General features: G+C 42.8%; 14 protein-coding genes across 14 annotated transcripts in view; 6 read left to right on the top strand and 8 right to left on the bottom strand.

The window, feature by feature from the left end:
* cygb2 (cytoglobin 2) overlaps window positions 1-148 on the top strand; it is a gene marked incomplete at both ends in the record, with an annotated part of 12,618 nt that extends 12,470 nt beyond the window's left edge. Inside the window, one exon of the mRNA XM_079220221.1 lies at window positions 1-148. This exon is cut by the window's left edge and continues 17 nt beyond it. Coding sequence (XP_079076347.1) covers window positions 1-148 — 148 coding nt within the window.
* A 31,995-nt stretch (window positions 149-32,143) lies between these two features.
* LOC306737496 (sphingosine kinase 2-like) lies at window positions 32,144-49,959 on the top strand (the record flags this gene model as incomplete). The annotated part of the gene is made up of 3 exons (XM_079219229.1): window positions 32,144-32,570; window positions 45,034-45,183; window positions 49,790-49,959. The coding sequence occupies 3 exons, from the start codon at window positions 32,144-32,146 to the stop codon at window positions 49,957-49,959; spliced, it is 747 nt and encodes a 248-aa protein (XP_079075355.1).
* Window positions 49,960-61,901: 11,942 nt separating this feature from the next.
* Window positions 61,902-97,035, top strand: LOC306738414 (sphingosine kinase 1-like; the record flags this gene model as incomplete). The annotated part of the gene is made up of 5 exons (XM_079220263.1): window positions 61,902-62,328; window positions 74,800-74,949; window positions 90,448-90,542; window positions 91,164-91,279; window positions 95,391-97,035. 5 exons carry the CDS (start codon window positions 61,902-61,904, stop codon window positions 96,247-96,249), a joined length of 1,647 nt encoding a protein of 548 aa, XP_079076389.1. The 3' UTR covers window positions 96,250-97,035.
* Window positions 97,036-102,024: 4,989 nt separating this feature from the next.
* ube2o (ubiquitin-conjugating enzyme E2O) lies at window positions 102,025-135,726 on the bottom strand (the record flags this gene model as incomplete). Its single annotated transcript, XM_079219815.1, has 23 exons — window positions 102,025-102,052; window positions 102,401-103,223; window positions 103,534-103,591; window positions 103,701-103,904; window positions 104,528-104,664; window positions 105,342-105,522; window positions 105,622-105,986; window positions 106,915-107,224; window positions 107,301-107,390; window positions 107,966-108,094; window positions 108,355-108,467; window positions 108,790-108,944; window positions 109,752-109,907; window positions 112,398-112,560; window positions 113,561-113,618; window positions 113,873-114,023; window positions 114,124-114,233; window positions 114,327-114,470; window positions 114,984-115,047; window positions 115,204-115,301; window positions 115,898-116,008; window positions 116,439-116,498; window positions 135,307-135,726. The coding sequence occupies 23 exons, from the start codon at window positions 135,724-135,726 to the stop codon at window positions 102,025-102,027; spliced, it is 4,128 nt and encodes a 1,375-aa protein (XP_079075941.1).
* Window positions 135,727-140,652: 4,926 nt separating this feature from the next.
* aanat1 (arylalkylamine N-acetyltransferase 1) lies at window positions 140,653-142,810 on the top strand (the record flags this gene model as incomplete). Its single annotated transcript, XM_079220074.1, has 3 exons — window positions 140,653-140,788; window positions 141,230-141,384; window positions 142,505-142,810. The coding sequence occupies 3 exons, from the start codon at window positions 140,653-140,655 to the stop codon at window positions 142,808-142,810; spliced, it is 597 nt and encodes a 198-aa protein (XP_079076200.1).
* A 1,273-nt stretch (window positions 142,811-144,083) lies between these two features.
* On the bottom strand, window positions 144,084-168,274 carry LOC306738528 (inactive rhomboid protein 2-like). Its single transcript, XM_079220391.1, has 18 exons — window positions 168,253-168,274; window positions 158,460-158,612; window positions 156,391-156,554; window positions 155,892-156,075; window positions 155,066-155,287; window positions 154,736-154,864; window positions 154,157-154,266; window positions 153,697-153,915; window positions 153,299-153,410; window positions 152,864-152,938; window positions 152,162-152,323; window positions 151,608-151,693; window positions 151,404-151,467; window positions 150,574-150,668; window positions 150,359-150,434; window positions 150,169-150,269; window positions 149,339-149,492; window positions 144,084-145,901 (listed from the first exon to the last, which is right to left on the bottom strand). Exons 1-18 carry the CDS (start codon window positions 168,256-168,258, stop codon window positions 145,470-145,472), a joined length of 2,544 nt encoding a protein of 847 aa, XP_079076517.1. The 5' UTR covers window positions 168,259-168,274; the 3' UTR covers window positions 144,084-145,469.
* A 3,838-nt stretch (window positions 168,275-172,112) lies between these two features.
* Window positions 172,113-184,046, bottom strand: acox1 (acyl-CoA oxidase 1, palmitoyl; the record flags this gene model as incomplete). The annotated part of the gene is made up of 14 exons (XM_079219059.1): window positions 172,113-172,213; window positions 172,951-173,157; window positions 173,572-173,715; window positions 173,953-174,058; window positions 174,803-174,982; window positions 176,128-176,318; window positions 176,439-176,601; window positions 176,892-177,061; window positions 177,743-177,858; window positions 177,964-178,083; window positions 178,249-178,356; window positions 179,463-179,623; window positions 182,174-182,333; window positions 183,938-184,046. 14 exons carry the CDS (start codon window positions 184,044-184,046, stop codon window positions 172,163-172,165), a joined length of 1,986 nt encoding a protein of 661 aa, XP_079075185.1. The 3' UTR covers window positions 172,113-172,162.
* Window positions 184,047-184,318: 272 nt separating this feature from the next.
* ten1 (TEN1 subunit of CST complex) lies at window positions 184,319-186,503 on the top strand (the record flags this gene model as incomplete). Its single annotated transcript, XM_079219700.1, has 3 exons — window positions 184,319-184,407; window positions 184,997-185,154; window positions 185,448-186,503. 3 exons carry the CDS (start codon window positions 184,319-184,321, stop codon window positions 185,585-185,587), a joined length of 387 nt encoding a protein of 128 aa, XP_079075826.1. The 3' UTR covers window positions 185,588-186,503.
* A 156-nt stretch (window positions 186,504-186,659) lies between these two features.
* Window positions 186,660-202,034, bottom strand: evpla (envoplakin a). Its single transcript, XM_079219699.1, has 22 exons — window positions 201,902-202,034; window positions 198,004-198,103; window positions 197,759-197,913; window positions 197,043-197,166; window positions 195,954-196,085; window positions 195,769-195,810; window positions 195,273-195,434; window positions 195,085-195,192; window positions 194,860-194,955; window positions 194,633-194,743; window positions 193,772-193,918; window positions 193,512-193,663; window positions 193,314-193,411; window positions 192,974-193,146; window positions 192,622-192,797; window positions 192,289-192,427; window positions 191,990-192,183; window positions 191,299-191,449; window positions 191,086-191,169; window positions 190,745-190,852; window positions 190,558-190,650; window positions 186,660-190,467 (listed from the first exon to the last, which is right to left on the bottom strand). Exons 1-22 carry the CDS (start codon window positions 201,943-201,945, stop codon window positions 187,081-187,083), a joined length of 5,976 nt encoding a protein of 1,991 aa, XP_079075825.1. The 5' UTR covers window positions 201,946-202,034; the 3' UTR covers window positions 186,660-187,080.
* A 4,855-nt stretch (window positions 202,035-206,889) lies between these two features.
* srp68 (signal recognition particle 68) lies at window positions 206,890-216,331 on the bottom strand (the record flags this gene model as incomplete). The annotated part of the gene is made up of 16 exons (XM_079219375.1): window positions 206,890-207,117; window positions 207,478-207,530; window positions 207,647-207,722; window positions 207,958-208,087; window positions 208,224-208,318; window positions 208,594-208,747; window positions 208,968-209,032; window positions 209,205-209,303; window positions 212,597-212,737; window positions 213,264-213,343; window positions 213,497-213,606; window positions 213,692-213,774; window positions 214,061-214,256; window positions 215,036-215,149; window positions 215,708-215,774; window positions 216,244-216,331. The coding sequence occupies 16 exons, from the start codon at window positions 216,329-216,331 to the stop codon at window positions 206,890-206,892; spliced, it is 1,779 nt and encodes a 592-aa protein (XP_079075501.1).
* A 681-nt stretch (window positions 216,332-217,012) lies between these two features.
* polg2 (polymerase (DNA directed), gamma 2, accessory subunit) lies at window positions 217,013-221,530 on the bottom strand (the record flags this gene model as incomplete). Its single annotated transcript, XM_079219228.1, has 8 exons — window positions 217,013-217,588; window positions 217,687-217,787; window positions 217,965-218,045; window positions 218,166-218,303; window positions 218,941-219,126; window positions 219,577-219,682; window positions 220,422-220,527; window positions 221,041-221,530. The coding sequence occupies 8 exons, from the start codon at window positions 221,528-221,530 to the stop codon at window positions 217,423-217,425; spliced, it is 1,374 nt and encodes a 457-aa protein (XP_079075354.1). The 3' UTR covers window positions 217,013-217,422.
* A 910-nt stretch (window positions 221,531-222,440) lies between these two features.
* Window positions 222,441-231,268, bottom strand: LOC306737967 (putative ATP-dependent RNA helicase DDX5; the record flags this gene model as incomplete). Its single annotated transcript, XM_079219791.1, has 13 exons — window positions 222,441-223,237; window positions 223,583-223,804; window positions 225,307-225,366; window positions 225,471-225,532; window positions 225,699-225,809; window positions 226,350-226,522; window positions 226,880-227,040; window positions 227,157-227,298; window positions 228,956-229,021; window positions 229,332-229,465; window positions 229,585-229,681; window positions 229,771-229,957; window positions 231,228-231,268. The coding sequence occupies 13 exons, from the start codon at window positions 231,266-231,268 to the stop codon at window positions 222,783-222,785; spliced, it is 1,911 nt and encodes a 636-aa protein (XP_079075917.1). The 3' UTR covers window positions 222,441-222,782.
* A 26,602-nt stretch (window positions 231,269-257,870) lies between these two features.
* Window positions 257,871-271,225, top strand: LOC306737494 (zinc finger protein 106-like; the record flags this gene model as incomplete). Its single annotated transcript, XM_079219227.1, has 21 exons — window positions 257,871-257,924; window positions 258,344-258,405; window positions 259,732-259,926; window positions 260,563-262,047; window positions 262,689-262,832; window positions 262,918-263,377; window positions 263,880-263,949; window positions 264,151-264,275; window positions 264,729-264,789; window positions 264,980-265,784; window positions 266,264-266,313; window positions 267,123-267,268; window positions 267,355-267,489; window positions 267,945-268,061; window positions 268,321-268,512; window positions 268,988-269,050; window positions 269,202-269,321; window positions 269,448-269,519; window positions 269,792-269,863; window positions 270,237-270,383; window positions 270,482-271,225. 21 exons carry the CDS (start codon window positions 257,871-257,873, stop codon window positions 270,536-270,538), a joined length of 4,632 nt encoding a protein of 1,543 aa, XP_079075353.1. The 3' UTR covers window positions 270,539-271,225.
* A 7,325-nt stretch (window positions 271,226-278,550) lies between these two features.
* Window positions 278,551-287,921, bottom strand: LOC306737493 (calpain-3-like; the record flags this gene model as incomplete). Its single annotated transcript, XM_079219226.1, has 11 exons — window positions 278,551-278,577; window positions 279,193-279,252; window positions 279,844-279,962; window positions 281,719-281,769; window positions 284,066-284,209; window positions 284,575-284,632; window positions 284,834-284,927; window positions 286,689-286,897; window positions 287,109-287,120; window positions 287,367-287,536; window positions 287,894-287,921. The coding sequence occupies 11 exons, from the start codon at window positions 287,919-287,921 to the stop codon at window positions 278,551-278,553; spliced, it is 972 nt and encodes a 323-aa protein (XP_079075352.1).
* Between the last annotated feature and the right edge of the window lie 437 nt (window positions 287,922-288,358).

The following is a 288,358-nucleotide window of genomic DNA, read 5'->3' as shown; positions in this document are numbered from 1 at the left end:
GCTTGAGGTGTTTTCTGAAGATTTCCCCGAGTTCTTCCCGACAGAGGTGCAGATGGTGTGGACCAAACTGATGGGGGCGGTGTACTGGCATGTGACGGGGGCCTACACAGACGTGGGCTGGCTCCAGGTCTCCAGCTCAGCGGTGTGAAGAGTTTGGAAGAAGAGGGGGTAAAGGAGTTTCAATTGCAAGCAGTTCTGTGAGGATGGCTTCACAAACATGGATGAGATTAACGTGGTCATCTGTGCTACTCTGTTCTTATTTTTGGTGACATTTCGGGTGCTAAGCCCTCATCGCTGTGGTGTTTCTACATCACACTTCCCAGAGATCACTTGGACACCAAACAATGTTGGCAGACGACATTTTACTTTTCCTCTAATGAAGTTTTAGCCAGTGTAAAGTGGTACTTTTGTCTGTGTTTTTAGCCATGGAGGCTATCACTGCTAACTATCCAGTTCTTCTTTATTGAGAAACAAACGACTGTTGCTGCCAAATTACAACACACATCATCAATTGACCCTTCACTAAGCCTGGTTCCCTTAGTTACCGTCAAAGTTAGGCCTGTCAAACTGTCCAAACTAGTCCCGAGTACAGTTTACAAATGTCATGGTGTCAAGAGGCAGGCTTCCCATTTCCAGCTCAACACCTGTCAAAACAACTGTTTTCATCAACTATCGCTAGCTTGCTAATTAATGTGAGCCAAGTCATTTGTTTGATAAGGCTCTTTCCAACCAACTCATTGGTCAATCAGGCCACATAACAGCCACATAACAGCGACATCATGTTATGCCAAAAGGCTAAAAGTAAAAACATCCTCACCATGAAACCATGTACAACACATGGAAACAACGGCGGAGCATTGTTATTGTCACACAGCTATATACAGTAGTTATATCATTATGGTACAATATGATCGTAAAAAATGTGATGAAAAATACTGTATTATAGTACTGTTTTCTAAGGGAAATGTAAAAGCGCTGAGGTAGGTTCTATGTAATAAGCTAATTAGCCAGACATGCTAACCTTTGGTGTTGTGCTTTTGTTTAAAAAAAATGAAAACAGCACCCTCCAAACTCGTGAATACCATCCTGTATATTTCTCTTTGCTGCAGCTTCATTCGGACCGCTTTAGCATGTGGAGAAATCCAAAGCTCGACGGGTCTGCTGCGTTTCGTTACAGTTGGGCTAACGTTCTGTTGGGCTAACGCTGTTCAGGGTAGGGTTTTAGTGAACGGTCATCTGGGGATGGCAGACATTTATTTATACAAAAACGTCGCAGATTATTACTTTACAGAGTTACTTTTAGTGGAAACCTGCGTCGAAGCATCTTCAGGCAAAGCCGCACATATGACTACACCTCATGACATTTTTAAAAGGAGATTAAGAAGTGTTGTAGACAGGAAGTGATTTTTAAGCTCTGAGATAGGGGCCGTAGCTGTTGAAGCCCCAGCTATGGGACCATGGAGCTGCTGACTGTTAATAGATTCTCTTTGTGTCCTACTACAATATATCCTCATGTTTAAGGGACCTGTGGCCCTTTCTCTCTCTATTGATGCATTGCGTGCTCTTAATGTCTTGTTTAACTTTACCGAGCTGTTGTTTGTATAAGTGTACAGTGGGCAAGTGTGCATACTCTTCTGCCTTCGTTTACAACTCATTGACACGTCGGCGCTGCTGACGTGTTAAAGAGGGCTGTTTTTTTTTTCTCTGCTAAAAGTCTCGGACTGGCAACGACGCTTTAAGTTTCTTCTTGCCGATCACTTTCATTACGCAAACATTGGGAAAGTGCGACGGAAAAGTATCAGCAGGTGGACACAATCAGCAGCCGCACAAGGACACGCTCACACGCTCATACACAGGCACGCTGTAAAGACCTCCCCTGTACTAATATTTACAGGACTGTCGGTTGGTTTACCTCTTCTGAACCCCATCAGAGAGACGCAAGGCATTAAAGGCTCCATTAAGGGCTTTAGAAAGTCACTCTGAAGGTCTACGGAAAACATGTCAGCTTAAGAAGTGCAATCAGTCCATTTCCTTAGATATCTGAACCATCTAACACAAGAAATGTCATCAAAATACATCCAAATACATAAAATGGTTTGCGCAAATTCTACTGCCTTTGCTCTGACATGAACAGGATGCTTTCTTCATTTTTGACAAGGGGAATGTTGGAAGCCTCACAGTTTCTCTTTCTTTAAACCCACATGCATCATACTCAGTTGCCCCTCCTCAAACCTGCTGCATACTGTCAAACTAACTATCTTTACCTTACTGTCCATAACATCATCCTCTTATCACCGGCGCTTCAGTAATCAGAGACTTTGGACTGCATTCACCCCTGCTAGCTGTCCCCATCTGTGAGTCTCTCTCTGGTCAATTCCCAAACATACACGGTAAATCTGTTTAGGATGGATATTTGATCCAATCTTCAGTCTGCATCTGTGCCAGTGACGTCCTGTATCTCCCATCTGACCCCCCTTGGCATCGGCATCTGGCATTAATGAGGAAGTAATGAGTCTCCTCTCCTCCTCATTTGGTCATTCATCTACTGTAACTTCCCATTGCCTCTGTTAGAGCCGCGTCACTGAGACCAAAAACAATCATGACTGGACAGATGGTTTTAAACACTCCACCACGCCATTCACGATAATTCTTTCTAAAAATGTCTTTCATTCACTTGACATAACGTTTTAGGGGACCTCCTGAAAGTATTAATTACACATCATGCTTTGCATGATGTGTAATTAATACCCAAACTGTCGCACAAAAACACAAAGCTCTCATGCTGTATGAACAGTGAACTCAAGGACAAGAAATACTTCATATTTGGGATTGGACTGATGTGTCCATCATGTTCTTTACCATTGATTGGCATTATAGTCTTCTATTATTATCCACTTCTGTGTTTATATTAGAGTCAGATAAGGATATAATTAAGCTGCTATAGAAAAAATCCTGGGCTAACAAGATCATTTAACTTGTGATCATGATAACAGGATTAAAAGAATAATTGCAACCACAGCCTGGCTTCAGTCTCTCTAAAAACTGTCCGTTTCCATTCAAAATAATTTTACTTAGAGTTCTCATTAAACAAGTTCCATTTCAAGTTCAACTGGAGAGCCGTAAGCTAATAAATGGATAGCTTACTGTGACTCCTGTGTTTGACACACAGGAGTCAAACAAACCTCAAAGTGAGCTATTTCCACTTTGACTCAAATAGCTCAGAAGGCAGTAAAGCTGTTGTCAGCCATAAATATCCATTTTCAAAATACACAGCAATCCTATTATTTGCCTTTCTTCTGACGTCAGCGTCCCTCTGAGGTCAGACCTCAAACAGCTCCAGGGTTCAGGAGTATTTTTGTCCCCCCGACATCTTGTTTAGTAAACACTGTGTGGCGTGAAACACGTTTGCAAAACACACCCGACGGAGATGTGCTGTTGCTCAGGCTAAACTGCAGGTTTTGTGTCCCTCGTCGTCTTCATGCAGCACACCATAAACACACACACACACGCGCACACACACACACACACACACACACACACACACACACACACACACACATAGAATTATGTGCAGACACATCCCAATAACGCTCACTCGCTTTCTTTCTCACTTTTCACACACACACACACACACACACACACACACACACACACACACACACACACACACACACACACACACACACACACACACACACACACACACAAACATATGGTCTTGCATTTAATGGGTGAGTTGGGCATGTCCTCGCATGCCAAGTGTACGACATTTTACGACAATAACTAGACAAACTTGGCTCATTAAATAATTTCACACGTTCATTCTCAAATAAGGGCGTCACAGCATATGTGGAACTATGTGCTTTTTGTTGTGCAATGTTTCTGTCTATCAGTTGAAAAGTTAGGACTTTATATTTTTCTAAATATATATCTATGAAAAGGATTCTATGTATTTGAATACTCTATATGAATATGTCATTATGTACTGCGTTGTTGGTGGGAGCGAGTGCAGTGGCTTTGTCGTGTTTTGAGCATGTTTGCACAGCCTACCACAGACTTGTACCTCCGCAGACCTGGTGAAAATGAATCATGACCGTCAATAAAATATACTTGTAAATCTGTCTCTGACTGAGTTTTTTTTAAAGAACACGTTAGATCTGATCGATAGATAGACAGATGAAGCAGATGAAGCTTCTTGGAATGCAAGTTTTCAGTGCATACAACCAACAAGTGACCGGAGGACCTTGTGTCAACGTTCGGGCAAAAAATGAATCAGAAATGTCCCTGGTGAAATGATGAGCACACGAGTTACATAACAAAGTCTGTTCAGAGGCAATTGGCTGCTAGATCCATCCCCACCATGAAATGTTACATCCAAGTTACATCACCTGGAGAAAAAGTATGTTTGCATTATCGCTCACATTTTTAACGAGAGTGACCTGCAGTGAGGGTGGGAAGAGTGGGATTAAAGTCAGCTCCTCAGTCACTAACAGAGACCAGGCTAAAATAAGTTACACTTAAAATGTGTTGCATCATTTTTTATGTTACTGCAGGTATTGTGGATATTTCTTTTTACATTTTTCAAACAATGGATTAAACCATTTTTTGACGTATTTGTGGAAAAAGCACCAAAGCTGTAGGCCTCTGGGGATTACAATTGTGTTCATGGTTAAAACAAACAGCAGTCTCCAGTGCAATGTAATGATTCTGTTTTTGTTTTTTTGTGGGAAGTCAGTCTCAGTTTAGTTGACAATATTAAGTGTAAAACAGAAGATAAGAATAAATTATAATAGATAAAAAAGAAGAATAAAAAATGACAGTGCAGTGCGAGATAGAAATAAAAAGCCACAAATAATTAATAGGCAAGCAGACAAGTAGAGGTGACTTTGGATTATGGCTCGCAACGTATTCTTTCCAATTTACAATGCCATTCTTTTTACAGTCCAGAACCTACTGATACGACATACATGTGCAGCAGTAGAAGATGTGAAGTTAGGAAATAAGAGGGTAATAATCTTGGAACAACATGATGATAATTTACAGTCAGCATTTTTAACGGGTACCGTTTAACTAACCTTAGTTAGTACAAAACACCTTAAACTGGGAACATTTTATGCTGTATGTTGTGTAATCTAAAGCGTCACTTTAAGCCTGGATTCTGGTGCTCAGAAAATGAATGCTGCTTCTCCTTGAGAGGTCTGGATGGTTCTTAACGTCGCAGCATATCAAATGTGTATTTTGGCCCTAAACCATTCAGAGCTTTATAAACCAGTTGTATTTTAAAAGCGGTTCTTTGACACACTTGAAGCCGGTGCAAAAATCTGAGAACTGGTGAGACGTGCTCCACTTTGCTGTGTTAGTGAGGACTCTGGCAGCAGAAACTAAGGAGAATGGATCATTTTCCTACCTATTCTTTTTGTTGAAACGGTTTCGCTCATTGTGGAAGAATCAGCAGGTTTTTGTCTCAGTCTTTGCAGTCTATTCCTGTTTTTTTAATGTATTTTCTTTATAAATCTCCTCAGCCAAAGGTAAAGTTGACCCAGATATCCCAACACAGCTCATATCTCCTGCCGGCAGGTAGTCAGTGGCAGATACTCTGCTTGGCAGTCCCACTGTTTCAGGAACAAGAGATAATTAAATGGAATGAGATGTAAATGTTCCTAATCAATGATTAATGGTTTCCCATTCGCTGCTTGGCGCTCCAGGCGAGACTCTATCTCAGGCTCCAGCGGGAGGTTCATGCAGGGAGGAAGATTTCATTTTTCCATTCCACACAGTAATTTATTCAAAGACTACATCTTATCATCAAAGACACCTCTGTTATATCTGCTTTCTGAATGAAGGGAAGTTTTTAAATATTTTTGCTTCCATAAAAGGAATTCATAACCACTGTAGTTCAGATAAATATTTCGCGTCCGTATTTTTCAAACAGGGTTACTATATAATGGTTGGGTTTTAAATGTACATACAAAGCACTTAAAGGATTAAATATAATAACTAGGATATAACTTTTACTGTATTACTGCCTGGCTCGACCAATAGGAATAATGCAGCTAAACACCATGAGAGTCTGAAAATAGAGTCGCTCTCCAATGACTGGGGCACATGGTCCACAGGACACTGACTTGTCACCATGGCGACACATTTTCCCAGAGCACTGGTAGCACGGGTTCATCAGCACACCTGTACCAGTCTACTGTGCTCTTTGAGAGCACATCCAGGCTAATAATTGGTTAACTATGAGCAGCATGAAGCAAACTCCAAAGCTAAAAACTGTCAGGAGGAAATTTCTTGACATATTTTCTGACTTCAGCTTCTTAAGCTTTCATTCAATCGTGAGCGCAGTATTTAGTGAGCGCAGTATTTCTCAAACTGTGGGCGTGCCCCTTTAGTGGGAGGCGGTGGTATTACAGGTGGGCAGCAAGGGGAAATGCAGAATTTATTTTATTTCATTTTTTTGAGAACTTCACATATTACAAAAGTACAAAATGCACGGACATAACACTAAGTTATTAATAAATCCATGGTGAAATGCCTGTGCTTTCAGGTAAATGTTTACGTTACGCCGTTAACAGGATACGCTTGCACATGCGCGACTCGTCGATTCTTGGGGTCTTGCCAAAAGCCGATTTATTTGCCAAATATTCTTTATTTTTTGCACTGATAGAACTTTATTTGCATTTTTCTCACAAAGTGATTGCACATTTTATTTGTTTTTGTCTGATGGAGCAATCTGGTTTACTTGAAAGTGATTGCAATTTTCTTTATTCTATTATTTATAAAAACACAGATGGAGGAGTCACAAAATGTTGTTATTGCAATAAAAATTCAGCATGCACCATTTTGATACAATTTTGTTGGGTCGGTGGGGCATGAACATTTTTCTTCCTCCAAATTGGGGCGTGACAGAAAAAGTTTGAGAACCACTGGTCTCGCGCATTGTTTTCGCTTTGCATCACCGTTTGGTTCAGTCTCATTAACTTTGTCTCCAGTCTCAGTTTCCAGTACAAAACAAAGCAAAACAAAGCTCTAATAAATCCACTGAAGCTGACACTACCTGCCGAGGAGACAGGGAGACGAGCTAGAGTTAGCGACTAGCTAGTTGACATGGGGGAGAATTGAGCAGATACTCTACCAGATGATGGAGACCAATACAGAGCTAGAAGAGCGTAAACATTGGACTTATGGGCATTGAATTGTCCGAAACACAACTTTAAATTAATGCTCATGTTAATGTTAATGCTCTGAATCTGCAGGACGTGAAAATAGGCAACCGCTTGCTGGCATGTATTAACAGTATAAGATGTTTGCTCTGTTTATAGCTTCTTCCACTTTCTCGTAAGTGTTCACAAAAACATGCTGCTTTTAAGACCCTTAAAGGAGGCGAATAAACATCCAGCAACTCCCTCCTTAGTGAATGGAGTTTGCTCAGTTGTCACCGGGATGGACTCCAATCTCTCTGGAAGAAAAAGAAGAAATATATTTAGTTAAAAGCTCCAGAAAAAAAAGCTTGGAGATGGACTTGGAGTTAAAGGATTTTGTCAGACTGCTGTTTCCAATGTTAAGAATAAACTACATGTTGCATGCTCATACTATGTCTTAAACGTTTGAGTGTTGTTTCTTTTAAATGCCAACAATGTCAATAATGTCAAGAAGAAATGACAGCAAAAGGCTGGTTTAGTTCAAACCGTGTTTACCAGTGTTCACCAGCACGTGTAACTGTCCTCTCAAGACTCTGTGGGTGTCAAAACATTATGACTCCCCATAAGGTCCCATTAGTAAGAGTAGTTTAATCATCTGTATGAGTATACAGTGTTTTTTTTTTGTGGCTTTGGTTAGCATGTAAACATTCTAACATTTGCTAGTTAGCACTAAACACAAAATACTGCTGAGGCTGACGGTGTCATTCGTTTTGCAGGTATTAAGTTATAAAGCAAAGTATTGGGCAAAAATAAAATTTAGATCTGATGGCGCAGGATGAAAACTCAGAGGATCACCAAATATGTCAGAGCTGGTCGTGGGAGAAACATGAATGCCCAAATTTCACTTCAACCCATCCAATAGCTGTCGAGATAATTCTGGCAAAAAATGATATGCACGCTGGATAGAACTGTACAGAATTGAATAGAAGGTCAGTTCTCGCATACATCGTCCATATGTTGAACTATTTGAATACAATTCCGGAAATTTAGGGGCCCAGTAGGTAACTGTTCAGTGTTTCTAAATTTGCGCCAATAAATCCCTTAATTCTATCAGTCAAACAAGCCCAAAGCACGCCTAAACCAGCCAGCACGCGCAGTTCAACACGAATAACAGCTCTGTGACACTTAATCCCCCCTCATTTTTAGGCATTGGTGAGTCCGTGCAGCTTTCCATCAACACAAAGCTGGAGAGGGAGCCTGAAGTATTTTCCAATTAGGCGGCGAGAGCTCGTCTCAAAGCTGCAGATGAGATGCACAGCCACATCGCAGCAACTTGACATTCATGTCAGCCACTTGTGTGAACTTCCATCTGTCGGCCGTCCATGCACCAGAGGTCTCATGACAGAGCGGTGACAGCAGAGTCACCAACGCCGTTGCAGGGAATTTCATCGCTGGCTTGAGAATATCCACGTCCTGCTGTCTGCAAGAAATATAACTCCAGCCTAATGAGACAGAGAATGGGGATGTTTAGGATTTGATTTGTGTGTGTGTGTGTGTGTGTGTGTGTGTGTGTGTGTGTGTGTGTGTGTGTGTGGGTGTGGGTGTGTTTGTGGAGCCACCCTCTGCCTTGGAGCCATCCTTATTATTTTGCCAGGTTGCTGTTGTTCCCCTTAACAATGGTCATCATTCACTAGTATATGAGTGGGATGCAGATTTTAATTTGGCTAAAAATGCAGCAGCAGCTCCTGGGGCTACCTTGTTGTAAAGTAGAACATACTGTATGAACAGCACATGAACAATTCATCTTCCCCTGAGGATGAATCCTAATGACTGGCGATCCACTGACTATTTTGTATTGACTTTCGAGTTTCACAATTTTTCCTTTATCCATTAAATATTCACACTAAATGACTGATTGACACACAATTACTGCAGACATTCATGGTCCCCAGACAATGAATCCTTAGACCTTAATTCAATCTTGTGAATAGCCCTGTGGCGCCGCCAGGAGGTTAGCTTGTGGTTTAGAGGGAAACTGTTGGATTGCGTACACATTCAATCCCACCTCTGGATTAATTTTGGTGAACTGTAGACTCAGCTAGCACCACCATCAAGTCAAAATTATGCTTTGGTTTATAACCAAGTAAATGCAAAACTAATGACATTCCCATCAGCCTCAGCTGCCTTTGTGTTTGGTGCTGCTTTGTCAATGTTAGCATGCTAACCTGCTAAACTAAGATGATGACCATGGTAAACAATTTACCCGCTCAACGTCAGTCTGTTAGCACTGTCACTGTGAGCATGTTAGCATGCCAACGCTAGCACTTAGCTCAAAGCACAGCCTCACAGCGCACATGGCTGTGGAGTTGTTTACCGTGAACCAATTTTCCAATGAAATCAGAGCATCTTACTTAGACTTGGATGTTGACATGAATGCCGTTTACAGTCAGACATTGGACTGGTATTTATGATGATTAGCATATAAACATGAACCTAAGGTGATGGTCAGGTGACTTCTGAGCAGTGAGGGAACGATAAGGTCAGTCATGACAGGAAATGTTCCAGGAGAATATTGTAAATGGCAGAAAAAGATGCCGAAAAAAACTAACAAAAGACAACCTGAGGACATGTTGCCTTTCATTGGAGATTTCGCAGTAAATATCTACACAAAAAGTGCACATACATCACAACACAGCCTAGGTGTGTGGCAGTGCTGTGCCTCAATAATGCGCCATGTCATCTTTTCTAATCTGGGATTGACTAATCCCTCTCTGTTCCTGATCCAAGCAGACAGACGGGGAGAAAGAAAGGTCTCTTCTTCTGTGGCGAGTGGATTCACTATGGATGGTTCATGTTGACCCTGCTGTCTTTTTGGCTGCAAGGGCGGTGGTCTCCGGGGACCATGTGCACCACCATCATGGTTCTCTCCACTCTGGCTCTAGTACTGCGCCGGCATTTCATCAGTCGAGACAAGACGTGAGTTATTGTTGTTTTTGTCAACCTTTATCTTCTGGTCACTGAGGAAATATGTTCTGGAGGTTACTGAAGATGCAGTAAAATATGCCTCTACATAATTATGATTACTTTAAATGTATGATTGTTATTGAAGTTGTAAGTCTTATATTAGCAAGGCGATTGCCGGTATAAAAACCCCAGCCACCTAGTTTTTTTGTCAAACCAACTAAACTCTAAATCACAAATGATCTTACTTTGTTTAATTATTTAACAGTTCAATTATATTTTCTGGTTGTTTTATCTTCCTTCCATCATGTTTTCTTGCATGGTTTGTAATTGTGGAGGTGAATTCTAAATTAATATAAATATCTTCCTAAAAAACTGTCAAATTAAGTTTAGTGTAAAAAAAAATCTGACCATATTTGCAGTAAAGCCTTAGCCATTTTATAAAAAATAAAATAAAAAAAATCAGAATCATGCATTTAGAAAAGCTTGTCTCATCCAAAACACACCATTGGCCATTTTGTGATCCATTACAGCTTTAATGAGCACCCTCAGGCCAGTGCTGCGTGCTTGTTTTCTCACTTATTAGGATATATTATATAATATAACATATTGCGTGGTTAAAATTAATCGTATTCAATTCAGTAGTAATCCACATTTTGAGTATCTTCAGGTGTGATTTCATTCTAGGAAACCAGCCCAACGAAGTACTATTTTCAGATTTTGTGTTATTTCTGGATCAGAAACTCCTTCATGGTTAAGGGAATCTTTACAAGTAGGATCTCTGGCCTTCAACAGCCGTTTTAAAAGCCCTGCACCTTCTGTCTGCTCCAGCTTTTAACCCTCAGTAACTGGAGGTTCAAGTTGAAAGCTTTATGTTTAACGCTTTCATTTATCTTTAAATATAGAAATATGTTTTTTTCAATCTTCTGGCGCTCTGTTTGTGCCGGGATCCTCATAATGTTTGAGAATAAATTGCTTTAGATGTCATCATCCTCAGGTTGTCAGATATTGATCTCTCCACACAATTATGTGTAATGAGGTGCGGCGCCTCAGTTGGAAATCCATGTCTAATGCCAGAGCATGACAAAGTAGAGACCACTACATGAGTCATTAGCCGAGAGCCCGCCTTGCCTCCAGGCTCTCAAACCCCGAGCAGGGTCCATCCTTGGATCTCCTTGGAGCTCATTACGACATTCAACATCTTCGGACAAACAAAGCAATTATGTGGTGCGAATACCGCCGCGCTCTGGGGCTCACATTGATTGAGTGGCTGTGTGCTGGGAAACCAGCTGAACCCTTGGAAATGTTTTTTGTCTTTCTGGGTTTGTCAGCCTCACAGTGACTGTCTTGTCACTGAAGGGAATCTCCGAGAGCTGGATGCTATCCTGAGTCGACTAAAAACAGGTGCTGATTGCAAATGCCAAGATTATTATGTTGAGAGCCGCAGTAACTCTGACGGACCAAAAACCAAAGCTGGAGTTTATTCTCAGGAGTTTATTCCAAGATTATGATACTTCACATAAGTGGTTGAAGAAACTGTATGTGATGGATTCAGACTTTTTTTATCTTCTCAGGAACACAGTTTGCCTCAGAAAATGTCACACATCCAAACTGATCATTTATTTAATTACACAGACACATCCAGTAATAACCATCCGTTTGTTTTGACATTCAACTAAATAAACAGATGAGAAATAATTATACTGTATTGAGTTGCTGAAAGGTTGAATCATAAATGCAGCATTAAGAAATCGCACCGGAAAAGGGTTTCCAATGTTAGAGAATGGGTTATTATTATCAGAAATATGCAGTAATTAGTATACTCAGCTAACAATTATATTTATATACAGCTAAACATACATTGAGGGAACATATTGCCGTCCATACATACTGACACATGGACCTGTTTCTACAGTGTGTGTTGGAGGATTTACAGCTGAACAAGACTATGGGGCGAATTCACAAAAGGATTGTGAGGCTTTAGCAGCCGCTAAACCTCTGCAAATAAGACAGAAGACTCACTGCGCTGCCAAGCAAATGGGCCTTGTTGCAAAAACAATCCAATTCCTCAGTGCTGTGAAATATAAGCATCTTCAGAGAGTTGGAGGTAAATAATGGTTAATAAGGGTTGACTTTAAAAGATGCAATAGCATATATTAGACATCATACTGTTTCATATCTTCCTTGACCTTGAACACTGAAAGGTGCTGTGAACACACCAAGCACACTGACCTTCCATCCACCTCTGTGCTAAGCTTTGTCCACTTTTCTCATTTTTGACATGAATGAAGACATTTTCCAATTGAATTATGTCCTAGCTCTAAGCAGCTTAAAATGCATAATTAAAACAGCTAATTCAAAGAACAATTAGCGTTAAAAAATACAATCATTCATTTCCTAATAATTTGAATTATATGCAAATGACCACAATAACTGACTATGACAAAGTGAAAGGATAACATAAAGGTTTAAATTGGCTTTACAGTGGTTGAAATAAAAAAACAACAACAAACGCAATTTGCCTCGGCCAATAGGGATCGGCAATGATCGACTATGTGATCGAGGCATCACTAAAAGTATGCTCCCATTTTTCTTTTGTGCTGATCAGATTTGTGACTCAAAACCGTGTTACCATCCAAACTGTGAGTTTTAGATCCCTTGCACTCTTAGTGATTGCAATTATAGCAACATACTTTGGAAAATGTTCAGCAGCACCGTACAGAAAGAACTTCTTGTTTCCCATCTTGATAGGATGAAAACACATCATCGGGAAATCCAATTAGTTTTTTGTGCGCTCACTGAGCAATTGTGGCGGCTAGCTGCACCACTTTACAAACTGCAGGAATTAACATGAAAGTGCAGAGTGAAGCACTTCAAAACAGGAACATTTTCACTCTGCATTTCTATTCAAGTCATGAAAAGGCTTTGTTGAAGGGATGCTAAAATAAAAATTTGACTCACACACACTGACCAACACTTCTCTGTTTGACCGCCTGAACCCCTGAGACCGTGTGAGGCGTAACCCCACTCTCTCTATCTGGCAGCAGATTGCTTTCCCTGACTTGAAAAGGAAACCAGCATCCCTCACTCGTCACCTTCACGTGTTTCTCATCATTCTCCGCTTCATCTAAGTCAATTATAATCTTAGTCTATGGATAACACACCGTTCTGAGCTCTCTGACCTCCTCCGTCTCCTCCTCCTCTCAGCTTTCCCAAAGACTCTGAGGAGGATGAGGCACCAGCTGTGCAGAGCAGCAAAGACTGAGAGGAGTAAGGCTCAGTGTGTCACCAGGCATCCGCCTCAGGTAAACAATGATAAATACACTGTTGTCTTGTGCCACACATCCCTTCCATGGGCAGGTCGAGCAGTTTAAACACTGCTCTGAATTGCTGCTCATGAATTAAACTACATGTCGTCAACGTCTTCACATTTAGACTTTCCCTATTTTCCAAGAAGGCGAGGTGATTCATAAATCTTCTTGGGGCAGTTTGTACAAGACTCTAAATATGTCAAGCTGTTGATGAAGCTAAATATCTTCCCTCATTGTCTCACAGTGACAGCAAATTAGAAAGTAGGCCTATTGTCATTCTTATTTCACCTTAATTTCAGTCTGGACGACAATAAAATGATATGTCAATATACGTAGAAGACACAGTAATATCATACAATAGGTGGATAACATGTCTTTACACTGACTTTACGTTGATTATGTTTCGTTTTGTTGAATCTACCGCAACTGAGTTTCTATTTACTTCATAAAAGTAAATGGACGACATTGTTAAGTGTTTCTGTTATTTTTGCCATGTGTCTCCGACATCTGAAATATTTAATAAACCACCAGTCTGCACACTGATAACAACAGCGTAACATCTATCTCATGTAACAGTGAAACCACATTGAGTCTAAAACATGAATGTGCTTTTGTCTCTCCACAGATATCCAGCCTCCAGCAGGGAGATCAAACTCAATAGGCACATGCTCATTATTCTGACACATACAACCAAACCTGCACACTGGTGTCCTCTATTGTATTCAACACAATGCCAGCTGGAACATTTACCAGACACACTGCAATGAAAGGTAATCTAGCATTGAAAGATGTGTTTTATCAGCTTTTATTGGCCTGGTAAAGGGACTACAGTCTGACCACTCTGTCTACATTGAATCCCTAAACCTGACGAGCAGAATAGATCCTGTTGCACACCGTGACCACCCGCTTTGCGTCGAAGGGTATCAGTTTCTAGGCTCATGTTACATTGTAGGAAACTGTGTCGGACCCTTTGAGGTCGAGCTGTGACCCGGCGCTTGAGTCGCTGACACACTGTGTGGAGGGGCCATCATGGCCGGGAGGGGAGACGGCCGGGCACCGGACGCACGCTTGCCAGAGCACTGGAGGGATGTGCGAGACTGGAGCATCGAGAAGAGACAACCCCACAGAGTAAGAGCGTCTCTGACGTCTGAACCGCTTCTGTCCTGAACTTGTTGTGGTCTTGTTTTCCAGCAACGGTCTTTCTTACAGCTCTTGCACATTGGACTGAACTCAGAGCTGCCTGTTGTGTCCCGGTGCAGTCAATAAGTCATTCAGACGGTCCATTGTGTTTTCTTTGTGCGATGCCTGGGTGCTGTCCAGCAGAACAGTGATGTCAGTGCTCCTTTACTTATCTCCAAACTGTGCTGTAACTCTTGTGTCATCGCTCCATTACTGTACATGCGTTTGTATTTTGTTTAAAAAAAGGAAATTTCAGTAAAAAAAAAAAAAAGAAGCTTATATATTGTATGGCCCTCTATATGTAGTGTATTGGACATTATGTAATTAGGACACATTACAATACTTTGATACTTTGGTTTTCCCTGTAGGCCAGGTAATCTGCACCTCCTTGATGTGTTTTAATAGAGTTAAGTATAGCAGTGAAACGGACATAACAATCTGTAGTAATTACTGTATTAATTAGCTTCTTAATGAAGTCATTAACACAGTCGCGTTACATAACAGTCATTATGAAACACCATCAAACCATGCTGTGCTCTCAGTAAATACAACACAAAAAAGGACAAATCTGCCTGCCGGCACAAACTTCTCTCCAGCTGTGTGTGAATTTTTCATTTATCTGAAAATTAAATATCCCAAATAAACGTAATAACCATCCACCCGAGAGCCTGACAGACAGCCGTCATGTCATTCTCTAGATGATGTGGCTACCACATGTCTTTCAAATAAACACAAAGCCATTATTGCCATTACTCTGTTTTTGGATGCCACCTTCCAAATAATGAATGAACAAAGCCCTGTAGTTCAGTGGCAGTGTTTAGTGCAGGGAGTATACACCATGTGAGAAGCCGTTGTTGGAAACTGTATGGAAAAGGGAAGGCACTTTCCAAAAATACTTGGCAGGTGATTGGTTGAAGCATCTGTCAATCCAACTGCTGGAGGAAGTCAGAAGAAGAAAACGTCCTTCAGTGTCGTTCTTTTCTTTTCTTTCAACTAAGAAAAACTCTCCAGTCTGCCTCCATCCAGCATCCAACAGCTATCATCAGCCTTCCATGTGGAATCTCACACACACACACACACACACACACACACACACACACACACACACACACACACACACACACACACACACACACACACACTCAACTAAAACCTCTCCAACTTTGCTCTGCTTCCCTTTATTAGCATCAGTTCAGTGGGAAATTAAATCCTTCATTCATGATGATGCTTACACCTCTGCAGAAATCTCACATGTGTTACCTTTGTTATGATCCCAAGATTATTCAAATAGTATTTGTAGTTGCAGATATGCAACTGCAAACAGATATTCCAGACGTTGTTTTACCTGCATTTAACTAAATTAAATAGAAATACAATTAGTTTTTTGTCTTCTAGGATGCTAAACATATTTCCAAAATAGAACTGATGGAGCTCTTTATATTCATTGGTCCACAGAAAATCCCCTTTTTCCAACATTGCCATACTCACTTTAAACCAGCAAGAGAAGCAAAGACAACAACACAAATACAGACATCTCTCATGTCAAGAAACGTTCTAAAGTGAAAGTCTAAAATGTGTCTTCGAGGCTAAGTCTGTGTCTTTTACAGCTTTTACATTGATCAATGAGAATTGTCCGTGGAAACTTCCTGTCTAGGAGTACTTCCTGTAGCTTGCTTAATATTCCATTGACTTAAATATGTTCACTCAGAGGTGGGTCCGCTGTGATCAAAAGGTGCAATATCCAATTCCACTTTGCAACCTCTCTCTCTGGATGATGAAATACTTCACTTCTCTCTCTCTCTCGTTTCCACACAGATGTGGGTGGCCGATGTGGAAGGTGTACTCAGGTCCATGGAGAGACAGCTGGTGAGTGATTACAAAAATACAAAAAATATGTATATTGCATGTAGTAGTATGACTAGACAGATAAGTCAATTATCTACAAACTTGTTATGATTATTCTAAGTAGTACTTGTGTTTTTGAATGTGGCCGTCTACAGCTCATTGTGAATTTACCTTTTCCCAGAATGCTTTGCAGGAGAAATATCCTCGTACAAGTGGAAACCGCCCAGTGTGTCATCCTCCATCTTCTTTGAACCGCGGCAGGTCTCTCTGCAGTCACCCAGCCGATCCACAAAAGCCGCTTTAGATGTTCTGAGACTATTTGGAGGCAGAACAAATCGCACATTCCAGACAGACTTCAAACCATTCCTATCGATTGTTTTACACATTTACAGTTGAGATTAGACGCTTTCAGAGCTGTGTCTTTGTTTCATGAGAAAGAAAATTGCAACAAACCCAGTTTTCTTCGCGATCCTGAGCACTTCAATCCCTCACACGATAATCTCTTCACATAAGGTGTTGTTTGACATTCAGGAGAGGAAAGTCATTTCACAGCCGAGTGTATCTTTACTCAACGGCCCTAAATGACGAAAAAGTAGTTTCCAGCTTGAGGTTCTCCTGAAATGACTCCTAACTTTTTGTCCTAAATACTCTGCTAATGACTGACTAGAAATAAAAGATGCACACGTCCTGTTGTCTTTATTTGAAGGGGGGGGGGATCCACACCCACGCTGTCACAGAAACAAGCTACCAGGGTTATTGTTTTGAATCATTTTACATTTTACTCTCTGCACGTGGATTTTCAAGCTTGTGGAATGATGCACAAATGATATAAAACAACTATTCAAGCCCTCGTATATATGTACAGGATCTCAGCAATTAATGCGGCTTTTCATCTTTCTGTGAGCTGGACCATTTCCTTTTCCCGATAGATGAGATCTTATTTCCTCTCTGATTACATAACTTATTTAATCCTTATTGATAATAAGGTTGTTTTCCCGTTTGTTGTCCCCTGGATACCAGTGTGCATTCAATTTATGCTCCGCTGGCAACAGACCACAGAGTTATTTTGAAAAGGGACCAAACCCACCACTGTGACAGGGAGTTTTATATGTCTACTTTATTAAGAGCTGTATTACCATAAATGTCTCTGTTTTCCATTGTGACAACTGTGTACCAAATACCTCCAGCCGTGGTACACTATTGGGGGAACTAATGCGCCAAATACGTCGCCACGAACATCTCCTCTGCCAAGCGTGCACTCTGAATCCGCCTGTGTAATCAAGACGGTACAGGACACGCTTTTATCTGCAGATAGCAGCGGCACTGATGAGCTCCTCTGACTCAAATTACAAGGTGAAAGCGGGACTTTTGTGAGCTCGGTTAAGTAGAGCAGCTTGGGTAATGAGTGTGGTCTTCCTGCGCACTCTGGTTGCTGGTCCCCGCTGGGAGCCAACACCGACGCCGCGCTGCTGGAGTCCCCAGGCTGTATTACTAGGCCCGCTGGAGGGAAGAGAGCCACAGGAGAACCAGAACGAGTGCTGAGCGGAGCAGGCTGTCAGAACCCTGATGCTGTAAATTGAGAGGTTTTCTAAAGGGAATCTGGAGCTCGGTCCCCAGGGCCCGCCAAAATAAACACAAAATGAAAGTTCCTTGTAGTAGCTTTCAGTGTTAACAAATCACATAGTGACTTGATCACTGCTTAATGGTGAGCAACAGGAATTAATGATCCATCTTAATGGTGTTAATGAATTCATCATATCCACATAAATCATGCATTGGTTTGGCATTACTTTGTCAAACCCACTGGATGACTTAGCATGGATTGCATGTAAGTGGATGTCGTGACAGTGACAACACGGTTTGTGAACTGCGGTTTTGAGGTCTTGAAAAGCATACCTTGCTTTATGGTCTATTTGACTCAAAATGGGACCATAATGAACAAGATGAACATCACGCTGTATTGAAGAAGCTAGAGAATGAGACCATAAACTCATGTTTAAAATGTTTACTGAGGGAATAAATCAAGTGAGAAATAGAGTAATTTTCTCATAGACGTCTATACAACCAGACTTTTGCAACCAGAGGAGTCACCCCCTGATGGCCAGTAGAAAGAATGCAAGTTTAAGGCACTTCTGCATTGGTTTCACTCTTCAGACCCGGAGGTTGCTGCTTGGGTATAAGCCTGCCATTGGTCACGCATGTGTGTGTGAAAATAGCAACAAAGATGCCATTATTTCAAAACTTTCAATAAAATGCACCTGTTTGTCCATTGGTCTTGCTTTTCTAAAAATAGTAGCGGGCCCTATACTTGATACGCTATGAGAGATGCCACATACTCACTTACATGCTACGTGACACTGACAGGTATACTGTTCATGCAGGAGCTGCCGGTGGAAAATGGCAAAAAGGAAAAAAGTGGACCCAGAGTGTCTGGAGAAATTGGTTTGGCTATGCGAGACGAGGCATTACTTAATGACACAGGCTAACACAGTGACACCGAACACCAGCATGTGTTTAACACATGCTGGTGTTCGGTGTTACTGTGTATGCATTTAACTGTTGATGTGACGAGAACACCTAATAATCAGCAGCAGGTTGATGCATCAAGCATGCAGCCACCTGCAGAGAGCAAAAGTCTGATAAGATGCTACTCACAGGCAATTAACACGCTGCTCGAAACCCTTAACCAAACCCCTTAGATGCACACAGCTGCAAATGTCTTCTCTCTCTCTCTCTCTCTCTCTCTCTCTCGCTCTCTCTCTCTCGCTCTCTCGCTCTCTCTCTCTCTCGCTCTCTCGCTCTCTCTCTCTCTCTCTCTCTCTCGCTCTCCACTGGCTCATAGGTTGTGTTTCTGTCAGGGAGCTTGAGGTTGTGAGAACAGAAAGGTGTACCTTCGGCCGGCATGATATGTTTGTTCCCTTCTCTCGGCACCATCGGGGTGCCACTCCAGGAAATGATCAGCGACATACAGAGCAGCTTCCTCCTCATAGGTCAGGTCACGTATGAGCATCATCAGAGCTGACCCTGTGGTTGACACTGTGATGGAGGAAATGAGGCTGTGGAGAAGCGCAGCAGTGAGCGGCGGGATACATAACTGATGTTCAGAAGGGACGAGACACAGCAGGCACACGTACGGTCAATCTCTATTTTTAACCAGAATATAGTAACGATACTAAACACTACATGAATTCATTAATCCGAAAGTGTGCATGCAGAGGTCTGACTGCTGCCTGCCAGCAGATTGTGACATGTACAATTCAATTCAGTTTATTTTGTATAGCCCGAAATCACAAATTATAAATTTGCCTCGGAGGGCTTTACAATCTGTACACATACAACATCCCTGTCCCAAGACCTCACATCGGATCAGGATTAACTCCCCCAAAATACAGAAAAAAACTTTCACAGGGAAAAAAGGAAGAAACCCTAAAGAGAGCAACAGAGGAGGATCTCTCTCCCCACATGGACAGAAGCAATAGATGTCATGTGACCGGAATGAACCACGTAACAGAGTTACAGCACATTACATGAATATATAATGAGTAGGCATGGACCACAATCTAGATAACCACGACCCATGTCAGCAGAAGGAGAAAGAGAGGAGGGACATCAGCAGGGCCGCCATGGCAGGAGGTAGGAGGTAGGAGGCGGGAGGTAGGAGACAGGAGACAGGACCGGCTCCAGACAGCCACGATCCATGGAAACTTGAGGCGAGAAAGCACAGAGTGCATTGAAGAGACTTGAATTCATCCAGAAGGAGAGAGAAGAGGAGAGAGGAGCTCAGTGTATCCTAAGATGTCCCCCATCAGTCTAAGCCTATAGCAAGAAATCTCTCTGACGGAATCACAGGGTGAGTTGCCCTCGTGAATCGCAAGGGGAGTTGTCTGACTCTTCTTCTCTTGACGGAGTCAGCCCTAACTATAAGCGCTATCAAAGAGGAAAGTCTTATACTCTTAAATGAGGTGACTGTGTCTGCCCCCCGGACTGAAAGTGGAAGCTGGTTCCACAGAAGAGGAGCCCAATAACTGAAGGCTCTGGCCCCCATCCTACTTTTTAAGACTCTGGGAACCACAAGTAGCCCTGCATTCAGTGAACACAGCTCTCTAGTGGGGTAATATGTCACTATAAGCTCTCTAAGATATGATGGTGCATCACCAATTAAGGCTTTGTAGGTGAGGAGAAGTATTTTAAATGTGATTCTTGATTTTACAGGAAGCCAGTGCAGAGCAGCTAATACAGGAGTAATGTGATCTCTTTTCTTAGTTTTCGTTAGTACACGAGCTGCAGCATTCTGGATGAACTGGAGAGATTTAAGAGACTTATTAGAGCAGCCTGGTTATAAGGAGTTACAGTAAGTAACACTAGAAGTAACAAATGCGTGAATCAATTTTTCTACATCGCTTTATGTATGTACAGCACACATGACTGTCAGTGAACGCACCCCCAGGACATATCAGTGACGCCCACTGGCCACGATACTCAATGCATTTCTAACGCTGCATTTCAAGAGTAACATGGACGCCCTCTAATCGAGTTGGGCAAGTTGGTTCAGTTGGTTCAGTTGTTTTGAAAGACTGTACATCACCCCCCACCCACCCCCGGTGCCACAGTGTGCTCACACCATCATGTTAATCCAGATGCCTCCCCCACCACCATGCTCCAACAAGCAGGCCGCGAGAATGGAGGTGACCCAATAAACCGCGTCCACATGTGATGAGGAGTGATTCCCCTGCTGCAGAGGGAGAGGCCCGGGCTTTCCCCCTGTCTGTTCTTCTTGGCATATCTTCAGTTTCGAACGAGTGACTCAGCCCTCTGGATGCCCCATGGCTGCCAGGAGGCAGCTGAGTTGAATTAAAGATGGCCTGGTGAGCCCTCCAAATCATTTACGTCACTTTTTAAGCCAACGGAGCAAACATTCACTGGTTGCAACTCCTTGAATGTGAATATTTGCTTGTTTTCTAGAATAAAGTAAAAGTAAATAGAATGTGTTTTGGCCAAATGAGCAATATAGATATGTCATCGTTGGCTTTGGGAAATTAAAATGTGCATGTTTCATGATTCTGATATTTTTATGTTAATTTAATTTCAAAGACACAGGTGATTTTACAGAATAGGAGTCCTGACATCACTGTGAAGTTGCCTAGCAACCAGTAGAGATCCTGAGAAGTAATGATCTCCGTGTAAAAGACAACAACCAAAAAGATTTTGTGCTTTTAATTGAGATACAACATGTTAAATAGCCTAAATAAAGCAGTGTGGTTAGTCAGGACAGAGCCAGCTGTCTTAATGCTAAGCTAATCAGCTGCTGACCCATATTTTAAATTTACCATACAAACAAGTGATGTCAATCTTTCCATATAATTTAATCAACAAATAAAACATGTGTTGGTTGCAGCCCTACACGTAACAATGTACGAGGAGTGAATGAATTATGGCAAGAGTCACAAAGCTGAAGAAGCTGAAGTTGACAATTTAACCTTTATGCATTGGAGAATAATTAAATAAATAATAAATTAAGCCTGGCATACTGTGGTGTCTTTGCTCTCCTCTTTGGGTACAAATCAAGTTAATTCAAGCCAATCTAGAGCACTGTGCAGGATTTTTCTTGAAATTATTAAAAAATGAGGATCAGCGCCACACAGCATCCAGGTGGCCATGACTTTATTAGTTTAAAATGATAAATTTCCCAATAAGTGGCTGTATATTTCTCACGGTTATTACCATCATTTCGGAGCTCGAAATGCTTCCTTGTTTGCCGGCAAGAGACAGGTTTGCATAACTCTTACATAATTATGGCAGCGCCTTGACAAAAGGGGTGGGCATCTGAAGAAACAGAGCAGAATTAAGGGGCAAGTGAAGGAGAGCCAGGCAGACAGGCGAACCCTTTTCTGCAAGCCATCCGTGCTAAGCGACCCAGACGGAGAATATGTCATGTTGGATGCCAATGCTAACTAAATGCTGAGGTATATGACAGTCCTACCTCCCACTCAGTTATCTGTCAGTGTGTGTGTGTGTGTGTGTGTGTGTGTGGGCCGATGATAGGTCAGAGGCAGGCTCAGTGTATGTTATGTAAGCAATAATTAAGTTAATGTATTGATGGTATTGATATTCACTGACATCTGTGCTGCGCTGCCCTCACAACAGATAATGGATGAGTATCAGTTATTAAAGCTTGTGTCAATGGTCTCGTGTTCAGGAGATGAAACCAGATGGCGAGGAATGCCAGTTTCGGGCAATTAGTGCAAATGTGTGTGTGCAGAAAGTGTGCAGTGACAGCACGATTTGTTTTCATCGTCCTTTTGAGATGAACCCTCTCAAAGCTATACAAGCACATATTGGGTGCATATTGACAGCACGGTGTCTTACATCACATACAATAATAATAATAATAAACGCATCATATACAGGGATCCCCCCCACCATCCCCTCTTCAAGGCCAGGCAGCAATAGAGCTCACAGCTGGAGAGGACGTTGGAAGTGAGCTTCTACTGTCTCCATTCATGGCTCCTCTGCCGCTCCTCAGCTGTGCCATTTCCAATCAATAGCTTTTTAGGAAATCAGCTTCTAGGCGGCGGTTTGAAATGAAAGGCCCCTTTTGTCGCCGAGGCCCGTAGTGTCTATAATGATCTCACACCGAAGAAACACGCACGTTTTCCAGAGGCATTTTCTCCCCCGTTGCAGCAAATTGCATAATATGTTCATGTTCAAAGTAAAGCCTGAATGGATTTTTTTTTGGGGGGGGGAGCTGCATTCAAAGACAACGTAGCAATTAAGGTGATGCCTACCTATCTTCTGCTGCGAAGGGGATGAAAAGCGATGCGTTTTAGCAGCAGTGTGGCACGAGACTTGCATGTGAATAAGATCATCTTGTTCCCCCTCTGGCTCCAGGTGTTTACTGGGACCACTAATACATCCCATCTGCATACATGCCTTCCTCCTCCTCCTACTTTCTGCCGCTCCTTTCTCTCTGTGGATCGGTGCCTGCAGGCAGAACAAGAACGCAAGAATGACTTTGATTTGACCAAAGAGAAGTCAGACGACTTCTTAATTGTATTTTCTCAAGGCAATACACTCGTCAGGCACATCACCGATGCAGTGATGAAGACGAAGTACGTTGCCAGTAATGGATGTTGTAGTGGTGCTGATGACAAAATATGAAGTTATGGCTGCAGTTGCAACAGTTCTGGAAAAGGAATCAAATCCTTTACTTAGAGCAGGATTTCTATAGTAATACATAATGCAAAGTAAAGACCCAATAACGGCTTAAATACTGATACAACATGTATTGTTCAGAAGTGGAAGGAGAAGGGGTCCCGACAGTCAAACGGTGGCTGATTGATTCATACCCTACATCTTGAAAGAGTTGCTCAAGGATAGACTTTTACACTTTAACAGGATCTGGTGGTTTCTTACTGATGATCTAGAACCACAATATTCATCTTCAATGCTTTTTCTATATTTGTCTTGCTTCGCGTGGTGTGAGACTGCCTGTGTGGCAGCAGAGGGATGGGGGTTGACTTCAGCTCCTCTTTACAGTCGCGTATGTGTAAATAAACCATAAATGACACTTTGATTTCATGAGGTGATATATCTCTTTTTCAATTAAACATATTTATTTATATTTATACTATGCTGCACTTTATAATATCCATGTGTATAATATATGTAAAGTATCAAATGTTGTAAAAAGTGTAATATTGACTGCAGTTAAAGAATGGTGTCTCACAAAACAGAGGTAACACAGTAAAGAGCCTTGAAACATACTTTAGATGAATTGTGTTGTGTTACTTTCCACCTCTGCTCTGCACAAATACAATACAACATATTTTCATTCGTACAGTTTAGTTCTCTATTGAGATAGGCTTTCAAACCCACTGTGGCACGCTGACCATCAGCTGCCTCTTTCTCAATCCAACAGCGCCCCCTGGGCTTTGACCAAAGTACTGCATCATTCTGGAGTTGAGCAGAAAGTGTGACACTTGAAGCTGATTTACATTCAAATTCATTTATTTTCTGGTGGGCAGAGTCTGTAACTGATTTTACTAGCACAGTAACTAAAGACAAACTGCCTAGACATGATCTTAATAATTGCATCTTGCAGTGAAAAACATACTTTGACTATATTATTGTATATTATCATTAGAATCACTGTACTATACAACATAATCAGGGTGGTGCTACATACCATCTTCCTAGTAGTCATAGTATATGCCACCTTTTAAGAAATCCACATTTTAATTCAGAATGTACATGTACATAAATTCATGATTAGTAGGAGTACTTAAAAATAAATGACAACAATTATAATTGCAACTGAAGCAAGTCAATTTATTTTGATAATCAGGATTGTTTTTCTCCTAAATGTGATTATAGCATGCATACAATATGTATACTCGTATATAAACCCTCTTGACAACGATATACAATATGTTGACATACTGTATATCAAATAAATATTGTCAGCAAAATTTACTTACTGGAGCTAATTTTTTTCTATAACCAGTATGCTGTTGGGTTGTTTTATATATAGCCACATAATTTAATACACAACAACATCATCATTCCATTCCATTATCCGAACCGCTTATCTTACACTCAAAAAACGATTCCAGCCCCTTTTAGAGGTAAACATTTAAATATTGTTTGATACATTTAAATAAATAATTTACAAAAATTAAGATATTTATATTTAATGGGTGTAACACAAAATGTAGGAATACTTTCATTTATTAGATTTATTTAGGTTATATGGTGCGCATATCAACGCAAAAATAAATGTGTCGCGTCCGGTGTGAACACGGCATTAGAGTTGCACTCAAACGATGAAAAGTTAACTTCACGAGTTGATTGATTTAGACTGATATTGTGATGGCATCTGCATTTTCTCACTGGTTCCACTTCGCCTAACTCCTCCCCCCAGATCCTGATTGAGTGGTTTGGCCGCACACCATAGATGAGATCCACCAGGCTCCATTGCGAAGAACCTCCGGGCTCAACGCTTTTCAGGAGGGGCCCTCAGTCTGGACCAGGTTAGCCCTTGTTCCCTTGTGTTTGGTGGCTCTTGTCTCTGTGGTAGGGTTTCCTTTCATGGTCTTTGTAGGTGGTGATCATGAGTTCATCAAATATTATTGAATAGTTTGTTGGAAGATATTTAACAAAAACTATTGGAGCTGACTAAATTATATAATACTTATATAATAGAAACATGGATGGTGTAAGGGCCTGAGGGGAAGCGTAGTGTCTGGCATCTACATTCCAGCCAGAAGACTCCACCCACTCATTGTCAGGAGAGCATTGAGATCAGGTGTGGGGAGAGACTCACCTGATCCTGATCTCTTCATCAGGGAGGTGGACAAAAGGCAAGGAGGGGAATGGAGCAGGGGAGAGATGCAACAAGAGGAGAAGAGAGGCTTTGCCGCTTCACAACGGAGACCAAGCCGGTAACTCGGCTAGAGCCCCGGCTGATATAGTGTAGTTAGTATAGTGAATTGATAGAGCTCTGGACTGAGCTACATTTTTAGTTTTTTTGTGTTTGTTTAATTAAAACCCTTTGAAACCTGCCGAACTGATTCTGCCAGTGACTGCTGCGCTGCCCTAACTTCTGTGTCATCCATACCGTCCTGTTACACTGGTGGAGACTGCGGGACGTAGCAGGTCAAGCAAGGACGTAGCAGTCAAGCAATGGAGGACCTAGTACAAGAATTGGTGTGCATTTCGGCTGAACAGCAGACCCAACACCGGGCCATGATTGAAGAGCAACGACAGCAGAACGCCCTTGTTCATGCAGAGGTCCAAGGGTGTATGCATACCTGCAAACGTGTCACCTTTCGGCGAAATTCGCCGTTTTGAAATGAAAATATGTCATCCACGTGAATTGTGTAGATCCGAAAAGTTTTTGTTTTTTTGGGGAGGTCAACTCGCCCAGCGTTTCTGAGATCAGAGTGAGACACGAAAAAAAAAATGAAGTTGTGCTCTTCGCAAATAGAAGGTCTTTGACTTGTCGAGTCTTGGCCAATCAACGTTAAGATGTCTACAGCGGCTTCATTTCCCTCCCACCAGTTTTTTAATGGCAAGCTAGTCAGCTAGCTAACACGTTAGCTAACGTTGTTGGAGAGACAGCGAGTGAGATTACTGGCAGCGGCGAGTCCGTGGCAGCGTGTGACGTCAGACAGGAGAGCGGCGAGTCAGCGGCACTGTTAGCTCTACCTACCGACACCTGACTACATATAAGGAGAGGATAAATGGAGATTTTATCCAACTTGTATTTTAATTAAAAAACAAGTGGCCGAAATGAGTTTCCTCCGTAGGGTGGCCGGGCTCCTGTTCATATTTAAGGGTTAAGATCTACGTGTAGAAAGTATATCCTCCAGTTAATTAGTATGTATGTGTGTATCTATCTATCTATCTATCTATCTGTCTGTTAGGTGGTTTTAATCACTGTCACACTGGAGAGAGGTGTGCATGTTCAGGTTTACCTGGTGGAAACATTATTCAGTGTTCTAGACTAACTGACGTCTCCTCAAAGTAAAGTGGTATAACAGTATGACATCATATGGTTAAATAAAAAGGCTGGTACATTATACATATTATGGCATATGTGTAATATTATTAAGTGAAATGTAGTAGTAGCGAAACAATATTCAGTATAGTACAGCAGTATTGCATATTGTAAGTATTAAGTCTACAAAATACATTATATATATATATATATATATATATATATACACACACGCGCTACCGTTCAAAAGTTTGGCGTCACTTAGAAATGTCCTTTTTCAAAGAAAAGCACTTGACTTCAATGAAGATAACATTAAATTAATCAGAAATACACTATACATTGTTATTGTGGTAAATGACTATTCTAGGTGGAAACGTCTGGTTTTTAATGAAATATCTACATAGGTGTATAGAGGCCCATTTCCAGCAACTATCACAGTGTTCTAATGGGACATTGTGTTTGCTCATCGCATAGAAGACTAATGGATGATTAGAAAACCCTTGTGCAATTATGTTAGCACAGCTTAAACAGTTATGCTGGTGAGAAGCTATAAAATGGCCTTCCTTTGAGCTAGTTGAGTATCTGGAGCATCACATGTGTAGGTTCCATTAAACTCTCAAAATGGCCAGAAAAAGAGAACTTTCATGTGAAACTCGCAGGTCTGTTCTTGTTCTTAGAAATGAAGAATATTCCATGCAGGAAATTGCGAAGAAACTGAAAATTTGTTTGGGTGACCCCAAACTTTTGAACGTGTGTGTGTGTGTGTGTGTGTGTGTGTGTGTGTGTGTGTGTGTGTGTGTGTGTGTGTGTGTGTGTGTGTGTGTATATATATATATATGTGTGTGTGTGTATGTATATATATACATATATATATATGTATGTATATATATATGTATGTATATATATATTAGTACACTTGGGTATTGCCAAAAGAAGAAATAAAACCCATAATGATCATAGTTTGCCAGCTTCTCGACGAGTGATGCTGTTGGGCACTGACTCGCTCGTCACTCCTCCCTCCCCCCCGCGCTGGTGTCACCTTTTTCACTCGTGAGTTTGCAGGTCTGTGTATGGCGACAACCCCTCCAGCACGAAGGGAGGAGACCCATGCAGCCAAAGTCGTTTTATTCCCAAAATGACAGTGAAGATATAGAGGCCTTCTTGACAGCCTTTGAGTGCACGGCTAAGAGGGAGGGCTGGTCCGACGATTCCTGGGCAGATCTGGTCGGGCCCAGCAGGCATACCTCAACCTCCCTCCAGACCAGTCCAAGGGATACACAGTCTTGAAGAAGGAAATCTTGGCTAGATACGGCTACAGTTTGAGGCCAAGAAAAATGACCAGTCAGCAGAATCCAGCCAATATAGATGACCTGGTCAGCATGGTGGGGAGCCAGAGGGTTACAGCCAAACTACTGAAACCAACGCGAGCGGGCCCTGAACTGAGCCGGAAATCTAGGGAGGAGGTACCAAGGGTTCAGAGGACCCATGAACTGGAGGGTCCAAGGCGAAGGCGACCATCCTCAACAAGTGATCTAAGACGCTGCTTCCAATGTGGAGAGCCAGGCCACATATCCTGGGACTGCCCAGGGAAGGATGAACTGATGCAAGACCCTGCCACTTGCTCACCTCTTGCTGGGTGCAGGAAACTTCGCCAGCCCATATGATACCGGTCAAAGTAGATGGGAGAGATGCAGAAGCACTGGTAGACTCTGGCAGTGTGGTGTCCCTCGTCCAACCTCATCTTCTGCAACCAACAGGGCCTAGAGGTGGTGCCTGTGTCCTGCGTACATGGGGACACCAAAGGTCTGTGTATGTTTTGTTCGTTTTGTTTTATGGTTCATTTGAAAATACGGAAATTCCATGGTTTCTTCCTTTTCTGTTTGAAACGGAAAAGCACTTCAGTTTTTCCGTTTTTGACGTCTGAATCCAAAAACGAAAAAAAGAGAACCAAACTCGAAATATGAGCCTATTTTGTTTTTTGCAAATCCTTCTTTCCATGTCAAAATAAAAGCCAGTGATAGATCTTCTTATTTACAGTCTTCTAGGATGCAAACACATAGCAGTGTAACGTTGGAAGAACATTAATTAATCAATATAAATGAATAAACCTGGATATGTTAGCAACAGTAGTGACTACAGGAAGTTTAATATGCATGTATATATGTACACAGCAAGAATCAACTTTTCAATTAACCGGTGCATTGTTTAATGCAACACAGTTTGTAATGTCGTTTAATCAAAGTAATTTGTGTGTAGAGTTGTTAGCATCATATTTATTTGTCCATCTTATTGTGCTGTTTCTTGAGTGAACACAGAGCCTGTATGAGACCAGAGTAAAGGGTTTACCTTTCTACCAGCAGATGGCAGTATACGTGTATGTAAACTATACATTTAGTTAAATTTACCTGTGTCTTTGTTAATTAACTAGGTTATTGATACAGATGTATTTAATGCCGTTTATTTCCTCTGATATTTAATGTTCATGGTTAATTTGCAGCATAGTTGTATACATCATGTATTTACTCGTATTTTTGTCATTTTAGAACCAAACATTCCTACAAGAGTGAGCACGAGGCAATAAATAATGACAATTGAAAAATAAAGACACCGTCAGTTTATTCTCATTAAGCAGCCTTCAGTGGACCTCTCTTCAGTTACCACCCAGTCAGAGCACCACCTGTGCTTCACATTTTACCTTCATTACTCCATCATCAACATCTAACCTGTTCTGTTCTGACTCTGCTGTCAGTGTCTTAGCCGCTCTGACTAAATCACATCATCATAATGTAGCACTTTGGTCTCAAGGTGTGTGTGTGTGTGTGTGTGTGTGTGTGTGTGTGTGTGTGTGTGTGTGTGTGTGTGTGTGTGTGTGTGTGTGTGTGTGTGTGTGTGTGTGTGTGTGTGTGGGGACTGAAACATGGAGAGCACAGCTACTCTCACATTTGTAAGATGTCTCACATAGTTTATAGTAGTCAAATGATTGTTCGGCGTTGTTGCCGGTCTTTAGCCGTATATCTCTGCATTTACATAAGTCGTATATATATTGTGTACACACTTAAAACAGATTCTTTTCAGTGCCTCATATGTCAAGGTAAGTAAATTGTATATTATTTCTGTATAAACGAGCCATATTCTGCAGCATTAAATTAAAGTCATTGCTTTGCCCGCTTCAAACTGTATTAGTGGCTCTTTGCCTGGTTTCATGCGGCTCTTACGTTCATATCGAAGTTTGTGTTTTTTTTTTTGTTTTTTTTTCCCTGTTTTCCCTGTGAAAGGGCTTTTACTATGTTTTATTTGGGGAGTTTTTCCTGATCTGATGTGAGGCCCCGGGACAGGGATGTTATGTGTACAGATTGCATATTTTAATTTGTGATTTTGGACTATATAAAATGAACTGAATATTCAGAAGAAGGTATGGGGAGATGTTCATGTGTGCCCATGTGTATGAATGAATGAATGAATGAATATATACTTTATATTCATTCATTCATATGATGTGACTCTTTGCGGTAACACAGTAACAAATGATTATACCTATAATTATACAGTACTATATGAAGATTATACGATATGTTTATAATGAATAATAGACATGAAAAGTATTACAACCATAATTAGATACATGAATCTCTGTAAATGACCATTTGACAAATGAATCATGCCATTTTCTCCATTTGCAGTCATCCATCTCTGGAAGTGTGTGTACAGACTTTCACTGATGTGTTTAATGACACCAAACAATGAAATGCTAATTTTTAATTACTGTTTTTTTTTTTTTTTTTTGGCTCATCAAAACTTCAGTTTGGCTTCAGTTATCACTAATTGAAGTGCATTTGTATGCATGTGGGAAACCTAATTAAATACACACGGCTACGCTCTCCGTTTCTAATCATCTGAAGACATTTGTTGCTAACATTTTGCATTAATGTTTAACAATCACGCGGGACAAAATCCATTATCGAAAGACAGATAAATTACTTGTAGAGGCGCTTGTTTTATTAATTTCTGAAATAGATTTTCTCTTCAATCTCACTGTACCAACTTATATATAAGTTGGTACAGTAAGTATGTTTACTTTCAAAATGTTATAGTTAAACTTCTATCAATATCAATAGGCCTTTTTCACAGAAGACATGTCATAGTAGCAATAGCATCGGTGTAAATAATAAAAGCTGAATTATATTGGCTTCATTCAGATTTGTAACCTTGAATTTCCCTCATTGTACCACTAGAAGGCAGCATATGAACTCTTTTTAGCAGCAGAACAACCGTACAACAAAGTTACAATATCAATTGCAGCCGAGAAGAGAAGAGTCAAGTCAGCACGAGACACCCACAACAACGGAGAGAAAACGGGCAGTTATGACCTTAACAATAAAAGTGTGGATTTGTCCATTGATGGAGTATAACAATATGTGGATTACATTGATTTCTTTAACTGACTGGTTAGAAATGTACTTTTACAATAAAAATCCTGCTCTCTTGTAATACCAATAAAATAAATATGTCCAAGTCCTGTTGAAGGTGTGTGGCTACAACCTGAACCTACAGTATTCAGACTAAAACTATAGCTACAAATTACTTTTCTATCACCTTGTTAATTATCACCCACTGACTCACCTAATGTCCCCAACATCACAGGCTGATTAGAATTATGAATGGAAACTACACACCCCATGGCCACGCTGCGACCAGGCAAAGGGGGCCACCTCTCTGGGGCCAGCTCGTAGACGTACTGAGCATCAACTGGTTTGTTCAAACTTAATTTAAACTTTCTTTGGGAACATACACCCCCTAATTACAATATCTGTCATTAGATGTACATATTGCATAGAAAGTGGGAGGAAAGCTAAAACATAAAAAAGGGTTGCTTTGGTATCAGGGCTACATGCAGCAAGATATCACACATCTTAATGTATTTATTATTTAAATTGTTATTTATTTCCTACATTGTAAATGTTGTTCCAAAGCTTTCTCCACAGTCTTTTTTTATGTACTTATGTGGGAGCAAAACCCATTGGTGTGGAACAAAGTATGTGTCTTATTTTGAAAGGTAACCGGATGTGGTGTGTCCGTGTCCGTGTCTCTTGACACCGGTCCGAGCAGCAGGCTGTCAGTCGCAGTTGAATAGTCTCCACTCGCTCGCACCATCCAGGCGGGCAGCGATGTGACCGAGCGCCGCAGCTTTACCCCCCAGTCCGCGCAGGATGGACCAGAGGAGAGCCGAGCCGGACCACAACAACAGCTCCACCCCGGTGTCGCTGTACGGGGAGTTCACGCTCACGGGCAACCGAAAGGTCCGGTACGCCGTGAGCCTGACCGAGAGGGACCTCGTCGTCCAGAGGCTGACTCCGGCACCTGTCGGGCGCAGCAAGGTGGTGCTCAGCCTGAAGGACTGCGTCGGCTGCCGGGCTTACCGGGAGGATGACCACGCGGACCCGGCTGCGTACTTTGCGGCGCACTTCTACCCGCTCAGGCGGCGCTGGCTCAGCTCCGGGGTGTCGCGGCAGAGAGCGGAGCACAGCTTTCGGCTCGCGGCGCTCGGGGACCCGCGCGCCAACCTGGAGGAGGCGGAGAAGTGGGCGCGCGCTGTCCGAGAGCGCGCCGCGCGCCAGCAGTCCCTCAGGAGGAACGGTGAGTGCTTGCGAGGGTAACAAGGGGGAAGTTTAGTGCGAGGAGGTTCACTGTGTGTGATGAAGGTGATGGGTGCGAAGGTGAAGGGTGCGAGGCTGTTTCATAGAATAGATTGATGGAGTACATGTGTGCTCATGAAGTGAGGAAATATTAGCTCAACCTGTTGTTTTGATTGAGATAAGTAGTAACTTGATTATGAAACCTTCATAAAAGCACTATATATATATATATATATATATATATATATATATATATATATATATATATATATATATATATATATATATATATATAACATGGTGATAGATACCAGTAATTTCATCATGGCAGGCTGAACAGATGTTTAGTCTGACTTTGCTACCAACTCAATCATGTACCATTAAAAAATGATGAGCCATGATGATTTTATTTATTGATTCATCTGCTAAAGAAGGAAAGCCTCACATCCTCTCCGATGAAAAGCTGGAGCCGATAAGAATACTCTGCACTTTGCTTGAAAAAAAAAAATCAAACAATCGCCAAAATAGCCTCTGCTGAGGGATTCATAGATTAATCTCATCAGCTCTGTTTCATTAGCACCTTAGAGGAATGACCTCTGTGACCTTTAGCGAGGCGACGTCCCATGGTTCTCCTTCATTAGTACAGCCATTGTTTTTAAAGGCAGTGTTAACCGCACTGATTTGTTTTTTTGGGACCAACTACCAACCGTTGTGTTTTATCAGTTTCTCCTGTAACTTGTTTAAATAAAAAAAACTTGTCAATAACAATGTCACTTACAAATTGTGACATGCAGACTTACATTTTTAAGGCATTTCCTCTCATCAGTTTGCCCAACAGCTATTTAGAGAGCAAACAGGATTATTTGCTTATTTGCTACATGTGGTTTCTTGTCACTTCCTCAGCTCTGCCTGAAGGCCATACCTCCTATTCCTTAAGTGAATAAATAAAGCAACTGGTCACATTTCAGTAAACTAATTCAAACCACACCTTTTGATATAAAAGAAGAGCATGGCATTATGGCTGCTGAGTTATAGGATGTACTTCCTGGATTATCTCTTATCTGTCCCAGGGTCTCATCACCTTTAACCTACGTGAATAAAACAACAGGACTGGTGTGTTGGGGCGAGTTACATCACGGTAACCCCAGACTGCAAACAAACCATTTTAACATAAAAGACACCTGAGAAACGTGAGTGCGTAATATGCTATTGAGTTCATATAATGCCACGAGGTATAATTATTCCGCTGGGAAACATTCTCTAATTGGAGATTTCTAAAGATAAGTCGTCTCATTATTTGTCCACCTCACCGAGCTGTCCTAGCTTATTTTTTTCGTTGCTTCACACAAACTTTTTCCTCCACCCAGCAATGATATCGCTGGCACTCTGTGACCCAGATAGCATTCCCCCAATTGCACGAATGTATTTTTAACGAGACAAAATATGCCGTGATTCTGCCGTGCCTGTCAGAAGAGGAAAGATCAGACTCCTAGCAGCTGAAAAGACACTGTTATTTACTTTGAAACGCATCATCAGTCCACTGAGACGTTCACCGAGCAATTGTTCTACCTTGGGACAGAGAATCAAACACAAATGGCTCCGTAGTAATGAAATACACCTCTGCCTCCATCCAGTTTATCCAGACGTTGAAACACCTGCTGGATCTGGAGCAATTTTTACAGACGTCATTGTATTTCATGTTCTCCAGAACTTAGTTTATTCCTAACAAGGGTGCAAAGGGGAGCATTGGAAACTAGCGCTGAAACAACTGACCGCTCACTAAGCTTTGTTACTGTGGAAGACAGTAAAAAATAAATAATCTGAACTCATTGTAATTTACAACATTAACTGTAACAGCGGCTCCTTCATTTCTAGTAGAAGTCAACAAAAGCAGGATTGTCATTTCCACTATTTCGTCAGCTGAAATTTTTTAATCGACTGTCGCTAGCTAGTTTGATCGACTGTCGCTAGCTAGTTTAATCGACTGTCGCTAGCTAGTTTGATCGACTGTCGCTAGCTAGTTTGATCGACTGTCGCTAGCTAGTTCGATCAACTGTCGCTAGCTAGTTTGATCGACTGTCGCTAGCTAGTTCGATCAACTGTCGCTAGCTAGTTCGATCAACTGTCGCTAGCTAGTTTGATCGGCTGTTGCTGTAGTTTGAAAACTCGACTTGACTTATTAATGTTTCCAGCTGACTTGCATCGTTGAACAATATGTAATATTTACTCAGAGGCCTTGAGGAGAAAGACTAAACGGTAGGTTTGTCAAATGTAAAAGCAGCAGTATAATTCATCACAACTGCTCGTTGGATGGCAGCTTCGCACGCTCCTTCTCCCAACTCGCTTTTTGTGACATCGTAAGTAAACGTAATGGTCAGTTCGGAAACTGACCATTACACTTTTAAACCCACTTTGAGCCATGATTCATTCACGCTGTGCAAATGGGAGAAAGCGAGCTAAGTTAACTCCTCTTTCAAGTTTTCTTCAGTCACTTTTCACGTGAACAACCCTGTGAGCTCTCTGCTGTCGAAGAGACGGTGTGAAGACGTGCACCGTTAGCCACCATATTTAAAAAACAACTGTGGCTCACTGGTAAAGCAGGGTCGTCCTCCAATCAGAGGATTGGAGGTTCGATCCCCGGCTGCGCTATAGTCCATGCCGATGTGCATTTAAAACCATTATTGGCGTGTAGAGAAGAATTTCAGACCGGCCGTGCATTGTCATGTTGCTAAGCTATGACTGTTTGTAGGAGGGATTTAACGGACACTCAATTAGTCAATGAACAGGAGATTAATCTGTGTCAATTGTTTAATAACTTAAAAAACAAAACAACATGCTACTTTGTCTTAAAGTATTTAACAGTATTGAGCTGATTGGTTGGACAACAATTGATCACCATTATTTGATTAACTGGCAGATTAATGAATGCCGAAAAGAATCATGAACTGCAACTAAAAACCCTATGAGGTACATATTTTAATAAGGGTTGGCTGTCCGGAAGTGATTAAGTCAAACAGGACCGGATGTGATGAGCCACATTGTGGGCTGCATGTGAACCTCCTACTGCTACCTGCACACATGTCACATGTATGAGCAGTTCTGGGATCAGTATCGCATTCATTTCAAACCTCATTCAGGCTGAAGGGGTCTTTGTTATCTCTGGAATGTGACGACAGGTTTCAGGTCTGAGAAGCCGTCTGCAGTGAGTTACTCATTACGCCGACGGCCTCGTGAACCGCACTAAATCATGTTCAGGAGCTCTGCTTCCAGACCATTAGTCTAAATGAGCTGCTGGCCGGACCGTGTCATCGATATCGGTTCAAATGTCGTTGGCTTGACTTCCGGCGTCCTCGCAGAATTATTCAGAAAGCATCTGTTTTCCCCAGATCCCTTTACCTCTGTCAGGTAGATACTGTTCCACCATAAAGGCCGACTCTTTGGCGTGCACCTTTGTCAACTTGTATTCTGAGCCAACTGATTAATCAATGTGAATATAGTAATTACTTGTTTGTTTTCTTTTGCCTTTCTATAATTACAGCTTTACAGACAAGCTATTTCCTCACAGCAGAATATACTGCGGCCAGCCGGCTGTCGGCTCGGTCTTTGTTGGCACTTATCGGTGCACTGACTCAAGATCCTCATAAATGTCCTGCCTGCTCTGACAAACACAGCTGACAGTTCAGATGCTTTGCCAAGTATCTCCCAAACAGTATTGATCCCACGTTGTCAATAAATGGATTAAATTCAGCTGTGGACAGCATTATCATAATTAGTCAGGCCATGGCAGCGGGCCATTACTAGTACCGATTAAATCAATCACTCTGGGTTGTCATCTGGCTCGAGCACCTGAGCCACTGTTTACCTGTGTGGTTTACCCAGAATGCATCAGGTAAAATTACACAGCACTGTCCCCCAGCAGACACAGACTCACCGACACTGTGGTCCAACCGTTTCTAGTTTTTAAGAAGCTGCATCTGGGTCAAACACAGTAAAATGTAAATGTTGTGTAAATGGTCGGCTGTCTGATATGTTAATAAACTCAGTGGCATTGTTAATATAATATAGTATGTATTTAAATTATAAAGAAAGAAAAGATTCTATAGCTGGCTGTAAGCGAGATTGTGAGATTAAGTTTAGGGAGAAATACTGATAATTTTGTCGGGAAACTTTATCATCGCAAAGACCATGTGTTAACATTATATCTGAAGAAGGTTGGCATACACGTGAAACCATGGAAACGGCAGTGATGGAGCGTCAGAAGCACCTTATTCAACCGTCTCGGGGGAGCCGCCGCCGCTCCTTTTAGCAGAAAAATCCAGGCCTCTCTCCGTCAGTCAATTCTATTACTAATACATTACCTCTGGCCGAGACAGAGTTGAAGCTGGGACGATGGTTCGTATGCTCTGTTACGCACAATGTCATACACGCAAGCAAAACAAAGAGGGTTATGCTAAATTATCTAATCATGGGAATCCTTTTCTAGGTCTTGAGGTCATCTGTGAGATCCAGAGAGGGTTTGTTTGTTTTAAAGCAGTCAAAAAAGGAGAAGGCAGAGTCGTTTCACATTAGATAGTTTGATATCAGATCTATTTCAGAGTACTTTTTCCAATACATTAACGGTTAACAGTTAACAGTTGCGCAACCCGTCACTCTTCAACAATAAAGTCATTTGAAGCACACCAACGTTTAACAAAAACGGGTTTGGGAAGGTGGAGGTAAAGGACCCTCCCACTAATGTCTGTCCTGCCAGGGTCCTCACAGACCCAGCGATCATGTCGGGGACAAACACACCACGAAGAAGTGGGGAGACATGTCGCTCTGTTGTTCAACATTTCAACGGTGCTCCCAGCTTCTCAAACGCGAACGTTTGCTGCCTTTTCTTTCTCTTAAGCGATGACTCGGTGATGTCGTGTGCAGCAGGACATAAACTCTAATTAACCTTTCTATATTTAGAATTTCTCTGAAACGCTGCGGTCACGTTAAACGCCCTCCGCTCCGTCACCGTTGTAGCTTTTCAAGAAAGGCTTCCGGTTCAGAAGCTTTGTAAAAAATAATGTTAATAACACGATTGTGCTTTACAGTGATGCGGTTCTACATGCATTGTTACACAAGTGGACTCGGCCTCAGCTTCAAAAACTAATTAAATTCGGATTTTGGACCCTCGGTCAGACAAATCGAGATGTTACTTTGGTCTCTAGGAAATTGTAACAGGCATTTTTATAGATTTATCAAGAAGATAATCAACAGATCGATAATTAAAGTAAGCGTTATTTGCAGCCAAAATTATTGACAGAAAAACATCCAAAAAACATGCTCAGGCTTTTGATGGTTACTGTCTAACTCATCGTACTGCAGAAGTTCTCAGCTTCTGTCGGTCAGTGACAAGTTCCTGATCTTTAAGTCACCGTGAACCACTTTAGTTGTAACATTATTTTCACAGACGTTGTGATGCAAACACTGATCCCATCAAGGCTCACACCCTCGTGATTAATCGGTCTTGAATGGACAAGAGTGATGTAACTTCCTGATTTTCTTACAACACAAACCACATATTTCATTGCTTCTAGTAAATGAAAAACAAAGTCTGTGTGTGTGTGTGTGTGTGTGTGTGTGTGTGTGTGTGTGTGTGTGTGTGTGTGTGTGTGTCCTCCCTGAGGACTCCTCCTCATTGGATATATGCTGCGATAGAGCTTGACGCGCTGTTGAGATCTCTGATTCAGCATCCCAGAGCTGTCTCCCTGCAGCTCTGGGTCTTTTAATGACAGCGTCCGGCCCTCTATCTCTCTTACCACAAGCAAATCTAAATGGAGTATATGCCGGTGAACTTTTGGCATAATGCACTCCATCGTAAAACCCCATGAAACTTTGTTCCTGTCGCAGAATATTTACATCTCAAACTATACCGCTAAGCGTAAAGAGCCGTCGGTGCTCACCCAGTTTGCTATTCTCAGAATCAGCCTCTGGAGTCATTTCATGATACGCCGACAACAACCACTAATTGACCATTCAGCCTATACAGAGCAGCTGGTTTACCTCAGAGAAAGTCTGCCTTTGCCTGGTAAACGAACATGTGGTCGTGTTTTTTTTAATGGTGGGAAGTCCATTTCCTCCATATGCTGGCACACTGCACGTGTTATATGCATTTAGCTGTTTTTCTTTTTAGTCTGCAGTAATGTCATGTTATGCTCTCATGTCTTGGGTTTTTATTCAAAACCGGCTAATAGTTGCAGAAAGTGAACATACAGTTGAACGTAGCGCCAACTGAGCTGACAATAGTTACGTATTTAAGCCCCAGGTATTTACAATGAAAAGAAAACTTAAATTAAACATTACATTAAGTGGGAATGTAACCAAGTTACTTTTGGAAAGTTTGTTTTCATGCAGCAGCCTGACCTCCTCTCCCTAATCCGACCCTGCAGCCTAAAATACTCATAATAAGGAGACAGACGGGGGTTGCATACTCTCTCTGCATTGCCGACCTGTCTCTCTCTCTCACGTCACCTCCATCTCTTTAGCGTAACAATGCTGTATAAAGACGTGGTTGACGGACGGTGCAGGATGATTTTAATAAAAACCTCAATGTCATAAACTCTCTGCCTTTCCTAATTTAGACCTATAGCGAGCTAACCGCTGCCACCACCTCCTCCTTCCACACCCTTTGTGGTTCTGGCTCGGCAAAAATCTGCTGTGTGCAGCTTCCACTCTTTGATTTAGAGACGGCACCGTGGACGAAGAGGCACCTCCTCACTGCACCTCCATGTTGCTGCAGCGAGGCCGGCTATAGGTGCACAAGGCGTCTTTGCTTCAGGAGAAAAGTCCTGTATTCAAAAGTATAATTCATTATCAGTAACATGTACTTGTATGTGTATATTACACAGTTAAATATTCTCCTCATCACATATAAAGCCCTCCCTCTGGAACTCTTCCCCAGCACCGCAGACATTCTCCATCACTCGCCATTTTCAAAACTGCACTTAAAACTCACCTATTTAAATCTGATTTTAACCTGTGATGCTGGTTATGTATATTTTAGTTTTGTTTAGTACTGTTATAATGTCATCTCTCTGCCTTGTTTATTATTGCTTTGATTGTTTCCGTCTTCACCATGTACAATGCAATATTCGGCTCAGTACAAAGTAGCATAAAATGTAAATACTATAGTACCTCAACATTCTACTTAAGTACAGTACTTGAGTAGATATACATATCATGGTTATTAATATATCTTTAAACAAAAAGCAGGAATACTCAAACCGTTTAATTAAAAATGTCCACATATGAAAATAGCATAAAAATACACTGACTAAATAAAATACAAAATAAAAGTAATTTTGCTGCCTTAGACTTTTAATCTGTTTTTGTTTGTGCTGTAAAAAATGGCCAAAACAAACAAAACAGCTCACATTCTGACACCACATGTAGCTAAACTGGTCCGGTCCACATGACCTGCAGTCCAGTCGGGATCCGAACCTCGAGGCTCCAAATAAAGTATGTCACTGTGGATGATATCTGAGAGGACTCACAGCAGAACTGAACCTCTAATCATGACGGATACGTCCCCGACTTTGTGTTGTATCTCTAAATTGCCATCCTGAGGTTACAGCTGGTATGTAGTTAACTGCAGTATGAAGCTCTTTTTAAAGGCTCAACAGATTGGATGACAATCTCATATCTGCAAAGAAGGATGTTTTTCCGAAATTCAGCTGGCTGGATTCAGCTGCTCAGAGCTAAAAGATGGCACAGACACAACATAAAATCATCTCTCAACAGTTTAAGTTGTGTGTTGTCAGTTTGAGTTGACTATAGTCATCGATTGGCGCCTAAATGTGTTGTTTTTGTGCTCCAGATACATCAGACTCCGTGAGATACAGACTACCATATACTGTACATGAATAGGAGAAAGCCCTCAGCTGGCCTGGGACAAAAGCTAACATTTAGTAAGATTGGACATATCTGTCAAATTACAGGGGGCATGGAGGGTGTAAATACAGTAGTAGGTCAAACACATGTTAATCCATTAATCCTTTGATGTGGAAACTGGATTCCCTCCTAATGGGTGTTTTTAAAAGGCTTAAAGCCCAAATCACCAGACACAGAAGTGTGACGCAAACCTGTTTTTAACTTCTCACTTTTAATATCAATTCATCACAAATTCACAACTGAAACACACATTTTTTTGGGGAAAAAACAGTTAAAACCTGAATATTTTCCTCTTTGTTTTCAATCTAATGTCCACGTCCTCGTGTTATTGGTTGGCCTTCATGCTCACGTGAAGCAGGAGACGACGTTCTAAGGCTGGAGCAGGAACACCTCCCACTAACTCAACTCATGCTCATGCATTATTCCAAGAGTGAATACGTGTAGTCACTCCATTCAAATGGTCTAGATGACTTTGGCTGTGCTACTTTTTTCATTTTTTCAAGCTGCCTTGGGTAAACAAGTTTAGATCCAGTGAAGTCAGACATAAGCACGTGTAGCTCCTTTTTGAATTGGTTGAATTCATTGTACTAGCGTTGGTATTGGACTTTATTGAGGGGTAAACCGTCGGTGATGGGAGCTTTGCTGCCATGTTGCCAGCAGTTTTTTGATACTTCTGTCGTTCATTTCATTCATTGGGATATTGTAGCTGTCAGAAAACGCTTTTTTGTTGTTATGGTCAGGGCGATTTGAGGTGAACACGGAAAAAGATCATCGTCTTGTCCTCCAAATGAAATGCACTTTTGAGTCCTGATGTCTCATCTGTCCTCTTAATTCTCCAATGACACTAAATCGGGACAGAGTGGGACCGGTCCCATCCGAGTTGCAAATTTATGCCGGCTAAGTGGCGTTTGGTGGGCTCAGCTAAGTGTGATGAAAGCCACTCTTTTTAATCAAGATTGCTACTTTCGCAACTATCGCAGACGGTTGATGCTTCGTCATGCTTTGCTGCTGATGGGGAGCGGATCTGGAGGAAGTTGAGTGAGACGCCAGCACGACCGGCTCGCGCACATGCACAGGTCATCACAATGAGTCAGCGCGATGGCCATGTGATTTACAGCACAAAACCAGGACGCAACCTGCTGAGTCATGTTTGCATTTGACCCTCATTTCATGTAAAATGTCCAAACGTCAATGGATAAAAATGGACACATTTGCGATCGCCAGGAAAAGTGAAAGATGGTACATTTGAGTTTTCAAGTTAAACCTTCATCTGTGTGTACCCTGAATGAGTTGTCAGACGAAGCTAAGAAAGTTGTCTATTCTCAGACTCTATACGCACCCAGATAGCTATTATAGGGAACCTCGCCGGAAAATGTGTTTTTTCTGGCTCCTGGGTTTTTCCCTTTCATTTCGGCTGTCATTTCCTGTGGCAAATACCTCCGTAGTGATTATTCCATTAAGATCTGGGACAGTTCCCATGCTCTCGGTCTGAAAAGAGCAGATGAGACGTCTGTAATCACAGATGAAGGGAATGTAGTGGAGATGCAGAGCAGATATTTGTCGCTGCAGTGTTATCTTTCATCTTTTTCGTCTCGGCTGCTGTTTGTGTGGATGACGATTCAGTCTGGCTGCAAAAGAGAGCCTCCCACTTCACCACTTCATCCGGGACAGGAATTCACTTTTTTCTCCAACTGTTTTGTGGAGGTATTTATGCCCATCAAAGCTCTTTGTCATAACTTCTGGTCCAGTTAACAAATGCATAACGTCACTATCCAGAAACAGAACACAAGATTGGACAAACATGATGTGGCTTTGACCAGATATGTTTCTCAGCAGCATTTGCCAGAACTACACCCGGGTGTGTCTCTTTGTTTGTATAGGAATATACAAACAAAGAGACACATTATATTCTGAACCAGTGCTTATGAACCACCTATAAGCACCTCCATACACATCTACTGCACAATAACCCAGCATGGTGGATACAGTTTGATAATAGATTGGGTAAAAGACATTTCTGTTGATTTGAGTGGGCCTTATTAAATGCATGACACACACTGGCTCCAAGCCACGATGAAGTTGCAGCCGGGCTAATGACAGAAGAGGAAACCCAGATGAATAGATAGTGTCCTCTTGAATGTTTTGAGAAGGGGAGGGGTGGCACACAGGAAGTGGCGTGGGGGTTAGATTTAGCCAACAAGCTCCATGTGGGTGTCGGGCCACACAGACGGCAAGGTCAGGGCCCTCAGTGCCAGCTGATTCATGAGGGCACCGCTGTGGATCCCTCAGGAGGGCAGTCGTTATGATTTTTGAGATGACTCCATAGAAACATTCATCCGACAGAGAAAGTGTCACATGTGAAGTGGTTGTTTGCAGTTAGAAAAGTATACATAGCATCTACCTACCTGCCTTCCTTTTTGGGAGACATGTCGCTGGAGTTGGACCCGAGCTGAACTCATCAGACGGGAACGTGAGAAGGTGAAGGCGTGGTAACCTGTGAACATATTTGGGACCTGTTTCACGACATTCCAGTGGAAACACTGTGATTCCAAACCATTGAAACCAAACCTACCAATTAGGTTTGGAACCAGTTAGATGGGCTCATTCTGCAATTCAGTTGTTCCCACCCATCGTTCCTCACTTATCAGCCGTCAGACTCGTTTGGATGGTGTGTGTGTGTGTGTGTGTGTGTGTGTGTGTGTGTGTGTGTGTGTGTGTGTGTGTGTGTGTGTGTGTGTTGGCAAGGCGCGACATAGCAAAGCGTGCCGTTTCTACAACATAAAGGACTCTGTGTACCTAACTGTAAAGTCGTCCCACAGCGGCAGGGTTTCCCGTGCTCTTATTTGACTTCTCTCCCAGCTGAGACGTTACGGAAACATATTTTAAGGAATTTGAAGGGAGGTAGAGGAAATCCATCATTACCATGAACAGTTTTATCAACCCCGACCTCCATCATAGCTATGTCTCTGTGTCGTTCTCCCCATCTCGTCTTGGATAAACGAATATGCTTAGCAAGGTACAGACTGTTCCTTGCAGTATTTAATGAATTCCTCAGAAAGAAAGAAAAGGCCCAAAACCAGCTTCTTCCAGTTCCTCCCTTCTTCAGCAACATGCTGCGCCAAGATTGTATTCTTAAAAAGATTGGGGATCTGTGTGTGTAGGATCAGTGTAACCCCCTGACTACTGGTAGATGTCCAAGATATTTTCAACACTAATTTGCATCAACGCTGCAGTTAAAAAGTCACCAAAGAGGCTGCTACTTAGAAAAACAAAAACGCTTAGTCGTCCGTATGAAAGCAGCGTGGGATAAGTTTGTGTACGTCAGTGTGTTGGACACACAAACAGTCGTAACTGACCTTTGTTTATGCATGTATCCACAAATATGATGGCAACAGTAAATAGGATATACAGACGGTCCAAAAAAGATATATTGTAGATTATAACAGTCGACATTAACGTCTGTTATATAATTCCATCTAAGGCCTTATACACACAAAGTTTATTTAAATTAATTAATTAATTCTTTATTTCTGATTGGAACTTGACATGCAGTGCTGAGCTGCATCCTAATATACCAAAAATGGGTCTATGTGGGTATCTTACGTAAAAAAATACACTAAATATATAAAAACACGGTTTTCGTGAACGGATCAAAAGGTTGTTGGAGACCAAATACCCAGAAATGTATAATTCAAATGAGGTAACACATTGTAAATGGGCAGAACCTACAGATGGACAGTTTATACTCTTTATTCAGCATTTCAGCTCCAACAATCGTTGTGCACGTCCAACTTCTCTTTTGCAGGAGCCTCGCCAAGGTCTGTCAGGAGAGATAAGGGTGCGTGCGTGTGTGTGTGTGTGTGTGTGTGTGTGTGTGTGTGTGTGTGTGTGTGTGTGTGTGTGTGTGTGTGTGTGTGTGTGTGTGTGTGTGTGTGTGTGTGTGTGTGTGTGTGTGTGATAACAGGACCTGTCTCCAGGCAGCGTGGAGAAGGATCTCCCAACATCCCAGGACACAGATTCACATGTGATCCTCCTGCTCGTTGTCGCTGTAGATATGTTCCTTTTTGCTCTTGTGCTTCTGACCTTAAACGCTTGTTTCTGTCATTTAAATAAGAGAAGAAAAAATAATCAGGTCAACGTAGTCAGAGTTTTCCTGGAGAAACTTGATTTCCTATCCTTGTAAGAACATCAGGGTTTATAAAAGAGCGCATGTGCATGAAAAATACATAAAGTGTGGCTTTCACAGCAGTGCAGCAAGATGGGAGGACAAATAATTAACTATTAGTTGTGTGTCTTTGTATGTTAATATATTAATAAAAAAGTACAACTCAAACTAGGATTGGGAATAAATAAATTTGAGATTAAGGTTTCCAAAGCGGAACAGGAGGCTGTTTGAGAGTCCTGAGTCTGCTGCTCTCACTCCTAGACTTCTGAAAAACAAGCAAATTAAAACTCTCCAGGCTCCAGTGTCATATTATATCCTTGATGTACAAATCTGTCTTTGTGTTGTGGAGAAGTGACCTTGCCTCCTCTGTCCTCTGCAGGGGTGTTGATGAGCGCGCTGTCTCGTCCGAGCCGGATGATGCTGCTGGTGAACCCGCAGAGCGGCAAAGGACAGGCGCTCACGCTCTACAACAACCACATCCAGCGCATGCTCAACGAGGCGGGAGTCACACACACTCTGGTCATCACCGGTGAGTTGATGAAGCACGGTGTGAGAATGTACACAACAAGTAAGCTTTATGTGCATAAAAGATGGAAGCACTCATCCAAAGTATAGATGGGTGATGCGGAGAAAATTAAATATAACGATTTATTTTGATCGATTTACTTTTGACCTTGATTATTATTGACTACTGTAGCTTTTACAAAAATATTTCTATAATTCGACTTTTGATGAATAATCATCAGTATTGTGGATATAATGACGTAGTTGCCAATAGCAAAAAATAGAACAGCTAGAGAAGTCTGGTGGGTTGATAAAAGGACATCACTTGATTCCATTTCCATCATTTCGGCGATTTATTTTCACTTTTATCGAATTTAACAAAATCATTGGTCTAACTTGAGTTCTAGCGTGAGGTCAAAGACTGATGTCCCGTTCTACATAAAGAAAATAAAACCAGAGATTCGGTCCCGCCCCTTCCTCTTATACCAGCTGATCCTCATCAGATTAATAGAAATAATTCCCCCCAAAAAGCATTATTTCAAATATGAATACATCATATGGCAAAGGAATGTCTTTAGATCATACAAATAAATGATATGACATGATAATATATGGCTCCAAGACAGCCTTATTCCTCCTGTACAATATTCCTGGTGCACAGTCATTGATTTATTGGCAAACATAATTAATAAACTTTAAATGAATATGTTTTTACTTAATTTTCCACGCTTGAGACTGTGATCTTATCATTTTATCACCTCAACATCATCGTTTAACACGTTGTTGAATCTTATCTGACCAACGCAGATTACAGCCGGGGCACAATCAGCGCTGACAAATCTCCGAACTCTCGCACAATCACACACACAGCTCAGCGAGGACCACGCAATAACACTATCACCTCCCTCCATGGCTCTCCCTCTGGCCCAGTACCCCTCCTCTAGTTTAAATCCTCTTCATGTTTTCATGCTGTCACCATCATTATGCCGATCAAGTGCCTCTGACCCATATGCATGCAGATCTGTTATGTAATAAATGTGTGTACACACAGTGACACACACATATGGATAAAAAACACGCACGTGATAAACACACATTCACACAAAATCCGCCTTTGCCATGATTTGATGCAATCATAATCTACACTGGGGGGTAATTATGATATAGTGTCGTATTAGACCCGCTCACTCATCCCATACTGTATCATACGCTCAGCCGGATCATTGCAGTTATTCACTGGAGTTTTCCCTCGTCTTTTATTTTGAGTTTCACCCTCTGTCTGGGTTTGTTCCCGAGTCAGTGCAGTGTCAGATAACTGGCAAAAGAAAAGTCTTTCGTCCCGGCGGGGGGTGCACGTAGAGAGAAAAAGAGGCCAGACAGACGGATACGCAGGAGAAATCATCTTCCTGCTACTGTGCACACACACAACTGAGCCTTTTGTGATTTCTGAGTTGTACTTTTTGACAAGTTAATCCCGGAGAATACATAATAGATGTAATCCCCAAATCTACATCTACATGGAAAAGCATGGCCACAGAAAGAGAAATCTGAATACCACAGTGACAGAAAATCCCTTTGACAGATAGACTTCTCAAAATAAAACTTTCACTCTAATCTCTCCAAGATAGCCCTGAATGATGCCTCAGCAGAAGAGTGTGAAGTGTTTAGTTTTTTTACATGCCGTCTAGTAATTCCTCAACCATTCCAGCGGATCATTTCAAAAAGTCCAGCCGAGATCAGGCTGCTCTCGGCGGGCAGCAGAGCGCTGACGGCCCGGTGCTGCGGGGCTCACGGTCCCGCAGCAGGACCTCAAACCGTCGGCGTATCTTTTTAATTAAGCTGATTCTTGACAAACCGACCACAGATTTGATGCTTGAACAAATAACTTCTCGCCTGAAAACATCCTAAAATTACATTTTGTGACTCAACAACGGTAGTATTCATAGAACGTCAACTTTCAGTTGTGAGTTTTCTCATCCGTCATTGTCCCCCGTTTGCTGGTCCGAAATGCATTCTGGGATATTGGCTCTCTCAAGTACGCTCAAGTCTGCTCTGATGCATCCCCGGTAAAATGGGCGGATCAAGTCACATCCGGGCATTTTCACCGTGCTTGGCGAGAAGCAGACTTTTGAATTGGAACAGTACTTGGACTGATGACGTTTCATGAGTCCAGGAGAACACAAGTACAGAGAACACAAGTACAGAGAACACAAGTACAGAGAAGAACGCTGATTGAGAAACGGCCTACATCTCCATACTTTCACGGGTTAAGAGGTTTTATGAAATTGTCCAACGCCACCAGGATTAACATACCTGCTGATCACATTACATCCACCGTTATGGTCATCAGTCCAGTATGAATTTCTACCACATCTCCACAGTGTTAGTTTTCCTTTTTTATGTGCAATCAACCACAATTGTATGGATTAAAAATGGGAATTCATGTTATATTTAGACAGTCAAAAGGGAGCCAGTTGCCTTCAAATGCCAATTATGTACCTTACAGTATTTACAGCAGACTGTTTTTTTACAGCATGCTTTGGAAACACACAACCATGATACATTTTTCTGATTATTACTTGTTAATATTTACACATATGCTTTTCTTTCTGTGATATGTTGAAACTTGCTTGAGAAAAAGGCATTACATATTTTATCCACTGCCATGGAAGCCAACCAGAAAAGCATCAATATATTACCCTGCCCAAGGTTTTCTGTCCGACAGAAATCTATGTAGGATTATGCCCCATGTATGTGTATTATTAACTAAAATAATAAAGGCATTATTAGCCACCTAAATCTCTTACCATTTGAGTTTTTATTGTGTAGAAGGCTAGTTTAGACCCCGGAATAATGAAAAATTATAGGCCAATATTGAACCTCCCATTTTTAAGAAAAATAATGGAAAAAGTGTTTTTTCAACAGCTAAACAACGTCTTGGCCGAAAAAAACCTGTTTTGATGTCTTTCAGTCCGGTTTTCGTCAGCACCACAGTACTGAAACTGCTCTTGTCAAGGTTTACAATGACATCCACACTGTGGAATCGGGGGTCATTTTCTAGATTTTACATAATTTCTTAAATTCACCTTTTAAAGGCACTTGCATATGATAGATGCCCATGTGTTTAACATAAAAAATTGCAGAACAATCACAGCTCTCTATATAATGAGGCACCAGTATCCTAAGGCACAAGTGTAAGGAGATAATATGGCCTTAAAGCTGAAAAATGTAATCTTGTTTTTGGAAATTCTTCATATCTCTTGTGAAAACATACCTCTACGTGGTCGAACTGTTTTGGTGCTAGACATTGTTTTACCGAAGGTCTTAGGTTCTCAAAAGCAGTGACATATATGAATAAAATGGTAGACACATGAAATGTAAATAAATGTCTAAAACCAAATGTATTATTACATGGTGGGGATGATGAGCTGTGGCTTTGTGGCCTGCGGTGGTGATCTGTTGACCCTACCTGTCGTTACTTTCTTTCAGTGAACTCATTCTAACTAGTAGTCATTTATTTGATAGAGGATTCATAGCTGCGAGGGTTCAGAGAACTTTCACAGTTATGAGAACTATATTCTATTTTTTTAGTAACATCACAACAGGAACAAAAAAGTACTCACAATGTCACTTATTGTTTTCTTTGAGCACTTAAGGTGAAGAGAGTTCCATTTAAAGAGGGAAAGAAATTAATTCATCAAAACACACAGGCGACATGTTTAAAAAAAAAAAAAACCTGGACAACAAATACTTTCATATACATACAGTATATTTGTTTGCATACTAGGATAGGCTACATCCTTCCAAGACCTTTAAAATAATTTATAACAAAACAGTATGATGTATTTTGTGTAGAACGACTAATAATGTGAGTGGGAAAAGAAAATTAAGATGAATGTAAAATGTCGAACAGAGGTTGTATAATTCTTATAATTATTTATGCTTGTAAAACATTCACACAATGGCTGTGTCTTGCACCACCACCTTTTCACAGACCCAGAAGTTTTTCCAACTACATTGCGCATCATTCCAGCGGTATTCTTTGTCAAATAACCATATTTCTGCACAGTCTTCTGCGCTTCTATAGTCGTTGGGCTCCCCAGTGTTCCAGTAGCTGAAACCAAACAACACATAATACATTTTTAATATAAAGCACAACCAAAGAAACCCAAAAAAGGCCAAATGCTGCAGCCCATGAAGAAACATTCAGTCACAAATACATTTCAACAACATACTAAAACAAATCAAAGATGGTGCAGGATTTCTTCCTCACTTGGTGGAGTGCTACCACTTCTGTCTGAAGGGTTCATGAAGGTGGCTACCATTTTATTCAGTAATATTGCTCCAATATAGCAATACTACATTATTAATGATTGATTTAAACAAGGGGAAAAAAAGTAATGTTTCAACCTTGTGTTGAGTGCAGTCCCGTCAACCCATTTCCATGTCCCCTCGGTCTCTTCGTCAGTCAGTCCAATCCACATGTTCCGTTTGTATTGTTTTGCAAATTCCTTGTTCACAGTAAAAGAAAAACATTACTAAACTTTACTTAAATGTAACCAATTTCAGCCACCTTCCATCTCGGTGACCATTGATATGATGTCACACTTTTTCTCTTGCGTCTCTGACAGGCAGATTTCACTTTACACACCTGCTCTTCTTTGCTGTTGATGATCATCAGGTCTGCTCCTCTTTGCAGACAGTCAGCTCTGCTCTCGTGCCAGGACATCCGATCAGAAGAAATGGAATAGAAACTGTGGGAAAAAAACTCCCATCCTGGTTGGAAGAAATTATCTGTTGAGGATAACAAAAACATACAAATAAATGTTCACATTTCGGTCAAAGCAAAGTAGTTATATAAAACCTTTTTTTGATGTTCCTGTATTTGTTTATTCTTTCCATGTCTTGAAGGTTTATTCAGGTTCATCTTCAGACTCACCGCAAATGCTCAGCTTCCTCTTTAAATCTTCTCTCTCTTCAGTCAGATTTCTGATTCTTGCACTGGAACTGTCTGAAAGATACGCTTTTGTTGCGGCAATAACACAGAGGTTATGGTAGCATGTGGAAAGATCTCCACCCTTGTGTTAATTCAACCTTTGGACACACTATGTGTGCATTTGGTCTGTGGATTAGTTCATCTGATCTGTTTTCAATACATGATAACTGCTTCGGTCCCTTATATATAGCCTCCTGTTTCCAGTCATTGTGCTAAGCTAAGCTAAAGGCTTCAGCTATTTACAGCAGGCTAAATTCTCGACAAGAACAAGCTTAGATGTAATTTACAAAATATCAAACTATCCCTTTGATTAAAACCATTATTGTTATTTTCACTCACCATTCAGTTTTTGTAATTCATCTCTCTCTTTGGTGAGGTTGTTGTTTGTGGCCATCAAAAGGTCTTTCTCGTTCTCTAACTGGTTTGTCTTTAGGGTCAGCGTGTGATTGAGGCCTTCCATCTCGCTCCGTAGTTTGTCTCTCTCGCTGTTCAGGTTGGCATTTTCTCCCCACAGTCGATTTCCCTCTAGATTATCTGTCACAACAAGGGTCTAACATGTGAAGGGCTCAGATTTCTGACATCATATATATATATACATATATATATATGTATATATATATACACATATATACACACACGTTTGACTAGAATACATGAATTTGTAAAACATACATAGGACCACCAGGATATTGACCGCCACCAGGAGGAGAAGACACAGCAGCCCCAGAAGCACTGCAGCGGCTCTGAACACACTTCTCTTTACTGAACTGCCATCGACTGAAGCGACTGTGGGCACAAATGAACACTGCTGATGAGAGCTGAGCATTATTAACTGTGCTCTTGAACACTTATTTTCAGCTATCCATGTGTTTAAAAATGGCCTTATACATAAACTTTAGTTTTTTTTTTAATGTCTCATCTGTCTAATCTTACAGTAAATACAACATGCTATGTAACATATGAGACAGGCAGATAGATACTTTGCTGTTGATCCTCAGTAGTGTTGTCCTGTGATGTTTCCGGTGGTGTGCTCTGTGGCGCACAGTAGTTCTCATAAATCCTCACATCGTCGATGTCATCACAGGCGTCTGTGTTCTTGTCCTCCTTCACGTCTGTCTGAAATCTACTTTTTTTGCTGAGGTCTGGCTTGGCATAGATATCCTCAGTCATGCTGTCTTCTCGCTTTACCTAAGTCAACTCTGGACTGGACCAATTTAGCATTTATATCACCATAGGACAGTTGCCCGAGGCAGGCCCGGCGCTATGGGCGGGCCTTGGGGGGCCGGGCCCGCCATCAGACTCGGCTGGGCCCGCCCTGGACGGACAAGCCTATCAGTCACTTATCACACGTAAAAAAAAAGAGTGACAGGAGCTGTCACAGGAGGTAATATGCAAACAGGATGCAAAACTAAGATTACCGTAACTCCTCGAATATTTACGCCATCGATGTAACTCCAACGGATTCTGAACGCTAAGAAGCGTAGCTTTATTACGGTAATGGTATAGAAAAATGGGGGGTTGAAGAGAGCAGGGCAGAGCAGCAGCAGAGAGCAGGGAAGAGAGTTTGACTGGCTTTTCACTGCCTTTTGAGTGGTGTTTTCTTTGGAAATAATATGTTGTGGTTGTAAATAATAGTACTTGTATTGTTTCTGAGAGTTCTGCCACTTGCTGGCCCACCGAAACTCCCCGCTAAAGGCCACTTTTCTGTCCCCACAAACACAAAGAAGGACAGTGGGAAAAGGACAGGCAGAAAGTCATTTTGGGGAGGAAACACTGTACTAGCCGTCTGTAAAAGCCTGTCTGGATGTTTGAGGAGGGCAATAATGGGTTCTGTCTTCAGCTGGACCGGAACTGCTTCAGGGAGATAAACAAATCTCTAAAACGCCTGGATAGGGAGACATATAAAAGCCTATAACATGGACATTGAATGCTCTGTGCAAACAAAACTGTTTGAGAAGATGTAAAATAGGTTAAATTTCATTTCTGTAATCTCAAAAGCTTTGGTCATGTTCATTTTCAATTGTTTAGGAGAGAAATATGATACAAATGCAAATACATTTCTTAACCTTTTACTTTTTACGCAGCTCCATAGTACGAGAAACAATATTTACATATTTCTCTGGGCTCGGATAATCGTTCGGTTTGTTCAGTCAGTGACAAGAGAGTCAGAGAAGCTACACATTTCATTCTAAATCATAAGAAAAGTTTTCTTGTAGTTGTATATATGTTGTAACTAGTGACTGTGTACGGTAAACAATGTTTTTAATAAAACATTCACATAATGGCTGTGTATTGCAACACTGATGGGTTTGGATGAAGAGTTATAGAGCCACCACCTTTTCACAGATCCAGAAGTTTTTCGAAATACATGGCACATCATTCCAGCGGTATTCTTTGTCAAAAAACCATATTACTACACAGTCTTCTGCGCTTTTATAGTCGTTGGGCTCCCCAGGGTTCCAGTAGCTGAAACCAAACAACACATAATACATTTTTTATATAAAACACAACCAAAGAAACCAAAAAACAATTAATTAAAAGCGTATAATATGCAGGAGTTTTCTAAAAATACAAAGTATTCTAATAATCTCAATCTTCACTAATGACCTATGAGAAGTGTGTGGTGGCATGTATATAGAGACCCTGCCCGTTGCTTGCATTTCCTCTTTTATTCTTATTTGGCTGTATTTGTGACGTTTCTAGACATCGGCAAAGAGCCTTCGGGCCTCATGTGGGGGTGTAGGTAGCCAACCGCATGCACAACAGTGTGCAGCCCCCTCAGGTTGTCAAATACCCCCCTCCTCGCCCTCCTTCGAGGCACAAATCCCCATTTAGCTCTGCCAGATACAATGCAGCGTAGTTGCTGTGTTTCCCTCTGCTCCTCTCGGCCTCCTCCGCTGTGTGCAGAGTCAGAGTGTGTTTGTTTACCTTGGCTCACACTGGAACGTTCCCTTCGGCTGCATTCATTAAAAATCAAGCAAAGCGGCACCTTCACACAATGAGCAAACATTGCTAGGTTATCAATTGCTGGAAACTCCCATTGCCTTTAATGGGCCAGACTACTCCGGAGTTGAGATTGAATGATTACTTTACATCTGTGATCACAGGTGCTTCAAGCAAAAGCATCAATATAGTACAGATAAGGAACAGGTTCACCATCCCTATTAGTAGAACCTGAATATATTTACAAATGTAACTGTAGTCTTGGCAGTGACGGAACCGCCTGGGCAAAGAGGCGACAAATGGCTGCTGTCAACCTGTGACAGGTGGGTGCTACCTGTCACTCAATTATGTCTACCTTTAAGTCTTAATATATTTTACACATGTGAGTTACGTAAAAATTCATCACCTCATGCGGTTCTCGTGTTTTGTTTTTGTAAACAAGGCTTCATTTCTCGATTGCAGCCGACATGCAAAGTTTCCTCGTGCAGATTTGCATCGTGGCATCTATCAGTTGCTCCGTCTGTCTGGCAATGTTGCTTGTTGCTTCAATCAAGCAGGATTTGAATTGATTCCTTGCTAAGCACACGTTTGTTACTGTGGCTTAGCCCGTCAAACACTGCACATATGCAGCTTTACTGCACCTTTACCATTGGACATTTGGGGTACATTTTAAAACAAGTCTTTTATTTCAAACGTAAATCTCTCTTTTTGGGCTATAATTACAACGCTGGCTGAATTTGGTGTTTTATTGCAGCATGATGAGGAAAACATGGCTTAGCACCTCAACAATCTAGCAGCATATCAATCAATACAAAAAATACATAATATTTAGAAACTGTATCCAGTGTTTGGCATGTGAAATCCTAACATGAAAAGTAACTGTAGTTTTGGAGTAATGGAGTAAAATGTATAACATTTCCCTCAGAAATACAGTTAAGTAGAAGTATAAATGAGAGGAAATGCAATGGCTGACGCTATATTCCTGCTGTAGCTTGTAAACAGCCAGACATGCTAACACACGTTAGCATCTTACTCCAGAGGACACTGTCCATTCCTCACATTTTCACAATTGTGTTTTTTTTGTCTTCATTTTTCATTTTTGTGAAGCTTATAGTGAATAACTGGGACAAACCCAATTTGACCACTGAAGAACATGTGCTTTATGGTAACATGTTTGTCCGTAACACTCGCTTAACAGCACGGCTATCTGTGCTTGTGTGTCGTCGCCTGCGGCTGGAGGCCTCTTGTATGTCGATGCTAACAGAAGTAGACAGACTCATTATGGGATCCTCGGCTGTGTAGCAGCTGTGGGCACTGCTAGGGGTGGAGGGCAGATGAAGGATGACTGAACTGCTGTGGGAGTGAGAAAGAGAGCGAGCGTGTTTTGTTGTAGTGTGGTAGTAAAGACGGCGCACTGATTCCTCTCAGGCGGTCTCCCTCGCTGCTCGGGCACCCTGAGATGTCTGTCACACAGTATTAATTAAACGACAGCATCGTGCTTGTCTTCCTCTCGTGCTCGGACTCATCTGCTCAACACGAATTACACATATTTACCGGAGGAGACGGATATCTCCTCGAACAACCTCTCAGTGCTGCTCTTTTGTTGTTCTATCTCTGTTTCTCCTTTTTAAGGTAACCATCCACGTGGCTCCTTTAAAGAACGGTGTACTGTGTTGGAGCTCATTTTAAAATATGGAAATCTGTTTGCATAATAGAAAATGAAGGGCGCAATGTTTTGGTGCATTGCTCATAACAGACGTTAGGATATCTCTGCGATCTCAAATTTTGTTTTTATGTTGAGGTTTGTCTCATGCAAGTACCCCAATGTTGAGAGTTCAATAGGCCTGCTACAGTTTTAGAGTACCCTTTTAGAGAATACCAGATAAAAATAGAGGCACAATATTTCCCCTTCCCTTTCTATGACGTCTTGACTTTGCTGTGAGAGTTTTTGTGTTGTTACGTCATGTGACTGGAAACAGGCAGAACAGATGAATCTAAAGAGTCTGAACGGGTCTGACCCGTGTTATGATGGATGTATCTGTCTATTCTCGTGTTTAACTTCAGTGAATCCCTTGAGGATATTTTAGAGCCATCAGTCAACTGTACACAAGTCTCTCCACCATGACTCTGTGACTCAAAAGCAATCATTTCCAGGATTATACTCGTTTAATGTGGTTGTTACCACTTCATATAATTGCTGCTTGGTGTAAATAAACTTTCTAAAGTTGAACTATATCTTGAGTGTCGCTCAATTTTGGTACTTTTTTCCCTCCGCTGGCAGACCACAAATATTTCCCATCTACTCTTGTTAGCTGATCATGGTTCAGGCGTGGCTGAGGAAGTGTCTCTCAGCGCCTGCAGCCTTCGGCACAACCCGTTCAAGTCTCTCTGGATCTGGGATGAGGTGTGTTGCTATTACTGTCTGTCCCACTTCCCACTAGGGGGAAAACAGATAACCTTGGTCACATGTGGTGGTGGTTTGTGGATGCATTCATTATATATATATATATATAGATAAATAAATATATATTTAAGAACGAGCTGTTTCAGTGAACTTAATAAGACTGTTTTTGTGAATTGGGGGAATGAGGAAGTGGAAACATGTACTCAAGTGTGACTGGTCTTGTGTACGCTGTGGCAGTAAAAGAGCAGCTGTTAGAGAGTTTCGACTGTGCAAACATGGCGGATACAGCCAGTCTGAGTCTATTTAATGGCATCTGACACCTGCATGATGTAAATTCATGTAAAGACATTTCGGCCGCAGGACTCGACTCCGGGTAGCGATGGTGACACGCTGGCAACAAACAAGGTCTTGTCGGGGGAAAACTGAGGTCCAACAGAGAAAGTCTCACACACAAAAAGCCTTTAAAAAATGTCAGAGTAAAAATTAACACCTAAAACGCTCCCTGGTGTGTGTGTATTTGTGTGTTATTAAGCGACAGCGACACTGTATGCTAGAATGTGTGTGTGTGTGTGTGTGTGTGTGTGTGTCCTCTGCATGTACAAATGTGTGGCTTCTTTGTGTCGCTCCTGGCAGCCGACCGACCTGCCGTGGTGTTTACACTGATCCTTTCTGTGACAACCCCCACGTCGAAGAGGCGATGTTTTCTTAACTGTCACCACCTGCTGTCATTTAGCACTGCAGTTATTAGACAGCGCGGCCTGGAGGGAACCGCAGTTAGGATGTGTGTGACAGCAGGGAGGGGATTCATCTGGAGCTGCAGAAGTTTAGTGGGATGATACGAGGTCAGCCGGAGGACAGAGCTTCCTATTACCATACACGGACCACGAGGGAAATTGATCACCTGAATCTGCAAGTCAGCTCTGCTTTACAGAGCTTCGCAGCCAGTTTCAGCTCATCATACTAAATTATGGCGTTGCTCCGTATCTGCTCGATGTGTAAATAAAGTAGTTGTTTGCAAGATCAAACAATATGCACATGCACACAATAGAATAGTTATTATCTCCGCAAGGAAAGTATGCGACCGCTCATGAGTGTGCATGCGTCTTTGTGTCTTCTTGCATTCTGCTGCAGCAAACTGCTTCATATTTTTGGGTGGCCAATTATAGCTGCACGCTCAAAGACTTTTCTTGGTTGCAGTAACTCACATTTTCCCAAAACCCCTTTAATTGCTTTCTTTATATTGCCTCCCTATACTCCCTACGCTTAACTGGCCCCCGGCGGGTAAGGGCCCATAGTGATAACACAGCTGAGTTAACCCCCAGCTGCTACTTGGCCCCCAGAGACACGGTTTGTCTCTGGGGAAAACAGTTTGCTTACATATATTGTTTTGGACGATGCGTTACACACACAGCTGAGGCCTAAATAAATGCTATATGTTGTGGTTGAGCCCGTTGACAGAGCTGGTGGACATCTGAACATAGAATGAGAACGTATCTGTCGTGAACGTTACAAACACAACTGATACACTTGCGGTCTAGACGGGGCGGTTTAGACGAATGTGGGTTGTAATCATTACAACATCACAGCATGTTTTGGTCATTGCAGACACGCCTGGTGGAGATCTGCACTGGGTTGGTCACTGTAATGGCTGCTTTTTTCCATGCTGGTAAAGGAGTGATCACTTTGTAGTTTGACTCCAGACTAAGAGATGAGGGCTGCAGCTAACGATGTGATTTATTGATTCAATGTTTGCTCTGTGAATGTCTCAAAACATAAATCTTAAATCCATTAAATTCAATTCAGTTTATTTTATATAGCCCAACATCACAAAAACAAGTTTGCCTCGGAGGGCAATCTGTACACATAACATCCCTGTCCCGGGACCTCACATCGGATCAGGAACAACTCGCCCAATAAAGATAGTAAAAACCCTTTCACAGGGGAAAAAAGAGGAAGAAACCTGAGGGAGAGCAACAGAGGAGGATCCCTCTCCCCGGATGGACAGAAGCAATAGATGTCATGTGGCCAGAATGAATAACGTAACGGAGTTACAGCACATTCAATGAAAATTAATCATATAATGAGTAGTAGGCATGGTCCATGATCCAGATAGCCATGATCCATGAAGCTGCTGGCAATTTTTAGTTTTAGTTTTAAAATGTTCAACACAAGATGGCAACATGAACATTATCAATATAGTAACCTCCTCGAGTGACGAATGGGTGTAAAATCAGAAAATGTCACTGTGTTGGTCAGAGAGGATGCTCCCTGGAGATTGTAATATTTAATCCTCCAAATATATAAATGCTCAGATATGTATGTTTGTCCCCACAGGAGCGTGCTCATCGTTGTATCCTTCTGAAAACATGGCTGCCCAGGCTGTGACCAGAGGCCAGCAGAGATCTGCATGACTGTAATGAGTTAGTCACTACCCACAGAGAGAGACTCCAGCGCACACCTCTCCTCCTCTTACCTCTGCACCATAACCATAAAAAAGCATCACACACACTGCGTGACTTATCGGCCTCCCTGAGAGGAGTTTCTCCTCACTGCGTCGCTTTGCCATTATCAATCTGTCTGATGAGGGGAGCTGCATTCTCAAACTGCGCTCAGCTCTCCTCCCACCACACTGCAGTGTCACCGCTCTTCAACTTTGGGCCCTTCAATCCCTTTTAGTTTCCAGCCTCTGCATAGATAAGGACATGGGATGTGACAGGACTGATAAGGAGGAATTGATTCCTTTATTCTGCAATGTGGAGAGCCAGGCCACATATCCTGGGACTGCCCAGGGAAGGATGAACTGATGCAAGACCCTGCCACTTGCTCACCTCCTGCTGGGTGCAGGAAACTTCGCCAGCCCATATGATACCGGTCAAAGTAGATGGGAGAGATGCAGAAGCACTGGTAGACTCTGGCAGTGTGGTGTCCCTCGTCCAACCTCATCTTCTGCAACCAACAGGGCCTAGAGGTGGTGCCTGTGTCCTGCGTACATGGGGACACCAAAGGTCTGTGTATGTTTTGTTCGTTTTGTTTTATGGTTCATTTGAAAATACGGAAATTCCATGGTTTCTTCCTTTTCTGTTTGAAACGGAAAAGCACTTCAGTTTTTCCGTTTTTGACGTCTGAATCCAAAAACGAAAAAAAGAGAACCAAACTCGAAATATGAGCCTATTTTGTTTTTTGCAAATCCTTCTTTCCATGTCAAAATAAAAGCCAGTGATAGATCTTCTTATTTACAGTCTTCTAGGATGCAAACACATAGCAGTGTAACGTTGGAAGAACATTAATTAATCAATATAAATGAATAAACCTGGATATGTTAGCAACAGTAGTGACTACAGGAAGTTTAATATGCATGTATATATGTACACAGCAAGAATCAACTTTTCAATTAACCGGTGCATTGTTTAATGCAACACAGTTTGTAATGTCGTTTAATCAAAGTAATTTGTGTGTAGAGTTGTTAGCATCATATTTATTTGTCCATCTTATTGTGCTGTTTCTTGAGTGAACACAGAGCCTGTATGAGACCAGAGTAAAGGGTTTACCTTTCTACCAGCAGATGGCAGTATACGTGTATGTAAACTATACATTTAGTTAAATTTACCTGTGTCTTTGTTAATTAACTAGGTTATTGATACAGATGTATTTAATGCCGTTTATTTCCTCTGATATTTAATGTTCATGGTTAATTTGCAGCATAGTTGTATACATCATGTATTTACTCGTATTTTTGTCATTTTAGAACCAAACATTCCTACAAGAGTGAGCACGAGGCAATAAATAATGACAATTGAAAAATAAAGACACCGTCAGTTTATTCTCATTAAGCAGCCTTCAGTGGACCTCTCTTCAGTTACCACCCAGTCAGAGCACCACCTGTGCTTCACATTTTACCTTCATTACTCCATCATCAACATCTAACCTGTTCTGTTCTGACTCTGCTGTCAGTGTCTTAGCCGCTCTGACTAAATCACATCATCATAATGTAGCACTTTGGTCTCAAGGTGTGTGTGTGTGTGTGTGTGTGTGTGTGTGTGTGTGTGTGTGTGTGTGTGTGTGTGTGTGTGTGTGTGTGTGTGTGTGTGTGTGTGTGTGGGGACTGAAACATGGAGAGCACAGCTACTCTCACATTTGTAAGATGTCTCACATAGTTTATAGTAGTCAAATGATTGTTCGGCGTTGTTGCCGGTCTTTAGCCGTATATCTCTGCATTTACATAAGTCGTATATATATTGTGTACACACTTAAAACAGATTCTTTTCAGTGCCTCATATGTCAAGGTAAGTAAATTGTATATTATTTCTGTATAAACGAGCCATATTCTGCAGCATTAAATTAAAGTCATTGCTTTGCCCGCTTCAAACTGTATTAGTGGCTCTTTGCCTGGTTTCATGCGGCTCTTACGTTCATATCGAAGTTTGTGTTTTTTTTTTTGTTTTTTTTTCCCTGTTTTCCCTGTGAAAGGGCTTTTACTATGTTTTATTTGGGGAGTTTTTCCTGATCTGATGTGAGGCCCCGGGACAGGGATGTTATGTGTACAGATTGCATATTTTAATTTGTGATTTTGGACTATATAAAATGAACTGAATATTCAGAAGAAGGTATGGGGAGATGTTCATGTGTGCCCATGTGTATGAATGAATGAATGAATGAATATATACTTTATATTCATTCATTCATATGATGTGACTCTTTGCGGTAACACAGTAACAAATGATTATACCTATAATTATACAGTACTATATGAAGATTATACGATATGTTTATAATGAATAATAGACATGAAAAGTATTACAACCATAATTAGATACATGAATCTCTGTAAATGACCATTTGACAAATGAATCATGCCATTTTCTCCATTTGCAGTCATCCATCTCTGGAAGTGTGTGTACAGACTTTCACTGATGTGTTTAATGACACCAAACAATGAAATGCTAATTTTTAATTACTGTTTTTTTTTTTTTTTTTTTGGCTCATCAAAACTTCAGTTTGGCTTCAGTTATCACTAATTGAAGTGCATTTGTATGCATGTGGGAAACCTAATTAAATACACACGGCTACGCTCTCCGTTTCTAATCATCTGAAGACATTTGTTGCTAACATTTTGCATTAATGTTTAACAATCACGCGGGACAAAATCCATTATCGAAAGACAGATAAATTACTTGTAGAGGCGCTTGTTTTATTAATTTCTGAAATAGATTTTCTCTTCAATCTCACTGTACCAACTTATATATAAGTTGGTACAGTAAGTATGTTTACTTTCAAAATGTTATAGTTAAACTTCTATCAATATCAATAGGCCTTTTTCACAGAAGACATGTCATAGTAGCAATAGCATCGGTGTAAATAATAAAAGCTGAATTATATTGGCTTCATTCAGATTTGTAACCTTGAATTTCCCTCATTGTACCACTAGAGGGCAGCATATGAACTCTTTTTAGCAGCAGAACAACCGTACAACAAAGTTACAATATCAATTGCAGCCGAGAAGAGAAGAGTCAAGTCAGCACGAGACACTCACAACAACGGAGAGAAAACGGGCAGTTATGACCTTAACAATAAAAGTGTGGATTTGTCCATTGATGGAGTATAACAATATGTGGATTACATTGATTTCTTTAACTGACTGGTTAGAAATGTACTTTTACAATAAAAATCCTGCTCTCTTGTAATACCAATAAAATAAATATGTCCAAGTCCTGTTGAAGGTGTGTGGCTACAACCTGAACCTACAGTATTCAGACTAAAACTATAGCTACAAATTACTTTTCTATCACCTTGTTAATTATCACCCACTGACTCGCCTAATGTCCCCAACATCACAGGCTGATTAGAATTATGAATGGAAACTACACACCCCATGGCCACGCTGCGACCAGGCAAAGGGGGCCACCTCTCTGGGGCCAGCTCGTAGACGTACTGAGCATCAACTGGTTTGTTCAAACTTAATTTAAACTTTCTTTGGGAACATACACCCCCTAATTACAATATCTGTCATTAGATGTACATATTGCATAGAAAGTGGGAGGAAAGCTAAAACATAAAAAAGGGTTGCTTTGGTATCAGGGCTACATGCAGCAAGATATCACACATCTTAATGTATTTATTATTTAAATTGTTATTTATTTCCTACATTGTAAATGTTGTTCCAAAGCTTTCTCCACAGTCTTTTTTTATGTACTTATGTGGGAGCAAAACCCATTGGTGTGGAACAAAGTATGTGTCTTATTTTGAAAGGTAACCGGATGTGGTGTGTCCGTGTCCGTGTCTCTTGACACCGGTCCGAGCAGCAGGCTGTCAGTCGCAGTTGAATAGTCTCCACTCGCTCGCACCATCCAGGCGGGCAGCGATGTGACCGAGCGCCGCAGCTTTACCCCCCAGTCCGCGCAGGATGGACCAGAGGAGAGCCGAGCCGGACCACAACAACAGCTCCACCCCGGTGTCGCTGTACGGGGAGTTCACGCTCACGGGCAACCGAAAGGTCCGGTACGCCGTGAGCCTGACCGAGAGGGACCTCGTCGTCCAGAGGCTGACTCCGGCACCTGTCGGGCGCAGCAAGGTGGTGCTCAGCCTGAAGGACTGCGTCGGCTGCCGGGCTTACCGGGAGGATGACCACGCGGACCCGGCTGCGTACTTTGCGGCGCACTTCTACCCGCTCAGGCGGCGCTGGCTCAGCTCCGGGGTGTCGCGGCAGAGAGCGGAGCACAGCTTTCGGCTCGCGGCGCTCGGGGACCCGCGCGCCAACCTGGAGGAGGCGGAGAAGTGGGCGCGCGCTGTCCGAGAGCGCGCCGCGCGCCAGCAGTCCCTCAGGAGGAACGGTGAGTGCTTGCGAGGGTAACAAGGGGGAAGTTTAGTGCGAGGAGGTTCACTGTGTGTGATGAAGGTGATGGGTGCGAAGGTGAAGGGTGCGAGGCTGTTTCATAGAATAGATTGATGGAGTACATGTGTGCTCATGAAGTGAGGAAATATTAGCTCAACCTGTTGTTTTGATTGAGATACGTAGTAACTTGATTATGAAACCTTCATAAAAGCACTATATATATATATATATATATATATATATATATATATATATATATATATATATATATATATATATATATATAACATGGTGATAGATACCAGTAATTTCATCATGGCAGGCTGAACAGATGTTTAGTCTGACTTTGCTACCAACTCAATCATGTACCATTAAAAAATGATGAGCCATGATGATTTTATTTATTGATTCATCTGCTAAAGAAGGAAAGCCTCACATCCTCTCCGATGAAAAGCTGGAGCCGATAAGAATACTCTGCACTTTGCTTGAAAAAAAAAAATCAGACAATCGCCAAAATAGCCTCTGCTGAGGGATTCATAGATTAATCTCATCAGCTCTGTTTCATTAGCACCTTAGAGGAATGACCTCTGTGACCTTTAGCGAGGCGACGTCCCATGGTTCTCCTTCATTAGTACAGCCATTGTTTTTAAAGGCAGTGTTAACCGCACTGATTTGTTTTTTTGGGACCAACTACCAACCGTTGTGTTTTATCAGTTTCTCCTGTAACTTGTTTAAATAAAAAAAACTTGTCAATAACAATGTCACTTACAAATTGTGACATGCAGACTTACATTTTTAAGGCATTTCCTCTCATCAGTTTGCCCAACAGCTATTTAGAGAGCAAACAGGATTATTTGCTTATTTGCTACATGTGGTTTCTTGTCACTTCCTCAGCTCTGCCTGAAGGCCATACCTCCTATTCCTTAAGTGAATAAATAAAGCAACTGGTCACATTTCAGTAAACTAATTCAAACCACACCTTTTGATATAAAAGAAGAGCATGGCATTATGGCTGCTGAGTTATAGGATGTACTTCCTGGATTATCTCTTATCTGTCCCAGGGTCTCATCACCTTTAACCTACATCTGGTGTGTTGGGGCGAGTTACATCACGGTAACCCCAGACTGCAAACAAACCATTTTAACATAAAAGACACCTGAGAAACGTGAGTGCGTAATATGCTATTGAGTTCATATAATGCCACGAGGTATAATTATTCCGCTGGGAAACATTCTCTAATTGGAGATTTCTAAAGATAAGTCGTCTCATTATTTGTCCACCTCACCGAGCTGTCCTAGCTTATTTTTTTCGTTGCTTCACACAAACTTTTTCCTCCACCCAGCAATGATATCGCTGGCACTCTGTGACCCAGATAGCATTCCCCCAATTGCACGAATGTATTTTTAACGAGACAAAATATGCCGTGATTCTGCCGTGCCTGTCAGAAGAGGAAAGATCAGACTCCTAGCAGCTGAAAAGACACTGTTATTTACTTTGAAACGCATCATCAGTCCACTGAGATGTTCACCGAGCAATTGTTCTACCTTGGGACAGAGAATCAAACACAAATGGCTCCGTAGTAATGAAATACACCTCTGCCTCCATCCAGTTTATCCAGACGTTGAAACACCTGCTGGATCTGGAGCAATTTTTACAGACGTCATTGTATTTCATGTTCTCCAGAACTTAGTTTATTCCTAACAAGGGTGCAAAGGGGAGCATTGGAAACTAGCGCTGAAACAACTGACCGCTCACTAAGCTTTGTTACTGTGGAAGACAGTAAAAAATAAATAATCTGAACTCATTGTAATTTACAACATTAACTGTAACAGCGGCTCCTTCATTTCTAGTAGAAGTCAACAAAAGCAGGATTGTCATTTCCACTATTTCGTCAGCTGAAATTTTTTAATCGACTGTCGCTAGCTAGTTTGATCGACTGTCGCTAGCTAGTTTGATCGACTGTCGCTAGCTAGTTTGATCGACTGTCGCTAGCTAGTTCGATCAACTGTCGCTAGCTAGTTTGATCGACTGTCGCTAGCTAGTTTGATCGACTGTCGCTAGCTAGTTCGATCAACTGTCGCTAGCTAGTTTGATCGACTGTCGCTAGCTAGTTCGATCAACTGTCGCTAGCTAGTTCGATCAACTGTCGCTAGCTAGTTTGATCGGCTGTTGCTGTAGTTTGAAAACTCGACTTGACTTATTAATGTTTCCAGCTGACTTGCATCGTTGAACAATATGTAATATTTACTCAGAGGCCTTGAGGAGAAAGACTAAACGGTAGGTTTGTCAAATGTAAAAGCAGCAGTATAATTCATCACAACTGCTCGTTGGATGGCAGCTTCGCACGCTCCTTCTCCCAACTCGCTTTTTGTGACATCGTAAGTAAACGTAATGGTCAGTTCGGAAACTGACCATTACACTTTTAAACCCACTTTGAGCCGTGATTCATTCACGCTGTGCAAATGGGAGAAAGCGAGCTAAGTTAACTCCTCTTTCAAGTTTTCTTCAGTCACTTTTCACGTGAACAACCCTGTGAGCTCTCTGCTGTCGAAGAGACGGTGTGAAGACGTGCACCGTTAGCCACCATATTTAAAAAACAACTGTGGCTCACTGGTAAAGCAGGGTCGTCCTCCAATCAGAGGATTGGAGGTTCGATCCCCGGCTGCGCTATAGTCCATGCCGATGTGCATTTAAAACCATTATTGGCGTGTAGAGAAGAATTTCAGACCGGCCGTGCATTGTCATGTTGCTAAGCTATGACTGTTTGTAGGAGGGATTTAACGGACACTCAATTAGTCAATGAACAGGAGATTAATCTGTGTCAATTGTTTAATAACTTAAAAAACAAAACAACATGCTACTTTGTCTTAAAGTATTTAACAGTATTGAGCTGATTGGTTGGACAACAATTGATCACCATTATTTGATTAACTGGCAGATTAATGAATGCCGAAAAGAATCATGAACTGCAACTAAAAACCCTATGAGGTACATATTTTAATAAGGGTTGGCTGTCCGGAAGTGATTAAGTCAAACAGGACCGGATGTGATGAGCCACATTGTGGGCTGCATGTGAACCTCCTACTGCTACCTGCACACATGTCACATGTATGAGCAGTTCTGGGATCAGTATCGCATTCATTTCAAACCTCATTCAGGCTGAAGGGGTCTTTGTTATCTCTGGAATGTGACGACAGGTTTCAGGTCTGAGAAGCCGTCTGCAGTGAGTTACTCATTACGCCGACGGCCTCGTGAACCGCACTAAATCATGTTCAGGAGCTCTGCTTCCAGACCATTAGTCTAAATGAGCTGCTGGCCGGACCGTGTCATCGATATCGGTTCAAATGTCGTTGGCTTGACTTCCGGCGTCCTCGCAGAATTATTCAGAAAGCATCTGTTTTCCCCAGATCCCTTTACCTCTGTCAGGTAGATACTGTTCCACCATAAAGGCCGACTCTTTGGCGTGCACCTTTGTCAACTTGTATTCTGAGCCAACTGATTAATCAATGTGAATATAGTAATTACTTGTTTGTTTTCTTTTGCCTTTCTATAATTACAGCTTTACAGACAAGCTATTTCCTCACAGCAGAATATACTGCGGCCAGCCGGCTGTCGGCTCGGTCTTTGTTGGCACTTATCGGTGCACTGACTCAAGATCCTCATAAATGTCCTGCCTGCTCTGACAAACACAGCTGACAGTTCAGATGCTTTGCCAAGTATCTCCCAAACAGTATTGATCCCACGTTGTCAATAAATGGATTAAATTCAGCTGTGGACAGCATTATCATAATTAGTCAGGCCATGGCAGCGGGCCATTACTAGTACCGATTAAATCAATCACTCTGGGTTGTCATCTGGCTCGAGCACCTGAGCCACTGTTTACCTGTGTGGTTTACCCAGAATGCATCAGGTAAAATTACACAGCACTGTCCCCCAGCAGACACAGACTCACCGACACTGTGGTCCAACCGTTTCTAGTTTTTAAGAAGCTGCATCTGGGTCAAACACAGTAAAATGTAAATGTTGTGTAAATGGTCGGCTGTCTGATATGTTAATAAACTCAGTGGCATTGTTAATATAATATAGTATGTATTTAAATTATAAAGAAAGAAAAGATTCTATAGCTGGCTGTAAGCGAGATTGTGAGATTAAGTTTAGGGAGAAATACTGATAATTTTGTCGGGAAACTTTATCATCGCAAAGACCATGTGTTAACATTATATCTGAAGAAGGTTGGCATACACGTGAAACCATGGAAACGGCAGTGATGGAGCGTCAGAAGCACCTTATTCAACCGTCTCGGGGGAGCCGCCGCCGCTCCTTTTAGCAGAAAAATCCAGGCCTCTCTCCGTCAGTCAATTCTATTACTAATACATTACCTCTGGCCGAGACAGAGTTGAAGCTGGGACGATGGTTCGTATGCTCTGTTACGCACAATGTCATACACGCAAGCAAAACAAAGAGGGTTATGCTAAATTATCTAATCATGGGAATCCTTTTCTAGGTCTTGAGGTCATCTGTGAGATCCAGAGAGGGTTTGTTTGTTTTAAAGCAGTCAAAAAAGGAGAAGGCAGAGTCGTTTCACATTAGATAGTTTGATATCAGATCTATTTCAGAGTACTTTTTCCAATACATTAACGGTTAACAGTTAACAGTTGCGCAACCCGTCACTCTTCAACAATAAAGTCATTTGAAGCACACCAACGTTTAACAAAAACGGGTTTGGGAAGGTGGAGGTAAAGGACCCTCCCACTAATGTCTGTCCTGCCAGGGTCCTCACAGACCCAGCGATCATGTCGGGGACAAACACACCACGAAGAAGTGGGGAGACATGTCGCTCTGTTGTTCAACATTTCAACGGTGCTCCCAGCTTCTCAAACGCGAACGTTTGCTGCCTTTTCTTTCTCTTAAGCGATGACTCGGTGATGTCGTGTGCAGCAGGACATAAACTCTAATTAACCTTTCTATATTTAGAATTTCTCTGAAACGCTGCGGTCACGTTAAACGCCCTCCGCTCCGTCACCGTTGTAGCTTTTCAAGAAAGGCTTCCGGTTCAGAAGCTTTGTAAAAAATAATGTTAATAACACGATTGTGCTTTACAGTGATGCGGTTCTACATGCATTGTTACACAAGTGGACTCGGCCTCAGCTTCAAAAACTAATTAAATTCGGATTTTGGACCCTCGGTCAGACAAATCGAGATGTTACTTTGGTCTCTAGGAAATTGTAACAGGCATTTTTATAGATTTATCAAGAAGATAATCAACAGATCGATAATTAAAGTAAGCGTTATTTGCAGCCAAAATTATTGACAGAAAAACATCCAAAAAACATGCTCAGGCTTTTGATGGTTACTGTCTAACTCATCGTACTGCAGAAGTTCTCAGCTTCTGTCGGTCAGTGACAAGTTCCTGATCTTTAAGTCACCGTGAACCACTTTAGTTGTAACATTATTTTCACAGACGTTGTGATGCAAACACTGATCCCATCAAGGCTCACACCCTCGTGATTAATCGGTCTTGAATGGACAAGAGTGATGTAACTTCCTGATTTTCTTACAACACAAACCACATATTTCATTGCTTCTAGTAAATGAAAAACAAAGTCTGTGTGTGTGTGTGTGTGTGTGTGTGTGTGTGTGTGTGTGTGTGTGTGTGTGTGTGTGTGTCCTCCCTGAGGACTCCTCCTCATTGGATATATGCTGCGATAGAGCTTGACGCGCTGTTGAGATCTCTGATTCAGCATCCCAGAGCTGTCTCCCTGCAGCTCTGGGTCTTTTAATGACAGCGTCCGGCCCTCTATCTCTCTTACCACAAGCAAATCTAAATGGAGTATATGCCGGTGAACTTTTGGCATAATGCACTCCATCGTAAAACCCCATGAAACTTTGTTCCTGTCGCAGAATATTTACATCTCAAACTATACCGCTAAGCGTAAAGAGCCGTCGGTGCTCACCCAGTTTGCTATTCTCAGAATCAGCCTCTGGAGTCATTTCATGATACGCCGACAACAACCACTAATTGACCATTCAGCCTATACAGAGCAGCTGGTTTACCTCAGAGAAAGTCTGCCTTTGCCTGGTAAACGAACATGTGGTCGTGTTTTTTTTAATGGTGGGAAGTCCATTTCCTCCATATGCTGGCACACTGCACGTGTTATATGCATTTAGCTGTTTTTCTTTTTAGTCTGCAGTAATGTCATGTTATGCTCTCATGTCTTGGGTTTTTATTCAAAACCGGCTAATAGTTGCAGAAAGTGAACATACAGTTGAACGTAGCGCCAACTGAGCTGACAATAGTTACGTATTTAAGCCCCAGGTATTTACAATGAAAAGAAAACTTAAATTAAACATTACATTAAGTGGGAATGTAACCAAGTTACTTTTGGAAAGTTTGTTTTCATGCAGCAGCCTGACCTCCTCTCCCTAATCCGACCCTGCAGCCTAAAATACTCATAATAAGGAGACAGACGGGGGTTGCATACTCTCTCTGCATTGCCGACCTGTCTCTCTCTCTCACGTCACCTCCATCTCTTTAGCGTAACAATGCTGTATAAAGACGTGGTTGACGGACGGTGCAGGATGATTTTAATAAAAACCTCAATGTCATAAACTCTCTGCCTTTCCTAATTTAGACCTATAGCGAGCTAACCGCTGCCACCACCTCCTCCTTCCACACCCTTTGTGGTTCTGGCTCGGCAAAAATCTGCTGTGTGCAGCTTCCACTCTTTGATTTAGAGACGGCACCGTGGACGAAGAGGCACCTCCTCACTGCACCTCCATGTTGCTGCAGCGAGGCCGGCTATAGGTGCACAAGGCGTCTTTGCTTCAGGAGAAAAGTCCTGTATTCAAAAGTATAATTCATTATCAGTAACATGTACTTGTATGTGTATATTACACAGTTAAATATTCTCCTCATCACATATAAAGCCCTCCCTCTGGAACTCTTCCCCAGCACCGCAGACATTCTCCATCACTCGCCATTTTCAAAACTGCACTTAAAACTCACCTATTTAAATCTGATTTTAACCTGTGATGCTGGTTATGTATATTTTAGTTTTGTTTAGTACTGTTATAATGTCATCTCTCTGCCTTGTTTATTATTGCTTTGATTGTTTCCGTCTTCACCATGTACAATGCAATATTCGGCTCAGTACAAAGTAGCATAAAATGTAAATACTATAGTACCTCAACATTCTACTTAAGTACAGTACTTGAGTAGATATACATATCATGGTTATTAATATATCTTTAAACAAAAAGCAGGAATACTCAAACCGTTTAATTAAAAATGTCCACATATGAAAATAGCATAAAAATACACTGACTAAATAAAATACAAAATAAAAGTAGTTTTGCTGCCTTAGACTTTTAATCTGTTTTTGTTTGTGCTGTAAAAAATGGCCAAAACAAACAAAACAGCTCACATTCTGACACCACATGTAGCTAAACTGGTCCGGTCCACATGACCTGCAGTCCAGTCGGGATCCGAACCTCGAGGCTCCAAATAAAGTATGTCACTGTGGATGATATCTGAGAGGACTCACAGCAGAACTGAACCTCTAATCATGACGGATACGTCCCCGACTTTGTGTTGTATCTCTAAATTGCCATCCTGAGGTTACAGCTGGTATGTAGTTAACTGCAGTATGAAGCTCTTTTTAAAGGCTCAACAGATTGGATGACAATCTCATATCTGCAAAGAAGGATGTTTTTCCGAAATTCAGCTGGCTGGATTCAGCTGCTCAGAGCTAAAAGATGGCACAGACACAACATAAAATCATCTCTCAACAGTTTAAGTTGTGTGTTGTCAGTTTGAGTTGACTATAGTCATCGATTGGCGCCTAAATGTGTTGTTTTTGTGCTCCAGATACATCAGACTCCGTGAGATACAGACTACCATATACTGTACATGAATAGGAGAAAGCCCTCAGCTGGCCTGGGACAAAAGCTAACATTTAGTAAGATTGGACATATCTGTCAAATTACAGGGGGCATGGAGGGTGTAAATACAGTAGTAGGTCAAACACATGTTAATCCATTAATCCTTTGATGTGGAAACTGGATTCCCTCCTAATGGGTGTTTTTAAAAGGCTTAAAGCCCAAATCACCAGACACAGAAGTGTGACGCAAACCTGTTTTTAACTTCTCACTTTTAATATCAATTCATCACAAATTCACAACTGAAACACACATTTTTTTGGGGAAAAAACAGTTAAAACCTGAATATTTTCCTCTTTGTTTTCAATCTAATGTCCACGTCCTCGTGTTATTGGTTGGCCTTCATGCTCACGTGAAGCAGGAGACGACGTTCTAAGGCTGGAGCAGGAACACCTCCCACTAACTCAACTCATGCTCATGCATTATTCCAAGAGTGAATACGTGTAGTCACTCCATTCAAATGGTCTAGATGACTTTGGCTGTGCTACTTTTTTCATTTTTTCAAGCTGCCTTGGGTAAACAAGTTTAGATCCAGTGAAGTCAGACATAAGCACGTGTAGCTCCTTTTTGAATTGGTTGAATTCATTGTACTAGCGTTGGTATTGGACTTTATTGAGGGGTAAACCGTCGGTGATGGGAGCTTTGCTGCCATGTTGCCAGCAGTTTTTTGATACTTCTGTCGTTCATTTCATTCATTGGGATATTGTAGCTGTCAGAAAACGCTTTTTTGTTGTTATGGTCAGGGCGATTTGAGGTGAACACGGAAAAAGATCATCGTCTTGTCCTCCAAATGAAATGCACTTTTGAGTCCTGATGTCTCATCTGTCCTCTTAATTCTCCAATGACACTAAATCGGGACAGAGTGGGACCGGTCCCATCCGAGTTGCAAATTTATGCCGGCTAAGTGGCGTTTGGTGGGCTCAGCTAAGTGTGATGAAAGCCACTCTTTTTAATCAAGATTGCTACTTTCGCAACTATCGCAGACGGTTGATGCTTCGTCATGCTTTGCTGCTGATGGGGAGCGGATCTGGAGGAAGTTGAGTGAGACGCCAGCACGACCGGCTCGCGCACATGCACAGGTCATCACAATGAGTCAGCGCGATGGCCATGTGATTTACAGCACAAAACCAGGACGCAACCTGCTGAGTCATGTTTGCATTTGACCCTCATTTCATGTAAAATGTCCAAACGTCAATGGATAAAAATGGACACATTTGCGATCGCCAGGAAAAGTGAAAGATGGTACATTTGAGTTTTCAAGTTAAACCTTCATCTGTGTGTACCCTGAATGAGTTGTCAGACGAAGCTAAGAAAGTTGTCTATTCTCAGACTCTATACGCACCCAGATAGCTATTATAGGGAACCTCGCCGGAAAATGTGTTTTTTCTGGCTCCTGGGTTTTTCCCTTTCATTTCGGCTGTCATTTCCTGTGGCAAATACCTCCGTAGTGATTATTCCATTAAAATCTGGGACAGTTCCCATGCTCTCGGTCTGAAAAGAGCAGATGAGACGTCTGTAATCACAGATGAAGGGAATGTAGTGGAGATGCAGAGCAGATATTTGTCGCTGCAGTGTTATCTTTCATCTTTTTCGTCTCGGCTGCTGTTTGTGTGGATGACGATTCAGTCTGGCTGCAAAAGAGAGCCTCCCACTTCACCACTTCATCCGGGACAGGAATTCACTTTTTTCTCCAACTGTTTTGTGGAGGTATTTATGCCCATCAAAGCTCTTTGTCATAACTTCTGGTCCAGTTAACAAATGCATAACGTCACTATCCAGAAACAGAACACAAGATTGGACAAACATGATGTGGCTTTGACCAGATATGTTTCTCAGCAGCATTTGCCAGAACTACACCCGGGTGTGTCTCTTTGTTTGTATAGGAATATACAAACAAAGAGACACATTATATTCTGAACCAGTGCTTATGAACCACCTATAAGCACCTCCATACACATCTACTGCACAATAACCCAGCATGGTGGATACAGTTTGATAATAGATTGGGTAAAAGACATTTCTGTTGATTTGAGTGGGCCTTATTAAATGCATGACACACACTGGCTCCAAGCCACGATGAAGTTGCAGCCGGGCTAATGACAGAAGAGGAAACCCAGATGAATAGATAGTGTCCTCTTGAATGTTTTGAGAAGGGGAGGGGTGGCACACAGGAAGTGGCGTGGGGGTTAGATTTAGCCAACAAGCTCCATGTGGGTGTCGGGCCACACAGACGGCAAGGTCAGGGCCCTCAGTGCCAGCTGATTCATGAGGGCACCGCTGTGGATCCCTCAGGAGGGCAGTCGTTATGATTTTTGAGATGACTCCATAGAAACATTCATCCGACAGAGAAAGTGTCACATGTGAAGTGGTTGTTTGCAGTTAGAAAAGTATACATAGCATCTACCTACCTGCCTTCCTTTTTGGGAGACATGTCGCTGGAGTTGGACGCGAGCTGAACTCATCAGACGGGAACGTGAGAAGGTGAAGGCGTGGTAACCTGTGAACATATTTGGGACCTGTTTCACGACATTCCAGTGGAAACACTGTGATTCCAAACCATTGAAACCAAACCTACCAATTAGGTTTGGAACCAGTTAGATGGGCTCATTCTGCAATTCAGTTGTTCCCACCCATCGTTCCTCACTTATCAGCCGTCAGACTCGTTTGGATGGTGTGTGTGTGTGTGTGTGTGTGTGTGTGTGTGTGTGTGTGTGTGTGTGTGTGTGTGTGTGTGTGTGTGTGTGTTGGCAAGGCGCGACATAGCAAAGCGTGCCGTTTCTACAACATAAAGGACTCTGTGTACCTAACTGTAAAGTCGTCCCACAGCGGCAGGGTTTCCCGTGCTCTTATTTGACTTCTCTCCCAGCTGAGACGTTACGGAAACATATTTTAAGGAATTTGAAGGGAGGTAGAGGAAATCCATCATTACCATGAACAGTTTTATCAACCCCGACCTCCATCATAGCTATGTCTCTGTGTCGTTCTCCCCATCTCGTCTTGGATAAACGAATATGCTTAGCAAGGTACAGACTGTTCCTTGCAGTATTTAATGAATTCCTCAGAAAGAAAGAAAAGGCCCAAAACCAGCTTCTTCCAGTTCCTCCCTTCTTCAGCAACATGCTGCGCCAAGATTGTATTCTTAAAAAGATTGGGGATCTGTGTGTGTAGGATCAGTGTAACCCCCTGACTACTGGTAGATGTCCAAGATATTTTCAACACTAATTTGCATCAACGCTGCAGTTAAAAAGTCACCAAAGAGGCTGCTACTTAGAAAAACAAAAACGCTTAGTCGTCCGTATGAAAGCAGCGTGGGATAAGTTTGTGTACGTCAGTGTGTTGGACACACAAACAGTCGTAACTGACCTTTGTTTATGCATGTATCCACAAATATGATGGCAACAGTAAATAGGATATACAGACGGTCCAAAAAAGATATATTGTAGATTATAACAGTCGACATTAACGTCTGTTATATAATTCCATCTAAGGCCTTATACACACAAAGTTTATTTAAATTAATTAATTAATTCTTTATTTCTGATTGGAACTTGACATGCAGTGCTGAGCTGCATCCTAATATACCAAAAATGGGTCTATGTGGGTATCTTACGTAAAAAAATACACTAAATATATAAAAACACGGTTTTCGTGAACGGATCAAAAGGTTGTTGGAGACCAAATACCCAGAAATGTATAATTCAAATGAGGTAACACATTGTAAATGGGCAGAACCTACAGATGGACAGTTTATACTCTTTATTCAGCAGTTCAGCTCCAACAATCGTTGTGCACGTCCAACTTCTCTTTTGCAGGAGCCTCGCCAAGGTCTGTCAGGAGAGATAAGGGTGCGTGCGTGTGTGTGTGTGTGTGTGTGTGTGTGTGTGTGTGTGTGTGTGTGTGTGTGTGTGTGTGTGTGTGTGTGTGTGTGTGTGTGTGTGTGTGTGATAACAGGACCTGTCTCCAGGCAGCGTGGAGAAGGATCTCCCAACATCCCAGGACACAGATTCACATGTGATCCTCCTGCTCGTTGTCGCTGTAGATATGTTCCTTTTTGCTCTTGTGCTTCTGACCTTAAACGCTTGTTTCTGTCATTTAAATAAGAGAAGAAAAAATAATCAGGTCAACGTAGTCAGAGTTTTCCTGGAGAAACTTGATTTCCTATCCTTGTAAGAACATCAGGGTTTATAAAAGAGCGCATGTGCATGAAAAATACATAAAGTGTGGCTTTCACAGCAGTGCAGCAAGATGGGAGGACAAATAATTAACTATTAGTTGTGTGTCTTTGTATGTTAATATATTAATAAAAAAGTACAACTCAAACTAGGATTGGGAATAAATAAATTTGAGATTAAGGTTTCCAAAGCGGAACAGGAGGCTGTTTGAGAGTCCTGAGTCTGCTGCTCTCACTCCTAGACTTCTGAAAAACAAGCAAATTAAAACTCTCCAGGCTCCAGTGTCATATTATATCCTTGATGTACAAATCTGTCTTTGTGTTGTGGAGAAGTGACCTTGCCTCCTCTGTCCTCTGCAGGGGTGTTGATGAGCGCGCTGTCTCGTCCGAGCCGGATGATGCTGCTGGTGAACCCGCAGAGCGGCAAAGGACAGGCGCTCACGCTCTACAACAACCACATCCAGCGCATGCTCAACGAGGCGGGAGTCACACACACTCTGGTCATCACCGGTGAGTTGATGAAGCACGGTGTGAGAATGTACACAACAAGTAAGCTTTATGTGCATAAAAGATGGAAGCACTCATCCAAAGTATAGATGGGTGATGCGGAGAAAATTAAATATAACGATTTATTTTGATCGATTTACTTTTGACCTTGATTATTATTGACTACTGTAGCTTTTACAAAAATATTTCTATAATTCGACTTTTGATGAATAATCATCAGTATTGTGGATATAATGACGTAGTTGCCAATAGCAAAAAATAGAACAGCTAGAGAAGTCTGGTGGGTTGATAAAAGGACATCACTTGATTCCATTTCCATCATTTCGGCGATTTATTTTCACTTTTATCGAATTTAACAAAATCATTGGTCTAACTTGAGTTCTAGCGTGAGGTCAAAGACTGATGTCCCGTTCTACATAAAGAAAATAAAACCAGAGATTCGGTCCCGCCCCTTCCTCTTATACCAGCTGATCCTCATCAGATTAATAGAAATAATTCCCCCCAAAAAGCATTATTTCAAATATGAATACATCATATGGCAAAGGAATGTCTTTAGATCATACAAATAAATGATATGACATGATAATATATGGCTCCAAGACAGCCTTATTCCTCCTGTACAATATTCCTGGTGCACAGTCATTGATTTATTGGCAAACATAATTAATAAACTTTAAATGAATATGTTTTTACTTAATTTTCCACGCTTGAGACTGTGATCTTATCATTTTATCACCTCAACATCATCGTTTAACACGTTGTTGAATCTTATCTGACCAACGCAGATTACAGCCGGGGCACAATCAGCGCTGACAAATCTCCGAACTCTCGCACAATCACACACACAGCTCAGCGAGGACCACGCAATAACACTATCACCTCCCTCCATGGCTCTCCCTCTGGCCCAGTACCCCTCCTCTAGTTTAAATCCTCTTCATGTTTTCATGCTGTCACCATCATTATGCCGATCAAGTGCCTCTGACCCATATGCATGCAGATCTGTTATGTAATAAATGTGTGTACACACAGTGACACACACATATGGATAAAAAACACGCACGTGATAAACACACATTCACACAAAATCCGCCTTTGCCATGATTTGATGCAATCATAATCTACACTGGGGGGTAATTATGATATAGTGTCGTATTAGACCCGCTCACTCATCCCATACTGTATCATACGCTCAGCCGGATCATTGCAGTTATTCACTGGAGTTTTCCCTCGTCTTTTATTTTGAGTTTCACCCTCTGTCTGGGTTTGTTCCCGAGTCAGTGCAGTGTCAGATAACTGGCAAAAGAAAAGTCTTTCGTCCCGGCGGGGGGTGCACGTAGAGAGAAAAAGAGGCCAGACAGACGGATACGCAGGAGAAATCATCTTCCTGCTACTGTGCACACACACAACTGAGCCTTTTGTGATTTCTGAGTTGTACTTTTTGACAAGTTAATCCCGGAGAATACATAATAGATGTAATCCCCAAATCTACATCTACATGGAAAAGCATGGCCACAGAAAGAGAAATCTGAATACCACAGTGACAGAAAATCCCTTTGACAGATAGACTTCTCAAAATAAAACTTTCACTCTAATCTCTCCAAGATAGCCCTGAATGATGCCTCAGCAGAAGAGTGTGAAGTGTTTAGTTTTTTTACATGCCGTCTAGTAATTCCTCAACCATTCCAGCGGATCATTTCAAAAAGTCCAGCCGAGATCAGGCTGCTCTCGGCGGGCAGCAGAGCGCTGACGGCCCGGTGCTGCGGGGCTCACGGTCCCGCAGCAGGACCTCAAACCGTCGGCGTATCTTTTTAATTAAGCTGATTCTTGACAAACCGACCACAGATTTGATGCTTGAACAAATAACTTCTCGCCTGAAAACATCCTAAAATTACATTTTGTGACTCAACAACGGTAGTATTCATAGAACGTCAACTTTCAGTTGTGAGTTTTCTCATCCGTCATTGTCCCCCGTTTGCTGGTCCGAAATGCATTCTGGGATATTGGCTCTCTCAAGTACGCTCAAGTCTGCTCTGATGCATCCCCGGTAAAATGGGCGGATCAAGTCACATCCGGGCATTTTCACCGTGCTTGGCGAGAAGCAGACTTTTGAATTGGAACAGTACTTGGACTGATGACGTTTCATGAGTCCAGGAGAACACAAGTACAGAGAACACAAGTACAGAGAAGAACGCTGATTGAGAAACGGCCTACATCTCCATACTTTCACGGGTTAAGAGGTTTTATGAAATTGTCCAACGCCACCAGGATTAACATACCTGCTGATCACATTACATCCACCGTTATGGTCATCAGTCCAGTATGAATTTCTACCACATCTCCACAGTGTTAGTTTTCCTTTTTTATGTGCAATCAACCACAATTGTATGGATTAAAAATGGGAATTCATGTTATATTTAGACAGTCAAAAGGGAGCCAGTTGCCTTCAAATGCCAATTATGTACCTTACAGTATTTACAGCAGACTGTTTTTTTACAGCATGCTTTGGAAACACACAACCATGATACATTTTTCTGATTATTACTTGTTAATATTTACACATATGCTTTTCTTTCTGTGATATGTTGAAACTTGCTTGAGAAAAAGGCATTACATATTTTATCCACTGCCATGGAAGCCAACCAGAAAAGCATCAATATATTACCCTGCCCAAGGTTTTCTGTCCGACAGAAATCTATGTAGGATTATGCCCCATGTATGTGTATTATTAACTAAAATAATAAAGGCATTATTAGCCACCTAAATCTCTTACCATTTGAGTTTTTATTGTGTAGAAGGCTAGTTTAGACCCCGGAATAATGAAAAATTATAGGCCAATATTGAACCTCCCATTTTTAAGAAAAATAATGGAAAAAGTGTTTTTTCAACAGCTAAACAACGTCTTGGCCGAAAAAAACCTGTTTTGATGTCTTTCAGTCCGGTTTTCGTCAGCACCACAGTACTGAAACTGCTCTTGTCAAGGTTTACAATGACATCCACACTGTGGAATCGGGGGTCATTTTCTAGATTTTACATAATTTCTTAAATTCACCTTTTAAAGGCACTTGCATATGATAGATGCCCATGTGTTTAACATAAAAAATTGCAGAACAATCACAGCTCTCTATATAATGAGGCACCAGTATCCTAAGGCACAAGTGTAAGGAGATAATATGGCCTTAAAGCTGAAAAATGTAATCTTGTTTTTGGAAATTCTTCATATCTCTTGTGAAAACATACCTCTACGTGGTCGAACTGTTTTGGTGCTAGACATTGTTTTACCGAAGGTCTTAGGTTCTCAAAAGCAGTGACATATATGAATAAAATGGTAGACACATGAAATGTAAATAAATGTCTAAAACCAAATGTATTATTACATGGTGGGGATGATGAGCTGTGGCTTTGTGGCCTGCGGTGGTGATCTGTTGACCCTACCTGTCGTTACTTTCTTTCAGTGAACTCATTCTAACTAGTAGTCATTTATTTGATAGAGGATTCATAGCTGCGAGGGTTCAGAGAACTTTCACAGTTATGAGAACTATATTCTATTTTTTTAGTAACATCACAACAGGAACAAAAAAGTACTCACAATGTCACTTATTGTTTTCTTTGAGCACTTAAGGTGAAGAGAGTTCCATTTAAAGAGGGAAAGAAATTAATTCATCAAAACACACAGGCGACATGTTTAAAAAAAAAAAAAACCTGGACAACAAATACTTTCATATACATACAGTATATTTGTTTGCATACTAGGATAGGCTACATCCTTCCAAGACCTTTAAAATAATTTATAACAAAACAGTATAATGTATTTTGTGTAGAACGACTAATAATGTGAGTGGGAAAAGAAAATTAAGATGAATGTAAAATGTCGAACAGAGGTTGTATAATTCTTATAATTATTTATGCTTGTAAAACATTCACACAATGGCTGTGTCTTGCACCACCACCTTTTCACAGACCCAGAAGTTTTTCCAACTACATTGCGCATCATTCCAGCGGTATTCTTTGTCAAATAACCATATTTCTGCACAGTCTTCTGCGCTTCTATAGTCGTTGGGCTCCCCAGTGTTCCAGTAGCTGAAACCAAACAACACATAATACATTTTTAATATAAAACACAACCAAAGAAACCCAAAAAAGGCCAAATGCTGCAGCCCATGAAGAAACATTCAGTCACAAATACATTTCAACAACATACTAAAACAAATCAAAGATGGTGCAGGATTTCTTCCTCACTTGGTGGAGTGCTACCACTTCTGTCTGAAGGGTTCATGAAGGTGGCTACCATTTTATTCAGTAATATTGCTCCAATATAGCAATACTACATTATTAATGATTGATTTAAACAAGGGGAAAAAAAGTAATGTTTCAACCTTGTGTTGAGTGCAGTCCCGTCAACCCATTTCCATGTCCCCTCGGTCTCTTCGTCAGTCAGTCCAATCCACATGTTCCGTTTGTATTGTTTTGCAAATTCCTTGTTCACAGTAAAAGAAAAACATTACTAAACTTTACTTAAATGTAACCAATTTCAGCCACCTTCCATCTCGGTGACCATTGATATGATGTCACACTTTTTCTCTTGCGTCTCTGACAGGCAGATTTCACTTTACACACCTGCTCTTCTTTGCTGTTGATGATCATCAGGTCTGCTCCTCTTTGCAGACAGTCAGCTCTGCTCTCGTGCCAGGACATCCGATCAGAAGAAATGGAATAGAAACTGTGGGAAAAAAACTCCCATCCTGGTTGGAAGAAATTATCTGTTGAGGATAACAAAAACATACAAATAAATGTTCACATTTCGGTCAAAGCAAAGTAGTTATATAAAACCTTTTTTTGATGTTCCTGTATTTGTTTATTCTTTCCATGTCTTGAAGGTTTATTCAGGTTCATCTTCAGACTCACCGCAAGTGCTCAGCTTCCTCTTTAAATCTTCTCTCTCTTCAGTCAGATTTCTGATTCTTGCACTGGAACTGTCTGAAAGATACGCTTTTGTTGCGGCAATAACACAGAGGTTATGGTAGCATGTGGAAAGATCTCCACCCTTGTGTTAATTCAACCTTTGGACACACTATGTGTGCATTTGGTCTGTGGATTAGTTCATCTGATCTGTTTTCAATACATGATAACTGCTTCGGTCCCTTATATATAGCCTCCTGTTTCCAGTCATTGTGCTAAGCTAAGCTAAAGGCTTCAGCTATTTACAGTAGGCTAAATTCTCGACAAGAACAAGCTTAGATGTAATTTACAAAATATCAAACTATCCCTTTGATTAAAACCATTATTGTTATTTTCACTCACCATTCAGTTTTTGTAATTCATCTCTCTCTTTGGTGAGGTTGTTGTTTGTGGCCATCAAAAGGTCTTTCTCGTTCTCTAACTGGTTTGTCTTTAGGGTCAGCGTGTGATTGAGGCCTTCCATCTCGCTCCGTAGTTTGTCTCTCTCGCTGTTCAGGTTGGCATTTTCTCCCCACAGTCGATTTCCCTCTAGATTATCTGTCACAACAAGGGTCTAACATGTGAAGGGCTCAGATTTCTGACATCATATATATATATATATATATATATATGTATATATATATACACATATATACACACACGTTTGACTAGAATACATGAATTTGTAAAACATACATAGGACCACCAGGATAATGACCGCCACCAGGAGGAGAAGACACAGCAGCCCCAGAAGCACTGCAGCGGCTCTGAACACACTTCTCTTTACTGAACTGCCATCGACTGAAGCGACTGTGGGCACAAATGAACACTGCTGATGAGAGCTGAGCATTATTAACTGTGCTCTTGAACACTTATTTTCAGCTATCCATGTGTTTAAAAATGGCCTTATACATAAACTTTAGTTTTTTTTTTAATGTCTCATCTGTCTAATCTTACAGTAAATACAACATGCTATGTAACATATGAGACAGGCAGATAGATACTTTGCTGTTGATCCTCAGTAGTGTTGTCCTGTGATGTTTCCGGTGGTGTGCTCTGTGGCGCACAGTAGTTCTCATAAATCCTCACATCGTCGATGTCATCACAGGCGTCTGTGTTCTTGTCCTCCTTCACGTCTGTCTGAAATCTACTTTTTTTGCTGAGGTCTGGCTTGGCATAGATATCCTCAGTCATGCTGTCTTCTCGCTTTACCTAAGTCAACTCTGGACTGGACCAATTTAGCATTTATATCACCATAGGACAGTTGCCCGAGGCAGGCCCGGCGCTATGGGCGGGCCTTGGGGGGCCGGGCCCGCCATCAGACTCGGCTGGGCCCGCCCTGGACGGACAAGCCTATCAGTCACTTATCACACGTAAAAAAAAAGAGTGACAGGAGCTGTCACAGGAGGTAATATGCAAACAGGATGCAAAACTAAGATTACCGTAACTCCTCGAATATTTACGCCATCGATGTAACTCCAACGGATTCTGAACGCTAAGAAGCGTAGCTTTATTACGGTAATGGTATAGAAAAATGGGGGGTTGAAGAGAGCAGGGCAGAGCAGCAGCAGAGAGCAGGGAAGAGAGTTTGACTGGCTTTTCACTGCCTTTTGAGTGGTGTTTTCTTTGGAAATAATATGTTGTGGTTGTAAATAATAGTACTTGTATTGTTTCTGAGAGTTCTGCCACTTGCTGGCCCACCGAAACTCCCCGCTAAAGGCCACTTTTCTGTCCCCACAAACACAAAGAAGGACAGTGGGAAAAGGACAGGCAGAAAGTCATTTTGGGGAGGAAACACTGTACTAGCCGTCTGTAAAAGCCTGTCTGGATGTTTGAGGAGGGCAATAATGGGTTCTGTCTTCAGCTGGACCGGAACTGCTTCAGGGAGATAAACAAATCTCTAAAACGCCTGGATAGGGAGACATATAAAAGCCTATAACATGGACATTGAATGCTCTGTGCAAACAAAACTGTTTGAGAAGATGTAAAATAGGTTAAATTTCATTTCTGTAATCTCAAAAGCTTTGGTCATGTTCATTTTCAATTGTTTAGGAGAGAAATATGATACAAATGCAAATACATTTCTTAACCTTTTACTTTTTACGCAGCTCCATAGTACGAGAAACAATATTTACATATTTCTCTGGGCTCGGATAATCGTTCGGTTTGTTCAGTCAGTGACAAGAGAGTCAGAGAAGCTACACATTTCATTCTAAATCATAAGAAAAGTTTTCTTGTAGTTGTATATATGTTGTAACTAGTGACTGTGTACGGTAAACAATGTTTTTAATAAAACATTCACATAATGGCTGTGTATTGCAACACTGATGGGTTTGGATGAAGAGTTATAGAGCCACCACCTTTTCACAGATCCAGAAGTTTTTCGAAATACATGGCACATCATTCCAGCGGTATTCTTTGTCAAAAAACCATATTACTACACAGTCTTCTGCGCTTTTATAGTCGTTGGGCTCCCCAGGGTTCCAGTAGCTGAAACCAAACAACACATAATACATTTTTTATATAAAACACAACCAAAGAAACCAAAAAACAATTAATTAAAAGCGTATAATATGCAGGAGTTTTCTAAAAATACAAAGTATTCTAATAATCTCAATCTTCACTAATGACCTATGAGAAGTGTGTGGTGGCATGTATATAGAGACCCTGCCCGTTGCTTGCATTTCCTCTTTTATTCTTATTTGGCTGTATTTGTGACGTTTCTAGACATCGGCAAAGAGCCTTCGGGCCTCATGTGGGGGTGTAGGTAGCCAACCGCATGCACAACAGTGTGCAGCCCCCTCAGGTTGTCAAATACCCCCCTCCTCGCCCTCCTTCGAGGCACAAATCCCCATTTAGCTCTGCCAGATACAATGCAGCGTAGTTGCTGTGTTTCCCTCTGCTCCTCTCGGCCTCCTCCGCTGTGTGCAGAGTCAGAGTGTGTTTGTTTACCTTGGCTCACACTGGAACGTTCCCTTCGGCTGCATTCATTAAAAATCAAGCAAAGCGGCACCTTCACACAATGAGCAAACATTGCTAGGTTATCAATTGCTGGAAACTCCCATTGCCTTTAATGGGCCAGACTACTCCGGAGTTGAGATTGAATGATTACTTTACATCTGTGATCACAGGTGCTTCAAGCAAAAGCATCAATATAGTACAGATAAGGAACAGGTTCACCATCCCTATTAGTAGAACCTGAATATATTTACAAATGTAACTGTAGTCTTGGCAGTGACGGAACCGCCTGGGCAAAGAGGCGACAAATGGCTGCTGTCAACCTGTGACAGGTGGGTGCTACCTGTCACTCAATTATGTCTACCTTTAAGTCTTAATATATTTTACACATGTGAGTTACGTAAAAATTCATCACCTCATGCGGTTCTCGTGTTTTGTTTTTGTAAACAAGGCTTCATTTCTCGATTGCAGCCGACATGCAAAGTTTCCTCGTGCAGATTTGCATCGTGGCATCTATCAGTTGCTCCGTCTGTCTGGCAATGTTGCTTGTTGCTTCAATCAAGCAGGATTTGAATTGATTCCTTGCTAAGCCCACGTTTGTTACTGTGGCTTAGCCCGTCAAACACTGCACATATGCAGCTTTACTGCACCTTTACCATTGGACATTTGGGGTACATTTTAAAACAAGTCTTTTATTTCAAACGTAAATCTCTCTTTTTGGGCTATAATTACAACGCTGGCTGAATTTGGTGTTTTATTGCAGCATGATGAGGAAAACATGGCTTAGCACCTCAACAATCTAGCAGCATATCAATCAATACAAAAAATACATAATATTTAGAAACTGTATCCAGTGTTTGGCATGTGAAATCCTAACATGAAAAGTAACTGTAGTTTTGGAGTAATGGAGTAAAATGTATAACATTTCCCTCAGAAATACAGTTAAGTAGAAGTATAAATGAGAGGAAATGCAATGGCTGACGCTATATTCCTGCTGTAGCTTGTAAACAGCCAGACATGCTAACACACGTTAGCATCTTACTCCAGAGGACACTGTCCATTCCTCACATTTTCACAATTGTGTTTTTTTTGTCTTCATTTTTCATTTTTGTGAAGCTTATAGTGAATAACTGGGACAAACCCAATTTGACCACTGAAGAACATGTGCTTTATGGTAACATGTTTGTCCGTAACACTCGCTTAACAGCACGGCTATCTGTGCTTGTGTGTCGTCGCCTGCGGCTGGAGGCCTCTTGTATGTCGATGCTAACAGAAGTAGACAGACTCATTATGGGATCCTCGGCTGTGTAGCAGCTGTGGGCACTGCTAGGGGTGGAGGGCAGATGAAGGATGACTGAACTGCTGTGGGAGTGAGAAAGAGAGCGAGCGTGTTTTGTTGTAGTGTGGTAGTAAAGACGGCGCACTGATTCCTCTCAGGCGGTCTCCCTCGCTGCTCGGGCACCCTGAGATGTCTGTCACACAGTATTAATTAAACGACAGCATCGTGCTTGTCTTCCTCTCGTGCTCGGACTCATCTGCTCAACACGAATTACACATATTTACCGGAGGAGACGGATATCTCCTCGAACAACCTCTCAGTGCTGCTCTTTTGTTGTTCTATCTCTGTTTCTCCTTTTTAAGGTAACCATCCACGTGGCTCCTTTAAAGAACGGTGTACTGTGTTGGAGCTCATTTTAAAATATGGAAATCTGTTTGCATAATAGAAAATGAAGGGCGCAATGTTTTGGTGCATTGCTCATAACAGACGTTAGGATATCTCTGCGATCTCAAATTTTGTTTTTATGTTGAGGTTTGTCTCATGCAAGTACCCCAATGTTGAGAGTTCAATAGGCCTGCTACAGTTTTAGAGTACCCTTTTAGAGAATACCAGATAAAAATAGAGGCACAATATTTCCCCTTCCCTTTCTATGACGTCTTGACTTTGCTGTGAGAGTTTTTGTGTTGTTACGTCATGTGACTGGAAACAGGCAGAACAGATGAATCTAAAGAGTCTGAACGGGTCTGACCCGTGTTATGATGGATGTATCTGTCTATTCTCGTGTTTAACTTCAGTGAATCCCTTGAGGATATTTTAGAGCCATCAGTCAACTGTACACAAGTCTCTCCACCATGACTCTGTGACTCAAAAGCAATCATTTCCAGGATTATACTCGTTTAATGTGGTTGTTACCACTTCATATAATTGCTGCTTGGTGTAAATAAACTTTCTAAAGTTGAACTATATCTTGAGTGTCGCTCAATTTTGGTACTTTTTTCCCTCCGCTGGCAGACCACAAATATTTCCCATCTACTCTTGTTAGCTGATCATGGTTCAGGCGTGGCTGAGGAAGTGTCTCTCAGCGCCTGCAGCCTTCGGCACAACCCGTTCAAGTCTCTCTGGATCTGGGATGAGGTGTGTTGCTATTACTGTCTGTCCCACTTCCCACTAGGGGGAAAACAGATAACCTTGGTCACATGTGGTGGTGGTTTGTGGATGCATTCATTATATATATATATATATATATAGATAAATAAATATATATTTAAGAACGAGCTGTTTCAGTGAACTTAATAAGACTGTTTTTGTGAATTGGGGGAATGAGGAAGTGGAAACATGTACTCAAGTGTGACTGGTCTTGTGTACGCTGTGGCAGTAAAAGAGCAGCTGTTAGAGAGTTTCGACTGTGCAAACATGGCGGATACAGCCAGTCTGAGTCTATTTAATGGCATCTGACACCTGCATGATGTAAATTCATGTAAAGACATTTCGGCCGCAGGACTCGACTCCGGGTAGCGATGGTGACACGCTGGCAACAAACAAGGTCTTGTCGGGGGAAAACTGAGGTCCAACAGAGAAAGTCTCACACACAAAAAGCCTTTAAAAAATGTCAGAGTAAAAATTAACACCTAAAACGCTCCCTGGTGTGTGTGTATTTGTGTGTTATTAAGCGACAGCGACACTGTATGCTAGAATGTGTGTGTGTGTGTGTGTGTGTGTGTGTCCTCTGCATGTACAAATGTGTGGCTTCTTTGTGTCGCTCCTGGCAGCCGACCGACCTGCCGTGGTGTTTACACTGATCCTTTCTGTGACAACCCCCACGTCGAAGAGGCGATGTTTTCTTAACTGTCACCACCTGCTGTCATTTAGCACTGCAGTTATTAGACAGCGCGGCCTGGAGGGAACCGCAGTTAGGATGTGTGTGACAGCAGGGAGGGGATTCATCTGGAGCTGCAGAAGTTTAGTGGGATGATACGAGGTCAGCCGGAGGACAGAGCTTCCTATTACCATACACGGACCACGAGGGAAATTGATCACCTGAATCTGCAAGTCAGCTCTGCTTTACAGAGCTTCGCAGCCAGTTTCAGCTCATCATACTAAATTATGGCGTTGCTCCGTATCTGCTCGATGTGTAAATAAAGTAGTTGTTTGCAAGATCAAACAATATGCACATGCACACAATAGAATAGTTATTATCTCCGCAAGGAAAGTATGCGACCGCTCATGAGTGTGCATGCGTCTTTGTGTCTTCTTGCATTCTGCTGCAGCAAACTGCTTCATATTTTTGGGTGGCCAATTATAGCTGCACGCTCAAAGACTTTTCTTGGTTGCAGTAACTCACATTTTCCCAAAACCCCTTTAATTGCTTTCTTTATATTGCCTCCCTATACTCCCTACGCTTAACTGGCCCCCGGCGGGTAAGGGCCCATAGTGATAACACAGCTGAGTTAACCCCCAGCTGCTACTTGGCCCCCAGAGACACGGTTTGTCTCTGGGGAAAACAGTTTGCTTACATATATTGTTTTGGACGATGCGTTACACACACAGCTGAGGCCTAAATAAATGCTATATGTTGTGGTTGAGCCCGTTGACAGAGCTGGTGGACATCTGAACATAGAATGAGAACGTATCTGTCGTGAACGTTACAAACACAACTGATACACTTGCGGTCTAGACGGGGCGGTTTAGACGAATGTGGGTTGTAATCATTACAACATCACAGCATGTTTTGGTCATTGCAGACACGCCTGGTGGAGATCTGCACTGGGTTGGTCACTGTAATGGCTGCTTTTTTCCATGCTGGTAAAGGAGTGATCACTTTGTAGTTTGACTCCAGACTAAGAGATGAGGGCTGCAGCTAACGATGTGATTTATTGATTCAATGTTTGCTCTGTGAATGTCTCAAAACATAAATCTTAAATCCATTAAATTCAATTCAGTTTATTTTATATAGCCCAACATCACAAAAACAAGTTTGCCTCGGAGGGCAATCTGTACACATAACATCCCTGTCCCGGGACCTCACATCGGATCAGGAACAACTCCCCCAATAAAGATAGTAAAAACCCTTTCACAGGGGAAAAAAAGAGGAAGAAACCTGAGGGAGAGCAACAGAGGAGGATCCCTCTCCCCGGATGGACAGAAGCAATAGATGTCATGTGGCCAGAATGAATAACGTAACGGAGTTACAGCACATTCAATGAAAATTAATCATATAATGAGTAGTAGGCATGGTCCATGATCCAGATAGCCATGATCCATGAAGCTGCTGGCAATTTTTTGTTTTAGTTTTAAAATGTTCAACACAAGATGGCAACATGAACATTATCAATATAGTAACCTCCTCGAGTGACGAATGGGTGTAAAATCAGAAAATGTCACTGTGTTGGTCAGAGAGGATGCTCCCTGGAGATTGTAATATTTAATCCTCCAAATATATAAATGCTCAGATATGTATGTTTGTCCCCACAGGAGCGTGCTCATCGTTGTATCCTTCTGAAAACATGGCTGCCCAGGCTGTGACCAGAGGCCAGCAGAGATCTGCATGACTGTAATGAGTTAGTCACTACCCACAGAGAGAGACTCCAGCGCACACCTCTCCTCCTCTTACCTCTGCACCATAACCATAAAAAAGCATCACACACACTGCGTGACTTATCGGCCTCCCTGAGAGGAGTTTCTCCTCACTGCGTCGCTTTGCCATTATCAATCTGTCTGATGAGGGGAGCTGCATTCTCAAACTGCGCTCAGCTCTCCTCCCACCACACTGCAGTGTCACCGCTCTTCAACTTTGGGCCCTTCAATCCCTTTTAGTTTCCAGCCTCTGCATAGATAAGGACATGGGATGTGACAGGACTGATAAGGAGGAATTGATTCCTTTATTCTGCAGAGTTTAGGAGAAGAGAGGGGAAGAGAAAAGAGGGCGAGAAATCAGATCCCTCTCCAGAGGACTGTGTGTGTGTGTGTGTGTGTGTGTGTGTGTGTGTGTGTGTGTGTGTGTGTGTGAGAGATGGGATAGGTTTTCTGTTCTTCTGTTAGGTAAAGACATTAACACAATGGCAGCATTAAATGGAAGCACAAGGTAGTTACACACAAACGAGGACAACTTATTTCCAGCTCCCTGAAAGGTCTGCATGATTTGTGACCTTTTACATTCTTTACATAAATAAAAAGTGATAAAATATTATTTTATAATTGACTGCTTGACCTTTATTTTTCTAGACCTGCGGTGGGGTTTCCCCCCTCCAGGTTACAGTGTTTCTCCCTGTTGATTATTGGAGCGGCCTCAACCAATATAGCCAATACTACACTAAGATTATAACTTACTGTAGCTATAACAGCTTCCTGAGGGCAGATCTGCTGTGTATCTGTCTGTCTGTAGGTTTGCATTATTAACTGTTGCTTTAGCTGGAATGACAAGGAGCCCTGCTGTCTTCCTGCATTGTGAAAGCTCGGCTGTCCATCAGGAACCTGCCAGTTTAAAAGTTTTTGCTCAACCTTTAACAAATTCCATGTCCGAAAACCGGATGTTCTAGCTCAGTCTCGTCAGAAATATCCGCAGCAGAAATATCGGTTCAACTTGGCTACATACAGATCGTGAATCCAGCACCGGATTGCCATTGGACGAAAATCACACCTACTACATGAAAAACAACTCAGCCGGCTGTTTTCTGCTGTCATTACAGCAAGAGGACCTTCAGCTGAGTTGTCTTTGCTGAGATAAGCCACTTTATATTCGGGGACTGATACTATTTTCCACTTGCAGCAGCTCGACAGACAATAATCAATTCCTTTATGGCCTTTTTCTCATTCTCGTCGAGGCTGTGGTGACAGCTCTGAATACTCTTTAAAGAAACACATCGTTTGTTTTACTTTTTTTTTTGCAACCACAAGAAAAGCACCCAGCTGTGCACGTTAAGTATGCTGCGTCTCTATAATGATAAAGAATAACATAAATATTCCATCATAGATAAGAATGAAGGCTCTTTTTTGGGAGAAAATGAAGAAGAATGATGTGAAAGAGTTGAGAGACAGTTGAGTGTTGCTGAGAGGAGAGGGCTGTGACTGAAGTGGTGACAGTCCACTGCGCTCCACTGGCTTTGTTCACACCTCGCAGCTCCTTCTGCCCTTTCACCTGCAGACGGAGGACAGGGAGAGCGAGGCGGACAGATGCATCCCTCCACACACAGGAAAACAGACAGCCAGGTTTAAACAGAAGCTCACATACGGTTGAAGGGTTTATTAGTTGCTGTGTATTAGAAGAAGATCATAATCAAACCACCTCCACAGTCAATAGATAAACACAAACAGACGTCCTGATGAAGGTTTTTCTACAGTATCTTTGGTGACACGTTATTTTACGGGTCCGTTATTTCCTAATCATTTCTGATGTATTTAAATAAATTTCCTTGAAACCCGAGTAAATATTCCTTTATAGTTCCTACAATACTGAATTATTTATTCCTAATACTGTTTTTAGCTGGCCTGCTGTCCACTGAGTGGAAGACTCTTTGGGATATACAAGCAAATAATTGGGATTCATTAATTGAACGTGAACTAATTAAAGACTGTCTCTATAATTAGTTTTTCCCGGAAAACTTCTAGGAAATTACAGACCCGTAAAGTGAAGCATTGCTGCAATGACTCTCGGATAGTAAATATAATGTTGAGGAAATTATCTGCCAAAATCCAACACTTACATTTACTATTCTGTATTTTTAATAACCTTCAGGTCTGGTTTTATGGCCCATGTTCACACTGATTACGTCCATTTTAAGAGGACGTCTGTCACCGAAGCCATCATCAGATCATTGAGCCCCAGGTTCATTTGACAGAGTGCTTCTGGGTAATTTAGTAGCCGATCTAATTGGCAGCGTGGTAGCCGCTTCATTTAAAACCGTATATCAGCTTTCACTCCCACGGTGATACTTGATTTGGTAATTAGGACGGGGACTCGATTTCCTAATGTTCCATCTCATTAATCCTTGTAAATATGTGTGAAGTCTTTTCATACAACGCAGCGTTTAAGGTTTAATTTCATTGTGCTTGCACAAGGACAATGAAGTTCTTGGTTCGTTGGTTAATGGCATTTAAATAAGACGTGCGTATTATTGTCATGTGCAACTTGAGCCGCTGATAGCAAACACCTGCGGAAATGTCTCCCTCACCAGAGCTGACCTTGACCTTTGACCTATCAAAGAGGGACGAAGCTGACAGGACAACGTTCTCTTCTACTTTCTGCTCTAGAAAAGATGGGCCTGTATGAAAACACACTTTACATTAATGTGTGTGTGTGTGTGTGTGTGTGTGTGTGTGTTAATGTTTCGCAGAGCGGCAGAACCACGCCCGGGAGCTGGTGAAGGAGGCCGACCTGTCACAGTGGGACGCTTTGGTCATCATGTCTGGAGATGGCCTTCTGTTTGAGGTAAAGAGAGACTCACCTTCACTATATTCATATTTACATTAGTGCAGCACTGCTGCCATCATTATAGACCTCCTGTTGTGCATCAAGATGATAATGATCAATTATAAAATGCTTCCAGTGCCGTTTTAAATAGAAATGTTCAATAAATAACATTTTAGGGTCATTTTACGTTCAAGCTAAAGCACACGTTGCTTGCGAATGTCTGTGTACAAGTGTGAAATATACATGAAGTGAAAATATTAAATTACTTAGAAAGTCTGTTTGGGGATTTTGAAATTGTGACAGGAACTTTCCCCAATTTTATTTATAGACCAAACTGGGCTGGAGATCATTTTAATTTGTTAATACTAGTTCAACACTCGCTCTATGATCAAATATTTCTATGCTTGAGTTTCAAAACTGAAGCGTCTACTGCTTCTTTATACAATTTTGTATAAAAACACAAGCAGTGGTACATGCACTTTGCATTAATAAAGTCTAAAATACAAAAATATAATGGTTTTAAAAGTCATAAAAGCATTGAGTGTTAACACACAGCTCTTTGTGCTGGAAACCCCTAACTCCTCAGTATCTATTTCTCTCTGTCCGCCTGATCCAAGCTGTGTCTCCTGCGTCTGTCAGGTGATAAATGGTCTGCTGGAGAGACCAGACTGGGACAGGGCCGTCCGGACCCCGCTGGGTATCCTACCTGGTGGGTCAGGCAACGCGTTGGCTGCATCCGTGCACCACTACTCTGGGTGAGCCACCGGAAGAATCCTGAACTAAAGCACCGATGTACCTAAAATAATAAACTAAGTGATTAGTCAGTTAATCAAGAAAATAATTAATCAACAACGAAAATAATGAGTAGTTGCAGCTCTTGGCTGTAGATACGAACATTAAAAGTGTGGAAGCCTTGGGGAAGTCGGCATATTGTCGTGACTAACCCACAACTCAGAGCTCCACAGAAACCAGTCTAACCAGTGAGGTCGCACATTTGGGCCACATCATAGCAGGTGCAGTGCTGACTCTCATTTGCATGCGTACGCATAGGATGAATCTACAGCAGGTAAAACCAGTTTAAACCAGATTATGCAATGGGTGTTGGTTTCATCAACCTCAGGCAGAGCGACCTGTGGACCGAACACAGGAAACTAACGCGGCCCTCAATGAAAGTAGGTCGGTCCATTTTTATTCTCACATGCAAAATGTAGAGTTGAAGCCCTGAAGACAAGGACACGCTGAAGGCCGTATCCACCTAGAGTCGGGTCCACTTCACCGGAGCCGATACAGTAGTGCTCTCAGCTGCATAAAGATAGAATCACAGCGTTTGAGCTGTAGTGTCAAACGCTCCAGACACGATTACGACTGTGTGAAGATGAAACGATAAAAACCATGAGCTGTTTTCATCCTTTGTTTCAATGAGCTGCATGGACCAGCCTTCTGGGGCCCTTTCAGTGTAAAATGCACTCATCTCATCTATCAATTATTAATCATTTGTTAATTTGAGTGATTGTCTGAGGTTCATTCAGCCGGAACACGGAACAGAAAGGAGAAGTGAAGGACAGAAAGGAGGAAGAAAGGCAACAGATCAGATTCGGAGGTGGAGGAACTTCCGCCTCGTCTGAAATCCCTTGTTCACTGTTACTGAGTAATAGTAGAAGTTCACTCTGCAGTGAGCATACGTATCAAACATCAGCTCTCCTCCGTCTGCAAGCTCTGGTCTAGATACAGTAGTTTAGTGTGTCAGCATGCTAACGTTTGCTAATTAGCGCGAAACACAGAGTAGCTTCGGCTGCGTGAATGTTGTTAGTTTTGCGGGTCGTAAGTCAAAGTCCTGGACAAATTGAAACGTTGACTTGATGAACAAAGAAATGCCAGGGATCACTAAAGTCATGAGGAGTCATCTAATCTGTGCCTGGAATATTTCCAAAATGGTCCCGACTGAAACGGAGAGACAGAAAGACAAAAAAACAAGACACAAAACAGGGAGCATACAAGTTTTAAGAGGCTAAACGTGTTTAATATCCCTCCTTTTTCTATACCTTTATATCTGCTGTGACACCCCTGATTGCGCCACAGTTTGCGGTGCCAGGACTGCATCGTGGAATATTGTATTACTTCGCTGTTCTTTGTCTGCGTTTCCAACTCTGCCCTTTCTACTCTGAAGCCACCTGGTGTCACGTGGGGGACTTTAAGAACCTCACGAAACGCTTTGAGGCACTTCCTTTTTAAGCTGTTCCTACTGTTAGTAGGTCACATTGGGCTTTATCTTGCCCTTTTACTATATTATTTATTTTCTAATCTGTCTTTTTGTATTTGTTTTATTTGGGGTTGTTTTGCTTGGTAGCAACCTTTATGTCAGCCTTTGTGCTGCAGTTTGTATTATTTTTTTGTTTCTCAGTTGGATTCCTGACTAAAAATCAGGAATTCAAATTAAAGTCACGAGGAAATGAATGAAAACAGCATACGCTGATGGTTCTGTCTTCACCGAAGAGCCACATTCATTCATCACTTCAACTGCATCTGCCAATCAGCTTCTCATCCAACAATGGTCTTGCAGCCAGAGCGGCAGCAACAATGAGAGGAAGGGACCAGACTCTGTATTGTTCTCTCTCCTCTCACATCCAGAAAACCTCCCTGCCTGCAGCCGGCCGTCCTGCAGTGGCCATGGCCAGAGGGTGTTTGGTATTATTCCCGGCTGAATGTAGGGTTCACTGAGGCTGCCTGGATCAAATGAGTGACAGCTAGAACGTATTTGGTATTATGCAAAGCTGTGAACAGGTTCGCTGAGCGAGACTTTAATGTGTACACAAACATGATGAGCACCGGAGCATCATCTGAGTGCTGCGGTGTGCGTGAGAGTCTCCCTCCTCTGGTGGCTCACGGACACTGCATAAACAGCTTGGAATTTAAGGACGGGGTTTTGGATAAATGAGGAGCTTATTGAAACCCAGTTCCCATTTTATTAGGTACAAGGCTGACAGGGTCAGTAGCTAAAACGAAAGCAGTCCAATAGAACAGTCCTGCAGTAAATCAAACCTTCATGAAGGTTGAAACGCTGTTGAAAGTTAAAAAGGACTCATTCAGCTGAAAAGTGGCCCTTGTGACTGCCATACTAATAAGACCGTATTACCATTTTTATGTTGTAGCTAGTTTTAAACGTTTTACTACTTTATATAGAGCTAGTTTAGACTGGCCACCACTGACCCACTGACCCTTCAAAGAATCACAAGATAAATCTGAGGGGTCGTGAGAGGATTAATGGGGAAGTAAAGACAACAAAAGAAGGAATGTATCATCTGAGAAGATACGAGAGGAAATAACTCTTTGGAGGAACTCATCTGGAGCCCCAAACAGAGACTGAGGTCACAAACCAAAGACGGTTGAGAAGTGTGTACCAGTGTTCTGTATGTTCACAACTTGTCATCATAACGCTTCAGTGATCCCTTGACTCACCGAGCCAAGTTTCTGTTTGTCTGATAGGTTTGTTTTATACCTAAATACCTACAAAACGCACAACATCCCCATAACCCTCAGCTGTACTTTGTGCCGTGTAAAATACTCAAGTAAATGTACTTTGTTACTTTCCAGCGCTGACTCCCAGGTGCAGCGGGCGGGTTGTAAATCCTGTTATTTTCTTTGACCTTTTTCCCAATGATTTGAAAGATTAGACAGAAACAGAGCGGTGGGAAATGTAGATGAGACTGTTTGGATAGTCGGACTGGTGAATACATTCAGGATGATGAATATGGAGATATCTGCAGGGCCACAGTGAACTCCACTGAGACATCCAGTCATCACTGTAATTGGCTGTGGGTGGTAACAGCAGGCAAATCGGTGTGTGTGTGTGTGTGTGTGTGTGTGTGTGTGTGTGTGTGTGTGTGTGTGTGTGTGTGTGTGTGGGCTGTTATCATGACCTTCCACCTCTGTCTCCGTTCTCCCAGATGGGGTTGTCTTTGTTGTCTGACTGGCCTGTCATGTCTGAAGGCCCATAAGCTGATTCTGTCCAACCTCCAACATTTGCAGTAGCCTGCTCCCCCTCCCGTCACATCTCCATGAGCCTCCATCCTCCTCATATACCCTCTCTGTTTTTTATGATCACACAATAAGGTCACAGTTACCTCACTATTGTGTAACACTCCTCGCACGGCTCGCTCCCCAAGACACGCACGAGCCTCGACCCACTTCCTAACCCAAAAACATTAAGTGCACCTTCCTGCTTTTATTTTTGGTGTCTGCATCTTATTTCTGGAGCTAGATTCTTAATTGTGAACGGCTCCACAGCCGAAAGGATTCGTCAATCCATTGTTTGAGGAAATTGCCGCTATTATCCGTGAGCTGGAGCAGAATTCTACAGAATTTGGTTCTCTTTATGTACGAACAGCGGGGACACGTGTGAGGGAATAAAAGATACGTTATTGTATTTTAGTCCTGGTTGCCCAAATCTTCCGATGTAAAACACTTCCGCCTGTCTGTGCAAGTTGAGGCGAGCGCAAATACTTCTTTGGCTTCAAATCATTGAGGATTTACTCAGTTTTTCGGATTCTCCGTTCAGGCGTGCGAGAAAAACAAAACAGTCATCTCCAATAATTCAAGGTAATAGAGTAATTTATATTTAAATGGTCTTTTTTAAGGCTAAAGTATTCCTCTTTTTTATTCAGCCTTTATTTAACAAAGAAGTCTCTTAAAATGCGTTATCTCTCTAACAAAACTGACCAGGCCAAAACAATTAAACACGTTTTCATGACTGACAGGATGGCCATTCAAACGCCTTTCCCATGTAATTCATAGGAGCACAGCTTCTTAACGAGAAGGCTGATGGTTCAGCTCTGACTAACTCTCATCTCTCCTCCTCGGTTCCTGCAGAGCCTCGCTGGTGTCCACTGAGGAGCTCCTGGTCAGCTGTGGTTTCCTCCTCTGTCGGGGTCTCGTGGCCCACATGGACCTGGTCTCCATCCAGCTCTCCTCCGGCCCTCGTCTCTTCTCCTTCCTGTCGATGGCCTGGGGCTTCGTGGCCGACGTGGACGTCGAAAGCGAGAAGTACCGGCACGTCGGAGCCGCCCGGTTCACCGTCGGCACGCTGGTGAGGCTGGCGTCTCTCCGCGTCTACAAGGGCAAGCTGGCCTACCTGCCCGCCGGCGAGGACGACTACAGCGAGGACGAGGGCTCGGGAAACCACACGGCGCTGCGTTGTAACGGCCAGGCTTCCTCCGTGGCTCCGTCCAGAGACTCTCCCTTCCACAACTCCTGCCACTCCAACAACTCCCACAAGCTGAGGCGGACGGAGAGCTCGCCCTGTCGAAGCGCCTCCAAAGCCCTCGGCGGCCCGGCCGACTCCCTGCTGCCGCCTCTGGGCCAGCCGCTGCCTAGCGACTGGGTGGTGGTGACGGAGGAAGACTTTGTGCTCATGCTGGCCATGTACCAGTCCCACCTGGCGGAGGACCTGCTGGCGGCACCGGACGCCACCTCGGACGACGGCGTCATCCATCTTTTCTACGTCCGGGCGGGGATATCACGCGCCGCGCTGCTGAAGCTCTTCCTGGCTATGGAGAAGGGGGCACATCTGGCTACTAACTGTCAACATCTGGTGCACGCTAAGGTGCGGGCGCTCAGGCTGGAGCCACATTCACCCAAAGGGATCATAACAGTAGACGGAGAAGTGGTGGATTATGGGCCGGTGCAGGCGGAGGTACACAGAGGCCTGGCGAGGTTAATCAGCGGATGAGAGAACCGGTCCTTCAAAGCAATGAATGTACGACTCATTCACCGTTAACTGCAACGTCCCGGCTTCTCATCCGTAAACAGGCAAGCCATGTTTCAGTCGGAAATCCCGCAATATTAAGATAAACAAGTGCTATTTATGGAGACCCATAGTCTTCAATATTAAATAAATAGTAAGGCATTCTGAAAGGAATACGCATATTCAACAATTCAGACAAGACAATTGTAATTAATACTTAAAATACTTCTTTTCTTGCTTCTTTTCACAGCCTTTAAAAAAAGGACGTTATAAAAAAACTAAACAAAACTGCAGGAATAAAGTGAAAATGACCAGCAATAAACACTTTGTGTAAAAATAAATAAAAAAAACAGGATACAATTTTCATATAATGCACTGACGTTTAAAAACAAGTTTTGAATAGTTTCACGCCTCTGTTTCTGAGATATTGAACACTTTGGGACTTTCTGCAGACATGTTGGCATCACTTCACAGATAAAACACAAACAGACGTTTCCTCATCTCATGAGGAATGTTCAGTAAATCCACCCCCAACTTTAGCCTCCAGCGTCTCACCTTTCATCAACATGAATTATGGCAGAGTGGGATTTATGCCTTCATGGCTCCTCTGCAGTACTTTGCTGTGTGTGTGTGTGTGTGTGTGTGTGTGTGTGTGTGTGTGTGTGTGTGTGTGTGTGTGTGTGTGTGTGAGAGAGATGCAGTAAATGTGAGGAGGTGTGGATGTGATCGTGGAGTAGTCGCTGTCCGGTTTCAACAGAGGTGATCTCAACACACCACTCTTCCTCCTCCTCTGCTTTCATCCATTCATCTGCTGCTGTAAGCACTGCGTCAGGCTCCAGTGTCTCTGGCCCCAGCTGCTGTTCAGACACACACAAACACACAAACACACACGGCCCCTAAGGGAGACTCACTAATCCTCATCACCTCAGTGTCCTCACATTGAGCTTTAAGTCACACAGAGGAAATGATGACTGAGGCTTTGGCCTAAACGAGCAGTCAAGTCAGATTTTTAAATGCGTTTTTAATTGTGATCCAAATCTCTTCGGAGGTTCGTTTCATTAATTTTACAAAAATCTGATGTGGACACAAAGAAATCAGCTTCTCCTTGTCTGAGTGGAAGTGAAATGAACTCTGAGTTACACACGGGCTTTGGAGGAGTTCAAGCTGGTTGAAAGAGGACATTGGTGGGAGGAGAAGGAGGAGGAGGAAGAGGAGGAAGAGGAGGAGGGGGGTTATCACTTGGTAAATGCTGCATGAGGTGGGAGGCGTTGTGGTCCGGACAGGAAGCCGTATTCTTCCTGCTCATTGCAAGAAATTATTTTGGGAACATTAGCAAACTGTCCTGATGCCGAGAGAACGACGTGTTTCAACACACACACACACACACACACACACACACACACACACACACACACACACACACACACAGTTTTACTGACTTGTCGTTTTAAACACGAATAAGAATGTCATGTTTGTTTTAATCAGCACGTTTCACACTGTAAAGAATTGACTTGCGAAAGACCAAAAAATGTATTTATTGTAGAGAGATATCCTTCTATACATGTTTTTGTACATTTGTTTGCTAACGCTGTTTTCAAACCTTCATGAGACATCGAGCTGGATTTCCTGTCCTTTAGGTTTAAATTCAGTTTGCAACAGGAACCCAGCCGCCGAGTGGACGCCACGCTGGTTTTACCGCGGTCGGTCTCACTGGGCCGGAGGTCGGCTTATTGACTGTTGGAAGTGGGAGAACGGTTCTTCACACCGCGTTTCACAAACGTTTTGGCTTCTGACCTCTTAAAATGAAGTGTGTCGACCTGGCAGACTTTTCCCTGCTATGACCATTTTTTTTTTTTTAAACATTTAGGGGCCTTATGATCCAGTAATTAATAAGAAACATGAACAGAAAACAAAAGTATAAAATTATAAATATAATTGTGTGCATTTTGGGGGCTTTTCTCGTGACTCCACAGATCAAATATATGAATATGAATAATATTTTTTATACCAGAGTGCTACTGACTCAGACCGTCACACACGTTTCTATGCAGTCATTTCTTGTGTGATGCCGTGGTCCTTCAGCGGTTTGATGTGCCTTCATCGTGCCGCCTCCTGGTGGTGGAAACGCGGCGGTGCAGTCACTGATTTCTCCTTTTTGATTTATCACGTTTAAAAAAAACAACTGATCCGTTTGGAGGAAGGGACACGTCGGACATCCGTCATACGACAATAAAATAAGCGTAATTGTGGCACAGTGCTGTTAATGCGGTTGCCATGGTGCCGCCTCTTCATCAATTACTACGAGGGAGATCTTGGAAGTCTTCATCTTTTCGATAACGAGAGGCAGCTTTCATTCGGCCGGGATCCAGGTGTGGCTACACATCTAAATGTGCTGAAGCGTCGGATGACGAAGGACCGGATGAGAAACAAACTGTTGATTTGCTGTTTACATCTTTCCTGCTTCTCTCGTCTGGTGTTTAAATGTTTATGGTGAAGGGAACATTAAGTCATTTGAATTGTTTTTCTGGCACACATTAAATGATTGATTCTTTATTCAGAGAGATCTATTTTTCCATTCGACAAATGTCTGTAATTTTTCTATAATCGAATGAAATATTCTGCTGGGGGGTTTTTGATTGGGGGAAAATAAAAATAAATGACAAACAACCGTCTGAGATTTTGGTTTGTGAAACTGGCTGCATCAGATTTTGGGGCACTAGTGTGAAATATTTATTTGCAGATGACAGAACAGTTGTTGGCCTCAGCTTATGATCATTTTGGTCCAAAAGCCACAATTAAACGCATAAAAGTAAAAAGGTGCAGACAGGTGTGCATGCTATTCGTAAACCAGGTGCAGGATGACGGACAATGGACTGAAAAAGCTAATAACGGGTAATCAACCTTTTGAATTTTAGAATATCGCCTTTCAATGAATGTATATTCTGTACCAGAAGAGTTATGCTTGCAATTACCTTTCTGCATAAACTCTATAAATAAAATAGATCAAGCATAATCATGTGAGCATTTTGTTGGTTCAAAAGCGCACTTAAACTTCAGGGTTTAGTTGATGCCGTCTGAAGCTTCCGGTCACACCATATCCAGATAAAGCATGCTGGTTTCTAATTATAATTCCTATTTGTTACTATTAAGAAAAGGCTCATCTACAGTCGCTACATAACGGATCCAAATAAATATAAGCCACAGTCGCTATGGTACCGCTAGCAAAGTTTAATACATCACTATACAGCTGTCTTAATGCAACAAAAGTAAACCATTAAAAAATGAAATCATAAGTACAATACTCAGCATTTTGTACACATATGCCCCAAGCATCCACGTGACTTGTCAGAACTCAGGTTTGTGTTAAATATATACTGTATGTATTTATATATTTCAATATAGTCATGACATCTGTACAGAGGGAATCAGGCTACAAATCATAACTTTATTAGTTTTTCTTTTTTTTTTTAAGTATATCAATAACAGGCCACTGTGGAAATGTAGACATCGTACAGTCTGGTGTCGCCAGTCAAAAGGCTGAAAGCAACAGGTTACATGCTTTGGCTGTAAAACAAACTTCTCGCAGTAATAATAACAACAATGGTTTAAATTTGAATAATATACACACACACGTACACAGAAAATTGTACATCATGTGCTTGATATCCTGCCAGATTTTTTGCTTCGAGATCTACCGAGACGGCTTCACAGATGGAGCCGAGGTCCAAACTCTGTCCTCAGACCACTGGAGACACAAAGCTCCAACAACTGTGATTTATTTTTTATTTTATTTTTTTACAAACAGCAGCAGGAGTCGCGGGCGGGGCGGAGGCATGGAAGACAAAGCAAAACAAAATACCCTCATTCGTGACCATTTATTTTGTCAAGTCTCTTTAAAACACAGCAACTCTTGGCTCGTGGTTTGGATCCTCTCAGTTTCACAACGGCACTCATTCAGAAACACTCTTCAGCATCACGCTTCTTTGTTCAAGTAAAATACCGACAGCCAGCGCTCGCTTGTTTCATTCACAGGTGATAGCAAGCACAAGGGGTTCGTCTGACCGGCATTATCATAATAACAAGAGAACCGTAATATCTTGGGAAAAAAAAAAAAGAGCATTGTGTTGAAGGCGGGATGCAGTTATTTAAAAAGATGTAAACAAAGACTGCTCTGAGTTTCCAAGGAAGCACGATTGGACCCAAAGGGGAGTTTCACTTTCTTTCACATAATTGCAGCGTTTCAGAGTTTCATCTTTCTTCCAGATGGAACAAAGAAAAGCAGATCGCAGACGAGTCGTGTCAGTTTAAGTTTCGTCTGCGTGCTGTAATGCGTGAGATTAGTCAGCGGAAAAACAGAAAAGTTTAATCAAGCAAAAAAAATAATTATAATACCAACAAACCTTTAGTCTCAGTAGTTTGTACTCTAATGTTATCAAACTCTGCACGTGCAATTTGGAGGAAAATAAATCGGAATACAGCGTTTACCGCAGTGTGAAAGACTGAAAAAAGAGGAAACTGATCAGAGATCTGCACTACTGAGGAGGAAAACACTGGATCAGGGTTTTCGCGGCCCGTATAGTTCAATGTCTAAAGCACGACACGAGCAGCTCTGAACACAATGATCTGAGATTATTAAGAACAATTCAAGTAAGGCAACATGTTGACACGCGATGACGGAATGGACGCTGTATGTGTGTTTCTCTTCTTCTAGTCTATTCTTTAAAGTGTGTCATTCGCATGTGATGTGGGTTCATCTCCGGCACAGAAAAGTGGAGCATTTTGGGTAAAGCTTTGCTCTGAAACCTACACTTCAGACAACTTAAAAGAGCATGAAAAACACCAAAAGCACACGTTCCATTTTGCTGACCGGCTAAATACTACAGAAAGGGAATATGGAACGTTTGTATGTAGGAGGCGGCAGCTGTGTTACGCTTTGACGAGAGCACGCACGCCTAGACGGAGAGAGAGAGACACCTGACTGTCGTCCTGTGCCTGGCTGGCTTCTCTACACACCAAAACAGCAGTCTGACCTCCGGAGGCGAGTCCCATGTAAACGTTTTCACTCGTGTTGGCTGCGTGGTTCAGTGAGAGTGTTGGCGAAGGAAAATACTAGCAAGTACAGTATAGTGGAGGAAGTGGTGAAGCTGTTGTGTTTGGCAGTTATACTGACATTCAGTACGCTCTACTATGCTGTGTGTGTGTGTGTGTGTGTGTGTGTACATTTTGGCAGAAAGCGTACAACCAGTGGTTTCCATTTGAACAGAATCCTCCTGGTCGGTGGATGTATACGGCGTCCCGTCTCCCAGACCAGATTGTCCATTCGTTCGTTGCAGTGCATGATGGGACAGCGACATCATCAGTAGTGCTACAGGGAGCCGCAGCTGGGAGCGCCGCAGTTTTTCATCCATCTTTGACCTCGTCCCAAATGCAGCTACGGTCACCAGTCTGCTTTGCGTCTCCCGGGCTGATTGAGTCGGCGGAGTGGTTTCATCCAGCAAATCCCAAAACCAGTATGGCGGCGTGCTGCTGGAGGCTCGGTGGATGAGGAGGGCGGATCCATGGCACCGATTTCTCATCTCACACCACCTCCACTAAAGTCAAAGTCCTGCTGAGGCCGAGAGAGAGAGAGAGAGAGAGAGAGAGAGTCCGCGATGGCCTCCAGTAACAATGTCCGTGTGTTTACCCGTGTCCATGAACAGATGAGGGTTCCCGTGTGACGGCGTAGCTCCCGTAGGTTTGTGCAAATGGGCGAGCCCCACTTTATCCATCACACTCATCTGCAGAGACACTGAAGGAGAACAAAGACATTGTCAAGGTGCATTCAAACCCTGAAGCGGCTCACTCTCCTGGTCGAGGACGCTGTTCTCCTGCGGCCATGGTTTGATCCAGGGGGATTATGGAGGGGGCAGAACGAGGTGGAGTTTGGGGAAGCAGGAGCAGCACAGACTTAGAAATGGAGGACAAAAATGTGGGCAGTGCTGGGGGGGCACAGTGCAGAAGACTACAGTCCCCCCCAGACTGCAACTAATGAATCCTCCTCGACAGCTTGAGGCGGATGAAAAAGGGAGAAGAGGCGGCGCAAAAGAGCAGGAAACAGTGCAGAGGTGTGTCGGGGGAACGGCGAGGAGGCACTTACTTGTCCTCTGTGTGCTGAGGGATGGCGGCGGCGGCCAGCGCAGCTCGGTACTGCAGCAGCACACCTCGGATGCTCTTCACAAACCCCTTGGAGAGCGGGAAGAGTGGAAAGCCGATGTCCGGGTAGCCGCTGCCCTCTGGGAGGAAACTCCGGTAGCTCTTCCTCCGTTTCTTTGGTCGCACCGCCGGCTGGCTTCCCGTGGGAGCCGCCCCTCCTCCGCTAACCACGACGACCGACTCTGAGGCCCCGCTGCGCGCGACAAAGCCGCCGACTGTGGAGGCCCCTCGGTTTTCGCCACCCAGAGAGGCGCTCCCCTGGGTGCCGTCGCAGTCCGAGTTCTGGCTCAGCTCCTGCTGAGAGGCCGCCGTCGTGGAGGGACCCAGCCCTGAATCCTCCAGCTCCTCCTCCATAATACTGCTCACTCCGGCTCCTGTGACGCCCTCCTCCCCAGCAGGCTTACTGGGGCTGCTGTGAGCCACGGCCACGGGCCCCAGCTCGTCCAGAGGCTCCACCGGCGAGGGTCGCTCCCTCGCGTGCTGAGACCTGGAGGACACGTGCGCCGCCTGGGCTCTCTCGGCGCCGTCGTTCAGCTCGAGCCAGCAATCCAGACGGTGGACGAGCCGCCAGCCGTTGGAGGCAAAGTGCTCCTGGATCTCCTGCTTGAAGACCTCCACGGGGTGCTGGAGGAGCAGCGTCATGGACTGGACCACCTTGATGAGGGCCATCTCGTTATAGCAGCGGCTGTTCTCGTACCCTTCCTGTAGGCCGCGGTCACTGTCGAAGCCGGCCTCGTTATAGTACGGCTCGTTGACGAGGATAAGGCCTGCGGAAAGATGCACGCGCGTGCAAAACGCCAGTTTGAGTTCATTGTATATAAAAATAAATAAAAAAGTAAAAGACATGACAAGCACGCAAGAAAGACATGTTTTACACGCGTCAGCTCTGAGCCAGCGAGATTTGGCTCAACACGAGGAGTGAATCATCTGGACTTAGTTGAGTCTTATGGAAGTGGTGTAAAGTCTGTGTGTGAAGCAGATAGTTAGTGTGAGGCGCTTCTGAGCTAATGAATGCATGAATAAAACATTTGTGTTGCAGAGAAGAGAAGGGGGATGGAAGAGTGAGTGAGTGCTAACCTTGTATGGAGATGAGGACCTGCAGCAGACTGGACTTGCTCGTCCACCTCTCAGTGCCCTGTGGATGACATCAACTTGATTAAAAATGTTATTTTAGCCCATCAAATATTCCAAAGACTCTCCAAATGTCTTGTTTTGTCTCACCAACAGTCTAAAGCGGCGCTCACCTTGCCGATCCAGGTGCCCAGCAGGCTGACGCAGACCTTGCCGTTGTCGTAGAGGTTGGGATTGAGGCGGCCGCTGCACTGCGACAGGTAGCGGAACAGAGGCGGCACAGACGGGTAGATGTTGGGCAGCTGGATGTCAAACAGGAAGAGCCCGTCCTCGTAGGGCGTACGAGTCGGCCCTTTGATCAGAGATGAGAACAGGTCCTGTGTGGAAGTAAGCAGAGACCTTTATGGGGTTTTATGACGCAGGCAGCGGTCTGACCACCGAGGTTACTGTAAAACTATATGATCCCTCCTCGTTGTTGTTTTTTTGAAGACCAAGATCAAAAGCAAATTCATTTATAACATATGGGCTTTTAAAAAGGTCGAAAAGAACGTTTGCTTGTGGAATGATGCTTAGGATTTATTTAAGTCTGTGGTTGTATATCACAGAACGCTGCGTGAGAAATTAAAATCGTGGACTCAAACACAAATGAAAGAAAGAGCACGTCTCTGCTTGTGAAACATCTGTACGCTTTAAAGCAGAGTTTGTACTCCGGTTTACAAAAGTTAATGTTTTGTTAAAGTTAAAAATCTTTACGCTCGTTAGAGACAATAATATTATATTATTATAATACTTGTAACAGCAGTCATGCAGTGAACTGTGACCAGACAAATGAGTGAGCAGCAGATTTTACACCAAATATGGAGAGAACCTGCCTTTGAATACTTACCTTTCAAAATGAATCAGGGCATGATATATTTTAAGAGAGTGATAACTGTGCTGCTTTTTTACCATAAATGTAACAGATACATCTTTTATTACCGTGCCATTAAAGAAAACCCACCATGCGATCTTCGAATGTTTTGACCATGATGCCGTCCGGCAGCGACGTGGCAAGTAGAGCCATTTCCTTCCTCACTGTGCTGAAGAACTTCTTTGCCTCGGCTGGCTGGAACTCCATTTTCTTAAATGAGTGAGTGTCTAAAAAAAGATATTACGGACAGATGGTGATTGGATAAGTAAATAATGCAGAAAGGAATAGACATTAACAAATACAGTTTAGCTTGTGTGAGCAACAAGCTAAAGAAGCGGTCCCCAACCACCGAGTGTTGATGCATTATCAAGGTCGGAAAGATGTTTTATTTTGAAATATAACCGGATACATCCGTCTGTGCGTCTAAGCCTCTTGACCTGTGTCAAGAGGTCACGTGATACGTTACCCTAAAAATGAAACTTAAGTCCGTTTCAACTCTGCCGGTGTTCTGGATTAAAATCAAGGCAGAATATCCTGAGCTCGCTAAAAAAGCTCTGAAAACCTGCTTCCATTTCCAACATCCTGTCTGAGTAGACTAGACTAAAGGTTTAAGTTACGGAGTAGACTGGACACAAACACACGTCGGGTGTCGTTGTCTCCCATCACCCCGAGATGAGACCGGCTCGTAGCAGAGAAACAGACTCCCACTAATACGGTGCAATGGTGGGTTGTATTTTTATGCACTTTATATACGTTTTTATGCCGGTCGTATAATTTGACTACATCCTATTTAATACATCATATTTATTGCCCACACCCTGAAGTCCATGAAAATATATTCTTAAACGAAACCGGTCCGTGTGATTTCAGAGCAGAAATGTTTTAGAAACTCTCCGTTTCTCACCTGGAGACCACTCCAGCACAGAGAACACCTCTCCCTTGGCGCTGGTGAAGGTGACGCCGGGCTTGCCACCGCTCTGTTTGCACAGTACTGGTGTGTCGCTGAGGAACTCGCTGGGCCACTCTTGTCCACCGACCGGTGTCTGCGGATCCTGCTGGGGCTTTTCCTCCACAGCTCTCTCTACCTGAACATGAACAGAGAGTAAGATACTCGTTTATGAGCACTGCCCTTCTGTGGAAAACCCTTTCAACTGTGCCTCGTTGTGGATTCCTTCAACGCCTACCTCTGTCCCCGCTCCTCCGCTTGCCCCCGCCTCCACCACGGCCTCCATCTTCTCCTCCTCCACGATGGCCACGTTGTCCAGCGTCTTCCTCAGGTTCTCCTGCAGCTTCTTGATGTCGTCCAGGAAGCGCTTCTCCTTCGTCGGCTTCTCTGGGGCCGTGGGCGTCGCCGAACTCGCTACGTTTGTTACGGAGGCGGGTTCGGCGGAGGTCGGTGAGGTCGGAGACCCGCCGGTCCAGAGCTGCTCCACAGTCATGTTCTTCAGGCTCTCCAGGATCTTCAGGGCCTCTTTCAGCTCCCTGAAGCCCCGAGAGGCCCCTTCTTTACTGGGCTTCTCCGCTCCATTGACCGCTCCTGGAGTGGTTCCTGAGCAGGCAGAAGTTATAAGTGGAGAACAAATTCTTGCAGTAATAATTAAAGACATGTCAAACTAGACAGAGGCAGAACATTTTCTGTGATATAAAAGCATCAAGTGATGTTTTAATCCTCATTATGTTTAAGTCAAATATATTGTTTTAGCCCCTTTTTGACTGCAGGAACCTTTTGAAGAACTCGTTTCGAGTCTAAAAAGGCTGCGTTTTTGGTAATTGTAATCCCAGGACTGCTTTACCTTCAAGCAATAGTTGTCAGCGTGGAGACTGAGAGGAGGGCTGCTGGTGATCACAGCGGTAAACACACTCCCCTTTAATCTAAAAACATGTTGGCACCTTGGTTTTTGTCTCATTCCAACATTTATTGCTGTACAGTATTTACTGATGAATGATAGACGTAATGAAATGCAGAGGAGGAAAATGAAACTAAAAGCGCTCGTCTCCACAGTAAATCATCCGTTGAGGGTTTGATGGTTATGTATTTGTGCTTTAGAACGTAACCTCCATGAAACAATCAGAAAACAACTATTTTATCTCATTCACAGCACCGCCACGCTGTCTCGCTTTCTTCTACCACTCAATCTCTATTTTTTTCTTTAATTTTTAATAATGATCTTTTTGTATTATTGTTTTTTATTGCTCATTTATAACACTTGTTTTAATCTGGTTTCTTTTTTACTATGTCTCTTGTTTGCACTATTCCCTATACTTCTGTAAATCCTGTAAATGTCCCCACTGCGGGACTAATAAGGGATTATCTTATTTAATCTTCAAACAAAAAGACATGGTTTGGTTCCCAATTCTGGGGGAAAGTTCCTGCAGACAAAAGGCGTCTTTAAGTTATTTTAGTCCTGTAGAAGAGAGTTCACACTATTCCCGTGAAAACAAACAATAATATACATGTTATAATTCAAGCTCCCCACCTCCTCCAGAAGCCGGGCTAGCAGCAGCCCCCGAGGCTTCTCCCTCTCCAGCGGCTCCTCTAGTGGGGCTGGTGACCCCAGCTTTGCTGCCCTCTTGAGGGGGGATGATAAACGCCGCGTTGGCGGTGGGGGTCGATGTCTCGACGACATCTGCATTGTTGACGTGGCCGTCGTCCTCGGTGGTGAGGCCGTTGTCCGTCTCCCAGCTGTCGCTCTCGTCCTCCCACTCCTCAGTGGACAGCACGCTGCTCGTCTCCTCCACCGAGTCGTAGTCGGTCTCCTCGATCTCAGAATCCACGTTGTAGAGGTGCTGCATGTGTGTCATTAGGAGACCATCAGCGTCTCCCTTCTCATGTCATTCACCGTCATTTGGGAAAAACGTTTACCTGTGGCAGGACGATGGTCATGGAGTTATCCGCCCACACCACCTCCACTTTGCTGCTCACGTCCACCCTGGACACCTGGCCGACCGACGTCTGAGGGAAGGTGGAGGCAGAGATACGACCGTCATCAACAGCCAGCAACATGAAACACAATATGAAAACAAGACTTAAGGGCTCTCAGGGGATAATGAGCGTTGTACCGATTGTCAAGCCCTTTGAGGTAAACTTCAGGTTTTGTATCATCATTTTTAAGTTAATAAAAAAAAAAAAACAGCAAGCAAGCAGTCGTGGTTATTTTCTGGTGAGGACACGACAAACATGCAGTGTTTATTACTTGCTTTGCCAGGAGGTCATTCAACTGAGAACAGTCTGTCTCTTTGGAGGCCGATGTGTGCTTTCCCAGTTGACATTTCGTGCAAGAGAAAAGCTCAGAGTGTCCTGAACAGAACAATGTAGCTTTAAAGTGCTTTTATGTTTCCTGATTGTTTATGAGCAGAAACTGCAATAAATGCTGCCTTCATGAATGTTCAGATGTTGTTCAAACTGATGTTTTGGGGTTCTGAAGTGTATGGCGTTAAACTGAGAGGTGTTTCTATTATTTTGCCCATCTCATGCATGTCAATGAGGGGAGAGTAAATACATTTGCGATGAAATGCGATTGTTCTCACCTCATTTTCGCAGTCATTCGGTCCGTTCTCTGAGTTCCATATTCTGATGACGATGTCGGTGGTGCGGAAGTGGAAGTCTGGGTGATCTGCGATGTCGTATACGCTGACATCCTCCTCCATGCCGAAAACCTGGAGTAAAGACAAATAAATAAATAAATAAATACTGGGCCTTTTTCCTTTTGAGTCATGTACAGTAGCGGGTTATGAAAACATAACCATCTGCCAAAAGTGTAGGAAGGAAAGTAGACGGGTTGCTTTGCTTCACACATACAGCGTCCCATACTTTCCTCTCCTCCCTCTATTATACAACCAATCTATTGTACATAAATATAAATGTTTTTCCACATTCTTTAAAAGCGAAACACTGCCGTCTTGTTTTCCTGACTGACCTCCACGTCGTCGCTGGTGGAGTTGAGTTTGATCCACTTGACGACACAAGTTCTGCCCCTGTGGTCACCAGACTGGATCACACCGTACACGCCCGGGTCCGTGAGGGCTTGGGCTGAGAGAGCACAAACAACACAGGTACACAGTTTAGAGAGCAAAACAAGAACATAAAACACTTTAAACCTGAATGATATGTATATAAAAAAAGGAAACTTTAGTTTGCTGTAACATTACAGCCTTGAATGTGCGTCCCTGTTTTTTCAGTCCATTTCACGGACACAGAAACTTGGCATAGTTTCAGAAAACGACCTAGATGCTGTAGGCACTAGGTGGCAGAGTGGCCTCAATAAAAATAAATCTCACAGTCCACAAGGACACCGATCTGACACACGCTTTGTTTTCACTTTATTTTTTTAAATCAAACTAATTTTCCTCACGTCGTTTGTCCACTACGAAGTCCCCGGGACAAAACTCATGGCTGTCGAGGTGCTGGATGGGGATGAGGTCGTTGGATCGGATCCCCTTCTCCACTCGCCCGTCCTTCCACATCACATGACCCGTGGTCTTCGTCGACACAACCTCCACTGCGACCCTGTGAAATAACAAAGGGAAATGTTAACACGTTGCTTTTAGTGAGTTTTTTACTAAACTGATTGTATTAAATAGTTATATAATATAGTCTCATATTGATCACAACTAGTATTATTTTTTCTAGTTCTCAGCTCTTCTTCTTGGAAAACTAAATGGGAAAGAACAGACCACCTGCAGTGTTGTGGTTTGTTTGCTGAAGTAGAACAAGCGAGACAGAGCGTCTTCTTGAACTGAGGACGAGTGAGACAGTGTGCGGTTACGGAAATGACACCATCGGTTGTTGGCACTGAAAGACTTTGTGTGTGAGGCTCCAGTGTCCCCGTCACACAGATGAGACACGAGCCCTTTGACAAACAAGAGGTCGGAGGGGCACAAACACACTGTTCAGCTTTACAGGGTAAGCAGCTGTTTATTGGTCGATAGCAGATGATGTCACTGGTCTGGCTTTCACACCAAAGTCCTCAAACAGTTGCGTGGAGGGAACTAAATGTTCAGTCTTATGGTTCTTTTTCTAACTTCGTTCGGTGTTTCTCTATGGGAATCGTCTCGGCGTGACCAACTAAGGAAGCTCCAATGACACCACGTCTGTCAGTGACAGACAGGTCGAACTGTGCTGGGGCTCCGCCCCCACATGTTACCACAGTCGACCGCCACTCGCAAATCATTCTCGTTTTCTTCCCGTGAAGAAACTATTATAGCTCCCTCAGCTTATCTTGGCTAGCTTGGATATTCTGCAAAGAAAAGTAAAAAGCAGCGCAACCACAGCGGAGAAGGAACGCCGGCGTGTTGCTCACTGCCGTTAACCCACCGGTCTCCAGGCTTGAACTCGCGGGAAAACTTGGTCCTCTTCTTCTTGTGCTTCCTCTTCAGGTTACGGATGGAGAGAGGGATGCTCTTCTTGCGGTTGGCCGCCAGCCCGCCGCTCTGAGAGGAAGCTGTGGAGCTGGCCGACGACGTCAGAGAGCTGCAGCCAGGACCAGTCACAGGTTAACGTCTCTTTTAAAGCATACAAACTGTACACAGGGAATTATTCAACAGCCCAAAGTATTTTAGGCAGCTGGTTAGTTTTCTGTCAATCAACTAATGGATCAACAGACTAACTGTTAATTACATTCACAGCACAGAAAAGTAACTGGGCTTAACGTAGAACTAGCGTACGGCTGGGCGGTATGGCCAAAAATTCATATCATGGTATTTTGTAAGATTCTGGCGGTTTCACGGTATTTTTTTTCCAAATAAACACATTAATTTATTGACGCCGAAAAGGACCGCCATCGTTATTCACCACTCGCTCGCAACTGGCCAGCAGCTGTTTTGATTGGTACATAGGGAGCTAAACATGGAGGGATTTAGGACCCAGGGGAATCCCTTGATACTAGTGGCGCATGCTCGGCCACAACACTATTGTCATTATTCAGCCGGCAGCAAAATTTAATGTTTACAGTCACAGATACGTGAACAGGTCTGAGCTACTTATGTCTCACGGATAGAAGTTGACTCAGGGTGTGCAAGACATGACATCGCCAAAAGGCATGATGGGTAAAGCCCGCCCACTTTGCTGCACAGGAAAAGACTTCTTCCTGCACAAGAAAAGTCTTCCTGTGTGGGCGGTGCCATTTACCCAGCATGCCTTTTGGTGATGTCATTTTTTGCACACCCTGGCCGTTTCTCAATCAGCGTTCTTCTCTGTACTTGTGTTCTCTGTACTTGTGTTCTCTGTACTTGTGTTCTCTGTACTTGTGTTCTCTGTACTTGTGTTCTCTGTACTTGTGTTCTCTGTACTTGTGTTCTCTGTACTTGTGTTCTCTGTACTTGTGTTCTCCTGGACTCGTGAAACGTCATCAGTCGCGGCCCAAGTACTGTTCCAATTCAAAAGTCCGCTTCTCGCCAAGCACGGTGAAAATGCCCGGATGTGACTTGATCCGCCCATTTTACCGGGGATGCATCAGAGCAGACTTGAGCGTACTTGAGAGAGCCAATATCCCAGAATGCATTTCGGACCAGCAAACGGGGGACAATGACGGATGAGAAAACTCACAACTGAAAGTTGACGTTCTATGAATACTACCGTTGTTGAGTCACAGAATTTAATTTTAGGATGTTTTCAGGCGAGAAGTTAGTTGTTTAAGCATCAAATCTGTGGTCGGTTTGTCAAGAATCAGCTTAATTAAAAAGATACGCCGACGAGTTGAGGTCCTGCTCGCGGGACCGCTGAGCCCCGCAGCACCGGGCCGTCGGCGCTCTGCTGCCCGCCGAGAGCAGCCTGATCTCGGCTGGACTTTTTGAAATGATCCGCTGGCTCCGATGTCTCCGTATCGATTAAACATGAGATATAATTCTGTTTCGAGGATTTAACGAGCAATCATCATTATTTATTCACAGTCACATTAAATCAGTTTGACTGAGGGAAAGGTTAAGGTTTATAACTTAAGATTTTAATTTAACTTTTACTTTGAACTACAGCGGTGTCTTAGTACTTTTGACCGAATTGTTTGCAATTATATGTGTATATATATATATATATAATACATATTTATAAACATATAATATATATAGATACACATACATACAATGATATGTGTATGTCTGTGAAACCAGTACAAAAAAAGCAGGGTTGTCATATTTTGTTTGAATGTAAAAATACTTTACAGTGAAGAATCAGAGTAACCATGACAACAACAGCTGAGGTGGTGACGTCAACAGCTGAGGTGGGGAGTCTGGACTTCAGAGTCCAGACTCCCAAGACCAGACTCCAGAAGTTCACAAGCCAAGACCTGTGTACTTGGTATTGAGAAACGGCCCCTGAGTCAAATGAGTTAACATGAGACATAAGGAGCTCGGTCCGCTGCTCCTTCAGCTTCAAGCTGTGAACATTAAATGTTGTTGCCTGCTGAACAGAGGCGACTGGTATGACGGTATGTGAAAAATTCATACTGTACGGAAAACTGAAACCGGTATACCGGTTCTCACAGCCCTACGTATGACCATCTGAAGCTCATGCAGACACTCAGCAGCACTGGACTATCCTTTAATGGTCTGAATGAAGACAGACAGGAACAATGTAAGCCTCACATGCTTGAGAGATGATTGATTATTCAGCTCCGTGGGCGTTTTTCAGGTTCAACAAGCTTGATTGTAACTTTTAAAAAGAGCTGCGAGGGAGACGCTCGGATAAACTGACAAAATGTATTTCCATCACTTGTATTTGAGGGAATAAAAGTCCTGTTACACTATTCCAGTATATTGTTTTTCAGTAATTATCTCTGCCAGGAAAATTATGCAATCGATCGTGTGGGTGTGTGCATGTGAGTGAGTGAGTGTGCACTTTTGTGTCTGGTCATAGCAACAACCATACTTTATACTTTAAAGCATGTAGGCACTTTCTAGAACCCAAAATACAAGTATCTCCAGTCCCTGAAGCGTAACGTGTGTGAATGCGTAACTGGTAACAGACCTGGTATCGTCCGTGTCTTCTGCGGCCTCGTCGTCAGCGTCCTGCTCCCCGTGTTCATCCGAGGGGTCGATGGTGTTCTGGGAGTCCGGAGCGTTCTGGTTGGGCGCCACAGAACCGTTGTTGTTGGGATGAGACGAGTCGGTCTGCTCCGATCTGTGGTCCCCTGGCGAGAGATAAACGTACACTTTAGGAATCGATCTAAGGGGATTTCTATTTAAAACAGGAGATGAAATGGTATGTACCTAAAACACAAAAATAATTCAGAAACAAAACCACATTAGATTTCTTTTTCGGTCCCTGTGGCAAATCAATAAAAACGGGAGAAAAACAATTAGCTCACAGCTTTTATTTATGGCACAAAGAGAGAGACGAGGTCATCCTCTATTTTCCTGGTTCACGCAAGACGGACGCAGAATGTTTCGCAGCTGAAGTGTGCTGCACCTCAGCTCAACATCCACTTAGTCTGTTCCCTCAGTGCCGAGCCCCATTTGTGGAAAGGACTGCCTGATGTCTCACAGGAATTTTAAATCGTTCCGACTCGGCTTTGCATGGAGACACTTAGTTCTCTGCTCCTTTAGGGAGGATGTAAGCAAAAAATAATGCACACTTTTCTGAAAATGATTAAGCGGCATAAGTGTGTGTGCTAAGGGAGAAAGTATATTTATCACGCTCATCGTTCATATGAAACTCAAATCCATCTGCTCTCACTTCGGTCTTCCTGCTCATAGCAAATGCTCTACATACTCATCATGTAATTGACGAATGATTACGGGTGATGACCAATGCAGCAGCATTTGCACAGTAGACACATTAGTTGGACCAGAGAGCTTTACAAGACCAAATCATCTTAAACTACCAACAACATCAGTCAAAAGATAAAATAATCTGGACCTAAGAAAAACATATTTGAACAATATTGTCCGATATCTGAAAGAAACAACCTTTTTAAACAGTGATGATCAAAAATCATACAATTAATATCTTCTCAGCCTACGCATCAGTCAGGATCTAATTAAAATGGTAATGTAAGACAACATGTCTATTTTCAGTCTTGCTGAGTTCATAATAGAGGCATCACTGACGACATTAGATAGCAGCAGAAGTGTGTGTGTGTGTGTGCGCCTCTGGATACTGTGTTTTCTCTGCAGAGTGTCGTTTGGCACCTTGTGCGTCGACGTTCTCCGTCTTCTTCCCCGAATCCTTCTTGAACAACCGTTTCAACTGCATGAGACACACACAGACAAAGCCGTGTGAGACGATGATCAAAAAAATGCCTCACAGCACTGACGGCCTCTGTAATACCAAGAAGGTAATCCTTAAAATACACACAGTGATCTGCCTAAAAACAGATGATTTCAGTGTTAACCAGCTCGGGAGGGGGATAACAGGGTGGATCAACCTACTTTTTCAAATATCTTCAGCTCAATTAAATCTATACTCTGATGTAGGAGTAAATGAACACATTTCATCCTCACCTTTCTGGCCACAGGGTCTTCAGGCAGGACGGGGGCGCCCTCAGGCCCGTCACAGGTGATGCGTGTGGCGTCCCCCTTGGCAGGGAATATATAAAGGGCCCTCTCGCCCAGCTGCCTCTGGGTGTGGTCGTAGTATCCTAGACGCCTCACCCTAAACCCAACCAGCGCAGCAACAAGATACAGTTTCAGGTTGAATCCCTTCTGCGAACAGAAACCAGTTTGAGGACATGTAGAGGAATATTCAGACTGACCGGCACAGATGCTCCTGTGTGATGGTGGAGGCAGGTGGATACACGCTGTCTGAACCTTTGGGAGAGAAGCTCTTGGTGATCCAGGTCACCTTCAGTTCGACCACCTTCACCTGAGGAGAGCGCAAAGACGGCACGGAAACAATTTAAGATAATACAGTTGGCCATAAAAAGGAAAAAAACGAGGATGTGCATCATCGTCTCACCTCTTCTACCACCACCCTGAACTTGCACTTCCTGCTGAGGACAGGTTTGACCCCCGACAGCCACTGTACGTTAGAGAAGACTTTGGCCGGACCGATCAGGACCTGGCCTGGGTAGAAACCATACGCCTCGTGGAAGAACAGACCCTGGAGAACAAACACATCATTTATAATTAAGAACGTGACCGACACAAGGATGTATTTTATAAAACAAAGTCACAATAAAGTTAAGCAATGCGGAACATTTCAATTTAAACCTTTATTTTCTACAAGGAATTTTTATTTTGTGTTGATAGTCCCTGTGAAAGAAAGTGTTTTCCTCCCTTCACCTCGGGGAGGATGGCACCGATGTTAAGCATTAATTATCGGTAACCCCGACCCAGCATTAAGAATAACCATATAGAAATAGCCGATCTGATTGTCTGGATTACTTAGCGAGGTCATACGGAGACATCGGTATTACATTGAGATGTTTCGTAACCAGTTAAAAGTTCCTCTCTATTTACAGAACGTGAACCAGCTTCTCGTGGCCCCCGACTTACACCGGATTCACACTCCTGCTCCAGCTTTTCCGCAGAAGCATAAATTAGGCATAGCAGCTGCTCTGCTCAGGGTGGATGTACCTGATCAGGTGACAGGCGAGAGCTTGTGGCTACGTACCGAATCGCTGACATGTGGACAGACGTCGTAAAGCTTGGCACCGTCCTCCACGCTCATGGAGCACCTGGAGGGAGAGAGAGACGACCGGCTGACGCTCACTGGATTTGGCACTGATGAATGTGTGCCAGGGTGTTGCTGACAGACTCCAACATGGTCACAGTTTAATCACACTCGCAGACACACACACACACACACACACACACACACACACACACTCTACCTGGCACCGTTGGAGAGCTTGAGGATGATGTGATTAGTCAGGTCGTACACTTTCCCCAGCCAGAAGTCGTAGGCGATGTAGTCGCCGTACATGAAAGACTGGAAGGAACACAATAAGAAACCCATCTTATCAAAGTATGACGTGTCACAATAATTACGAGAGTGCACAGTAATTACTTGCAGAACATCATTTTCTACGTTACTCTGGCAGACAAAAACTGCCGGGTCAAACTTTCATCATCTTAGCTTCGGCTTTAAAGACATTTTAAATCAAATATGATATGTATTATTGCTAAATGTGTATTGTAATATCTGAGAATGCTTTATTTTTGCATCTGTCATTTCCTAATCATTTCCGAAAAATGGCTTGGAAAGAAATAATGTGGTATTAAATCATCAGAAAATAATGCTAATGGCTTAATTTCCGTATAGAGATCCTCCGCAGGCATAAGTTACTGTTGCTGCACTACAACACGAGTGTTGACAGCTTGTGATGCAGATTTGTGTAACTGACTCATCACCCGTCTGTACACAGGTGAGCAAACACCCCTTTTCATGCGAGAGTGGAGATAGAATTAGCTCTAAATTACGTTGATATTTCCATGAAACTACGGACCTGTAAAATGAAGCGCCACCATAAATGTACTTGGAGAACCTGATCATGAGCACGAAGGCCCACCGGTGAGATGTCTTACCCAGATGTGCTGCAGGTCTTTGCTGTTCACTGGATACAGAACACAGTTTGTTCCCACCAGCTTCACTGCACACTCGATGTCAATGTTGGTCACGATGCCACACTGGTTGTCCTGGAATGCAGCGAATACAAGTTCAGTGCATCATCACGTACGTCACCGCTGCAGTATCCTGTTCGTAGACACGAGGACCTGCTATTGCTTCTAAGCTTTTTTTTAAAACTTTCCTGAGGTCCACAAGTGTCACTGGATTGATGCTTAGTGAACACTACAACTCTTTATTTCAACCAAAAAGAATAAGCGGTTTATTCAGGTGCTTTCACAGAGAAAGCCTCCTCTCAGCGTTTTGTCAGCGTCGACCTGCGATGATATTCCAGTCATGTCTGATGCAGCAAATGGAACAGAGCGGTGAGCAGTGACATGACTAACAACGAGAGAGAGGCTGGATTGAAAGGCAGCGAGAAATAAGTCCGACTGATGGAGGTGAAGTGAAAAGGGAGAGCAATAGACAAAATAAAGTATATAAAGAAATCGTCTCACTTACATTAGAATTATTTCTTCGCACAATGTCTCTAATGACGATGGATCGATCTTCAAGTTTCAGCTGAAAAAGAAAAGACGCAGGTGGGTGAACATGAACAACATCATTTTCTCCTGATAACTGCAGAGGAGAACTCTTCACGTCAATGACCCTGTGACGAACTCTGGAGAAGAACTTTGAATTGAAACCAACTCCACATAAATCACAGTCGCACCACGAGGACATTACTGATGTGACTCGTCACAGCCTCGCCCCAGCTCACAGCCGTGAAGACTGCAATATGCACAGTCAGCAGCGCTGGAACGCCCCCGGAGAGCCGGTCTAATTATTGTGCTATCCAGACAGAGAGACGCGTTTCACCGAGCCGGCTGGCACGAGCCTCCGGTGTGAGAACACTGAGGGAGTCAGCAAACGTATCGTCGCCATCAATTATTAATCCAAACGTTGAAATAAAAATAGGGCTTGTAAAACGCCGTGGTTTTACAACTACGGAACCAACAGCTTGATGGACAGATGGCAGCAGCGCAGCGTTGATCAAGAACTACAAGCCCGGAGAGACACGGGTTGGAAAACAGGAGCCGCCGTGGGCTAAACTTGGCACCAGCTCAGCTCCCAGTCGCAGCGGGAAACCTCGTTCCCGTGAGCCGCACTCCGCTGTGGCACACTATGCCTGTTAAAATAGCCCTGAATTAAAATGCTGTTGGTGGGGCGTTGTCGCCTAAGGCCCCCGTGAGATGATTACATATGATCCAGGAAAGCCGGTTGGAGTAACAGATCCGTGAGATCGGAGGCTCACCAAGTAGCAACACTGTATTTCATAACTTCAGTTTAATCCGTCGTCGCAACAATCTCCAGGTAAACATAAAATATCTGCCATTACATTACTATCAACCTGGACTTAACAGGTAGTTCTTTCATTATTATCAATATCATTAAGTACATGTGAATCAAATTGTTCGACAACATTTACCCCAAGGTCCATTATTAACCTGCCTTTTCCTGTACTTTCACCCACACTTCAAACTCTCTCCTCTGAGAAAATGTGATCACCCTAAAAAACACATTTTCTCGATTAGCTTCATCCTATTAATCAACGGGCTCCAACACGAACACACTATTTACTGACGGTGATGTCACATGTTTCAACAAACTAATGGGGATTTAGCAACATTTGAATCAAAATGTGATGACAGCTGTGCTTATGTAGCTCTCTGTCAATCAAATCGGATCAAACCGAACCACACAGTGCAGTCAACTCAAAAATAAATGTTCATAATTGAGATCTCCAGAAGGCCCAACTAAATGCTACTCGGGTACCGCACTGTTGCCATGCAAAACCATGAATCAGCGCAGCGCCCCTGCCTTCCTCCTCATCACCGTCATCTGTATTACCTAGAACGGAGGAAGCAGGGTGATTAATGCACCTCGTCTACTTAACTTGACCTTCTTGAAATTAAGACAGAGAGCGGGGGAGAATTTCACACCACAGCGTTGCTTCTCCAACAATGAGTCAGGCACAAGATGGAGCCAGGGGTCTAAGCCTTCCTCATGCCATTAGACAAAATGTTGCATGGGTATAAATATGATTTTATGAACTGCTGGATTTATCCTTTCAGAGGACAGCTCAAGTTTTATGAAGCACTCAGCATAGACAATCAGCCAACATTTGCACCACTATGATCCATTTACTATTCAGGGCAAGTAGCTGCTGCGTCTCTGCAGCTCCTCGGCTTTCATCATCTACACTGTGTTTTCACAAGTGTGGAAGAAAATAACAAAAACTAGATGCAAAATTGCTGAATAGACCTGAGGACAGCAAAAAAGTATTTAAAAACCTTTACTGAAGGGACATAAACGTAGTAAATTTACTTACTTTACGGGCTTAGGGTTACACTGACAATGTGCAACTATAATACATTACTTGGAGAAATAATCAATATTGTATATCTGCCATGTTCATTTTTTGTATACTCTATAATCTGCCCCCTAGAAGTAGACGTCGTCACTGATACCCCTATTGGTTTTTGGACATTTTGAAGCTTCAAGTTTGGCATTTTGATTGTCTCCATCTTGTTTTCTTTGCAACCAGAAGTGACATGAGGGTGGCGCTTAGTACTACCGAACACTGAATAAGACATATTTGTACAGTCAATCAAACGGTAGCCCCGCCCTAAAGCATACTATGCTTTATGGTCTATTTGACCCTATTTGAACCCTAATTTAATTAACATTATGCTGCATTGAAGAAGACTTGAAACTAGCTATTGAGACCATAAACTCATGTTTACAATGTTTACTGAGGTAATAAATCAAGTCAGAAGTTCTATTCGCCCCCTGATGGCTGTTAGAAATGCAGATTTAAGGCACTTCCTCATTGGCTTCACGTTTCAGACACAGAGATTGCCACCTGGAACTAACACACATTACCGTTTTGAAAACCAGGTATCTTTCAAAACACAACTGAACAGACAAAAAAAAAAAAAATACCACCTGCAGAAGCTGAAACTCCTTCTACTGAAACTGAAACAGAACATTGGATTTCCTCTTTACGTCATCGACTGAACAGAGAAAGCCTCGTCAAACTGACAAAATGCCAAAATAGCTCATGTGTTACATACGCTGATCTAAATGACGCCACCACAGGTCTGTGTGGCAGAAAGGGAAGAATTATAAAACAAATGTTGATTATCTCATAGGCTACAAGCTACAGCACAAGCTGCTCTACTGGCAGCAAGTACACAACACAGTGGCAGCCAGAGCCTCTGAGTTTAGGCAGAGACAGATGGAAGTAGAGGAGGAGAAAGCAATTAGGAGTAAAGAGAGCGAAGAAATGAAAAACACAGCGGCCTGCAGCATGTTAAGTAATAACTGGAAGGAGAGTTGTTCTCTTAGGATGTTGTTTGGTTCAGTCGGTCCGGACCGGAGGGGATGATGCATTTGAGTTCTGTCCGTTTCCTGTTCACGTCATGCAGGCTGAAAGGTAACTTGTTGATTGGACAGTTTTGGAGATCCTGCATCATCAGAACCAATGTGAGGAAACTAAATTCCTGAGAGTTTATGCAGCACTTTAATGCTTTTTATGTATATATGCATGTTCTTTGATTAATAACTGATTAGAAGCATTATAGTATTAGTAGTAGACTGGAAGTTGACCATATGTTATGAATAAGTTGTAACAGCTTTTGACCTATTAATCAAAAATATCCGATCTATCTTTTGATTTTAATGAAAGTTCTCCAATTTTCAACATGGGTCCTATTGTCATAATTGTGGTCGTTTTGTGAGTCGTGGCCTTCTGCCCTCGCATGCCGCCATTGTAGAAATTCAGGAGACCGATTGCAAGCCTCAAATAATTTAAATCCACATATGTTTTACATATTTTATTACAAACAAGTCAACGCAGAGAGGGCTCTCATAGATAATCCAGCTAACGGCATAGAGGTGACGAGTGCAAAGTTAATATGACCCATAGACACAAAAAGTCTATTTACCCAATTAAAAAAATATATAATATGAAACAATTTAATCCAAAAAGGGAACCCGTCCAGATTATTTTCTACAACTGTCCCCTTTTTCTATGTGTTAAGGACAGGAGTACAATCACAAGTGTACATTCACACACACACACACACTTATGGGTCCCTGGCCTGTGTGTGTAGGAGATACAATCGATGGGTCACAATGTCCCCTTGTAATCAATTAAACAGCAGCTTGTCTGCTCCTCATGTCTCTGCTGCTGGTGGTAAGAGAGCACGCACACACACACACACTTCTTTGAGACAGACACACACACACACCATCTAAATGTAATATTCACTCAGTGCAACATGCTGCAGTGCGCTACTGTAGTAACTGATTTCCTCCCCAGTTCAAAAACACAGTTTGAAATCAATACCAGTTACCCCACTGTAAGAAAGGAGACGGCACCACGTAGGCCACACTGCCCCAGACGACTGAAGGCCATTGCTCCCATTGCGAATTATGACCAGGATGTGAATTTGCTCGGCAACCAGCCGTTATGAAGCAGCTGGTGGGCAATGGTGTAACCCTCTTAATAATTCAAACCTTAATTTGAATGGAGTGATAGATACCCCTCTTTCTAATATCTGCTACAGAGCAGCATGTCCCTGCAGTGAGTGATTATTTTTTCCCCAGGAAGAAACTAAAGAGGGCAGGGAGGATAATGCTATCTCACAGTTTCATGGTGTTATGATGGAGAAGAAAAGACGTGCGTGTGTAGTATGAACCACTTTGAGTGGTCAGAAGAACTTTGGGTTACTCAACGTAACCCCCGTTCTTTGATAACAGAGTGAGGTGTTTCACTATGGGAAGCGCTCGGCGTGACCAACTAAGGAAGCTCCAATGACACCAAGTCTGTCAGTGACAGACAGGTCGAACTGTGCTGGGGCCCCGCCCCCTCATATTATCACAGTCGACCGCCCCTTGCAAATCATTCTAGACCAGATTTCTTTCCGTGTCAATGCAAGGAGGGGTGTGTTGGTGAAACACCTCACTCTGTTATCAAAGAACGGGGGTTACGTTGAGTAACCCAAAGTTCTTCTTCTAACTTTGTTCGGTGTTTCACTATGGGAGACATAGACCGCTCCTGGATTGCATGAAATTCTCGAAGCCAAAATTGTTTAGCCCGGTAATGACTATCACAGGGACTCTGGCGCGTTGGCCTCTAGCACAGCATGTGCTAAGGACGGCCCTGAGACATCGAGCCTGTAAAACCTTACAAAAGTGTGAGGCGTAGCCCAGCTCGCTGCAGCACAAATATATTGCACTGGAACACCCTTGAACAGGGCCCATGAAGTGGCCATACTCCTTGTGGAATGAGCCCTCAAACCCTTGAGGGGCTGCAGACCCCTACAACTATAGGCTAGATATGGCCTCTACAATCCAGTGGGACAGCCTCTGGCGGGACAGTGGCTTGCCTCTGTGAGGAGTGGCCCAGGACACGAACAGTTGATCTGCTTTCCTGAAAACTGCCGATCTATTCACATACAGATGCAGTGCTCGCACCGGACATAATGTGTTAAGCCCTTGCTCCTCCACAGAGGAAAAAGGAGGTGGGTGAAAAGCTGCGAGCTCCACCGTGGGACATCTGTACAATGACTCCACCACCTTAAGCACAAAGGCCGGATTGGGCCGCATACAGACCTTGGCGAGCCCAGGAGCAAACTGCAAGCAGGAAGGGCGAATGGATAAAGCCTGTAGGTCACTCACACACTTTGCTGTGGTTAAAGCCAAAAGCAACACTGTTTTGAGTGAAATAAACTTCATCTCCACCGCCTCCATAGGCTCAAATGGATGTTGAGAGAGGGCCTTCAACACTACCAATAAATCCCAGAGAGGAACCAGGGGCCTTGAAACTGGGAGTTTACGGCGAGCACCTTTCATGAAACGACATACTAAAAGATGCTGCCCCACCGGCTTCTCTCCAAAGCCTAAATGACAGGCTGAGATAGCCGCCAAATACCCTTTAATAGTAGAAAAGGCCTTGCCCTTGTCTACTAAATCTTGCAAGAAACACAGTAGGTCCACCACTGAACACTGGAAAGGAATGGTGTGCCTCAAACGGCACCATTCCTCAAAAACTCGCCATTTACAACTGTAAAGAGAGCGAGTGGAAGCGGCCCTTGCACTCTGAATGGTGTCGATGACCTGTTCAGCCAGGCCTGCTGCGTTCAGGTTCCACCTCTCACAGGCCAAGCCCAGAGCGCTATTCGGTCTGGGTGAGGGTGGTAGATCTCCCCGCCTGCCTGGGAAAGAAGGTCCCTGCGTATGGGGAGAGGCCACGGCTCGTCCGCCAGAAGCTGTATTATTTCTGCCACCCAATGCTTGGACGGCCACCGTGGCGCTATCAGGATTAGCGACAAGCCCTGTTCTCTCACCCTGTCTAGAGTCGGGGAGATCAGGCTGAGTGGGGGGAATGCATAGAGCGGCACGTTTGGCCACGAGTGGGCCAGCGCATCTATCCCCAGTGGTGCATTCTTGTCCGATAGGGAGAAAAACAGTGGACAGTGTTTTCTAGCGAGGCGAAGAGATCTACGTCTGCTTGGCCGTATTTCTGCCAGACTTGCTTCACCACCTGCGGGTTAAGAGTCCACTCTTCGTACAGAGGGTTTCCTCGGGACAGAAGATCTGCACCCCTGTTCAACACGCCTGGGACATGTGTTACCCGAAGGGACAGGAGCCTGGTGCTGCTCCACATGATCAACTTTCGAGCCAACCTGTGTAACTGTAGTGAGCGAGTGCCTCCTTGGCGGTTGATGTACGCCACCACAGTGGTGTTGTCTGTTTTCACCAGGACATGGCGTCCCTGGAGAAATGCCAGAAAATGCTTCAGTGCATAAAACACTGCCCAGAGTTCCAATATGTTTATGTGACTCTGAGCCAGCCTCGGGTCCCAGGTGCCGTTCACTGTTCTGCCCAACATGGCTGCCCCACACCCTGATAGGGAGGCATCCGTTGTCAAGGTTACCCTGGATGACACCAATTGACAGCGGGACACCTGACGCGAGAGCCGTCGCGTCCTCCCACGGGCGCAGCGCAGATACGCACGCCGGTGATACTTTTACTCTGCGGTTGAGGTGACGGCGTGAGCATAGGCGTAATGCCGTGACCCAGATAGCGTGACACGATAAGAGAGGGAGTTTATGTTGAGACCCAAATAATCTGTACATTGCGCCGATTCGACCCGACTCTTTGTCCAGTTTATATTGAACCCAAGATCCGTGAGATGGTTTATCACCTTAGCGGAATCTTTCACCGCCTGCTCCCGTGAGTGGGAGCATATCAGATAGTCGTCTATGTACGAGAATATCCTGATGCCATTGTTCCGTAACGGAGACAGAGCGGCCTCTACACACTTGCTGAACACCCTCGGGGCTAACGAGAGCCCGAACGGGATGGCTTGGTACTCGTAGGCTCTGCCCTGATAGGCAAATCTGAGAAACTTCTGGTGCGCCGGATAAATGGCGATATGAAAATAAGCTTCCGCGAGATCGATTGTTGTAAACCAATCCCCCGGACGAATCGAGCGACAGAGCCTTTTGTGTTTTAACATCCTGAACGTGTATTTGCGTAGATGTATGTTTAATACACGTAGGTCTAAAATGGGGCTTCCCTTTTTTGGAATGAGGAAGTAGCGGGAGTAAAAACCCCGCTGAGCTTCCTCGCTCGGAACAGCTCTGATCTGTTTGTTTAACAGTGACGCTATTTCGTCCTTTAGGACTCGGGCTGAATCGCCCGTGGCTACTGAAACTAACACACTGTTGAATCTGGGTGGTTTCATAGCGAATTGTAGCCTGTACCCTTGCGACATAGTGAACAGGACCCATGGATGCACTGCGCATGCGCGCCACTGGGCTGCCTGGGCAGTGAGGGGGCTGACGACACCGTGAGGTGACGTCATCTCCCTCACCTGGAGGGAGGTGACGTCATCTCCCTCACCTGGAGGGAGCGGCCTCCCCTCGGCGGAGCTTGAGCTCCCCCTGTCGGGGTTATGGGGCCATGACATGGTTTTACTTTTGTTTTGTTTTGGGGATTGTATCTTGCCCTCAGCCAATGGCTTGGTTGCAAAGATACTAACTTTATTTCTTTCAATGAACTGGGTAAAAGTGCTTGGTGACACTGCATTTCCTGCTGTCCCTGATTCTCCTCCCCTTGAACGTGAGGGGGGAGAAACTGCAAAAGTACCCCCGGAGCACTGGAAACTTTGAAACATGAACTTGGGGGTTCGGTCCTACCTCCACCACCCTTCTTTTCTTTGAAGGTGGAGGGGAGGGAGAAGCAAGGCCGGTTAGGTCCTGCGCTTCTTCTTCCCTTCCCCGGGGTGGGACGGGCGGTTCTTTGCTGCCGCGGCCGCAAAGGAGTGTTTTCCCCAGGTCTTAGGGTTCTCCGCCCGAGGCTGCTGGTTAGTCGGCTGACCTGCTGCCTGTCTGTGAGGTCTGGCCCTTCCCTGTCTACACCTTGTAGCTGCGGCTGTAGCTGCAAAGCTAGCCCTGGGTACCTGTGGGGTACGAGGGACGTGCTTTCTGGGTAAGCAGAGGTTAAATAAATATCGTCCCACAGGGCTGGATTAGGTGAACCTGAGTCCAGCTGCCTGCCCATCTCCTCCAGGATTTCTCCCTGGTACGCGGACAGCAGAGTCATCGCATTTAGCGAGCACACTGACTGTGCTGCGTAGCGGTACATTCTCTGCAAAATGGAGGTGGTCAGGCGCTCCGTTTTATTAGGCAAAGCGATGTTTGAGAAAGCTGAGAGAGAGCGGCGGTCCGGGTGGAGATGATAAGCCACGGATGGCTCCACTCCTGGTGGTCCAGCCAGACCCAGCTCTCCCATCCCTTCGACTTCCAGTTTAGAGTAGCCTTTGGTGGGAAGCTTGCTCTTAAATGGACTGGACCAGAACCTGGCCATTTCCTTCATGCAGACAGGTACTGCTGGCAGAAGTTGTTTTGATGGCGGTTGGGCTGGTGGCAGCCTTTTACCATCATACAGGTCTCTTTCCCCCCCTGTAGCATCTTGGGCTGCTGGCCATTGTATGCCCAACCTGGACGCGGCTCGCTTGCAGACTTCATACAAGTTGCTGTCCCCTGGGGGAGCAACTTCGGATGCACTAGGGGGTCTGGACAGCTGGACAGGAAATGTGGAGTCATCCTCCTCATCATCCATGTCGTCCATGTTGAGGAGGTCAGAGTTAGCATCGCCCTCTGCGTCCTCAACACCCGGCTCCAGTTCGAGGAGCTCCTCGAAAATTGGAGGCATATCCGGGGACTCAGCGTCCATCATGTCCGCCCAGCTCAAAGAGGCTAGCGGCAGATGTGTGCTGGTCGTGGCTCTTGGGGCGGTTCCCGACAGGCACGGGTCCTGCTTAGGGGATACCGCTACTCTGAGCCTCCTTTCCAGGACCTTCTCCGGCATTGACGCACAGTGCAGACATGACTTTGGGTCCGCCAGCAATGTCTGAGCGTGTTTAGCGCCCATGCATGCTATGCACATCGGGTGAGGGTCCCTGCCCGAGATGGATGCCCCGCATGACGCAGGGCACAGGCGGGATGCAGCCTCTTTTGCCTTCGGTTCCGACCCTTTGGTGGGGGTAGCGGCCGACATGGCAACTGAGAAGGAAGGGAAATATATGAACAATTAGCCGCACTTAGCGTTAGCCTGACGGTGAATTGCTCTAGCAAACGGGGTTTAGCCGGCTAATAGTGCACCGTGAGAGTTCGCTCGTCGTGACACGTTAGCAGAACTCCGGGCACTCGGCTCGACTAGCAAACAAATGCTAACCGAGACCTGGTAGGCTCGCCATAACGCTCTAGCCAGAGATAATAAAGTTACAGTCACCGACGACACCGGTAAACAAACACCGGGTAGTCGGGAGAACAGCTCGCCTTGACGCGGACACTGCCTAAATACTGTGTAGTGTCTAAATATACTTCTCACAAAGTACTTACCCAGCAAATCCAGACTAGAGCCAGGAACTGCGTTCGGCGACGTGTCCTTAACGGTTCGTCTGTGAACTGTTAAGCAGAAAATCCAAGCTAGCCAAGATAAGCTGAGGGAGCTATAATAGTTTATTCACGGGAAGAAAGCGAGAATGATTTGCGAGGGGCGGTCGACTGTGATAATATGAGGGGGCGGGGCCCCAGCACAGTTCGACCTGTCTGTCACTGACAGACGTGGTGTCATTGGAGCTTCCTTAGTTGGTCACGCCGAGCGCTTCCCATAGTGAAACACCTCACTCTGTTATCAAAGAACGGGGGTTACGTTGAGTAACCCAAAGTTCTTCTGACCACTCAAAGTGGTTCATACTACACACGCACGTCTTTTCTTCTCCATCATAACACCATGAAACTGTGAGACAGCATTATCCTCCCTGCCCTCTTTAGTTTCTTCCTGGGGAAAAAATAATCACTCACTGCAGGGACATGCTGCTCTGTAGCAGATATTAGAAAGAGGGGTATCTATCACTCCATTCAAATTAAGGTTTGAATTATTAAGAGGGTTACACCATTGCCCACCAGCTGCTTCATAACGGCTGGTTGCCGAGCAAATTCACATCCTGGTCATAATTCGCAATGGGAGCAACGGCCTTCAGTCGTGTCAGTGGTGTCATTGGAGCTTCCTTAGTTGGTCACGTCGAGCGCTTCCCATAGTGAAACACCGAACGAAGTTAGAAGAACAGCTTTATAGATGCATGTCCATTTAGTTATAACAGAAAACCTGTATGATATTAAAATCTCTTATACAAGAATACATAGATATTATACCTCAAGGCTGGGAAATGGATTTAGATACCACATTTCTGGTCAAAAATATTTCTTTGCAATTGTACTGTTAATTGTACTGTGTAGCTTTTATCTGTTGGGGTCATTTAGAATCCGACTAACCCTAAACCTTTAATCTCACATACCATATAACTACCTGTGTACGTAGGTCTAAATCTTAGCATTTAGCAGTGTATCATTTGTTCAATACTTACTCAAGTTAGGATAATGTTAAGAAGGTGGTAAATAGTAAAAACAAATAATATGGCAGCACGCTAAAAACGTGGTAAAATCATTGGTTTCCCGTCAGTCAGTGAATGAAGTTTGAATGAGTTAAGAAACAACTCGGCTTTGACTGACAGTTAGCCGCCGACCCGACGACTAGCCCAACCAAAATAAGCTTGGCGTATTTGGTAAACTTGCTTTATGGAACGGGTCCCAAGATACTCCTCCAACTGTTTTAACTTAAGGAAAAGTAATTACGAAAAATTGTCGACATGCAAATTGTTCAGGGGAAGTAAACATGTGTGCGGGTTTCGGTTAAGGATGTGGCAGTTTTGTGTTTCTACTGATAATCGTTTCCACTCTATTTTTTAACACAATATCATAACTGATGCCTTCTACGGGAACAGGCAGGGTCCTGCGACCTTGGGATTTGTTTAGAGGTCAAGCCAATGCCGATGGGTGAAGGTCATCACTTGTCTGCAGGCTTCTCGACGTCACATGAAGCTGCACTACACCTTTGAAATTGTTTCTTTGGCACACACGATATAATCACACCAGTCATTGATGCATTTCTTCAACGACATGTTTGGTTTCAGACACAGGCAGACTTAATAAAGTGTGTGTGGCACTTGAATAGTCGCAGACATTTATCGTATTAACGCAAACGTGTACTGCAGAAAGCTAGACATCCAGGTTGCAACACACCAGCCGACTGTTGCTAGGGCTCGTGTGGTGATGATGAGAAGTGAGGCGGGAAGGTGGTGATGGACCCAGAGTCAGACAACAAAAGAAAAAGACATGCTCATTTGCTCGAATGCATAAATGTGGGAGTGTCTATTCGTGTGTGGCTCTGAATAGAAGACGACCTCGGCTGCCTCTCCATCCACACGGATGAAGGGAGAAGGGGCCGGATTGGTGACGGGAATCGATAGAGGACAGCATTTGCTTTGACTTCCCGGCCTGGTTAACACAAGTCATTATTCAGGTGCCGGAAGAGGGGGAGAAAGAGACGCCGCAGAGGAGTGCAGCTCGGGGCCACGCCTGTCCTCCACTTTGACAAACAGTTTTCTACACTACCATGTCGTCTTTCAGCTTAATCTCCGTATCAGCAAGGCATCGGATCCACAAAACACAACAGAGTCAAATGAGCACAGGTTGTAGTAGTAACAGGTGCACATACGGTGTTTATCACCACAAACGCATCTGCCCGTACTGAAAGCCCACCCACAGATCCTGTTAAATATTGATCTGTGAGGACGACGGTGCAGTCATCGTCACACGGCGCTACATCCTCCCCCGCGTTGAGGAGTTTAATGTAATTCACCGATCTCCATGAGGAAGTGAACAGACTCTTATGGAGCAACATCCTTTATTCTGTAGAGCCTTATGTTCCCCCAATAGCTACCTGCTATCCTGCAATTATTTTAACAATGTGGAAGGATTTTGGTGGACATTGTGTAGTTTATAAATAGAAAAATATTTAAAAAACATGACTGAAGCTTCATAAAACTGTAATTCTGCAGTACAATGTGTTCAACAGTACCATCGGCCCTTTAAACGGCTCTACACCGTGTCTGGCTCGGTCGTAAGGACACAAGGAAATCAAACCTTGTGGACCAATGGGAATGATAAAGGTTTAAAAAGGTACAGGTGCATTAGCCTTCTTGGCCCACACAATTCTGATGTGGCTATCACCCAATGTGTGATGCTGCAGCTTGTAGTTCAGTATTTGTATTAATCTTGGTGATAAAACTTACACAAAAAGGTGAACTCCAAACCTGAGGTAGATGGAGTACCCGCCAAAACAGAAACTTTAATCTTTCCAAATGAAGTGGATAGAAGATGGAGCAAAGAGTAAGGCGGTAGCTTAAAAGTGCAATATACGTTATATTCAGAGCACAGCAGCAGTAAACAACTATCGTCTATGTAAAGATATAAAGGATCAATGGGACCCACTGGCGAGGTCACAGTTTCCTCTCATATAGCGGTCACAGCTGATAAAGTCAACGTGAATCCCCCACCCTTCGGTTTGCCCTCAAGTGAACACGGTTAGCTCCGTCTGACGCTTTTGTTGTACTTGTCTCCGTTAGCAGTGAGTCGCTAGCTCAGTCGTCGCCATGTTGAGAGCCGATGAGAAGCAATCAAAATACTCCCAATCTCGCATAATGTGAACGCAGACTAAATATTTTATTTTTTGAAGTATCTGAACACTATTGCAGAGACAATCCACTTCCCTCTGTCTGCTTACTATGCTCCACACATCCAAAGCATACATGTTTACTTCATTACTCACAAACCCCTCAGGGCTTTGTGCGTTGCGCATGTTAGAGAGCACTGGTCAGGAGAACTGCTTTGTCACGACTTCCTCATTGGCCAACATGATGCCGCACTAAATCTAAACTAATCTAAACTAAATAAAGCAAGAGGTTGTCACACTTGACAGTGACTTACTGTCGCAAGGACAGAGATCTTTATGAAATAATCCTAATATCTGCTCTTGCTACATTTCCATCTGAATTCTACCAAAAGAATCACATAAAACGTATCGGCTTAAATGGGATGAGGCTAAAAACTAAATCAACGGCGAGTCCTTGCAACGTTGGTTGAGATGGCAACAAACAACTCAATCAATCCTCACGCCCTGATCTCCTCGCTGCTGCCGGACAGTGCTGTCTGACTATTGATTCGGACACACGGGAAGGGTGCACAGCTCTATTGAAGAGAGAGCAGATACAGGGCCTTTTACCCACGGAGACCGCAAGGGAATGACAAGCAGACTAATAGCAAACAGTATCTGATATAGAGCTGTAGTTTGGCAAAGTGAAAAAGGACCAAAAACAGGAAGAAAATAAAAGATAGAGAAAGAAGGGAGGAGGCACTAAGGGCAGAAGGACACAGAGAACCGAACATTAGGAGGGAGGGAAATGAGTGTAAACAAGCAGAATATTAAAAAAAGGGAAAGACCGTCACAGAGAGGCAGAGAATATAAGATGGAGACAGAGTGGGAGATGAAGGATGGAGAATACTCGAGAGTAAATCGCGGAGATGAGGAAACTGATGAAAAGTCAGATGGGGGAAGGAAGATGGATAAGGGGAGGAGGAGGCCCGGGTGCGTCGGGGGGAGAAAATGAACGAGGCACAGAGGAGGTGGCAGCCAGCCCAACAAGTGGGGGATCGAGACGGATCCCAGGAGAGAGATGGAAGGAGAGAGGGAACAAGAAAAAGGGAGAGCCAGAAATAGACGGGAGCACAGCAAACACAGCAGAGAGAGAGAGAAAAGAGAAAGAGACAGACTCCCAACTGGGCAGGGCCAATACTGCAGAGGAAAAAGGGGAGGATGAGAAGATGAGGGAGGAAGAGAGAGAGAGAAATAAGAGATGGGAGGAAAGAGGGCTAGTGGGATGGATGCGGCTCGGCAAGTCACTTCAGAGAGTGTGTGTGTGTGTCTGCATGTGTGTGTGTGTGGTCTATGCAGAGAAAGAGAGGATCAAATGAGATCCATTATCTCAGGGCAGGAGCTGGACGACCATCCAGTCAGCAGCCCATTACGTCAACATTCTCCAACACTGGTCTGCTGGGACGCTGAGAGAGGAGAGGAAGGAGGTTAACGCAAAGGGGAGGAGGAGGTGAACGGGAGGAGAGGGAAGGAGTGGGGGAGGGGGAGAAAGCAGGATCAGAAGGAAGGGGGGGGAGGAGATGATGAGGCTCGAAAAAGAGTAACCTAAAAAAGGGTGGGGACTCTGGCCGGTCATGTCAGAGGTCCTGTAAAAACAAGCTGCTGACATCATCCACCAAGCAGTAACAAGAAGTGGTGCCACTGGGAAAATGTTTCGCAGGCTTGGATTTGTCCGACATGATGCTGCAGATGTGTATCCATCGACACAGGCAGCCAACATGGCCTGAAGTCCACCGTCAACGGTGCAAAAACATCCAGGGACAAATAATGGGTCGCGCACATTCAGAGATAAATAAAACACAGAATGAAACTTAAACTAGACCCCAGTGCAAAAATGTATGTCAATGTCTTTCAGCCACTAAAAAGGACTTTCTGGTAAAAGCCCTGTTACTTTAGCCATGAAAACCCTTCCTGTGACCACTCCTGTGGCTGAAGGCCTCCATCAGATCGGACAAAACATTAGCAATGCGGCACCGGAGCTGCTTTTCTTATTCTTGTCCGACAACCATAACTATGGCTGTGCCCTCCATAGCGCTGCTGGTCTCTTGGCAGCGGCCCCGTGGCCCAGATTACACCAACGTCTGCCAGCCTACCGCGAGCACCTGCAGACGGCTCCTGAGCAAACAGCTGAAGGATTGCACAGACAATCAAACCCCTCGTCTTTGGGCGTGAACGAGGCCAACCTGGAGCAGAATCTATGGGTGGCTTGTTGTCATTTGCTAGCTAGATATAGTGGCAATGAAGCGCTACAGGATACAGGCTAATGATACACATTGCTGTTGTAATTAAAGGCCATTGTTATTATTTCGTAAGGTATTCATTTAATGAATTAAGTGCTTGGAGATGCCTGGATAGGAATGAAAACTGTGTCTGTGATCGTGAGCCGGGGAAGATGGGCGAGGCCAGGGGGCGGAGCATCCAGCACCTACAGTGCTCTTCCTTGAGTTTCTATAAGATTTATTATCAGCAGATAAAACTTCAAAATCGGGAAAACAGACCATTCCACTGTGACAAGAGCAATAAAGTCATGTTGAATTGTTTTAGCTCACAGAAGGTTAGATGATAGATGGTTGCAGTTACAATCCGACTGGCTGAGCAGGTGGTGTCGCTAAAACAAGAACCAAAAAAAGGTATCAGCACAATAAAAAGGTAAAGATAAAAGCAACAGCAACTCTAGGAGTCTCCTTGTTCACTTCATAAAGCATTAGCCTCAATAGGTTTTCTTGAAATATATATCTTTTTTTTGTCCATGGCTTCCTGTGTCATTTGTAACTGAATGACTACAAAACGTAGATTTTTATCCCTTTTCTTTAAATCTTAACTGAGACAGCGGGGTCATGGACCCACAAGCAGCCTCGTAGAATATATTAGTCGCCGTAATCTGATGGGGACGGTGTCCAGGAAAGGGCGGCTTTGGGACGGCACCACAGAGCTGCCAACGTGAGGGCATCGCAACAGGATGAAGCCGTGTTGCTGCTCGGCCTCAGACAGCGAGCCAGAGGAGGCTGGCCATTTAAAACGGCTCAGAGAGCAGCAGGTGGGGCTGCTTCAAGGTTTAAAACCCTGCACATTACCACCATCTGATACCTATAACTGTCCTTCCTTTTACATTGATTCAATTTCAGATTTTTTATTTTTACTTCATTTCTAGGTGACGTTTTTAATTCAATAATTTTTTTTTTGTCTCAATCAACTTTACAATTCTTACACCGGCCTCCTCACTTTAATTCGCTCTATTCACCGGGTCTCTCTCTGCAGTACAGTCAGCAGTCAGTCAGTCAGACCTGCTGCGCCCTTCCGGTCACCTGACCACACCTGCCTCCTCCTCGCGCTGTACCTGCTCAAAAGGGCCCAAACGGATCGGCGGCAGCGTGCTGCGTCACCGTACCGTGCGTGCCAGGAGTTACCTTGTTTCAGGGTTTCGAAAAAGCACCGATGAGCGTTCCAGTTACCAAATGAGTGACGGATTCAGGAACATCTTCAGACACGCGGCGCACCGACGTTTCATCCGACGACAGGTACCTGCTGCTGCAGCGCACTTCTGTCCTTGGAGGAAAATTCCAAGGTTGTGCTGCAGTAACGGCGCTCTGTGTGTAACGCAGACCGGCGACCGGGGCGCGTTATTAAGGAGATCATCTCTCCTCGTGAACACGTTGGGTTTAGAATGTGTTACCATGAGTAAAAATTAATAACTAAATGAGAAAAGAAAAAAAACTCACTGAAAATGAGCATCAAAATCATCAGTGAGGATCAAATGTGTTCTGAATTGGGTGCCATGGTAACCAAAGCCCTGCGATGCTCAAAAGTACAGAAAATCCTTCACTACACCGGCTGCATGTTAAAGAACTCTTGGTACCGACACAGAAGTGCGAAACACAAACACGTCAGGCCACAATGTCAAGTTCATCAACAAGCTGTTAATATACTGCGAGTGCACCACACGGGGAAAAGACAAGGGAAGCACTCTGGATGCTCGCTCACCGCCACTTTGGAGCCTTTCAGGTAATGAAAATAAGTCGGCCATGCTGCTGACGGACTTGCGGTGAAACCACAAGCAGCGCGGCAGACGACACCCGAGGTGTCCCTGTTCATACTGGCACCGAGATACGGATCTAAGCCCCCTCTCCTTCCTCTGGAGATACTTATTAAGATGTCATAGGGTGCAAAAGAAATGCGATGTGTGAAGAGTGAAGTAGTGAGCGGCAGACATGTTCCCATTTCAAGGCCGCTGGTGGAACTCCAGTCTGACACACTTTAGCGGCGGCTGATGCAACAAGCTGGCGGCCGAGTCCCTAGGAAGTGACCCTGAGATGGCGCCCCGGATTCAATGTAAAGTACTCAGGATTTACTGCTAACAGCCAATTCACTGACAGTGCAACGTTGTACCATGTTGTGTGCCTGTGTGGGGTTTCTGTGGTCGTTATTTACCTCGTGTCACTGTATGTTCATGAAGAGTCACAGAGCTCACACAGCGTTTTGGCCTCAAGATAAAATATGTTTTGCACGATACAGATGAAAACTGGATTCATATTCTGTTTTTATTGGCCTTTATAGGACAAGAGCGCCAGATTTTACGCACCAGTGATTGCTCCTGAGGGAAAACGTTTTAACCCAAGTGTTGAATAAATACAAGTCAAACTTTTTTGAGGAATATAACCATAAAGATGTCGAACTTTGCATACTGCAGGAAGTAATCATAAATTATTGATTAAACTCGCGCTCACAGGACACACGCAACCAGGAATGAGCCCGCTGAGCCGGGGGGCTTGTGGTGGAGGTAAACCTAGAAAAATCAACAACATAAACAGGACCAGCGCAGAGAAAAATCCACGAGCGCATACTAGACCCTTTGGGGACGCGGCTCGTAACGACGCAGCATGGGCAGTCTATGAGTTGTGTTGTTTCACTGAGCCTTTGTTGTGACACAGGGTTCAATGACACTCACGCCAGAACTTTACTCGTTTAGCACAGGAGACAAAGCGAGGCCCTCAAAAAGGCTTCCTTCTGGTCTCATCCCGGGTCTCTAAAACAAGCTGGTATGAGCCGCTTCCAGGACAGTCCTCTTTTAAACCCTCTGACCCGTTCCCACAAAGCCCAGGAGAAGAGTAGAGAAGCCCTGGAGAATACAGATGATGGGGGATTCATGCACTTTTCCAATTACGTCCATTATTTGGTTGAAGAATACAAAAATGTAAAGAAATGTAACGCTATAACACGGGGTGTGGTGCTAAATGAAACAACAGATGTACTGTGCCTCTAAGTGGGCCGGGGCAATCACCCTAAAAACTTGACACTGCCTTTTGATACGCTCTTAATTATTGATGCCCGTCATGTTCGTTTTGTTGGAGAAGAAATCAAAGTTGCTGAGATTGCACCGGCAAAAGTGCTCCATCTGAAGATCCAAGTACCAAGTACCTCTGGAACAGAGTGAACCCTAAATGGGGCTTTTAACGTCTACAGTCCAGATGTGAGGGTCTTCTTCTGGTTTTACTCTTCCTAAATGAGAGTAATAATTGGTTGGCTGACTAATTCATATAATAATAACAATTAGTTGCATCCCTAGAAAACCTAAGAGAACACAAGACACTACATTGGGACAGGGTGATGAAATTATATGGATCAGGAACTGCAACGAATGATGTAGATTTCATCTTCAAATGTCTAGTTTGGTATTTAGTCACTGAAGTTGACAGGCTGGACTGGTTTGACATGCAGGTGTGTTTCAGGTGAGAAACATGATGGAAAGAAAGCGCTGCTGTTCTTACAGCGTTGGGCGACGCTTGGTCTCTGGCCAAGTCACACCCTGAAGAGGAACTACAAGGAGTCATGGACGAGATACTCGACAGGCTCCTAGCGGGGTCCTGCACCTGCTGAAGGACCTGGACACGCGCACAGACAGAAGGCCGCTACCTGTCCGGCCACGCGTGTGCGTGTGATAACGTTTAGCGGCTGTGTTTAGCCCTTTAGCGCCAAACACCGGCTGCGCGGCATGAGGCGGTGAGCTACATGGCTAGCTAGCGTGTGCGCGTGAACGCCTAGCCAGCTGGAGAGCTAGGTGGTGCGTTTTAGGGAGATGTGTTTAAGTGAACCTCGTCCCCAAAAAATAACCACCATGCAGCTAGAAACGGCGCAGTCCCCACGTCGGGACAAGGGTGTCAACAGTTACCGCGTTAGCTAGCTGGAGACGTTGTGGTACCTTTGTCTCCTTGATGTCCTGCCTCCCTCCTTCAGGGTACCACTGGACGCGGACGAATCCCCGACAGAGAGGCCGACTCGGGCTGTCCACGGCGCTCTCAGTGTCCGAGCCACACGGGACGCGTCCTCCTCCTCCTCCTCCTCCTCCTCCGCCGTCTCTCCCTCCGCCATCGTCGATGTCCGAGTCCGAGTTAAATTCCTCCTCGCCGTGGATCATCCGGACGAGGCCGAACCGGACTGAGCTGCGATACCGCCCGGAGACCAGGTCGTGGGAGAAGAGCAGCCGCTGGGAGCCGTCCGTCGTGGGGGACAGAGCCAGGGATGGAGGCTCCGAGACCGGGCTGGCGAGCGGAGAGAGGCCCGGGCTCAGAGAGGCTTCTGCTGCGTCCGTCGTGGCCGCCGATGCTACGGGCTCCGCCATCGCTGCTGTTGTCAGGGAGTGATGCGAGAGCGCGAGGATGACGGCGGAATGAAAAAAAAAAAAAAGCAACCTGGAAGCGGCGAAGTGCACGTGCTTACGTCGCTACGGAGCGCTGCGTAACGAGCGCAGTGCGCGCGCGTCATCACGCAGTACCCTCGCTCACCACCGAGCGGCGCTGTGAGCCTCAATCTGGGATGCACCTGCTCATGTTTTGGACTTGGTTCTTCAGTGATTATAAATGGCTTTTTATTTGTTTACATATATTCATTTAAAACTAACCACAAACAATGTACGTACATATAATGAAGAGTTGTTAGGTGAGTTCCCTGAACAATTATAAAAATGATCATGTTTTTTAAACAAAATTGATTTGGATTTGTTTTTATTTTATTACATTGAATGTATAGGATCTGTTTTTATATTTCTTATCACTCACACAGTTTTATTTGAATTATTTACCTACTGTGTGTGTGTGTGTGTGTGTGTGTGTGTGTGTGTGTGTGTGTGTGTGTGTGTGTGTGTGTGTGTGTGTGTCCGTCCTACCACTGTACGGTGATATGGACCCTGGAGCTTCTCCAGGGCCAGGTTCACCACCCTTATGTTTTGTGTGAGTGTGTGTGAGAAGAGCTTTGAGGAAAATCCACCCCAAAAAATAATTACAGTTCTTTTCTGCCTTTACAATCATACACGCGGGGGAAAGATAAAAGCAAATACTGATAAAAAGGACTATTCAACGTATCCATGTAGCCTCATTGCATGTTATCCTATATTTATATTTTAGTTGTAGTGGTTTGGTATGTTGCGTATTCTATAGATATTGAGTTGTTATATATTTCTTCTGGTGTTTATGTATCTATCTGTCTTTAAATTATATTGTTTTACTACTCCAGGAATCAAGCTTCAGAGGTGCAGCTGTGGCTGGGCCAAAGTAACTTCCTATGCAGGCCTTAGAATACATCAAGGTCGAAAAAGGTGCTTGAAGGAAGTCGGACAGGGACCTCGCATCGACCACTACTTCTTACGTAGCAAGTCGAGTCAGTCAAGGGAAGTTCAGCAGCAGGACAAAAACCAAAGTCTGCAGGACATCAATCCCCCGGGTCCAGAGGAAGAGGAGCCAAGCACAGCAGGGCCCCTTGAGCCCAGCCTACCTCAGCTCGCAACTGAAACAAAAATTCCAGGGCGAAAGCCACTTATCAAGTGGCCTAAATCCTGTGAGAAAAAGGAGTGGGAAGCAATCATCACAGGCATCAGCAAACTCTTTGAACAAATGAGGGGAACTGCAATTAAAAAGCTGGAGAAGATGGGAGAGCTGATCTATAGCTATGGTACTGAGCGTTTTGGAATCACAGAGAAAGGGAAAAAAAAACATCAACCATCCCAACAAAGTCCAGGAGACAGCAGGAGATTGAGCGACTGGTCAAGGAGAGAAGACAGCTGAAGAAGCGGTGGAGGAAAGCCCCAGAGGAGGAGAAGGAGGGAATAAACCTGCTGCAGGCAGTAATCAAGAACAGGCTGGCAACTTTGAGGAGAGCTGAGAATCTTAGGAGGAGGCGGAAAAGGAAGGAGCATGCAAGATCGAGCTTCTTCAAAAACCCCTTCAAGTTTGTAAAGAGTCTTTTCACGAAAGAGAAGAGCGGCAAACTCATAACAACAAGGAAAGATCTTGAAGCTCATCTGAAAAGAATCCACACTGATAGCCACCGGTGTGAACAGATCACCCTTCCACCGGATATGCCACCAATACATCCCCCAGAACACCAGCTAGACGTATGTCCTCCAAAGTGGAGTGAAGTGGAAAGAACTGTTCGTCGAGCAAGAGCTGCATCCTCTCCTGGGCCCAACGGAGTCCCTTACCGGCTTTATAAAAACGCACCAGATGTGTTACGTTTTCTCTGGAGGCTAATGAAGGTGGTGTGGCAGAAACAAACAATACAAACAGCTTGGCGAAGGGCCGGTGGCGTCCTAATCCCTAAGGAGAAGGACGCTACTGACATCAGCCAGTTTCGCCACATCAGTCTCTTAAACGTTGAAGGCAAGATCTTCTTCAGCGTAGTAGCTCACAGGCTGGCTGTGTACCTAGACAGAAACAAATACATCGACACAACAGTGCAGAAAGCAGGGATTCCAGGCTTTTCTGGTTGCTTGGAGCATACAAACATGATATGGCATCAAATCCAGGCTGCCAAAAAGGAGGGAAGAGATCTCCATGTCGTGTTCTTGGACCTCGCAAACGCCTTTGGTTCTGTTCCTCATGGTCTCTTGTGGACTGCGTTTGACCTGTTCAGCATCCCACAGGCTATCACCACACTTGTCAAATCCTATTTCCAGGACGTCCAGCTATGCCTCACAACTGAGGAGTACACCACAGCATGGCAGCGTTTGGATATAGGGATCCTGGCAGGATGCACCATCTCTCCTCTGGCTTTCACCATGGCAATGGAGGTCATCGTCCGAGCCTCCCGATGGGTAGTAGGAGGTCAGCAGCTCAAAGCTGGTCTTCGTCTCCCTCCCATCAGAGCGTACATGGATGACATGACCACACTCACAACCATGCCATGCACAAGACGACTGTTGAAAAAGCTCCAGGAGAACATTGAGTGGGCCCGGATGAAGATAAAGCCAAGCAAGTCCAGGAGCATATCAGTTATCAAGGGCAAGCTGTCAGAGCAGCGCTTTTTCATCGGCGAAGAACCCATTCCAACAGTGTCCGAGAAGCCAGTGAAGAGTTTGGGGCGCTGGTACGATGCTAACCTCAAGGACAAAGATCAAGTGGACCAACTTAGGCAGGACACAATCTGCGGCCTAGAGAGTATCGACAAGTCCCTACTTCCTGACAGGTTAAAGCTCTGGTGCCTTCAATTCGGTCTCCTACCCCAGCTGATGTGGCCTCTTACCATCTATAAGGTCCCTATCTCAAAGGTTGAAAAACTGGAGAGGTTGATCAGCTCGTTTGCCAGAAAGTGGCTGGGTCTTCCCAGGTGTTTCAGCAACATAGGGCTGTATGGAAGAGGCATTCTGGAGCTGCCTGTGTCCAGTCTTACAGAGGATTTCAAGTGCTCCAAAGTAAGGCTGGAAATGACACTAACAGAATCCCGTGACCCATGTGTAGCCCAAACAGCTCCTACTCTGGCGACCGGGAGGAAATGGAATGCAAGCGCAGCTACGCGGCAGGCAAAGGCAGATCTAAGGCATCGTCACATCGTTGGCCTTGTGCAACAGGGGAGAGGAGGCTTTGGCCTCGGAGAGAGCAGACCATCTTGGTACAAGGCAGCTCCATCTCAGCGCATAGGTCTGGTCGTTGAGGAGGTGCGCCGGCAAGAGCAGGCAACAAGGTGCGCAAAGGCTGTCTCCCAATCGAAACAGGGACAGTGGATGAGGTGGGAGGGAGTTGAGAGAAGGAAGGTCTCTTGGAAGGAGCTGTGGAGTATGGAAGCATTTCACACCAGCTTCATTTTACGAGCAACGTATGATGTCTTGCCATCTCCCAGTAACCTTCACCAATGGTACGGAGAAGACCCAACATGCCCACTCTGCCCGTCTCCAGCAAACCTTAAACACATTCTGGTTGGCTGTAAGACAAGCCTGACTCAATTGACTGACTGTTGACTAAAAATATGTAACAATCAACAGAAACATGAAATTGGGAATTCCACAATTTGTTAAACCGCTATGAATCTCTCAACAGTGGATTCAAACGAATATATATTTGTATATATGGGTTTTATATATTTATACATATATAAATACATATATATACGTATTTATAAATAAATATATGCATTTATATATTATACATAAATAAATATATATTATACATAAATAAATATATATATATAAAAATTCGACATGACTGAGGGCAACATGTTGAGAGTCCTGATAAAACGTTGATCCCGAGACTATTTGAAACCTCTCATATCCTAAAATATAAAATAGCGTGCCTGGTAAAGCTCCGCACACTAAACTCGATGTTTATCTGGAGATGGAGATTACTTTCAGCCTCGTGACCCTCCTGGTGTCCGTCTGTGTTGAATTAAACGGTTTAATTATGATTTAACTGTCAGGTGTTGTTTCGTGTTTAGGAGCTCTCCTGCACACGAAACAACACCTGACAGTAACGCGTTGAGCTCTGCAGCTTCAGCCTCTGTTAACTAAACCTTGTGGGAAAGTTGCGTGAAGTCAGGGAGGACCGTGGCTGTTGCTTCTTGATATTCTTGACGTACACGCGCAGCTTATCCTGAAGAGGTGACAAACAAACTACACGCGCCGTAATCCTCTTACAGATCTGGAAAATAAAACGTGCACAAAAACCATGAGCTCGACTTAAAGGGACAATGGAAAGTTTCCCTCCGGGAAGTCACATGAAGAGTGAGTCGAGTCCTTAAGGTGGCCCGTTAAACAAATCCTCTCACATTAAATGACGCTGACATTAAAGGTTAACCAATCAGAATAGCTCATACCTTTCCAACTCTGTCTCTCACTTTAACACAGGTGAGTGCTGTTACACCTGAGGTTATAATAGCTCGCTAACATGTTGCTGTCAGACCACCAACACATGACCGGTAAAGTAAATCTGCTACAGGTCTGTTGGTGGCATGACTTGGATAATTCTCAACTCACCGATATCCCTCTTGACCCCGACTAAATATGTTTATTGTTCAATTTACTCACAGGGAATTGAGGGGGGGTTTGGTCTTCCAGCTCGCTTCGGGGTTATAAATCAAGCGCTCCTGCGCACCGAGGGTATAAATACTGCGCGCGCGTCGCTCTCCGCTCAGTCTTCGCGCGCTTCTTGTTACGCACGGTCCGAGAGTTTGAGACGAGGAGTTTTTCCATCGCGTTAAAGGCGAGAGCGGCGCAGAAGAAAGACAGTCCCGTTTGCTTTACTTTGAAACATTTTGACAAAGAAAACAACAAAAGCATTAGAGCATGTCCGTGGTGGGCGCAGTGCCGTTCATGCGGCCGCTCCATATGTCGCAGGGCCGCCGACACACGCTGCCGGCCAGCGAGTTCCGCTCCCTCAGCCCGGAGGATGCCATCAGCGTGTTCGAGATTGAGAGAGAAGGTAAGCAGACTCTTCCTGCTTTACTGAATTAGGCCTGCAGCACTTTTCATAGCCGTCTTAGCAAATTCAGGACAGCGCCGTTACGCACACAGGAACGTGTTCCTTCGTTTAATTAAAGGGAAAACGGGAACAATATGCAGCAGCCTCGGCTCAGGTTCTCACCCTCACATAGAAACGTACACTCACTGATAATAACTCTGGGAAGGATAGCCTCCATTACATTTATCTTCTTTTCAATGAACATATTTTACATTGTCATTTTACTCTTTCCAGGTGACATGGGTTCAGGTGTCTTTACCCTGTTATAATATCCCCTGGTGTGATCCATTATCTCCTCATCGCCTTCCCATAATAGTCAGGATAGTTGGAAACTTTTATGTCCACTTCTCCCACATCCAGGTATCTTCATGTCTAATCTCCTCCTCCTCCTCCTCCCCACAGCCTTCATCTCAGTGTCTGGTGAGTGTCCTCTCCACCTGGACGAGGTGCGTCACTTCCTCACCCTGTGCCCTGAGCTGTCTCTTGGCTGGTTCGAGGAGGGACGTCTGGTAGCGTTCGTCATCGGCTCACTGTGGGACCAGGAGAGGCTTACAACGGTAAGACAGAGCGGACGACATCTGGACGGTGATTTACCGTCCAGGGAAATGCAAAACTAAGTAACTAAATTCAAATTAGATTAACAGAAGAGATTTTTTAAAGATTTAAAAAGGCATATTTATAGTGTGATGTCTTTGGGAAATTCAGTGGGCAAGGATAATTGTTCCACAGATCCACTTAAATGTCACTATCCACGTGTGTGTGTGTGTGTGTGTGTGTGTGTGTGTGTGTGTGTGTGTGTGTGTGTGTGTGTGTGTGTGTGTGTGTGTGGGGGGGGGGGGGGGGGGGGGAGTAGCCCAAGTGTCAGCATTATTCCGGCCTCTAATTCAAGTACTAGCGAGATGAAGGGCCCTCAGGAAAATGTGATACATTTAATAATTTTTCTAATCTGAAAATGGTAGACGGGTTCAAAAGAGATATTTCTCACATGCTTGTTCAATATGCATTGCAATGCAGATGTCTGTATCTGCAATCAAGAATAATACGACACGAAAAGTTCAAAAGCATGACATAGAAATATAAAGATAATTGATACAGAACATTATAAATACAGGTAATTAAGCAAAAGAATGTGGTGGATGTTTTCAGTATATACAAATCTTAATGTCACAGTTGTAATGTAAATGTGTGGACGTACTCGAGAGCCAGGGCAGATTCACAGCACGATCAGAGTCCAATGGAGCTCTGAAGACAACGAAACCAATGATGTCAGAGGTCACAGTGTGTCAAGTTCAAATTGAACTCTTTTAAATTCAAAACCAGGTTTTTGACGCATCCTTCAAGCTCCAAAGAGCGTGTGTCAACTTTATTTGCCTTATTTTCCCAAATGTGATTCCGGTGGCCAGCACCAGCACTTTGTTTCCCACAGGAAGAGATGAATTGGAGCTTAAAGCGATAACTTTGCTGAACAGTGGAGTGTCGATAGGATGACAGAACGTGTAACAATAGAGAAGCATCATAAATAAAGTCAGCAGGTTTATCAATTCCAGTTACATAATCTGCACAAGTGAAAAACTATCTGACTCCCAACAGCAGAGCGAGTTAAAACTTTCCATCTGGAGCCCAGCGGGGCATCATTTACCTGTTCTCACACCTCTCCTCTCCCTCTCCGTTTCCCAGGACGCCCTCACCCTCCACAAGCCCCACGGGACCACCGTCCACATCCACGTCCTGGCGGTCCACCGGACCTTCCGCCAGCAGGGCAAAGGCTCCATCCTCATGTGGCGCTACCTGCAGTACCTCCGCTGCCTGCCCTACGTCCGCCGCGCCGTGCTCATGTGCGAAGACTTCCTGGTTCCCTTCTACCGGAAGTCTGGTTTCAAGGTGCAGGGCCCCAGCCAGATCACAGTGGGGCCCCTCGCCTTCGTCGACATGGTGTTCCCGGTCAGGGGCCACGCCTTCATGCGTCGGAACAGCGGCTGTTGAGGACAGAAGGGCCATCTCCCTGGCTTTCAGCGGCAGTGGGACCACTGCCCTCTTGGAGACGTCTGAGCAGCTTTTGTGGCGCGCCGGCGGCCAGCGCAGTGCCGTGAGCGCCACTGTGGGCGAGACCTGTTCGCCAGGCGGCGAGGAGAGCGTTCTGACTGCGAGTCCGCAGACGGCCGAGAACGAAGAGCTGCCATCCAGCTGTCAGAAACCGCTGTTTGGACAAGTGGTCGGAAACTACAAGTGAATTGATCTGTCGTTTAAAAAGCAAACAATAGAGCAGTACTGAATGAATGTAAGCACTTACTTCAAATTGACTTTTATATGAAACTCGTTTAATTTGAAGAATGGATTATCGTATTCAATAGAGCGCAGCTGCCTTGTTTCTTTCTTTGCTCTCTTTTTTATATTTGTTTAACCAATCTAACGCGGTGTCTGGCTCTCTTTGAAGCCAATTTCTTAGTCAATGAATCAGTGTCTGCCCAATACTATTGCAGTCTGTCTTGTATAGTTCTGTGTAAACACCATACCTTAGAAGATTACTGTTTATGTGACACTTTGAATAACTATGATGACGGTACGACTATAAAGTAATAGTCAACAGCAATCCTCCAAGGACGGTGGAATAAGAACACATTGAAGGAAATCATCAATCCAACATCAGATAATAAGTCAATGTGTTGAACGTGCTCTGTTGTGTCATATTAAGATTTGATTGGACCCGTCTGTCTCCATCAGTGATTGTAAATCACCAAGGTATATTTAGTATTTAGGTATATTTAGTATGCCAGTATGTTTCCCAAATGTGTTTCAAAATGTCTGCTTGATGGTCTCCTCTCGCCTTTCCTCTTGTAGAAAATCACCACCTCTGCCTCCCAAAGTTTCGAATCAAGACAAATATGTTTAGTTTTTTTCACCAACGTTTGTTCTTCAAATAATAAAAGTTCTATTTTCTAGCATGTCTGCTTTGAGGTCTTTCATTCATTTGAACACTTCCACCATGGGGGGTCCATTGAGCTGTTCTGGAGCTTTTGATCACATCGCATGATTTTGGATATTGATACTTATTGTTAAATGTACTTGAGATCCATGAAGGATCCAGTTGTTCTCACTTTAATGTAAAAAAGGTTCTCACCGGTGAACGCCAGATACAAACCATCTCTAACACACATCACCTCATTATTACTAGAGTGGCATCATGTTGACATGACTGTTAACACCAGGAGATTTTCACATAAAATTGAAGCCAAACAGAACACTACCTTGACCTGAAATGTAATTGAAACGTTCCCTTTTTATTCCAACAAATAGAAAAAAGTGAAATGATTTGGTCCCAATGCAAACACAGCAGTGAAACTGCAGCATGCGGTCCTGACTGAAGACGGTTCAGATCAAACACTCGCATGTCAGAAGGCACAGTTAAGAGGTTTCCTATAAAGAGCTCACACTATACAGTATGTTTGATCAACAGATGGTGGCGTTGAAATTATGCAAACATCAAACTAGATCCGAGAGAAAAGACGGGAGCCAGAGGGAGAAATCTTTCACTTAAAATACAGTACAAAACTTAGTACGATCTCACAATGCCTGTTTAGATTATCACTCCTGGAATAAATATAATTTTCACGATTGTTTTCAGAGTAAATATACAAAACCGCTTTAGGCACCACCGTGGTGGCGGACAAATGGGACCAAATATGAGACATAAGTAGAGCTTGACTGAGGACTTTGTGTTTGTAGCAGTGACGTACAGAAAACGTGGTTGACTGGGAAGAAGAACAACATGCATATACTGTACAAGCAGCACGTGTAGCGGCTTTGTAATGTTTTCATCAGCATGCTGCGAGTGGATCACGAGAAGTATGCACAAGTCAAATGAGGCATCTTTGTAAAATGGCATAGTCTGTTTAAGGCAACTAGTGGTTTTAGATAGAAATCTTACCGTAGTTGACCCCTGCCATTTCACGTGAAACATTTCAGCTGCACAGGTAATAGTGGGAACACCTTGAGCGTAACGTCTCACTGCTCCAAACGACATCGACATGCCTCGACATTCACGACTGGTAAAACAGATAGAAGCAGCTGCATGGCAGCGTTTGTTGCATTAAACCCAGTGTTTCACAACATGAACTAGTGGCAGGAGGCCTCTGATGCATCTCAGGTCACAAGATACCCGACGACCCACCACGGCATCGGTCCTCCTTTAACATCTCGGCTGTTTGTCGTCCAAAGGGTTAGAGGGAAACAAAACTGGAGGCCCGAGGTGATTCATTTGGCTTCTTTAGATTGATGGGACTTTGAGCTGAAGGAACCAGACAGTCTCTCGCTCTGTAGAACATATTCTTTAGGTCCATCCAGCTCTTTGCAGTTTTGTCGTCCTGAGTATCCTCTCCCGTCCTCCGGTTACTAGCCCATTAGCAAATCAACATGCCAGACGACTCAGGATTAAAAAGTAGGAGTAGAGTTTTAGGGAGGTAAAGGCTGAGGAGAAGAGACTGATTCAGTGTAATTCGCATGGACTTTGATCAGTTCCTTTGATGAGCAAATAATAAAAGAATATTCTTAAAAGGCCACTGAGTTGACCGGGAAACAGCTGACCTGGTCTCTGACTAGAAGCTAGTGGATCGGCAGCACAGTCACGTCATCAGTAGCCTCGAGATTAGTGCACCACATCGTTAATGTTATGGTCTATGTCGTACCGCTCACAGAACTTGTTTGTGAAGGGCAGGCAGGTGAGATGCTCCAGCCAGTGCCAGTTAATCGGGTAAAAGTAAAACCAAACGATGAGCGAGGAGAACAGCCCGGTGTAGGCCACCATTGAGACGGCGATGAGGATGCGCTTCCGGTACTTGTCAAAGGTCCCGAAGGTCACGTAGGGCAGGAAGGCGAAGGAGAGCAGCAGGCCGCTGAGGAAACCGAAGATGTGGGCGATGTTGTCGATCCACGGCAGGAGGCCGCACAGGAAGAGGAAGAGGACGATGCCCAACAGCTTGAGGAAGGCTTTCCACGGCTTCTCCAGGATCTGCCAACCTTGAAACAGCTCGACAAACAGGCAAGCGAGGAGTCCAAACTGAGACCCGGCTGGACCAACCTGGAGGGAGGGGAACAGAGGAAAGTTTAAGCCCGACAAACATATGAAAGAGTTCTTCTATATTCCTGCTCACATAGAAAACTAACATGTATGACTGAGCACTGGACACACGCGTCATCTCTGGCGTTTAAACAACCTTGACGTTAGTTGACAGCATTTAGAGTTGCTTCCATAACATTCTGAACAGTGAGAACCGACTCCACTTATTTTGTAGATAACACAGCGTCATATAAGTGAGAGTTAAAATGTCTGACACAGAATTCTGTTCCTTGAGCAATGAATAATGTACAAGAGATCATGTTTCTGATGCTAAATACTAATTTCCCGACAGCAGAAGACGATTAAACGAGCACACTGCTGCCGACTCGCTGTGACCGTCTAGGAAGGTTTAGCTCGCTCTTGGTTTTAGATCAAGTTCTGTGGAAGAACGGCAGTACGAGCCCCGGGTCAGGCAGTGAAGGTGAGCAGATTAGAGTGACGTCAGTGCAGTTTGGAGGCTTGGCCGCGTCACCGGCAGATGGCTAATCTGTGAGGAGGTCAAACTCCCACTGACAGAAAAGGAGCATAGAGCCCCGCCCACAACGTGATGTTAATGCTTAGAACCATTTTCCCTGGAAGGACGCAACAGTCGGGTCCACATTTAGTTAATCATGTGATGCATCTGGTGGTGTTGATTAGCTTCCAAAAGACACAAGAGGTTCTGATCTTCTGTTTGCTCCAGTAGTGATGAATTCTGATAAATATATGTATTACTGACACTGAGGGTATCAAAAAGGCCATATTAAACCAGGGGCCTGTACAACGTAGCAAGATTTGGGGTTAGCGAGGTAACTTCAGGGTTAACTCTGGGTTTCCAGTCCCACAATAAAAGGTTCACTTCTGAACACATAACCTGCAAATCACGTCGTGTAAAAGTACCGCCTACTGACCAATCAAAGATCGCTACGTGGATTGTTAGATAATATTACACAAATACAAAGAAGTTAAAGTCATAATCATAAATAAAAGCAACACAGTTTAAACACAATAAATCACTGTGTGAATGTGTAAATCAACATATATAATATCACGGTGTCATATAGAGCGCGTTAAATCCGACTAGAATAATGTGTGTATTATGTTAAATGAATGTGTTGCAGATGAATTCTTATGGCATGCGAGACAATATTTTTAGCCTTATTGTAGGCTTGATAGTTTTCTCTGTATTTTTAAAATATGCTGCTCTGCTGACTTCACACTCGTCCTTATTTGTGATTGGTCATATGCTGTAAACTCCACTCTGATTGAGAAACCCACTTAATGCATTCTGCCATCACATTGCCGAGTGGAACAACCAATCCAACTGAAGGCAGATCAAAAAGATACTCTCCTAGTTTCTCCATAGCTGAAAGCTGCAATCCATATCTTCCATATAGTGAGGCAGCATAGATGATGAAGTGCCTAAAAACGCATGCAATAAAGTCATCTGGTAAATTGAGCAAATGCTAAACATAAGTCTGTAGCGGTTAGTCACTTGTATCGCTGTATGGTACTATCAAGCTAAGGAACCAGATGTTGTCTTTTGACCATCTCTCTGCAGAGTTTTAAGAGTAGCAACTAAAGTTGTTCCACTTTTACAATTCTTCTGCTATTAATCTGCTTTACTAACGAGAATGATCATTATTCCAGTCACAGCTGTCACAGGGTCTCCTTAGCTCAACAGTTAAAGGATAATCCACTTAAAGTGCCTCCATAAGCGTCTTGACCGTCGTTTGTTGTGCCTTGTATGTGCTTCCTCTGGTAATTCCTGGTGCGTGGAGACCTGTGATCTCGTCGGTGCTAAGCAGAGCTGAATGGGGGGATTTCTGGCTCTCACGTCTAAGGTACGTCATACAGAGAGCCACCTGAGGTCGCGGCACGCAAACATCAGGGGAGAGCAATTGGTGTCGGCTTATGAAGACGATAACAGATTTCAGGACGACATCAAGACATAAATATAAAAAGGTAAAGAAGCAAGCCAGGAGGAAGCTTTTGTGCTTATAAAGGTGCAGAATCATCACCATACAAGTCCAGTCTTTGCAAAAATTGTTTTTGTTGAGAAGAAAAAAAGTACTGTGACACAGCACCCACACAATGGCATTAGACTAATCTCTTAAAGGGGAAACTGGGCTTTGCAGAGACACACCGAAAAGAACAGACGTGCCAGTACAAATGTAGGTAATCCAGAGTGTGTTCTTTTCGCACAATGAGTGATTTGCACGGATCAACACTTTGTTTTTGCATTGTTGCGGTTTCTTGCCAGATCTCCTGGTTCTTGCTTAAATTTCTTCCTGTGTGTGGCATAAAAAATGTGTCTAATGAGAGTCCCTTACAGAGAGAAGATGAGCAAATGAAAAGCGTTTGCAAACATCACCTAATTAGTTGCAGTTGACTCAGCAATCTCTCTCTTCCCCTCCACCTCCCCCTCTCTCTCACTCACACTCACACACACACGCTGGTAACTCTCATTTTGTGTGCACATCCTAATAGATAATTGGTCAGTCAACCATTGTTTGTACAGTGACATCTTTTTGTCTTGAATTCTCTCTTGATGAGTCTACAGGTGGCCACCTCTCTGTTCAAAGGTACTTCTATTTATCCAAAACAAGTTAAAACCAATAGAAGCACAACCAATGTCTTTCTAAAAGGCAGAGGAACGCAGACATTAATTAAACTCCAAAGCTGTGGTCTGTGTTCGTAAATGTCAGCACAGGTTTTTCTTTAGACACTCCGCAAACTTCTGAAACATTTGTTTCATTCTTTTGAGAGATGCCTAGAGACTTGCTGCCGTCTAAACCCAACAACACACGATGAGCAGTGCTCTGAACACTTGGTTGGATGGCACTGCTCTCTTCATAGGAAGGAAGTAAAGCAGTCTCACAAAGTGTTATCCACTCACACAAAGCTCCGTGTCAACACGCACTTGCACAGTTAACACCCTGAGGTGTTTCCTTTGCCCCCCCAAACCTCTCTCGATCGGGGCCACTAGCTCTGCTCCAATAATCCCCAGTATGAGAAACTCCCCTCCAGTAAGTGAGCCAGGGTAAGCTGAGCTAAGCCAGTGAGTGGGAGAAGCAGGCAAACAAACTACAGTTACAATGGTAATGTGTTTAGGGTTTTTACCTTTCGATAAATATTTTGTTCATGTTGTCTGCTGCAACATGAACGGTAAAGCTCACATTCAGACCAGATTTAGCAGCTAGTAAGCCTAAATATAGAGGTGGCAGAGAACAATTCATCAAGTACAACAGTCTGACGAATGGTGACGACAGCAGCTAAGGGTCTTAAATTCATTCAGGGAATGTTAAATGATTTTGGAGCTTAGAACCAAAAATTTGTCCCACCGAGTCAACTGCATATGTGTGCACTTTATGTATACCTTATGTCTCTGCATGCGTGTGTTCATGTGAAGAACTCACCTCAGCTCTGTAGGGCAGAAACAGGGCGGAGGCGAGGTTTCCAGTGATACCACTGAGGATATAGATGATGGAGATGCGGACCCAACCAGCAAGCTTCTCCAGGTCTCTCAGTATGGTCATCTGGAACACCACCGACACCAGGCAGTGCAACAACCTACACACACACACACACACATTGTGTTCCCAGCAGTCATTCAGTCACACACACACACACACACACACACACACACACACACACACACACACACACACACACACACACACACACACACACACACACGTCAGAGAACGGCGCATATGTGCAGTCTGCTGGTATTTCAACCTTGTGTATTATATTTTATATGCATTTTCACACACACTGCAAACATCTGCACTTTTTTCCATTAAGCCTCATTGGCTTGTTTGTCTGAAAAAGCGGACCCAGGGGATTTCTCCTTGTGCTTAGTATTAGCACTAAGTATCAGTATTCATGCGAGTGAGCGGCTCACGAGCACTGGGGCCTCATTCAATCCCGAAGGATGCTGACAATGAAACTACGCTTAGTTATCATAAATAGCGAACGACTGGAACGGCTGATTGACTCAGCGTAATAGGCTTAACACTTTGCCACAACATGTTAACCATTCTCTCAATGCTATTTAGAAGCTATGAAGTGTAACTTTTGCAGTGCCTACAAATGTACTTGATGCTGACTAAGCCGAAACACAGAAATCAGGCACAAAAAAAAGAAGGAAAAAATAAGAAAACTAAGAGCCCCAACAAAATGTATTTAATAATGTTTTCTTGGAGAGAAACTAAATCTTTGTCTTAAGAGGTTTGTGATTGCGTACCCAGCATGGAGGAAGAGAGAGAGCCAGAGACGGTAGAACTGATCAGGAACATCAGGGTTGAGGAACGGCAACAAGCCGCACACGTCATCCAGACAGTGGATCTGCGCAAGAGTAGTGCATGGTTTTAGAAATGTACGAAGACACTCACAGACATACGCAAACACGTAACACATGTACACACACACAGTACCTGTGAGCAGAGTGTGGCCTCCTCGTGGAAGTAACCATGCATGAAAGAGCAATACTCTCTGGTCGTGATCTCACATCTACAGGAGGAACAAGCAATAACCAATTAAAATCTTCCCCAGATGACCCGGCATTGGATGTAGCCAATTAGGAAGTGCAACCGTAGATCACGTTGATATGTGCATGCCTTGAAGTCAGGACACAGCACACATGTCTCACCTGCCCTTAGTTCCTATGCAGCACGGTCGTCCCTTGATGTTACAGTCCATGTGTCTGTAGCCTGTGTGGTTCCACTTCTTGGGAAAGGTACACACCTGGAGAAGGACAAGCAATGAGCCATTTATTTCATGTTGTAGATCTCAGACACAAAGAGTATGATAGATAAAAATACTTTGTTTAAAGTTACTACGAGGAACTTTAATGTTGTCAGTATTGTTGGCACCCCCTGTGGACAAAAGCGGTAGGGTTTCTGTGAACCTGTGTGGTAAAGACCTGCAGGTGTCAAACTGGCTTTAGAAACAGGGTCTGACAGTCTGGCCCCGCCTAGATCTGGTTCTCCCGTGCCTCCCTTCCCTCCAGCAGTACAACCTCGGCCTCCAGCAGCGCAGAGTCGCTGTTGGCTGCCAGGAGCTCCAGGTCCTGCTGCCCCGCTGCAGCTTCCCTTCATCCACTGGCACACGCAGTGGAACTTTTGACAGAAGGAGATCCTCCCGACATCACTAAGCGATTTACAGCACTCACGTTCACCAACAAGTCCTTCAGCTCAGACTCGGGCTGTCACCTTCTACCTGCAGTCGGCGGTTCCGGCGGTGGGGTAGAGAGCTCCGCACATGTCAGCTGCGGCTACTCCTCCGGCAAGGAGCAGGGCCTCGCCACGATAGTATAGTATATAGGTAGAAAAGGGGCAATCTTCTCACGGTTGGTCTTGTTTACTTATGTAGGTCATACAGAGTATTACATTGAGACTGTTTCATAACTGGTTACAAGTTCCTCGTAGTAACACTGAATGAATGAAATACATTTCCAAATTAGAAACAATGTCCCCTCACCGGCCACTGGGTGATGTCATCTAGCCATATATGAGGCTCTGTAGAGGCCGGCTCTTCACACACTCTGGTCACAACATGCAACACACAAGGACGAAATACGTTTTGAAATCACAAGCCAACTTGACAATCAATAATGACAACTTGCTTGCTCTTTCTTGGCGTTCTACACGTCATGTGGCACAATGATCACATGCACATTCTCACCTGGGATCCTGGTGACAGACAGAACCAGAGGACCTGTCGATGTCCACGTGCTCATTCTTCCATTTAATAAAGGTGGCCAGCGTCTCCTGCATCCACAGTTATTTTAGCATTCAATTTTAGTATTTTCTTCATAGAATAACAAGAGAATATAATAATGAACAAATTAGGAATCAGTGTACATCTTGAACACTCACAACTGATATCAGTCAACAGTTTAAATCTTAAGAATGTTCAGCTACCTAACAAGATATCTTAGCATTTGTTACATTTAAATCTTGTTCATTTACTCTTCCTTGACAAATGTAATTGTGGCAAGAACTGTGCTATGTGTATGCGTAAAACCGATGATTATATGTTTACAATGATTAGAATCTCACGTGCAAACGTGTGTGTAGGAGTGTGTTTCTAGTTTGCAGATTTAATCACCTTATGGAGGTTTTCAATAGCAATTACTGGTGCATATTCAAGTGTCTTTGCTTGACTTCTTTCTCAAACTGAAGCAAGGTTTGACAAGCTAATAAACTAAGTATGAAGGTGCAGGATAAACCGCTTACGGAGCAGTCGAAGTTTTGGGTCTGCACACATCCGGAGTTGTCATTCTGAACGCAGCAGCCGGACTCTCTCTCCATGTCTTTGGCCCTCTGGATCAGACTGACTATCTGTGTGTCCTTACGGATGCACGGTGAGAACTTGGCCCCCAGGTGGATCAGGTCGTCCTGAAAAGTGGAGGAAATAAATCGTAAAGATACACAAACCTGGCAACCCATGCATATTGAAGTGATCTACAGAGAAGAAAAACTAAAAATATATCCCTCAAATGCGTTATTTCTGCATGTAGATTAAGTTTCTTCTTGTCAAGTGTGAATCTATCTGACTGTTTTATGGAAGTAACTTGCTCTAGAGAATCACTGAGGTTAGAGCTTGATGAGAGCAACAGTACGTGAAGGGAAATGCAGTAAGTGATAAAGTCACAAAGTAATGAGGGTGTAGCCATGAGAGAGCCAAGAAAGAGCCAAGAAAGAGCAACAGGCGAGGAAAAAAGTGTCTGGTGTCACGCAATGATACGGCAGACTGGGAAATAGTAGAAAATATCCCGTATTTATTTTCCAATCCGGCTGCGTTCATTTTAGGATCTGCATACATCATTTTAAGGAACAGTTCACTTAAATCTTATGAACAAAGATAAACATCTAAAGTGAGTGTATATCTAGGTTGATAGTGAAAAACATAGTAGTGTAACACAGCAAGGGACTCACAGAGCTAGGACCAATCCAGAAGTTCTCCTGTTGGATAAACTTGACACTCTCATAAATACCTTTGTTCTTCAGCACCTACAAAGGGTGACAGAGGGACACAGTTTTCAGCTACGTGTATAATGTGCAAGTACCAAAACATTTTAAGTCATGTTCATCTATGATTTTTTTAGTAAAAGATAATTAAAAATATAGAGAGAAATGTTGTCTCTTAAATGTATCTTTTTGTTGATGAATTCTGTTTGCTTAGATAAATAAAGGTTGCTTTCAATATAACATGCTTTAGGCCATGTATTGATTGAGCAGATTATGGAAGTGCAAAACAATAACCTGCCACTTTGGCCCTACACATAGCAGGATGTGTATGTCCTCTTGGTAGTAAAATGCAACCAATCATGTAAAATAAAAACAATCCCAGTAAGTTTTGAGCTCACTCACCAGTTCAGACATAGAATGTTGTGCAAACCCCACAGGGGCAAAACCATATGTGCAACAGGTCAGCAGAGTGATTACTACATGGACAAACGTGATCCAGTAGGTAAAGTAGGGCCTAAAATAGACAGCAGAGAACCACTTTAAATCAGGTGAAAGTCATGACTAGTCAACACATACTGTCAGTCGTGGTGTCAAACATCACATTACAGGGGAGGAAAAATGTCTCGATTCAAATCTCCTTAAAACTCCTCTTAATGCTATAAATATTACAATAACGTGTGTATAAGTAAAGTCTCTTCAGAGATTTAACAAAAATCACACTGGTTAATTTTCTCTTAATGTAAAGTTTGTGAAGAATTCACTAATATGTCCGTACACAGAAGCATCTCCTCATTCCTGACCTGTGGCTGTGGAAGTCGTCCAGCTGCTTCTGGATGTTGCTGCTGAGGCTGCGTCGGTAGTGCCGGTTCAGCCACTTCCCCACAACGCCCATGCCGTACTGACGCTTGCGTTTGTCAAACGCAAAGTGCTTCACTTGGGAGGCGATGCGACCACCCCGGCGAGGATGGCTCTTTTCAGGTCCTACTGTTGGTGTCCTGGGCGTTCGAGATACGTCCTTACTGGGATTGGGAAGAAAGCATGTTAAGACGGATAGAGAAGAAGAGCATTCAAATGTGTAAACATTAGACCATTGCATGGAAATGAGATGAATAAATACAAGAAAAGGAAAAAAATCATATTTTATGAAGGAATGCGTGAAGGAAAATAAGGTTTATTGAATATTCAGGCTCTCGGGTTAGTGGAGCCAGTTCAGTGAGTTTCTAAAGGTGTTTAAATGTTTTTGGGTGTGCATTTACTCACATGCTTGGGAACTTGTGGTCAGGCGGTTCGCTGGGAGCGAAAGCTGCAGACATGGGAGGCGATTCAAACACGTCATCAGCCATAGAGTAAAACTCATCATGGGCATCAACCTACGCAGCAGAGGTAATGGAGGTCACAGAGGAGGAAGAGGAAATGCAGGAAAAATGGAAAGCAGTAATTATTAGCGGCCAGGTGTCATCGCTGTTTAGACAATAGGATCCTGTTGCTGTTGCAGGTGGGTCTAAATACAGGACAGTTGAGAATGTTATATATCATCAAACCATATTGAAGAAGTTTGACATATACAATGTTGTAGATGGTCATAGAATGCTTGGCAAATACATGCTTATTAGATATGGCTGTATGTAAGGAAGGACAGGATAATATTAATAAGAGGCATCTTAAAGAAGAAAGGAGCCTGATGAGATTAGCAGTGAAAGTGGAAGTGTGACTGTTGACGTACGCAGGGAAGGAAAGGAAGTAAGATGTAGAAACTTAATGAATAAATGCCAAAGAAAGTTGCAGCAAATAGTGGTAATGCCACCAAGGCACTGACAGGAAGATAGCGTGACAGCTGACCTTGCTGAAGAAGAGTGACTTGGACGTGTCTGCGGAGTCCACGGTGTCCTCGTCCATCCAGCTGGGCCTGGCAAAGCTCCTCTTGGGGAAACTGCGACCTGTCTGGGACCCTGCCAAGCCGTTACGACCCTGAACAACAAAAGTATACGTTATTTTACACATTCATAATGTTAGATCTAAGATCAGCTCTACTTAGAAATAAGATAACAATTAAACCTGACGAATGAAAACCTTTAAAGGTAAAGTTGTGTCTGCAGAATAAGTAAAGCAACTGTCTCCTCCCTTTCTAGAATACACCCTAAGACACACAGAGTATGGTACCAGACCCACCTTCAGCAGGTTGGATGCAGCTCGGATGCTCATGCGGGCGACAGACTCCCTCTTGCGCCTGGGGAAGCGGCTGTACCCGGAGCGCTGGCTGGTGAAGGAGCTGAGTGAGGTGACGCCCGGCGTGAAGGGCCCCCCCTCAGCGGTGTGTGGCGTCCTGGGGGAGCGTGTGTCCATCTCATCTGGGCAACGGAAGGCTCGCCCCCGTGCCAGGGGATCCACGATCTACCAAAAACAGAGAGTAGTTTGTGACGTAAATATTTTTACCATGACATTAAAAATAACTTGGCAAAAAACCCACATAACATCTGCGTTTGACTGAGAGTTTTCGATGTGTAAATGTGTCAAGAGGAGGGGAAACATTGCCGCTAGATGGAAGTTCTTATCAAAAGAAAAAGAAAATGCTGAATGGTGAGTAGATGAGTAGAGGGAGTGACATGAGTTATCTGGAGCACAGATGGTCCACGTCTGTCACCGCGCAGCACTCGGCCAGACACATTTTTCCCTCTCACCGTCTCCTGTCCTTACAGAGAAGCCTCTCACAGCCACTGCCATATACAGGTGGGACAATTATTACTATTATAAGTTACTACTGTGAAAATCAAGTGGAGAGTGGAAAAGAAAACATGGCTCAGAGCCTGCTGTGTCTCATCCCGTTTCTTTTCCCCGTCTTTGAAACTTATTTCCATGGTAGGAGATTTTGGTTTATTCATGTACTAGAGTCAGGGCATGTGTTTCTACACAAATGAATTAGAACAGAACCTTTATCTGGATGTGATTACAGTGTGAAGGCCCACAGGGATCATATGTCTCTATGGCGGTGGATTACCTTGGGCATCTTGTGAGCTGCTGGCGAGTCCAGGCCCTGGTCGATGCTGGAGGCCGTCTCAGGCTCTCTATACTGGGGCTTCAGCTTGCCGTAGCGCTGGCTGCAGTGGCGCAGGCTCTTCTTGTGCCATAGCTGCTGCTTGGTCTCACAGTCCTCCCCCACCCCAAACCACTGCGCTGTATTCCTGCAGGTGCAGAAAAGAGAGGTTGGCCTCAGTATCACAGAGTACAATTGAATAGCATCTGTTCATGGTTCACTCAACTACGGGACTTTTGGGATATGTGGCAGATGAATGCTGACACAATAATTGTCTGTTGTCTACTGATTAGAGGGATCCTGAACAGGATTGTTTTTTTGCTGAATGAGTTGTGGGGACCAGTGCTTGCATTTAATGTATAATACACTTTGGTGAAGAGCGCATCTTTTTTTTCCATGGGCTCATGACCTGGCTGACTATTAAAGCATCCACATGGACAAAATCTATAAACATGACTCTTACCTGCGGATGCTTTGCGAGAGCGACGATTGTCTTCTAAACTTTGCCCTCCTGTCTCTGAAGGAGAAGCCTCCATCTCCTGCTCCATCTCTGGGTCCACTGATGCTCTCGGACGCAGAGGCGGTCGCTTGACCGCTCGCACTTTTTTTCAGGGACGGCCGTAGTGGCTGAGCAGAGGAAAGGAGAAACGTTGTTACGGTACAGTGATACAGTTGTTGTTACGGCATGATACATGTACCGTAAATAGTGCCTACATAGAATGGAAAATGGAGGTATTAATTAGTGTTACAATTACAGTTATAACAATAACCTTAATAATGCAGCAGCAGCAACAGCAACATGGATAATCATGAAAGCCTACAGTGCTTTACCGTTCAATTAGCAGAATAAAACACAATTAATTATTGCTGCATAAGACTGCAGAGAGCCCCTCAGATGAAATTATTTTTAAATGATAAGTTTCTTAAGAAAGTAAATAGGTAATTAGTGAGTGGCATGAGTAAGACCCACTAATGACATATTTGGATTAAGTGCACATTTAATGTGGACACAGTCATTATTTTGCATGGTTGGGTTTCACTAAAAGGGCCCTGCTCTCTTAAACACCTACTTGTGTATGCAGTTTTTAGTGTTCTTCAATCATGGTGGATGCAGTGAGAGTCCATTATCTTAACCTGCACCGACTCTGCAGTTGCCGAGGCTAATGGCGGTATCATTATGAGAGTTAATGGGGCTCGAGGCGAGCTGCCCGTATGTTGGGATTGAGGCTCAGCTTGTTGAGATAGAGGGATACACAGTTTCTGCCACTGCATAGCCACTAACAGAGAAAATCAATGGCTGCACATATTAATTCTACGATTATTGGAAACTTTATGCAGGATTTGTGCAGTTCAATATCTCTAAGGGTCTAATTAATATTAGAGATTAACAGTTAATCATAGGTAAATGGCGCGGTAAACTGACTTTTTGCCAACAACTGACAATACCAGTACACATAGAACAAGGTTTTATGTCTCAGATAATAAAACGCTAAACTGAATGTGTAACGACCTCTGGACCCACGTTTTCAAATGTACAATTAAATATTTCAGTTGTAACTACAGTACGTTAAGTTGCAAAAGCATTTCCAAATGTAGTATTAATCAAATGGATCTCAGTAATGGAAATATCCACATTTAGAGCATGTGGCCTATTTCTACTTCTTCTTTTCTCTCTCAAGGCTGCAGGAAATGGCCAAGTTCACTTTTTATTTGCATGTTTATTACACAACTTGGGAACGGTTTAACTTTAGCATGCTCAATTAAACTCTAACTACTACTTTGTGTTGCTGCAATGCCATCGTATGTGTTCTAGGCCTGGGGTCCACAGAGGGAAAATGTATGTAAAAACTACAAGGCAGCTGTCCCTCTGTTCCTCTGAATTTGAACAGAGGGACAGCACTAAACCTCATTCAGTTTGTTTAATCTCTTTGAACTTTTAAAAAGAAAGTACTGCCACAAGTCTTTTTTGTCCTTTCCATGTAAGTTGTAGTCAAATAATTGGACATGGTATCTCCTTCCAAAGAGTCCATCAACACGAGTGAACTGAATGACTTGCAAGAACTGCAGGAAGGATGACAGGCAATATTAAACATTTTGTTGAGATTAGTCTCCAATAAAACTGAACTGAAGTTCCTGCGATGACTGCTGACTGAGCATGTTTTAATCCCAATTCAACCTTCTGATTGTGTCCTAAATCTGCATTCTGAGACTTTCTCAAAGCTTATTAGGACCCCAACTGAGTTCAAGTTACTTATTGAACTTCTTTAAAGTTTTGGTGAGGTCTTTGCAACAGGAAAAACAGTTGACTTCACTGCGTTCATCGTCGGCATCAAGCTTTTCACCAGCTCTTTATGTTAATAAAAAAAAATATTTGTCTTGTTAATTCATAATATCTGACAGCAAATAGTATCTAGTATAATAGAGATTGCAGACCTAAATACCTTTTATAAATTCAACATGCAGGCTACAAGGGGAAGTCTTCTCAGGTACAATCAGCCAGAGACAGTCAGTCAGGGGAGACGCTCAGCCTACCTGTTTGGCGGAGTCATGGGACGTCATCTCCTCGGGTCTCGGAGGGATGGCTATTACAAGGCTGGGCGGCTTCTTGCTCTTTAGACGGCTATCTGATTGACCTCCGTTTAGAGGAAGCTCCTCCTCTCCCTGTGATGCCATCCTGTCAGAAGGCTGGAGATGAGAAAATCATAATGGATGTTATTTAAAAAAACATATGTCACCAAGAAGACAATCACAAGACAAACTATAGCATATTCACACACACCCTTTTGGAAGATGAGACCAAAGCTGTGACGAAAATCTATAACAGTGATGGTGATAATCAGATGGCATTTTAGATTTTCTACATTAAAATATGACCTACAAAATACCGCTAAAACATGTAGCCTATCTTTACTAGTGATTACATGTTGGTATGGTAAACTAACGCTATGTAAACTGGATCACTTGGACAGGGTGGGCACTTCTTATGGCGAATGTGTGCATTACAGCTTTACTTTATAGGTCAAACAATAACTCAAAAAGGAATTGATTACAGTTTATTAACAGTCTATTTAGCTGCAGCTGGCTCTCCTCCAGTTCAATCTGCTCTGAAAATCCCTTGTGTTTTGATTACCTTCATAGGCAATTTCTTAAGTGATCCTTAAAAAGCTCTGCATTCACTTCTAGCAGATGAGAAACGGTGTTAAATCACGGATAGCGGCCGAGTCTTGACACACAGCGCTGAGGTTAACTGATTTAAGCAAATATAAAGGAAGAGGCAGAAGGAAAGGAAGAACCATGTGTGTTTCACTGTGAATATGAGCTCTGAAATTAATAAACAATGCACGGACTGTCATTGCCAACAACCCTCTGGGCATAAAATGTGCATGGCAACAAAAGTGAAAACATGGTTAAAGATTCAGTTTAATAAACGTACATGTATTTACATGTAATTTACTTTTAAATTAATACAAAAGATGTCATTAATTACATTTAATTTGAAAGTGTCCTGTAAGGATTTATTTGTAATAATATAATAATACTAATATATTCTTAGAATTTTGTTTATAATCCAGTGAATTAAATACCTGGCAAATCAACGCACTACATCACATTAATGAAACAATGATGTCATTTCTGTAAAGTGCAAAAAGTAGTCCTGCTCCTAATTCGCCCTCAGATAGCTATATCCGCACAGTCTATCCACTGACTGATCATGTCATGACTATGCCGCGTCACACAGTACTGTTGAGCCCAACGAGAGACTTTAATGACCCTGCAAAAAAATATGAATTAATTTAAAATTAAAAATGAATTCAAGGGAACTGGTTGGCCAACTAAATCAAATCGGAAATCAATTCTGCAGCACCTAACGTACGTACTTGGACCACTAATGAAAGAGCAACTGATACACCAGCTGTTAAGCTGTTGGGAGTTACACCCGATGACATCAGACGACAGTCTGATCAATAGTGCTCTCAAATCATCATGCATCCTCCAGGTGGTTGGCTAATCCATATCTTTCTTCTCGACTCGAACCAAAAACCGCCTTAAAGATCCTCTTTATTGACTGCATATAATTATAATAATGCCGATCTAGTCGCTGAAGCTTCTTCTACGTCTACATTCATTATAAGTTGCTCTGAAGGAGATCATCCGTTAATGTCTGACATCTCACGACACAAGTCAGTGCTTACAGACAAAACACATTCACAAAACTGCATCGCACGTGTGCGCAAATGCTGCACACTTCAGCTACACAAATAACACATGAATCACATCTGTAGACTTGTCAGTTGAGTTTATATAATAAGATTCATATCCAGCCTCTCTGTCCGATGAGGGACTAAACAATAATGTTAAACTTACTTATCTCTGTCTTCCAGTCTTTACTAATCACAGTCAACGGCGAAACAGCCAGCCAGTCTATTCCTGGCGCTCAGAATGTCTCGTAGCGCTACGCTGAATATTGACAGAGAAAGCGAAGGCATCGCAGACATGAACCAGTAACAACACAAGCCTCGGCCGACACATCCATTATGTCATTAGGGTCCTGAAAGCCTTGAAGTTGTCCAGAAGTCGTGGTTTATAAAATCAATGCGAGGCCCTTGGTGTCTGCGGCAGGAATGGCAGCAGCAGGGAAATCTGACACCAGCTCAGCCAATAGCCTAGTTTCCACTACAGAGCCAAAGCACAGTTAGACAGGGCTTTACATGTTCTTCATGTCACTTACTTTGCCCCCAAAATATACTGCATTTTCTATACTGCCTATATTTCAATTATTCAATTATGTAAGATCAATATTTTAAGCTTGGGCAGAAAGCCTGATTCAGTCTCTTGAGACGGAGAGGAGGCTGCAGACAATCTAGCCGGTGGTTTGGTAGAGTAGTGGGTCTAGGGCTGGAGCCCGCCCACTTAGATAATGAAATAGCTAGGAATTAGGCTAATGGACAGCGAGCTCAAGTGGCGGGGAGACTGCTGCTGACCATAGGCTGTGAACGTGGACAGGCAGTTAGATAACGACTTGTATCTCCAGAGGAAAGCCAACAGAGATAGAAGCCTACAGGATATGAGGCCCTAACAGGGGACAGGGAGGATGATCATGATATCGGTTACTAGGATTTGACCAACAGATGTAAATACAGTGATACTTAAACATCTTGAAGGTAAACGTTTTAATATCATATCAAAGAAAATAGCAATAACAAGAGGCATGGTGTGGGGCACGGCTCTCAAACTACCAGACCAGGGCTCAGATCCTCCCTGCAAGACCTTCTTATAAGGGCACGAAATGCTTAGATTTCATTCAGCTTTTCTTCTTTCATTTTCTAGCAAGGTTGTAACCTCAGAGCATAAAATTAGCCTTCGTATTTTTTACATTCAACATGTAGCAAGTAGCAACAAATTGTGTGATCTGGAGTACAGTTTTACGCAAGGTGGACAATTATTTATTCATCATCTAGTTTAAATAGCCTGCATCCTGTCTTATCTGCAAGGAGAACGCTGCCGTGCTGTAGGAATACAATCTCAAGTGGCTCTGCTCTACTAAACCTACAGCGCTGGGTGCGAGGGAGGAGAGAGGGAAAGATGAGTTGCTCAGCCGGCTTCTTTCTAAATGCTCAAATTAATTGTTGAAAAACACAAACAAAGTGCTCAAGCGGTCCCCCAAGGAGAGGACGTTTCCACACTCAGGAAATTGAATTTGAGACTGCTGATATAGATAGCGCATGGAGGGGAATTCAATAAACAGCATGAATCTCCATCAGGAATCTACTGTGATATGGCACCACTCGGGGTAAGATCATTATTACTGAAGGCTGGTTCTTGTTATGCTACTTTTATAAATCGGATTTGCCCAATGAACACAGTGGTGTTGACAAATGAGACAAAAAAAATGATTAAAAGGCTCCACAGCACGGGCAGAAAAACAGACTAATAAAGCAGCGGACCTGTTCTGACAGATTGTTGATACCAGCAGCAAAATATCTAAAGAATGCGTTCAGTTATTTTGATTGAATGCATGGCGATCATTTTCCCCAGCTGCATCTGGGAATGGTAGAACATCAGCAGGCAGCTGCATCATAGGGGCATGTTTGCTAAATAAACATGGACATTTCTTACTAATCATTAACCATCCGTGCAATCTCTCGCTCTCTCTGTCTCTCTCTCTCATGTACTAACCACAGTTGGCTTGTGTGATTTTGGGGCAAATGAAATACATATACATATGTAATGCTCCACTTGTTTCTATAAGCATGGATGAGCTGACAAGAAATTAAAGAGCAACATCAAAGTCAAGTTCAAGCTTGATGCGAAGAAGACAAGGAAAAGTTACAATAAAGCATATAAACGGAGAACCGTAGAAAAACAATTCAATGAGAGATCCCCGATCCTCAGATGTGTGTGTCAACTCCCTCACTGTCGTCTCAGATCCCAAGAACAAGGAAGAGGTAGGTCAAGGATGACATCTTACATTGCTAATGTCACGGAGAGTACAATTTCCAAGTTGTCTGTGTGTCTAACAATTCACTGGTTCATCCAAGCGATGCATGACGCAACCGTTATTAATCAGCGGGGACTGTACCATCAGTGTGTGTTGGGTGAAATCACGTGCTCCTTAGAGAGTGCGTCGCCATGGTTCAGTCCCTTCCCCCTGAGCACGCATCAGTGTTTCTTTGTTTCTGAGTATTCCCGTTTAACCGATGCTCGAGGCAGTGTTATCCCCTGTGAACCAGGAGACGGGCCGGACTGCGCTCATTAACATCGAGAGTGGTGTAGCTCCGGATGTTCACGTCACAGGTTGCAAATGCAGCGAGGACATAGTCCCCCATCTTATAAACCGCACACATGACCCGCGTGCAGGGGTGTAGGGACGATATCATGTTACATGTTCTGCCACGCTCACTCTACACAGCAGCTGACCGACTGCACTTGGGCCCAATGCACTTACGATGACTTATGAGTATAGGCGACCCTTGACGAGGGGACAAGGGGGCTTTTCCAGGCTTGGCTTCATAAGCTCATTAACGTGAGCTTAAATGCAGTTGTATTGTTTTACAATTATCAAAGTTATGATTGCGTAGAACCACGTGCTGACTGAAAAACACTATGATTTGATATTTTACAACTATTATAATCATGGAAGCTCTAGGTGAAGTTACAGCCTCATAGTTTCTGTTTATCATATAATAAACATGATCGATACGCCTACTTTGAAAGCAACCAAACTCTTTCACTCACTGCATATTGTTGGCATTCTTCTGACATCTGAGCCACGGGAATTGTTGAGAAACTACACTGTGTGCCTCCGCATCAATATTTAGCTCGTTGATGCTGCTCACTGTGTGGGAAAAAAAGGACCACTAAAATGTTGTGCGTGCCAAGCTCAGCTTTCTTTCTACTTTTCCATTTTAAGCATTCACATGACTCGCCAGAGCAACTCGGACTAGGTCAGAAAAATTCAAATCTTCTTTGTTGGTGAAAGTCACCAATTTTCACACTTGCAGAACGATCTTTAATCATCAAACGTCATAAAATAAATAATAACTTCGATTCAGGCAGTGACTGTTATACATGTCACGCGCTGGCCCTTTTCTGACACCGGTGCTGAAGTGTGATAGTGGAGAGCTGGGCTCCAGACCACATTGCACAACGACATCCTTCCTTATTCACACAATCTTAAACTACAATAACCATGGACAGTTGCAGCAGAAACAGCTGCTGTGGCAGGTGCTGTTATTGGACTTATTATGAAGAACTAACCTTTAGAAAACTGCCTTCTCACTTATTCTTGTCAACACCAGCCACGTTTTCATTAAAGTTCACGGAAAGGACATCTACAAAAGACACACGTGTCACAGTTTGTTAATCTGTAGTGTTTATTCCATATCCCACCTTAAACGTTGAACTACAATAAGTCCTGTAAAGCCTTTTAAATGCTTTGAGTGCTCTTAATGTTTACCAATAAATGCCTCTCAAAACACCAAAAGAGCACATTTTAACATCCTGAAATCCATTAAAGATAACTTCACACTCAAAGTGTGATGAAATCATGAAGCATCAGTGTAACGAGGAGTTGGGGATGAATATATGTGGGATTTGTACTAATTGAATTATTAAGACTGAAGACAGCATTGATGAAGTTCAGACAATGTTCACGTCCTTCCACAGATTCTATGTCTGACTGTCAGTAAGTGTGTGGACAAATGCGTCACGGGCTAATTTGTGTGTGCGACTTTCCCACACTAAGTGTGAGCTAGAATAGTAGCACGAGGAGACATTGCATGTTTACACTGCCAGTCAATTTACCTAGAGCGAACCAACCAGTTGCAAATTTCTTCAAAAAAGAAAAAAGGAACTTGTTAAAGGTCATCTATAAATGTTACTGACGATCTAACACTTTTCTGGTGGCAAGATATTGTACAATGAGCTAAGTTTGCCCATTTCTAGCTATATATTGACATATTGAGAGACGTCTTCTCTGGACCAAACACTGGCCAGGCTGCTGTGAAATTTGTTAGATATTCATGATCTCCAGAGGATAATTTAAAAGTAAGACCACTGTCTGGTCAATATTTTTTTCTAGATCGGCACTTCGGTCAAATCAGGATGAATGATAATATTTTGTTAATTCACTGACCAAGACCCAGCCGCCATCGAACATTATCACTTCCTAATTTTCATTTTCAAGTTGTGGTTTCTTTTCTAATGTCAGCTCTTTTCTTTTGAGACGTGCAAGTTATGGTGTAGTTGTATTCGCATTACCCTTATCACTTCTCTTTTTGGATTGCCACCTCAGACTGATTGCGACTCAGGAACAAGAGTCAGGGAGAGAACTGTGTGTGATGTCTGCTTTAGGCGCCAAACACAAGATCTCATACATTTCCAATGAAACTCACAACATCGCCGACAGTCATTACTTTCTTAGTTCCCACAAAGCGGTAAAACTATTTGACATGCAATGTATGAATCCACACGAACAGCAAGAAATATTATCTCCTGTTTCCATGTTTAACAAAAAGAGTTTCCCTAATGTAGCCAGCCTATCCGTCTCAACAAATAGAGCTGTTGGAAACTGTAAATGGAAGACGAGAAAGGACTGAGTGTGAAAGAGCTCTGCATGTTCACGGGCCAGCAGTCAGCTGGCAGAATGCCTTGAAAAACGAACAGAATGGCTCTGCTTTAACGAGACCTTTTTAAGACAATTAAAACAATTGATGGCGAAACGACGTCCTCCTAATTTAACTTCATACACACAACATGCTTGGTTTGTTCTGCCTGCCCTGTTGCTGTGTGTGTGTGTGTGTGTGTGTGTGTGTGTGTGTGTGTGTGTGTGTGTGTGTGTGTGTGTGTGTGTGTGTGTGTTTCTTTCATCATGACTGAGCAAACAGCAATCCGTTGAATGCTACTCGAGGCGTAGGAGAGTGTGCGCGGATTTCGGTGGTGGCTGTGTGTTTACGTGTGTGTGTTTACGTGTGTGTGTGTATGTGCGCTGCCAAACACAGCAACAATCCAAACCGCCCCCTCATTCTTCACTTCCAACCACAATATCTCATGATGATGCCTTTGTAAACAAAACCTTGGTTCTTTACGTATCCCATTATATATCCCATCTTGGCTGATAATAATAACACTTTGGTGCCTCACACAAATCAATAGTTCCATTTCAAAGCTATTTTAAGTTCACTATCGAGGCGTGCAGTTTAGAAAAGGACCTTGGCTTTCAACCTAACCGTTCCAGAGACAGTTTAACACATTGCACCATTTTTCAAGAGTCTGCGTGCCCAAACCTGCATACTATGCAATGCCTCATCCTTGTTCCCAGACTAAGAGTTCCTCACAATCCTCAAAAAGTAACCCAAGTCACTAGACTAGGTTCCAAACAGCGTGTTTTCACATAAAACACGGTATTGCTACCCTGTCGTGTTCTTCTCTCCGTCATCGCTGCAACGAGTACGTGCATACTTGTGCATGTTGCCATGTGTCACCCAAAACAGTTAACTTGTGAGGGCTTCAACAGGCCCAGCCTGGGTGTTAAAACTGAGAAGGACAAAGCAATGCACTCTCACTCGCTGTCACAAATTAGCTGCGGCGCCAGAAAGAATGTGAGTAAAGACATTTTTTGCTTGTGGATCGCACAAGAAACATGGAGGGAAAATGAGCAGTTTCAATGCAAATGGTCGATAAAACCTATTCTCTGCACCGCTGAGCGCTTCATAGCGAAGCCAAAGAATCCAAAGAATCCTTTTAAAAAGGTTACGAGTCTTAGGGTTTCAAAGCTTTTTTGGAGTGTACCCATATTTTTAGATAATGTGTCAGGTTGGCATACGGGAAAAAAATCATAACAATAATAAAAGCATAACCAGTAGCTCAACACTCCTGTTACATTAGTGGGTTGCTATTGTAAAAAAAAAAAGGAAAAAAAGGCACACTGTTTTCTGGGTCTGGTGCAGCAGCTGAAAACAGATAAGATCATGTAACGAAAGCAGACAGAGGGAAGCGATGACAGGATTTGATTGTGGCACTGTGACACACTGGAAGACCCTGAATGCAAGTGGACAAGCCAAGTTGTTTCCAAACTTTAAATTATTACAGCAGAGACATAAGACCTTCTTCATGTACAACATTCTTGTTAGTTTAAAAATGGAATGTAGTGCAGTGTTGATGGGGAAGTGACAATGAAGCAACGAACACCCATGAGCTGATGCATTCTCCGTTACTGCACTCTAACTTCTATCAAAAGAGGCCACGGTCAGGCTTGTGTGTGTCAACCACTTCACTTACGAACCCTGAAGACCAACGCGCCACATTTGTAAACAGCTGGAGAAATATACGGCACCAGCTTTAAAGCCAGGTTTACCAACAAACCAAAAAAGATCACTTGCTGATTCTGATGTGTTTGTAACCCGAACTCGTGTTTGCTTGTAGTGCAAACTTTCTTATTTGCACTAGGTCACAGTTTTCCTTCGCACAATCCGTTAACTCCGACAGTAACAGGTGTTCAAGTGGTGCGAACGCCGTGCCAGTTCAACCATGCAAATGCAGCTGTTGCTTAGTTTTGTGCTATACAGCTTCCTATGCTCAGAGGATGCATTTCCACTTGTTCTGCACTACTTTCACAGTCAGTATGATGTGCTAATGAGAAGATATAAAACAACTAAAAACAGACACCATGACACTGAAATGGGTCTACAGGCCCGAACAAGTAACGGTAGAAAAGAAAAACTTAAAAATAAGTATAAATACTAAAGTGTTATTATACACATACATGTTAATGTTCTGTAAAAAAACATTTACCTAAAAATGTACTGTAGTGTATTAATGGTACTGTATACACAATACTAGCTTTGTCCACAGTCTACGTTTCCCATGATGCACTTATCTAAGACCAACTATCTACACATCAGGGGCTGGTTGAAAACTGAAGGACACAAAATGTCCATTTAACAAACAAACAAAAACAGTTCATTGGCACCTGAACTTATGTGCACCACTGTTTGAATGGACTGGTTGTGATGGACTCCCACACATATTTTAGAGATCTCCAGAAAGACCAAATGTGGAACAAAATGATGTAACTCTACTCTCTGCAGAAATAACTGTGTGACACCTATGAACACAAAGGTCATTCATACATTTTGTATCTGCGGTAACGTTTTGAGCAGCAATTTAATGACTGACTTATTATATAGCCTCCACTGTGTAAACAAATAAACAAAAAAAAAAAACATATGCAGGTTTTTAAGACTAGAGTAAATAAAATAAAAACGTTAAACTTCTATCTATTTCTTTTGGTGTTATTATATGTTAGATGAAAATGACAGTTTCAGTTCCGGTCATTTCTCGTTAAACACCGTGTGAACACTCCGTCCGACATTCTTTGGAAAACAAATGGGAGGGGTGTCACAACAAATGAATTAGTCGGCACATGGCGACTATAATTAACTTCACAGGGACAACATGGGGGGAAATGTGAGATGAAGTCTGGTCCTCGTATATATTTGTCCCGGCAGAGCAACAAAGGGCTTGTCGAGGCACGCGCCCAACGGCTCCGATGGACGTGAACCACCGTTGTGAGCGAACAATGTAACGAGATGTCACGAACTAACTGAGCTTTTCGTCTTCCAAAACCCAGCTTTAGTTCACACTGAAACCTCCTTTATCCGAGAACTCACGCGAGTTCACTTGGAGATATTGAATATGTCATATCTTTTTAACTGGATAATGGCCGTTGTCTCAAACAGTTTTTAAGTTAACGTTTAGCTTACTCCTAACGGCTTTAACCATTCAAAAAGCAAACGCAAAGTCAAAAGAGTTTAATTCCACTCACCTCCATGAAGAAACGCGTGGGTCGTTATTCATGAGCGGAGGGTTTACGTCCGAGGAGCGACGCTACTGTATGATACAGCGTGTCACTACTTCCCTCTTTCTCTCTCCCAACATCCTTGACTGGAGCTGCGCGGAAGAGCAGGGCGCGGGGCTACGACTCACCACGGAGGAGCAGGGGGCGGGGCTACGACGCACCACGGAGGAGCAGGGGGCGGGGCTACGACGCACCATGGAAGAGCAGGGGGCGGGGCTACGACTCACCGTGCCCACAGAGCAGACGAGTGGGGCGGAGCCCGCAGGGTCGTGAACTCCAACACAGAGTCCGGCACATTTCGCTGCACCTTTCTGTTTAGCGAGATACAATGGTGGTTTGCGAGATGAATTTGTGAACACGCACACGCACACACACAGGGAGTGGAAGTGCTCTTTTATGTAAACTTTGAGACATGCTTGCTGAAAATAACTTCAATGAACACACAAGACTAATACACAAACAAAGAATTAAGACTTTTAAATGATCTTTTTAAAGAGGACATTCATGTTTGGATCATTCAGTTGGATCAGTTATGAGGACATATCATGCAGGCTCTTCATTGCGGAGATCCAGGGATGCTGCTTCCTCCCAATGACGTCCAACGAGGCAGGCACATTGTAAATTGTAAGTACATTTGATTATACCTGACAAGAGCAGTGGTGGGCCGTCAGGGCCAGCTAAGCCTAAACAGAATCACAAAGTTATAGCAATTTTATAATTGAATTGTTTTTCACAAATACACTACATGTATTATAAATATTTTTCCCTATTAGCTCATATTCTCATTGCACAGCTCCTGTCTTCCTCTGTTGCTCTGCCTTCAGCCTGCAGCGCTGCTTTCAGTGCAGCTGGTTTGAAGTAGAACCTTTATCCAATCAGATTTTCTCCTCCTATGTCTCTATGGAAGCAAAGCAGTTTAAGCAGACCTTAGCAGATTAAAGTAAACGAAGAGTAGACATTGTCGTTGATTGTCATAGACTTCAACAAATCAGATCTTTAGTTTGACAAGCTGGGTGTATGTCTTTATTAAGTGAACAGCATCTGGTAAGTGGACAGCTTTTTCTGCTTTTGTGAGGGGTGGGGGGAGGGTTTCACCCCGCTTGGCTCTCCGCCTGCACCCACCTCTCACGAGCTAAGCTAGCTCGCGCCTTGGAACAAGATGTGTTTTTTGACTATTTACCATCTATTTAGCATCACCGCTATGATTTGTTAGCTGTTGGTAGTTCAATATAGAAACAACAAAATGCAAGCACCAACCCTGAACAACAAAGAGAGCCCGTTAGATTACTGCCAGAAAGTGGTGCATTATGGTAAGTTTGTGGCTTTGAAGGAAAGATTTAGATTTTTTACAAGCATGGCCAAATCATGGGTATTTTCCAAAATTTAATTTGTTATTATGTATTCCTTCATTGTATTTATATTTGATATTTTAACGTAAACAGGGATTTGCTAACATTTGCTAAAATGCACTCCATACTGTGTAAGCTGGTTAACCGCAGGATCAAGACAGAAACATCAAACTGATTATTTAGTTTTTTATTAATTTACAGTTCAAATTTACCAACCATTAGAATCACATTTTTTAAAATCATTAATATTTAATAAACCATGACCACACAAATATGGTTAACAAAGAGCTTAGGCGTTACATATTGAGAATCCTGCCCTTACGGCAGAAATTAACGAATTCAATGTCCTACAAATGTAGAAATAAAACACTAATCACCTTGTACCAACACTCAAATAATCAACTCAATTAGTTAATTACATTAAGAAAAGACAACTTCCTCAGGCACATAATTATCCCACAAATCATTTTTACAGTTCAGTGAGGCTTTAGCTTAAAGCTCTCCTTTTCATCATCGTGTCATTACAGTCACACAAAAACTCATTACATTTTACTAGAGTCGTTCTGTTGCTACTTTTATTCACCAGCCGGTTGGATTTGGTTGCACTGTGACAAAAATAAACTTCTGCCCACTGAGATAAACCAAATCTACCAATTCTAAATATTATATATTTCCGCTTACTTAGTCACTTAATTATTATAGTTTTTTTTTTCTAAAACAGTTTTTGTTTCTTATACTATAATAACAGATTTAAAACAAAAGAAAGGAGAAAAATCCAGTTACAGATATTTTATCATATGAACCAGAATAATTCTGTCAGCAGGATTTGAATATTGCAGCATATTAACAAAGGATATAATTTAAGAGTGTGGTTTGAAATGTGTTTTTACCCTTCTTTATAATATATCAACCCCACACAGCAGGGAGGGAGAATACCAATTCACATATGCAGTGCATATGTGGCCTCATTAAACCATTGATAACGGTCATAAATTCACACAACCTGGCATCACAGGTGCTCTTTAAATTATCTGCAGAAAGCTTTCTGTCCACCAACACATTCAGGAGCATGTGGACGCACAGAGTAGTGTCATCATTCATTCTAATGACAGAACACACCGCTTGACAGAGAGCCGCCACAGCTCAGAAATTGAGGCATTTCGAACACATCCGCCCAAAGTGGTTAATTTCATCTCCAGTAAGTCATTGTAAATAATTCCACTGTCTCACATTCGTAGTGTCTCGATGGGCCCTATTCTCTCTATTGAGCTCAGCTGCTGCCGAAGTACAGTTAGGTATATAGCGTACACCCTTGTATCTGTAAAGTGGACCAAAAGTATGACAACAATATTCATTATACAGAACAAGGCGTTGGCTCAGAATAAAGGCAAATTGTTTCACCTTTGTCATTGAAATACAGCAATCTGAAGATTTTAAATCTTAAGACCATTGTGACTGAATTAAAACCGACCCCAGCTCTACAAGAGGAAGCCTTAAAGGAGAGAGTATTGGATTCTAAAAATCATACACTTTCAGGGAAGTCTCAACTTAAGGCTGTGAGGAACAGTCTGACACAATGTAGGGCTGTGACATTTAAGGCATTTTTTTATTATTTTGGCTCTGGAGAACAGCTGATGTATATGCAGAGGTTTTATCGACTGACGGTTTCCAAATGGTTTTGACGCAGTATTTTATGTGGAATATTCTATATCTTTCTGTTGGATCTCTGCTCTAATTTGTATGGCTGTTGATGCAAGTCAGTCATATTACACCATTATTCACGGTATGGAGGGTTGCCATAGACTTGTGAAGAAAGGTTTGTGTATTTCTGTCTTAATGCATACAGCAATTAATAAAGGTTGTGAATAAACTACTGCCTCTTTAATAACATGACAAATGGCACAGTGTTTAATCAAATACTATGTTGGCCCTCGTTGTCAGGGGAAACAACCAAAACGGTTTGGCTGTTGGCTTGTTCCTCACATAAAGCACTCAAATATGTGTAACTGTTCTTGTAAGAAAAAGAAAAAAACGATGGCATTTCCTTCTTGAGGAGCCATCAGGCACGCAGCAGAAATAAAAAATGGAAGACGAAGAAACTTTACAATGGAATTTCTCTGCAGAAAACCTGATTATCTAGAAGTGCAAAGACTTGATTGTTTTCAGTATCCTTAAAGCTATTCGTTTTGCACAAAATAATGATTTCACTAGAGATTTTAAGGGCGAATTTTCGATCCTGTTTTTGTTTCCGTTCTCCTTAATAACGACATTGTCTTTAGCTTGTTTAGGATGTCCGCCCTGTTTACAGCACACTGTGTAGAGCTCGATGGAGACAGCTCCAACATGTTGCAGTATACCATGGCCTCTAGAGTGGTTGAGTATGGCGATCAACTTACCACATATAGAGATGAAGGCTAAATTACTGCAGACTGGTATGAAATGAAATTATATGTTAATGTGGCTAAGGTTGTGCTTATATATGCAGTGTTGATGGCTCTCAGCCAGGAATCAAGGTGACAGGGGTCAGCTCACAGTTTGGACCTCAGGGGCTTCAGGTACTTGTGGAAGGATTCATGGACCTGGGGAAGGAAGAAGGAATGGAATATTTGTTAAAACTGAAATAATGAGCCCATAATCTCACACACTTCTTCCCTCTGATGCTCAATTTATTGTGTACTAATGCAATAGTGCAATAGTGTAAGCTTAGATTGTCAGATAAAGCCATTTAAGTCACTCATCTTCCTTTTCGGTAACTGACCGACTATATGTGACAGAAATAGTCACTATACACAAACACTATAGTCATATCATGTTTATATTCTGTACCAAAATAGTAATGGTGTCAAGTCAGCAACCAATACAACCATCACTGTGCAGCACTGCTGCCCCGCCATATTAAACTGCTTCTCTTACAGATGTAACACACATCTTGAGAAACTAAGAACACCTGAAAATGTTAACATTAAGATTCAGATTCAGAATTATTTGTCTTTACTGTTACAGTCACATGTTGTCAATTGTTATTCTTAGTTGGTTGCCAACGGATCTTATGTCATATGAGCCTGTCTGTGTGCAGACAGCTGTGGCGGAAACAGTGGAGTGACTGCAGGAAGCCGGCTTAGCTCGCCGGGGATCAGGTGAGGCCTGCATCCGGTTCTTGTTGCTCGCATTTAGCCGACATTGAAGCCTATTAGTAGCTTGTAAGGCCTTATAGCGTAGTGGTAATTAAATCCCTTGGACCTAACAAAAGAACAGGCTATCTCTACCACCTGTGCCGTGACACTACTTTAATTTCATCCCTGTGAACCTGACTGACCTCTGTGGAGTTTAGCGGTGAGCGGCGAGCCCACTCGAACAAGTTCTCATAGACGTTGCCGTCATATCGTCCCAGGACTGAATTCAGCTTCTTGTCATGGACATCAAAGGCATCAACTAATGCCACAGCGTTGGGCCTCAGCTGAGACAGCAGCTCCTTGATACGAGCAGAAATCTGCAGGACCTGGGGCACATTCAGCAGTCCAGCCTGAAATAAAACAGATGGAGATGTGGGTGAAAACGTGCTGCTGGACTTCACTCAGCCGACCTAAAAGTGAGGAAACAGCAGGAGAGACAGCGGGTTGTTAAACAAAGCATGAAGTCTTATATTTAATTTTCAATTTACAGCTCAGCTGATGAAACCAGATCTAATTTTCTTTTCTTTACTCGCCGCCCAGGCATACAAACCCGACACACAAAGACCCCTTTTTGTTAGCTCAGAGACAAAGACGGAATTGAGGCTGGTATTTTATATGGAAAGAATTAGACAGTAAAACGGACCAACAGCACAGAGAGTATGCAAATAACTGGGTCAGCTTTGTGCAATATGTCTGTAACACCTCCGATAAGATTAACAGTAAATGTGGACTATGTTGTTTCAGTACGTTAGGACTGTTCTGACCTGTAGGAAGTCTCCAGAGTTCTTTGTGATGCCATGCAGGGCATACAGCAGAGCAAGGGTCGACATCACCGAGTGTATCGCTGTGTCACCAACCTCCCCGAGTTTGTCAGTAAAGAGCTTCACTACGACATAGTGACAGTGGGCCTGGAGACAAAATAAAAACAGGGGGGTAGGTAAATAAATAGGGAAGAAAGAAAAAAGAAAAAGCAGAAAGCAGATGGACATGAGTAGGATTTGAGTTTGACATATTGGCTTGGGAGCTCCGCATTCGTATCTACAATTACCCATAAGTCCAAGCCATGTCTGTGTATCAGTAGCTATAGGTGGTTTTAAACTGTGAGACAGACAGACAGACTAGATAATAGACAGAACTGAACTTACATCTGAAGCTCTGACCAGGTCAATAGAACTGTTGTTCCAGGCGTCCTCCTGGCTCTTCCTGTGCTGCAACTCCTGCTGGATGCTCATAGCTGCCAGATCAACCAGACTACAAACACACACACATTATCTGAATTAACCAAAGATGCCATTATTAAACATTCATTAAAAATACACGTTTTACCTTCTCAGTTTCAACAAACCTTGGGTTTTAAGAATGGCAGAGTTTGTCTCTTTACTTTAAAATCCCCCTGAAATTTAGAACATCTTATGAAATATGAATCTATATATATTTTTTAATGGAAAGAATATTTTAAAAGGGAGCCTGATCAGAAACACAGAAGAAATACGCAACTGTCCTTTATCCCTCTAACATCTGAACTGGCTGGCTGGCTGGCTGGCTGGCTGTTTGTGCTCGCCACACAGTCGACACTGACCGCCAAATTAATTTGGATGTGACTAAGGCTGAAAGTATGCAGGGATGTGATCAGAGCCGCAAATTCTGTCAGCAACACCAAACATTAAAATCTAACAGTGTGACACAACAGCAGACAAAAAGCTGCAGCACTTTGGAAAACACGTAAATTAACATTTTGGGCAATTAACGCATAACCATGTCCAATATCCAAACATTGAAAGGCATGTTTTGTAATCTTTACGTCATACATTAAAACACACATTAAAACCATGAGCAAAGAGTGGAGGGTACATTGAGAAAGGATAATTAATATAATTAAAAGAAAATGTATTTAGTTCTTCAACATGAACTTGCATAACAAATGTGTCTGATAAAAACATTGTGAAATGATAAAAGGCATTAAATAACACTTTCTTCAGTGCTCTTGTCTCTTACATGGCAGCTCGCTGTTTGTAGACCTCCACCAGGCTAGCCAGGTCATTTATGTCCACCACGGTTGGTCTGGCAGCGACGGGCTGCGGCTGGACCCTCTGATGCATTGGTTCATTCAGATATGACACAATGCCGCTCAGCTGCTGCCCTGCCTTAGCCTGCCGGTAACTCTTCATCAGGTATCTGCATCGACAAACGTTGAAGAGGCACAAAGGTGAGAGTTGAATAACTAAAACATGGCTTCACGAGCTGGCTGGTGAACTATTTTGTGTTCACAGTCATGGAACTCAGCCGTACCCAATTGCAGTACTTCTTGTGGTACTGTTAAGAATGCAATTCATTTCTTCTTGTCTGATTGTGTATCATTTTACTGACACCAAATCCAAGTGTGGGAGTGTGTGTCAAGTATCAACCCTCTCATTCATACCAAACACCTTAAGCTTTTGTGTGCGTACTTCATGTTCAGTTATGAGCTCATTGTGTAATTTAACATTTCAGTAACTGTTGGCATAACTCTGCCAGGTAACCATCACATACTAGCATTTTCAATCTGACCATTATAGTGCCATTAGTAAATGATCATAACAGCGGCACATTTAAAAAATAAAAAAAATCCTGCGGCACACAAACAACCCAGGAAGTTACAAAATGTCACATTGTAGCATAATACAGCATATATGATCGGTAATTATTGCGCTACCTACTGGCATGGAAGAGTATATAATTACTAGGCCAGCCACTATATTGCAGGCTCAGACGCTCAACAAATGGAAAATTATTTGCGGCAACTAAATAATATTTTTTGGGACGGATTAAGTTAAATTGGACATTTTCCCACGACACACCTGACAATCTCTCACGGCACACTGGTGTGCTGCGGCACAGTGGTTGAAAATCACTGGCTTAGGGATATAAAAGGTCACCCGTGTTTGTTTTTGCTGTGGAGTGAGGGTGTGCCTGCATTTGTGGTATGATAGGGCTGCTGAGTGAGTGTATGTTTATGCCTGTGTGTGTCTGTATTTGTCTCTGTGAGAAAAACTGAGTATAAAAAGCTAAATGCGTGTCCTTCAGGGAGAGCACTTCTGTTTGAGTACCTGTACTAAAATCAATTCTAGTATTACGCATATGTTACTATAAGTTTGACTGCTACAGCTTAAATTAGACACAAAGTAAATAGATGACCTCCCTCCTACTGTATGAGCACTATAACAACACAGAAACAAAACACCAAGGCTTTTCCTGGGTGTGTTTGATTCAGAGTTGGGTGGAGAACTTGGTCCTGGGAAGGTGTCACGTTTGTTGTCATACGATTCTGTGTGACGAGTTACCTCGCAGTCTGCAGCATCATGACTGTGTTCTCTCCCTCGTAGGTGCAGGTAGGGGTGAACTCGACGTAAATGTCAGGCAAGCCGCTGCTGCGGGAGTAGCCGTGGCCGCCACATGACATGCGGCACACCTCGATGGCAGAGTTGGTTGCCCATGTGGTGTAGGCCTTCAGACCCGCAGACAGAGCGTGGAGCTGGAGATTTGAGGGCAAAGGAGGTGAAAAGAGCTTCATGGAGGCCTAGACACCAGTTGACAATTATATACACATTTAAAATAAAAATCTAATGTTTAGACCAGAACGTCCAGTCAGTACCTCGGGCAGCTCACTGAAGTCCCCCTGGTTGATGTCTCCACTGATGCGTTGGTAGGTCTGTCTCATATACTGGCCAACAAAAGAAAAGGCATAGGCCATCGCCAGCAAAGGGAACAGCTTGTACTGCTGCGTCTGGTAATCGAGGATCTGAGGCTCTGGCTCTCTGTGGGACACAAACACACAGGTTGGAGTTTTCAGGGTCTCATAGAACAGGTTGGACTTCCCTTTGATACATGAGGATGTGGTGAGAGATTGAATCATGAAAAACAAATGCTACTTCCACCTCTTGTTGGAATTATATCGACATTGCTGAACCTCTGACCCTGTGAATTTCCAGTGCCGTAAAGTAAAATCTAATTTTGAGCATTATCTTAAGCATGCGTTTCCTTTTCTGTGAGTAACGCAATGTTTGTGCAGATGTTTGTTGAAGTGCATTAATTTGTGTTGACTGACCCCGGACGAATTTCAGACTGATGTCGAACAGAACTGTAGCGGATGGCGATGGTGCAGGATTTGGCGAGGGCCCGGAATGACTCGCCTACAATCATGGAGCGGATGAACACCATGGTGCCGTAGGTCAGCTTGGCACTTGGTGGCTTCAGATAGGTTCCATCTGGCTCCACCTAGTGGAGAGACAGTCAGTCATTCTAACTGCAGATGCCTTTATGACAGCAGTTTATAAAAGGCACAACCAGATAAAGTTAATGCAGTCTAATCCAACAGTTCTGGAATAAATGCTACCTTCATGAAGGTGGTAATATTCAGTTTTTGTTGGGGCCGTTTCACAGAGATGTTGACTCAATTTTGCTGTTGAAGTGTATGTACTGTAGGCTTTCTGTATTTGAAACCAATTCTTCTGTATCTTCCATCGCTATGCAGCTAAATCAAGCGCTCCTCAGTTACAGGACAGCAAACTTACAAGGGGGAAAAGGGACTAGAGCAAAAGTATCGTTTGTCTTAAATTGTGCAAAGTGCAACTGCAAACACTACTTTGTCTTCATCAGTCAAGTTCTTTTGTTTCTGCCAGTCCGCTTACATCAATGAGTGGAGGCTAAATCAAATAAACATCTCTCTGTATAATTCACTCCAACCCCACAATGACATCCTCCAAAATGATAACAAAGTTGAATCAACACCTCTCTAAAAAAGTTAAAACTAAATCTGAATGGCCTTTGAGAAGCAATAGGTGTTATTACGCTGCCAGCAATCGTTCCAAACAAGAAGACCAAATCTCAGAAACAAGAACTCTTGTCAACTTAAACCTGCTCTCAGGGAAACCATCAACTCAAAAGATGCCCCGTCACCTTGGCGTATTTCATCAGCATGTTATCCCGTGGGATTCGCACGTTCTCTAGTTTCAGGTAGCCGTTGTCAACTTCATTGAAGCCAAACTTGGGGCCGATATCTCCAACCACAATACCTAAGAGAGACAGAGAAAAAAAAGGGAGGTAGAGACAGGAAGGTGTATGAGGAGTGACTTTACCACAAACTCCAACTCCAGAGACATACTGCAGACGATGGTTACCTGGCAGGGGAACATGTGTGTCCATGTCGCGGATGGGTACGATGAAAGCATGCAGGCCATGGCAATTTCCCTGAGTATAAAGCTGGGCTAGCACTATGGCATGGTTGGAGGTCTTTCCAACTAGAAAGAGAGGGAGCGAGAGGATTAAATCGTGTTTGTTCTGAATGTCAATTCCTCAGCCTGGAAGAAACAAGAAAAAAACAGTACAAAACATATTTCTTCCAGGAATTCTGGTATTATTTCAACTCCAGTCCTGCAGAGACGTGGCAGTGACAGTGTACTTACGTCCTCCAGGCCACCATTTGATGGAGCTGATTGTGGGACTGTTCAAGACAAACTCCTGCGTGGCTGGGTCATATGTGGCTGTGGTCTCCAGCCCCCTGAGGTGTGTGCCTAGAGAGACATCACGTCACAGTCCACCACACCCACACACACAGTTGAAAAGCCGAAATTAACTCATGGGACATTAATGGACTGCAGATTAGTCAATGAATCATATAATATTTGCATCAAAACATACAAACATAAAAAGATAACTCAAAATATCAAATGGGATAATGGATAGATAGATGTTTATCCCTTGACAATTTGAAATATGCATTTATAGGTACTCTTTAAAACTCTTTAAAATAAAAAATACAATGGATGAAGCCAACATAAAGGAGCAAAGCAGTGTACGTTGTAGGTGTTTGACAGATCTAAATGCATATGAAAGAATCATATTTTAAGATAATTCAACTCATGCTGTATCTATGTCATACCATATGCTTGATGGCCTCGGAGTTTGAATCTAAACAGAAACAAACCAGGAATGTGTGATGCTATACTAGTCTGCAACTAAAGCCAGAGGCTAAAACAAACACATACAAACTATCTAAGATTGTTAGTAAAAGAAACATCTGTCATAAACGCTCAAAAAGGGATGTTAAGAGAAGTAGTAGTTAAGTTTGTCGGGGAGCATAACACCAAGTGACAGACTCTCTCGGGTTTGGGCATGCACGTCAAAAGGAAAATCTAATTTTGTCCAAACTTGTAATAACTTTCTACTCGTCCAGTGGGTCAACTGACACAAGTGGTCAGACGTGTTGAAAATATGTTTATTCAAATAAAATATTTGACCTACTTTTGGTTGCCTTTATTATCAAGTTAAAACATGTAGCAGCTTAGAAAGTGACATTAAACTTGGGATTTGTTTATAATGTTTCTGCCCATTTTTGTAGCTTTGCCTACCCGACTGAATTCATTTTGATTGAAACACTTGCGACTCAAGCAAACAATAAACCTTCTCAGACAATTAGTTGTGGAAGTTTTAGTACGAATACAAACTAGTATAAAATTGAGCATGAAAACTACCACAATCCTTAAAATGTAGCACCTACATGTGAACAATGTCCTAAACAATACTGGAGTATATTGCCAGTAATAAAGTAACCAAATAATCCTGGTCTGCTGACCGGACTAAACCGGCCTGACACTTTGGACTGCTCTGTTCATTTTACCGTGGCCCATCTCAGTCTGTGCGTAGGTGCCGATGATCTCTAGGTTCCAGGCGGGCATGAAGAAACGGTCCATCTGCTCTGAGGTGGCCTGGTTGAGCAGTGTGGGCAGGAACATCCCCAGATGGAGATCCAAGGGCTCTGGCCTGTCTGGGTGCACACAGCTATGGCCGCGCAGGACAGGGGCAAACGGAAAAGAGAAGTAGGTGGTAATGCGGAGAGAGCAAGGAGGGAGATGCTTAGGGCATTTTTGAGGGAAGCAATATGGAAAGTTTGAACCATGTAAGTGCAGATAAATGGAGGGGAGAATGTTGGATTAAGTATTTTCAGGAATTGACATGGTCCAGATGAAGAAGAAGTGAAGGAAGAGATAAAGACAGAGGTTGTGTGGTAGGAAAGCAGTGAAGGCAGTAGTGATGGAGACAAATTAAAACAGCTTTTGAGCATATCATGCATATTGATTTGATCTGGTGGTCACAACTTGGCTTGAAACTCGTTTAAATCAGTCTTTAGAAGCTGCACCAAAAAAGTTCCCCTCTGACACGTGTGATTGAATACTTGAGCACTTTAGTCTTAGCCACATCTCCGTTTAGGCTCTTCTCATCACTGTTTCTGACCATAAACTGATCAAATCAGAGCATGAAGGTTCATTATAAAGTGAAGTGGTCACATGTAAACTTCTTGTTCATCACTACCTGGATGATCAACTAGTCTGGCAACATGCCGGTACACATGGTTGGAGAACACGAGATGGATATTTTGAGCACTAAAATGAAGTCTTAGCAGATAACAATGGCGTCATCGGGACCAAACTTCCAGTGTAGGCTTCCCCAGATGAACCGCTAATTCATCATACAATCTATTAAACTTTGTTACAGAAAGGCAACAAACAACAGCTGGCACGCCTTACATTCTCTCTGATTACAAAGATACATTGAGAAGCTAGAACTCAGCCTCATTATGGGATCCCAGACCACACATTTCCACCTGCTTTTAATGTGAGCTTGCATGAAGGGGACAAAAATCAGTTACCAGTCTACACTACCTACTAATTCACACACCAGATCTTAAGAATTAATTACGGATTAAAATCAATTGGAAAATGAATTAATTACATGCAAAAGTGATGGAAAATAATCAAGATACAGTAATCAAAAAACACATGAGTGTTAACATTAGTGCATTATCATAACATAAAGATGGGAGAGTTGTGAGTAGGAAAGCAGTAACTACCGAATGTGGATGGGAATACATTTGGGAAAGGACGAGACAAAACTAATATATCTTCTTTTAAGACACTACGAACCCTAAAGGTGGAAGGGACAACCATTAGAGGAGCCTGTTAATAACGCGGCTACAGCACACCTACTTAAGGAGCCACAATTCATCAAGTCTTGTTAATAATGAAACGCATGGACGCATCTGTCAGGACACTCATGCAACTACTACTGATTTGGATCTGTCAAACACGTACAAGAAATCACCAGAACTGCTCCAGGAACTCCACAGTTTCCCCCAAACCTGCTCTAACAGGCCTCTTTTTTTCTGCCCCAAATATAATTTTGGCTCACCATTGAAAAACCGAAATGCCAATTTGTGCCATTTTATAAACAGCACGAAGTTTTGTCTAAGGGCCCTCAACAACAAGCAAGTAAATACGTTACGGGCTAAGTCCAGGACTGACCATGACCCATTTCAGTTTGGGCATACGTGCCCACGGCCTGGAAGGACTCTGCCAGAGGTAACCATTTCCTGGACTGCTGAGGGTCACACTGGCTGTACAGGGTCGGGAGGAACATGACAAAGTGTAGCCCCATGGCCTCATTGTTGTTGCCTTTAACCATACTGGATGAAGAGAAGGTATAGGATACAAAACTTAAGTTCAGATTTGCCGTTTCTCCAACATTGTGTAACTGACGTATTTGCTCACTCACTTATGCCGTGGAAGCACTTTGCACTTTTTTATGGCTTGGATCAAGTTTATCTCACACATACAATGTAATAACATGCCTGGTCTCATAAAATAAATGTCTCTAGTTGAGGTACTTCATCACTGAGATTGGATAAAAATTACTACTGGGACTGACAGCAAGTATTAATGTGATCCCCATATATCCTATATCCTATCCTAACATGCAGCAACAATGAAAATGATGATGATTTTGAAAAACATGTAGATCATATAGCCTGACAGAAAGCTTGGGAGGAAAACCTAAAAAAAAAAGCAATATAGATGATGTGTTTCACTGCATTACGTTGTGCACCGAGTGAAAGCTGCGTCCTTGCCTGCTGTACCCTTTGACACAGTTTTAATCTTATGTTGAACTTTGCTCCGACTGCATTCATTGACCTCGAGGCCACACACAGCTACACAAATTGTTGATCAAGCTCCGATGAATGCTACACATTTTCTCCAGGTTATGTGTCACCCATCCTGCTGTTCAGTTGTTTGATTGTTATAAGACAGTTATGGAACTGGTGGCAAAAACATGTCAAAATGGTCCACCACTTTTAATGGCTGTTCTCGCATCGTGACAACCTTTGGTACGTGAGAACGAACATTGGCAATGCCGCTTTGCGTGTCAGTCAAACTTTATATTGCTTACTAAAAATGACTTGAGTGATAATAGAGCACATTATGATTGCCATCATAAACCCCTCTGGATCTACGCCAGTTAAATGTTGTCCTCGCATGTCGACTTGTTAGCACATACTTCTTGTAGCAGTAGATCTCGTCTGGGTCTGCAATGCCGTACTCTCTGAGCTTCAGGATCATTTGGGCACTCTTTTTAACAGCCTGGTCATAGCGCTCACTGCGGGACAGGAAGTTTGGGTCCTCCTCCTTAAAGTCCGGGTCACTGAAAACCATCGACTCTACAGTGGATGGTGGAAATGAAATCAGAAATGTATCTTTTAGTAACACAGCTGCTCTATTCTACACAACACATATATTCAAGTTTAAATGGGCATTTCTAAAAGTCTATTAAGTGTGTAACCATGTGTGAAAATGTGTCTCAAGATTTAAAATGTGTACCAAATGGGATAACAAGTAAATACAGTAGGTTGTTAGAAAAATACAGATTGGCCATCACTTCATATCACCATGGCTTCCTCCTGTTTAACAACATTCAGATCACAACCCGTACAAGGTGAGAGCAGCCTAACTCTAAGTAGCAATACATTTTCTACAAAGTTATGTATATTGTAATTTTTTGATCTGAAGCTGATTGGTCTCCTTGTTTCCTTTTCTATTTAAGTATTGTGCTCAAACTTAAAGATTCCTGTGAGCTTGATGGAACAGATGTTCCCAAGTGCAAAATAACTGTAATGCACACAGTACATTCATTCTTAAATAGCTGTGTCACAATGGAGAGGATCATATTTCATCATACATTAAGGGAAGGAAGCCTTTTGTCAGAATTACAACTTGTTCATAATTTGCTTCCCTCAACTTTCTGTAATTCCAATGTACGTTAGTCATTAGTTCAGTGAACGCATGAATTAGTCAATGGGCCGAAAATTAATAAACTAGATAATTGATTCATCTGTTAGTGTCATTTTTTTGAAAATACTAAAAAACAATCTCTGGTTGCTGCTTCTACAGTGGGATTAGTTGTGGGTCTTCTTGCTCTTTTAAAAGTGTAAGGTAATATGTTTGGGGTTTGGACAGTTGAAAGACATCTTAAGATCTCATCTTGGACTCTGGGAAACTGTGATGAACCGTTCTCATAATTCTTTTTAACCATTCACAGATACAAACATTGAACCATGAATTGAGAAAATAATCATTATTTTAGGCACTTGTAGGTTTCATTAAAAAAATATCTGCATCTTTAGGTTCAACAAAAGTTACAAATAAATGAAAGCTGATTTAAGAATGCATGGAGAAATGGAAAATTAGATATATAAAATAAGATTTTATAACACATTTTCAAATGTGTATACACACTTTAGTACACATTCCAAAATCTCTGTTTTTATAGATATAAATAGATGAAAAATAAATCACACAAATTGTTCTTAGCACCTTCATCGTCATGTTTTCCTCAGTAGAGGATGTGAAGACAGCAGCTTGGCCTCTAAAGCGTGACGTTACATAACGGGACACTAAACTAAATGTATCAACACTGTGTGTTCACCACATCATGTACCTTTGAGGTAGCTACATCACTGTTACATTACTAACTTTAGACGAATCCCCTTGAATTGACATTACAGTGAGATAGTTTTCTATTGACGTAAGTTAGTTAAACTTTGGTTCAGTCCGGGACAAGCGGAGCGCCACCTAGCGGCTGAAGACGGCAGAGCCGTTAGCCAACAGCCAGGGAAAGCATTTGCTAGCAGCTAGCTCTCTTTTCCTCCATAGTATTATTCCGCTTCTTTCATCAGCGTCATCCTCATATCAAGGTGTCGGTGTCGGCGGTAACGAGCGCAATAACTCCTCGCACTACCGGGTAAAGTAGACATCTCAAACTCACCGATTTCTCTCCGTCTTCTGGTCTTTTCGGGCCCCCCATCCAGAATGTGGGTCAGTTTCTCGACGTCAAAAGTGGCGTTTTCCCGCTCTCTCGTAATGTCAGGATTCATGGTTCTGTATCTGACTGGGAACGACGTCTATGCTGCACTGGGGAAAGTATAATGACAAACGTGTTGTACAACCTGCTGCAACCTCAACCTGACGGGTCCCTCTGTCTCTCGGCCTCCTCCTGACGCATGCGCAGAGAGGTTCGGAATCATGTGACATATACCCCGGTAGTGCCCATACTAGACTATAGGAAGTACACAGACCTCCACAACTCTTTACCATCAACTTTACCCACGTTGTTCAACTATTTCAGATTTTTCTTCCCACTGACGTCATGCTTCCTGCAGCTGCAGCTTTCTATTTCCCCTGGGAAGTAAACTCTGGAGCAGTGCAGGAGGGAAAGTCAGTGAGAGTCTTTGGCAAGTGGGTTTTGTTTCAGACTATAATCTGTGTTGATGCTCTGACTAGAAAATAAGATTTCTATTTTGCAACGACTTTGTTTGGTACTAGTCCATTTCTGCGTTATGAGATAGTGAATGGTGGCTGAAGTAGCAATTCAGGTTTGACAATTCAAAGTACAATACTTGTATTTAAATCTGGTTTAATGTGATCTGAATGGAAAACAGGCTGTGCAATAATCCTTGTTTACTGGGTTGTTACAAATGAATGAATACTCTGTTTAAACTGTCCCTAGTGTCTACTTGTTAATCCAGTCCAGGTATTTATTTACCCTGGTGTAACGTGGTCTGGATGGAGATCTTACACTGCAATCATCCTTTTTTTCTGTTTTTACAAAAAGAATAAAGATGTCACAGATTTGAGTGTATTAAACAGTCCACTCATTAGACAAATGGAATGAATTGGAGCTGATTGTTTCTACTCTGTGGGGCGTAATAATGCAGCATAATATACGATGGTCACATGTAGTAAATAAATATGAATACACCTTAAAAAAAAAGATGAAATTGTATCATCTGACTTGCACATTAAGCCTTCCTGTTTAATTTTCCAGACTTGTCTGCTATCAGCCTGAGGAGTCCAGGGCGACGCTGTCAGCTCAGCATGCTTCTAAAGAGCACCACGTGGCGGTTCACACCTTGTTTGTGGAGCCTTTTAACCCAATAATTGGGGCCCAGTACATCGTTCTGGGTGAGATTGAAAATGCTGAAGGTAAGGAAGGACCTGTTGTGGCGTAGGAATGCTGAATCATTTATATTACCCCTCGTTTTCTTGGGTCCACACACTAATCAAAAAAAAATTGAGTGGCCTTCGGGAAGTAGTATAGGGAAAGTATAGTATATATATATTAAAAAAACATACATTTCATTTTAAATATATATAATATTTTATTAAACAGTTATTGGGTTGAACAATAATTGAAATTAAATCTTGGCTCATGTAAATACGTCCAGGACTCTCAGGCCTCTTTCTCCTGCCTTCATCTGCATCTTCTCGTCTCACAGGGGTTGGTGCGATGGTCCGTGCCCGTGTGCTGAACTGCGTTGACGGAGTCAACGTTGCCCTTCTACAGAAAGCCATCAACGAGCAAAGGAGCTTCTTCGAGGAGAGGGAGCCCCCACGTGAGGATGCACAGGCAACGTAATCAGGGCGCTCAATGAGTATCAGGACTGCAGCTCTGCCTCTGAGGCTGTTTGCCAAGGTGCACTGGAGGGATGCTGTGTGCGCTCAAGTGACCTAAAGACCGCTTGGTTGACTGTAAAAGACAGTTGACTATCTTGTCTACCTCCGATCATTGCAGTTTGTGTAATTCGTCTCAGGGTTTGCTATTTGAAAATTGTAAACACAAATGAAGGCGTTGTAGTTTTTCTGTGCTGCCATTTTACATGGTGAGAATTATCAGTCTTAACCTTGTCAATGTACGTTTGTGGTCCCAAATTATTCACAAATGCTTTAAAAGAGTTCCAACAGATATGTCATGTAGGGTCACGTGATATTGATTAAAACCAAACTATGGATATATGCATGAAATGCAAGCCTTTTGAGCACTTTGTACCTTGTAGAGATATGTATTAGATACTTTGTAACTCGGCTGGATCCATTAAGTTTAGTTGAATTGTATTTTATTTTAATATCATTTTTTCCATTAAAATAGTTTTATGAATCCATGTTTTAACCATATTAATAAATAAAAAATACTCTTCAAAGCATCGGCCTGTATCTAATACACGTTACGACCATAAAAGAAATAAAGCATTCTAATGCACGCATAGTCCATATTCTGCATTTACAGCTCTGAGTTCAAAATGAACTGTGAGCCTTGCACGGTCTAATTAGAGAGCTATAAAGGTCCCGGGCTGCATTCAACAGCAACGGTTCCCAACTTTTTGACTGGTGAGCCCTCATCAAGGATTAGGTCCTAAATGTGGACAAGAGCTTAAATTGTCTGTCTATTAATCGACTCGTCCACTAACCAGGAACAATTTGGATTGTTGATTATTATACTGTCATTTTTCTTTCAAAAATTCTTTCTGGTTCCATCTGCAACCAGCATGCTCATTCAGGTACACCGGGCGGAGTAGATGCCCAGTGTTTGTAATTTGATGCCAGGAAAGACTGAAATACGTTCTTGAAAGTAAATGTTGAGAAGCTTGTACCGTCCTGGGTGTTCTATTGAAAAAGACTACACAGCTGTGAAAGTGAGGGAGTCCATACTCTTTAACCATTATCATTTACATTTATTGATATGTGCTACTTCATAAAGTATCAAACCAGATTGCGTTTAAAGTCAACAGTGTCAAGGATAGCCGAGTAATGATTAATACAGAATAAAATCATTTTTTGTAAAAAGCATTGCACCTTGTCCCAGTGTCCCTAATAAAACAATAACATCAAAGATAAACTGCATTTATAATCTCTGTTTTTAAATTAAATGAAAAAAACATCTGCCCACATCAGACATGTTTGGTAAACATAGGCAACACAGCAGCAACATCTTTGGCTAAACAGAAAGCTTTGCAGTAGAAGACTTTTCCTGAGTCAAAATATACATTGTAATTAATGTATGAATTTACCATAATAACATTTTTTACCACATGACTCCACAGACTAGATAACTCCAATACGTTGTAAACACATCTAGAATCTTGCATATCTAGTCGAGTTGTAACCAGACTCTTTGGAGGAGGCAGGCAACATTGGTAAGCCTGACACTGGGTCTTTCTTACAGCGATCCAGAGCTTGTTTGTAGCTGATCTTCTCCTTTGTGATGGGGTCTAAAATATCCTTGACGTAGGACGACTCGGCCTGCAGATCCCTCATCATCGCGCTGTCGATCATTTTGGACCCGATGGCGTCAAAGATGCTCACCCTGTCGCCGGTGTTGGGGACGATCAGCCCACCCGTCAGGTGCTGTGCCTCCATGTAGTGAATGGCAGTGTCCTTCGGCATCCAGCCTTTCTGAACAGCTTCTCCCACAGACAAGAGCTCTCTGGTCATGGGGACTTCAACACCAGTGAAGGCCTTTTGTGCATTGAGTAGCCTCTGGAGTTGACTATCCTCAACGAGGCCTCTGAGTGCTGCCTTGCTCACTGTGTATCTCTGATTGTTGCTGATGTCAATGATGCCACCTGTTGATGCCTGAGCCTCCAGAAGTTTTTGGGCGGTGGTCGGGTCGATCAGTTTATTCATGGTGGCGTTGCGTATTGTATAGCAGGTGTCAGTGTTTGTATCCATTATTCCAGCAACTGGGAAGATTTCTTTGGCAGGGGAGATGGCTGAGAAGGCTGAGTTCAGTGTGGTGCTGGTGGAGTTGTGGATTGAGTTGAACTTGGATGGCTTCTTAGTGTCACCTGCTACCAGCAAGGCAAACTCTGAAATGGGAATATTGCCTCTTTTGTACTGCTGTAGGTCAGCCTCTGTCAGCCGGCCCTCTCTCAGTGCATCTTTGATGGGGTACTGCTTTCCACTCTTGCGATCCTGCAGTACAGATGTCTCCCCATCGGGTCCCAGGGAAGTAATCTCCTCCCAGTCACACTCGAGCTCCTGCAGATGAACGTACTGTTGGCGATCAATCAGGCCCTGCATGTAGGCATCGTACGGGGACATGTCTTTGCCTGTATCTGGATCCAGAATGGTGATCTTGGTGGAGACATTGGTCTCTTTGGTCCTTGTCTCTGCATGTTCCTCTTTCTGCACGTTCAGCAGCAGCTCCCGGATTGTGCTGTCCCGCTGATGGATCTTGTCTTTTTCGTCCAGGATCTCCCTCTCCAGACGTTGAGTGTCAGACCCCATCATTATGCTCTTCTGCCTGCTCATCTGCGTTCTCTCGCTCATCAGCCTGCTCTGCTGCTTGAAAGACAGGCTGATGTCGTGTCTCGAGGCCTCGAGTGTCCTGAGCTCCCGGGTGAGGTTGTCCCTCTCGCTCTGTAAGGCGTCTTTGTTCGAATTCAGGTTTGTCCCCTCTCTTGAAGTATTAGATTTGTTGGTCGTCAGGAAGTTGATTTTATCACTGAGACGTCTGATTTGAACTTCCATGTCCTGTCTGGCAAATTTGTGCTGAGACACCTGTTCCCTCAGGTGATCCCTCTCGGCTTCGACGGCCTGGTCTTTCTCAACACGGACAATCTCTTTGTACACTGTCTTCTCAACAGACTTCTCCCTCTGCAGGATCTCAATCTTCAGGGTGATGTTACGGATGTCTCTCTGGATACGCAGCATATTGTTGGTTTCCTTGTCCATGTCTGACCGAAGGCCTGTTGTCAACCTCTCCAGTTTTGGGTCTCTTTCAACCTTCAGTACCTCCTCGACAACAATACATTCTTCTACAGGAGGTGGGGCATTTTCCAACTGTGTGATGCGCAGACGGATCTCTTTTAGTTCAAACTCGGCTTGACTCCTCTTTTGGCGCTCATCACTCTCCCTGAGGGTCCTCAATTTGTCTTCCACCGTTGTTCTTAACTGCTGCAACTCTAGATCTAGCTGACGGCGGGTCTGTACTTCTTGATCCAGGTTCCTGCCGAGCTTTTCATGCTCAATCTGCTGCCTTGGGTCCTTCTGTAAACGCAAAACCTCCTGCACAACCACTTTCTCCGCAGGCTTCTGCCTCTCCAACAGGATATATTTGTTTTGAAGATCAAACACCATCTCTTCAGTGTTGCGCCGCACCTGTGCCTCCTCCCGCACATCTCTTCCCAAGCGTTCAGCTTCTTTCTCCAACAGAGGATCAGGTTCGTACTTGATGACCTCTCTGGTGAGGACTTTGGTCTCGATCTTGGACTTCTCAGTCTTCCATTCATCTCTTTCTTTCTTGTGCACTGTCACTTTGTCCAGAAGGGAGTTGTACGTGGTTCGTAAATGGTTCACCTGATCATTCAACCTATGAATCTCTCTCTCATTTTCAGGGCTCCTTTCCTCCTTAACCACCTCTTGGATAACTTCCTTCATCTCCACCTTGGGCTTCTCAGAGCGTAGGATATTCACTTCAGTGGTTATCTTGGTGAGCTCCCTATCCAGATCAGTGTACTTCTTGTTGTAGTCTTGTATGTCTTTCCTGCACCGCATTATCTCCATCTCTGTGCTGGGGTCTATCCGGTAGATCTCATTGACGATTTCCTTCACCTCAACTTTTGGCTTCCAGTCTTGAACTTCTCGGTAGCGACTGTGGAGCACTGTCACCTCTTTGAACAAGGAGTTGTTTTCAATCTGCTCCTTATCCAAGCTTGTCCGAATCCTCTTAGATTCAGTGATGAGCTCAGGGTCTTGCTCAATCTTTTTCACTTCCTTAGTGATGACCTTCGGTTTAATGTTAGGAATCAGTCTCTCAAGAGCATTAATCTGGCTCCTCGTCTGGAAGATTTCATCATTAATGAGCTTGATCTTGTTGCTCTCGTCAGAAAGTTCCGTCTCAAAGGTCCGCACCGCTCTTAACATCTGTGGGTCCTGTTCCACTTTCACCACTTCTCTCTGAACCACCCTTTCTTTGATAGATTGTTTCTTATTCTGGAGAATCGTGACTTCTGTCTTCATCTGAATGTGTTCCCCATCTTTCACTCGAACTTCATCTCTCATTCTCGCTATCTCGTCTCTCACCTTACCCGCCTCTACGTCCAGCTGAGGATCTCTCTCAAACTCTGTCACCTCTCTGATCAGCAGTTTCGGTGGCGCGTTTTTGACGGTATCCTCCAGGATAATGATTTTCTTGTTGAACACCTCAACCTCAGTGTGGGTGTTTTGACGCGTAATGGACTCTTCATGCAGTATTTTCTGCAGATCAGTTAAATCTTTTTCCAGTTTTGGGTCGCGGTAGTACGTCAGTACTTCTTTTTCCTCAACACGCTCCACTCCTCTGCGACTCTTCAGAGACATCATCCTGTCTTTAAAGGTTCTCAGTTCTCCCTCTGTATGAGCTTTCCTCTCCTTCTCTTCGTCCAGCTCTCTCAACAGACTGTCCAGTTCAGAAGCACTCTGTTGCTGGCTCTCAAGCTGCACTTGTTGATGTGCCACCAGTTGGACTTTCTCTTCATTCTGCAGCAGGAAAAGCCAATAAGTTGCAAATTATTTACTTGAAGTAGTTTAATAGAAAACATGATTTGTACTGAAAAGGTGATTTCTTACTTGTAAAATGAGATTCTTTGCCAGGCCCATCTGTTTTTGGCGTTGGGTGTTTTCAGCTACTGCTTCAGCGTAGGAGTTGACCAGATCTTTTTCCTGCAATAAACAAGAGACGCAGCAAACCATCAGCCACCTCGATCGTTTAATGAATGTAACACATGTACTTTCATTAAATGAGATTAAATGTTACCTCTCTCTGAACAGCATCACTCAGTGTCATCATAGCAGGTTTCTGAGGAACAGTGGCTCCAGCGTCCTCTAGTACACTGTTGTATTTGTCAACGTTGACCTCGTAATCCTGCACAGACGTGAAGATACAGGATTCAGAGCACAGAGTCACTCAGTCACAGTCAAGTACGCTTGTTTTCCCAGTAGTGGACTATTTTAAATTTTTTTTTGAAAGACCATGAATTAGAAAGTTGATACAATTATGTCATCACTGATGATAACAATTGGTATTTGCTCGTTTTCATATCACCAATTGAGTCCCTTACTAATATTTTACAGCATTACAATCCATTTGAGTCTTACATTGAGGAGACTCTGCAGGTCCTGAGACAGGTCAGACACTCTGTCCATGTCATCGCCCTTCCTCTTCAGGTCATCTACCACCCTCTGTGGTGAAAGGTTTAACAGACGTTAATCACTGTGAGTTATTTATATCATCTATCATTTACTTATAGCTGACTTTACAGATTTGCATGGAGAGAATGTGAAATATGTGTCAATAATTTACAGCCGTACCTCTTGGGAGCTCTCCCTGGAAGTGACCTGAGACAGATCATCATTGTAGTTTATGGTGTTTTGCGGCAGATTGTCCATGAAGGACTTCAGGGATTGGGACGTACTCTGAAACTCCTGGTTCTTGGATGCAGCTTCTTGTAAGATGTTTTCTCTGAGATAATTAATCAATATGACAGATAATTAAACAATTGACTTTGTAGTGCTTTCTAATTCAAATTATTTCGTGCCTTTTCCTTAAAACATATTGTTATCATTTTTTTTTAATTGGCCTGATCATATCAATGTATCTGCTTTCTGTATGTAGTTTAAATGATTAACGTAATCCTTATATTTATTGATTGTCTTTAGATAAACAAAGAGAAAAAAAACCCCATCTCAAATCATGTACATAAATAGCAGTACGGTTGTATACACTATTATACTGCATACAAACTCGTCAAAGTAGTCAATTTCACAAAATTAGGCAAACATTTGAAGAAAAAAAAGAGATCAAAACAATTTGCCTGATTTATACTGCCACCGACTCCTCACTCACTAATCTTAACCTGCCACCAGCAGTCAGGGGCCACTGGTGATAACAAAGCTGAGTGCATCTCCAACTACCTGCAGCCCGAAACACAATGGCGAGATAATAGCGGTGTGTTTGGGGAACAGATAATGGAACTACCAGAACACACACTCTGATTCTCACCTCTCCTTCAGCTGGTTGTTTACGTTGCTGTAACGGGTCTGCAACTGCTTGACCTCTGTTCTCTGGCGCCGGATGTCAGGGCAGTACTCCTGGTAGCCCTGCTGCAGAGAGCTGCACAGCTGCTCCGTAGCCTCCAGATCCTGGCTTAGCTTCTTCATGTCGTCCTGAGCCGCTGTCACAGACTTCCGCTGGTACTAAATACGACAAAGGAGACACGCAATTTATAAATCGGTCAACTCTAAGTTGAACCTATGAGAAAGAGAACGGCCTTTTATGTGGTCGAGGTAAGAGTTCCTCACCCGAATGTCCTCAGTGCGGGCTTGGATTGCATTTGGCACTTCGGGGATTGGACCATCGTCACTCAGGTTTTTCTCAAACCCAGAGACGAGGCCGTCCACCTTCTTAATCTGACTCTCCAGGTTGAGAGAAGCATTAGCTCTGAAAAAAAGGATAAATGCATTGATAAGTGTAGGCCGACAAAGATGGATACATGTACAACTATTTATAAAAATGTTGATCATTTATTGAGGGAATTGAAATTTCAACTTGCAGTTTTTAAACCGGCAAAAATACAAATCCTTTCCCCCGTGTATCTGCATACAAGCAACTTCCAAATCCAAACATACACTTACTTGTTGGTGTAGAGGTCAGCGAGTGCTGCGATGCTGTTGTGCTTGTTGTTGGCGTCGCTCAGCTTGAGAGGCAGTGCAGAGGAGGTACTGCTGGAATCTTTGGACAGGAGGGGCTGCAGGTCAGCCTGAGCCGCCTGCTTCTGCTGCTCCAGAGCCTTCAGGAGCCTGGCAGCTTCCTATCAGGGACACATGTAGATACTTTAGATACTTGCACTGGAGGGCAGTCATCACATATCAGACATGAAATCACCCAGAGAATAAAGGCAGGAACATGCCAACAGGAACGACCTTGGCTCCAGTGAGTACGGATCAGATGAGTAACATGGGTTGTCTGTGACTTCAGTCCTCTCACCTCCTGTTCCTTCAGCCTCTTGGCCAGATCTCCGGCCGGGTCGGTGCGGCTCAGCGGGGCTCGCAGGCGGCTGAGCATGCTCTCCTCAGCGCTGAGCAGGTCACCGTCCAGCTTGTCCAGCTGCTGAGAAAGGGCTTTCACCTTGGGATCCAGCGGGGCGGAAGCCACCGGGGCTGAATGAGGAAACAGATACGTTCATTAGCTGCCCTGTCTGATTGTGGCATTGGGATAAAAAAATAAAAAATACTTGTGCAACTGTTGTCAAATCATTATCATGGTTTAAAGAAGCAACGATGCCTCATAATGAGAATATTGAAGTATTTAACTGATAGACAATGACCTGATTTTTGAGGCCTGGAGACCTCGGATTTGTGATTCTTCAGCGATGTCGCCAGAGCAGTTCTTCTCTTCTTGATATCCGTCAGTTCACCGCCCAACCTAATGAATTGGGAAAAAGTGAATCAACACAGTATTACTTGACTGATATTTTTGCATTGTTTGTTGTAGCTGCATAACAACACAAGCCAGCATTACTTACAGGTCCACTTTGTCGATGGCGTCTGGATCAGGTGGAGGGATCTGGAAGCAAACTCCCGGGAAGGTTTTTGTTGCCCCGGCAGTGTTGGTTACGGCCCAGTTCTCGTCTGAGTTAGATTTCAGGGAGAACTTCTCGCCTCTTTCCAGAGAATCCTGGATGGTGGTAATAAATCAAGTTTATTAGGAAACATGAGCAAACGCCTGAATTGAACCATCTCAGCTGTGGATATTTGACAGTTTCGGCCGGTTAAGGAGCTCCACCTTATCTGTCTCCCAGTCACACAGGGCCTCCACTGTGACGGATCTGTTGGGGTTGATGCGTCGCAGCTTCAGGGGAGCGATGGTTGTGCTGCGTCTCCTCAGGTCGGCCAGCTGCTGTTCACTGTTCTGTACGGCGCTCTCCTCGGCCTGGTGGGGAATAGACAACAGAGATATCTCATCAGTACTCGTCTCCTGGAAGAGTGTCCAAAACGTTTCAATGGTTTTGTTTGTGTGAACTGTGGGAGAAACACACTGAGTCGGACTTCTTTTTTCTCTTTTAAATGGAAGGGAAGATGTGAGATCACAGCTAAATAAAAGCAAACAATATGCAAGCCTTTATGAAAAGTATACAAAAAGAAAAAAATTGGCTTTAATTATTGATGGGTGTGTACTGTAGTATTTGTGCATATTTGTAATGCTGTGTAAAGGATTAATTTTATTCTATTCTATTTGTTTTTAGTGCCATTTTATTTATGTAATCCTGCAATTCCCCACTGCGGGACTAATAAAGGATTATCTTATTTTATTTTATCTTATTTCTGACAAGGAACTACAGATTACATTTTGAAATTTACTTAAAAAAAAAAATGTTTTTCTGTTTCCTGTCAAATAAACCAATTAGAAAATAAAAGCAAAACAACATACATATGTGTGGTAGGTAGGTATATAAATGCTTAACATACAACAATAAAGAAATAGTGCATTCTTCCAATGTGTCCTTTTTCACTTCTTCATATAACTTCCACAATAAGAGAAGTGGGTGCTACAGTCTGTTTTCGTCCCCACAGGGAGGTGCAAGTTGAATGTGTTATCTGCATGGACATGCAGTCCTTGATTCGGTCTCTAAAAGCCGCTCTGTACCTCGAGCTGCATCATTGTCTCCGAGGTGCTTTTCTTGCTGATGGCATTGGGGTCCAGGCTCTTGTTGAGTTTGAACAGCGTCTCTGACAGCTGCTCGGTCTCCATTTGGTACTGTAAAAATAGCACAAATACATATTTCTTCACCCTCAATGTCTTCCCACACAAACTTGACTCAAACGCAGATCATTGTAATGACAAATTGCGGTGTACGGTGTTCCCATATTTACCTTTTTGTATTCCTCCAGACTGTCCAGGTGTGTTTCTTGACAAATGCAGAGATTGAGGAATTTCTGCCACTCGTTTCGAACAGCGTCTCTCTGAGCCTGAAGGTGTGATGTAATATTTCAGTGGCATTCAAATTAGTTTAAAAGGTAATAAAGTTTAAAGACTTTTGGCCTTCAAAGCGTTGCCTTTTACTTGGAAAGCTGTGCCTTCTGGGTAATGAGACCTACTTGTATAGTGTCACTGGCTGGGTGCTTCAGTCCGATGAGTCTTTCTCCTTCGTCCTGGAGTTTGTTCACCTCGGTCTCGTGGGACAGCAGGCTGTTGTTCTTGAAGTTCTGATGGAGGTAAAATCAGGTTATTAAGATGCCCGGTTATCTAAGTACAGAGTAAATTAGGCCGTTAATCCTTCACTGACCTCGTACTGCCTGCGGACATCTGGGGGGTCCATTATGCGGTCACTCCAGTCCTGCTTTTTGATCTTATCTTGCTCTTCTCCCAGGAAGACCAGCTCTTTGTTGCAGCCGTGCATGTATTCGTAGAGGCTGTTCAGGTAGTGGCGACGCCACTTGGAGTTGTCCTGAGATGAAATGAAATAACGAAATGAAACCTGAGAAGCTCTGAGTGTATAAATGTGGTCAAAATCAAACAGTATTTTTTACGTATTACTCGTTGAAAATCCGTGAGGGAGAAGAGGCAAGTAGCTCAACATTTGTTTTATTATTTCAAATTTAATAGATGATATAGCAAAGAAATGTACAAGAAAATAAAATGTGTGTCTTAAAGGTAAAAAAGGAAATATTATTTAAAGAGACAAGTGATGAGACATTTCTCAAAATCCCCCAAAAGATGTTTACTCATGTCAACTCAAATATAAATAACAGAAATGTAGCTTTTACAACAACACCACTCACCAGTAGATTGCTGTACTGCTTCTTCAGCTCCACATATTTCTCCTGAAAAAAACAAAAAAAGACAACAACATACCTCGTGAGCAGCTGGAAACCATTTTTCATTGAGATTAAAGAAGACAAGACATTAAATGATTTGAATCAGCTGCTGTGGCGAAGACACACAGAATATTTTCATGAATGTTGACCTTGCTGCCCGCCGAGCTGACGCAGAGCTGCGAGTTGTAGGCCTCGACCTCTTTGTGCAGGATGTTGTGAGCAGCGACCTGCTTCTCCAGGTCTGCCATGTTGGGGCCGTACTCCTCCGCGTTCACCAGTTTCTGAGCGCACAGCGGACGAACACAGTCAATGGTATATGTGTACACAAATAACCAATTCAAAACCAATCCCACCCTAGGGGGGGGCAGACTGAGCGATTGTTTTATAAAATTGTAAATCATAGCTTGTTTTATGAAAAAAAGAGCCCCAAACTGCTGTATTTGGATGTATTGAACACCATAAGTCGTATACAAGTGAAATACATGGTTTGGTACATGAGAAAATTGAAATGTCACAGATGTGCGCAAATGTGCCCCAATGCAAATTTTTGAGACCTCACCTGAATTTTCTCTGTACTAAACCCTCACTAACTTTGTTCTGCTTCACTTCATCAAAGTCAACCTTTGCAGAGAGAATGTTCACAAATTGTGCTATGATTTGGTTTAGAGTTGGACCTTACAGCTGCATCATATCAAAGAAAGAATCATCCTGAAAGTGTTTTTTTTCTAGGCGGATCTGAAACCTTTTAATTTTTGCTGTGTGTCATCTTCATTTACTCTTAACCAGTAACATATAGACTTATATTTACACTTCTGAACAAAATATCACATGTGTAGCCTTTTATTATAACACCAGAATTATTTAAATAGCCCTAGTGGTTGCAAAGATACACCCTTTTTAGTTTGGGTATGCAATTTTCGAACAGAGGCCTAAAAATACGTTGTTTTTTAAAGTGATAACCATCAGGTCTCAGAGGCTGAGCACTCTTTAGTCAGTTGTGTTGTTTAACTCGCTCAGCTCTGATTAGTATGTTTAATATGGGGAAGGTATCGACTATAAAGCATGGTTTATTTATTATATCATCTTTGTTGGCTATAGCCTTTTTATGGCATTAGTTGACAATAACAAATACATAGCGTAGTGCCAACGCTACCCGTTAAGATCAGAACTATCATCAGTTCTGGGTCCTCGCATCCTTTAGGCAGACTGCCTCTAATGTTCAGTGTTATTATACGCACTTGTTTATCGTTGAAAACAGGCCCCCAGTCGATTCTGGGCATCCGCGACACGTCGTCAACCTGCTCGAAGATTTCTCGGTAGAAGGCGCAGTCCTTCAACCAGCGCTCGTGGAGGAGGAGGACGCTGGAGAAGAGATGCAAAGAAACAAAGACGTTTTTCTTTATTGAGATCTAAAGTCTGAAATACATTGTGAAATAATCAGACGAATAAATGCAGATTAAATAATTCACCCAATTTTTTGCAATAACAGGTGATCGACAAATGGAAATGAAGAGGAACATGTAAACCGCCAGCCTCTCAAGACAAGACATTACAAGCAAAAATATTTTTTTTATCATGCACTGTTGAACTATAAGATTTTGGGGCTATTTTGCTTCCTTAACACGCCTTCTTTCAGACCAGTGGAAAGAAAAGAAAAACTGTTTAACTTGGTCTATTTGCATCTGTACATTTTTCCTAAATTCCCTAAAAGTCTGAATTAGATCATATATTATACATACATGTACAGTATACATTACATTTCAGAAAAAGTTTGACACAAAAAGTAATTGTCCTAATGTACTGTAAGTAATCAACGGGGGAAGTTTCATGGTAACTTCGAGTTACATTGTGAACTCTAATGACCTCTAGTGTCTCCTCTTAAACCTCCAGTAGAGGTCTGAGAGGCGCCAGACTTTGGGCAGCAGGGTTGTGGTTGCATGTTGTATCTACTCACTCGCTCTCTATCTCTCTGGCCTGAGGATGATGGGACTTCTTGGCTCTGTCGACGTCCAGGAAGAGGTTCTTCAGCAGGCCCTCAGCCTCGCCCAGCTTGTCGGATATCTCAGCCTGGTGCTGACAGGGCAGCTCTTTCTTGTCATTCTCCGCATCCTGGTGGAAGTAGACAACAGTTATTTATTTTCAAGGGGGCTGCCGGTAAAAGCGATTTGTTTGCGTTCGTCGTTCAATGTGTGTTCTCACCACAGCCAGCAGCTCCTCGGACCGGAGGATGTCTTTCTCCACTGTGTCGGCATTCTTTTGCATCTGGGCGACCAGCAAGGTCAAGCTGGTGGTCTGAGCCCTGCAGGGTGAGGAGGAGGAGGACACAGATGAAGCCACGAGCACAGACCAGACGCGTTATCGAGATTGAACTCAGCATTTCATTTGATCAAGACCAAACCTGACAAGTCACGCACGTTAATTCATAAAAACAAGAGGTATATGCCTTTACTCCAGAGTGTGTTATCTTTATCCTAATCCTTTACTCAAGAGTAAAGGATTAGGATAAAGATAACACATGATGATGATGATTCCAATCCAGTGGATGCAAATCAAATCAAATCATCTGCAAACAGGTGAGAAATCCAAAGAGATTAACAAGAGGCGACATTAGAGGAGCTTTACAAACTTTTGATTGTGGTGAACTTTGTGGTCTCACTCAGTAAATCAAGTTATCACCTTGCATCCCATTTAAGAGCAACTTGCAGGATTCAATTATTACTGTATTTAATGCTTTGTGTGTCAAAAAGTCCAGTGTCTCCATTTTAAACGGCCTTACAAAAAAAAAAAGTATATTGTTTTCACCCCACATTCATTCACCTGCAAGTTGCTCTTTCGTAGGTGTGGCAAATTTACTACTTTTTTTTGTTGTAAATACCCTTTTACTCTGAGACACTTCTTTACAACATGCAGCATTTGCACTCTAATCAGTTTCAGCTGCACAAAAGACTCCACAAATATCTCTCCTCCGACATAACCATGACAAGACGTTTAACAACTCTTCTCCCCAAATGTGTTTAAGCTGCAGGGCTGATTTTCCAACCTGCCAGGACTCCATTCATTCACCAAAACCTTTGAAATAAGGCTGGTGTGTAACACCAACCAAAGAATGTTGGCAAGGACCTCGCTGGTTAATTGACCCACATACCAAAGCTATACCTTAAAGTACAAAGGCATGTCTCTCTGACAGAAACAAGCAACTGTCATATAGAGTAGATTTGGGATGGCCTAAATGCTATGTTGCAGTAAATAGTGGAGTGACAGAGGAATGCAAAGTTTCTCTTCCTGCACTGACTCACTGAGCTGCAAGCTGATCTGGTTCTGCAGCCGCTTTGACAATGGCCTCCCTATTCCTGCTCACTCAGCAGGAGCGACAGGTATGTGAAACACACACACACACACACACACACACACACACACACTACACACTACACGCAACAATTATCTCTCAACGTTCCCCATTTCAGCCAAATGAACACTTGTGCTATAGTTTGAACCACCTATGAGGCCTCAGTAAGACGTTGCTTTCTCTGCTAGCAAACAAATAAACACATTTACGAAAGAGACAATGAGGACAAGGCCCCTGATGAGTCAGCAGATGATGGATTAATGAAGAAGTGTGATACTATGATATACATGCGTTTATACCACCTGTTCTTTCTTGGGGTGTCTTCAATTTTCTTTTGACCTTGTTTGCTTTCTGAGAATAAATCAAAAAGCTTCTTTATTTTCTAATAATAGAAATAATCTTGATTATTTGTGGACGATAAAGTCAAAGTCTGACATGATGCATTTTTATAAAATATAGTAAGATGTTGACGATACACTGTCATTCAATTTAAGGTCTTTTTTTCACTTCTTTTTCTTCTTGAGACATCTTAAGAATAGAAATGAAGGCGGTTTCTCTTAGTGAGGAAAAACTAATAGTGACACATGATCCATTAGATGTTAAAACTACTGGATGTGAGGGAGGGGAGCTCGAGAGTTTTTCACATTCAGGATCCACAAGGAGCTGATCGTCGGGTCACAGCTGGGGACACGCGTGTCCCCACGCAGGTCAGTGTCTTTCCTCTGATCTGGGGTGCGGAGTGAGTGTCCACAACAGCTGACAGTAGATCTGTCCACGGGAAGCACACAGCACACTTCCTCTGAGCGCTTCCCTTGAATACAGTCGAGCCTTGTTTAGTTAAACCCTTCAGCAGTGACTGCTGCTTGTGGGAGTTTTAAAAGTGAACACTTCTGTCAACGAGCACTCTTGCTTTATTGTATGTTTAATGTTGTGTGCTTAGTGGGCTCAATGGCAACCTCCGATGACAAAGAATACACTAAAATATAGATAGTTCACAATGACATTTTTAGTTGCATTCATGAATCGCGAGCAGTTACGGCGGATTTGACTTGAAAGTAGGATAACTGGATAACCCGCATAATTTAGAAGGGCTGGCCAGCATTTTTTTAGTTAGTTGGAAACTTGTGCCACAAACCACTCCCTGATTTAGTTACAACTTTTATAATCGCCTCCCAGCTCCGAGTTTGTGATAGTAGAATCCAGTTGTGTTAGATTTGGGGGCTTAAAGAGGCTGAAAGCAGCCCAAAGCTGCTGGAGTTATCCTCTGCAGGTTCAGCATTGATCACGTCACACAGAGGCCTTTCATTTCATTGCAATATGCTAATTAAAAACTCCATCCTGCCCATTGATATCCACAAAGGGAACAGTTGACCTTGAATGCTGACAGGTATGAAACCAACAAAACCAATTATTTGATTAAGTTTGATTAACGATTAATGATCAAAGTAATTTATCATGTTTTCTCTGTTTCCTATCAATTCAATTGAAATAAAAAAATTAATACTTTTTGGGCTGTGGGAGATTGTGCAATGGATTTGCCTGCAATTCATAAACCGAACAATAATTCAATTATTTGAAAGAACACATTCAAATGTTACTCAATTATGAAGATAATCGTTAGTTGCAGCCCTATGTATTACTGTCTTTATTGATTTAATTGGTGATGGAAACTTCTTCAGGGCTGAACGGAGGGAGCAACATGTCCCGTGTCGCTCTGTAAAGTACAGTTGGGAACCAACGCCCTCCTGAGAGAAAGAAACCAGCTGAGCAGTACCGACTGCCCAGCCCTCCTCACACATGGCAATCACACAACATGTGCAGGGCAGAAGACAGGTGGAACTACCTGGTCACCACCTGATGTGAATCCGCGTCAGTATTGTGACATCAAACAGGGACAGAAAAGAAGGAATGTATGAATCACTTTGGCAGCTGAGTGTGACTCTCGGACAAACTGGTGGTCTCGTCACACGCGGTGGGTTTGCATTAAAAAGCCGTTTTTGAGAACACAAATATAACCTGTTGTCATCATTACTTAGAGAAGTACAGGACAGAGTGAAATTGTCTTCTCCTTCCCGGCAGTGAGATCAGCAGCTTTCTTTTGACACTTTGCGACTGACAATGAATGAACATTTGTCTCCTTATGTTTAATACACAATTTCACATCAAATGAAGCTTTTTTTTTAGCAACTTTTCTTCATCAAGTTGCAGCCAGCCTCCTTCCTCCAACAGTTTTATAACATGTACTGTGTGAGCGACACATATTGATCTACATCTACAACAGCAGCCAGACACCAAACGGCCACATCACACACACAATTCTCAGAGAATAGAGATTTGTTTAAGCCTCGACTCAGATGTGTTGAAAGCAGGCCGGTGCAGATTGAAAAGAGCTGATGGGATTTGTTCCCTCTGTGACTTCCACCTGCAGGCATTTTCACTAGTTTCCCCTCTTGTCTTGTCCCACCTCATGTTTACAAAGTATACCTGGCCTCAGGGACCTGCAAACAGCCTGGCAAACATCTCGTGAAGCTCTCACCATCACTGAGGATTCACCTGGGCTTAACGCAGCACTCTGAAACTGCCTGAGCAAACATTTCAACGTAAAAGGAGAGCAACGCTGAGAGGGAAAGAGGACAACAGCACGCACAGGAAACATGACACAGTCCTGGGAACAGGAGGAGGGGTGACATGACCGAGATACAGTGTTCATACATGCGTTACATTCGTAAAGTCCTTGGGAAAAGTACTCACTTGCTTATCTTGCTCGAGTCCTTAGTCTCCTTTTTCTTAAACATCCTGAAGGTCGCGTGGGGTCAGGCAAAAATAAATCTCTCTCTCTCTCTCCTTCTTTGTCCCTGTCTTCCTCACCCTGTGGCTTCCACTCGTCTCTCCTCTGTCTTTGATTCTTCTCAAACACACACACATTCACGTCAGCACAGGGTTTGACGCTGGCAGCTCCTCCCAGACAGGTTAGCAGGTGTGCCACCACCCAGACATCCACTTTGTGTAGGAATACTGGACCGACCTGTTTCCTGCGCTCTCTGCCTTCCTTCCGCCCTCGGCCCTGCCCTACCTTTTCATCTGGGCCCTGACACACTCTCTGGCCTCTCGCAGGGAGCAGTGCCCCATCAATTACCACTAATGCATCATTCATGGGGCTGGAGGGCACTGCGTTCTTGACGTCTCTCTCTCTCTCTTTCTCTCTCTCTCTCTCTCTCTCTCTCTCTCTCTCTCTCAGCTCTCAGAGGGGACCAAGCTGCAGTAGTGACCTGTCAATCACAAGGTAGCCACGGCCTAAACCGTACCCTGCTTTAAGGTCTATTTTACTTTTATTCTATACAATCTGACTTATTTTTACAACCAGAGGAGTCGTCCCCTGATGCCCATTGGAAAGAATGCAAGTTAAACGCACTTCAGCATTTGCTTCACTGTTCAGACTCAGACGTTGCGAATGAAAACAAAGTGATTCACATTGTTTGTTTTTGTTATACTTTTGTTTATAAAAAAGTGCAAGGGGAGACCCATCTGGACTCCCTCAGACGAGGAGTTTGGGGGTTCATCGATGGGCCTTTTGATTTCAAATGTTATTAATGTGTATTAACTGACCCCTGCCTGACCTGTCATTTTGCAAAAGTGCCTCCCCGGCAAAGCAAGTTTCCACTGCAACTGCAGAATATTATGGCAATCCCTTTCTTCACCTTTTCCCTCATTTTCTTCCTTTACACCCCTTGCAACATATAGCATCAAATTAATGTCCATGCATCACCACAGTTCTTTATTAGAAGGTTTCAACATCATCACATCTCCTTTTTTTCCAGTTCCACACAATGTATTTTTAAAAACTAGACACTAATGTTATTATCAGTCAGCTTTGTGTTCACCTTCATACATCCTGATTTGTTTTCAAATTCAACATCTTATTAGGTTTGGGTCTAATTGGATCTTTATGGCATTTTTTTATTATTATTTACAACTTAACATTTCATGAGTCTTCTTTTTATTGTGGCTCTGTTCTCACTCATCTTCACCCTAAGCTCACTGACAGTGTATACAGTCAACAAAGGAAAGTGCCTGACAGCATGCGGGCAGAGAAGGAGGCTCGTTACTTAATACCTGAGGCACATGTGAGAGCAATGGTGATGATAAAAGACGGCTCCATACATTGCAAAGTCCCATGTCTCGCATCTTCGGACACGAGTCGTTCATGATCAGGGCGTCTCTCTGCAGCATGTCAACAAAAGGAAATCATGGCGAGGAATGCAGCTGGGCAGCTTTCTTTGCATCAGAGTGGGGAACAGCACAGAGAGCATTTTTGATCTGGCCAGTCATACGGAGTCTCTCTCTGGGTGCGTCCACTGGTCTGGAAAAACAGAAACTCTCTCTGTTGCTTGGAGATGTATGTGGAGCCACGTTCAGCTCCTACACACCCAAAAAAATAGCTTCTTATCAAATATTTTATATTTCATCTGAACATATTTTATTTGTATTTATTTATATATATATTTTTGGGCCAGATAGTCTCAGCACAAGGTCCATTTAGGAGCTTTTGATCAAAACACATGGTCTTCCTCAACAGATGACGTTTTCTCATGCAATTGTAGATGTCCTTTAATGACCTCTTGTGCATATTGGGATCCAGATAAAATATTCAATTTATTTTTTCATTTAAATAATTGTTGATGAGATTGAAAGCTCCAGAGCAGACACTAAAGGGACCTTATGGTGATATTGTTTCACCTGCTGCCAAAGAAAAGAAAACTTTTAAGCCAACGTGGATAGTATGTAGACGTATTGTAATCAGTTTAATTATTGGTCATGACACAAAGTATTGGACAAAGGGAGCATTTGACCTGTTGAAAGCAAGATGAAGGCAGGGAATCAAAGGTTTTACAACTCATTCTGAGGACTACCTGCATATCTGAAGCAAGTGAATAGCAATCTATCCAGTAGCTGTTGCGAGAGCCAACATTAATTGTATGTTTGCTGTCAAATCTAAACATCAATTAGCACTTTGATCTACAGTCAAAACCAGGCGTTTCCCATCATGCCCTGGGCCACCGGGGGAGAGCAACTGGCTCTAAAAACTGCTGCCGCCTTGATCTCGTGAGGATATCGTTGACCCCGTGTGCGTGACGTCGGATCAAGTCGGAGTCAAATCTAACCGGCGTGCATTTTGAGGCGATCGGCACTAAACGTGTCTGCGCAGGACTGGGTTATATTGAACGGGCCTTTTGCCAACCTTGATGGTAGGCACCTTGATGGTAGCCCCTATGAATGATGACTCGTGTTAAAGCGCTTTGAGGGGTCGGACAACTAGAAAAGCACAAAAGTACAGTCCATTTACCATCCATAGAGCCAAAGATAGCTGTGATTCAAAAGGGATAAATAACAACCTCAAATTCTTGTCGGTAGTTAAGATAGCCACAAAATACATTCTTAGCATTTAAAGTGAGAGGAAACAACAATGGGGAACACAGTGAGGGTGTGTCAGTGTTTCACAAAGCTACACACACACACACACACACACAATCACAGCACGGTTGTCTGGTTTAAAAAGTCAGTGCTGTACACTCTGCGTATCAAAGGAAAATGCATGTCAACATCATTTTTTGTGTGAACATATTAACTTTCAGGTCGCAGTTTCATCTTAGAACATCAAAATAGTGAGTCAATTAATAAAGATGGGAAAATACAGAAAAGACTTTAGTGATAGTGTATATCTGTATTTTTCCTGCATACATATTTATCTCCACCTCAAAAGCAGAGCACAGTTGTTTTCCTGGAGAGACTGAGGTATGCAAGTATTGAAAAAATGTGATGACCGGCAGCAATAAATCTTCAGGTAGAGATGCCTTGTGTGTGTGTGTGTTAATTCGTATAAGTGGGGAAAAGGTTATTTGCAAGACGAAGATTGTTTGAATATCAAACACACCTGTGCTATTATTCAATCAAGATGCATATACGCAGAGTAAACCTAAACACATCCACACCCTGCTAAGGCATCCCAACACGCCCAAGACAGGTACAAGAGAACAGTCACACACCTCTTTACTCCCATCAGAAATTACTTGTTAAATGTGGGATTTAATTTAGTAATTCTAACAAAATCACAGGTCCTGCGACAATAAAAGGCCTTTTTTCTCCTCCATCACAGCCCTTCTCTGAATCACAAGGAAGTACGTTGAAATTAATTTCAAGAGAACAGAAGTGGACAAAGAAAGTCAAGAGATCAGTCTTTGGTGCAAATATATTTTAATCATAGGTCTGGAAATTAGATCAAATCATACATTTTTCATCAGGTCATTTCTATTTCCACTTATGTTTCCAACAAATATTAATAATATCCTAACTGTTTAATTTCCAGGCCAAATGGAGGTAAAGTGCTGGAACTACTCCAGCACTTCCATCTTAATTATTTAAAAAAAACCCTGAAGAAAAAAAAAATTCAAAGCAAAGACATTGATAAAAAAATAGTAAGCATAACAGTTAAATGTTCGAGTGAAAGTGTGACACTGAACCGACCCTCAAGCTGGTGTTTAACCAGCTATCGCAGGCAAACAAGGTCCCTGAAGGATCAGAGGAAATTAGTCGCTTTGATGTGGCCATTATGACCGTCAACCAATATATCACGAAAGGTTTTCATAGTTACTGAATATCCATAGACATGTCATTGTTGATGAAAACACGAGTCCCACTCATGACGAACAAACAGCCGTAGTTGTGTGAATGAAAGGCTGCTAAAAACTCCCTTGAGTCAAGAATATCGACTGCTCTACTACAACATTGATTTTGATGAAATGAAAATAAAAACACATGAATTGATTACAGTCCATCAAGCTGCACTGGTCATCAGCGAGTTGCCCTTTTGTAGAAAACAGCGAGGGGTGTTAAAGATGGCGACTTACGCTTCCATCTAGACGGGTTGAAGCAGTTGGATGCTCCTCTAACATGATGGCACTTTTGGTGCCTAATGTCATACAGGACAACATATACATTATGACCGTGTAGGTTGTAGTTAACAAATTAAAAACATTCATGCATAGTAAAAAAAAAAGCAGGAGAAACCAAAGCAGAGGTGGAGGGAAGCATTGGATTGTAGCAGAAGTCTTCTGAAAACCATGATGATTGATAAAGCAGCTTCAGTTGGCTGAACTACATTTGATAAGCACTACTTTGTTGTTTTAAGTCAAAGTAGCTGCAATAACAGAACTGCACTTTGTAAGTTTTATGTTAAAAAAAAAAGATGCTGAAAACATCTCGATAAAGACAAAAACTGACGTAATTGAATGAAGGCGCTTACATGACAGTGAAAAAAGAAGAAATAAACACTACTAATGATGCCTAAGTGGTTTCGTTTGCTCCGTAGGGATTGTGAGATTGACAACTTGGCAGTAGCTGCAGACATGGTAACCTGCAAAACCTGAAAGACGCAGACGCCTCCATCGGTCAAAGTAAGGAGGCGTATGCTAGGAGCCCATGCTGCCTGATGCAGTTACTGAAGGTGGCAGGTGAACTCGGGTCGTATTGCTACTTGAAATTGATCAGATCACTTCCCCGCCTTCCTTTACAGCTGCAAACTCCACCCATCTTGCACTTAGGCAAAAAAGAAGAAGAAAAAAAATCTAAACATAAAAGTAATTTTCATTATTCTAATTAACGACCGCCCAAAGGCTGGTTGTTTGTGGTGAACTCGGGACCTTGTGGCTCTCCTGTTGAATCCACAGCCTGGGGGGATCGATTTAGCTGCCAAAGCCAAAGATGCCCTTGATGTAGCCGGTGAGACCGCCCTTGCCCTTCTGCTCCACCTTGTCGTCCAGGGGCGGAAAGGCCACGTGGTTGAGAGCAAGGTCAAAGAACAGGGGCTTGCAGGGAATGGGCTGGAAGTCGGGAGGGAACTGGACCAAATTGGGCTGCTTTCCCACGAGGGCCGGTTCGAGGCGGAAAACCTCCAGGCGGTCGCAGAGGGGCTGCATGAAGGAGAAGAAGTGCTTCCATCATTAACGCAGAGATCAAGCAAAGAAACTCCTAACATTCATAAAAGACGTCACAAGAACAAGAAACACGTCGAATATAGAACAACTTTATTGCTGCTGAAACGCGCTGGTGTGACAATAAAGCTGTTCTATGTTCTACAAGTGTTGGCGGATAATTGGCCGAAGGGTCGCCAGTACAATAGGAGCCTTAACTGTACGAGTTACATTTGCAACACACACTGAAGCTGCTGTTGCACTTATTGAAGAAGAAACAGACTATAAAAACGGTTATTTTATGAGATCGAAAGATCTTTAGGGGTGTGACCCCCCCTTTTGTGTGTTTTGTTCTCTTACCGTGTTGTCTTTCACCTGCTGCTGAGACGGAACTTCAGCAGTCTCTTCAGTGTCTGAAACACAAACACATTTCTAAAAGGTTGTACACAGCCAGTCAGAACAAAGAGACCAGACTAAAAGGGTTCTCCTGAGTAGGCTCGACAACGGTCAGTTCAAAAGGGGCTCTCACCTAAAATAGCAGCAGCCTGAAGAGAGTATTTTTCAGCATTGACCTCAGCAATGAGCTCCTGGACGTCAGGGAGATCCTGCAGACACAAATACAACGGGGACGTTTCTGGTAGAGTACAGATGGTCACTGCGACTTATTTGACAAAATCTTTCAGACTCACTTTCAAAACCAGATCTCTGTGGAATATATTTATCACGTCTAATTTGGGGCATTTATGTCGACACGTGTGTAAGCGGACCTTTCCATGATGGATTGTGAATTACATCACGTTGAGCTAGGAGATTGCTTATTTTGTTGTTAATACGACTAACCTTGAGGCTGTTGTTGAGGTTCTTGGTCTTGGACTGCACCTCCTTGGCATATTTCAGCACCCTCTCATACAGCACTAATGCCTCACTCCACTTCTTTACCAGCACATACGACTGAGCTATGAAGAAACACCTGTGAGGGGTTCAGAGGGGACGGACACATTAACAACACGCGTATGGAAACAAAAAGACATTAACACAAGTAGGCAGCCACCGCAAGAGTAAGACATTGTGGGCTGAAGGATGTCAAGTTAATAACCGGGTCTGACCTGTTGGCCTTGTAGACCAGCGTCTTGAGGGACACCTCCTTCTGGAAGGTGTGGTCATCCTCCAGGCCCTGCAGGGTGGAGAGCTCAGCCAGACTCTGAGCCGGGCAAGCAGGGGAAGGTTAGAGAGGTGATGGGGGAACAGAAGGCGAGTGAACACTTTATCAGACAAATCATCACACAGGAAACTGCCAAATGAGAACAACTTTCTGACTTATTATATCAACTGAAATATATGCTGCTATGATGGGCAATTCATGTATCTAAAAAGGTTGACATACTATGAGCTAAGAGACATGTCTTTCATCTCCTCAATACATGGGAAAGCTTCAGATTAAAAAGGTCCCCAGATGTTGAACATCCAGACTTTTACCTGCAGGATGATGTCGTAGAGGCGGATGAGATCCTGTGGACGGGGCCCTCTCTTGCTCTCGTCTGCTTCGGGTTCCTTCAGTTTAGCCTGCAGAGTGTGAGCCATGCTCTCATTCCTCTTCACCAGCGTACACAGCTTGATGTAGGTCAGGTAACTGGTGGCGGAGACCAACAGCACATTTATTATTCACTTATTAAGGAGATACAAGAGAGAAACATCAGAGGGTGGAAATAATTGTTTATGCTTTGGGTATGTTACTCTGCATTTCTTTGAAATGTATGAGAGCAAACTGAATATCTTTGGCACAAAAAGGCATTCACATCTCTTACGGGGGAAGAAACCCAAACACTGTTTCAAGAACCCGTTTCTTTTACCTGTGCAGGAACTGCAGGTTGGACACCTTGCTGCCGTCCCCATCAGAGCTCCTCTCTCGCTGCTTCTACAAAGACAAGCAATAATTCAATGATTTGAACTTTCCCCCCCATTCTTGTCAGTCATACGTCTCAACTTAGTTAGTAAGCTGTAAATCAAACTGATGACTGAACTGTCAAACTTACAAACATCCCCCTCCTTCACCAAACTATGTCAACTTTTAACCTTTAGTATCTTACCGTCTCACTCTTGAGTTCCTCTCTCACAGCCTGGATGGTGTCTCTGCACTCGGCCAGCAGGGTCTCATAAAGATGCTCTTTGGTCTCCTCGTTAGCCGTCTGCACAACACAAACAATAATCAAGACCTATTGTGGAACATAGTGGCTATGCATCACTGTCAACATCTACGGTTTCTTAGTCAAATAATAATATTGCCCTCACGTTCAAATTAATTTACTATAAAACACAACCAGGAAACGCTTGTGTACTATAAGTAATACTAGTTTATGCAAAAAGCAAACCAGAAAACTACATTAAATGGTCAAATGTGTTCATTCCTGGGCACTTTGCACAACAAGGACTGCATCAGTATTGATACTGATCAACCAGATCTGATTAGTTAATTCCTAACAGTCTAAACACATACATGGTGCAATCAATTCTGTTACAGTGAAAGAACAAAAAGGTGAAGAAAGATTTAAAAAAGGTAAAAAAATGAATCATGAAACCGGTTTCAAAGAGAGGAATGGGGATGAAACTTTGTAAACTGAGAAGGAAACGTTTTACATGTTTGACAGCAAACTGAACTGGAGAAGGTAGAAACGAACAGGGTCAAATGTTATGTCCCACAGAGCGACGAAGCCACGCCCCGTCCAATGTTCACAATGGGACCGTGTTTCAGAAAAAGACATGTTCACTAGACAACGACAAATACAATTTGTATCCCATTTGAATTGTGGCATGAATTACATATTCGTAAAGTTATCACTTCCACTAATCAGCAGGGAAATATATTGACGAACCAGACACGTTTTTTTGTGCGAGTAAATCTCATTACGAAACTTCAGCAAGAAACCTCACATGACTTTTAGGTGTGTAGTCATTCTTATCATTTATTTTCTCACACTAATACTTCCAAAATTATCCTTTCAATTGCTAAACATATGCGTAATTCATGGCTCAACTCAAACAGGATCAAAAAAGGAATTTGTCTCTCCCCATATAATATTCTGAAAAAAGGTCCCATAGGGGTCCACAGGAAGGGGCGGGACTTTGCCTCTATTCTGAGTGGTTGCACCAAAACAATCTTTAAAATGAAAGGTTTAAGGATCAAGGATTAATTACATAGACACTTAAGGCTTCAATATGTGAACTCAGACGCGCTCACAACCACTTTCCACCTGATGGAATGATACATACAAAAACTCAACCACGCAAACAACTATTTCATTCATTTAGAAGTCGTAGAGCAAAGAGCAACAGTTTCAGCGACTGTGACCAAGTGTGGAAAAGGCACAGGTATGTGGCCCGGCAGGCGGCCAGTACATTCCTGCACATAACTCTTCTGCAATCTTCACACTGGAGTTTCAGGGTTCAAATCTTTGTGAGTGACAGGATTGTTCTTTCACCGACACACATACAATAGGCCTGTGTTACTCCACCTTAGACATACAGGACATATGTTCATATTTAAAGATGTTGGTTTGGTTTAAATGTAAGCGATTGGCGACATGTTGATACATATTTCAACTAAACTAAAAGTCGTTTAACACCTTTATGGATGACATTACTGTCACTTATTCACCTTCAAAAAAGGGCCCAAAAAACTCGAGGAAGAAAAAACAGTGGAAGAATGTTACAAGGAAATTCCTCGTAGTGAAAACAGACCAGCCACACACTGCTGCTCTCATCCGCCCAGGAGGCTGGTGTTATTTGATGCCGCTCCCTCGTGCCAACACCTAGCAACGCCTAGCATGACCGGCTCAACCCGTCGAGCATCCTCTCTTGTTCAGCGGCAGGGCTGGACAGATAAAGTGATTAGAGGCGGGAGGAGTGGATGGAGACTGATGTATATGGCGTTTCCTGTCCCCAGTTTGTATTAAATACTCTTGACTTTCTATTGCGCAATCTTGGACAAAGGGCACACACGACATGCTCATTTTACAACATTACACTTCATTTAGCTGACGCTTTTATCCAAAGCGACTTACATTTTTGCTCTATACACCGTAGACACAGCAACGGAAGCAATTCGGGGTTAAGTGTCTTGCTCAAGGACACATCAACATGGACCAACGATCCTCTGATTGAAAGACGGGCATGCTACCCACTGAGCCACAAGTCGCCCAGCAACATTAACTTTGTCACTCAAAGACAGTTGATGAGGACCGCATCTTATAATGTAAATCATCAAAAACAAGAAATAAAGAACTGCAGTAATTCAGCTACAAAGCAGCTTCCCACACATTCAGTTACAACCACTATTAACAATGAATGGACTGTCGCGACAGTTGAGTCCCAAAAGTGTTTAATGATGATAACACCAATCTGTCCACAGAGACCTGCTGGGTGTCGCCCTGTGTTCATGTGTGGGCTGAAATGCACAGAATGCAGTCGTGCAATGAGAGAGGCTGCATGCCACAGACCTGAGTGGATGTGGGTGTGACAGGTGTGTCTGCAGGGCGTGCTGAGCCTTCTGATATAAGAAAAGAGGAGAAATGAGCTGTGGTGGCAGTGAGGCGACATGAGACTGTAAAGATGAGAGTGCTACCTACTGGAAGTTTAAGGAACCACACGAACGGTTGGAGGTGTTCTGCTAAAACTTGGGCCAGACGCCCATTTTGAGACTTTTCATCTGAAGGCAAGTGTGACTGACACCGTTACACCAGAAAAATAGTCACACTGGAAGGGAAGTTAAGGGCTAACACAAGTATGACGTTGGGATCTAAACGATTACAGTTCTCGATTAAAAACGTCACTTCATACAGTTTAAGGGACCTGTAAATTAGTTTCACAGTTTAATTGGGTTGCTGTTAATTAATAATAATTCATAAAAAAGCTGGCAACTGTCTCACAGCCACAGAGATGATCCCAAGCTAAGAGCTCTTCAACAATCCCATAGGTGCCAAGCCGAACAGGGACTCGTCCCCTAACGGACACCAAAACACTCCAAGTAAGGCCCACCACAAACAAGCACCCAGCTGATGGGAAACAAAAAGGGGGCAAATTGCTCTCTCCTCCCAAAATGGTAGGCGAGTAACTGCAAAGAATAAAATAAAATCAGCAACACTTCGACAAGAAAAAACACATCAGCGAAGAAACACACCAACAAATACTGAGCCATCCTACCAACAAGGCCGAGTTAGACGAAAGCTGATTCACCCTTGACAGAACAGTTTCGGCATGTTTTCTGGCGTGTATCCATGAACATAGTCATATATTTTGAGAAGCAGAAATTGACATCACAAGCACCATCGTATCATTTGGGCTTTAGATCATAGGAACATCTTTATCATGTATTTTTAAGCGCTGGCATGTGATGATATGAAGAGCTGCTAACAACAACGGCTTCCCATCGAGTGCAGGGCAGTTTGTTTTAATCCGCTACAAAGCAGAAACTAAATATACTGACCTGAGCGATAGCGGCTTCATTGTCTGCCAGACCCAACAGGAAGATGCGGGCCTTGTCGATCTTGACGGGCACCGACCGCCCTCGCCACTCCACCTCGCTCATGGTGGCTGCCTGCTTGGTTCTTGCCTGAGTGATCAGGGCCTGAGGAGAAGAAAAGAATATATTTATGAAACGTTTTTAAAAAAAACATTAAATGATCTATACCACAGGCGCAACGACATATTTCATTACTGAATATTCAATCTTGTTTAAAATGATAGATTGAGAATCAGAAAAACTTTATTTATCCCCGAGGGGTAATTAAGAAGGCAAAGAGCGGCATATAAAGAGATTAAGAAACAAATAAAGAAATTAAGAAACAAACAATAATGGATGAAGACAAGGATAGGAAAGAATTATACACACACGCAAAGATGAGGAGGTTCTATGATAAATAAAGGTGCAGGTGAATGATAAGGTGCAAGTAAATATAAGTGAAAAAAATAAAAATAAAAATACAGTTATATATTTAAATAATAAATAGTAAAGAATAAACAAATAAATATATACATATGTTATAGAATTGTGTTATTTATACTAATACTTATTTATACTAATACTTATTTATACTAATTTATACTAATACGGTGGAGATAACATAAACTAAGTTCAACTCCTGTTTGTTCACCTCTAGTTTCTCGGCCATCATGCCGCCTCCTCCTCCAGTCAGTCTCATCTGCATCAAGTCATTGATGGCGTTCTGGTCGCCTGCAATCAGAAAGAAAAAAAGATCCAGTTACATGGTGTGTGTGTGTGTGTGTGTGCTATGTATCTTGATTCCTAAAAAGAAAATGTCTAAGACGGGCATCAGTTATGCTGAGAGGGATCCGTTTCCCCGTACGTGTCATGTGTGTTACTCACCAATGTTGTAAGCACAGTAGCGGATGTTGGGTGATATCTCGTCCACACGCTGGCGATACAGAACTGCCAGCTCCTCTGTGAAAGCACTGGCCAGCTTCTCATAGATGGTCCTGACAAGACCAAAATGGGGTCGTTTAGTATTTCCTGAAACGTTTTGCCAAAGTATTAAGAAACTGCAGTGACGTTAACACTCACTTGCACTTGTTGAAGGCCTCCATGGCGAGCTTCCACTCCTGCAGTTCAAACTCTACCATACCAGTCAGGTATGCAGTGTAGGCCTGAAATTATAAACACAAGCCGTTATGAGTGGCTGTTGTGAGAACGATGTGATCGTTGCTACCTGTAACACAGCTTAAAATACATTTTATGCATCAACAATGTTAGTAATTTCGTTTCAAACATAGAAATAAGCGACCCTCAAAATCAGGGCGAGAGGAAGGCCGATGTGACGCAAGTGGAAAACACTTTGACAGTTGAGGGCCTGCGATCTCCGAGCACATGTATGCCCCTTATTCTTTACACCTGTGCCGTGGCTCTTAAAGCCGGTTGAAGATGACTTCGTACCTGCGCCTCAAGTTTGGTCTTGGCGTCAACGCGTGGGCTCTCACAGAGCTTCTCCAGTTTCTCGCTGTGCTTGGCAGCCTTGCGTAGTCGTGCCATCAGGTGGAAGCGCTTACGTGGCTCTGTGTTAGCCTCCTGCTTCAGCTGCATGGCGTAACTCCATGCACGCTCGGCCTCCATCAAAACCAGCAACAGATACCTGAAGGGAAGGTCACTGCATCAGTTCCTTGGTAGCACATTTCCACAATTTATATCCAAAGTTGAAAGTTAGAAATGTATCTTGAGCAAATATATTTATTACAAGGTTGAGTTTAATTCTGTGGTTTAGGTGTACCAAACCAGTTGCAGACTCATGTATTATGTAGATCAGCTATTCACTACCACTTTGCCGGGTCCCACCGGTGGGCCTCAGAGCTCCACCTAGTGGACTAGATTTGACTGCCAAACTGGTAGATTCAATATGAACCTTTTTTTGGTAAGTTACAAACCTAGGTTATGCTTACATCTAATTGTGCTCAAGAATTCACACTAAAACAAAACACACACCATAATTTCAATGACCAGTTATGTTTTAAATACGAGGAAACAAACGTTTTCAACATTCCCTCAGATGCAGTGACGCATAATGAATCAGTTTTTTAAAATGAAAAAAAGTGATTTTTTTTCAGTTTTTTAAAATGAAAAAAAGTGATTTTTTTTAAGCAATCACTTCTGATTGCAAAAATAAATAAATCAACATCACTTTTTTTTTGTCATTATGGGCATTAAGGTTAGGGCAGCAAACGGTTAAGAACCCTTCTGTAGATAAAGAGCACCACATTTTAATAGCAACAGAAAAAACTCCTGTGTGATGTGCATTATTACCTGGCATCAAACACAACTGTTGTGTGTCTAACCTTTATTTACTGTATATGAGGCTCTTCCATAACAGCCAGCTAACTGCACATGAATGTCAGGCTCAGAAGTTCCATTACTCACCTGCTGTCAGAAATCATTTCGACTGTTATTTTCTTCCCGATGAACTTGTGTCGGTTGCCCATCTTAAAACCAAGAGTCTTGCGCAGGCGACGCAGTCTTCGGGAGCAGTAACCCCTGCACAGTTACACAAAGATGTTTACATTAATAACACTCACGTGTACATTTCCATCTTGGTTTTTCTCAATTGAGTTCTTTGAAAACATATGATCCTAAAACCGAGGAAGATTTGGCATTTTCTTTCTTGATTTATTAATTGAGCCACTTTGAGATACGAGTAGTAGACAGTAAAATGTGTATTTGACTGCAATGGGCTGTAGATTGTACAAGTACGGTTAATTAATTTAGTATTAAGAGTCATTTGTACACCAGTTTTGTGTGAGCCATATGGTAGCAGAGGTGTCCATATGCAAACAGTTTATTCTCAGTGCATGAAAAAAGGATTTGGCCTGCAAAATAAACAGGAATTTTAAAGAAACAATAATGTCATATGGAGGAAGTTGAACATACATTTTTTACAAAAATCTAACAGATATGGCCAACGAATGGCTTGTGATCATGAACAAACAACCCTCTTTTATGTGAACAGAAATACAATACTCGACAGTTCACCACAGACAGCTACGGTCCAGTTATTATAATAAATAAGTATTAGGGGGATGTACGACAGCTCACCGGTATCTCTGGTAGTCTCCGTGTCTGAGACCATGCTGCTGCTGGGACTCCTTGATTATTTGCAAAACTGCGAATCAATGTTAAGGAACAACCTCATCTTTATTACACACACACACACACACACACACACACACACACACACACACACACACACACACACACACTTGTCATGCATGTTCTATTATGCCAGCCCTGGACAGAAAGTCTGGCTGACGCTGTGATATGTTGCAGAAACGTCGACGTCAGTGAGCTGCTCCTGAAACTTAAGAGGTTACACACCCGTTACAACACGTTTACCGACATGCCTGCTTTATGTACCGTCCTTGGACTTGTAAAACAAAGTTTGAGACGAGCGAAATTAATCTGCTTTTCAGAACTGACAGCCTGCTTCAGTGTGACACGTCGCCTAATAACGCGAGCTAACGAGATACTATGACCGAGCTAGCTCGCGAGCTAGCGTCAGCTCCTGAGCCCGACACACATCAACTGACGCGACAACAACGCCGCCGCTGCACGTCCGGTGCTGTGAAGGATACTCTCGAGTCCAAGTCCTCCATCCGATGAATTATTTTTGTTTTCATCCACAGAGGACAATTTAGCGTCGTTTTGCTTGTCTGAGGCCATCTCTAAATGCTAGCAGCTAAGCGGCGCATACACATGCTCAGTAAGCTGGAGAACAAGCGACCAATGACGGCAGAGGGCGGGGCGACGCTACAGCCAAGTCTCGCGAGATTTAGCGGGTGTGTCCCAGTCGGACAGTTTATATGGTGTGCTCCTGGCACTAAACGGTGCAGTGTTGCCTCCACAGGAAAATCTTGGGAAGAGCTCCCATGAAGAAGTCCATCAATTTTTTATTGAAGCATCTAAATTAACGGATGCCATTGAAATATAACAAAATCTCCAATTGGACAATATAGTACATATCACTGAGGGCAGTGATCAGCAACAGGAGGAACTCAAGAGTGATACATAAATAATAACCCCCTATTTAGCATTATACCTATGATAAACCATCTGTCTGGTGTGGCTATAGATGAATATTACTAATTAAAATCCCTGTTGAATACAGTTTATATATATATGCGGAATTTGAAGATCATGTAATACGATTGAAAGCTCATGAACAACTACAAAATGAACTTGGTGAGGTGAGACTGTTTTTTCAGGGTCAAGAAGTATCTTTGAACCTCAAGAGAAACATTGATTCACAAGTGTCACATTAATAATCAACTAATGTACGATCAGTAACAGGTAGCACAAGGACAATAACAAACTGACAAACAAAAATTGAATATTTAAGAGACACTGTATATTTGAATAAAAAGGGAGACAGAAACCTGAGCAAAACATTGATCACAATCTTTCTCCAATCATGTAAATGCCACCCTGTTCAAATTCAGACAGTGAGACATGCACTGATCTGAGACTGTAGGATGTCCTCCAGTCATACAAAATTGGGGGCACATGCACCATGGGTATGTGTCCACAAACTTTGAGCAACATGCGCACATCTTCTTCTTCACATGTCACAAAAATAGTTTACAGCAGTTTAAAAAACGAGGTACAGAATTGCCATCAATCAGCGAAATATACCTAAACACACTGAGTTCACACCGAGCCAAAAATAATTCAGGAAAAAAAGACTAATTTCCATTAAATGCTCTGTTCTGAAGAAATATTCCTCAATATTTAGTTGCCAAAACAAAAAGGTCCATTCAGATGTTGTCGGCAGCAGAAATGTATCTGGAGAGAAAGTTCTTGATCTCAGAGATGTGCTTGGTCTCTCTGACGGTCGTGTCTCTGCTGCGGACTTGAAGGAGGCCGCTCTCCAGCGTGTTCTCACCGATCACCACAGTGAACAGCACTCCCATCTCGTCATACCTACAATGCATCGACACACACGTCAGTCCACACAGCGAGAGGGGATTTGCTCCTAATGAGGAACTTTGCTTCCATTGCAACACTGAACTGCACTTTACTTTGCGTTCAGCTGCTCCATTGACGTTGGCAGAGTTTCCAGATACCCAGGCCACGCAGAGATCTTAGCCTCCATGAACTCCTGCAGCAGCCCTTCACAAACCTACAAAATAATCAAACTCTTTAATCTACTTTCACTACCGCCTAAACAGCTGATCCTATCGCAGTCACTTGAAATATCGTTTTCAACACAGCACATTTTTAGATAAATATTCATTTAATCAAGATTTAAAAAATGTATTAATCATTGATGTGTTCTCTCAACCGATGCGTTTCTTACCTGCCTCAGCTCCATAGTGGCTCCTCTGCCAATGTCTAAAGCCACTTTTACCGGAGCCAACACTGGGTGCAGCTTCAGGACCTGAAATCAAACAGCGAACCAAAACTAGTGACAGAGGATCCCATCACAACAGAGAGGGCAAGTGTCCAGTGAGACCGTGGAAAACAGTACATCGGCATTTTTTAACAAATGGGTCATCACCTTTCTCCTCAGCAGCTTCTGCTTGTTGTCTTCTCTCTTGAGCTGCTGGAGTGAGTTGGACAGAAAGGCCATCACACCGCGGTCCATGTTCCCGGTTACCGAGACGACGTGAGGAACCGACTTACGACCATCTCGGCACTGAAAATGCGTTTAGAAACTGCATGTGATCCCCAGGAAGAACGGCAACAATAGAAGCAAAAAGGCGTTTTGAAACATGCCGGAAAGTGTTGGTGTAGCCGAGAGGCACAACTCGTCATTCATTTCATCATTTACACCTGTGCTTTTCCTGACGCGACAAAATGTCCTATGAGGGAAATTTCAAATTTCATTGCGAGGGCCACATCATTTGGGTAACTGGTTTTGCTGACTGCTAGTTTAGACCAACAAGACAAGAATCAGAAAAACTACACTGTCCATCACAAGGAGATGAAAGGTCTTTGACCTGGCTCACAATGTGGTAAAACAAAACAGTAAATGAAGCTAAAAATAGTTTAACTGGATCCTAAACACTGTTTGTCTATATAGTATATAGTTAAATATCACCAAATTAACCCACAGTAACTAAAATCCTCCCAATCTTCTGGCCAGGAAATATTAAACCAATACTTACAGACATTTCTCTGGCGGTATCTCTACGATGCAGTCGAGCCCGATTGGTAGATTAATGTTGCAAAACTGCAATGCTTCTACACCTCCTATATGACTTTTGGCAATGGCAGCCTGGCGGGTAAAACACTGAATGCAGACACAGAGAGAAAAAAAAAGACTGACTGACCTGCAGTTTGGAACGAACTCCTTTGTGTGTCTGCAGCAGCTCGGTTTGTCCTCTGCTCCACAGCGTCTCCAGGGGCTCCGGTCCCCACGGGAAGCTGTAGACGATCCTCACACCGCGAGATGCCGGCCCCTCGAGTTCCTCCACTGGGACGTCACTGCTGCTGAAGTTGGACGGCGACAGGGCAAACTGGAACGACACGGGTTGGCCTGATTTCATGTAACTGAAATTATCTTGACGTAGTAACAATTTAAAGATACACTCCTTGACTTCTACCTAAATCTCCTCCTATCTTGATGTTGATTTTTGAAACTCAAGTGTTACATTTCCAAACATCAGTCTCTCTCTCTCTTGGGAGAAATGCTGTGCTTGGGCCCCCCATGGCAATCAGGGAGTGTATCTTTAAGTAAACAAATAAGTATCAATGGTGCTAGCGATGCACAATACGGGCAAATGTACTGCGAAACCACCGCGTGGTGATAAATATATTGTAATCCAAGCAAAACCTGCAAAACACAAGAATCTCTTCTACATACAGTTTTCAACAAGTGAAAGGTGTGTGTATCAGAGTAATGATAGACATCTGTTCAGCATACGTTTAGTGCTGTGAAATACTTTCTCTTATTTAACGATACTCACTTTCCTCCACCACTTCAGTCTCTGTCGCGCCCAGTGATCCAGCCAATGAGAAGAGGTACGAGGAGAGCAGAACCACACCAGAGATGTCTGGGTGACCTCAGCTGGGCTGGCAGAACAATTACATTAGTTACAGTAGCACCAGACACATAAAAAAAAAATTGTAATACAATTTACTGTATTCAAATAGCACTATGTTGTTATGAAATACAGGGATGCTATTTTTCTTAAAGCACAACTATCTATTATCAGAAAAGTAGGGGCAGCTCGCCCTCTAGTGGTTAAATTACAAACAGTGTAAAACAACATAAATGCAAACAGTTATTGACATAAATCATATCCATAACAACTGAAGATCACAAGGACTTGTTTGGCTGACTGTAGGCTTTGTGCTGCCGTCCAATCCACAGCAGAGTGAAAGGGTTTTGTTTACCAAGTGCGAGGAGTTTTAGCTGTATACTTCACTGTCCCTGGATTATTTTATAGGGTTATCGTTTTTGACACAGAATATTGACACATGATACTGCAACGTTCATATTAATTAAGCTTTTAATAGGATAAGCAGTCAGTGAGTTGGGCATATTGCTAGCTGGTCAGAGGAGTGGGTTGAATCTTTTTTAAGTATTTTGCCAGTGAAGACACTGATTACTTGATTACTATGGCCAAGTACATGTCTTCAAATAACACACATTAACATGAAAACATTAAGCAACATTGAGTACGACGGAGCAAAAATATTTTTGCACGAGTACCATAGTTTCATATGGAGAACCTGTATCGAGAGAATACACTTTTTCACAAGTATGTGTCTACACATGCGGACGGACAGACAGTAGATGACGCCTCACCAACCAGAGCCATCTGAGGGCTGGAAACACAGACCAGACTCAGCCAGGCCAAAGGGTAGCTTCCTGTTCACCAGCTCCAACGAGGGGACACATTGCTCCAACGCACCTGAGAACAAACGAGACTTCATAGCTGTTCATTTTGCATACGATTAATTCTAATTTTGTACTCCCAACATAGGAGGTAATTAAGTAAAAACATTGTTTGATTTAACCGTAGTTGTTACAAGTTGAGGATATGCGTCATCAGCCATGATCCAAAGAGTGATGCACTATCCTTTTGCCCCCATTTGGTTCTACGCAGTGGATATAGACTGATATTATCTAAGATGATGATGATTATAAATCTCAGTACAAAGAAATTCTTAACCTTAACCAATATGACCTTTAACTTAAATATAATATTTGATAGGTGGTGATTGAACTAGGATACACTCAGCTAACGCCAAGAAAGTCCCTTAAAACTACCGGTTATTCATCATTTTAGTGTACCAAGGGTGGTATATATATATATATATATATATATATATATATATAAAAATCCTCATACAGTATGGTGCAACTACTTTCACCAATATCATAACACACAAACAGCAAGTTTCTGGGTAAGGCAGCCCTCTACCTTGTAGAAAGTTAGTCCTCGGAGAGGGGGCACTCTGGATGAGCGCCTGCACCTGCTGGACGAGCTGCTCCCTGCTCAGTTCCGGCTGGTCCAGTATGCGTTGTAGGGAGTCAGACTCAACCATCCTCAGTTGTCCACCTGTTGCTGCGTCCTGGCTGCTGCTCAGAGTGTTTATCCCAAACACCTGAGCCGTGGACCTGGTCACAGAGTGCCACCACTGCTCCAGCAGGTTTCTCCTCAGCTCCGAGCCCAGCGGCCCATAGACGCAGCTCGCGCCACATTGAAACCGCTCGGTGTTGGTCTGCCCAGGCGAGACGTAGTGTCTGTCCACGCAGAGCCGCAGCAACTCGCCGGCCTGGTCCAGCTCCCCAGCTGACGATGCGCTGCAGGCTCTCCTGGAAAGCTGCAGAGCCGGTGCTGCTCTGCACGCTGCGGCGTTTAATGTGCATTGGCGCCTCTGCAGGACGTTTCTGACGCAGTAAGATAACATGGCGAGAAGCTCGAGAGAAGAAAATCCAAAGTGAAGTGAGGACTCCTCATTAATAAAGTCCAGGTAAAGCCTAAATGTTAACTGAAATAAACCATTAACACCAACGCGTTAGCTAGCAAGGGCTTAATCGAGCAAATAATCTTGCTTGAAGCATAAATAGAGAGGTAACCGCTTCTGTTGAGCACAGAATTACAAGCGGAGTGAGAGGTGACTTCATCATGTGCCTGTTGAGCGTTGATAGCATGACAGCTAGCTCTAGCTCTCCTAGCTAACGGTATTCATGTTACATGGCTACCTCCCGGAAACGCTCGAGCATATCGGAACATTTAAAACAGAAGCACTCCACGAACTACGTTTGTCACAACTAATAATGTTCAATGATGATGGCCGGTGGACAACATTTGAAATCATAGGAGTTACATGTGATATATGCCCCGGAAGTGATATCTTTACATCCGGGTTACATGCTCTTCGGTCAGGTCGTTCTGAAATGACCATACTTAAATACAATCAGTGTAATTTTGGTGTCTTGTTTACGTAAAAAAGAAAAAACATTTTAACAGTTTTTCAAGATATTTTAGTACTCATTTAAAAATAGAGTTCAAATAAAACTTAAACCAATGGGTAGTTTAATTAAGGACATGACTTCAGTGTCCTACATTGTAACTGCAGCCCGAAAGTGGTAATCTTTCTATTTTATGATGCTCAACAATGTGCCTTGTTTAAATTGCTGTGCAGCATTGTTTCTTATAAGTCTGCTCAATATTGTTATATTAATGCAAAGTGCAATTTTCTTTCATCATCCTCTCTGTGTAACCTCCAAGGTGACATCAAAAACTGGTTCAGGCCTTTGGCTTATCAATGAGGCATAACTGATACTGCCATGTTCACACAACACACAACACACAGGTCCAATTTTCTTATTTTTATTTATAAGGGTCTCACGCACCCTTTTTTTTTATGATTCATAACATCACTTTAAAACATACCACGAACTGAAAACACTTCATTACCTAGTAAAAATAAATTACTGAGGAATGTAACCCAAAAAACAGTCAAGGAAAAAGTGCGGCAATCATAATTGCACTAGGAGACGTGTCTATGACTCTATGCTCTGGGTTTACTGAATAATTCCAAACCCGCTGTAAGCAAAACAAAGTTAAACAGTACAAAGAATAATAATAATCATATTGTAAGATTTCAAGACTAAACCCAAATCATGTTGGTTCCATATATTGTGCGTGTATCATATCTACTGTGGGAAGGGTGGTGGCATAGGGTAGGGCACCATTGGAGGTGGAGGTGGCGGCTGTTGGACCTGTGGTGGTGGTGGCTGAGAGTTGAATGGGAATGGTTGGTGGTTCATGCCATTCTGACCAGCCCTCTGCATGGCCCCAAACTGAGGGGCCCCCTGGAAGCTTTGGTTACCAAAAGCACCCACCTGATTTGCCTGAGCACCAAAATTACCCTGTCCATTGCCGCTAAAATTGTTGTTGCCATAGCTACCACTAGAGTTACCACTGTTACCTCCATAGCTGCCACCATTTTGAGCCTTATTGCCACCAAAGGCACTCTTCGGCCCATTGCCAAACCCTCTATCACCGTCCCTGTCCCTGTAGCTACTACCGCCAAAGTTGCTCCTCCCACCCCCAGAATACCTATCCCGACGATCATCCTTGAAGCCACCTCTTCCACCCCTACCACGACCTGCATGAGATGAAGACAGGACAGTGAGAGAAGGGGAAACAATTAGGTAAATATAATAATAATAATAATAATAATAATAATAATAATAATAATAATAATAAGTGCATGTCTAAAAACATTCTTTTGAGAAGATGACAAGTCAAAGATTATATAATTTTGTTTAAATCATCTAGGATATAAATTCCTATTAAAGCAGCATACAAAATGAATCCATGACATAAATAGACAAATAAATCAGCCGGGGGCTTGTTCATAGACTTAAGTCCAAGTATCATGACTATTAAAAGCTATACTGCTTCTTCCTTAAAAAAAACATTATTAGTGTAAACAAGTATCAGATGTTACCTCCTCTGTCCTCTGACATCTGGATCAGCTTGGGGTTAATGGCCTGATTGGCCTCGCGAAGCACAGCGATCAGGTCACTGGCTTGTTTCATATTGTTGGGGGTGAAGAAGGTGTAGGCTGTGCCCGTTTTTTGACTTCGGGCTGTGCGTCCAATGCGATGGATATAATCCTCGGAGGAGTTAGGGTAGTCATAATTGATGACAAATTTCACATCCTCCACATCTGTGAAAGTGTTGCAGTGTGGCAAAACAAAACATGGAGGCCACACAGGATTTTGCACACCACAACAGCCAGATCAAAGGGGAAAGTTAGCAACTGTGGAGGCTGGGGAGAAGAAAATGGTCATTAGGCTGTGGAGGAAAATGTGTTAAAACAACATAAGATTGTGTATACATCTACTCCATGGGAATACTACTGTGGGAAGAGAGAAACAATGCACACTCCAATTGCTTACCATAATCAAAAAGATCCAAACGACATTCACTCTCCCTTTTGTTAACCAAGGGAGAAAGAAAAAATGGATTTCAATCTTACCATAAAGGAGTATGCATTCACTAGTCCTTTCCCAATGCAGCGAAATCCCCCACAAATTGTCAAGTGACATCCAGGAGCTTCTACGCAGTTGGGCCACGATATGCACTGGGGCCTCCTCATGTGCCAATATAGGACCATTCAGGGGTCCATTTTTCCCAGTATACTCTCAAAAGAAGCTTGATATTAAGGCCGCACTGCACGTCTTGCCAAGACAAAATAGACCAAGTGCTAATTTGAACAGGGGCCCCTTCCAAAAAAAAAAAAAAAAAAAAAAAAAAAGTTAAAAAAAAAAAAAGTTAAAAATGTAAAAGGCCCAAGACATGAACCCTGTGGGACCCCTCACCGAGCACGGAACAATTCCCCCCCAACCACTTCATCAGTCTCATCAAGGCAAGATCTTCCAAGAAGCCAGTGTTCACTTGAGAAAATGTCTCTCGTTGGCAGGTCTCGACATGACTTTAAAACGCAGGCGAGGGAGGAACTTTGGTTTGAGTTGTCTCACTCTCTTTCTCCTCTCACTAGATGTTCCCACTACCCCCTAAACACATGTGCCAGGTCTCATCAATTTTCAGAGACAAATAAAAGATTTCAAACTGCTCTCTCCATTTCAAGAAATCCAGCACTTTGAAGGGAGAAGAAAACAACTGAAAGCTTAGACAGGCTCTCAAGCACCCATCGTATGTGATACAAGCGCCGAAGGGTAACAATTGTTCCAAATCTCAAACAAGTGACTTGCAATACAGCGCTCTCTATCACAACAGCATGCAAGGCAAAAGTCACAACATCAAGCATATCTTTTTTTCTTTTCTTTTACGTTTGAGTTGGAAACAGCTGGATGGCGTTTGTCAGGTGAAATCCATGGACAGAGGACAGATGTGTGTGTATTTCACCAACATATCAGAGACAAAGGCTTAGCCACACAGCCTTTTGAAGATCACTGGCACACAAGAGCTTTCACCTCTCTAGGCCCACTGGGTGGCAAGCCAGTTGAGCACTTCCAATATGTCATCCATCTCCCTCTCGAGGCCTGGGACTGTCATGCCTAGCGCCTGCCACAAAGACTCCACCTTAAGGTGAGAAAAACTCAGAAAAATGCATAGAAAAGTTAAAGAAAGCAAACCACTTTCTTTAAAGTAAGTGTAATACTGATAACAAAAAAATAATGTGGTGATACTCAATGGCATACTGACCCAAGCCACGCGAGGCCACATCTGTAGCGATGAGGATTGGAGCTTTGCCATATCTGAACTCTGAAGGGAGATGGACAGTATTTCATTCAATTACAGAGCAGCCTGTAAGGCGGATGTTTAAATCTTTTAAATTGTAACTTGCGATGTGATTTATCAAATCTAACCATTAAGGACCCAGTCCCTCTCCTGCTGGCTCTTGTCTCCATGAATTCCCATTGCTGGCCACCTGTGACAGTCAGATTGAACATTAAATACTAATGCAACAAGTAGGAGCAATGAGGGGGAAACAGTTATCATTTAGCGTAGCCTCAATTTTAATTTGTTATTATTTAGAGGTAAAGATAAGGAAAAGAGACATTATTTAAAAAGGGGAAGAAACAGGAGATCCTCACCCATCTCGTCTCATCCTCCTGGTCAGCTCATCACAACGCCTTTTGGTCTCCACAAAAATAATGGTCTTGTTCTCCTTTTCACTCATTATCTCCTCCAGCAAACGGATCAGTCTAACAGAGAAGAGGCAAAGAGGAAGATGAGACCAAACTTAGTTTACAAAATGTAAAATTGTCGAGGCAAAAATAGTCCGTCACTGCAAAAGACTTTCAGGGTTCCACGTTAATTATATTTTTCAGATATCTACTTGCACTAAGTAAATTTGACTTGCCCCTGTAGAGATTGCTATATTTATTTACAGGTATCAAATAACAAACAAATGTTGTATTGTTATTTAAGGAAATTAATCAGAACACTCCTTAGCTCCCTCCATCATCAGCTACGGAAAAGATGATGCGTTTAATGATTTTTTAGTTGCTGGATTTACAAGCCACACGTGGCATTTTAGTTGTCCGAGGCAATCATACAGTCTTTAATGTTGAGGTTTGTGTTTCTACTGATGCAAGTAGTCATTCACCGTTTTGAAATGAAATACACAATCTGTTCTTTAACTACTTGAATATTCAAACAAGTTTTGACTGATAAAAAGTTTCTGCCCCATCACATCAGTTGACTGGCTGATGCTAATAAAGAGGTATGACTCATCTACTCACTTGTCCTCCTTCTCCATGTCATTGCAAACGTCAACTATCTGCAGGATGTTGTGGTTGGCACTGAGCTGCAGCGCACCAATGTTGATCTGGACGTAGTCCTTCAGGAAGTCCTCAGCCAGCTGGCGAACTTCCTTAGGCCAGGTGGCGCTCCACATCAGGGTCTGACGGTCTGGCTGGTAAGGACGAAAAGGAGGACTTCAACCCTATTTTGTAGCTTCAAAGTAAATGTAACCTTCACGTTTAATTGTGAACATGTTTAATGATGTACCGGTCTAATATCTAGTATCGGTCAATCTGGGTGAGTTCTAAAGGATGAGTATTGATCACAGGTTGTTTGGTCAACTTGTATGAATTAAATTCCTCTCCCTGGAGAATTTTGTCTTTATATTATTTGGGTACTGGGCAAATATTTCTCATAAACATAACATCCTGTTAGTAGTCAGGTTTGTGACCTGATAATTTACTTTACTCTGATTGCCTCAAAGATAATGCCAATGGTGTGCCGAGTGAAAGAAAATAACATAACGTACCCGAATCTGTTCCACTATCTTGCGGATCTGAGGTTCGAATCCCATGTCCAGCATGCGGTCTGCTTCATCCAGCACCAGATAGGTGCAACGACGCAAATTGGTCTTACTACACTCGAGGAAGTCAATGAGACGACCTGGGGTAGCAATGCAAATCTCAACACCTAAAAAACGGGAAAGCATCGTATTATATATTTAACTTTGAAATCAGATCCCTAATGGCAAAGTTGAATGAATTGAGTAATATATTTAAATAGTGAGACGAACAAAGTAAGCACACCTCTCTCAAGGTCCCTGATTTGGGGTCCTTTTGGGGCACCGCCGTAGATGCATGTGCTCTTAAGACGGGAAGCCCTGCCATATTCAGCAGCCACTTGTTGCACCTGCTGAGCCAGCTCACGGGTAGGCGCCAGCACCAAGCACTAAAGAAAGATGGGTACAAATGACCAAAACCATTATTATTTCTGTATTGCATCCTTAACCTCTTAACATTCCTGTAAAATTTGACGAAAAACGCCTATCCAGGTATACCCAAAGTAAATTGCAAGCTGTACTTGAACTATTTGGAGTAAATGCATGGTCTTGGTCTCTTTTGAAAGGTAACAATCTGAAGCTTTTTTCCCTCAATAGTCAGAATCACTTTAAGTGCTGCTGACACTGAGTTAAATGAGTTTGAACACACTAAAGTATAAGGTTTTTATTTCCGTCTGAACATTTCTTTGTAAATAGATGCCTGTAGATGACTATAAATGGGACTTATGGACTGGAAAACACAATTGGACCATAGCCTGAAGCCTATTATAGTCTAAGTAAAAAGTTGATAACAATATCACAGAAAATGAATATTTTACACATGTTTTTCTAATGAAATGTCTAGGCGTTTTTTCATTTTGAGACTGAAAATATTCCTGATATATATACTACATACCTATTAAATAGTCTTGCAAACTTATATAGGTACTATTCATATATACTACCAGTATTGCTGACACAGAGAAAATGAAGTATAAATGCATTTTTATGCTAATTTACACTTAAGACTGAAGCTCTACAGCAGCTGTCTCTTCTCATCAAATTAAAGGCTGTTGGGATTATTTGCCCCCCCTCTTCCCGCCTATCTTTGTTTAGGCAATTTCATTGGCTGTCCGAAACGCCTGTCATCTGACCTGTACGACGCGACAGACGTGAGCCACGTAAGAAAATAGAGGCTGAGCCTAAACTTCAACGTAGCTTCTGGTTGGGTAATGTAGCTTGTCAGTCAGGACATGAAGCTCCTATTGGTTCAAGTGGGGTCTCATTGGAAACGTTAGATTTCGGCGGACATTTTGATAGCAAGTTTGTAGCTGTGCTCCCATGCAAACATAACTTTCTGCTAAAAACAACACTACTTTCGGTCATAACTTTCAGCTGCAATGGAATTATGCAACGCCAGTTGGTGGATATTTATGGATGTAATCACGTGTTTTGGACTAAATCTTTTATGGGATTTATTTTTATTGGACCTTTACGACGTAACAACGCCGTTTTTGTTGGAATGTTATGGATTTATGGATCAATATGAGGCGTCATCGGTGAGTTGTCTTGATTTTCAAATCGCTTGTTTGTTTGTTGTTGTCTGACAAAAGTATTGATTGTAGCTGCTGTGGTGGTCTGATCTTGAAACGGAGTGGACAGCTGGAATCACAAGAATCGTAGGTTTCCAGAAACATATGGCACTCGTACCGAACTATAAATAGATGTACAGTGTACAACGGAATGTACAACGAAATGTACAGTGTATAGTTGAAATGTGCGCCCGCGCGACAGCAGAACGTTAAGAGGTTAACATTAAATAAATTGATTTAATATGTAAGACTCATACATATTGGGCAACTACTTTTGTGTTTGTTCATTCTGGCAAAAGGTCGATCAATATGATATGAAGCCTGGGCATCATCTGGGCCTCTAGTTGTAATATTGTGACAGCTTAAACGTTATTTCCTGTTCCTCCAAATTAGTAATAAAAAAAAAGGACTGTCAATAGTATCCTGTGCTAATAGGATACTACACATTCGGACAAATCATTTCAAATGTACTTACAATAGGTCCATCTCCGTGCTCCAAGAATTGCTGATGTTGGATGTGCACAATTGCAGGCAGAAGGTACTAAAGAAAAAAAAGAAAAAGGACTGAGTTTAAATATACGTACCAGCTGCCTAATAATCAAACTAATTAACTTTAACTTCCACAACATAGCAGGATTTATTTCTTCCCTCAGCTGATGAGTGTTAACATTGTTTCAAGTTGCAAATAGTCTCAAATGTCTCAAATGCCAATTGAAACTGCTCTCTAATGGGTCTAAGCATTTGGCAAAAGTGTTACGTTTTATTTACCGAAAGGTGACAACAAATTAATCTCATATGGGTGCTGGGTAGAAATGGTCTGAAAAATCATGATTATAAAGCACTTCACTTACCGCAAGGGTTTTCCCAGAACCAGTTTGAGCGATGCCGACCATGTCTTTGCCACTCAGGGCAACAGGCCACCCCTGAGACTGAATGGGAGTTGGATCAATCCAGTTCTGTTTGCCTATAACTTCCATGACGTAGGCTGCAAAAGTAAGATGACGCAAGTTAAAACGGTTCAACTCAAAAACTTGTCAATGACACAGATGATAGGTCAAGCAATATTGGGTGTATTTGTGCGGTGGAGCATTCATCTCTACTTACTTGGGAATGAAGCTTCGTGGAATTTTATAATTGGTTTGGGGCAATCTCTGCCTTTGACGGTAACTTCTTTGCTTCTTCGGTACAGTTCAATCTCTTGCTGGAATTGAAGAACAGTCAATACACAGCTCACAAGACCACATGAATTAAAACCAATTAAAAAGAGAAACAACGAGAAGTAAATCTTACAAGTGGTCTGTGAGTGGAATCTGCATGTTCCTGGTAGAAGTTCTTTTGAAACTTTGGAAGCTCTTCAAGGTTCCAGTGCTTCTTTCGCAGCCTCTCACCCGGGTTGCCAAACTTTCCTGGAGGAGGTCCGCTCCTATTACCTCCGCCACCGCCGCCGCCACCAAAACGAGGAGGTCCTCCACCATACCTTGTGTATAAGAGCAGGACACACGAGAAAATAAAGCACGGTCCGACATGGTGCTTACCCTTGTGTTGTCTTGGGGTCAAAATGACCCATCAACACACATACATATACACTCGTACACGGGTCATTTTGACCCCAAGACAACACAAGGGTTAAAGAGGGCAACTCTACAGGATTCTCACATAAGTCGTATTACTAGTTCTGGTTACTACACAGCCTATGAAAACAGTCGTTGAGTTAAAAAACAACCAGAGGATCCCTATGCATCATCAGAATCACCTCAGCGTGTCCTTTGATGTTGGTATGGTTTGAAAGACAAGATGAGGATGTTGCTTAATAGGTAGCATAGGGTTTGGTGTTTATAGTAGGGATATTTTATTAATCTGCCTCTTGTCAGACCTCCAAATTTATGGAAAAGCAATACTAAATCACCAGACTGTCCCTTTAACACAGGAAATATACAGACATTTTCCTCTGTACACAAAATAGATAGGGGCTTTCAATTAGTAAACAGCTTAAGGACAGTGTAATAACCATATGTGTAGGAGGGCACAATCCTCCAAACAGACAAATAGTTCATACTTAAGAGGCAACAATGTAACAATTTGCTTTTCAAACGACCATCTCTGGTGTTTTTCCACAACAACAGTTGCTCAATAGTTTGCTACAAAGTGTTTAATATAGTTAGGCAAATCCAACCCTGCACACAGTGCCACATTTATTTAACTGTATGCACTTGAATATTGCCGTATTCATACGTTAACACTCACCAGTAAGTAGAGCTAATAATAAAGTGTAATATTACTGAATGGAGACAGATTTAACGTGATATGCGATCAAAGGAGAACATTACGCGGCTCAGCTTTACCTCCTGCAGGAAGCATTGCAGGGGTATGAGAACACGACTCGTTAACATGAAATTGGTCATCAAAACCCTTGGTCTCAATGTGCCTCCGTCTCAGAGACTGCGTCACCAACCAGGCTGCTGCGGGCTCGCGAGCTGCTGCTCGCGGACACAGAGCTGTCAGGAGCTGCCATTTTACCTCCAACAGGCAACAGAGCACCACAGCAAACAGTCATATAGAAACAGTGCGTCTCTTGTTTTTAAATCATACACGAGTGCAGCTAAATAACGAGTAGTGGCGAAACAAACCGACGTAACGAGACTCCGGTGTTGTTGTGAGACCCCGGCCATGACAGCGGTGTCGCTCAGCTGCTCGTCGGCTCACGTCAACTGTCAACGAGAAGCAACCCGGGCTGACCCTTGACTCACCCTCTATCTCTGCCACGATCTCGGTCTGAAAAGCCAGGCATTGTGCAGCAGACTGATGTGTTAGAAGCAGACGTTGTTGAAATCCCTGTACCCGGTCAACACACGGAAAATTAATCCAAAAGCTAGAGTCGGCACGGGCAAAACAAAAAGAAAATGCCGGCAGACAGAAATCTGTCTGGAGGGACGGATGTGAGGTCAGACAGGGCGGATCACATTGTATCAATGCGCGTCACACAGTCGCACACCCGCGGTACTACTTTGTGTCCGCACACCAGGGACGTTATTCGGTCGTGGAAGAGGGTGGTATATCCTGAAATAATGTGAGAAATAAATCATACTGAGCTTGCAATAGTTGCGATGTTTTAGATGTGTACGTTTTGTGTTTTATTTATCGAAGTCATATACAATTTGTGAGCAGAAAGGGATATTTAATCTTAGTTCATCTTTCATCCAGGTCCATGTTCCAAATATGAGTTGTTTTTTTAAAATCATGGGTGAAGAAGGAGAACCAGAGGGCTTCAATTACATTGTCAGGTTGACACTGATATAGATGACTTACCATTTCATATTTCTTAACCTTTTTACCTGTTTGTCAGATTTGGCTGCCACACAATGTTCCTTTTAACACAATCTTTGAAAGAGAAATGTGCTAATGCAACACAATTAGAACAGTAACAGAATGTGGAAACTGGTTGTATTCAGTAAATGTAATCATGTTTGAGATCCTCTTAAAACAGAACACATCTAAGTAGTCTGGCCATTCAGCTGGTCCTCTTTTATTTGACAAATGGTATTTTTCTTGTGTAATACCACAAAAGCACCGTGACTAAATTTAAAACACATATCCTGAGGAAACACGTTGATAGTGAGTCATGTAGAGGCAAACATTTGGTACTAAATCTGCAGCACATATTACCTCCTGTACATCTGGTAGAGAAACCCTACAATAGCAGGCATTTATAACAGAAAATGTTGTGTTCACAGTGTTAGAGAAATGAAAATGTTCTTAATGGTTGCTTTTGAATCTTTAAGCTTCACTTAAGACTCTTAACAATGACCCATTATGATCTGGTTTGTGCTTTATAATACAGCATCCTTTCAGCCTTGCACATGTGTGTTGGTCTTTGTAGGTAAATTATTTTTAGAAAGTTACATTTTCAGGCATCACACACTTGTTTACTGCCTAAAATCAGAAAAGCTGAGCACCACTTTACATCCAGGATGTCAGCTCTAACATGATACAACCCAATAAAGGAAATCCTTCTAAAATGTCCTATACGTTTCAACACGTCCTTCTCTGTCACCAGCAGGAGATCAATCCCAGTTCTGTTCCGCATCAGGAATTATCCAGGTTCTTAGATTTCTTCTTAGAGTTCTTTTCTGTGTTTCAAAGGGAGACATTACAGTATTTTATCGTTGCTTTTGTTCACTTTTCAAAACAGAGTTCCATTTCTAAGCCCTAAAATCTTAATGCAAAGAGCCAAACTCACTAAATCTGTCCCTTTAAACCCCAAAATGCGGTACGAACACTCAAAGAAAAAAAAAAACACATTAAATCACATGTTCAGTGCTCAGAATACAGACACCCATGTTAGTCAATACATGTTGCCAACTAATCATACCATAACTGAGGTATTATAATATGTGTTTTACATTTTTCCTCATTTCAACAACATTTGGTGAGCAGCATTGCAACATATTGCATATTGCTATACACTTCAGGTGCCTGCAGATGTGGAAAGACTAATAATAATCTATATCTGCAATACAGCTATTGTAAAATAAATGTTGTGGGTCTGAAGTATAAAGGGAAATATTTGATTAAAGTACCTCAAAATTGTAAATGTGCATCCATTCATCTAGGATTAGGAACACTAGGTGCTGTTGTGTTGTGTCTGCAATAGGTGTGTATTCTGTGTATTTGCTATACAGCACCACATATCACAACACTGGAAATCCTAGATGTCAGTCCATTACGTAAACTTGATTAGAATCGTCATATACATTCAGGTACATACATGAAATCTGACATCTGTATTGAACCCATCCTACGCATTTACGGGCATGTGCAGACAACAGCAGTGGCTGTCGCTCAACTCACTGAGCTACAGCTGCCAAAACCCAAATATGTCTGAAACAGAGAAACCTTGTATGGTAATAGATTGTTGTGAATACACAGCAAAACTACTTACTACAAAACTTCATCCACAAGTCATCCTTTTCCCTGCGGAATTCCCCGTTATTGGCTGTTAACTGGTCACATATTTTCCTGAGATTGCCGTTATCTGCCAATAACTGGTCTTTCTCTCTTCTCCAGTTGGTTTTGTCTTTATTCACTGTTGCAGCAAGGGGAACAACAAAACAGCAACTGAATTTGTACCCACAATATATCATATCATTACATTAGTCAACATGTGAAGTGCATATTTTCTTTAACATTTCTAACACTGAGGAAAAACTCACTTTGGACCCCGAGAAAAATAATCCCGGCTAGGAGGAGAAGACACAGCACACCTAGAAACACTGAATCAGTTCTGACATGATTCCTCTTTCCGGAGTTTTCCCTGATGACTGACAAAAAGAAACAACAATACGTGAGGATACCGTCAGCTATTACTGTTTTTAGCTCTACAGTACTAAGTCAGGGTTGAAGCTGCATTTCATGAAACGCAAGAACATTTAATTTAAACACCCCTTCAGTCAACATAAAATCACGGCTGCAACACAATACCAAATCATACTAAAACTAAACATTAAATAGATTGAAGCATACAAAATAAAGGGAATAAAATCAGTTTGCACACACTTCCGTACCTGGGTGCTGAGCCTCTGCAGGTGGTGTATTTGGTGACGTGACCTCCACCCAGGGTTTGTCATACACTCTCAGGCTTTCAGCGCTGACGTAGATGTTCACTACACTCTCCTTGTCGTCCGGATCACAGTAAACCTGGTTGATGATGCCAGGCTGAGCGTACAGGTTCCCTGACATTTTTTGCCTAATGCAACGTTTTGCTGGCAGAGTTTGTTTTAAATCTTGATACACCAGTTGTCTGTTTTCTGAACAAGGATGGACATCCACACCGATGACGCCAAAAGGGGGAAGAGAGAAAAACAGGAAGTTGGTAGTAATGACTGTTTTGGTGTTTGTTCCTCTTAAATTCACCTGGTCCTGTGACCTTTGAGATATGTGGTGAATGTGTTGATATGGTAGTTATCTTGTGCCATACAACAACAACTACAACACCATGACCTGATAGATTAACCCTAATAACAGGCATTTAGAACAGAACATGTAAAAAAAAAAAGTAGAATCACTTTTATTCACAGTGAAATATTCCTAATCAGCTGCAGGACAAGCTCTCCCAGCTGCACGTGCCCGACATCACCTGCAAGTGGATCACAGACTTCCTGTCTGACAGGAAGTAGCAGGTGAAGCTGGGTAAACATGTCTCAGCCTCTTGAACCATCAGCACCGGTTCCCTCCAAGGCTGCGTTCTCTCCCATCTGCTCTTCTCCCTGTACACCAACAGCTGCACCTCCAGTCACCAGTCCGACAAGCTCCTGAAGTTTGCGGATGACACCGCCCTCATCTTTGGTGGAGAGGAGTCCGCCTACAGGTGGGAGACTGTCCATCTCCCCTGGTGCAGACAAAACTTGTGACATTTCCACGACTCACACTACCATGATTGACAAGTCATATGTGGTGAATGTGTGTACATATTGTAGTACATTCCTGTTAAAGCCCCGCTCACCCACAGTCTACCCATACAGGTAGACCTAGAATTCATGGGGACGTCACGTGACCCCCAGCAGAGCTCCACCCAACTAGAGGGCTAATCAGCCGAAGTGAAAACACCTGTGTGGGTGTGCAGCACCTTGTGCATTAGAACTACAAAGGGTGATTGCGCTATAATTTAGCTTCTGGTGAGCAGACCTGCGCTTTAGAACGTGTCCATTAATACACTGGGAAAAATAGTAATATTTATATGTAATATTCAATTATTGTAGATTATTTACTGTTTTTTTATTACCGTTTTACTGGTTATTATTATTTATATCACTTCTTTTTTTTCTATGTCTTTTGTGTGCACTTTTCCCCTTTGCTGCTGTAATCTTGTAATTTTCCCCACTGCGGGACTAATAAAGGATGATCTTATCTTATCTTAAGCAGTAGCTGTTTGGCTGTGAAAGTGGGTTGCATGTCAGTGTGTACCTCTGTCCACATGAGGGCAAGCTAGTATAGGTTGTGTTGCAAGAAAAGTGTGCATCAGATGTAAATATCCGTTCCGTTACTTTGAGTTAAGTTTCTCTCAGTTAAGCCGAGTTAACTGTTTATTTGTTTTCTTTTGTTTGTACATGTTATTTGTTAGCTTGTGTATCATGGGGCCAGTTGCTGTTATACCTTGTCTGCCTCTGTATACCTTCCTGGCCAGTCTGGTCAGGCTCCCTTACATTCACATTTCCACATTGTTGTAGAATTGGTCAAAACAAGTGAATGTCAGTAGTCCGGGAATTATGTGTGATTCTTTGTATTCATCTTTTTTAGACTTTACTCTTTGTTTCTGGTGAAAATAATGGATACACAGTAATAATTTTACCTCTCTGAACGTCAAACAGTTTAGAGAAGTTGAGAGGAGAAATGTCTCTTAATCTGCAAAGTAAGTTATCCGCCAAGTAAACAAAGTTCAGTAAAACTATATACTAAATAAATAAATAAATACTAAAATGAAATGTGCTATAACAATCAAATTTTCCCTGAAATGAAATGGAGTATACATGAAAAGTCGAAATAATATTAGGAACTAGCAATTACTGTTACTCAGAGTGAACAGATATATTATTAATAGCAATGACTATATACTACATAGAATATAACTTTATAGAAAATACACTGTTGACACTAGTAAAATACTAAAAAGGCTCATCACCGAGGTCATTGATCATTGCTCATTTATTATTTGTATTATTAAAACATTATGTACATTATTATGACAATATACATGAGAACATGCACAAACAAATATATACAAAGACAAATCAGGTGACATCGTTAGAATAACAAACATTCAGTCATGTTCAGCATGATCTGTCCGTTAATCTGGAATAAAAATGTAAGAGTGGTCGTTATGAAAGTGTTTGACCTCAATAATCTCAATCATGTTGCTGTCTTTGACAAATTGGAGGCAGACAATAGGGCAACTGCAACTATGCAATTTAACTTTGCAGACACTTTGTCTTAGATAGAAAATCTATAGAAAATGTTCTATGTTTCTTGAACTGATAGGCAGTTGGCAACTTGCATGGCAGCCTCGGCCATCAGTGTGTGAATGGATGAATGTTGACATGTAGTACACAGCACTTTGAGTGGTCGGAAGACTAGAAAGGCACTCTATAAATGCAAGTCCATTTACCAATAATTTGATTTTATTCAAGTACTTTCTCACAGGTATAGTGCCTTTCTGAACGGCATTCCAAATCATTCCAGTTTTTCGTTGGAAAACTGCTTGGAATGTGAACACAGTTTTCCGTCATATAATTATCCGGCTGGTAGACTCTCCAGTAGCTAGAGATGAACAAAGATTTGAAGCATTACAAATGAACATTGTTAGCATTATTCTTTCAGAGCATGTTAAAATGAGCTGAGGACCCACATCATTATGATTTTAACAGAACATTTACAGCAGAGCTAATCTCTGCATCATATATGTTAGTCAATCGTTTAGTTAAGACTTCTGGGAGCCCTGAGCCGAATTGTAAATTGATCAGTTAATTAAATAGGCACCATTTTTTTAACGTGACACAGTGTCAATGAATAAGAAATTAGATAAAGTCTTACGTTTCTTCTGGTGGCGTTCCATCAACCCATTTCCAAACATCTTCACTCTCTTCATCAGTCAGACCAATCCATGTAGGTGCAAAGAAGATGCTGATACATTTCTAGATTTCAAAGAAAATTATCAATTATTTATCATTCTTTATTTACTTTCATTCCAAAGAGACTGGGTGCCTTCCTAATGACACCCACCTGGCATGTCACTGTAAGAGAAGCACTGGTGTAAATAATCAAATGAATGACAACTGAAGTTACATTTAGCTGCGTCAGTTTCAGGATCCTGAGATGAGCGTGCTGGTTCACAGTCACTGTCAACCAGGAACACTTGAACGGAGGCATCGTTAAAGTTATTAGTAACACCTGTGCCTTTCACGCTGCGCCATGCCAAAATGTCTGCTATCACAATATTCACAGGTTTGAATGCATCATTTCCCCCTTTTTTGTATCGCATTCTTACCTTGTTCATATTGTTCTGCAGCTTTGCAGAAGTCATTATAGAGTCTCACTTCCCTTTTCGTACATATCCGGAAGAAATTAACCTGCTTTCCTGAACTGACCTTTTCTTTTGTTCCCACTTCCACCTTTTGAAAAGGCCAAATGAGTGAAAATATATGTTTCTTACTCCATTATTGAAAACATAGGTTTGTTTTACTCCTCTGTTTATATGTATTTCTCATGTAAATCTTGAATATGTATCAGAAACCATCAATGACACTGTACAATTTATGAATTTGGGGAGGGAGGCAGGTTTTGTATTTTGGTAGCATTTGCAAAAAATTAGTATCAACTTAGGTTCAAATTAAATGGACTTTTTAAAAAAAAATTCCACTCACCTGTTCCTCTTCGCTTGATATGATCACCAGCTGCGCATCATAACTCTGACAGACCTGGTTGCTGGCATTCCAGTTTTTCTTTGAGGTTGATTTTAAATAACAACTATTGCCAAACCTTTTCCATTGCTTGGGACATGTTGTCTCTGTTTAACAACACAAAATGATATGCCTTCTGTCACAATAATACTCTATATAACCCCATGCCAATTAAAAAACAAAACACAATACAGAGCATGAGGCAGACGTCATTTGGCTTTTATATCCTGTGCTGTGTGTTAGTCATCTGTCATCTGTGTTTGAATTAGCAAAAAAGCTCTTAAATACCGAAACAATGGAAAGTTAAAAATGAAAATGTGTTGAAGGAAATTAACTAATTAATATTACTTCTGAGAGTTAGATGATGAGATTCATACCGCTGCCGTGTCGGCACTGCAATCTGCCTACCTGTATCACTAAAGCTGATTGCAAAAATCAAAGTGTAAAAATGACAATAGCCATTTAGGTTGTTCAGTAGGCCTATACTGGAGTCTCTGCTGGTTGCTTCCAGTCAATAGATAGTCTGTTACATTACATATTTCTTAACACATTTACTGTTTGGCAATTTTTTTTTTAAATATATCTTTGGACCGAGACAGGCTAGCTGTTACCTCCTGTTTCCAGTCATTGTGCTAAGCTAAGCTAAAGGCTTCAGCTATTTACAGCAGGCTAAATTCTCGACAAGAACAAGCTTAGATGTAATTTACAAAATGTCAAAACCATTATTGTTATTTTCACTCACCATTCACCAGTTTTTGTAATTCATCTCTCTCTTTGGTGAGGTTGTTGTTTGTGGCCATCAAAAGGTCTTTCTCGTTCTCTAACTGGTTTGTCTTTAGGGTCAGCGTGTGATTGAGGCCTTCCATCTCGCTCCGTAGTTTGTCTCTCTCGCTGTTCAGGTTGGCATTTTCTCCCCACAGTCGATTTCTCTCTAGATTATCTGTCACAACAAGGGTCTAACATGTGAAGGGCTCAGATTTCTGACATCATATATATATATACATATATATATATATATATATGTATATATATATACACATATATACACACACGTTTGACTAGAATACATGAATTTGTAAAACATACATAGGACCACCAGGATAATGACCGCCACCAGGAGGAGAAGACACAGCAGCCCCAGAAGCACTGCAGCGGCTCTGAACACACTTCTCTTTACTGAACTGCCATCGACTGAAGCGACTGTGGGCACAAATGAACACTGCTGATGAGAGCTGAGCATTATTAACTGTGCTCTTGAACACTTATTTTCAGCTATCCATGTGTTTAAAAATGGCCTTTATACATAAACTTTTGTGTTTTTTTTTTATGTCTCATCTGTCTAATCTTACAGTAAATACAACATGCTATGTAACATATGAGACAGGCAGATAGATACTTTGCTGTTGATCCTCAGTAGTGTTGTCCTGTGATGTTTCCGGTGGTGTGCTCTGTGGCGCACAGTAGTTGTCATAAATCCTCACATCGTCGATGTCATCATAGGCGTCTGTGTTCTTGTCCTCCTTCACGTCTGTCTGAAATCTACTTTTTTTGCTGAAGTCTGGCTTGGCATAGATATCCTCAGTCATACTGTCTTCTCGCTTTGCCTAAGTCAACTCTGGACTGGACCAATTTAGCATGTATACCACCATAGGACAGTTGCCCGAGGAAACAGGAAAGTAACTAGAGATCACTTGACAACAAAGGTTTTATAAAAGGGAAGAAAAAGAGGAAATCACTTATTGTAATGACTTGGATAATTGCAGTAAACCCAGAAGAGGTGACAAAGCACGAACAACCCATCATTTATCTCTTCTCTTTTTTTTTTTCATTTTTCCAAATATTTTCACAATGCAAGAGAACATGCATAGGTGCATTGGTGCATAGGACGACACAGCACAGAGAGATACCGCAATGACATAGTGCATAATGTTATTCAGAGCTCCAAATAGTTACAGTCCTATGGAACTGTTAGTGTTGTACCCTTGTACTCCAAATATGGCTGCCAGAGTTTCAAAAATAACTTATATTTCTTTCTAAGACTATATGTAATCTTTTCAAGAGGAATACGTACAACTGTTCATTTCCACAGACCATCTGTCCATGAGAGTGGGGGAATCAGACTTCCAAGTCATTGCTCTACATTTCCTGGCCACACATAAAGCAATTTCTGCAAATTTTATTTGGAGCTTCGTTAAAGACCCGTTGAAAGTTGTGAAGTTTCCCAGTAAACATATCAGGATCCAATGGAAAGGTAACCCCTGTGATCTTAGTTAAGGCATTACACAAGTCATACCAAAAGGACCTCACCTTTGTGCAAAGCCAGGTACAGTGTAAGGAGCCAACCTCTATACCACATCTGAAACACATTTCTGACAATTCCGGTTTGGATTTATGTAGCTTCTGGGGTGAGGTACAGTTGATGAAGAAAATTATAACGCACAAGTCTGTACCAGGCATTAACCGCTGCTGACGAACTGTTCTGGCACAAATCTGACCAGAGATCTTCATCAATTACTATATTCAAGTCTGATTCCCATCTCATCCTAGATCTGTGTAATCCAGGTTTTGGGCCCTCATTCAGCAACGTGGAGTACATTTTAGAAATACATTTACACACATTTCCTTCATGAATCATTTTTTCCACATTAGATAACACAGGTAGAGTAATTTCAGGGCCCAGGTTGGTTCCCCAAAAAGATCTTAACTGGAGGTAACAAAAGAAAGTTCTACTGAACAAGTCATACTTCCTCTTCAGTTCTTTAAAAGACACGAGACGTCCTTTATCAAAGCAATCTTACAGATGCTGAATTCCCCTGTCATGCCAAGTCTCCAGAATCGTATTATTTAGAGTCATGGGTACAAGTTCAATTTGTCTTAGAGGTGTTTTTGGCGACAGTCTCAAATTCAGCCCAGACCATCTGTCCTGTTGGATATGGTTTTGGAGTTCCATTTATAAATAAAATCACTGGAAGTTCCTTCTTTCAGAGGATGAAGTCCAATTCGTATCCAAGAGGGGCATCACCGTCAAAAAGTGACCAAATATATTGCATCTGAGCCGCAAAATAATGTATTTTTAAATTGGGCAGTCGAAAACCTCCTAGACTATAATCCCATGTTAGTTTGTCCATTGACACCTTTGGGATTTTACAGTTCCATTAAAAACTGTCTAACGTGTTTGTTGAGTGTTTTAAAAAAGGTTTCATGTAATGGAACGGGTAAGGACTGGAAAAGATACCGCAACCTCGGGAGAATATTCATTTTCACACAGTTTATTCGACCAATTAGAGTAATGGGTTCCTCCATCTGTTTAGGTCTTCCTCGATTTTACTCAGCAATGGGAGGCAATTAAGTTTGTACACATTTTTAAGATCACTCTCTATAATTATTCCTAGATACTTAATATTCTGGAGCCACCTAAATTGGGTGGTTATGGTCCACAGTCCAGTATATATTTGTACCACATCTCCACAGTATGATTTTCCTTTTTTTATGTGCAATCAACCACAATTACATGGATTAAAAAAATGGGAATTTCATTTAGACAGTCAAAAGGGAGCCAGTTGCCTTCAAATGCCAATTATGTACCTTACAGTGTTTACAGCAGACTGTTTTTTTTACAGCATGCTTTGGAAACACACAACCATGATACATGTTTCGGATTATTACTTGTTAATATTTACACATATGCTTTTCTTTGTGATATGTTGAAACTTGCTTGAGAAAAAGGCATTACATATTTTATCCACTGCCATGGAAGCCAACCAGAAAAGCATCAATATATTACCCTGCCCAAGGTTTTCTGTCCCTCAGAAATCTATGTAGGATTATGCCCCATGTATGTGTAGTATTAAACTAAAATAATGAAGGCATTATTAGCCACCTAAATCTCTTACCATTTGAGTTTTTATTGTGTAGAAGGGTAGTTTAGACATGACTAGAGCCTGGTGCTGTTGCACAGTTCGAAGTGGGGTACACAGTTCTGGAAACACAGGAGTCCTACAGTGAAGAACAGGACTTTTCTTCGAGCATCACCGAGGTAATCCGGCCGATGGAGATGGCAGAGTTGGTGGACATCTTGCCTACTCTCAGTCTTATTGAGGAGGAGGCCCCCAGTGGCCCGTCCACACCGTCAGTACTGGATATACTGGGGATCGGCGAAAGCAACACCTTCTTTGACTTTGAGAATTCAGCCGGTGGTGTGTCACAGCCCAGTAGTGTGACAGAGACTCACTGTGAGAGCACCGACACGTCTGCCTCCCAGGCCACAGTGGATGGCACAGGGAATGGCACAGGCGGTAATGTGCCTGTTTTGAGCTGGGATTTCAATCCAGGGGATACAGAAACGCTGCAGGTTCCACGCAAGGGAGCGAGCTTTCCATTGAGAAACCAGGTGGAGTGGGACACACCAGCTGACACTTCATCCTGATCTCAACTCAAGCGCCAGCCTTTCTTCGACCTCGTATCAATTAAAAAACAAATCAGTGGGCTGCAGCACCGTTCATTTACGGACAGAGAATCCTAGTTCGAAATGGCATTTTTAATGTGTGTCCAACTGGCCGGATAACATTAACTGTTGCGGAGAAAAATTCAAGTGACATCTAGATTTGACTTCATCTTTCACACGATTTATTATTATTGATATTTGCACATTTCTGGCCCTGTAGTTTGTCTTTTCTAATGTCAATCAGAGCTTATTGTGTGGACAAACTAAGCTAAAGTAGTAAACTCCATCCCTCACTACAGCATGAAGCAACATTGCTGCTCGATGGAGCTCATAAATAAACGCATTGCATACAATTCAGTGCAATGGAAGTGCCGTCTATAAAACGCTGTTATTCTGAATATGTCATTAAATCGTTTCTTTTTGGTTTACCTGTGCGCACTTTTGGCATTACGAAACAGTAGCACGATTTATAGTTCTGTAGATTTTACATGAACTGCTAGTTTGCCAGTTTGGATATCTAGATCGATACCTAGTGAGAGAAAACATGCAATTCAGACAAGGAAGGGAAGCGGAGCCAAAATGCGGGTGCTGCAAGAATACTCAAGATGTCAACTTTCAGTTGTGAGAAGGACGTAGAAGAGGATTTCTTCTTCCATTTCGTCAGATTTTATTTTCACACAAATGGTCCTTCACTACAAAGGCGTATTCACAGGTTTTCAAAAGTACTCATTCGTTTCTGTTATTTGCCTTCTATGTAGCGTAGCATAGCATGCACATTGTTTTCTGGCTCTCAGTTAGTCAGGGAAATTGCAAAACATTCAAATTCACACATTCATGTCGGATCTTTTTTTTTTGCCTTGGAGGAGATTTGGCCTTACAATGTTTGCATTTTTATTTATTGTATCTTTACCTCCTTCTGCACGGCATCCAGTCAACCAGAGATTGAGCTACAGCCAAGGAAACATGCAGACTGAACAAATGTGTTGGAAAGATTGGGAATAGAAGAATAGAGCAGGAGAGCTCAGTGCCTTTTAAACTAAAGTCCATAAATTGCTATTTTGTTAATTAGGAGGCATTATCTTTGGTAGGAATGAGATAAATACACAAAGAATGGCCATATAGGTGTTAGACTGTTAAGTGGGCTGAAACAGCCCAAACTGTTGTTAAAAATCCTATTACACAATGCCTGTGATCACATACTGCTTCAGCATTCCATGTTTAATTTCCTAAACTTCTTCTATTTCCTGTGTAATCGCCACGTTTCAAGGCCCTGCTGCACTTCAACAGGTGTTCTCACTTGTCCTGCCTAATTAGCGCTCTTCTTCCTGTGGGCGTGTCCATAATGTGATTGACGTCAAATCAAACGCCAGTTGCGCTCGTTCAGACCTTCCCGTGATAAGGTAATACGATATATTACATTTCTAATTATCTTAGTCCCACTGATTAGGAGCTCGAAGCAGAACGTTATCATTTGTTCTCCATCTAAAATTAACCTTCACAATTACAATTCCAGAGTCTGGACCCTTTCCCATCAGCTCTGTTAAAAACAAACACCTCTGCCATCTCTTCACTAACCACCAAGATCATAAACCACTCCCTCCTGGCCGGCCATATTCCATCTGCGTTAAAAACTGCTGTCATCAGACCACTACTAAAAAAAATATATGAATATACAGTCATTCGGATTTGCGCATGCACAAAAAATATCTAAATGAAATATAATTTCATTTAGATTATATAGATAGCCTACAACACGACTCAGGCGTACTGCGCGAAAGACCCATGCATTAACCGTCACACTACCGCGTTAGACATTAATGTACATGTCAATGGCCGCATCACACCAGGATGTTTACCTTTCTGTAGGGTGCAGACACACACACACACACACACACACACACACACACACACACACACACACACACACACACACACACACACACACACACACACACACACACACATACTCCTATTTAATAGTGTGGTTTGAAAGTGCTGGTGCATTGTGCTGACGTAAAACAGAGATAACATTAGATGCACATTGTAAAAAAGAAAGACTTTCACGCATCACCCCTCTACATTGATCAAAGGTTTTAAATTGCAACGAGGAACACTTGACTGTTCATTGAGGAGTTTTCAGGAAGGTTTTCCTGTGCTTGTACAGCACCTTGCTCCCTTCCCTCACAGCTCCTCCCACCGCTTTGGCGGCTGCAGTGATGGAGAGCGGCGACGCTGCCAGAGCCCCGCTCTCTCCACCACCTTCACCTTCTTCACAATCCTCCCTTTCCTGTCGTCGTCGTCGTCTTTCCCCATGATCCCGGCTCCTTCTGCGGCGCCTTTCCCCAAAGCGGTGACGCGTCACAGACTGGGGGGCAAAATGGCACGTCATATTACATGTATATTATCATTTTGTAATAATATAAATTATATTTAAAAGCAGATATTTAAAGAAAACATTTTAGTTAGATTTCAGATCATATTTGTGCTCTTAATTATTCGTTTATTTCATTGATATGACACAATATGATTATTATTGTTGTTTTTAGTAATAGCCTGTAAGACTTGTGTAACAATAACAGTAATCGACATACCTGCATGTGACGCAGCATTTTCAGATGACGACATCCCAACAGAGAAACTACAATAACGCCTTTTGGCTTGGTGGCTGTTTTTGTTGTTTTTTTGGTGAGCGAAAATACAGGAGACGTATTCCGTTTGTCTCCGCTGCGATTGAGACGTTTTCTTGCTTTTAACTCATTTAAGTCATTCAATTAGCACCGGACCGCAGAGAGCATCGGTGCAGCTGCAGTCCATGGAAGAGCAGAGAGGCGCTGTGCAGCCCAGATGTGATGACGACACCACAAAGGAAAAGTTAAAACTGTTATTAAAACGTCTCTCTACTAATGCAGCGACCAGCAGTACTAGTGTCACTGGTGTCATTGTAGAAATCACTCAACCAATGAGTTGCACTTATAGATATTGACAATGATTTAGTATTGCGGTTCTCCACTGTGACCACTAGAGGGCAGTGAACACTCGCTGTAGTCTCAGGGCAGCGTTGACTCCACGTCGCGTCAGACGTACGCTAATATTTTCAGTAAAAACAATTAAAAGAGACAGCTGTGTTTCTAATATCGACCTGCATTGAATCACACAGAGAAATATATTACTTTAAATTAATCCTTCAAGCGAGCTCATCCGTGACACCAGTCATGTTGTTCTTCAGCCCCCCCCAAATAATTTGGCTTTAAAAAAAAAAGAAAGCGTATTTTTTATTTCTCACTCTGCCAAGTAACGTCTCTCTCAACGACTGCAGGATCATACCAAGGAGTTTAGCTCAAAGTAAATGATGCACGGAGGCAATGTAAGTGCAGGTAGTTACAGAATGTGGCTATCTGTAGTTGTTAACCTGCTTACCTGGATCTAGTCCTATAGTGTTTTTCTCTGTACATTGCAATCCTATAGTTTTCACTTCAAGTACATCTTGATTATCAAACACAAAAAGAAAATTGATCACAATTGTATTGACCCTTTCTGATTGACCTTTTGATTCTGTGTATTCCTGGTAGGACATGTTGAGGGAATTAAAAGCTAAAATAAGCTTGAGGGGAAAAGCCTGAAAAACATTGCCACCATTATATTGCTTTATAAATGCAGAGGTGCAAATTCAGTCTATTTGCGCATGCACAAAAAATCTAAATGAAATATAATTTAATTTAGATTATATATATATATTGAATATATATATATATATATTCATATTTATAAATGAACAAAAAAATGTCTAACGCGATGCCTGGATTAGTGGTCTTCACACGAACCCAAGGTCTCATACAGTCATTCGGATTTGCGCATGCACAAAAAAATCTAAATGAAATATAATTTCATTTAGATTATATATATAAATATATATATTTTAAATATATATATATTCATGTTTATAAATATATATATATATATATATATTCATATTTATAAATGAACAAAAAAACAAAAAAAATCCTAACGCCATGCCTGGATTAGTCGTCTATCACACGACCCACACAGGCCCCATACAGCCATTAGGAAGACTTCTCTTCCTAATGGAAAGTACTTTGGGCAGCCGTTGGCCGGGAGACTCCCGTTCGAGTCCATGTGGACTCTATTCTAAGGGATCTTACGTCTCAACACGACTAAAGCTGCCGGATTTGAACCCGGGACTCCAGTGTGAAAGACCCATGCACTAACCGTCAGACCACCGCGTTAGGCATTTACTGTACATGTCAATGTACATTAAAAACCGCCAACTGCGTTGACATGTAAAATTTATGTCTAACGCGGTGGTCTGGCGGTTAGTGCATCGGTCTCTCGCACCGGAGTCCCGGGTTCAAATCGACCCGCGAGTCGAGGTAATTCTTGGTTGCGAGAGCCAATCACCTTTCAGTCTGCAACCACAATTCAACCACAAATTGGCCAATCCACGTCGTCGATTTCACGATGATTCACGAGACGCCCAGTCGACGTTTTGCGAGGTCACGAGCGTCATGGAAATTTACGGACAATGACCAGAGGCCGACCGATTGTTTGTCATCTGTCCAAACAACATTTCGAAAGTAAGTGCATCCTTTATAGCTCTCGTCAATAGAAATGAATTGAGATACATTGCTATTTGAATGAATGACCCGCTAGCTAACGTGTCATAATGTGGTTATAACGTCACCTGTCCTATCACTGTAACGTTATATTTCAGCTTGCTCGCCGATAGCAACCCTTAGTTGGGCTTATGGTTACTGACATTTCATTCATGTCAAGTCAATGTAACGTTAACTAACAACGTTAACCAACTAACTACCCCCGTCTGTTGCTGACCGCAGCGAGCTAAACGGGTAGCTAACGTCACTTGGTGGATGGGGGTGCGGACTGGAGTGGTCCGCAGTTACACGGTTATTATAGTGTTTATTTGTATGTATTCATTCATTTACAATAAAGTAATATTACAGCATGACGAGACCTAAAATAACATGAAATAGTGTACTCGTCTGTGAGTCGTAAGTCTTACAATACTGTAACGTTACTGGACACCTGTTTGTAACTTACAGTTAGTTAACGAACGGAAAATTACAAACACTTAACATTACTCACTTGAAAACTCCTTTGTCCCATGCAGTGAGGCAAAATAGCTAGGGAAATTTCATATAGTAGAGTAACGTTACTGTACTGAAGTATAATCTTCAATACAGTATTTACAGTATTTATATTGTATTCTACTTTATACTTCTACCATCCAATTATTTTAATCTTGTATTTTATATTTTCCACAGTGATCTTCATTCTTGCACTGATTTGTTATTTTATTAAATTGTAATCACCTTCAGTTTGCAATGCCTACACTGCACACAGTAATGCATATGTAATAATAATCTAATGATCATTCTGCGTCCAAATGATTAATGAGTACTTTTACTTGTCATACTTTGAATATTACAAGGTGATCTTGACTGAATATAAATTATAGTAATATACCCAGTTTCCTTAAGTAATGTTACCAAATATTGTGTCCATTTAATCAGTCACTGCTGTGTTATTTATCTCCGTTTTATATATTCTTTTTTTAATCTAGATGGAACCTCGCTTCAGGAGATGGCAGTATTTCCCTTACAGACACAAGTGAGGCCACAAAGGTGAAGGTGGCGAACAGTAAAAAGCCATGGATGCGACCCATGTCCCCAGATGCAGTGCTGGACAAGGCCAAAACAGCTTTAGTTCAGCAACATGGAGATTTGACAAACAAGAAACACCTGCTGGGGTTCTTCCAAATCCAGTTTGGTTCGTTTCGTGGGCAGACTTTCAAGTGGGTGGCTGAAAATGCCCTGGGATACGCTGCTTTCCTGGTGGCAGCAATGAAGAGGGACCCCAAAGGCGGCAACACGGACTCCCCGGAACATGCACACAACAAGGGGTGTTTCAGGGAGTATATTGAGCTCTTTTCTTCTGGCAGAATTGCCATTGCCATGAAAGAAGAACAATATGCTGGACATCCCCAGCACTCTTCCATCGCCCAGCAAGCTGGCACCTCCCAGCAAGCTGCCACCTCCCAGCAGTCTTTCACCTCCTCTATCCGCTCCCTCTTGGGCAGGGATATGCCGAACCAGAAAAGCGTGGCTAATGCTGTAAAAAGGCTGGTTTCTCCCAGCTTTGTCAAACCATGTAAGCAAAAATGTTTATATCACATTTTTGTCTGTTGAGAATTTATTGCTGTTCAATACTCATGTTTTATTTGTTTACTTTTCCAGCTTTGACCCAGGCACACACCCGCCCGACAACCACCCAGGCACACACCCGCCCGACAACCACCCCACCCAGCCTCGCCCACCCCTCTGAGTTCACTGAGCTGGATGATAGCACACTTCTGGCCGAGGCAATTAAGTTTGAGGAGGCACATGTTGCACGTACGTTTATACTTCTTTAAAACATCAAACATATTAAGCTGAATAAGCATTGGTTTATTTCTGTGTTTCTTTCTTTGTCTTGGTCTTTATCCAGCACGAGTCTGTCTTCCTGCTGGCTGGATACACACCTTGCCTGAAGTGGACCAGAGGTGGATCTCAAAAGCTCTGTTCAAGTGGACAGCACAGGGGCATCCAGAACTGGACTTCACCAGGGTGGACAAGCTTTGGTGGTATCCTCCACAGGTGCCACTGAAGATCAGTAGTTCTCCTCCCCAGGAAAATTACTTTGGCCATCCATTGCTGCTCTGGATGCCACGCAAGCTGTGGCAAGTAAAGTTGTGCTGTCCTCATCCAGAGTGTCAGAAACTACCTCTGACCTCAGCTGGCCTGCATCAGAAAATCAGGCAGGTGGTGGCCGTGGGGAAAATTTATTATGTTGCTTCCGAGTACTTGGCCTCCCAGCTCGACATTGGTCACAGAGTGCAATTCCCATGCATCCTGACATCCAAACTGGCATGTGACTTGGAGGTCGTCAGTTTGATGCGTCAGCGAGGGCTGGGAAACAGCAGCAGCCAGATCCAGCGTAAGCTGCAGGAGCGTCATGCGGAGGTCTGGTTGCAAAAGACAGTGCAGTACCTGACCGACTGCAAGGGGATTTCCAGTGCTGTGAAATCGGGCCTGATCCTGCCTGTAACATTTGATAACGTACCTGTGATGCCTACTGTCCCCAAGCACCGGTGGCTGATGCAGGTTTGTGCCCAGGATGTCCTGCAAAGGCTAGATGACATTAAGGCCACCATCACGTCACAATATGGTCGGATCTTGAAGATGGATTCGACCAAAAAGGTGGCCCGAAAGCTTGCAGGACTCAGCTACGGCACCGCTACCTGGGCATGCAATATTGGCAATGAGTACGGACAGGTCATCATGTGTGTGCTCACAGCCAGTGAAGGTTTTGGACTTGGGCCGATGGTAGAAGGCCTAGTTAGGAGATACAGAGTGGCTGGGGTGGCTACTCCTGAGGTGTTATATGTGGACAGAGACTGCTGCTGCAACACACTTCTGAGGAGGATGTTCGAAGAGTGGCAGACAATGATCGTCCGGTTAGACGCATGGCATTTCATGCGGCGATTTGCTGTGGGTTGCACCACTGACTCAACTGTACGCGACCTTCATGAGTCGCCTCAGCCATTGCATGTTCATGTGGGACCAAGACGACCTGAAGGCCCTGAAGGAGGCAAAGCGTGCAGAGCTCGAAGCTGCGCAGATGCATCCATCTGATTCGGACGTGATGCGCGCCATCAGCCGCAACGAGCTAGCTCTGCATTGCAGGAGAACCACGCGCGGGACCAGGGAGACCCAGGAACAGATCAAGCACCTTATACAGACGTTTGATGGCGCTGCTGGTTGTGACACTCTCGGAGTCCCGCTCATCAACTCTGCCCAGATGAACGAGATCCAGAAGACCCAGTTCAAGCATGTGGCCTGCATCCAGGATCCTCCAGGTGTGCAGTGCTATACGCAGACGGGAACGTCTGTGAAAGGAGGGCACCGCCTGCCGACCTTCCGCTGTGCTAGAGGCTCCACATCCCTCGAGTCATTTCACCTGCACCTGAACAGATTCATCAAAGGTAAATATGTGGATTATTTTGCGCATACCATTACCTTTTTATTAATAATTATGATATTACATTTATTATAATAACAGCTATCTCTATGGTCTCAGACTTTATTTTATTGTAAATTTCTTAATGTACAGGTACGCTGGCAAGTGACACCTTCTTCCAGGCGTATCTGTTGGATGGACTTTCGAGGTGGAATGAGGACCGGGCTGTGGCAGCAACTACCGATGAGCAGCAGCCACATTGCTACAACCATCTCCTCCGTCATGCTGCAAATGTTCTTGCAGAGGAGGTTCTGGGCGAGAAGATTATCCCATATGTCGGGCCAAGAAAATACACGGGTAGAACTTATTTGTTGTTGTTTTTTCACAATTTAATTCAAATCTACAGATACAGTTTACCACTGACAATGTCTTGGTTCATCTAATTGTTTGTCAATTTTTTACCTCCATTTTTTGTCAATTTTTTACGTCCCTCCATCGCCATCCCCAGTGACATCTCCAACCAGCTCCCTGCTTTCATCCCCGTCTGTGGACCCTACACCTCCATCATCAGTGACATCTCCTCCAACCAGCTCCCTGCTTTCATCCCCATCTGTGATCCCTACACTTCCATCATCAGTGGCATCTCCTCCAAGCAGCTCCACTTCACATGATGTAGGCATCGTACATTTACATGTTTGGAAACAACATCAGGGTTGACTGTGCTTTTATAGGATTAAAAGTGTTCATTGCTGCTATCAAAAGTTCTAAAATGATTTTCTTTGTAGGATTGTGTTGGACCTGACAACATTGAGGGTTATGGAGCTGTGCAAAACTTGGCAGATTTTTTGCTTGGCCTCAAAGAACACCGTCTTGCCTTGACTGGGGAAGAGTGCGCCCAGATCATCACCCTGTGGCAGGCGTTGGGAGAGTTTTACAAGAGGAAGACAAGTTACTCACCACGTCACAAAAACAGTCTAAGGCAGGGACGATTCAGGGCAACTAAAAAGATTGTTGCACCAGGTGTGGAGAGCACGAAAAGGTCCGTCTAAAATTATCATAATAACCAAAATAAAACATTATCATAAAAACATCATAATAACCAAAACTACTTTAGTCAAGTTTATTAAAGGATCTCCATTAGCTGACGCCTTGACACATACAATAGTAATCTAAACGATAAATAAATATTCATTTAAAAACATATTTTATTCATAATATGTCTTCTCTTGTTATTTGCAGGGCTTTTATTGGGGCTCACAGTCCCGCACAGTGGCCCGACTGCAACAGAGTGGTGGAGGCCATCTTTACAAGGCTCTGTGAACTTTATAAAAATGGTGTGCAACGTGACGGAGTGAGGTTGTCGCGCTTCCAGATGGTGACACGCATGTACAAGCACATTAGAGAGGGCATCATCACCAATGCAAAGGTGATGACTGAGACCACCTTGCAGCTCCCGGAAGTGAACGCGGCAACAGTCACACAATGGTTAGTATATGAGCATGCTTCATATACTCGTATTTTATGCAGAGCATGTTTTATGCATTGCTTTAATTGGTTAGTTTTGCATTCCAGCTGTAATCTGTTTTCATAACATGATGGCTGGCTCTACAAATTACATAAAAATCTAAATTAAGCATCTATTTTACAAAAGCAATAATAAATAAGAGGGTGTGATCAATGTGATCACAGCTTTGTCATGCTGCTGCATCATAGTCATGTTTAAATAGCAATTGATCACTCTTGTGTATTATTGCTTAAAGATACATTGTGTGTAGCATTTTGTGGGATATATTAGTAGAAATGAAATACTCAGCGGCTCACGTTACCACAGTCTTGGAAAAAGAAGAGTGAGCGAAGCGGTATTCAGCTGCTTATTAATATTGGTTGTTTTATGTTTTTTCCCAGGTTCAGCAGGCGTGCCAGGTCACTGGAGCAAAGCATCCTGAAGCAGGGTGTCCCAGCTCCAGACGCTCCCTTATCAGGCTCCAGGAAGCTCCTTCCAGCCGTCCAGAAAGGACCAACTCTGCATTCTGGCAGTTTGGCTGAGCCCCACCTCTTCGTCCTGCCAGCAAACACGGCAGGGGAAGCTACTCTGAAGAAGAGACCGGAACCTCAGGCTTCGACATCATGTCAGGGATTCCCTTTCATTCGTCCAGCACCACCAGCCTCCTTCCCATTCACTTCCTTGGGGCTTCCGATAGTGCCTGGACCCTCACAGGTGGTGTTCATCAACCCCCCAAATCCCCCTTTTCTTTCAGCTCTGCCACCATCAAGTCAGACACAGACATCCAGTCAGGCTATTCCTTATTCCACTCAACAATACAGGAAGAGAAAAGAGGAGATGGAGAAAACAGGAACTGTAAAAAGAAAATATGTGAAGAAAACCGACGTGGTCCTTTGCAAAAAATGCCTAAAAGACCGTAAGCCACCGACACACCAGCAATACTTTGGTAATTGGTACTGCGAAGAGACCGACACTCAATCGTTCAATGAATGGCGGGCAATGCTGAAAGAAGGCTACAACAAAAAAAAAAAATCAAAACCCTCCAGCATCATAAAATGTTTGGAACTGTGTGTATATATGATTGTGTGTTTTTCCTTTCATTACATTACATTGCACCTGTTAGTTTATTGATGCCTCAAGTCATTTATTTATTATTTATTTTACACTTTATTATTATCATTGCTGTTGTTTTTCTATATAATATAAAAAAATATAAAACCGACCTTTCTGTGTTGATAACTTCTTCATCATCTTCTTCCTGTCAAGACCGGGTGTGGTGAGCAGAGACTCAAGTGCAGAGGAAAAAGACAGGAAGCACTTTCGAGGGAAAAATCCAAAACATACTTTACTTAAGTCTTAAGTCAAAACAAAACAAAACTAGGAGCCTGTACTCAGGGCTCAAAAAAGGTGGCGTGCAGCAACATGGGACACAGCAACATGCACACACAGGTGAACAAAGACAGTCTGGCCAGGGACAAGGGACAGCAGGGGAGTATATATATATATATATATATATATATATATATATATATATATATATATATATATATATATATATATATATATGAGAGGGGAAACACAGGTGAAGGGAATCACAATCAGGGGACACACATGGGAGTGGCTGAGGGCAGGTGAAGGGAATTACATAATCAAGAGACACACATACACACAACCAACAGGGTGTTACACTTCCTATTTATTAATATTATTATTTAGTTATTACAACTTCACTCAAAAACTACAATTTTTACTCTCTACCCAAGAAAAGATTATCTGAACTCAAACTAAGATAAATAATAATAATCCAGCTATTAGTCCCATTTTTGTTTGCTTCATTGTCATATAAGGTCCCTAGTTTGGGTCTGCGTGCTTCTTAAACAGGGGTGGACAGTAACAGAGTACATTTATTCAAGTACTGTACTTAATTACAATTTGGAGGTATTTAGTTAGTTAGAAGATTCAGAATAATACTACAAAATATAATCTACTTTCCAACAATGCTTAAACATAGGCCTAATTACCATGTATATGTTATTTTAGTTGTTGACATACATATTTCCTGATGATCACAACAAGTCAAAATAGGCCACGAGTGGGATTTGACACCGCGAACGCAGGGCGCATATCTGGTCATTCGTGGTTCGCTACGTAGACTAATGCGCTACTTTCTAATACATTCTCTACAATTCTCATACAGTCATTCGGATTTGCGCATGCACAAAAAATCTAAATGAAATATAATTTCATTTAGATTATATATATAAATATATATATTTATAAATTAACAAAAAAAGTCTAATGCCGTGTTCACACCAAAACAGTTGCGAATTTTCGCAACGCCCCTTCGCCTATATCGCGCCGCAGGTGAAAAATTCGCTCTGTGGTGAATCCGTTTTTTCGCAACCTTCGCAACCATCGCTGGGAAACGGGGCTTATCTCCGAGTCTGTGGAAACAGTTTATTTCCTTCATCCACCAGGTAAATAACATCTAGTTCTGCTTTATACTTGTTGAGGAAGTCCCACACACGTCGGAACAGCAACCATCCCCGTGTCTGGGTTCATAATAATATCCGTAGTCACACACAGCTCCTCCTCCAGGACGAGTGTCTGAATGAAGCCGCTTCCAGCGCTCCTTCAGCGGACCAGCAGTTTGATTCAGTAACGGCAGGACGGCGGTGCTGCCGGGCGGAGCTTCTATCTCCGTGTTTGTGAAAGCATTTACTATTTCCGCCATTCAGCATTGAAATAACCTCTAGTTCTGCTTTATACTTGTTGAGGAAGTCCCACACACGTCGGGACATCAACCGCCCCCGTGTCTGGGTTCATAATATTATAAGTAGTCACACACAGCTCCGACTCCTCCAGGACGAGTGTCTGAATGAAGCCGTTTCCAGGCAGCGCTCCTTCAGCGGACCAGCAGTTTGATTCAGTAACGGCGGTGATGCTGGGCGGAGCTTCTCAACGCTGATTGGCTTTCGCAACTCCGCGTCGGGCGAATTATTCGCTGGAGTTGAAATATTTGAACGCCGGCGGAAAAGCGGAAAAGCGGAGTTGCGAATATTCGCAACGCCGTTTCGCCTCTATCGAGACGCCCGGCGAAAAATCCGCTTTTTCGCAACCCAACGCGTCTGTGCATTGACTTAACATGTAATCTGGTCGCGCCGCAAATTCGCCCCGCGTCCGGTGTGAACACGGCATAACGCGATGCCTGGATTAGTCATCTTCACACGAACCCAAGGTTCATACAGTCATTCGGAAGACTTCTCTTCCTAATGTCAGTACTTTGGGCAGCCGCTTGATGGGAGGCTCCCTCTAGAGTCCTTGGGGACCCTAGTCTAAGGGGAAGCCTCCCCACTTGCCACCCAGGTTGTCAGAAGTGTCTCCTATAATATTCTATACATTTTTTGAATGGTATTATATTTTTGCTACTTAAGCTGTTGATCTCTTTGGTAACTTCTAAAGCTAAAATCTTTAAGTTCCCCCTCCCCTGTAAAATGGTTGAGTCCATGAGTCCGCTTTGCTCGCTTGTCACCGTCGTTGCCCATCTCCCGAAGAGGGAGAGAAGCCAAAAACAAACTGGAGACAAGCGTACTGTAGGCTTGCAGTGATGAAAGAAGGTACAGTACTGCTGAATTGTGAATCAAGAAAATGTGATGGGTGGTCATATGTGATAGACAGTTCCGTTGTAATTTCAATCGTTTATTTAATTGCTAGCTTGCAAAAGTCGGTAGCATACAGTAGCTAGCTCGCTATACAGCTTGCTTGTGCTTGCTAGCCTTGAAGTTGCCACTGTTAGCTTAGCTAACCAACGTCTTACAACGTCTTACAACGTCTTTAGTACAGTATGGTGGACTGACAGAAAATGTTATAGCAGTTTTTTCTCAGTTTTTATTTTCCTTACGTATGTAACCTAACTGTTAAGCTATTCCGAAATCAGATTTTAGATACCACTTACCGTTTTCTCACAAAAAGCCTTTTTCTGGCTGTTTTTTAAAGGTACTCCGTCATGTAGCCTACAGTAAACTCAGTAACAGTAAAAAGTGTGCGTTCTTTTGTCCACCCTATCTTTCGCTAGCTAGTTAGTCTAGCTTTGGTATAAATTATTTTGTATGTGATAACCTAATACATACATACGATATATTACATTTCTAATTACCTTAGTGTCACTGATTAGGAGCTCGAAGCAGAACGTTATCATTTGTTTTCCATCTAAAATTAACCTTCACAATTACGGGCTTCCCATTACTAATTATTATCCCTCATCGTTATTACTGAATGCTGGCTTTTAACTGCAAATACAGAGATGATATAATCTTTATGTCAGTTGCAGGTCCTAAAATTATTGAATTTTCACCTCTGCAATCAGAGGCCAGATTTAAGCCTCATCTATGGTTCTCCGTCAGGTCGACGGCGTACCTACGCCTTAGCTAAACCGTCGACGCAGACCCCTACGCCATAGCCTGACGCGCACCTCCAAAAAAGCCTAACTACGCGTCGCGTCGACGCGGACCGTAAGCGCTGTGATTGGTCCGCTCAGAACGTAATTTCCGGCAGTTGCTTTTTCCCAGCCTCGACCGGTTTAGTGGTCGTACAGACCACCTCCGCAAACGTCTTCTCTGTCGCCTGCGCTTCAACATTTGCAATATAAGCATTTGCTCTTCAATATTGATGAGCTCCAACTCCAAATGCAGCCGCTCCAACTTGTAACCCCTGAAACCACACAGCCACACCCCTGGCGGCATGGCGGTTAATTGCAGGCAAGGCGTTCCCTCGACGCAGAACTTCGAATGCTCAATGACTGCGTCGCGTCGACGGCAAACCGCGACGGAGAACCATGAACCCTTAGAGTCCACGCAGTTGGTCTGATGGTTAGTGCATGCGTCTGTCGCACAGGAGTTCCGGCGTGGTACGCTTGAGTCGTGTTGTAGGCTTCCCCTTAGACTAGGGTCCCCCAAGGACTCTAGAGGGAGCCTACCGCTCCATAACTAACGTTATCGCTCTTACTTTACAGTTAATGTTAATTATGTTAGAATAAACACTGATTGTATGTCTGCTGAGCTTCTGGTTCACTTTGAGACACAGTTTCTATGGAAACGCGAATAGCTGAACTCTCAGAATGGAGAAGCTAGCTAGCTAAGCTAATGCTAACAACAACAGTAGCTAGTTGAAGTTCAGGTAACGTTAGTTTTTAACTGTTAGAACAGGAAATTATTTTACTTCTTCCTGAACCAAAATCTGCTGGCTATACACATTGTTCTTTTTCTATTTTAATATTTCACAGCCCAAAACCTCAACAATTAGAGATGGCACGGATGTTTTTTTATTGTTGTGTTTTTGTCATGGTTTTGTTTTGGACGGTACTAAAGCTGTTATAAAGACAACATATTTATCCCAAAATCTATAAACCAGTAGCATGTTAGAACAGAAAAAGGTCCCCACATGATCAGTTGCTTCTTCTTGAGAAGGCCACGTTAGAAGCACCTAATAACCACAGGCCTATATCTTCACCAGCCTTTGACCTTAAGGTGGCGTTAGTTTCTAGCACTGTTTGTGAACATTCAACAAGTTCAGACATAGCTCTGATGCTGCCTCCGGGCCACAGAGTTGCTATGTCAGCAGACTGGAATTAGACCAGTGTCCAGGTTGAACTCTGTGCTGACATTCGGGCTGCGGTACCGGGGCATGTCGTTGAATAGTTAGGTGTGGTTGTTTAGAGAAAATGAGCCTTGAGCTCCCTCCGTTGTGTTGGTTTGATAAGTCTGAGTTGTTGCAGAGCGCTCACAGAATTATTTTTGATCGTCACAATGTCCAACTACAGTTTAGCCACACTCACCACACATTATATTTATAATTCAGGGTGTTTTGTGGCTTTGTCCAAGTAAGCTGTGATTGATGAGACCCTTTATGTACTCAATTCTCTCCATTGACACTAATGATCTGATTTCTACTTGTGTTCAAGATGGCGAAAAACAGAGAGTGCATCCTTTGTGAGACAATCCACTCCTCCAAGCAGGTAATTCACCATCAAACTCTGATATACGCTATCAATGTGTAAATACTGTATTATTTCATGTGAGACATTTAGGAGCTACAGCTACATTGACACTGGAGTTACACAATTTATTTCACAAAATGAATATCAAGGGGTTTAAAATATAATCAATTCAGCATTATTGAATATAGGTTTTGTTGGGACTGTTTGTGTTTACGTATTTTTATGCAAATTTATTATACCAGTTTTTAAAGGAACATTTCATCCTTTGGTTTCTTAAAAAAAAGTCCCCAAATCCAATGCCAGGACATGGAAATTCCTCTTCTTGGGGATCAATAACATTTGATCTACCACCGAGCTAAACAAGGGAACTTGCTGGAAACGGACAAGTTTAATGGTTGCCGAAAAGAAACCCTTTTTTTTCCACTGTTTATCCGCAGGAGGTGGATGAGCACATGAGAAGTATGCTGCATCACCGTGAGCTGGAGATGCTTAAAGGCCGGTGAGTTGTTGTAACGTGACTCAAATTTTCACAGATTTCTTTTTGGAAATTAGTAATATCAAAACATTTAGTTTCCAAATAATCACGGATTACTACGGGATCTAGGAGAACTTTTACTGTCATGATTTTCGTCGAAGTATGTGGCCTGTCGCTGAGAGGGGAGAATCTGGAGCGGAGAAAATACTTTGTTGAGGGGACGGAGTTGTTGCTAAGTTACTGGGATTTCATATAAACATTGATGTGCAAGGATGGCATCTTTTTAAACTTGATGGTAAGGTACATTTGTATAAAGAAAAAACTAAGAAGAAATGATATGAACAGTATGCAGCAAGTCCAACGAATTATGAAAGAGAAGGTATAGTTTCAGGTATAGAGTGCATGGTGATTTATTTTAGAGAACTGTCTCTCCAGAAATGGGGGGCCTGAAGCTTAACTTTAGCTACAGCTTGATGCAGCTCTGAGCGACGACCATGCGGACTTACACATTGCAACTCCAGCAGAGGAATTCATCATTACCAAGTCTGGCTGCACTTCTGCCAGCACTGCAGCTGAGAAATAACGTGTCAAATAAATACAAGTAGACCGATCTCTCTGATAAAGACTTTGCCAGCTGCACGAGAGGTCACAAAATGACGGCATGCCGTGGCACAGGTTTGAAAAAGAGAATTGAGATGGAGCCAGCAAAGTCACGACCCCTATCAGAGTCACAGGATGGCATACTTGGGAGAGGTTTTAAAGTACAGCTGCACGAGGCTCCAGTTACACAGGCTTTGCTCGGGATTGGTCAGCAGGATGCTCAGGCCTGTTCTAATAGCACATGCTGGCCTGGAGGGGGGCTGTTCTCAAGGAGGAGTGTTGAGTGTCAAATACAGACGTCGCCTTCTGTAGAGTGTCAGAGCGCAGTGGACACCATCATGAAAGAGCACTAGGCTGAGGGCACCGTGCCTCTCTCTCCCCTTCCACGCGTCCCGGTGCTGCGCTGCACGGCTGGTTGTGGTAGCTGGACATAAAACAACTAGATGAGCACGCTGCCTGGATCCGGCCTGGCTGCTCCTCCGCTCCTGCGCTCGCTCTGCCGCCTATGGCCTACTGAAGACAAAAAAAAGATCAGGAAGATAAAGATTATAACTTTTGAACAAGAAAAAATTACAAGTTAGCTACCTCCTGATCTGTGACATATAGAGAATTCGGACAAGGTATCTTATAAGGATTGTTGAGTATTCTCCTCTCCTGATTTTATTTTTACTTTAAAGTAACAGAACCAGACTAGATCAGAACAATGCCTGAGGGAACGATTGATCGCCCACTCTCGCCTTCCCTCCCTAGGGACTGCGGACACGAGTGCAGAGTGTGCAAGGTAACGCTGGTGAGCCTGGCTGATTATGCCAGCCATATTTCCAGTCCCAAGCACAAGCAGAATGTGGAGGCCGCCGATCAAAAGCATGCCGGGCACGACCATGACGAGGACTACTTCGACCAGGCCTTGGTGGACCTGATCGAGAAGAGAAAAGAACAGATCAGGTAAGTCATGTAAAAATTAGTCGAAGGATTATTTATTTGCGAAAACATACATTTGTTCAAACACATTTTCTTTTGAGTGCTTTTAATAAACTGTTAATGAAATCATTTTTAGTTTTTTTAGAAGAAAAAAAACATATTTCATATTTGTCAACATGGCATTTGATCACCAGTCCAGAGCCTAAAAGAAATATTGCCATTTAGGCAAATCAATTTCCGTGGGCAATATTTCCATTCCAATTTGTCTTTCCTTGTCTCTTTGTTCATAATGTGTTAAAATTGAACCGTAAATGTAGATGTTAGCTCACAGGTTTGTCTTTTGTGTACATGCGCCATGTATAGTCACATTTTAGCTCCGTGAAGCCTACGAGCCTGTTTTAGCTGCTGCTTCGAGTTGAGCTGCTGCTGGAGTATGAGCGCCCACACAGAGTTCAGACACTCACCTACTGCCCTTTAGAAATGGTAAAACACAACCAAAAACCATCACCTCAACCCTGTGTTGCTCTGAAATCTGGAATCAATTACATATAATTCCTTTGATGTAACATTGTGGTTTTAGAATTGAAACCTCAAATTAGGCAAGTAAAATGTAGTGGAAGATATAAATACATACTGATATCTGTCTTGGGTTTTTTTTAGAAAAGAAAAGGAAACTGCTGCTGTAAAACTGGCAAAGGAAGAAAAGGATCAGAGGACAACGGTGGAGTTTCAGCAGCGGTTAAAAGAATCTAAGGAGCGTTACCAGCTGGAGTGTGCCTGGAAGAAGCAGCAATCACAGGGGTTCAATGGATCCAGCCAACACAAAACCTGGTATGGAGGCAACCAATATAAGGCCTACGCAGGGGATTCACAACCCTGGCAGCACGGCACACAGGGAAAGAGCGCCACCTGGCATGCTCGGGAGCCTCCCAACTTCCAGAAATGGGCATCTGGACAGTTTGCTGGTGGAAACTTGCATTGCCAGGACGGTTTTGGCAACAAGCAGTGGGATCAGGGTTCATTTTTTGGCAATCAACGAAGTCGACTGCCTTGGCTCAGCAACGGAGGCAGCAGTAACGGGGTCTATGGTCGAAACAATATTTCCCAGAACCCACAAAGGAGCCAGCCCCTGAGCTTTCTCGGGCCCTTTCCTACGTATCCATCTCCACCACCCAATGTATTTGTCCGGGCTAATCAGTTTCAAAATACATTCAATGAGCAGGAAGGTCAGCAGGCAGGTCAGCAGGGGAACGGGTTTCAGAATGGTCAGGAGAAAACAGCAGAACCTGACCACAACACTAGTAAGAGTTCTAAGACCTTTGGTAGCAATCCAAAGCTGGACAAAGCCTGTCGCTGGTGCCCCTATCCAGTCACAAAGGGTTTAGAATCTGCACCCCATAAGGACAGCAACCCAAGCTCTTCAGAGCAGTACAACAAAGTCCCCAAACCCCAGACACAAGACAAGGCCCGGGAAACCAGTGTCGTTAACAGACAATCCCGACCTGAACAGAAATCGGGGCAGTTGACCTCGAGTGGACAAAGTGTGGAAGAGAAAGGAAAGCAGAAAAAGAACCCCAAAACCAAATCCAGAGATAGTAGTAACAGCAGCAGTAGTGCTCAGAGAGATGTACCCCAGAACGCCACGTCTGGTCCTTCCAACCAAAAGGCAAATAAGCCATTGCCGCATAAAGATAGGAATATGTCCTCACTTCCTGTTCTCAACAGCGGAGCACAACTCGGCAAGGTGTCCAGTCAAGCGCACGCACAACCAAAATCAACTGCAAAGCAGAGCGGAGTCAGTTCTCAGGCTACACTCGTTGGGCCCCTTCAGTCCAGGCAAGAACGGCAGCTTCCAGAAACGCTCAAGAAAGCCAGACAGACTGTGTTGGAAAAGAGGGGCTCCTTGGAAAGCTCTAAAAACAACAGGATGGAAGAGCAGAGCTCAGAGAGTGACACCTCCAGGAGTGGCGAGGCTCAGATGGTGTCGGGTTCAAACGCATCAAGTCTATTGAAACGTTACCTGACCAAACACATTGGCTCCAAGAGCAAACCCGGTGGCCACAAGCCCAACCTGAACATTGCCAGACAGGTAAGAAGCGTGAGCGAGTCGCGGAGAAGGGACACAGAAAAGGACTCTGGACTAGGGTTGGCCGGTATTTTGTAAGATTCTGGCGGTTTCACGGTATATCACGGTATTTTTTTCCAAATAAACACATTAATTTATTGACGTCGAAAAGGACCGTCACCGCCATCGTTATTCACCACTCGCGCGCAACTGGCCAGCAGCTGTTCTGATTGGTACATAGGGTGCTAGCCTGGAGGGATTTAGGACCCAGGGGAATCCCTTGATACTAGTGGCGCATGCGCGGCCGTAACAACTATCGTCATTATTCAACCGGCAGCAACATTTAATGTTTACAGTCACAGATACGTGTACAGCGGTCTGAGCTACTTACGTCTCACGGATAGAAGTTGACTCAGGGTGTGCAAGACATGACATAGCCAAAAGGCATGATGGGTAAAGCCCGCCCACTGTGCTGCACAGGAAAAGACTTCTTCCTTCACAAGAAAAGTCTTCCTGTGTGGGCGGTGCCATTTACCCAGCATGCCTTTTGGCGATGTCATTTTTTGCACACCCTGAGTCAAGTGAGTTAACATGAGACGTAAGTAGCTTGGTCCGCTTGCTTCTTCAGCTTCAAGCTGTGAACATTAAATGTTGTTGCCTGCCAAACAGCAGTGATCAGTATGACGGTATGTGAAAAATTCATACCGTAGGGACAACTCAGACCGGTATACGCGCAGCCCTACTCTGGACTCAAATCAACTGTGCGGCAGCTCCTCAGCTCCTCTGGGTCACGACCTAATGTGAACTGGGATCAGGTGTATCGGGAGGTCAGGAAGAAGCAAGACAGAGGGAAAGGCATGCCAAGGTGAATGTTTGATCTTACCTTTAGTACCTTCTTTTAAATTCTTTTTGGTTTCAGTTACTCATGTCATGTCCTCTTTGTCCTCCAGGTTTGGCATCGAGATAGTGTCGATCGACCAGGGGGACCAGAGCCAGGAGGAAGACGCCATTCCCCTGCTTGAGGGCTTCCAGTGGGAGTTGGTGGACATCCCCACCTCACGAAAACGCTCCTTATCAGAGAGCAGCATCGCCCCGGGCTCCACTCACTCCCTGTTTACATCCCTCATTTCAAACGAAACAGAAAAAAGAGAAGTCCTCGGTTCAGAGAAGCAGGGATTCTTCGTTTCTCCAAATCCCATATTCGCTCAAGGGAAGGAAGACAGTCAGCGTCAGCAGGAGGTGGAGCAGATGCTTGACCAGTTTGAGGCCAAAGCACAGAAGAAGACGGACAAGCTAACGTCTGCGACGATGAAGGCCCTCCAGCGGTCGGATTCAGTGCTCGGGGACAGCAGTTCGGGGACGGAGCTATGCGACGGCCAGGGAACAGGAAAGAGGCGAAGAGCAGCTAGGGTTAGTAAAGGAAACGGTGTTAAAGGGGAACTAGTTTACAGGTCTCGGGGAGTACAGCGGCACGTGTAAAAAACACAGTTATATGCAGAAGAAGCTGTGTAAAGTCCTGATTAAGGTCCTCAAGACTGATAAATTGGAAATTACAAATATCTCTTGGTGCAGAGTTAGAAAGAAATGAGACCTCTGTGACCCACTACTCCTCTCTGCTTGAGGCTCGAGGCTTTATTAGCTGCTGCTAGTGTAACCTCTAAATATCATACCAATTGCATTGTGGGTAATGTATGCACATGGTTTTGAAAAGGGGGTTGAATGTGTTGGCTAAAAAAAACAATATCTGATTCTGCTGCAAAACAAACTGACCATGATGAGTCTGACAGCGTTTAAGGAGCGCAATGCTAAAACTGTGGAGTACTCTTTTAAAAAAAAAAAAAAGGTCTGTGTGACTTTTATTTGTGTCTACTTTAATAGTCAAAAATGTGACTCTGTTCTTTCTTCCTCGTAGGACGTTCCAAGTGCCGAGGCGTCTTGCTTGGAGCACAATAACAAAAGAAAGAAAGTAAAATCTAAAAAAGGTATGTATGTGTGAGTTATGTTTGATTATTGAAGTATATGTTTTTGTTTATAGTATACTGTCTCAGCTAATGCAATTCAAGGATTTTGGTGGAATAATTTGACTTACCTTCAATCTAAATATATTTGTAAGATCACAAAGGTGATTCTAAATGCTGAGTAGTGCCGATCTACCGTCGGTTCATAAGTGTGTTTTGGTGCAGAGCGTTTACAGATCGACCAGCTGCTGGCTGTGTCTCTGCGGGAGGAGGAGCTGAGTCGCTCCCTGCAGACTGTTGATGCCAGCATGTTCCAGGCCCGGACGGCACTGGAGGCCGCCTGCATGGAGGTGCAGCGTCTCATGGTGGTTCAAAAAAAAGACACAACCGTGACTTTTCATTTTGATTCAAGAGCAACTTAGTGTGTTTATACACACTTGGGTTTCAGTTAGCGAGTGTTGGTTCTCTCCTGGAGAGTTACCTAGTTTTTAGGGCCGGCGCAGTTGAAGCAGATGTCCACAGTTTACTGAGCTTAGCGAGTATTTGTTGTCTTGCCAGCCACTTCATCTACTGTTGAGGTAGTGAAGCGTGTCTTAAAGTGTCTGTATGTGCTGTACGGGCAATGTAACTAGATGATGATGATAGTATTTGGTAAATAAGTTTATTAACATGTAGTTCTATAGGTCACTTATTTATCTTACTTTTAGTGCTTCTAGTTTCATGTCATGTTCCTCCAGTAATTAACATATTATATTACAAGCAGAAATATCCACTTCCTGATTGTATGATTTTGTCTCACCCAGGTGACTGGAGAGATGAGTACACTGAGAAGCAAGCGCATTGAGTTACTTCAAGGGATGCAAGGTAAGGACTAAGAAATGCATGCTCTTCACCAGGTAACATCATACAGTACATTTCTGCCAATGTTTTCATGCTATTACGCCGATGGACAGATTGCAGCAGTTATAACCAAAAGGCTATATAATAGTGTTTTTCCTGCCAAAAATGCTCAAAAATATCTGTGCTGATCCATATGCTTCTGAAACTCTTGCAGATCCAGCCCTTAATTTTCAGCCATCTCCTGAAACAAAACAGCCTGAGTCGTACACAGAACATAGTTGGGAGAACTTCAACGACCCTGCAGACTGCAAAGAGAGCTTATCAGGTCTGGTTGAAACAATGGAGAAGGCCATACAGGCATCGAACAACTGTCTCGCCCCTTTGCCCGACTCCAAAACCTCCATAAATCTTCTCCCAGCCAGCAGGAGGAGCTCTGAGGCGGGGAGTGTTGTTGACTGTGCAGCCTCACGTTCCTTTGAGCCCCTCTCTCTCCTCAATCTGCCCGCCTCTCTCTCCGAACTGAGGAGTGGAAAGCGTGTAAGGAAGCTGAAGAAGAGGAAGGTGCTGAAGAAGGCCCAAGGGCCCGAGCAGCCTGAGAGCAGTGACACAGAGATAGATGGCGACGCCTCGAGGCCGAGGTGTCTTCGACCGCACAGGAGACCAAGTGGGAGCTCTGTGGTCAGCACCTCCACTCCGCCTTCAGAAGACAGAGAGGGGGACATGAACATGGAGTTGGGCGAGTTGGGCGAGGAGGCCTCCAGGCGTCTGTTTCCGACCGCCAGGCTTGAGAAAGACAACCCAAAGTCCCCCGAACACGCGGTGGAGCGTCCCCAGATGGCCCCCGCCGAACTGGCGCTGAACTTGGATTCAGAAGAAAGCATGGAGGTCTGTCAGGACGCCCTGGTTCCAGCTTTTCCTCCGGTTCAGGTCCCAGACTCCTCCAGACTAGAGCCACAGAGCCTGGCCTGCAACGAGGTCACCTACACCAGTGACATGGATGCGTGTCGATCCTCCGAGAAGTGAGACTCATTCTTGACCTCTAGAAATGGCCTTAAAAAAACTAAACACTATCTCAACTCAAGGTCCTTTTACTGGCTTCTCCTTGAGCTTTCAACCCTGTCACACTTGACTAACTAATTATCTTGGAAAGCCACTGAGTAAACTCTATCTGCTGATGAGGACAGTTTGATGTGCTCAAAAGCTCCAGAACAAGCAAATAAGCCGACCTTTATTTGACATTGTTATTCTTTTCAATAATAACAAAGTTGCAAAAAGTGAGAAGACGAGTAAAAACATTTTTTTGAATGCAGTAAACTATCAAGGATTTTATAATAATAAAAGAAGACTAAATATAGACATGAGAACTGGGTTTTAGAGGTCATGATAACATTCTGCCAGCTAAAGACCCGTGACGATCTTTTGTACGAGGTCTAATCACACCATCATTTAGGATTAAACCCAAACTAAAACTCATCAATCGCCTCTTCCCTCCACACAGTGACCTGCCGTTTCCCGACACGTCGCCCAAGATAACGAAGATCTCATCGGGTAAGTTCATCTCTGGAGAGTTCTCCATGTTATAAGATACGATAAGATAAGAACAAGTTTGTACGACATGCGGGAGTGAAAACCCAGCAGTAACAGAGAGGGAGGGACATACGGTGTTGTTTAAATATGTGGATAACAGCACGTTTTCAGATGGTCTCGCCTGGACGACATTCATAGTGTTGCACTTGTTTGTTCACATTAAGAGCTGGAAAGAGACGTTCAAACCGGCTTTCTCACCTGCACACAGCTGACGAATCATGCAGGGAATGTCTGCTTTTTTATTTATTTGCTATAAAGGACACTTTGCAGTGATGGTCGCACACCATTACTCCACTGGTAGTATTGTTGTTTGAACACAAAACCAAACATAAAAATCATACCACCCTCTGAGCAGCCAGAATTAGAAATGCCATCCTCCTTGAGCAGGTTAAAAAAAGACTCTGTGGGCCCAAATTACTTTTTATGAGCAAGATATTCATAGAGGTGTTAGTTGACTTTCAGTGACGCTGTATGAGCATGAGTGCAGTGGTGAATAGACACAACCTTCTGAAATGTGTATATTTATCCTGAAACATACCTCTCATTTAAATGTCTATCCAGAAAAATATATGCAAACCTACACCTACGCTTGGAAATTTTATAGAGAATATTTGATTTTAAGTTTAAATCTCTGCATCTGTTTATTTGTAGTGAACAGCTGTCGATGTTGTTCTCATTCAAGCTATGAAGATAATAAGTATAATGTGCTCTATATCTTTGTGTGTGTGTGTGTGTGTGTGTGTGCGCGTGCGCGTGCGCACGGTTCACAGATGCCTCCTCTGACCACGGGCAGGATGATTTGCCCACTGAGGGTGTGTTCGAGGGCCACCAGGAGGCGGTGAACGCCATGCAGATCTACAACGGGCTGCTGTACACGTGCTCAGGAGACCGCACCGTCAAAGCCTTCGACCTGGTGGTGGGTGTCATCAGGGCGTCATTGGTCAGGTTGTTACGTGTGAATGTATCAACCCAACGAACTTGGATTCTTTTTTGCCGTTGAAGAGTCATAAATGTGTCGCCGTGTTTGAGGGTCACAGCTCCAAAGTGAGCTGCCTGTTGGTGTCCGTGTCTCCCAGTCTGCATCATCGCATTTATTCTGGTTCCAGTGACCAGACCATCTGCTGCTACAGTCTCAAGGTACAAACACATTTCTCTTCTTTACGCGGATTAATCACATTAATAAGTGATTATCCATGCAGCACTCATTGAATGTATGGCATTCTCTGTTTGAGCTGGTTGAATTTGTGTGGTCAAAAACACAGGATTTTTGTGTAATGCGTTGATTAATAACTAATTAATAACCAATTAATTTGCTCTATTCTTACACACGTTTGTCTTTATTATTTCGGTTGTTTGTTGATTTGGGCTTTTTATTTTGTATTTTATCAGACCATATATTGTGCCGCCATATTTGTAAAGCAGGTTTTTGTGACTTTACATTGGGAAATGGAAGAAGAGGGCCATTCTTTGCTCTACTTTTATAAAAAAATATATATAATTGGGACCATATTCTGTACAATAGTCACCTTAAAGCAAATCCGTTTCTGTGACGCCGTTAAGTGAATTCAGTCGTCGTTGTTTCCCGTCCACAGACACGAGAACTCGAGCAGCAGTTCTCCCTCCCAGACCGAGTCCTCTGCCTCCACAGTCGATGGAAGATTTTATACGCTGGTCTGGCAAACGGCACAGTGGTGACCTTCAACCTCAAGGTGAGAGATGCCGTGTGCACACAACGTAACTGTAAATGTAAAGTCTTCTTAAATGTGACAATTTGCTGCTTCACTTTGTTTGATATGATCGTAAACCTGTTTGTAAGAATGTGTTTAGTTTTGTAATTGAGAAAAAAACTATATATTAATGCATCATCCCAGAAAATGTATTTAGCTCTGTTGGCTGTCTTTTGATTGATAAAAGGTGGAAAAAAGTGACGGTCTACAATGAAGGGGCATTGATTTCTATTTTGTTTAGACCAACAAGCAGATGGATGTGTTCGAGTGCCACGGGCCGCGAGCCGTGAGCTGTCTGGCCTCGTCTCAGGAGGGGGCCCGCAAGATCCTGCTGGTCGGCTCCTACGACAACACCATCAGCGTGAGAGACGCCAAGAGCGGCCTGCTGCTGCGCACGCTGGAGGGTCACACCAAGACCGTGCTCTACATGAAGGTATCTGAGCGTCATCACTGCCGCAGTGTTTTTTTTTTTTTTGACTGAAGACATAACAAGTATTCCAACGCACAGAAAAGACAACACGTTTACACGTTATGTGGTTATAATGTTGTTTTTATGTTGTTTGAAACAGTGCACTTGATAGTGCATGTTAGTTTTTATGTGTTTTACATGTTATGTGTTAGAAATATTTGCGTGTATCTTATTTGGCCACTTGTATCTTGGAAAAGAGATTATCGTGTGTCAATGAGATAAGTCCCTGGTTAAATAAAAGTTTAATAATATAATAAATAAATGTATTTTGCATGGCATATATGAAGTTTTGTTGCCCAAAATAAGTGTATTATCTGGGATAATAATTTAATATATATCCCCTTTTCTCAATTATCTAATGTTTTAAATTGTACAGGGGGCTGAGGATTCATTGTTTTAGTGAGATTTAGTGAGTCATTTCTTTTTCTTTCCCTCCCAGGTGGTCAACGACCAGGTATTTAGTGGCTCCAGTGATCAATGTGTCTACGCACACAACATTCATGTGAGTCAACCCGTTTATCTCTTTTTACACAAAGATTTGATGTTTATGATTCCTTTCTTTTACAATAAAGGCCACAGTGCAGTGGAATCACGAAGTATAATGTCAGAGAACCGTATTAATATACACATTATATTCTGTGCCGCCCATACAGACGGGAGAGCTGGTGCGGGTCTATAAGGGCCACAATCACGCTATCACGGTCGTGTCCATCCTGGGGAAGGTGATGGTGACCGATTGTCTGGACAAACTGGTGCGGGTCTACGATCTACAGGTCAGAATCCAGAAACCGTCTCTGTCTTTATGCAACATTAGCCTTTCATCCACTGTGACTACTGAGCAATTAGCTCATTCGCGTTCACACAGAGAATCTTAGTTCAACCTGTTGTTTTCTCCACAGTCTCACAACCAGCTGCAGATCTATGGTGGACACAAGGACATGGTGATGTGTATGGCTATCTACAAGAACATGGTGAGAGACCTGCTTATTCCAGAGCTATTTGCTTGGAAAAATGTCTAATGAGACACTCATTAGACATCATCAATTCTAATTGTATTCAATTATTTGATTGGCTCTCAAAGTTTTTGTTCTGCCACATGTTTTTGCACGTTTAAATTAGATTTCAACCAGCTGCTGTTTTTCTAAAGCGCATGATATACAATTTTTTTTATTTTTTTTATTTGGAGAACATAAACTTAGAGATCTGATTGTAACCCGTTATTTGTGTTCATTTTGTGTTTCAGATCTACACCGGTTGTTACGACGGCAGCGTGCAGGCCGTCAAGCTGAACCTGATGCAGAACTACCGCTGCTGGGTAAGATGAGGGAGCTGAGAGGTGCAATATGTGGATCAAGAGAGCTTAATCAGATGATGTAATAGTGAGAGATGGCAGATGTCATGTGTCCGGTGTATTTTGGAAGAAATCAAGACAATTCAGCAGAAATCTGCCTCTTTCTGAGGAACTTAACATCAAACCGTGATGCTCATTTTGATTTTTTAGATTGCAAAACATTTTAACAGTACAACAAAATGTTGACCTGTAGTAAGGCCATCTTGTTTGTTCTTATCTTGTTTTCAGAAATATAATCAAAGTGAATACAGAAAAGCAATCTTGTGTTTATTACAGTAGACAAGCTTTAAGATGGACTTCCTGTTCCCAACCTTTTTTGTGTTTCTTGTGTTGACAGTGGTACGGCTGTCCGCTGGTGTTCGGGATGACGGAGCATCTGCAGCAGCACGTGATCAACGACCACACCAGCACCAACTCCCAGGTGCTTAAGTGCCGCTGGAAAAACTGTGACGAGTTTTTGTGTGCACGCAACAGCTCCAAGCAGGTATTTAAAAACAACACCATTTCAATGTCTTTTATAGTACATAGAGGAGTGTGTTTTGGTTTTCAGAGCTTGATTTAGAGGATGTTTCTTTGTTGCAGGGGATGCTGGTGCACATGCAGAAACACGCTGAGGAGGAGACTCAACTGGAGCCTTAAGGGCTGCTGGAGGGGCTTCCCTGCTATCTTTGACCTCCCATATTGGGGGTGAGGATGTTTTTTAGACCCACTTGACTTCGTAGCGCTCCTGTTGAGCCCGACGAGTGGCGTCCGACGACTCCATCCTGTCTGTTCGGTGTTGGAATCCAACCTTAATACAATCACAAAAGGAGGGTTGGTTGGTTGGTTGTGCTGCTGTTGTTGTTTTTTTTACGTTCTACAAAAACACGCCTCTCTCTCTCTCTCTCTCTCTGACCACTGCAGTTCCTCTTTTCACTGACCAAAGTAAGACAAAGAAACACTTGACTTTTGTTTATTGAAGAAACTTCAGCAATGCCGGTATCCGAGGGATTTGTTCCGCTTTTCTGTAATGCAATGTATTATTATTATTATTATTATTATTATTATTATAAACACTGTGTCGTGTCTTAAATGAAGCCAAAGATGGAACTGATTATTCCGCCGATGTTTTAGCTGTCGTCTTTCCTGGATTGTTTCTTTGACAAGACTGTCTTTTTGTGTCGGGGATATATAAACATACAAGAAAAAAAAAGAATGGGATGGGGGGGAAGCAGTAGAGCGTGTTGAACTTCTGTCAAAGATAAATCTTTTTTTTTTACACTTGCAAATGTTTTAGTACAGTAAGTTGAATTGCTCACCGTTTTTATGACATTACCTTGATTATAACATGTGAATTCTCTCAATTCAAAGGTGTGGCTATGTTCTTTGTTACCAATCCACACGGGCCGCATCACACCAGGATGTTTACCTTTCTGTAGGGTGCAGACACACACACACACACACACACACACACACACACACACACACACACACACACACACTCCTATTTAATAGTGTGGTTTGAAAGTGCTGGTGCATTGTGCTGACGTAAAACAGAGATAACATTAGATGCACATTGTAAAAAAGAAAGACTTTCACACATCACCCCTCTACGTTGATCAAAGGTTTTAAATTGCAACGAGGGACACTTGACTGTTCATTGAGGAGTTTTCAGGAAGGTTTTCCTGTGCTTGTACAGCACCTTGCTCCCTTCCCTCACAGCTCCTCCCACCGCTTTGGCGGCTGCAGTGATGGAGAGCCGCGACGCTGCCAGAGCCCCGCTCTCTCCACCACCTTCACCTTCTTCACAATCCTCCCTTTCCTGTCGTCGTCGTCGTCTTTCCCCATGATCCCGGCTCCTTCTGCGGCGCCTTTCCCCAAAGCGGTGACGCGTCACAGACTGGGGGGCAAAATGGCACGTCATATTACATGTATATTATCATTTTGTAATAATATAAATTATATTTAAAAGCAGATATTTAAAGAAAACATTTTAGTTAGATTTCAGATCATATTTGTGCTCTTAATTATTCGTTTATTTCATTGATATGACACAATATGATTATTATTGTTGTTTTTAGTAATAGCCTGTAAGACTTGTGTAACAATAACAGTAATCGACATACCTGCATGTGACGCAGCATTTTCAGATGACGACATCCCAACAGAGAAAAAAAAAAAGCGTATTTTTTATTTCTCACTCTGCCAAGTAACGTCTCTCTCAACGACTGCAAGATTATACCAAGGAGTTTAGCTCAAAGTAAATGATGCACGGAGGCAATGTAAGTGCAGGTAGTTACAGAATGTGGCTATCTGTAGTTAGGAATTAGAAAGGAATTAAGGAATTAAAAGCTAAAATAAGCTTGAGAGGAAAAGCCTGAAAAACATTGCCACCATTATATTGCTTTATAAATGATAAATGCAGAGGTGCAAATTCAGTCTATTTGCGCATGCACAAAAAAATCTAAATGAAATATAATTTCATTTAGATTATATATATATATATTGAATATATATATTCATATTTATAAATGAACAAAAAAATGTTTAACGCGATGCCTGGATTAGTGGTCTTCACACGAACCCAAGGTCTCATACAGTCATTCGGATTTGCGCATGCACAAAAAAATCTAAATGAAATATAATTTCATTTAGATTATATATATAAATATATATATTTTAAATATATATATATTCATATTTATAAATATATATATATATATTCATATTTATAAATGAACAAAAAAACAAAAAAAATCCTAACGCCATGCCTGGATTAGTCGTCTATCACACGACCCACACAGGCCCCATACAGCCATTAGGAAGACTTCTCTTCCTAATGGAAAGTACTTTGGGCAGCCGTTGGCCGGGAGACTCCCGTTCGAGTCCATGTGGACTCTATTCTAAGGGATCTTACGTCTCAACACGACTAAAGCTGCCGGATTTGAACCCGGGACTCCAGTGTGAAAGACCCATGCACTAACCGTCAGACCACCGCGTTAGGCATTTACTGTACATGTCAATGTACATTAAAAACCGCCAACTGCGTTGACATGTAAAATTTATGTCTAACGCGGTGGTCTGGCGGTTAGTGCATCGGTCTCTCGCACCGGAGTCCCGGGTTCAAATCGACCCGCGAGTCGAGGTAATTCTTGGTTGCGAGAGCCAATCACCTTTCAGTCTGCAACCACAATTCAACCACAAATTGGCCAATCCACGTCGTCGACCTCACGGAGGCTCACGATGATTAACGAGAATGGCCGAGTACGATTGTTTACGCCCAGTCGACGTTTTGCGAGGTCACGAGCGTCATGGAAATTTACGGACAATGACCAGAGGCCGACCGATTGTTTGTCATCTGTCCAAACAACATTTCGAAAGTAAGTGCATCCTTTATAGCTCTCGTCAATAGAAATGAATTGAGATACATTGCTATTTGAATGAATGACCCGCTAGCTAACGTGTCATAATGTGGTTTTAACGTCACCTGTCCTATCACTGTAACGTTATATTTCAGCTTGCTCGCCGATAGCAACCCTTAGTTGGGCTTATGGTTACTGACATTTCATTCATGTCAAGTCAATGTAACGTTAACTAACAACGTTAACCAACTAACTACCCCCGTCTGTTGCTGACCGCAGCGAGCTAAACGGGTAGCTAACGTCACTTGGTGGATGGGGGTGCGGACTGGAGTGGTCCGCAGTTACACGGTTATTATAGTGTTTATTTGTATGTATTCATTCATTTACAATAAAGTAATGTTACAGCATGACGAGACCTAAAATAACATGAAATAGTGTACTCGTCTGTGAGTCGTAAGTCTTACAATACTGTAACGTTACTGGATACCTGTTTGTAACTTACAGTTAGTTAACGAACGGAAAGTTACAAACACTTAACATTACTCACTTGAAAACTCCTTTGTCCCATGCAGTGAGGCAAAATAGCTAGGGAAATTTCATATAGTAGAGAAACGTTGCTGTACTGAAGTACAATCTTCAGATACTTGCATTATCCTTGAGTATTTATATTGTATTCTACTTTATACTTCTACCATCCAATTATTTTAATCTTGTATTTTATATTTTCCACAGTGATCTTCATTCTTGCACTGATTTGTTATTTTATTAAATTGTAATCACCTTCAGTTTGCAATGCCTACACTGCACACAGTAATGCATATGTAATAATAATCTAATGATCATTCTGCGTCCAAATGATTAATGAGTACTTTTACTTGTCATACTTTGAATATTACAAGGTGATCTTGACTGAATATAAATTATAGTAATATACCCAGTTTCCTTAAGTAATGTTACCAAATATTGTGTCCATTTAATCAGTCACTGCTGTGTTATTTATCTCCGTTTCCTTTATATATATTCTTTTTTTAATCTAGATGGAACCTCGCTTCAGGAGATGGCAGTATTTCCCTTACAGACACAAGTGAGGCCACAAAGGTGAAGGTGGCGAACAGTAAAAAGCCATGGATGCGACCCATGTCCCCAGATGCAGTGCTGGACAAGGCCAAAACAGCTTTAGTTCAGCAACATGGAGATTTGACAAACAGGAAACACCTGCTGGGGTTCTTCCAAATCCAGTTTGGGTCGTTTCGTGGGCAGACTTTCAAGTGGGTGGCTGAAAATGCCCTGGGATACGCTGCTTTCCTGGTGGCAGCAATGAAGAGGGACCCCAAAGGCGGCAACACGGACTCCCCGGAACATGCACACAACAAGGGGTGTTTCAGGGAGTATATTGAGCTCTTTTCTTCTGGCAGAATTGCCATTGCCATGAAAGAAGAACAATATGCTGGACATCCCCAGCACTCTTCCACCGCCCAGCAAGCTGCCACCTCCCAGCAGTCTTTCACCTCCTCTATCCGCTCCCTCTTGGGCAGGGATATGCCGAACCAGAAAAGCGTGGCTAATGCTGTAAAAAGGCTGGTTTCTCCCAGCCTAGTCAAACCATGTAAGCAAAAATGTTTATATCACATTTTTTTCTGTTGAGAATTTATTGCTGTTCAATACTCATGTTTTATTTGTTTACTTTTCCAGCTTTGACCCAGGCACACACCCGCCCGACAACCACCCCACCCAGCCTCGCCCACCCCTCTGAGTTCACTGAGCTGGATGATAGCACACTTCTGGCCGAGGCAATTAAGTTTGAGGAGGCACATGTTGCACGTACGTTTATACTTCTTTAAACATCAAACATATTAAACTGAATAAGCATTGGTTTATTTCTGTGTTTCTTTCTTTGTCTTGGTCTTTATCCAGCACGAGTCTGTCTTCCTGCTGGCTGGATACACACCTTGCCTGAAGTGGACCAGAGGTGGATCTCAAAAGCTCTGTTCAAGTGGACAGCACAGGGGCATCCAGAACTGGACTTCACCAGGGTGGACAAACTTTGGTGATATCCTCCACAGGTGCCACTGAAGATCAGTAGTTCTCCTCCCCAGGAAAATTACTTTGGCCATCCATTGCTGCTCTGGATGCCACGCAAGCTGTGGCAAGTAAAGTTGTGCTGTCCTCATCCAGAGTGTCAGAAACTACCTCTGACCTCAGCTGGCCTGCATCAGAAAATCAGGCAGGTGGTGGCCGTGGGGAAAATGTATTATGTTGCTTCCGAGTACTTGGCCTGCCCAAAATGCAAAAGGAAGGTCATCAGCTGGAGCCATGGCCTCATCTCCCAGCTCGACATTGGCCACAGGGTGCAATTCCCATGCATCCTGACATCCAAACTGGCATGTGACTTGGAGGTCGTCATATAATCAAAGTGAATACAGAAAAGCAATCTTGTGTTTATTACAGTAGACAAGCTTTAAGATGGACTTCCTGTTCCCAACCTTTTTTGTGTTTCTTGTGTTGACAGTGGTACGGCTGTCCGCTGGTGTTCGGGATGACGGAGCATCTGCAGCAGCACGTGATCAACGACCACACCAGCACCAACTCCCAGGTGCTTAAGTGCCGCTGGAAAAACTGTGACGAGTTTTTGTGTGCACGCAACAGCTCCAAGCAGGTATTTAAAAACAACACCATTTCAATGTCTTTTATAGTACATAGAGGAGTGTGTTTTGGTTTTCAGAGCTTGATTTAGAGGATGTTTCTTTGTTGCAGGGGATGCTGGTGCACATGCAGAAACACGCTGAGGAGGAGACTCAACTGGAGCCTTAAGGGCTGCTGGAGGGGCTTCCCTGCTATCTTTGACCTCCCATATTGGGGGGGGAGGTTTTTTAGACCCACTTGACTTCGTAGCGCTCCTGTTGACCCCGACGAGTGGCGTCCGACGACTCCATCCTGTCTGTTCGGTGTTGGAATCCAACCTTAATACAATCACAAAAGGAGGGTTGGTTGGTTGGTTGTGCTGCTGTTGTTGTTTTTTTTACGTTCTACAAAAACACGCCTCTCTCTCTCTCTCTGACCACTGCAGTTCCTCTTTTCACTGACCAAAGTAAGACAAAGAAACACTTGACTTTTGTTTATTGAAGAAACTTCAGCGATGCCGGTATCCGAGGGATTTGTTCCGCTTTTCTGTAGAAACTGCAACAGAAACCGATAATCGTCCTCCAGGTTTCGTTGTCTACGATATGGCATGGGCTCAGAGATGTTTTATTGTTGTAGTGCAGTTGTGATGTGTCATGTGGAGCAACCTGTAGTTGTTTTTCTTTTATTAAGCAGACATTCACTCAAATTAACCGTTTGTTAATGACAGTGAGTGATTAAAATTTTTACCAGATCGCGTTTTAGTTCAGTGTGATTTGTATTGAAAGAGTTTCATTGAAGTGACGTAAATTAATATATTTTTGTTTTTTTAATTGGTTTTCAGGAAACAATTTCTAACAAACATCTTTTTTGTTGTTGTTGTTGTTGTTGCTCAGTGATATTCAGGCATTGAGGGACTTTGGTGCAGTTGTGTGACTTGGCCTGAAGATGCCATTTTGAGAATTAACGTTTGCAGTGATAACAGAGCCGAGAGGTGATGATGATGATGATGAAGACGGTGTGTGTGTTCCTGTTTTATCTGTGTCGGTTTATTCGTCCTCAATGTTGACAAAGTGGTTTAACCCTGTTTTTCATGAGTGAGTGTGACGTACTGCTTTTATGACACAATTTCCTTCTTGGAGATTTTTTTTCCGGGAATGGACTTTAATAATTGGATAATTGAAGCATCGAGCAGAAGGCAGCGGAGCTGTATTTTCCACAGTGAAGATAGTTTTCTAATGAAGTGTGGAGGTGAAGGATGTTTCGAGGAGGTGTAGATTGAGGCGCTTGAAGGGAAGAACTAGGATTCATCTCCCACGCCATACCTCACCCCTTAAACACAGACAAGTTGTTTAACGCAAAGCCCCATTTTTAGAAAGGCAGATTCGACCAGTTTTACGTTGGTGTGGTTACAGCTCTCGGTTGCGCCCTCTGTTGAGGAGTTAACGTGACGTTTCACTTCATCCGCTCGTTATTTATGTCTATGAAAAGCAGGCAGTTCATCGCTTACCTGGCATTTCTGAGTTTCTTCAAGTTATTAAAGTTGTGAAGAGATATTTTTTAAGAAAGTGCAATCTTAGAGCTTGTTAATGAGAACAATAAAAACAAAATGGTGCAACATCATAAAACAACTGTGTCTCTTCTTTGTCTTTTGATTTTAGGCGACTGGTAACGCAGTCAAACCAATAACTACACATTTATTTATGTATTTATTTATTTGGTTAAATATGCAGTACACTCATTTGACCAAAGCCTTAAATAGGAAGAAGAAAAAAATCAAAAAAAGCTGCAGTCCAACCCATTAGCCATATTCTGTCAAATCCATATTTTTGACCCATTTAAATAAAAACTCGTCAGCTCCACGGATTTGTTCTTGAATCTCATCCATCCACATGAAGAGCTGAAAGACTGGACAGATGTTGAGGAGGTGGGGTGGGGGGTTACTTCCTGTCATCTGGAGCTGAGATGAACAAAAGAAGCCTGAGTTTGTCCACCAGGGAGCGCTAGATGGCTCGTACCCGGCACGGTCAATGTGTCCGTATAAAGTCCAGCAGGATGGTTTTATTCCCAAAATTAAGTGATTGGGGAGGCAGTGGGATGTTTGTACAGGAGGCTTTAAAACCCCAAAGAAACTGTTTGTTGTATTATCAGAAATATCAACGCTGAAGGAGTGATTCACAAGTTTATTCACCGTCCACCAGAGATCCCAGTTCACTGGAATGAATACAGGAAGAATACCCTTACTGCTCAGTCTGATAACGGAAGAAGATGATAACGTAGAGGGGTAGGGGGTGATACTGTAAAGGAGCTCTGTGAGGTTTTGTGACAGAAAAAAAGAGGTTGTGTGTGTTTGATGCCTGAGAAAAGTACGGAACAAGTGTCTTTAAATAAATAAAAAGAAGGCTAATGGCTGAAAGGAGAGACTGATATTTCGATGACCATGGAAGGACGAGAGCAGAGAGAAATGCGAAAGGCCGAGATAGAGGGGACTAGGAAGAAAAGATGAGATGTAAGAAGCGTGTTGAACATGTGGCCGTATAAAGAGCAGAGCTGAGGGGGACTGAGGGCGGGAAGGCTGGAGGTGAAGTGGATGAGAGCTAACGACAATCTGGCACACTGAGTATTGAGGTAAAGGCTGTCAGGTCTGGTCCTCGTGTGGAGTGGAGCTCAGCTGGAGGAAGATGGGCCTGACTAGGCGTACATGGTCAACTGGAGCCACTGAAGATGGAAAAGATTCAATAAGTCTGGTGGTTTATGCACAATCGTACAATTATCTCACGATAGATCGCCCATTAAAATTTGAGCAAGAATCGAGCAGCAGCATAAATCTTTAACTCTAAAATAGTTCATTTATGTTGTTAAATAACAGTAGTTGTATACATATGTGATACCATGATGCATTCAGTAATATAAATAAGTTGTGAGCAGTTAAATCAAAGAGTTATTTGTATATACCTGAAGAAGTAAAGCTATTTCATATTCAAAAACAAAATAGCAGATGTTTTAGAAGAGTCTGAAAAATTAAGAATTTTAGTTGCTGAAGGTTGTTCTTTTTCTTATTTCTTTTCTCGGTAATCATCCACCGATTAGACTGGTGTTGGTTTTACAGCTAGATTTTGTTTTCATATGAACCCTCCTGATGACACTAAACTCTTGATCACCGTGCTACTTTAGAATAACATTCATTCTGCTGCAGGTCGACGCTTCATTTAGATGCACCTCCTGCAGTAATAGTGCTGAGTCGGAGGGAAGAATAAAACACACACCGGCTGCTGAAAGGAACACATCTGTGTCGGACTGAGTTTAAAACTAACATGTCGCCGTAGCTCTCACCTCCAGGACACTGAGTCGGATTGTACCATCTCCATCCTGATCGAAGGACCTGGACCGCCCCTGGAGAGAAAACAACAACACACCAACACTTCATCTAGGAGGCCTTTAAAGATACCAAACTACTTCAAGTTACATAGACAACATGACGACGACCCACTGGGGGATGCTTTATGATTCTGGACTCAGCTGACCTTGTTTTCCTAATTGTTCAATAAGAGAGAATACAGTAACTGTTATTCTAGTAAAACGTGTTTCTCTATGAACATTCTTGTAAATGGCCGAATGTTTTTCAACCTCTGGGGAAAGAAACATCTGTACCTGACACCAGGATTTCGTTCTATATCCACGAGATCTCAGGTAATATCGTTATTATTAGTTGTAGTAGTATTGGCATTATTGTCATCATTATTGTTATTATTCTGACACTAAAATGTTCTATTCTATATGTATGTTTCTGTAATTTTGCAGTACTTTCTTTTCATTTTTATATTCTCTCGCTATATTTCTGGCAATAAACCGTTTCTGATTAGTTGGGATGTGAAAGCCCTACTTTGTGAAAAAGGCTGATAATAATGAAAATATAAAATGACATTAATCCATTTTTTACAGACAAAACCCTGCTTGTTTTGACTGATGGTGTTTGTGAGCTGCTGACTTACTGAACATGGCTTCGAGCCGAACCAGGCAGCTGATGAAGCTGTCGAAGTTCATGCCCTCGTTGGCATAGCGCATGGTGATGATGTCGTACAGCTGGTTGTTGAGACGGAAGCCTGAGCGGGACACAAGACACATGACTGTACAGTGAAGAGAACATTTAGAGGGTGAGTTCAAGCTGTAGGTTCATCTGCAGCACAGACATTCATTTAATCCCACAAAAACATGCATGTTTGCGCCACAAAATATGATTCAATGTCGTTTTAAAATGCAGCATCAGACAAATGACCTACTTGTTTTTAACAGTTCAGCCTTGATACAGTTACAGTTTATTTTCAGGCCTATTTGCACTACTGGTGTTACTGTATTTGCAGACAGCACAATACTGTTTAAGGCTATATGCAAGTTTTTATTTTAACTGTAAGCTTTATTTTTTAAACAGTACAAAACTATATTATAGCATATTTGAACTATAAAGTATAAAGTATATAGCAAAGCTGTCTGTTTCATTAATCTATATTAATGTAGTAAATTCAATCAATTAGATGGTAAGCTGCATGAGAAATAAGGAAAAAGATAAATTGGTTATAATAATCATCCAATAATAATAAATAATTTGACCCGGACAGACGTGATCACCATTACAGGTTTCCACTGTTCATGAATATTGTAAACAACAACAACAACCTTAAAAGATCAGAAACACAAAAGTCCCTTCAACTATCTGGTCGCTCAGATAGTTTTGTTTTTTATTTGCTGAGGTTTTGAGATAACTGCCATTGTCACTCTGGATATTATTATTTCATTCATCTCCATTGTTTCAGAACAGCAGCAGTAATCTAAGACACAGATATCTGAAAACACGGGCAAGAAAAAACTAAATATCTACAGTATATGGATTAATTTAGAAATATAATTATAATTAAAAATAATCTGTGTTTCTGTGATGTGAGTGAGCTGACAGAAGAAGAAGAGTTATTACCTGTGAAAAGTATTCGTAGAACCCCGTGTGCTCATGGCAGAGAAGAAATACTGGAAAATCAAAGTTATGATTAACGGTTTAATTAATGTTCAAATGGTGATACAGTGTACATATACTCAGCTGAGGGTCTCCGAGCTTCCGCTCCACAGCCCGTTCCTGTCTCGCTTCAGCTCAAAAGACCTCGAACAGGAATCTACAATCTGGTTTTAACATCCCAGCTCATTCGCCTCATTGGTTCAAATCTACGGCATGCGATTGGCTAAAAGTCCCACAGGGGCGGAGTCTCTCTTTGGCGCAGGTTTTGAAAATGGCTCCATAACATTCATGTTTTCCGGTACCTGAAGTCCTCACTCCGCCCTCCTTTGTTTGCTAATGCAATATTTGACCTAGAAGGAATTGTTATTCAGTTCTATATGTTACAACTTATGAGAATCTTACTTCAGCCTACAGTCATCCTTCCCCAGAAACCTTTCATCTCGGCTGGCTGACATGCAACTCGAATCCCCCTCCAGTTCCTTATCTCGTGTCATAAACCACAGGTGGTCCATTCTCTTTGTTCCTTAAGACCAAATGCTCCTTTGTAAAACCCTCAACCACTGTCTGTGTGCAAATGACCTCTGCACTCCGCAGCACAGAGTTCATGTGACCTCAGCAAACTAGTGACTCTGTGACCTGATAGACAATAATCTATCTTAAGCATTGCAATGTACACATGGACATCATTATACAGTAATAAAAATGACCTTAATATGCATACAATCACAAATCCTTCATAATAATATCCCTTATTAATTATCATATTTCATGCATTGTAATCTACACATAAACAACTCATTTTACATAGATGTGCAAGTCCAAATGTGACAAACTAAGCTTAAAAAACACTACACCTGCATCATTGACAGCATTCCTCATCTCGTAACTGTTGATGCCCATCTCTAACCTTCCCTTCCTCTCCATCTCTAACCTTCCCTTCCTCCCCAAGATACTGGAGAAGGTAGTCGCAAACCAGTTGTGTGACTTTTTACATAACAATAGTTTATTTGAGAAGTTTCAGTCAGGATTTAGAAAGCATCATAGCACAGAGACGGCACTAGTGACAATTACTAATGACCTTCTAGTTGCATCAGATAGGGGACTTGTCTCTGTACTGGTCTTGTTAGACCTTAGTGCAGCATTTGACACCATTGACCATGACATCTTATTACAGAGACTAGACCAGTTGATTGGTATTAAAGGTACAGCACTAAGCTGGTTTAAGTCGTATTTATCAGATCGATCTCAGTTTGTGTTTGTAAACGATGAGGCCTCGGTTACCACTGCCGTTCGCCATGGAGTGCCACAGGGTTCTGTGCTTGGACCAATTTTATTCACCTTATATATGCTTCCTTTAGGCAATATTATCAGAAAACACTCCATAAACTTTCACTGTTATGCCGATGATACTCAACTATATCTGTCGATCAAGCCAGATGAAACCCACCAGGTCGCCAAACTTCAAGCGTGTCTTAAAGACATCAAAACCTGGATGACCTGCAACTTCCTGCTGCTGAACTCGGACAAGACTGAAGTTATTTTACTCGGACCAGAACACCTCAGAAATCAAGTATCTGATGATATGGTTTCTCTGGACCACCGTAAGGAATCTCGGAATTATTTTTGACCAGGACCTGTCCTTTGGCTCTCACGTGACACAGATCTCAAGGACCGCCTTTTTTCACCTACGGAACATCTCAAAGATCCGGCACATCCTGTCTCAACGCGATGCAGAAACATTGATCCGCGCATTTGTTACCTCAAGACTGGATTACTGTAACTCCGTATTATCAGGCTGCTCTGGTAAATCCCTTGGATCACTCCAACTGATCCAGAATGCTGCAGCTCGTGTACTAACGAGGACGTGGAAGAGAGATCACATTACTCCTGTACTAGCTGCTCTCCACTGGCTTCCTGTAAGATCGAGAATCATATTTAAAATCCTTCTCCTTACCTACAAAGCCTTAACTGGTGATGCACCATCATATCTTAAGGACCTTATAGTGCCATATTACCCCACGAGAGCATTACGCTCACTGAATGCAGGGTTACTTGTGGTTCCCAGAGTGTTAAAAAGTAGGTTGGGGGCTAGAGCTTTCAGTTATCGGGCTCCTCTTCTGTGGAATCAGCTTCCACTTTCAGTTCGGGGGGCAGGCACGGTCACCTCATTTAAGAGTAGACTTAAGACTTTCCTCTTTGATGGCGCTTATAGTCAGGGCTGTTTCAGGCTTATAGTTAGGGCTGGCTCAGGTTTGCCCTGCTCCAGCCCCTAAATATGCTGCTATAGGATCGTGTCAAATATTTAGTCCATTCACATCGCAAAATGTGGATCGACCAGCACTTTCTTTTGTGAAGGCTCATAACAGTCCAGGAGCAGTGGCAGGTGTGAGGATATCTATGCGATGTGAAGCAGTGTTTACCTGAGGTTAATTATGTTCAATTCACCGTACATTGTTCATTTTATATTGTTTCAATGTTAGATTTATAATACTAATGAACTGGTGCAGTGAGAGTTCACCCAGTTTGTTGTGGCGCTGACAGTATTTTGGTGTTTTTCTGTTGGGGAGAGGAAAGGGGGTTTATCTTGTGTGTAGTTGTGGTTCTCCACTGATGTGACTCACACTGACTGTGTAATTGTTTTTAGATCAAAAGCTTATTTGTGTCACATGAAGCTGAATAAACTATTTAAAAAGAAATTTTGGATCAGCTGGACAAAGCTGAAAACAGGGTTGTTTTTACAAACATTTGACAATCTTATATAATATGATGCATCGCTGTAGATTAAAGTTCCCACCATGAGTTACAATTACCACATTCCTAAACATCTACAGCAGTAAAATGCAACATGCACAATCATATTAATGCGAAAACATCTTATATGAAAGTGAAATACTGATTTCACTACGCAATGAGTACCTTGCTTTTCATACTTTACGTACATCCTGCTGATTATACTTTTACTTAAGTAAGGCAGGACGTGTACTTGTATTGGAGTATTTACACAGTGTGGTATTAGTACTTTTACTTGAGAAAGGGATCTGAATACATCTTCCAGCTGAGTGGACTGTGTAATAAATTCTTGTGAGGTCAGAGGTCAGAAGCATGTTGCTTAATGACAAATGTGATTGTGTTTCTCCTGAAATTGACCCGTCGCGTGTTCGTGTGGGGACTCGAGGCCTCGGCCCGGTTAGCGTCCATCACAGCCCCTGTTCGGGGTCTCGGCAGGTTGTGCCTCCTCCAGACAACACAGCCAGCCCGATGCACTCGATACAAAGGATACGTCCATCAGAGCAATCATGCTCCTGCAGCTCTCCAGGCTGAAGCCCTCTGTGTTCAGGTCCTTATCTGGAGGGAAAACAGGGACACAGGGCCACATTCAGAAGTCAATACAGTCATAGAACACATTAATTATAGCTGCAGGGAGTTCATCGGATTAACAAAGACTTTCAGAACCCACTCGCCCAATTTTAACTCTCCACACACTCAGGTTTTCCTAGCATTGTCTGAGGGAAAGTCAACAGTCTCTAGACTTTTAAAACCCCTGTTACAGATTAACATAATGCAGTTTGTTTGCTGCTCATTCCAATATTTTAATTTTTTTGCCGGTTGTTATATCTTAATATTAGACAGATTTCCACCTTACATTTCCATCCTCATCTTTTAAGTGCCCGCTCGATAAAGCACCGTTCAGCTGATCTAACTGGACTCACGTTTGGTGATCACTCTGTTGAGAACGTCTTTCAGTTCGTTGGCGGTGATTTCCCTGTCCTGTAGAAGAGAGAAGAGAGAAGACGACCATTACATTTTGACAATTTTGCCATTATTTACACAGTAAGCCAGCAATCTAAGGTCTTCAACTACTAGTTGTAAAAGCCAAAAAGCCGTTTGAAGGATAGGATCGTTTGAAAAAACAAAAACACAAACTGGTTATTTCTAATCTGCATGTTTCCCGGCACGTCTTGTACTCACATCGCCGGCTATCTCCTGAAAAATAGTCCTGAACTGCTGGTCCTCCTCGCTCTCCTCCCCCACTGAGGCCGGTGCCGGCTGAGTCGTCACGGAGCTACAAAGGAGAAAGAGATGAAGAGACAAGAGGAAGAAGAAAAACTCTCTTTATGTGGTACAGAACTGCCTTCAAGTGTGTTTATATTATTAAGCATCATTAAGGATTCATGACATATTGAACAAATAGTTTAAATATATGTTTTAAGGTGAAAACTGCACTCTTTTCTGCAGCTTTCATGCAAGAATAGCTTAGACGCAAATGTTTGTTTGAATGAACTTAAAACAGAAAACTAAAAGCTGAGGAAGAAGAGAGCTTTCTCACGCTGCAGCTGTTTTTCCATCACTTGAGGAAGAAAGTTGAGACGAAAGCTCTAATTCTGCCAAGTCATGAAAAGAAATGAAGGACCCTTACCACGGGATGGTCGGCCTCGATCCTGTTCTCTATCTCCCTGGGTGAAGACGAACAAACAGCGGTCACGATGGTGACAACAACATCTCATCTGGACCACTCATCTGTTTACTACAGTCACGTTATTCTCATCAGGGAACAAACAAGCAGTGAGATCCTGAGCTCATGTGTGCAGGACTTAAAACATCAGAAAGTCCCATACTCACATTGGACTGAAAGGGCAAAAAGTATTCCACCAACACTAAATTAAGCTGTGAATAAAATGTGTTAGCTCAGTACCACCTGATGCTTCTTCCAGTCAAGAGCACTTTCGCTTGGTTTGTTCTTATTTTGGGCTTTCTTGGTTGTCGAGGGCGTCCTCTTCTTCATTTTGAATTAGACGGTTTAAGTAAGTTTGCCAGTTGATAAATATCTGTGTTGAGCCACACCCTTCTGGTGTTCAAGCAGGTTACAGCTAATGTTATTTTACAAGCAAAAACATGTTCAATCTAAAGCCATGTCTGGTAATTATAGTGCACATCCATCCCACAGGTGCCGGTCCTTCAGAGTTGCATGCTGTCTGTCCTCCACAGCTGCAGGGAGGTGGGCAGGTTTGTTGATTTGCTTGAATATGCAGTATTGAATATTTTGAAAAGTTTACCGGAACGTGCCCATATCTGAAGTCGCTTGTCCTAAAAAAGATTCCATAACAGCTTCGAACTGGGGCCGATTTCTTCCAGTTCTACAAATCAAATCGCCGTTAAAATTGTTTGTTCTTGGTGGTTTGTTTTTTGAGAGCATTTAACAGTGTTATGGCTGAAACAATTAGTCAATTAATCAATGTGTTGATAGACAGGAAATAACTATGTTGTGTCTTTTCTCAACAAAAAAATGCCAAAACATTTGCTGGTTCCAGTTTCTCAAATGTGGGTAACTGCTGCTTTACTTTGTCTTTACTCTCGAATAAAATGAACATCTTGAGCTTTTGAAACGGCGGTTGGACAAAATACCTCAACCCTTTGAAAAAAACAATTAATGGATTAATTGACAAAATCAGCTAATTAATCAGTGATGAAAATAATCAGCCATAACCGGTGTTGCATCTCTTTGTGAGGTGGAAAGTGGAAGAAACATAATCGTGTTTATGCCTTGAAGAAAAGTACATCAAAACTCCAAACAACCTCTTGATGAACTTTTTACCTCTCAATATCCTAATATCAAATACTGCCAATGCCAATAACAAATATGGTTTTGACATGCAATGCATTTTAATACCCAGCCCTACTAAGAAACATCAACATCAATGGAGTGACAAGATCAAACAAACATATCTACCTGTAAATATGTCATTCTAACAAGGGGAAAGCACCCACTCCCTCCTCTCACCCAGCGCCCCCTGCAGGCCACCCCCGATCGCCCTCGCCCACTCACTCTGAGGTGTTCCTCTTTTCGGAGAAGACTCGCAGGATGAACTCGCCCTCCTGGTGCGGCTCGTACGTGGAGGGAACGATGACGTAATCCCCGGGGCTCAGGCGGAAACGCTGGGTCACCTCGCGCAGGTTGATGTAGGACTTGCAGCGAGCTTTGGAGGAGTTGAACAGGAAGAAGTCCTTCTGCATGTGCTGCTTGTTCCCGTGCATCTGGAACGGGAAGGAGGTGCTGAACGGAGACGCTTCCGACACTCAGATAAGATACAAATATAAACAAAAAGAAGAAAGAATTCCCTCACAGTGTATGACTATTGTGTAAAAATGAGTGACCATAATAAAAAAATTAAAACATAAAACAAACAATAGGTTGTAAATAACTTGCAAACTGCTGCTCCTTTGTGAGAGTTTACACCTTCCTTACCTCCTTTGGCACCTGTAGAGAAACAGAGGCAACATCAGTGTTTGTTTTGCATGAGGGGGAAAATTATAAGCTAATTTATCTTATGGTGACAGAATGACATCACATTTATTTTATTAAACGAAATCAGAACAATCATGGAACATGCCACAAGGAGCTATATAATGAATGAACATGATAATATTTCAACTTCATGTAAAAAAACACACTCGACCAAAAGTATGTCACACAATCTCTTCGTGGTGACTAAGAACAGGGCACCTTATAAATGGCGAATCCGATGGTGAAGAGGTTGGCGCCCATTTTGCGCTCTTTCCGCCTGTTCTTCTGCATCAGAGCCACCACGAAGGTGCAGCCCACCTCGTTGTCCTCGGGATCATCGTCCTCCTCCAGCAGACGAAGGCGGTACTGAGGGTTGGTCCAGAAAGTGTCTGCAGCACATCGAGCATTCAGTTAGTTTTATTTTATTTCAATTCTATTTAGTTTTTTAATTAGTGTTTTCCTGCATTGTTCTCGAATACATCATTATAGTATTTATTAAGTGTTGAGTGGTGGAAAAAAACTCACTGCTTTGATGACAAAGTTAATGTTGATGTTTAGTTTGTATAATGTTTAATGTATCTTGTTTAATATTTAGCATATTAGCTGCAATATTCATATGTTTTAGTTTGGCGTGTTAGCTGCAATATGAATTTCTGTAATTTGCTTCAGACTGAATGCTGCTGTAATTTGCTTTTTGTCTCCCCATTTCCCTTCCAGAGTCTCTAGTCGGTGGGACTCCATCAAACGTCGTTCCTGCTGAGATCGCCGCTCCATCAGGAATCGTGGTTGTCCCTGAAGAGGCCACGCTGTTAATGGAGGGTGTCGCGAAGGGAGGATACCCTGTAGACATCGGCCAATCAACTGTCGACTTGACAAGCCTTGGCCAGTCAGATTTAGGATGTGCCAACGCTTTAATCGAATCTGAACCAGAGCCTGGTGCTGTTGCACAGTTCGAAGTGGGGTACACAGTTCTGGAAACACAGGAGTCCTACAGTGAAGAACAGGACTTTTCTTCGAGCATCACCGAGGTAATCCGGCCGATGGAGATGGCAGAGTTGGTGGACATCTTGCCTACTCTCAGTCTTATTGAGGAGGAGGCCCCCAGTGGCCCGTCCACACCGTCAGTACTGGATATACTGGGGATCGGCGAAAGCAACACCTTCTTTGACTTTGAGAATTCAGCCGGTGGTGTGTCACAGCCCAGTAGTGTG

The sequence above is a fragment of the Taurulus bubalis genome (assembly GCF_910589615.1).
Source record: "Taurulus bubalis genome assembly, chromosome: 6".
NCBI lineage: Eukaryota > Metazoa > Chordata > Actinopteri > Perciformes > Cottidae > Taurulus > Taurulus bubalis.
The sequence above is the reverse complement of the archived record's forward strand: the minus strand, read 5'-3'. Positions and strand labels throughout refer to the sequence as shown.

Bases quoted from the DNA above. Each gene is read 5' to 3' on its own strand.
- evpla (XM_079219699.1), bottom strand. From the start codon at position 201,945: ATGTTTAAGAAAAAGGAGACTAAGGACTCGAGCAAGATAAGCAA. The intron at 193,919-194,632 runs GTACAGAGCGGC...ATTCCCCACCAG, and splicing joins AGACAATGATGCAGCTCGAG to GCCGAGGAGAGCGCCGTACA. The intron at 190,853-191,085 runs GTAAGACTCAAA...ACGTCTGTGCAG, and splicing joins ACCTGCAGAGTCTCCTCAAT to GATTACGAGGTCAACGTTGA.
- LOC306738528 (XM_079220391.1), bottom strand. The intron at 154,865-155,065 runs GTGGGTCTGGTA...TTTGTTGTTCAG, and splicing joins CTGCATCCAACCTGCTGAAG to GGTCGTAACGGCTTGGCAGG. The intron at 153,916-154,156 runs GTGAGTAAATGC...TCCCAATCCCAG, and splicing joins GACCACAAGTTCCCAAGCAT to TAAGGACGTATCTCGAACGC.